Raw genomic sequence first — 288,358 nt, 5'->3', positions numbered from 1 at the left:
TGGGAAAGGATGACCTGGCCTGTGTCTTTGCAGAACTCATCTCTTCTCTCCCCCCACCCGCCACTCCCTTGTGGCTGGAAGCAGCTTGTCCCTTCCTGCCCTCACAGTGTCAAAAGGCAGCTAACACCTCCAGGCTGCTGCTGGCCACCGACATAACCCAGCCATCTCCTGTCCCTCAGCTACAGCACAGGCAGGGAGTTTTTAAGCCCTAAGGATTCTCTGTGTACCAGGACCCAGGGAACCTGACTGCAGGGGCTTCAGTGACTTGGCCAGAGAGGTGACTCAGCAGGGGAGGGTGTCTAGGGGACGGAGCAGCCCCACGTTCCCTGGGGCAGGATCCGGGGGGAGGGGTGAAAAGGGTGCTTAGTCCTTTCCTGGGGGGCTTCCTTGAAACCTGCAGGGTCTGGGTGCGAACAGGCTAGAAATCACTCCCCCCCCAACAACCTCCAGAGCGTAGCTGAGGGGTGGAGAGGCTTTCCCATGCCAGCACTGTGTAGGGCTTTGGCACAAGCAGGGCTTGTCTCTTCCTGGCTAGCGACCCAGGCCAGAGGGTTGTGGGTTTTCCCGGGGCGCCAGCCCAGTCAAAGGCAGAGGGGGAAAGAAGGAGCCTGCTGGCCAGGCTGTTGGTGAGCTGAGCGTGCCAACCAGGTGCTTGTTCTTTGCACAGCTCTGGGAGCAGGACACACTCCGCCGGGGGGGATATGGAGGAGCAGCAGGGATGGGCGGGTGAAGGGGCAAGCAGGGAGAGGACAGCGAGAGGGAACGCAAGTAAAAGCCCGATCGGTGGGCAGCAGAGGCGACACGTAACAAGCCACTACTTGGTGCCTGCTGCACTCACCAGCCACCGCAGGTCACAGTGCATAGCCAGTGCCGGCCGGAAACGGGATGGGGATGGGGGCCCTGATGGCCGAGAGCCAGCGTGCAGCGGGGGCTGTGCTGACGGACCAGCAGGGGGAGCGGCCAGTCCTATGCACTGTAGCTTTGCCCCGCCACCAGCCTTGCACACCCACCCCCATCACTGGCCACTGGACCCCCACACTCACTGCTGGTGGGCAGGCAACTGGTGAGCAGGGATCCGGCCAGCAATAAGACTACCAGTACCGATGGGGGGAGACAGAAAATATGGGACAATTTGCCAGTTTTTAAGAAAACGTCGGGACTCCTGCAGGAGAGATTAAATATGGGACCATCCCTTTGAAAATGGGACGTTTGGTCACCCTATTCCTATGAGCAAAAGGCCAAACCTACTATTAGCAGCTAGACTACTTCGATAACTAATAGGTTTTGCCTGCACTCACACCTACAGTAGACTGTGATCTCAAGGCTAATCACTCTTATACCATGTCTGTTCTTGGATTGGAGATCTCCAAAGAAAACCTAAAAAGAAAAGGAGTACTTGTGGCACCTTAGAGACTAACCAATTTATTTGAGCATGAGCTTTCGTGAGCTACAGCTCACTTCATCAGATGCATACCGTGGAAACTGCAGCAGACTTTATATATACACAGAGAATATGAAACAATACCTCCTCCCACCCCACTGTCCTGCTGGTAATAGCTTATCTAAAAGCCATTTCCAGCACAAATCCAGGTTTTCTCACCCTCCACCCCCCCACACAAATTCACTCTCCTGCTGGTGATAGCCCATCCAAAGTGACAACTCTTTACACAATGTGCATGATAATGAAGTTAGGCCATTTCCTGCACAAATCCAGGTTCTCTCACTCCCTCACCCCTCTCCAAAAACCCACCCCCATACACACACAAACTCACTCTCCTGCTGGTAATAGCTCATCCAAACTGACCACTCTCCAAGTTTAAATCCAAGTTAAACCAGAACATCGGGGGGGGGGGGGGGTAGGAAAAAACAAGAGGAAATAGGCTACCTTGCATAATGACTTAGCCACTCCCAGTCTCTATTTAAGCCTAAATTAATAGTATCCAATTTGCAAATGAATTCCAATTCAGCAGTTTCTCGCTGGAGTCTGGATTTGAAGTTTTTTTGTTTTAAGATAGCGACCTTCATGTAACCTACTGACCGCTATTCCTACCTGCATGCCTCCAGCTTTCACCCTGACCACACCACACGATCCATCGTCTACAGCCAAGCTCTGCGATACAACCGCATTTGCTCCAACCCCTCAGACAGAGACAAACAGCTACAAGATCTCTGTCAAGCTTTCTTACAACTACAATACCCACCTGCGGAAGTAAAGAAACAGATTGATAGAGCCAGAAGAGTTCCCAGAAGTTACCTACTACAGGACAGGCCTAACAAAGAAAATAACAGAACGCCACTAGCCGTCACCTTCAGCCCCCAACTAAAACCCCTCCAACGCATTATTAAGGATCTACAACCTATCCTAAAGGATGACCCAACACTCTCACAAATCTTGGGAGACAGGCCAGTCCTTGCCTACAGACAGCCCCGCAACCTGAAGCAAATACTCACCAACAACCACATACCACACAACAGAACCACTAACCCAGGAACTTATCCTTGCAACAAAGCCTGTTGCCAATTGTGCCCACATATCTATTCAGGGGACACCATCACAGGGCCTAATAACATCAGCCACACTATCAGAGGCTCGTTCACCTGCACATCCACCAATGTGATTTATGCCATCATGTGCCAGCAATGCCCCTCTGCCATGTACATTGGTCAAACTGGACAGTCTCTACGTAAAAGAATAAATGGACACAAATCAGATGTCAAGAATTATAACATTCATAAACCAGTCGGAGAACACTTCAATCTCTCTGGTCACGCAATCACAGACATGAAGGTCGCTATCTTAAAACAAAAAAACTTCAAATCCAGACTCCAGCGAGAAACTGCTGAATTGGAATTCATTTGCAAATTGGATACTATTAATTTAGGCTTAAATAGAGACTGGGAGTGGCTAAGTCATTATGCAAGGTAGCCTATTTCCTCTTGTTTTTTCCTACCCCCCCCCCCCGATGTTCTGGTTTAACTTGGATTTAAACTTGGAGAGTGGTCAGTTTGGATGAGCTATTACCAGCAGGAGAGTGAGTTTGTGTGTGTATGGGGGTGGGTTTTTGGAGGGGGGTGAGGGAGTGAGAGAACCTGGATTTGTGCAGGAAATGGCCTAACTTCATTATCATGCACATTGTGTAAAGAGTTGTCACTTTGGATGGGCTATCACCAGCAGGAGAGTGAATTTGTGTGGGGGGGTGGAGGGTGAGAAAACCTGGATTTGTGCTGGAAATGGCTTTTAGATAAGCTATTACCAGCAGGACAGTGGGGTGGGAGGAGGTATTGTTTCATATTCTCTGTGTATATATAAAGTCTGCTGCAGTTTCCACGGTATGCATCTGATGAAGTGAGCTGTAGCTCACGAAAGCTCATGCTCAAATAAATTGGTTAGTCTCTAAGGTGCCACAAGTACTCCTTTTCTTTTTGCGAATACAGACTAACACGGCTGTTACTCTGAAAAGAAAACCTAAGGACTTCTTATGGGAAGAGGCCTTAAAATGATCTCCACTGAATACTGCATCTGCCACTTCTGATTCTCCATTATTACTGGTGACTGAGTCTACTCCCTCTGAGTTCTTTGTTTTAGTGCTGGTTGAGTCTGCAGTCCTCATTGGCCTGTGGACAGTGGGGTTAGTCACAAAGCACCTGTCACTCTCTCCCAGGTCAGTACTGAACAGGTGCCTCAGAAAGATGTTAACCTTGGATGCCTGATGGTGTCTTTTGGTTAAGACAAAATCAAAGTCCTGACTGCCTGAGGACACTTTGGTGCCATTTGAAAGGGTCGAGTGTAAGCCCTGTTGACCTGGAAATATTCCCACTCATACAACAATCTAGAAATCTTATTTGCCCCAGTAGTTTCAACTGGATAGTATACATGCTTCACTTTTTTGTCTAAAATGTCATGTAATATGTCTGATACAATTGAAGTCATTGCATTTCCATGATGACAAGTGTTTCATGTAGCAGCTCAAGCACCCAGTAGGGGTAGCCATAGGAATACATTAAAAAGTACCCCAGAGATCATTTTGGGTGTTAAAAGTGTGACATTCCCCCAGGTACAACCTGGACTGTTGAACTGCTGTGTCCCCTATCTCTCTAGCTTGGGGTGCCTTTTACACTGCTTTACTGTCAGAACAGCCACTCCTGGCCTGCTCCTGCACTGCCACTAGCATGTAAAATCACTCCCAGATGTTTATATGAATCCTCTCCCAACCATTCATGATAGCAGGTGACACCCACATATCCCCCAGTCCCAGCCTTGTACCCCAGAAATGTGCATCTTGTACTGTTCAGTAGCTCACAAGCTCAGAAATTAGTGTGTCTTTCCAACAAAGGATAATCCATATGCACCAGCCCCACTGACCTAAGTAGAGATTTCCCAAACACTTCAAACAAACACAGTGGTTTAGATAAAACAATAAACAAGTTTATTGAGAAAGATAGATTTTAAATGATACAAGTGATAAAGCGTAAAAGTAAGAATTGGTTACAAAGGAAATAAAAAGATAAAACCAATCTAATTCCTAAACTTTACCAAGGCTAATCGTTCTAAAAGCAAAATAGGTTGTCTCACCCTTAGCTACAATACATTTCACAGGCTACTTCTTTTTCCAGCCTGGGACCACTCCTCTTAACTCTGTGTTCTTTAAGTATTTGTTGATGTCATGGGAGAGGAGAGGAGATGGTAGAGGTGGCCAGAGGCCTTTTCCCCCCCTTCTTATATTCTGACCCCTTGTACTGGAAAAGTCTTTGCTGGGTCCTGGGGTCAGCAGTTCCACTGTGTACGTGCTCTGCAAGCTGTCCATCAGGTGAATTGTAAATACTTTGTTTATAACTCCCCTGGTGGTGAATCTCCGATTAAGCAGGTAATGGCCTTTTAGCGCCCAGCTAGTGTGCCAGTATGCTTTTGTCATTGAGAAAATGGTCTTAGGGCATTACCCAGAACTACAGCATATTTCAGTAACAATCATATAGCAGGAGCTTACAATTTTACATGCAGTGATATTAAACACACATTTCAGCAGGATAATAATATTCAGCAGTTTGTGAGTTTTCAAATGATACCTCACCAGCCATACTTTGTACATAATATATCATAACCATATTACATGCAAGAACATGGGATAAGGGTATCACATGGGGTACAGTGTGTCACAATGGGTTTCTATTGTTGAGGCCAAAGGGTAAAGAGATTAGAGAGGAAGGGGCCTAGTGGTTACAAAAGGAGACTGCGTGTCTGGGATCCTGGATTCTGATCTCAGCTCTGGCCCTACCTCACTGTAAGATCTTTCCCAAGTCTCTTAACCTTACAGTTTCTCAGTTTCCCCATCTATAAAATAGGGATAATGCTGTGAAAGTTAATACTGCTAAAGCATGTTCAGATCATGAGCTGAAAGGCATTACGCAAGTGAACAGTATTGTGTTAAACTGCCTCTCTTTCAGTATTCATAATTTTGGTCATACAAATAATAAGCAACATTAAATTGTTCCTGCATCTGTTTCTGGGTGCAACTGAAGTTATGTGGACATCTAAGATCCGATGGTTCCCACAGATCAGTTACACATTTTAAATGAGAAATGAGGCCAAGTTTTCAAAAGTCCAACAGGTGCCAGCATCAGTACCATTAGGGTTTTGGAGCTCCCTTTTCCCCCATAAGATCAGTTGTACAGGGCTGGTCCCAAATACAAACCTTCTACTATCTACTGAGTCATTTATATAAATGAGCAGCTAAGTAGCTCCAACACAATGATGCATTTTAATTTTATTAATTTACTCTCAATATTTTCATTTTTCAACAAAATGAATGGAAATGAAACATTTAAATAATCTTGATTAGAAAGCTTTCAGATCATAGAATAGAATATCAGGGTTGGAAGGGACCTCAGGAGGTCATCTGCTCAAAGCAGGAACAATCCCCAATTTTTGCCCCAGATCCCTAAATGGCCCCCTCAAGTTTCATTTCAAATACAAAAATTCATTTTTTTTCAATTTGAATACAAAAATAATATTTTGGTTTTTCCCATTTCTTTCCCTTTCCCCACTGACTGTGGGTATGTCTAGGCTGCCATCGTAGCACAGGCTAGGCATACCCATACTAGCTAGCATAGGTAACTATTAGGGTTGCCAATTTTGGTTGGACATATTACTGGAGATTTAATCACGTGACGTAATCTTTAATTAAAGATTAGTCTTCAATTCCTGGAGACTCCAGGCCAATCCTGGAGGGTTGGCAACCGTAGTAACCATAGTAGTGTAGACAACAATTACACAGCAGCCTAGGTACAAGCCCACTGAGGACCCAGCGTATGCACTTGCATTGCTAGCCCATGCGGAAGTCCGGATGCCATACCCCGCTGGCACCCTCGCTAACTAGAGTCAAGCGATTGCGGCCTGGCCAAGAGCAGCCTTGTGGGTCGCCAGTAATGGTTGAAGCAGTGTGAGACAGGGGGGAGCGACTTTCCTCCTGGGCAGGCCCCCCCCCCCGTTGTGACCTCATCAGCAGCCCAGCCCCCCCTCTTTCCAGACACGATGGCCACGCCCCTCCGTCAGCCACACCCACTCTAGCCCACCCCCTCCGTCACCATTGGCAACTTTGGGGGGGTCAGAGGTCAAGCCGGAAGACGGGGGAAGGTAGAGTCGGAGGAGTCACGTGACGGAGCCAATATGGCGGCGCCGTGTCCCTGGCGCTCTTGCCGCTGCTGAGGGAATCGCGCCTCTTGCAGATCATGGGGCCCCAACGCGGCCGGAGCCTCTGAGCCCCGTTTTCCAACCCCCGCGGGGGCCTTCGGCCATGCAGCCCCCGGCCCGGGAACAGGACACCCGCACCAAGAGTATGTTCGTCTCCCGGGCCCTGGAGAAGATCCTAGCAGAGAAAGAGGCGAAGCGGACCCCGCACGGCCAGCTGCGGAGAGCCTGCCAGGTGGCGCTGGGTGAGTCCGCGCCTGGGCCCCGTTCCCTGGGAAGCCCCTTCCCCCGCGCCGCGGGGGTTAGCTGTGGGGAGCCTGATGGGTGGCGGAGGGTGAGTCCGGATCGCACCAGGTCCCCTGTGTTCCCTGGGGGGGGGGCCATTCTCCCTCCTCGGCAGCTGTGGGGACCCTGACAGGTGGCGGGGGGGTGAGTCTGGATGAGGATCACACTTCGCCTTCCTTTGGGGGATGGCCATCCCCTTTGCGTGCCCCCGCCCCGGCAGGGGAGAGCCAGCCAGGTGTGGCTGGGCGAGCCCTGCCGGGGCCGGGAGTTCCCCACTTCCCCCAGCTGCGTACAGCCAGCGTGCAGCCTGTCTCTGCCAATGGGCAGTGGCTTTGTCAGTGACTGCGACTGTCATTAGTTACCATTCTGCAGGTTAATCTGCCACGTTGGATACTCTTCGGTTTGTGAGCAAACAGCCTGACTCTGGATCTTCCTGACTCACAGCAACTCTGTTATTCTCTGGACAAATTTGCTTGGGGGAAGGGAAAAAAGAGGCCCTTTTTTTTAAACTCGGGAGAAAAGAACAAGGTCCAACTGATTTACTTCTGATGTTAATGTAAAATGTAAATGCTGTCTGTGGAGTCTTCTTAAACTAGTTCAGGGGCCATACAGCTGGAAACCAGGAGGGACTGTCAAAAAACTATCAACTTTAAGAACAGTTCTATCAATCAAGCTGATAATTCTTTGACATCTTTTTTTCTTTTTCAAATCATATGTTGGCTGAAAACTATTAACTTTTCAGGCATGTAGGTTGTGTCTGCAATATTTTATTGAATTCCAAAAGTTTTTGAATTGACAGTGTTAGTGCAGAAGTGTCTTGCAATTATAATTGATTCTTTTATATCTGCCAATTTAATGGATTTTGGAAAAGTTACAGTGTATAAAATAATGGAAATTAGGTTTTGGACAGGAGAGGGAATGGCATTAGGTTAACCAGTCCAGTTTTTATATTCAAAGTGACTTTTTTGTTTTGTGTTCTTTGAAGGGATAACATCAACTTTATTTTTTTTTAATCAGTTGATTTTCAGGTTCAGTGTTTACACTGGAGTACTTGTAAAGCCACAAAACTGTAAAACCAAGCGTTGCTATTTTTGTTTTAGTATAAGCTTTCGTCAGCTACAGCTCACTTCATCAGATGCATCCGATGAAGTGAGCTGTAGCTCACGAAAGCTTATGGTCAAATAAATTTGTTAGTCTCTAAGGTGCCACAAGTACTCCTTTTCTTTTTGCGAATACAGACTAACATGGCTGTTACTCTGAAACTGATTTTTGTTTTGTTTAAGTGTATTTCCTCTAGGGCTGTGTGAAATACATAATAAGTGGAAAGAATCATTGAGTATGCAGGGAAAACAATGAAACTGACTAGACATGAAGTGCTGCCAGGTGCACTCTGTAAATAACACTCCCCCCAAAAAAAACCAAAAACAAAACACACTCCACCTGAGCTCTGCCTTATAGAAATATTCTGGAGTTAATTGTAGTAACAGTAGATTGGGAGATGGGATCAGGAATCAGAAATAAGTGTGATTTGATTTTTTTTTAAGTTGGCTATTTCTGTTATGTGTTGGTAGTATTATACTTATTGCCTTAGCAATCCCAGACTCAGAAACCCCGATGAGGATTTGGGGCTCCATTGTGCTGGGTGCTATACAAATGCACATGAAAAAATAGTCTATGCTCCAAAGAGTTCACAATCTAAAACTCCAATTTCGGAATTGGATTTGTATATAGGTGCAGGAGTCTACACTGATCCAGCTGTAGGCCTGTTGTCTAAAGTAGTAAGATGCAACAGCTGTGATCAATAGCATGTTTCTAGTTCTTAAAAATGTGTTTAATAAACAAGAGATATTAATAATATGGGTAATACAATACTAGCTACCAGTAGATGTATTGATCTTGGTTTGACTATTTATGACACTTGAAGTAAAACAAAAAAACTGAAATCCTGTGATGCTAATTATGGGGGGGAACCCAATTTCATTGTACTTGTCTTGCATGGGATTATATCTACTAGTGAATAATTGATAAAATGATTGTCTAGTTTCCTTTTGTTAAACTGCAGAATATCAAAAAGCACTTAGAGGAGTGGTCAAAGACAATAAGGCTATTAATAAAATTCCCCGTGACTCAGGCTATGATAAGAGTGATATAAATGAATTTGGAACTAATTTCTTGTGTCATTGCACATAGACTGTCTTTGGGGGACACTGGTGCTGATGGTTGGCATGAAGCTGATTTTACACATTTTTGGATTTGTTTCCAAACCTGTGTCAGGGAGAAAGTTGGGCCTGGGCAGATGAGAATCTATTGCCCAACTATCTCTGCTCATTAGAGCCTTGATTGCTACATTGAAGGAATCTCTAAAAGTTCTGTTTGGTGAGTGTTGCCAAATAACTTTTTCAGCAGCAACATGATTACATTCTCTTCTATTTATGCATCCAGGTATTAATACTTCACTTACTAAATCTTACTTCATATCAGATGAACTCTTTTCTATTCTGAGTGAAGAAAAATAAGTTACATTGGAGTTCAGTGGTGTAATTCACAATTAATGAATCTTCAACTCTTTAAATAACAAAATTATCAAGTATGTGTAGTATGAAATACACTGGGGAGTCTGGAAGTAACGCAACCCTTTCAGTTTGGGGAATTGAGGGGAGACTGCCTAATCCAAGAGGACTACTATGGGAGAATAAGGCTGCAGAATTGTTAAGAGACTTCCGTTAATTAGACCTGTTTTCTCTTGCCACTCAATTCTTAAACGTTTGTATAATTGTGTTGCAGAACATCAAAGAAACAATCTAGCACTTTTTAAAAATTATTTGCCAGCAGAGCTACTCTAGTGAAAGAAGAGCACAGTGAAATAAGATGAATTTTGTTTTGTGTGTAACTAACATCATGCAGTTGTCAGCCGTCTCTTTTGAAATTTCTTATTTGAAATTCCTCTTGTTAAAATACTAATTTATTAACAGATCTTTATTGTTTAATAAGACTTGAATTAATAGCATGCCAGAGCATAAAATAGTGAGTGAGACTACAACACACACCTATATCAATGAACCACACTACCTGCACCAGTGGAGAACATGGTGCACTTATGATGGGTTCTCATTCTAAATAACTGGAGGGGGTGAGGTTGGCTGCTCCATTGTTCTAAATGATTATTTAGTTCTATTGATTACTAACTATCTTGATATTTAACACATCAATAAAACTTTCAATCTCGTATGTAATAAACTTGAACCTTATAGCACTAAATTTGGGAGCTTAATTTTTCTCTCTAACTTTAAAATCCCACTCCTATAACTCTTGTCTTATTTGAGGGGCACATCCAAATCTTTTAAATTGTACAGCTGTTCTTTAAATTTATATGTGGCATTTTGAGCCTTGACAAGATAATGCAAGTGTCTTTAAATTGATTTAGAAAATAAATTTGTTGATATTCTGCAGGTCCATTAAAAGCATTATCAGAATAATTCAATCTTCCCAAATTGAATATATACAGGTAACTGAGAAGTTCCACAGGTATACTATAAAAATATGAAAGGATCTGTGAAAAGCTGGACTTACTTCTATTAAGCTTGAGGACATCTTTTGACAGAGGGGAATAATGTTCATCTATGAAATTTGAAATCTACCAAATGTGTATGTAGCTTTAGTCAGTTGATGAGAAAATGTGCCTTGACATGTGAATTGCCCCTGAATGTTGTGGTATTTCTTGTCCAAAAGAGGTGGAGGTACTCTTGCTCTGTAATTGCAAGTCTTTGGTAACTGATGATTTTGTGGCAAGATTCCCACTCTCCCTGATTACAGATAGATCAGCAACCTGCAGTTTTCTCAGAACTTCTCAATATCTAGCATAAAGCTCATCATAGAAATGAGAAACATACAACTTAAATGTCTTCACAGTATGTTAAACAGGAGTCAAGACAGGAATGAAAGGAAAGGACTTCCAATCATTCTCCTAACTATGTCAGAATCATCTGTGCGGTGAGAACTGTCCTGCTGGTTATCTGTAGCAACTTGTTCCTGTAGACTTTTCTTAGTTGAGTTGTATGGTATTGGGTGTAGAATAAATGGAGTCTGAATGATTCCGTCATTCGGAGTCTTGCTTCACCAGTGCATGTAATAGTAGCTTGTACCCTTAATGCTTGTAAACCCAGAAGAAATTGAATGGGAGAAATGGAGTCTTTAAACAGAGGTTCTGTTCTCTGGAGGATAGTGAACTCAAGAAAATTGGTGAAAAATAGACAAGTATACAGAATCTCTGGATAAATAGCTGAATAATAAGCATTTATAGAGTACTATAGGCATATGTAAAAAGAAAAGGAGTACTTGTGGCACCTTAGAGACTAACAAATTTATTTGAGCATAAGCTTTCGTGAGCTAGAGCTCACTTCATCGGATGCATTCAGTGGAAAATACAGTGGGGAGATTTATATACATAGAGAACATGAAACAATGGGTGTTACCATACACACTGTAATGAGAGTGATCACTTAAGATGAGCTGTTACTAGTAGGAGAGCGGGGGCGGGGTGCGGGAGAAACCTTTTGTAGTGATAATCAAGGTGGGCCATTTCCAGAAGTTGACAAGAACATCTGAGGAACAGTGGGGGGGGAAATAAACATGGGGAAATAGTTTTACTTTGTGTAATGACCCATCCATTCCCAATCTCTATTCAAGCCTAAGTTAATTGTATCCAGTTTGCAAATTAATTCCAATTCAGCAGTCTCTCGTTGGAGTCTGTTTTTGAAGGTTTTTTTTGTTGAAGGATTGCAACTTTTAGGTCTGTAATCGAGTGACCAAAGAGATTGAAGTGTTCTCCGACTGGTTTTTGAATGTTATAATTCTTGATGTCTGATTTGTGTCCATTTATTCTTTTACGTAGAGACTGTTCAGTTTGACCAATGCACATGGCAGAGGGGCATTACTGGCACATGATGGCATATATCACATTGGTAGATGTGCAGGTGAACGAGCCTCTGATAGTGTGGCTGATGTGATTAGGCCCTACGATGGTGTCCCCTGAATAGATATGTGGACACAGTTGGCAACGGGCTTTGTTGCAAGGATAGGTTCTTGGGTTAGTGGTTTTGTTGTGTGGTTGCTGGTGAGTATTTGCTTCAGGTTGGGGGACTGTCTGTAAGCAAGGACTGGCCTGTGTCCCAAGATTTGTGAGAGTATTGGGTCGTCCTTCAGGATAGGTTGTAGATCCCTGATGACGCGTTGGAGAGGTTTTAGTTGGGGGCTGAAGGTCATGGCTAGTGGCGTTCTGTTATTTTCTTTGTTGGGCCTGTCCTGTAGTAGGTGACTTCTGGGTACTCTTCTGGCTCTGTCAATCTGTTTCTTCACTTCAGCAGATGGGTGTTGTAGTTGTAAGAATGCTTGATAGAGATCTTGTAGGTGTTTGTCTCTGTCTGAGGGGTTGGAGCAAATGCAGTTGTATCGTAGAGCTTGGCTGTAGACAATGGATCGTTTGGTGTGGTCTGGATGAAAGCTGGAGGCATGTAGGTAGGCATAGCAGTCAGTAGGTTTCCGGTATAGGGTGATGTTTATGTGACCATTGCTTATTAGCACAATAGTGTCCAGGAAGAGGATCTCTTATGTGGACTGGTCCAGGCTGAGGTTGATGGTGGGATGGAAATCGTTGAAATCATGGTGGAATTCCTCACTTTACAAATGTATTAGAAAACAGTCCCCGCTTAGAAGAGCTTACAATGGGATATAGACAAGCTGAAACATAGGACAGTAATTAAAAGAAAGGCACAAAACTAGCCATGCATATGGTTGCATTAAAGTGACATGTGACAATATTTTTAAATGACAGAATATGCAGCCAGCCTCGTAGCGGGTGAATGCATAGGAAATCTCACATGTATCTACGCTTCCTTTTTAGTTGTGTGTGAACACGTTAACTAAATTGACTCTAAAATCAAAGTTAGATAGGGCATGCACATTTGTTGCTTGTCCTGTTTAACCTTAAGCTGCAGTGGCCTTGAACAAACATCTCTGTGGTGTATGATAGTAAATTCTATATGGCTAGTTAACGTAATAATTAATGTGGTAAAACAAAACCCCTCAGTTTTACACTGTCTTCACTAGACTTCCCATATGGATGGATGGATGGGTGTGTGTGTGTGTATAACAGCTGTTATTAACCCCAACATAGTCAATATGGGTCAATTAAAAACCAAAAAACAAGACTTTCCTCCCATCTCACCCTTTTTCTAGTTAAGACAAATTCTGAGTCTTCTTCACCAGTACCAGCTGAGAACAGACAAATTCTAAGTCGTCTTCACCAGTACCAGCTGAGAACAGACAGGGTGTGCCTCCAAGCGGAGGGTCTTGCATCACCACCAGCAACTTTGTCTAGAAAGGCTGTGGAAAACATTTCCAATAACTAACATATTCCAATAACTATTAAACATAGTTTTGAATTTCATTGCCACAGAACTATCCAAGACACAATCTTAATTACATGTTAGCAACATTCTCTGTATTTAGATTAATAAAACAAAAATCATCAGGCAGGGGTCAGATTTAGCCGGCATATGGCATCAGTATCTCTCTAGTACGGCTTGATTAAACTATGCAGAATTGAAGCTTTAATAGTTTTGAAATAAAGTTTGTAGTCCTAATAGTTGCGAAGGAAATCCCTTGAGGCAGTCTGCCTGAGTCTGCAAATAAAAACAGCTCAGAGAAATGTGAAAATACACTATTCATTTAAAATGGAGTAAACTCTGAAGCCTAACATAACTGAAATGTTGTCTTTAAGTGTCACTGCTGATTACATCATAGAAAGATTCAGTTGTTTTGGGATTGTGGGCAGAGCTTAAATTCCACATTCCCTGCCTAGTCTGACTTTTGGACCTCAGTGTTTTTGAACAATCAAATATGTCTAGCAAAATGCCAATATGTTAAGCAAATTATTCCCATCCTCAAAGTGCGGTGTATGTGAGCAACATTCCACTGTAGTGGTATAGGTTCAGTCCACCATGCAGAAAGGGCAAACAGATGGTTTATAAACATGTTAGCTGTATTAACTATGCAGTAACAACTCTATTAAAAAATATTTCCCATTTATTTCAGCTTCCAGCACAACTTGTAGAGTCCTCTTAAGGTAGCTTTGCCTTTTTAGTCACTATACTCAGCATTCCCATCGTTGTGGCATCTAGACAGCAAAAGCAACAATCTTGTCTTTTATGGATAAATTTGACTACTGCCTGTTGCTTCTTGAGTTAGCCTTTGTTACTTGACATTATTTGCCAAAATACAAAGGAAGCCACCTGGTTCAGCTTTTCTCTTCTGAATTTTAATGCATGAAGGTGGATTACAGATAATTTTTTTCTGACATTTCAAGATTTTTAAAGCATGGGGATGGGATTTTGTTAAAAAATAGCTGCCTCTTCAATGGATTTGCACCCTCTATGTGTTTGGATTCATATAGTCTTGCTTTTGTGACCAAAAATAATTTTATTTCTGTTAACAGTGCAGAATCAGCAGAGCTTAGGGAGAGTGGGGAGGATTCTATTTTAGCTTGTTTGTCTGTAGCAGAAATTCTGGACTTAAAATTTAGCTAATTGCTAGTGATAACACATATCCCATAAAGCAAACAGTTTGGGTCTTGCGTTCCAGCCTGAATTTGCAGGGCTAGTAGTTAAAAATCCGTTTTCTTTGTAAACTGCTCAGTTATGTCAAAAGAGCTGCTCCCTGCATTCTTTTATCCCTGATTAAGTAATTCTCAGGAAGTTTGGTTGTAATCTTACTGTTTCAACTGATTTAAAGGGCTGAAATAATAGAAGCATTCTGGACTGCCTCTCTTCTGCTCCACTCCCCCAAGAGTATACTGTGGCATAGTGCATCTTTTGAGAGAAGTAGGTTTGTCTTGGGCTGTTGCCAGTAGCACCTTGTGAGTTTGCCAGCAAAAGAAATTAATGCTATACACTGTGTTCTCACCTTGACATTAGGCAAATTTCCTGATGTGCAGCGTGTCCCAGAATGGTTTTTAAACTCATAAGCTTGTCTTACAAATCTACTATAGCCTGTATTCCATGGAATTCTACAGAAGGGGATGCTGTCATGCCACAGAGGGTCCAACATTTAACTCTTCTTGCCCAACAGTGCTTTACAGATAACTAATGAAGCCACCCGGCATGCTTGTGGTGTGCCAGTCCTATCACTATTTTACAGATGGTGTACTGTGGTAGAGCTATTAAATGTATGGCCCAAGTTTCCACAGTGAGTCAGTCTCGGAGCCGGAACTGGCATATAGCTAATCTTTCTCTTGATCTTAGAATGTCTCTGGATACTTCCTGAATGGGTCCTGCCATGCTTTAAATCTTCAGCTGCGTAATATTGTAGACCATCTCTTCAACTCAGTTTACTTTCTTGTGTTTAAAGCTTTTGCTTACTCTGCTGCATTATCCTTGAAACAGAATGCCTTATGCAATGACTGGTGATAATCTCAAATCATCAGCTCAGAAGTTCTGGAAAAATATATAGACTTGTATATTCAGTTAGTATTGGTGTACAGGATTTTAATACAAAACTATGTGGATATTAACCTTTCATCAGAATTGTGATGGGGAAACAGGCTAGTGTATATTCATAACAAGGAGTGTATTTTGAGCCTTGAAGACTGAGAAGCACGGTAGCTTCCCTTGCTATCTGATGAAATACAGGAAGTAGCTAAGGCCAGTACTATTCAGTTGGAAACATAATTTTTCATCGGTCTGCAAACTTCAGTGTGGTATCTGCCTTAGCATTAGAAGGGAAAACGGACAGCTCTGATCTATTTAAACAAAATTGATTACATGCAAGATAAACCAGTTTAGTGGGGGACTGAAACTCAGAAACAAATCATTTGTTTCTATGTGGGAGACTGAGGGCTTATTTACATGGGGAAGTTATTTCCAGAATAAGGTAGGGTGTGATTTTAAACTACTATAGCTAAGGCTATGTTTTAGTCATGGGTATTTTAAGTAAGTCATGGACAGGTCACAGGTAGTAAACAAAAATTCATGGGCCGTTAATTTATCCATGACTTTTATTATATACCCCTAACTAAAACTTGGGCTGGAGGTGCTTGGGACACTGCAGGTACTGCAGGGGGTGGCCCAGGACCCCCGCCGGTGCTGGGGTGGGGCTCTGCCTAGGAGCTGCAGGGTGGGGCTCTGCCTAGGAGCCTCTCCCCTCCCAGGTAAGCGTCCCGCTGCTCTCAACCCCGTGCCCCAGCCCTGAGCCCCCTCCCATATCCAAGGTGCTGCTGCTGAAGAAGTCACAGAAAGTCACGGAATCAGTGACCTCCGTGACAGACACGCAGCCTTAACTATAATTATTGTAAAGTAACTCCCCATTCCTCACTTATTTCACAATAAGAATGCCTTTGTAGATTTACACTAAACTGGAAAGAGGAAGTCTTCTTCCGGGAATAAGAGTTACATGGGGAATTACTCTGGAATGGCTGTGCTGGCTAAATTCCCCGCATATCCAAGGCCTTGCATTACCTGCTGTTTGAGCCAAGAAATGGCTAGCCTAAGCGGTAGGAGATAAGCCTCGTTGTGTAACAGTGATAGTGAGCAGTTTACATACAACCATGACTGTTTCAGAGAATGATTAACTCTGTGTAATTCTAACAAAATAAAAAAATTAGTTTTTAAACAACTGAAAGGAAGACTTAGGTACAGAGTTCTTTTATGACAAAATGGGCTTTAATAACCTCTACCAAACTCACTAACCACATAGATCTCTCTCTCTCCCTGCCCCACCACTTTGGGCCACTGCCATAGTTCCATCTGGAGGACTATATAATCCAGCCCAATCTCGATCCCATCTCTCTCATACATGCTTAATTTTACTAATGTGAGTGATCTTGTTGAAGCCAATAGGACTATTCATGTGAGTAAAGTTAGTTTAATCAACACAGAGTATTGTTTAAATTTATCTAGCTTTTGATAGCACTATAAGGAGAAGCTACCACCTGTTTATAAACCATTTGTTTTTCTTTCTGAAATTTAAGATCTGATCAGCAAGCAATCATTTCTTATAGTTGAAAACTTTGCAAAAATACTGCTTACAACTATGCCAGGTCTACACTGAAATCTGTCTGACAGAACCACTCAGCAGTCATCTCATAATAAAACTCTGAATTTCTATAGTTCCTGCCATTCAGGGAGCTCAACGTATTTTATACATTAAGCTACACTGCCCACCTCTATCTCCACAAACCACATGGAAACTGGATAGTTAACCATGACGTGCTATGGGTCTCATTATATGCTTTTCAAGATCTTGAACTTCATTAACTCAAAGGATGTTACTCAAGCTTGCTGCTACCTCTGATGGTATTCCGTGCAGAATAGGTAGGATACTGTCCAAAGAGTTCAGTCTGTTCTTGTGCCATTGCTCATTGCCGGAGTCTGTTTTCCCTTCTTTTAACCACTGAACACATTGACCTGTGGTAGTGTGATATGGAAGGATAAGTGTGGTATTAGGAGTCGAGGGTCCCAAGTTTCAGTCCTGGCTCTGTCACTAACTGATCTTATGCAGGTCACTTCCTATCTCTTCCATCTCCCCATGTGTAAAATGGGGATAATAGCACTAACTCACCTACTTTACAGGCACACTGTGAGGATTCATTCTTGTAACGTCCTGTGTATAAATGCTAAATATATGTGAGGGATATATAGTTGTCTGAAACACTGAAAGATACTGTACCAGTCAAAAGCATCTCTTGTTTAGCTGTGGCGTGTTTTACAATGAGCTTCTGCAGCAAGTTCCCCATCTTGGTCTAGTACAAATGTTAGCAAAAACCAGGTAGAAGCTTCTTCCTACCCACCCACCCTGGTCTCAGTGACTGCTTTTTGTTTACCCGAGCACTTCTGGGAAGTGTGAGAAATGTCTAAAGTTTCGGTGGACAAGGCCCAGTTGTGGGTCAAATACTAGGGAGGCTAAGGAAGCATGAGGGGTTGATTTGAAGGGAGTTGGAATGAGAAGAAGCTGTTGAATATGTAATATTGTTCAGTACTGAGACACAGACACAAGCTACAGAAACACAGTGGGAGGAGGAAAGATCCAAGATTTTGAAAATGTCAATGTCTTTTTCTATAAAATGTGTCTAATACCACCTGGAGAGTTGGGAGGCCTAACTAGGTTGTTAAAGCATTTTGAGATCTTTGGATGGAGAGCACTGTAGAAGTTCAAAATGTACTTCTGGAATAGTAATGATGTATCAATTGTAACCCACCATTGGTGCCACAGTGTCACCAATACACGGTGATATGGTAACAAGTCTTCATAAGTACACGGATCCATGGAAATATGTATTCTGGGCTACTTGACAAAGGTTGGGGCGATAACACCCAAGGTTCATAATATTAACATGACACTGGAGGGATTCTGTTGGAGAAATATATCTGACACCACAGAGGTGTATCCGTATTTAAGCATGGTGTTTTACAGACAACTACAGGCTCCAAGTGGAGGAGGTATGACCTAGCGTTTGAGTCCTGGAATGCTCATAGGAGCTCTTTGCTTTCCTCCATTCACTTACCATTTCTTGCATAATAGCACTCCTAAGAATGAGAAAAGTTATTAGGCTACTCAGGTGACACCAAAGTCATCTGAATTTATGCACATCTAGTCCAAGGCTAATGACACTCCTCCAAAGGTGGTTTTGAAGAGCAAGTACAGAGTGAATTGCCCATTGTCCAGGATTATCCCTTGAAGCAAGTTTAGATACCGACAGTATCCTGTCTGGGAGTTATAGGAGTATAAGGCTGCCATCCACAGCTAGTGAAAATTAGGTTTCAGAGTAACAGCAGTGTTAGTCTGTATTCGCAAAAAGAAAAGGAGTACTTGTGGCACCTTAGAGACTAACCAATTTATTTGGGCATAAGCTTTCGTGAGCTACAGTTGCATCCGATGAAGTGAGCTGTAGCTCACGAAAGCTTATGCTCAAATAAATTGGTTAGTCTCTAAGGTGCCACAAGTACTCCTTTTCTTTTAGTGAAAATTAGGTCACTGTTAAAGTACTGGGATCTTAGATTATTAGGTGCTCTGATTTCACTGCGAGTGTGGCATAAACGCTAAGGTAACATTTGCAACATGTACTTCTGATTGGCGATGAGGCTTGCTGTATTGACACTCCTGAAAATTTACTGTATTTAGAAAGTTCTGCTGTTAATGTACACCCAAGCAGATTTATTTATGTTTGGAAGCTTTGTTTAATGTACAGCAGAAAGAATAGCAGACACTAATGGTGTATAACTTCTAGTTTGAGACTAGTTTACTTCATGACAATTGCATGTAAATTCAGAGGTGTCATTTCTGTTGAGTGTTGTGGTATCTTCATTGTTCTGCCTTTTCTTTTTTTCCTAGATGAAATAAAAACAGATCTAGAAAAGCAAAGGTAAGTTCTTAATACAATTAATAGCAACCTCTCTTGCTGCTATTTGTCAAAGATTGCACAGTAGTGAGTGTGCAAGTATCTGAGCAGCAATTTTTGCAAAGTACAAACAAGCTAGCTTATTGGAGAGAGTTTGAATAGCTTTGGTACTGTCTGTGTAAGGAAACGTGTTTGTGGAGAGTACTAATTATGTAATGCATGTGGTTGTGGGTAATCAAGCCGTAACTGCCAGCACATTTCATTACAAATAATTGCCACATTTCTGAAGGATGCCAATTTTTCACTTCCTTTCGTTAACTAGGTTTGTCTCTTAATAGTCATGACTTAACCATATTTGTTAATAGAAAATCCTAGTCTCTTCTTTTTATGGTTCTTTTGTGTTCAATAATTCATGGTTTTTAGTTGTTTTGATCACAAATGCTGGTCTGCGATAACATTTAATTAGCTACAGGTCAGCCAAGTCACTGGATTTCTTTCCGACATTAGCAACTCTGTGAATCAGTGTTATTACATCACCCCTCTCTCTCTCTCTCTCACACTCACACACACATATACATATATGGTATAGCCAGATTAATAGTATCTTAATGGGAAAATCTTTACATTCTATGCATCCCCCAGTATGCTAGGATGGTGTTTTGGAGTTGGATGGGGATAAGCTGACAAATGGTGATGTTCTAAAACTTGATAAAGCGGAATCTAATAAAATATTTCACCAATACCTAAATTGATAGTAAAAGCTAGAGATGGCTTTCGTGGAAGAAAGTGTGTGTGTGTGTGTGTGTGTGTGCGCACACGCGCTTAAGATCTAAGTGCAAAATTAAAAGTACTTCTCAAAAGAGTCTTACATTTCTTGGGGTATAGGGAGGGGGAATTCAGGATCAACAGAAGATGTTTGAGTCTCTGAGACTGATCTTTCCCTAGTCGTATCACATTTAATTGTATTTCCTTTAGAAATGAAGTTTCAGTATGAACATCAAAATATAATCTGAGGGCTGTAATTTTTCTCTTTGAATTAAGAGCAGATTTATGGCCATATAAAGCTTCAGTAGTCATTTGAATCTGAGACTCACAAACTAAGTGGAAAATTGGAGAGATTAATTGTCAAGGCCTATTTACCTGTTAATGCTAAGAGAAGTACACTTAATGAAACACTCTGACAGGAGTAAAGAGCAAGATGAAAAGCACTACTAATTCCTAAATGGATAAATGGCAGTTAAAATTTATTTTCGCATTTGAGTCCTAGTCTCCAGCTAGTATATGTCATAGTTTCACAGATTTACATCCTTGGTGTCTGTAAATCAGTTTCCAAAATCGTCACTGGCTTCTCCTCTCGCTCTGCTACCTACCAAGAATAAAAATGTCCATCTCAATCTCAATATTTGTTTTCAGATTGCAAATTTGGAAATACAAGGAATTCATAAAGGTCTCTTAAAAAAAAAAAAAGTTTGCAAACACGTGGCCTCCTGGCCAGGGACTGAACACTTCTCCATTTATTAGCGTTTTCACTTCTCATAATGTTGCTTGTTACTTAAAATATTTTAAGTAAAGTCACCACTTCCCCAGAAATCTTCACATGGTCTCTGTAGAACTTTCTCCATTATCACCAAGATTGTAGAATCATATGACTGGAAGGGACCTCGAAAGGTCTTCTAGTCCAGTCCCCTGCACTCAAGGCAGGACTAAGTATTATCTCTAGACCATCCCTGACAGGTGTTTGTCTAACCTGCTCTTAAAAATCTCCGATGATGGACATTCTACAACTCCCCAGGCAATTTATTCCAGTGCTTAATCACCCTGATAGTTAGGAAGTTTTTCCTAATATCCAAAATAAACTGCCATTGTTGCAATTTAAATCCATTGCTTCTTGTCCTATCCTCAGAGGTTAAGGAGAACAATTTCTCTCCCTCCTCCTTGTAATAACCTTTTATGTACTTGAAAACTGTCAAGTTCCCCTTCTCTCCCCCCTCCCCCCAACCCGGTCTTCTCTTCTCCACACTAAACAAACCCAATTATTTCACTCTTCCCTCATAAGTCACATTTACTAGACCTTTAGTCATTTTTGTTGCTCTTCTCTGGACTTTCTCCAATTTGTCCACATCTTTCCTGAAATGTGGTGCCCAGAACTGGACGCAATACTCCAGCTGAGGCCTAATCAACGTGGAGTAGAGCGGAAGAATTACTTCTTATGTCTTGCTTACAACATTCCTGCTAATAGAGGCCAGAATGATGTTTGGTTTTTTTGCAATATGGTTACACTGTTGACTCATATGTAGCTTGTGCTCCACTATGACCCCCAGATCCCTTTCCACAGTACTCTTCCCTAGGCAGTCATTTCCCATTTTGTATGTGTGCAACTGATTTGTTCCTAAGTGCATTAGTCCTTGTTGAAGTTCATCCTATTTTCTTCAGACCATTTCTCCAATTTGTCCAGATAACTTTGAATTTTATTCCTATCCTCCGAAGCACTTGCAACCCCCACCCAGGTATTGGTATTGTCCGCAAACTTTATAAATATACTCTCTCGATGCCATTATCTAAATAATTGATGAAGATATTGAATAGAATCGGACCCAGGAGTGATTCCTGCAGCACCCCACTCAATATGCCCTTCCGGCTTGACACTGAACCACTGAAAGCTACTCTCTGGGAACGGTTTTGGAACCAGTTGTGCACCCACCTTATATAGTAACGCCTTGCTTAACATTGTAGTTATGTTCCTGAAAAATGCTACTTTAAGCAAAACTATGTTAACCAAATCCAATTTCCTCATAAGAATTAATGTAAATTGGGGGGCTTAGGTTCCAGGGAAATTTTTGCTCCAAACAAAAGACTCTGTGTGTGTGTGTGTGTGTGTGTGTGTGTGTGTGTGATATATACGTGCGCACACATACAGTATAAGTTTTAAATAATTAATTTAATACTGTACACAGCAATGATGATTGTGAAGCTTGGTTGACGTGGTGGAGGAAGAGGGTGGGATATTCCCCAGGGAATGCCTTACTGCTAAATGTTGAACTAGCACTTGGCTGAGTCCTCAAGTGTTAACACGTTGTTAATGTAGCCTCACACTCTACAAGGCAGCACAAATGGAGGGACAGAGACACACAGTGTGTGTGTGTGTGTTTGAGAGAGAGAGAGACGAGCATTGCCCCTTTAAGTATGCTGATCCCACTCTAAGTACACTGCCTTTTTAAGTAAACCAGCAAGTTGAGACAGCAGCTGCTGCCAGCAAGCTCCCTCCGTCCTGAGCCCTGTCCTGTCCCACACTGCTCTGTGGAGATGGGCGTCAGGACCGGGGCAAGGGGAACACCCTGACATCAGCACCCCTCTTCTCTTTCCTTCCCTTCTCTCCCCCCCCCGCCCTGCCCCGCACAGCAAGCAGGAGGCTCTGTGGAGCAGTTCCAAGGCAGAGGGCAAGAGCAGCATATGGCAGTTGGGGGAGAGACAACTGAACTGCCTGGCAGTTGATAGCCTGCTGGGCGGCGGCCACACAGGGAACTTAGGGGAGCTGATGGGGGGGGTCTGCCGGTCCACCCTGGTTCCAAGCCCCCACCAGGACGCTCCAACGGGCTGCTCTTTCTGCAAGCAGTGGACAAAACAGGCAGCTGCCAAACAACTTTATAAGGGAGCACTGCACAACTTTAAATGAGCATGTTCCCTGATTGATCTGCAATGTGACAACATTAAGTGAGGAGTTACTGTAGTAGCTCCATCTAGGTCAGGGGTCTCAAACTCAAATGACCACTAGGGCCACATGAGGACTAGTATACTGGCCCGAGGGCTGCACCACTGACTTACCCCTGGCCCTGGCCATGGCCCCACTCCACCCCTTCTGTGAGATCCTGCCCCCAGGCAGTGCAGGAGGGGTGCAGGGTGCAGCAGGTGGCTCAGGGCAGGGGATTGGGGTGCAGGAGGGGTGTGGGGTGTGGCAGAGGGCTTAGGTCAGGGGGTCAGGGTGCAGCAGGGGGCTCAGGGCAGGGGGTTTGGCTGCAGGAGGGGTTTGGGGGGGCGGATCCGGCCCACCGGGGACAGGGCAGGCTCACTGCCCCGCCCCTCCTCTGCGCCGCTCCGGGAAATGGCCGGGCCTGTTGGGGCGGGGGGGGGGGCATAGGGGTCTGTGTGTTACCTTGGCCACTCCTCCAGGTACCGCCTCCGAAGCTCCCACTGGCCACGGTTCGGCTAGGATAACATACAGACCCCTGTGCCGCCCCTCCCCCAGGTTCCGGCCGCTTCCCGGAGTGGCTCTGGGGCAGGGCAGGCAGGGAGGGAGCTTGCCCTGCCCCCGGTGTGCGCTGGGCCGGAGCCGCTCTAGGTAAATGCTGGGGGGGGCCACGGGGAGCTGGCGGGCCACAGAAAATAACCCCGCGGGCCACATGCAGCCTGTGGGCCGTGTGTTTGAGACCCTGATCTAGGTTGTATTTCCCTAGTTTTGTTAATGAGAAGGTCATGTGAGAGAGGATCAGAAGCCTTACCAAAGTCAAGATATACCACATCTACTGCTTCTTCTCTCTCCCCTCCTTCACCCCCCCACCCCCGCCAGCTTGTTACTCTGTCAAAGAAGGCTATTAGGTTGGTTTGACATAATTTGTTCTTCGCAAATCCAAGCTGACGGTTACTTATCACCTTAATATCTTCTAGGTGTCTGCAAGTTGATTGCTTAATTATTTGCTCCACTATCTTTCTGGGTACTGAAGTTAAGCTGACTGGTCTGTAATTGTCCTTATTCCCCTCTTTATAGACTGGCACTATATTTGCCCTGTGGAATCTCACAGGTCTTCCATGACTTTTCACAGATAATTGCTAATGGCTCAGATAGCTCCTCAGTCAGCTCCTTTATTTTAGGATGTATTTTATCAGGCCCCGGTGATTTGAAAACAGTAATTTTTAACTTTCCTATTTTAGACTCTGAGCCTACCTCCTTTTCACTGGCATTCATTAAGTTAGATTTCCATTTGCTACAAAACTTTTTGGTGAAAACTGAAACTAAAAAGTCATTTAGACTTCTGCCGTTTCCACATTTTCTTTTATTGTTTTCCCCACTCAATGAGATCAATTGTTGAGTTACACCTCTACCCCGATATAACGCAGTCTCACCCATAATACAGTAAGATTTTTTTGGTTCCCGGGGACCGTGTTATATCGGGGTAGGGAGAGGAACTGTTCCCTGCCCCAGCTCGCCTCAGCCTCCTCCCCTGGCACTGGAAGCCTGGAAGGAAGTGTGGGGCGGGGGGGAGAAGCAGAGCAGCGGTGGTGTGCTCAGGGGAGGAGGCAGAGCGGAGGTGAGCTGGGGCCGGGAGCGGTTCCTCTGCGCCCCTGCCCGGCCCCAGCTCACCTCTGCTCCATCTCCTCCCACGAGCACGCCGCAGCTCCGCTTCTCCCCCCTCCCAGGCTTGCCAAGCCTGGGAGGGGGGAGAAGCGGAGCTGCGGCACGCTCATGGGAGGAGACGGAGCGGAAGTGAGCTGGGGTGGGGGGGGGCCCGCAGAAGTAAGTGGGGGGTGCCGAGGAACCGCTTGTGGAAACACGAATTCGGATATAACGAGGTAAAGCAGCCCCGCTCCCCAGAACACTGCTTTACCGCGTTCTATCCGAATTCGCGTTCTATCTGACCACGTTCTATGGGGGTAGAGGTGGAGTGGGCCTGGTTTTTCTCTTGTACTAGTGTAAATGGAGAGTAATTCAACTGAAACCACAATGGCTTTAAACAATATCAGTGAAAGGAGAATCTGACTGTATGCTATTTGTGAGGAGGGAAGTATCAAAATGAGTAGCTGTAATATAAGAAAATCTGAAGTTGGATTTTAAAGTAGATTGAGTCTTCAGGGTTTAAAAATGTATTCAGTTTTGTGGGGAGAAAATGGCATCCCTTTTACATGCTGCTGTGCGCCACTTATACTTGCTTTAATTTTGAAGCCGGTGAAAATGTAGTCGTAATTTTCAGAACACAAGCAATGCATTTTTTTCCTCTTAAACTAGGCAAGGCACTGTCTCTCCACCAAAAGCAAACTTCATCGAAGCCGATAAGTATTTCCTTCCATTTGAGCTGGCCTGCCAATCCAAGTCCCCACGCATCGTCAGTACCTCACTAGACTGCTTGCAGGTAAGTATCCTGTTTAAACTGGAATAGGCTGAGGTATTATGCGCAAGATTGCCGGTCTAAAATCTTGTCCTTTTATCAGTAATCGTGACAGTGAAGGAGTGAATTTAGCCAGAATACGTACAATTGCTCTGACCAAAACCATTCTGTATTTACTCCTACTGGAATTCTGTGCCTCTGGCGCAATGGAGCATTTTGTGCAGAATTGATGTTTCCCGCAAAATTTGGTTTCACCAGGCTCCCCCCTCACCCTCCGCTCCAGCACTCCCGCCAACTGTCCGCCCTGGGCAGCTAAGGTTCCAGGAGTGTGATTATATTGTGGTTTGTCAAAACAACACATCATTTTGCAGAATTTTAAAATACTGTGTGCAGAATTTTTAATGTTTTTGGCACAGAATTTCCCCAGGAGTAATTTACTTATGTAAATCACACAATAGGGCTTTACAAAACTTGGCTGAAAAATCTTGCTGTGATCTGAAAGCTTGTCCCCAGAAGATCCTTTTCAGCTGCCTTTCTTGAAGCAGTTTTTGAACTGAATAAGAATACATCAGCTTTAGCTTTTCAGGCACTTCAACATTTTGCATAACGTGGCAAAGCATTCTCTATACAGATTTGTAGGAGGAAACTAACATTCCTAATGGGGCCATTATAGTAAACCCTTAAACTGGCTTGTAGCACCAACCTGAAATCAGTCGGAGTTTTGGGTGCAGGATCACGGCCTCTGATTATTGTCCATTTTTTTTTTTTTAATCGGCTGTTTCTAATAATTTAAAATGGGCTTTTTCAGGAATTTCACTGTTTAAGCAGACTTGGTCTTTCTGGGGTGTTAAAAATACCTCCAAAAACCAAAACTTGTTTGTTATAGCAGAAAATTTTGCTAATGCACATTTGTATTCTATTGACTATAATATGGACTGGCATGGAGTCCTTTTATGATGGCATTTTGTATCTACCTGCTCATTGCTGGTATAAAGCTTGCAAAGGAGACATTAGGCTGTTTAACTTGGAAAAATGTTTGGTTTCTTTAAAGCTTTAGTTGTCTGACATATGGACAATCCAAGCATACATATGACTCAGTCTGGTCTGGCTCATTTTTGTACTGTCAGCAAAGGTGAGCACTGTCTTGTAGGAGGCTGTAATCAGTTAGGAGAACCGTATACAAAAATCTTTCCCTGCGCTGTATTGCCCGTGTCTTGTAACTGACAGTGTGTAACGCTCTAATCTCTATTCTCTCCACTTAGAAACTCATTGCATATGGACATATCACTGGCAACGCTCCGGATAGCGGAGCTCCTGGAAAGCGCCTGATTGACCGGATAGTTGAGACCGTTTGCAATTGCTTTCAGGGTCCTCAAACAGATGAGGGAGTGCAGTTACAAATAATTAAGGTATTTCAGTTCACTATTTTTTAAGGTTCATTTTAGGAATTTGTTTGCTTAATGGAAAACTTTTTCCATCTTGCATGTTGCACTGCAGCAGTAGAATTCCTAAATCTGAAAGCCAGGGCCAAATGCTTCACCTGCTTACACTTTATGCAGTCTCATTGATTTCAATGGGGTTTTCAAAGGGTGTAAACTGGTGAGGAATGGGGACTATAAATCTATTTCTTTTGATAAAAATGAAAACAAATTGATCAGCAATTGCTTGAAACTATAAAATTAGAGGCATATATCAGTGGCTCAGTAGATATTAGTCCACCATACACTGTGCTCAGAAGATCTGACATGCTATAGTAGCATCACTAGTCTGGTTTTGGTCCAGGAATATTAGGGTATTGCAGGTGAGAGCAGAAGTTTGGTTGGTGGAGATCTAATAATTTGATGCCCAACTTCAAAGCTTCCCTTGGTCAGAGAAAGGAACCGGTGACTGATTGTGAAGGTGGAGAGAGTCCTTACTTTCATCACAATAGGTCGTCTTCGAGGCAAACATTGATGTACTTTTAAAATAACTGCATGGAATAGATCGTTCGATATCTCCAATCTCTTTACAAATTTCAGCTATAAAATTATAGGGTTAGAAGAGACTGTAAGGGTCATCTAGTCTAACCCCCTGCCAAAATGCAGGATTTGTTGTGTAAACTTCCTCCAATCTAATTTTGATTTCAAAGAAATAGTCTTATAAAGGTAGGTTGGAGCAGACATGTGTATTCCATAACAAAGCCACAGCCTACTTATTTACCTGTGTAAATCTTCTAAAATATGGTTGTTCCTACTTATTTAGATTTCAATCTTCCTGTGTGTGTGTAATGTATATTTATATATATATATATTTTTTTTTAGGCTCTTCTTACTGCTGTGACATCTCCATATATAGAAATTCATGAAGGAACCATCCTTCAGACTGTTAGAACCTGTTACAACATCTATCTAGCCAGTAAAAATCTCATTAATCAGACTACTGCCAAGGCTACCCTCACTCAGATGCTGAATGTTATTTTCACCCGGATGGAGAATCAAGCTGTATGTCATTATTGCTTTTACCAATCTATCATCTTTAATATTTAGCCTTAAAAAATGAACTTACTACTCTACTTTTTTGTGTGCTGTTGTGATACAATATCTCTTGTTCTATAGTAAAGAAAATCAGGGACAAATTCTGATTTGAAATGTGTTACTGGTAAAAGAATTTGACCCTGTAACTTATGCTTAACAGAGCTGCGTAAAGAAATGGACACACAGTCTAGAATAAAGCTCCCTCCCCCTGACAACTACAAAAGGACTTTTTATTCTGGGTTTGCCCTTAGAGAAATTGTATGTTTTTAAATGTCAAGGAAACGCAGCTCTATTAATCTTTGCTAATCAAATACTGTACATGTAGGCATACTGTACAAATATTTGATTTGATCTTCAAAATAAAGCAATTCATTACACAAGCAAAGCATAGAAGAGACTGTAGACAAAGCAGATATAACTTTTATTAAACATGATTAGTGAATCAACTCAGTAACGTCAAGATTTGAAAGTAAGGGAAAAACAGGGCTCAAATTTGAAGGGGGGTTATGTTTATGCAAAGCTAATCTGTCAAGTGTAATAAAGCAACTTGAATAAAATTTAAGATGAAAAATCCACAAAGCTTGTACCTAGAGCAGAAAGATTGGTTTCTAATTAAATCTAATAGCCATTAAAGCAGCGGTAGTGAATAGGCAGACCGAGGGCCAAATACAGACCACCAGACGCTTTTGAACAGATCCTGAAATCTTTTAATTTTCTTACCATTATGGTGGGTTTTTTTATTATTTTTCTTCTCTGGAGTCTGTACCTTGACCAAGAAATTTGGACCTGGACAAAAAATAATTGACTACCTCTGCCTTAAAGTGTGAACTTGTATACATTCTTGGTGTATTTCACTGTCTGATGCTTAAGTTATGTGTTCAGCTTCTCTTTGCTTTATTATAGGGTGTTTTTGGAGAAATAGTGTTTATCTTGTTTTTTAGATACAAGAGGCCAGAGAATTAGAAAAACCAAATCAACAAAAACCCCAGTCTCCCATGATTCAAGATGTGGTAGGATCTCCAAAGATTAATCTACTGCGACACAGCTCACAGGAAGGGAAACCCTCAACCCCTGAAAAAACAGATTTAACAAATGGCGAGCCTGAGAGAACCGAAAATGCAGACCAGAAACCAGAAAGAGATCTGACTCCTTCAGTCTCCGGTAAATAAGATAGTGTTGCTTATGCTGACTTACAGTAAAATGAGTTGCCCACAGAGGTAATTCTGAGTATGTCCCTATACATTCTTTAAACACCCATCTTTTTTTAATGGCTCGTTAAATCATGAAAATAACACTGCCTTTCTTTTGGCAATCTGGTCTGCCTCCCCTCTCCTCCCTCCTATTCTCTACTTTGGAGCACAACCCAACATGGCTCTAATTTCTTGGGGTGAAAAAGCATGATCATGTTAGGGACGTTGTTGAAATGGGTGTGTAGTTCCCAAAAGTGCAAGTCTTACCTAGCTCTGTAACTGCCAAGACAAATATTCTAGGCATTTACAGCATTTGTCTTGCAAACCTGTCAGTGAAAGTGGATAGATATCCTTGGGACTCAAACATTTTCTTTACCAAAGTGTAACCACTTTAAAATGAGTGAAATGTTAGTCTTCGACTACTTGGTAATATAAAATCTGTGTGTGCTGGGTTTTGACCTTGTTGTTTTCAGTTGTGGGGCAAATGGGGTGGGGGGGAATGGAGAAGGTGGGGTAAGGTGTCTAGAAACAACAGAGCTGAAGCTAGTTGAAAGTCCTATGCGGGAACAAATAGTATGTGAACATCTACTTCAAAGATTTTCCTAATTCTACACACAATGGAGGTTGCAGAGGTAGCCTTAATTCTGGCATTTCTTAATCTTTCCTTGACTTTCATACTTAGTGTTCTTTACTGTAAGGTTTTTTGTTATATTTGGTAAAATAGTACTACTAACAAATTTTTGCTTAACTCAATAACATTTGACTGTAGAAAACAAAATGTAGTGTTACCTACATAGCGTGTGCGTTTGTGTGTATAAAATGCCTTTACAAGAAAACACTAAATTGCAGTATTCTTCTTACCTCCCCTGCAAAAAATCCTATTTCTTGGCATATTTAACCAGAGGAAACCACTGATGGAGGCAAGGAAATGGTTACAGGCATCCTGGAGGATGTGGTCATATCAGCTGTTAAAGGTAAAACTTCCATATGGGAAGAACCTTTCCCAAGTAAGTGTGTGTGTGTGTGTGTATGTATGTATGTATGTATGTATCTCCAACTTTTGCTTTGTGCTTTTAAAAGTATGGAATGCCTTTTTCCTTAAGAATTTATTTTGAGATCCACTGATGTTGTCAAGCACCTACTGAGGTCTGCAATAGGAACACTGTCAATATCCTCCCATGCATCACAGTAACCCTTCCTCTGGGTAAAGCTCCCTCTAGCCAATTAGTGCCGCTCTTGTCCATCAACCACAAGGGTGTCACCTGTGCACCCTAAGAATTTGTATAATGACATTGATATGTTAGTGAATTTATTATCGCAAGTATTTATTTGGACTTTTTTTTTTTAATTTAAGTGGCTGAAGAAAAGCATGTTTTAGCTGAAATAGCTAGGCCCGCATCTGAATTAGAAGCAGTGGATCTTGCCCCTGATGGTGGTATTAATGAAAATGTACAAACGAATGGAATTCCAGATGACAGACAGTCTATCTCCTCCACGGATAATCTGGTAAAAACAAAAACCCCAGACTCTTGAAGATTGCAAATGTCTTTTGGGGGAAAAGATAAATCAGAATGTGTGCAAAAGGACAGCATTTGGTATTTAAAATTAGGTGTGGAACAGTATGTTCTTAAGTTTTGCTTTGCTAACTGAAAGTTTGCATTATAAGAGCATGAAAATAAGATCAGGTTGCATTGTTTTTATATGAGTGCTGTGGTCTGAATAGTGATAAAATAGCCGCCTTCCTGAATGCCTGTAGATATTAGTGTATCTGCATAGTTAGTCTGTCTCAATACCTGGATCTAGTGGCTTTCAGTTTTTCATTTGAAAGTTTGGAATTACTTCTTTTTGATGGGTAACTTGGAAAAACAACCCTTTAAGATTTATGGTGAGTTAAAAGGGGCTGTAAAAATAAAAACTATTAAGTGCCCTAGTTATATTACTAGCATCTTAGGTTTGTCTAAATGAACACGTAGTTCGTGTCAGCCTGGGCTGTAAATATACCACTCACTAGTTTGCCATGCAGTGTCCATGTAGACCCTAGTGGCCCACACTAAAAGTTCCCTAGTGTGCTCTGATCTACTTAGGGAACATTCAGTGCGCAGCAGGAGAGTCCACACAGACACTTAGGCCTGGTCTACACTACGAGGTTAGATCAGTTTTAGCCGCATTAGGTTGATTTTTATAATGAATGTGTCTACACAACCAACCCCGTTCCACCAACCTGAAGGGCTCTTAAAAATGACTGCTGTACTCCTCCCCGACGAGGGGAGTAGCGCTAAAATCGACCTTCCTGGGTTGAATCTGGGGTACTGTAGACACAGCGCTGTGCAATTAGATGGTATTGGCCTCTGGGAGCTATCCCAGAGTGCTCCAATGTGGCCGCTCTGGACAGCACTTTCAATTCCGATGCACTAGCTAGGTACACAGGAAAAGCACCGGGAACTTCTGAATTTCATTTCCTGTTTGGTCAGTGTGGCGAGCTCAGCAGAACAGGTGACCATGCAGTCCCAGAATCATAAACGAGCTCCAGCATGGAGCGAATAGAAGACACTCAATCTGATTGCTCTATGGGGAGAAGAATCTGTCCAGGCAGGACTCCGTGCTATGGTGTCTGCACGGATAACGGCGTGAAATGATTGTTTGCCATTGCTTTCAAGGAGGGAGGGAGGGGAGACTGACGACATACCCAAAACCACCTGCGACAATTTTTTTGCCCCATTAGGCACTGGGAGCTTAACCCAGAATTCCAATGGGCAGTGGGGACTGTGGGATAGCTACTCACAGTTCACCACTCTGTGAGTCGATTATAGCCACGGTACTGAGGACGCGCTCTGCTGACCTGATGCACTTAGTGGGGACATGCGCGATTGACTGTATAAAATCGGTTACTAAAGATCGACTTCTATAAAAGCGACCTAATTTCATAGTGTAGACATGCCCTTAGTGCACAGCCAGCTAGTCAGAGTAGTTTTAGGCCCCAATTTGCCACAAACTAAGTATTTATATAGCCAAACCCTTAGATTATTGAAACAGAGTTGAAAAAAATCTAATTTACTCTGTTTGCGTGGTATTTTACATTTTTCACACTAGACAGTGTAAACAAATTAGTTTCACTTTTGGGTTTTCTTCCACCATGATGCTGCTTTGATTATGAACACTGCATACAGATGACTTTGTTCTTTAACCACAGATTCCACTAGAACTTAAAAATAAATCATTGCATTCCTGCTAGCTTGGGTAAAGATGACTTTTGCTGAACTTAAATTTGTGGCTAAACTTGGCTTTATGGTGACTCATTTTTTCGCCTTATCAGTTTTTGTAATGAAGATTTGATGTGGTGGTTCTTTGTTCATTAGGAAATGGATGTACCTGGATCCCAGTCAGCTGCCAAATTCTCCCATATCCTGCAGAAGGATGCTTTCCTTGTGTTCCGGTCACTGTGCAAGCTTTCAATGAAACCGCTTGGTGATGGACCACCAGATCCCAAGTAATGAGATTATATTTACTGAGTTGTATGCTCTCCAGATAGCTATTTTTAGGAACAAAGGGAAACAGATTGTCTAGGTACTTCATAGTACAGTCTTGGTCATCCAGATCTCCGAGTTACTCCCCTGTTTTGAATACGTTCAGAGATCTTTTTGCATTGAAAATTCCCTGTATGCATACCTTCTTACTTGGATAAACCAAATAGCAGAGGGATACAGTACTGCAGGAAACCATTAGGCTGTAGTTCATGTGGTCTCAACAAAAGTTGCCTTAGCTGTAATATCTCCGCAGTTCTGTAGAAAGAACATTTTACTCCTTCTGCAGTTTGAATCCTATGCTTTTATGCAACCAGTAGGACTATCTGACCCCATCCCATGGGTTGCAGGCATCTAATATTCTCTTGAAGGAGAAGAATCTCCAAGGTAAGAAGGTTGCTCTTCCCTAGCATTTTCGGCGGCGAAGTCAAGCAAGCTGTTACTCTGAAATCAATTGAGCTAGTGCTCATTTCGCTTGGCCTCAAGAGTCACTGTGACTTATGTGCACGCGCGCGTTTGTGTGTGTGTGTGTGAGATGGAAGTAACCTATTTTTTTAACGATAGTCTTCCGCTTTCTTCCCCAGATCCCATGAGTTGCGTTCTAAGATCGTGTCCCTCCAGCTGCTTCTCTCAGTATTGCAGAATGCTGGTGGAGTATTCAGGACACATGAAATGTTCATCAATGCAATCAAGCAATATCTCTGTGTAGCATTATCTAAAAACGGGGTCTCTTCTGTTCCTGATGTCTTTGAGCTGTCTCTTGCCATCTTTCTCACACTGCTTTCAAACTTTAAGACGCATCTAAAAATGCAGATTGAGGTAAGCATGCTTTATCTTCATTTTACATACAAAGTGTTCTGTTAACTCAGTACATTTTACTACTAATGCAAAGCAAAGCACAATACTTTAAAAATTACTGCTTCAAAATATTGCTTTTTTTTCACCTTGAAGTACTATCTCCTTTACAGATTGGACATGCATGAGATGAAGACTCTCTTCCAAGTGAAATTACTGCGTACAAATGAATATGCTCATTTCGCATGTTTTTTAAAATTCTTCTGTAGAAAACTACAGACATGTCTTTTGTCTCATTTGCTGTGCACAGGTGTTTTTCAAAGAGATCTTCCTGAATATTTTGGAGACCTCCTCAAGTTCTTTTGAGCACAAATGGATGGTGATTCAGACCTTGACTAGAATTTGTGCAGGTATTTAGTTATAAAAGTTACCTTTTCTTCACAATGTAGAAATAACTTTCCTTGTGGTTTGACAATGATCTGGAAATACTGAAGGCAGCTAATGTCAGAGTAGTGGTAGCTTTAAGTGTGTGTCCTTGGAGAAGTATCTGTCTTTTAATTCAAGATTTTTTTTTAATCAAGAAATGATGCATAAAATAACTGTGCTCTGATATCATGGTGATGAGCATGTTTTAAAAAACATACTTAGGTTCTTTCCAGCTATTTTTTTTATTTAAAAGTTCTAGATCTTTGAATTCTAATATTCTGATTTTTCTCATTTTTAAGATGCTCAGTGTGTGGTGGATATTTATGTTAACTACGACTGTGATTTAAACGCTGCTAATATTTTTGAGCGCCTTGTAAATGACTTGTCTAAAATCGCTCAGGGACGGAGTGGACATGAGTTGGGAATGACACCTCTGCAGGTAAGAGCAACAACATTGGAAATTACACTATAGGTCTGTTTTTCCCTTCAGTGCCGCCTCCTTTAAATAATGAGTACCACTTAGTTCAGGGGTGGGCAGAATACGGCCCACGGGCTGGATCTGGTCTGCCAACTGTTTTAATCTAGCCCTCGAGCTTCTGGTGGGGGGCGCTCCATGTGGCTCCCGGAAGCAGCAGCATGGCCCCTCTCCAGCTCCTGTGCATAGGGGCAACCAGGAGGCTCTGCTCTGCACTCTGCCCCCACCCCAAGCGCCCCCCTGTAGTTCCCATTGGCCAGGAGTCACACCCAATGGGAGCTGCGGAAGCGATGCCTGCAGACAGGGCAGCATGCAGAGCTGCCTGGCTGCGCCTCCACGTAGGAGCCAGTGGTGGGAAATGCCGCTGCTTCCGGGAGTTGCTTGAGGTAAGTGCCGCTTGGAGCCTGCACTTCTGATCCCCCTCCTGCCCTCCGAACCCCTCGATCCCAGCCCGGAGCACCCTCCTGCACCTCCAGCCGGAGGCAGCACCCGTTCTTGCACCCCAATCCCCTGCCCCAGCCCTGATTCCCCCTCCCGCCCTCCGAACCCTTTGGTTCCAGTCTGGAGCACCCTCCTACACCCCAAACTCCGCACCCTCAGCCGGAGCCCCCTCCTGCACCCTGAACTCCTCATTTCTGGCCCCACCCTGGAGCCCACATCCCCAGCCAGAGCTCTCACCCCCTCCCACACCCCATCCCCAATTTTGTGAGCATTCGTGGCCCTCTATACAACTTCTGTTCCCAGATGTGGCCCTTGGACCAAAAAGTTTGCCCACCCCGACTTAGTATACGCTTGTATAGCGTGCAACGCATCTACAGTTGGTTTTATTGAGAGTCACCGATGACTGTCACCTGGGAGGTAGTCCTATTGTTTCATCTCCTAGTGAATTTAGTTGGTTGAATGCCCAATGATAATACTATATTATACATGTTCAGGCCACTCTTTTTGTTGGGGGTGCTAAGGGAGAGTTAACGCTTCCATGATGTGAGGCTTCTCCCTGCTTCATCACTCATGTGATTTGAGTCATCTGATTTCCTTCTGCGGCTTACCCCGAGAGCAGTAACATTCTGCGTTACAGTACTTGCATGGTGTGGAGTCCATGGCTTTGACATCACCTCTTCATCACAAGCTGTGTTTTTTCCTCTCTTTAAAAGGGCACTCTCCCAGCCATAGATAATGATGGGGCATAACAATCATTCTTCAGCAAGTGCAAAACTATCCTTCCATTATTGACCCTGAGCTATGGTAACCTATTTCTTGCTAACAGTAGTGCTGAAAGCAAATTATAGGGACCGGTCATTGGCATTCTTCACCTTGGAGCTGAACACACCTCTCCCCCACAGTCACAGGTTCATTAACACTATCCCCCTGCAATCCCCTTGTTGGCCAGGGAATGAAACTGACTGAGGATTTATAGCTTGATTACCTGCCTGTCAAGGTAATGCAGTGCAGCTTACTGGGATGCACTTATTTGCTTTTATTTGGAGAAGGTCTGAATTGTAAATCCTTTCGCAGCTATTAGTAGAGGCGTTTAGAAAATATGAATGTTGTTTACAACAATATTTCTTGCAATTACAAGGATTAAAAATTGGTGATCCATGATCCAGGACTTACTATAAACAGACCTGGGCCAATATCAATAAAACATTGCTAGATCAAAGAACTGAAGTAACTCTGTATTCCTGCCCTAATGACATTCTTGCCTTAGGCCTGCTCTACATTACGGGGGGATCGATCTAAGTTACACAACTTCAACTGCATGAATAACGTAGCTGAAGTTGACGTACCTTAGATCTACTTACTGTGGTAAGTTGATGGCCGACGCTCTCCCGTCAGCTCTGCCTGTGCCTGTCACCCTAGTGGAGTACCGGAGTTGACAGGAGAACCCTCAGCGGTCAGTTTATCGTGTCTAGACTAGATGCGATAAATCGACCCCCCCCCCCCCCCCGATTGATTGCTGCCTGTTGATCCAGCGGGTAATGTAGACAAGCCCTGAGTCTCTTCTCCCATTCTTTGGAAGTCCTGGTAACAGCAGGTAAACTGTCCACTTTACCCCTAGAAACACTGCTTTATCAATAGTTGCATATAATATGGCTCTCCAACTGAAAATACTAAAACTGTTTCAAACTGGAAAAAAACCCCACAAGCTGTCATTACTGGTGTCTAAAGCCAACGGTAGTGCTGTACATCAGAACAGCTCTTCTCTACTATTAAGTCTCTCTGAGGTGAGTTGTTTCTTAAGATTTTACAGGTGTGATTTAACGAGAGAGAGAATTTGTTGGCTAGTTCTCTTCCTGCTTTAGATGTACTTTGTCTCAGCACAGGACTTCTAAATTTTAGTATCTAGGACTTGACCTGTCCAGTACAATGTGATTAATTTTTTTTTCCTTATTTCTTTTCTGCAGGAACTCAGCCTGCGGAAAAAAGGTCTTGAATGTTTGGTTTCTATTTTAAAGTGCATGGTCGAATGGAGCAAAGACCTGTATGTGAACCCTAACCATCAGGCCAGTCTTGGTGAGATTTCCCCTCCACCCCCCAACAGTAGAACAATGCATTAAAATGTGGATGTGTCTCCAGCAAATAAATATATCTAACTTTTTATGTACACCTTGTTGCTGCTGTTATAACACTAGCTAGTGTGTGTGTGGTTTTTTTCCCATGGGAAACAAATAGAGGTGCCTGCCCTGAAGAGCATACGATCTAGATAATGGACTGACAAAAGACTCTGAATGGGGAGGATGTGGAAACAGAGAGCATTGGTTACAGAAATAGGATTTTGTGGCTATTTGCTTAAGCATAAAGTTCTATTTCAGTAACCCATGTCCTCCTTCCTCTGCTTTCCATTCCTGGTGTGTGATCCTCACTTCTGTGGCAGATCCACTGACAGGGTTATAAGCTCCTTGAGACATAGGTGTGGTTTTAAAAAAAAAAAAGCTAGCGAAACTTGTGGAAGCTTTAAGATTAAAAATACAATGTACTTGGTAGACTGAGGAATATCAAAGCTTTATGAAAAATAAAGTGTCTTGTCTACAAACTGATAATTCACAGTGAACATGGGGAAAGATGCCTGTTTACAGATATTTCTTTTTCTGTTTAAAAGCTGAGGTTCTAGGAGTTGATCAGGAGACTGAACAGGATAATTCTTATGTGCACTAGTAGTGTGTGTAGGCCCCAGGAATTCAAATAGATTTTTTTTTTTTAAAACCACACACGAGGTGGGGCCCTCATATTGAATAGTGTGCTGGCCAGCTCTCCCCCGATCACTTAGGTGGTGAAACTGGTGCTATTCTAAGTAGCAATAGCTGTTCCGCACCCTGTACACCATTCTTCACTAGGTGGAGGAGCCGAGATCTTTCCTCCACTCTTCTCCCTCACTGCTTTGGGAAAGTAGCGTGAGGCATAAGATATCCCTAATGATTAAATGTTTGGTGGCTGTTTGCTGGAGAGAGCGGGGTCTGGCGAGGAGGAGGATTGGATGGCTTAAGAGGATTGTGGGTGAAGGGTGTGTGTGTGCATGCGTGTTCAAATGCTCCTTGGGGGCACGTTGGCTTTTCTCACTAATCCATTTTTATGCTTCTTGTACTCTTCACCTGCATACAGGTCCAGATAGGCCTTCAGATCAGGAAATGGGTGACGGTAAATGTTTGGAAACTGGAAGAAGACGGAGTAGTGTGAGTTCCTTGGATTCGACTGTGTCCTCAGGGATTGGAAGCATTGGCATCCAGACTGCTGTCCCTGATGATCCTGAGCAATTTGAGGTCATCAAGCAACAAAAAGAGATAATTGAACATGGCATAGAATTGTAAGTGGATTGGCAAGGAAATAAAGGCTAATTAGTGTGAATGTTGGCTGCATTTTCACTGTTTCTGATGTAGTCACTATGTATTCTAGGAACCGTGTTTGTTCAGTTTAAAGGGACAGTTGTCATATTAAAGTAGCACTCACAACTAAAAATTACACTTCCTTCTGAAAACCTTTGTTTACTCCTGACACAAGCTAACTCCTGAGGGTATGCCTGCGGCTGACCTGGGTCAACTGACTTAGCCTTCCAGGATAAAAATTGTGGTGTAGATGTTTTGGGCTCAGGCTGGAGCCCGAGCTTTGAGATCAACCCCCCTCACAGGTGTCAGAGCCAAAGCTCTAGCCTGAGCCCGAACGTCTACACTGCAGTTTTTAGCCTTGCAGCCTGAGCCCCGTGTGCCTGAGTCAATTGATCTGGGTTCTGAGACTTTGCACGAAGGGTTTTTTATTGCAGTCCCCGAAGTCTTCTGTAAATAAAAGGAATTGGGGGTGGGGGATGATCATGTTCACTCTGTGCTCTTGACACAACTTTGTGGTGGTCTCCTTTTAGACTGACTCAGCCACAAAGGAGGGGAGACCTTTTTTAAAGAAAATGTGATTGTAAATTACTAATTGGTTTGGAGCAGGTATAATATCAGACTGCTCTTTAATTCAAAAAATGGTTAGACTTCAAGTTGGCAATAACCCTTTCAAATTCCTATATTTAAAAATCCTTCTTGGTTGTATTACTAATAATAAATGAAAACTGAATTCTGCAAGTGCTTTTGCCTTTCGTGCGGGTCTGTCTTTTACTCACACTCACACTCACACACACACCTGGGAGAATAAAATGATTGGTCCAATTACATTTGTTTTCTAATCACTTAAAGTTAAATTATACTGGGTATTTGCTATGCTTCAAATGCTGTAGAAGAGTGTTCCTTTTAAAAACATCCAAACACGCACACAAACCTCCTTAGAACTGTTTTTATTTTATGAAAAAGCTTCTATTAATAGCATTTGGAAAAATCAGGTTTTTATTAAACCTAAATTATCTTGACATCCTTAATTCTAAAAGGGTGGTCTTTGAATATACCACATAATACACAGGATGGGATGTCTAGTGTTACCTAGCTAATGCATTAACTCCCTCCTCCCCCGCCCCCCCAAATTTCTGAATGTCTTTTCTTAACTATGCACCTTTAAGGTAGAAGTAACATGATTTTTAAATACCTTCCTTTTATAAGGGCTCTGCATATGCAAGTAAACTTTATGCACCATAGTGTATTGGGAAATGATATTCCAGGTGTAAGCTATAGCTTTTCTGCCTTTTTTTTTTTTAAATATTCTGTCTGTATGAATAGATTTAACAAAAAGTCAAAAAGAGGAATACAGTATCTTCAAGAACAGGGCATGCTTGGCACCACAACAGAAGACGTTGCACAGTTTCTGCACCAAGAAGAACGTCTGTGTTTTGTAAGACTGAATGCTACTTAAGCGATTAATTTGTATTACAAAGATATTCCTTCCCCAGCAATTCAGCTGTTGCTTCTTTCATATTCCATGCCACCTTACTTTAACTACCTTTTATGGTAGAGAATCTAATGAAGGTTCTCCACTCCCTCCCCCTAGGTTAATCTCAAACCACTACCACACAGTGGTGCTGGAACATTTTTAATAGTGGGGGCGCTGAAAGCCAGTCGTCCGTCCTCCCCGCCCCGCTGAGGCCGGGAGCAAAGCCCCGGGCGTCCATGCCTGTGCGCCACTACTCCCAATTTACATACTCCTTTTAGGCCCTTTGCAGAACCTTTCTTTTGGCAATGGAGGGGACTGGGTGGGATTCCCTTCATGCCTATTAATGCTGCTTTTTAGATTGACCAGAAGAGTGAGCTGGCCTCTTACTGGAGCCGGTTATTTGACAGCATTGACGTCCAAAGGTGGTGCTAATGACACTTAATGGAACGTTGGGACAGTTGAGCAGACTCCGCCTTCCATTTCCAGTAGTGGCTCTGCTTGTCATGAGCAGCATACCAGCCTTCTGAGGAAATTGACTGCAGTGCAACTGTTATACCGTAAATTCACTGAAATATAAAAGGGAGAAGATACAGTTAATTTGATACGTAATATTCATAACTGTCTCTCTTGTGTTTAGACCCAAGTTGGAGAATTTCTAGGGGAGAGCAGCAGGTTTAACAAGGAGGTGATGTATGCCTATGTAGACCAGCTTGATTTCTGTGGGAAAGACTTTGTCTCTGCTCTACGGATATTTCTGGAAGGCTTCCGGTTGCCAGGCGAAGCCCAGAAGATTGATAGATTAATGGAGAAGTTTGCCGCTAGATACATTGAATGCAACCAAGGGTAACTTGAAACATAATATTGGATAAACTGTCTTAGGAATGGTCACCTTGTTGGCAGCCTTAGGAAATAAAGTAAGGCTTGACTCACGTTTGCCCCACAACGGCAAAGCACTTTGCAGGGATGTGGGGGGGGCAGATTTTGTTGCTGCTGTCTATGCTATACCCTGTTCGGTAGCTAAATGGAAGACCCATGGGATGTTCCTGTAAGTAGCTGCTAAATCATCATGAAGTCTTGCAGGGTAGGTGTGGCGGTACTGGCTCTTCGGAGAGCACTTTCTGACAGGTGCACGGAATCTAATTGAGCAAGAATTGCTGAGTGCTTCAGATACTGCATATTCTGTTTATCCATGTTGTATGTAATCAGTTCAACAAAATCAAAGTTTTGTGAGCCTTAATTGTTTGTTAGTGGAAGCTTAAAAATCTGGTTTGGTTTGTGTCTCTGTGTAATGAGGCGTTTTCCCACTTGCCTTCAACCAGTCAGAAAATGTGCATGGATGGGCCAATTTGTGATGATACAGACCATTTTACTCTAAACCAAATTTGAAAATGCAATTCTTGCTTGAAAACTTTGACACTGTCTGGTTAAGAATCTATCCTTAATGAATTTCCACTCCCCAGATCAATCTCACATCACTGTTTTAATAAAAATGAGTATATTTAGAAAGGAAACCTTGATGTGAGTGAATGATACAGTAGTGGATAAATCTTATTCTAATTGCTTGTTGAAAACAGTGGAAGAACATGCAAGAATAGTAAGGAATAGCATTTTTTTTTAAATGTCTTTTTCTGTAATCTTGTAAATGTGTGGCTTCTTCACAAATTCTTCCCTTTCCCCTTCGTTGGCCTTGCTGTAGCTTTCAGTACATATTAAGCAGTAGCTGGGCTAATTTTAAACGTCTTTTATATAAAAGGCTAAAGTATGAGATTCCTTGTCAGGTTTTACTTTGTCAGGAGTGTGTAATGCTTCTGAACTGCACCTCTTCCCTGGATGTGCAGAGAGCTAATGGATTGAGGATCTAGACCTCTAAAATGTATTTCTCTGTTTCAGGCAAACCCTATTTGCTAGTGCTGACACTGCATATGTTTTAGCATACTCTATTATAATGCTGACTACAGACTTGCACAGTCCCCAGGTAGGAAAAAATCACTATAGAACTGTTACAAGTGCTCTTCTCTAGAACTTGTTCTCAAAATTTGACACCTGAGTTTTTATCCTTCTCACCTGTTTAAAGGTAAAGAATAAAATGACAAAAGAGCAATATATTAAAATGAATCGAGGTATCAATGACAGTAAAGACCTGCCGGAAGAGTATCTGTCCACTATCTATGAAGAAATAGAAGGGAAAAAAATTGCAATGAAAGAGACAAAAGAATATGCAATTACAACTAAATCTACTAAGCCAAGTAAGATTTAATTAGAAACTCAATATAATGTGCCGAGTTTTTTTTAATAGTATCTCGTATTCAAGGATTAACATTATAAAATGCTTTAATTCAGCTTTGTCAACACTTGTGTGAAGTACACAAAGGCTATCTGGGGCCCACTTCATCCACTGTTGAAACATGGCCTCTGGTATGTGGCCACTTCCATCTAAGAGCACGTGGCATGGCTAGACACAGTTAAGGAGGAGAAGTGAAAAATACTGTAGCTATTTGAAAAAGAAGAGGGACTTAAGGGGAGCAGAATGTAATAATCTTTGGCACTTGGAGAAAAGAGCTGACAGTCGTCCTCTTCAGAGTTTTATGCAACTATCTCATGTTGTGCCATGTTTAACAATGGTACCTCATAGTTCAGAGAGACTGATTGCTGTTCCTAAGGAGTTTGCAGTCTGAAGTGATAACACAGGGAGGGCTTAGCAGTTGGAAACATGAAGTTAGGTGACCTTTTCATACCTAGAATAGATGAGGACTTCAGTGGTATGTCACATCCAAAAGACAGCACCTCCAGCTGCACTGTACTCTTAATAGCATATTGGGGAATTAATGTAGTGCCAATTGAAGGAAGAGAACCAAGTACCAAATAATTGGCACTGCCTCCTTCAGTGCTTACATGCTCCTTCGAGATCTTGCATTCAGATATTGGCTCTCTTTATCTTGAGAGTTGGCTTGGTCACAGCCTGAGCAGTTATGGCTACAGGAATAAAGAAACAGCACTGATTATTTTAATAGGCTATGGCTATGTCTGCACGACACAGCTTTTAGCGACATGGCTGTGTCACTACAGGCATGCCGCTAAAAGTCGCCCAGTGTAGCCACTGCTTGTCGGCTCTGCTGCCGACAAAAAATGTCCACCCCCCAATGAACAGTGTTTGCATTGTTTACACTGGTGCTTGTCGCCTGCAAAACTTTTGTCTTTCAGGTTTTTTTAAATAAACACCTCCTGAAAGACACAAGTTTTGTCATTCAATTGCCACTGTAGACATAGCCTACACTACCGCCTGTGTTGCTCAGGGGAGTGAAAAAAACACCCCCCTGAGCAACATAAGTTACACCAACATAAGTACTGGTGTGGACAGCTTCTCCCACTGACGTAAATGCCGCTGCTCTTTGTGGGTGGATTAATTATGTTGACGGGAGAGCTCTCTCCCATCAGCATAGAGTGGCTACACTACAGATCTTACTGCATCACAGCTGCATCAATACAGTGGCGTTACTGTAAGCTTTCTAGTATAGACCTAGCCATAGAGTCTATTTTGCAAACTTGAGACTTTGAAGCATTCTTAAACAATTCACATGAACTAAATGACTTAATGAAATACGCCTCTGGATTTTAGTTTTTCTATGAAGCATGTCATAAAGTGTGTGAGACTGTTAAGGGAAGAGCTGTATAGCTGCGATAGTGTACCTTACGATCTATGTGGATTATTGTACTAGACATGGGTTTTTTTTCATCCCGAGGCTTACACCTTATATGAAAGGCAAAGTCCCATGACAGCATCTTGAGTAAATTTGAAAGCTTCTGAACAAGTCTCTAGATAAAAATTAAAAAATCTACCTTCAGCATCTGATACCCAGAACTAAGGAATGGAGCCTGATAGCAAAAATACATATAATGATGCAGGTTTTGTGGTGGTCTTCGTAGGTGTAGCCAATGAGAAGCAGCGGCGGTTATTGTACAACCTGGAGATGGAGCAAATGGCTAAAACAGCTAAAGCCCTCATGGAGGCAGTAAGCCATGCAAAGGCTCCCTTTACTAGTGCCACTCACCTGGATCACGTCAGACCCATGTTCAAAGTGAGTGTATGGATTTCTCCGTCACGTATGTTTGGGCAGTAATCCTCTTCAATTCATAACATGCCTCACTGAGAGCTGTGATAACTGAGCCATAGAGAGCAGCAGTGCATCTCTTTTATGAAGGTGTCGGTATTGTGATGGGGCTAGAAGTGTTGCATTCTTCCATGAGAGTTTCTGGCTCAGGAGTGTGAAGAGAAGAGCCGAGAGTATCGGAGGCAGGAAAAGGGCCTTATTTTTTTTATAGGGGATATTAATATACTCAATGCTACAGAAAGTCTGCAAATGACATTCTGGCACTTCATTATGTGAATGGGAGGATACAGTGTTGGCATGGGCAATGTTTGCCCTAGCCAGTGGATTAGGGAGAACCATGATTTGGTGGTAATGAAGCTAAACTTACAAAGATTTTCTTTTTGCTAGCTTGTATGGACTCCGTTATTGGCAGCTTACAGCGTTGGCCTTCAGAACTGCGATGACACTGATGTTGCATCTCTATGTTTGGAAGGAATTCGATGTGCAATCCGAATAGCCTGCATTTTTGGAATGCAGGTTTGTATATGTCAGACATGCTATGTCTAGGTCACTGGAGGCCATCATGGACTCTGACATGTGGAATAATATTTATAAAAATGTTAGCTTACACCAAAGTCAAAGTAGGGGCTGAAGTAACTGAGCTACCGGTCATCTCAAGCAAATAACTTGCTTTAAAATAACTTGCTCTGCTAATCAACATGTATAACGTTTTGTTTGCAGAACAGTTTTAGTTTTAAACTGTCCGGAGCTCTGGATCATAAATAAAGACAATGGAGTTTTATTCTTAATCCTCAAATGCCTCCCACTTCTGATGCTCCCATTAAGATAATTTTCTAGTATGTCTCCAGCTCTTCTGTACTATATTGACTGGGAAATACTTTGCCATAATTGCAATCACAGAGGCATACTTGGAAGAGAAGTTACTCAAAGCTGAGGAGGTTGTGTGCTTTTTCTTTAGTATTTGCAGACATCTCAATTTCTCTGGCTTATTTCTGTTCTCATATTTGTATCTGCATTCTAGCTTGAACGAGATGCCTATGTGCAGGCCCTTGCTCGCTTCTCACTGTTGACTGCCAGCTCTAGCATCACAGAAATGAAACAGAAAAACATAGACACCATTAAGACACTTATTACTGTGGCCCATACAGATGGCAACTATCTTGGGAATTCCTGGCATGAGGTAAAAACTTGAATAGTAAATGTGAGGCTTCAGTGTGCGCTCACAGCTTACCGAGCTATGCCTACCGTTTGCACAGCCCACAGGTTTTGAAACTCCATCACCAGAGAACTCTGCTGCGATGAAGGGATTTATTCCACAAACTGTGCACTGGTATCTCATTTTCAGTGTTTAATAAAATTCTTTCTATCCTTTGTAGTTGTGAAGGTACCTCAGACATGAACAGTGAAACCAGTACTGTGCTTTTTGTAGACAGCATGAAACACTGAAACCTAAGGACATTTCAAAAGTCAATATGTAAACTATTGTGCTCTTCAGAAAAATAGCAGAAAAATATATGGTTTAAATAAAAATATATATTTTTAGCAGAAAAATATATGGTTAGTCCATCCCTCAAACCTTTCCTCACAGAAATCTCTGCGGTGCAGTTATTGTCAGTGCATACACCTTTTGTACATTGAAAATGGAAAAACGGGAGAAGGGTAAAACTGAATCGAATCTGAAAACACATATAAAGACTACGGTGACTAAGAGAATATGAAAATAGTCAAAAATTGGGATTTATATTGTTTTGTTTACTGATCTGGAGATTTCTGCACAATCCAAAAGGACCTTGCTGCAGAATTTAGGTTCAGTTCATAATAAAGCACACAGGATCCTGACTAGTTGTACAATTACTCTGTCCAGAGTGCCTCTTCAGTTTTCCTTAAAGACTTGTCTAAAATTTATTTTTAAGCACCATAATGGATGCCAGAAACTGAAGGCAAGAGGTGTTTCCATTTCCTCATAGTCCAACTAATTTTTCTTCTTGTATTTCTCTCAACATTCTTTCAAAGGTATCCACTGAAAGCATAAAATTCACCTAATGTTGGTGTGTGTCTCGCCATTGTAATGAATTGGCATCCCCTCATACCCCACTGCCCACATGGATAGCCGTATCGTTAGGACAGCTTGCAGTAGAGAAAAAGCAGGAAGGAAGCAAACTTGTGTGAGTGGCAGTAAATGCTATCTGAGATAGACACTGTGTGAGAGATTCAGTTCTTCACAAACACCCCGCTTCTCCTGTAACCCACAATAAATGTAATCAAGCTGTCACCTACAATCTAGGAAGGAAAGAGTAATTTCTGTCTTTACATGGTTGGAAGGTATTTGGAAGCTACATCAATAGAGACCATATAAGTACCTAGGTAAATGGATGAGTGCAGCACTGTCCTCTAGTGGAAAGGATATCAGACTAGTTGAAGATATTAAAGTACTCTTTTATTGGCTGAGAAACTGCCCTGCTAGCTCTAGCTCCTCAGAATAAGGTCTGTCTTAGAGTAGAAGGCCATGAATTCTACCTTGATGGCATATGCGAGTATCTGGTATCTATGTCTATGTTGCCAGTGATCTTTACAACTGCTTCAACTTTGAGAAACAATTTTGCATTTAGATATTGAATCAAGTCTCTTTTTTGTGTTCATGAGATTAATCTAATAAATTTTTGTATTATCATGGAGAGAGTAGATAGGCTCCTTCGTGCATGGGTAGCTTTGAGAGACTGGGCTAGAATTGAAGTAGAAGACAAGACTTGTCAAACCAAATTGGAATCATGATCCTGTTGTAAACTTGTGGTTGTCTTCACTTGATGCATTGTGGGAATTTCATTGCAGCTGCCATTTGTAGTAATGGGAGCTCACTTATTTATCTGTGGGGGAAAGAGAAACTATTGGATAATAAGCTCCATAATGTATAAATTCTTAAACTACACCCTAAGGAGGAAACTTGGTCTAGTGACCAGAGAACTAAGAGTTGGACTTCTGGGTTCAGTGTTTCACAGCTGCTACTGACTCACTATGATCTTGGGCAAGTTGCTTAATTCCATTGTAAGTTAGCAGTTATATTTGCCTATATCACAGAAGTGTTGAGGTATAAAATGGTTTGTTTACCTGTGAAGTCTCATAAGGTAAAACGTGGTAGCGGTCACTTACATTATTGAAATGTGCCTTTGTTATTAGATCTTGAAATGCATCAGCCAGCTGGAACTAGCACAGCTTATAGGGACTGGGGTTAAAACTCGATACTTATCTGGCTCTGGGCGTGAAAGGGAAGGCAGCATTAAAAGCTATACATCTGGAGGAGAAGAATTCATGGGCCTGGGACTAGGTAAGATTAATAGCTCTGTCACTGAACAAGCCTGCATTTACAAGTTAATTAAACCTAAACATTTGTCACTATGAGAACGAATGATCAGTTCTTCACATGATGTTGGGTCGTATATTTACCTGCTTTCATTTTAACTGCGTAGAGACTAGTGTCACTACATAATTAATGAAGGTACCCATTACTTCAACTAGCTTGGTAATGATTAAACATCTGAACGCGTTCCAGTTTCTATAAATCAGCTATGAGAAATTACTTCATAGACTACCCAGATTAACTGCCTTGTAGGAACTTGAGTGTGGTCATAACTTTGTTACATCAGATCTAGTATGGCCATAGTCTTGTTACAGACATTAAAAGCTCTACTTTTTTCATTCCATTTTGAAATAAAAATGTTGAAATTACTGAAATCTGTCTGAATACCACTACATTTTGCTGATACTAACAATTTTCTGCCTTGAGATGTGGCGATAGATGGTTTTCAAGTTAAATATTTCACCCTAATGTATGTTGCGTAGTCTAAAATCTGGTTTGTAAGTGGGGATTAGGGGGACGATGGTAGTCTGCCTTTACCTGAGAAAAGAAATAAACTCTCTCCATGAAAAAACACATAATGTAGAACTACTCTAGAGTTCCACTGAGACAGTATCACATTCTGTATATGAATGTAATTAAACGTGTCCAGTACTAATTGCTCATACTCAGTAATAAATGTTTATGTAGTACCAGTGTTACACTGTAGGTTAATTACAAATATTACATTCAAATGTTTTTATTGTAGGCTTTAGGCATAATTGTCATGACAAAGATTATTTAACTACTAATGCATTTCTCAAATGTTAAAGATGATTTGCACCACTATTGTAATCTTGATGGCCTGCTTTCCTATAATGGATACTAGCCACCAAAATTAAGGATGCAAAACTGTATCCGTTAAAACATCTCTTCCCTCCCCCACAAAATCTTCACATGATCATAACTTTTGTTATGAACTTGTTGAAATAATGTTCAGGCAATTAATGTTTTTAAGAGGTACACTACTTTGAGACTGGACTTTCAAATGCAGAATAATCAGGTGCATCATTTCTGACCTATAGCACCTGTCCTGTATAAATTCTAAGCTGCTTGGGAGCAGGGACCCATCTGAATTCCTGTTTTGTATAAAATTGAGCATATTGTTGGTATTTAACTGTGAATATTTCATCAGATTAAACGTTTGGATCTGAATGTTTTATTACAGGTAACCTAGTTGGGGGTGGAGTTGATAAAAGGCATATGGCCAGCATTCAGGAGTCTGTGGGTGAGACCAGCTCGCAAAGTGTGGTGGTGGCAGTGGACAGGTATTGTAGTGCTTTCTGTCTGTAGTAACTTGCAAATCAAGAGTTACCCAAACTGTCCTGATTTCCCCCTGCAGAGCAACAGAGTGGTTGGCTGTCAAAGCCTAACTTAAAATCAGTTTAAGAACAGGTTGGCATTCACCTTGAATGATGCCAAATCTCCTGGACCTGACAATGGTAAAATATTCTGGTGGGTGGTTGTTGTTGTGGGTTTTTTTAAACTTCAGTCCTGCAACACTAAAGAGAGGGAAAGACTCTTCCAGTAAACTAGTCTGGTGTTACCATTGATAGCTGGATAATTGGAAAAAAGAACGTATGCACATTAATTTAAGTGGGCTTTGAGGGTGGGAAGTAGAGAGAGAGAGAGAGAGAGAACGTTTGTGTATTCTTAACTCTTTCCATTTGGAGAAATGGAGACCCAAATTCATTAAATTGGTGCCTTTGTACTGCACACTTGGTGATTTTTATAAAGGCTGTCTGCTACACTGGGTTTGTCCTTTTTATATTTGGCCATGAGCAGCTACTTTACAGTTAGACTTTTTGTCATTACTGGGTAATTAACCCAAGTCAAAGTGTCTGAAATGCATCAATGCCCTCAGTCTATTAGACCATGCTGCCTTCTGTATTTCAGCTTTCCTGTTTTACTTCCTCCCTGTACATAATTCACTCTTTCCACCCGTAAGTCACTGGTGGAAATCCAAAGCATTATCTTGCTAGTCTATTTTTCAGCATCAAGGTTTCTTTATAAACTTGAACCTTTTAACCTGGAAATACTTTAGTGTGTTATGTCCTTCTCCTATTTTTTAAATATAACTTACATTTTATCACATATCTTGATTTGTTCTACAGAATATTTACAGGATCAACACGGTTGGACGGAAATGCAATAGGTATGTATGCTGAACATATGAGGAAATTAACTGTGTTGCAGTAGAACACCCCAATCTCATGACTTGTATTATCTGTTTAATATTCAGTTGATTTTGTCCGATGGCTGTGTGCTGTTTCCATGGACGAGCTGGCTTCCCCCCACCATCCTCGCATGTTCAGCCTGCAGAAGATAGTAGAGATCTCGTATTACAATATGAATCGAATTAGACTGCAATGGTCAAGGATATGGCATGTGATAGGAGATCATTTCAATAAGGTACTTCAGAACTTAAAGGTTACGCAACATGCTTTTGTAGTACTATTTTTGAGTCTAGTTGGAATCGTGCTCATCAGCTTTCCCTTATTAAGATGCCTAAGAGAATGTCTTGGAGGGCTTTCCTGATTCAGAACATCATAGGTTTTGACCTGTATTGATCAATATGGATTTAGTTGAGGCTATGCCATTCTTTACATTTGAGTTGGAGAAGTCCTAAGTGTTCCCTATGCTATAATATTGGTATTATCTTAAGGAGGAGGGGAAAGATGTCTATCATCGTCCCCCCTGCCACTCCCAGTCTCTCCCCATGGCGCACCCGCTCCCCCTCCCCCCCCCCCCTTTTTTTTTTTTTTGGAAATCATATGACAGCTCTCTTCATCCTTTGTTTTCTCCCTTATTGAGAATGTCAGGACATGATTTCTGTTGTCCCCTTCTTTCTAAACTATGTGTAGGCAGTTTCCTTTTGGAATCAGTAATGCCTGGTTAGGTTTCATCTTATAAAATGTGTGTAGATTGAGGGACAGCAACCATGTGTGTTCCTTTTGACATGCTTGGATAATGAATTTATTTGTCTCTCCTGGTAGTCTCCACTGCTAATCCTTTTCCACACAATCAATCAAAGCAAACAAAATACCCATCTGATTCTCTTTTAAAAAAAAATCTGAATTCTCAATTTGTTTTACCAGCTCAGGAGTCTGTTTCTTTAGTTTGAACATGAGCAAAAGCACACATGTCAAGTTCAGAAAAACATGGTCTAACCACAACATCTAGCCTAGGAACATCGATGATGTGCAGCATAAATATCTGGATTGTTCTAAATGAATCTTTTAATTTAATATTTCCGCATTCACTTAATCCTTGCCAAAACATTCAGATGTAGGTGCCTAAAGTTAACTGTGATTTAGTTGCCTATCTGACTTCCTTCCACTCCTGACAAGATATACTGACCACCTGTAGCTCCTATTGAAGTCAGTGACTGAGCGGTCAGAATCTCCGAAAAAATCAGCTCATTATGATCTCTGTTCCTATCTTTAGGCATTTAAGCAAAATGCTCAAGCTTATGAGGTTTGTTCTTGCTATGAAATGTTATCTTACTGAAACTAGAAAAATAATGAGTATACAGGGAAACTGAGTATTTGCAAACTCAAATATGCGAACTCTCTAACATAAAATGATTCTACATGTCCTATCCTGATAGTTTGGTGGTGTACTCCTTCCCTCATGCCCCTTAGTAAACTAATCCCTGGGGTTCTTTAGACAGCCATTATACGTTTGTAAAAACCATTTAGGTATATAAAGGTTGGGTCATGGAAATGAAATGCCCATGGTGGCTTTGTGTAGTATAGTTCACACTAATTTTTAAATGTTCGTTAAGACACACACACGCCTTTTCCTTCTCTGTTACTAGGTTGGATGTAACCCTAATGAAGATGTGGCCATCTTTGCAGTTGATTCATTAAGGCAGCTATCAATGAAGTTTCTCGAGAAGGGCGAATTAGCCAACTTCCGTTTCCAGAAGGACTTTTTGAGGCCATTTGAGCACATAATGAAGAAAAACAGGTGTGCGTGCACTGAAACTTCTGTCTTGGCTTGGGGGGTTTTTAAGCAGCAACTTAAAATGTGACCAGGTTTCCTGTGGTAATGTGGGTGGGGTGCTCTCCAGTGTGTAGGCAATGGCAAATAACATGGTTAATTTGTCTTTAAGATCTCCTACCATACGTGACATGGTAATACGCTGTATTGCTCAGATGGTGAACTCACAGGCTGGTAACATTCGCTCAGGCTGGAAGAATATCTTTGCAGTATTTCACCAAGCTGCTTCAGACCATGATGGGAATATTGTAGAGTTGGCTTTCCAAACAACAGGACATATAGTTAGTAAGTAGTGGTTGGCAGATGGAACACCTTAACTAACATACTCTTGTGCTAAAAGGGCCTGTCTACACAATGAACTCTATTGTGGTAGAGGGGGTTGTGTTTTTAAATGTCCAAATTGCTTAAAGTATGTGGTTAAGTTTTGCCTGCTCCCCTGGCTCTAACAATTCTGTATCAAGGAAGACCAAACTGTATTGTACAATGCCTGATAGTTTATGGCATGATCTGTAAGTATCATTGAATATAATCTGAATCCAATTGGGTATATGAAATACTTTTAATAGTAATATGAAAGTGTTCTCTCAACCCTATATAATACATCTGGGCACCTAGATTAGCCTTCTAGATTTAGTTAAGTACTGTGTCTCTGATATATAGCCTCCAGCAAAGGCAGTGATGGGTGCCTTAGAAATGTCATGGATGGCTAGAGGAAAACTCTTCCCAGTCCAAGCATAATCTATTCACAGCCCTTTATCATAATTAACTGCGATTTAAGACACTCCACCCTCACACTTCTCCTTAGACAGGGAAAAAAAACTACAAATGACTTGATTTCAAGGCTGGATCAGATGTTGCAGTAGTACTTTCTCTCCCCCCACCCTCTTTGTCATGTCAGATTGTTAGTACAATGCAACCCACCCATACCCCCTCGAATACCCAGTGCTTTATCCACTCTGTCTTTTAAACAGTACATGCTGGAGCTTTAGCGCATCAGGCATGTAAATACCTTGCAGTGCCAGCTACAAAAGTGCTATGCAAAAAACTGTTTTCACTTTTGGGTGACATTGTAAACAAGAAGCAGGCAGCATTATCTCCCATTAATGTAAACAAACTTGATTGTCTTAGCAATTGGCTGAACAAGAAGTAGGACTGAGTGGACTTATAGACTCTAAAGTTTTACATTGTTTTGTTTTTGAGTGCAGTTATGCAACAACAACAAAATCTACATTTGTAAGTTGCACTTTCACAGTAAAAGAAATCACACTTCAGTACATGTATGAGGTGAATTGGAAAAAATACCACTTCTTTTGTTTACAAATACTTGCTCTGTAAAAATTATCAAAAATAATCTAAAGTGAGCACTGTACACTTCGTATTCTGTGCTGTAATTGAAATCAACATATTTGAAAATGTAGAAAAACATCCAAAAATATTTATAATAAATGTCAGTTGATATTCTATTGTTTAACAGTGCGATTAAAACTGCAATTAATCACAAATAATTTTTTTAATCGTGTGAATTAACTGCGATTACTCAACAGCCCTAGATATTTTACTTGCTGAGTTAGCCCTACAGAGCCATCTATTCTTCTATTAAAAAGATATTTGGGCAAATTGGTGCTCTAATTAAAAAGGAGGGACACTGTGTACTCAAAATTTTTGAAATGAAGTAATTCTAGTTTCTAATGGCATATTACTTGTAATATATGCCCTGAAACTTATTTTTAAACATTCTCAGTGTACTTTTGTAAAAGTTGTTGTTCTGCTCTGTTGCTGTTTAAGTGCTTTTTACAGCAAGGAAGAAATTGACTATACGAGTTAAAAAGTGAAACTAAGGGCATGTCTACACTACTGTCTTAAACCGACCTAGGTTAGGTCGACTTACAGCCACCACAATAATTTATTGTGGTGGCTGATGTCTACACTACCCTCCTTCTGTCAGTGGTGTGTGTCCTCACGAGGAGTGCTTCCACCGACTGAAGAGTGGCAGCGTAGGGGGGCTTAGAGCCAGGGCGCTCAGCTTTGTGAAGTTTCCCCTGCCAGGAGCCCAGCTGTCCCCAGGGGCTTCTCGCCTTCCTGCTCCCAGTAGGAAGCCGGGGGGGAAGCCACTCAGGTTTCTCGCCTCTGGTGAGAAGCAGGGAGCCTGCTGGGGGGCAGCCAGACTCCCAGCTGGGAGCCTCTGTGCTGCTGGGCTCCCAGTGGGAGTGGGGATCCGAAGCAGCACCACCAGGAGCCCAGGTGACAGCCTGGCCTGGAGCAGAGACCGGGCAGCATCCTCACTGGGGAGCTGGGCTTTTTTTATCAATTTCAGAGCTCCAGCAGAGCTGTGAAATTGACAAGACCGCCAGTAGCTGATGTAAGTTACACAGTGTCTACATTGACACTGCATGGCCCTAACTACACTGATATGAGCCCTACACCCCTCGTGGAGGTGGAGGAGTTATGTCAGTGTAGTAGGGCACTTACATCGGCGGGAGCAAGGCTGTAGTTTGTACGCTGATATAGTTAGATCTGCCTTATGTATAGAGTAGGGCCTAACTGCTCTTTGCATTTAATAGCATTATACTTATAAACTAACAGAATAACTTTTTTCTCTCCTCTTTCCTCTCTTCCATCTCCCCCCATGGATTTTTTTTATATTAATACTGTTTACATGTTGTATACACTAAGAAATTGTGCTGTGTTTCTGTAATACTGTTCAGTGTTTAATATTGATGCAATCAAATGGCTAGATCCTCAGCTGATACAAATCGGTATAGCTTCATTGACTTCAGTGAAAGTATGCCAGTTTACATCAGTGGAGGCTCTGGCTCAAAAAGTCTGATACAATATTAGTATATTTAAGACATTTCTCTTTCCTTTGTTTTCCCCAGCCAATATTTTTCAGCAGCATTTTCCAGCAGCAATAGATTCATTCCAGGATGCTGTAAAATGTTTATCTGAATTTGCCTGTAATGCAGCATTTCCGGACACCAGTATGGAAGCAATCCGACTTATCCGTTATTGTGCTAAATATGTTTCAGAAAGACCACAGGTATTTTCTGTTCTTGTAATAATTTTTAGTTTTAAACTGTGATTACTCCTATAGCTAAGACTCTCTGCTCTTAAACGTGGACTTTATGGTCTTAGTGAATATGTTTACCCCAAATTAGACACTTGTTTAGCACTAGCAGAACATACTTAACGCTAGTCAACCATCCTCCTTAGAAAATGGGGAATACCTTGTTTCAATCAGGTGTGGAAATAGCTGGATAAAATTGGCTGTTGCAGCTTTGTTAAACAAAAATTGTAAACTTTTAACTCTAAATTAGGACTCTCGCAATTTTACAGTCATATTGCATGTCACTTTCTATCCTGTTAGAGCTTAATGCCAAATCCCTATTGTATAAATATGTAATATTACAGTAATTCTGTTAAAAAGAATCTAGGCTGAAGTTACCTAATTAACATGGTTCATTAATCTTGCAAGATTTGCAGGTTCATCAGTTCTTGCATGCACAAGCACAGCATTGACTTCTGCAGAACTGCGCACGCACATCTGTTTGGATGAGCAATTGTGTGTAAATGTGGGTGCAGTTAAGAGGTTGATCTGAAATCTTGTCTCCAATGTACCAAAAGAGCCAAATATTTTTTTTTAAACCTAGAGTAGGAAAAGAACTAGATGAATATTTTTATTATTTAGAAGTGTTCATGGAGGTACTTGGAGAAACAAATTAGGAAAGGGTTAATCACATATCTGCTTTGACTTCTCACTACTTACTTAAATTTTGAATAGCCAAATTCTGTTTAGAAGATGCAATTTAGTTTAGTTTAAGTCTGAAGTCTTTTAGATATGACTTAATAGAAAGGTAATAATCTTTCTCTAAATGGCTTTCAGGTATTGCGAGAATATACAAGTGATGACATGAATGTTGCTACTGGAGACAGGGTCTGGGTCAGAGGATGGTTCCCTATTTTATTTGAACTTTCCTGCATCATTAATCGATGCAAATTAGATGTTCGGACAAGGTAAAGAGGATCTTTGCTTTTTAGCTGCATTCAGTTATTAAAACTCTGATCAGAGGCAACCATTTTAGCATCTTATTTTTGTATTCCTGTTTCCTTATTGTAGAGGCCTAACAGTGATGTTTGAAATAATGAAGAGCTATGGCCATACCTTTGAAAAACACTGGTGGCAAGATCTGTTTAGGATTGTGTTTCGGATATTTGACAATATGAAGCTTCCTGAACAACAAACTGAGGTAATGAAAGCCCTCTGAAGGATCTTGTTATGACAAAAGTAAGAGGTTCCATACAATTGTGAAATCAACCCCCTAAACTTCCACTTAGTGAAATCCTACTGTTCCTGGAAGGAGCCAGATTCTTAGGCCTGGTAGACTGACGTCTGGTACTTTTTAAAAAACAAAACTGGTTCAGCCTGGACAGTGGTATTATGTGTGTTCCTACACCCAAATGGTAACTAGTTTCTAATCACCCCTGACTCAAGGTACTTACAAGATGGTTCAATTTTATCCAAACTATATTCCTCTGTATGCAGAGAGACATGAATAGTAAAGCCAATCCTACGCCATGTACCACCATAATATGGGAACCCGTTCTTTCCATTCAGCATAACAAAAATTACCATAACAAAAATAAAGGCCTGTCGTTGTCTTGCAGAAATCTGAATGGATGACAACTACATGTAACCATGCACTTTATGCAATCTGTGATGTATTCACGCAGTTTTATGAAGCTTTAAATGAGATCCTTCTTCCTGACATATTTGCACAGTTACACTGGTGTGTAAAACAAGGTAGCTTATTTACATACATATACACATTGTTTTGCTTTAACTTTTCTTTTCTCGAGGTAATCAAAGCAAGGAAAATAAACCACTATATATATATTTAAAACTGTTGCAAGAATGTTTTTCATGCTGTTTAATCTATTAGTGACTTTTCTCTGTCTGTGCAATTTTTGCCAAATGTGTGTTGCAACTTAAGAAAGATCTTTAACTTCTTTTGCTTCAACATGAGTTATGTTTACACTTTTGCCATTATCCTTTCTTCTTTTGGCAAATTCAGCATTTTTTGTTTCCTGCATGAATAACATTTAATCTCGCATTACTTTCACGCTTTTGAAAATTGTCCCTCTATCTATATAGACGGCATTCTAAAAAGTTAGAATACTTACTTGAACAAGAGACATAAGGGGTCAGCTACCATAACCTTTTTATGCAGACAGCACAGAATATGTGGGGAAGACTGGGAAGGAAAGGGTGGCTTGTGAATTAAACTCAAACTGTCCTTAAATCCTCCATTGTGCCTAGTTTATTATTTCATGGGAAAATGACTTGGAGCCTCTCGGGCACTGGACTAGGAGTCAGGAGATCTAGTCTCTATTCCCAGCTCTGTCACTGGTCTGCTCTGTGACCTTGGCAAGACACTTTCTTTCTCTGCTTCTTTCCTCTCTCTCCATTTGTCTTGTCTGTTTAGCTTGCAGGTTCCTCACAGTAGGGATTCTTACTGTCTTTGTACACTAGGGTCCTGATCTTGGTGCTTACTGTCACACAAATAATGATAACACTCTAAGCTTTGAGCTATTAGAAATTTGGTACAAATACCAAATTGCATCATAATAACAAACATGCATAATGACTGGCAAGCACAGTAGATGTTTAATTCACATTGTTTGAATAGAAGAGCTGAGAGATTAATAAATAAGGATAATTTATTTTACAGATAATGAACAGCTGGCTCGATCAGGTACAAACTGTCTAGAAAACCTGGTGATACTAAATGGACAGAAATTCAGTCCTGAAGTCTGGGACCAAACATGCAATTGTATGCTAGAAATCTTCAAAACCACCATTCCTCATGTGTAAGTTAGTCCAACATAAATTTGTTTTGAGACCAGCTGTCATGCTAAGGTTATTTATGATTTCTTTTCTCTGTGAAGCTTGCTGACATGGAAGCCAGCAGGAATGGAGGATGATTCATCTGAAAAGCATTTGGTAAGACTTAAACTGTTCTGTTTGAAATACTTAATGTGGTAAATCTGTTTGTAAAGACACATACTGGAATTAAATACAGACTAATGCTCTATGCCAGGGCCAAAAGATCATAAAGTCAAATGCAAGACTATCTCAATACTTTGATAGTAGAAAACTTAAGCCACATTAGTTATGTCATGTGAAAACTGAGTTGTGACAGATTTTAAGTACATTGGATAAACAGAATTCTATCTTCAATTGTCACTTCTAGGATGTGGACCTGGATCGCCAGTCTCTAAGCAGTATTGATAAAAATGCTTCGGAAAGGGGACAGAGTCAGTTTTCAAATCCCACAGATGACAGCTGGAAAGGCGGTCCTTATGCAAGTAAGGATGTATTTCACTGTAAAGTTTTTTAGCTTCAACAAAACCTCTAGTCACTGACCCAAGTCATTTAATTAAAAACAAAAAAAATTGCTCTGCTAACTTTTTTTTTTAAAAAAAAAAACACCTAACTTTCTGAGGTTCCTAAATCGGTGCTTCATGTGCCCTAATGTTTTAATGAAAACTTACCAGCCAAAGCACATAATCTACTCTCCCATTTCTACCATGATTATAATTATAATGGAGAAAATATTTGACTATGCAATATGGTACTGTACTTCAAAGATAACACACAAAATAAGTGGGTATGGAGATGCTGGTGGAAATATGAGTTTTAGTCTTTTAGTTTAACACATACTTTATCATAAGTCACTTCTAAAACTAGACTGAAAACCAGAGTTCCTCTATTCTATTAGACCAGAAACTGTTTGCTGGCCTCCTTATTAAATGTGTGGTGCAGCTGGAATTGATACAGACCATTGACAACATAGTATTCTACCCAGCAACTAGCAAGAAGGAGGATGCTGAGCACATGGCTGCAGCCCAGGTAATTTATCTTAGATTCTGAACATAATAATCTTTTGCCTTTGCATCTTACTATCCTAGTAATAATTAGCACTTTTTGTAGTGCTTTACAGTTTGAGGAAGGCCTTCCAACCATTAAGACTATAAGCATAATAATTTTAAAATGGGTTCAATAGAGTGTAACTTCCTGTATGAACTTCCCATTTCTGAACAGACTTTCTACACCAGGGGTCCCCAATGCGGTGCCCATGGGTGCTGTGGTGCCTGAGGGCGCCATGGCGCCCGCCAGAGCATTTTTGTGCACCCGCAGGACACCCTGCCACCTAAAAGCCGCCTAGAAGCGTTGTCGTATTTTGGCGGTGACGCTTCTTGCTGCTGCTGCTTTCCAGCGGTGGAATTTTGACAGCGGGGTATCTAGCACCCGCCACAGTCTTCTGGGAATAGCAATATGCTATTCCCACAAGAAAGGTTGGGGACCACTGTTCTGCACTGTACTTTCTGAAAGGAGCATCTCTCTTAGAATGCACACTGTGTGTGGGGAGAAGTTATTCTTTGTTTAACAAGGCTTCACCTCTGAGGCTGATAGCAGGCTGCCTTCAGTGACAAATCCTTAACTCTGAAACTCCATGTTTCAGGTCCAAATACCCTGATCTTGAGAGCACTGTGCAAGGCCCACCTGCTTGTTCCAGTAGAGGGCTGGGTTAGGGGTTTGGATCGGGGTTTGTCTTAACCACCCTCACCAAACCTGTTAACTCCTATATTCTATTGCTTGGGAGTAGAGGTGAAGCTGATATTTTGGGATTGTCTGCTTCCTGACAGTTGGCAGGTCTGTTATTAATGGGTTATGTCAGAGGCTTGTGTAATGGGTGCATGTCTTACAAATATAGAGAATAAGATTCTATACGTGCAACTTCTAATTAAGGCAAAGAAGCTGAACTCTTACATTGTACAGCATCTGCTTAAGCATGTGGAACTATATATCTGACTAGTTAACTTGTCTGACAGTCTTCAGAGCTCTGCAGAGGCAGTGAATCAGCCCTTGTGGGCAGGCAAGTGCTTTGTATCACTCAGCAGGACCTCTCTGTGCCTTGAAATAGAGGTCTTCTTTTTTGATCTAATCTTATGCTAATTGCTAAAATAAATTATATCAAGTATTTTTGGAAATACACTAGTAGGAGGGAAAGCACTAAATCACAGCACAACACTGAAACACACAGCCCTAACATTCTCCAAACCCACTGGTCTCATAAAAACAGATGTGTAGTTATTGTGAGCAGAACTTTGCTCTGTAACTCTTGAGTAAATTTCATTTACATCTCTGACAATGGAATTATTCTGGATTTAGGTACTTCACTGTATAACACACAGTTCTTTTGGACCCCTTCTCCATTAATCACCACTAATAACTTGATTTTCTATGCAGAGGGACACACTGGATGCAGATATCCACATTGACACAGAAGAGCAAGGAATGTATAAGTACATAACTTCACAACATCTTTTTAAGTTATTGGATTGTTTGCAAGAATCTCATTCATTTTCAAAAGCCTTTAACTCAAATTATGAGCAGCGAACTGTCCTATGGAGAGCCGGTGAGCACATGTTACTTAGTAATGGTTTTGAGCTTTCTTGCTTGTGGGTTTATTAAATATTTACCCTAAGGTAGGAATATGTAGTATAGCAGTGTGACTTTTTCCAAATATAGTATATATTTAATGTTTTTAATCACATAGTGCTACTTAGCTGCTCTATATTAGACTTGTCACTTTTCTGATTACTTTAATTACAAAATTGAAATATTGATCAAAAGACCTACTTCATTTACAATGAAATAGAAACATGATGGGAAACATTGGATTTTATTTATGTAATTCAGTTTCATCAATATAACTTTGTCGGGGGGGTGTTATTGATGGTAGGGGAGTTGGCCCAGGGATCAGTGGAATCCAATCTTCTTGCATGGAAGTGCTCATCACCAGAGATGCCAGTTTTCCATGATTTAAAAAAAATAACAATAAAAATATTGTCTGATACAAAGGTATAAAAACCTATTTTTTTCCATGATTAAAATGAAACTCTGAACTTTAATTTCTCTAACCACAATACATATAGGTTCAGTGGAATCCCAGTTATCTGATCTAATTGGGACTGAGGTCAGATCGGATGATCAAATATTTGGATAATCCGTAGAGCTTCAGCCCTGGGTGGCGGCCAGGCTCGGGCTGTCCACTTCAGTTTGGTTAATATGGAGAGCCAGATAATGGAGGCTCAGATAAACGGGGTTCTACTGTATATATGTGTTTGTTTTTTCACGAAATGTAGAAACGGAAGATTATCTGTAAAAATGCAAATTCTACCTTTTTCCATGGCAAATGGATTTATAGGATCCCTGCTCATCACTAATCACTGGGCTACCTTGTGGCAGTATCTTTGACCAATACTGGTACTTGGTGGTAACTCTGTACCAACTTGGGGAGCTATTTAAAAAAAAAAAAAAAAAAAAGTTATATCAAGCAGTTTTGCAAGGCTCTTGCTTCTGACTTTGGGGGTGTGTATGTGTCTGGTCTGGTTTTTTGAATAAAACACCATATAAAATATGAAGGAGAGTTGTGTGTGCTGAGCTGAGTTTTGTGGGACCATATCTGGATCGAATAGTAAAATACACAGGTATTTTAGAGGCAAATCCAAACCTATGTAGTTTACAAATCTAAACCTCACAAGTGACTTGCATACCACCTAAGGCTCCATGACAAACCCTGACCATGCTCCCATCAGATGTCATGTCAACAGCCTGCAGGATTAGTTGTTTTAAACATTTCTGTGTAATTAAGTTATCCCTTAAAATGATTTAGGCAGCACTACAGTAAGTTGGTCTGCCTAGCTGGTATCTAGAAGTTTAATTATGCTTTTTACTGTTTCTAAACTATATCCAAAGATGTATGAATGTATCCAATTTTAATTCATTTCTAGGGTTCAAGGGTAAGTCAAAACCCAATCTTTTAAAACAAGAGACCAGCAGCTTGGCCTGTTGCTTGAGAATCCTCTTCCGAATGTACGTTGATGAAAGCCGCAGAGATTCTTGGGATGCTATACAACGACGACTCCTAAAGTAAGAATGGTATTTTACCTAATGAATCTTGGGCTTCAAGAAGTCTCTTTAGTGGGACTGTCTTTTACTGTTTTTCGAGCACCTACCACAGTGGGTCGCTGATCCTGATTGGGACTTTTGGGTGCCAGTGCAGTACTAATCATATTGCTATTCAAAGTAGCTGAGCAGATGGATCATAAATTGATTAGGGATAGAAAAGTGGGCACTCTAATAAAAGGGTTTTGGCAACCAGAAGTAAGTCGATTCAGAATGGATACTATGTGGCCTTTCTGCTTTGGGGGGTGGGTAGGGTGTGAGCACCAATCACCATATAGCCCAGTTCCTGGTGAACTTTTTCAGGTATCTGTTGCATCACAGTTTGGAACTTTGGGCAACAAGAGGTAATAAAGATATCTTCATCCTTACCCTAAAGATGATTTGCTGCTGACTGGAGGCTCAGAGGATTGATATTGAGTCTGTGTAGGGAGAACTTATAGGTTGTTAGTTTAAATCCAGCTGAGGCTGGCAGTAGTCTGGTTACCATTACCTATTGGCTTATAGTTGATTTCTTAAATCAGTGTGTGTAACAGGACACATCTATCCATTTCTAGTCACTATAGCAGAAATCACCACAATAAATGGCACTGATTGTGCCTCTTGTTGGCAGTCCTTTCCAGAGGGACCAAAAACCCCGCTTCTGTCCCTAAAAGGTCTCGACAGATCTTTGTTAAAGGAGTGCTGGTTTGGAGAGGGAATCTTGCACTGCTATACCTAGTCTGAGGATCAGGAAAGGATTTCTCTTCATTGGGCTATCAAACTGGTATCTCTTTAATGATTACTATAGTGATGTATTTAAAAATTTTCAGTATGGAGGGAGGGAGGTTGAGGAAAAAAATCTTTTCCCATTCTGCTAGTAGAGCACCATCAGGTTTTTAAAGCAAATCTCAATAACAAATTTGATTAAAAACGTAGATAGACAACTAGGGGAAAAAAAGGAGCTCAGTGCAGCTCGCATTTAAACACAAAATACTGTTGTTACAGATGGGGACATGTGTATAAACTTGATTTGTTTTGTTTGCTTGTACCCTTATCTGTGCTAATGTGTGTAATTTTTTCCCTAGTGTGTGCAGTGAAGCACTGGCCTATTTTATAACAGTAAATTCAGAAAGCCATAGAGAGGCCTGGACCAATCTCCTATTGTTGCTTTTAACAAAAACACTTAAAATCAGTGATGAAAAGGTAAGATAAAGCTAGAAATAATTTATACTTGCATCCAAATATACTTTAAATATTTAAATGTAAAATATTTTACTTAACTATGTATAGCTATCAAAATAGGAAATTCCCAGCACTGAACTACCGCACTGTCACATTGTCTGAAATATCATATTGCTGCTTTACAGAGTTAAGAAATTGGCTTTAGTGGTGGCCTGAGCATTTGATGACAGTTCCTTCTCTTCACTGGGAAAAACAATGCCAACTCCTGAGTTTTACTGTTGTAACATTCTAGGTAATGGGAGTAACTTTCTTTTTATTTTTGTCTTGCATTAAGTCATTTTATTCTTTTTCCACAAAAGTTTAAAGCACATGCTTCAACTTATTACCCGTACCTCTGTGAAATCATGCAGTTTGACCTGATTCCTGAGCTCCGAGCTGTGCTACGGAAGTTCTTCCTGCGTATAGGTGTAGTGTTCAAAATCTGGATACCACAGGAGCAGTTACGGACAACTGGGACCCATTCACCTTCATGGTAGCCCCAAGTAAGACTGGCCATTGCTGCTTATTCACAAAGCTTTAGTCATGCTACATTCAAGGAATGGATTCAAGAGGAGGAACAAAAGTCATTGATATCTGTCTCTAAGCCAAGAGAGCAGCAGATCATCTGGATCAAGATGCCATTTTTGGAAAAACAAATTTTTGTTCTGCCCACCCTACAAAAATAGAGCTATATCAGCAGTTCAGTGATTTTTATTTAAGTTGTTGCCTACAGAATTAACATAATAGATGTAAAGTCTGTTTCAGTGCTAGTCATTCTTATGATTAATTCTGTTTCTGCAAATCAGTTACTTCAGTTGTTTGGTCTGGTACCTTCTAGCTTATTCCCATAAATCTTCTGGAAATTATTCCTCAATGGAAATTATTCCTCTTGGAAATACTGAATGTGGTTGTATAGGCTTGTGATGTTAGCACATATGTTAATAATAAAATATACTGCAATGGCTAGTGGCCACCAAAAGATCATGCTGGATTTTTTTCTTTGTGTACACATGACTAGAACAGTTAGTGTGTTTTTTTAGTTTATTGTGGAGTGGCTGTAGATACACCAGTTGGGGGGAAAGGCTTTCCTCCTGCAGGTTATGTAGTGAGCCATTTTAAAACACTTCAGTAGCAGTGTTTAACCTTCCAAGGTCAGCTTTCATGAAAGGTTTAGATGTGTCAGGAGTACATACTCTCAAATGAACTCAGAAAAATCTCAAGTTATTAAGAGTTGGAAAGCTTTTTAAATTCTTCGTTGCCTTTTATATTTTGCCTGATTATCTAGATGAGATGGTAAAATTAAAGAATAGGGTTATTTATTTGATTTTTCTTTAACATGTGCACTGAAGAGATGAAGTAAAAATAACATTGGTTTGTCAACCTCTTTCCTTTTGAATATATATATTGTAGCAAAGATGTCTGTTTAGCCAGAAGTAATCTCTTTAATACATATCAGGACATGTGTTTTTACTGCCAATTTGACAGTGTTGGTTATTTTATTGCCTCAACTTTCAAGTTATGTCAGTACGGCGTGGGGAAATAAAGTCTAGTTCCCACCAGGACCGCTTTAGTTAATTTTTTTACTTAAGCACACACTATAACACACCTTCTAATACATTCCTATTTATTGGAGGCAACCAAGAAGCAAACTTGTGATTTAACATTGCAATTTTATTAGCCCTAGTGACTTCTTTTTTTTTTTTTTTTGGAAAGACCAGACTCTAGTGTTCTTGTTACAATGATTCCTCTGATGCACTTTCAGTTTTAACTGAAGTTCAACAGAATTGAACCTGGCCATAGGATTATCTGTATTTGCAAGTGACTTAAAACCATAGCTCTAAGGACAGTATAGGATCCACGTGGAGGGGTAGGAGGAAAGTCGCCACCTTCTTGAATGTATTAAGGATGGAAAAAGTGTTACCAAGCACCGTTTGTTCTACCCATATTTGCATACAAGAACTATATAAGTGTTAATTGAATGAAATAAAACATTTGTGGCTTTAGTACTTAGCTTTTTGCTTTGTAAATAGAGATTTTTTTTTTCCTGCTAATGCAATCAAAGTTGAATATAGCATTGGAAAATCCAAGCTTTGGATTTGATGGGGATTCATTTTTTGTGGGTTTCTTCAGAGTCAGAATGGTGCTCTTACTTTATATGAATGTAGTTTGTTTTGGCCAGTAGTGCTCTAAGGTTTTCACTTACCTTATTTTGTCTTTTTAATTTTAATACCAAAGAAAAGTAACTGGGATTTTACTTTTAAGTATAAATTAGAAATATATAAATTCTTTCAGTAGAAAAGAATATATGGCTATATTTTACCATGAATAAAAACTGAAAAATAAGTGCACATAACTAACTTGCTACATTTGATGTCAGTGTATGTCCTTTATGTGGCATTGTAAAGTGTAGCAGTCACTTATTCCCTTCTACTGTATTGTTTCATCAACTACAGTAAGAAAATAAATAGGACTATTTATTTAGATTTTTTTCTCATGTTTGAATGTCACTCTCACTGTTAATGTACAGTATATGATTTTAGTCCTGTCTCCTGTTAAAACATTACCTTTCAGATTGCATGCTTTCTATCCCTATTAGGCAGCATGAAAGCAATACAACTAATGTCTTAAAATCTGAGATGAGAATTGGGTTTTTTATTTTCTTCTCCAAATTCTTTCACAAAAATGGCATTATGGGTTTTCTTTCAACATAAAATAGTTTTGAAGTGGTTTTAATAAACATGTCTTTGTACATATATGGATACTCAAGATAATAAAATTAAGAGCCTTTATCAATGTTGGAGCGCCTTTAATACAGCCTTAGGATTGAGTGACTATTTCCTTAGATTGATTCCTTATGAAAGGATTTTATTGGTCTATATACCATTTATAAACTGCTAAAAATTGATATTTGATCATACATGACATCTGAAACATTCTAGCTTTACCATGTAGTGTATGCGGTGAGGAAAGACTATAACAGACTTATTCCTGTCTCAGAGGTTTCTAAAACCATTCTGATTGTATAGGGAATGGTGCATTAGTAAATGTAATGTCTGAAGCCCTTAATTTTACACCAGCTGTTTGCTTCTCTGTACCTTTTGGAAAGGCCATAACCCATGGACATCATAATAACAAAGCTAAGAGTGCTCAGTCAAAACTCCGAGTAATCACCTTCTGGCTCTGATCCTGAACCAGGGTCTGCTGGCACAAACTCCCACTGCCTGTGTGGAGTCCCACTGGCTCCAGTGGGACTATGCATGAGAACAGGGGTCCATGTTGGCATATTCTGATAAGGATCTAGGCCTCCGTGTGCAGTACACAGATACTGTATTTTAAATGTTATGCCCCAAATGACAGGTAGACTTATAATTTAATGGTATTAATGTGGAGTATCTGCATGTTTATGATTTTACTATATTTTTTACTGGAACCCTTTGAAGGTGGTGGACAGTGGGAGAGTTGTTTGCTGATTAGGATAAACCTTCAAATTACCCTCATCTTGGTGCTTCTATTGCTTGTTATGGTGCAAGTAAAATGTTATATTGAACCTTGTTTTTTTTTCTCCCTATGTGATTTCACTTATTTCTGTAGCTTCTAAAATGCAGACACAACAAGATTCTAGTACAACTCTTCTAGCTTAAAAAATCTAACATTGTAGTGATGTATTGATGAATGTTTTAAAAGAATATTCCATCCTTGGCCTGCAGTCAATTTACTAGCTTTCTAAGGTACAACTCACTTAAAATGTCTTTAAATTTTTTCAATCACTTCTGCCACTTCAAACAAAATGTACTTTCTGTGCACAATGTATGTTTTATGTATGTAAAATGCCTGTTAGTTACTAGTTACTTTTTCTTAAAGATTTCCATATTAAGTGCATTTAATAGCAGTAATTTAATGAAAAGCGTTCCTTGCCCAATGGATGTATACATTTTTGAGAGAATAGCAGAAATTATATAATAAAAACTATGTAAAGTTTTCTACATACAAATATTGTGTATAATACTATTATAATCCATGCTTTAATCAGGTGGTAAATCAATAAAGTTTTAAAAAGTGAAGTGGTTTTTAATGTAGTAATTAAATCTTATGTGAAACTATTTTGTGGTATATCCAGTTTGTGAGATGTAATCACTCATGTTTTCAGACGTCTGAACATCAAAGCTTTTGGTGTATGGTGAGTAACAAATAGAAATGGTGGTAATGTGCTTTTTTAAAACAAAACAAAACACTTGACAAATTTTCAAAGAAGGCAGATAGTCAAGATGTATCTGCATAAAGTTACCTATGCAATATTGTTAACCAAAGTGATTTGCTGAAACACTAATGTAATGGTATATGTAGGAAAAATTGTGCTAACTTTAAATTGGGGCAGTTCCTTATCAGTGGCAACTTACAAATACAGAATTGTCCACTATTCATATCTCGTTTTGTTAAGTGTGTGTGGTCACTGGCAAGAGAATTCCATTCTATTATTGTGAATTTCCTATAATTCTTCTATGAGCAATGAAGTATAAGTTCTTATGTATGTTTCCATGATTAGAGGAGTCTTTTTCCAGGTTACTATTCCATAGAGTACCTGTTAGTGTTTTTATTTCTTTTTGGTGGGAGGGGGAGAAGAGGAAGGGTTGAGAACAGGTGATTCAGGAATCAGAATATTACCACTTTGACTTCCACAACAATCATTTCTAACTGACACTACTACTCACCTGAATAGTCGCTTTTCAGAAGCTAGGAGGAGTGCCTGGGTAGGCAGAATAATATATTATGAAAGCTACTTCTAACTAGCAGGCTCCTGCCATGAGCACTGTATGCTCAGCTAAATTTAACTCAAATTGACTTAATCCTCATTGACACTCATCTGATGTTCATGGATTTAAAATATTTTTGGGCACAACTATAAAATAGAACAATCTCTTCTACTGTAGGAAGAGAAAATAGAAGGCATAGGTTATCTGATGATAGATGTGTGGGTTTTTTAATTAGGGTGCAGTACAGACCTTTCTGTGCTTTTTTAGTACCACTGCAATTATAGCAAAACCTCTACAATAGTCTTAAACTTTTCCTACTACATTGATTTGCAACATTTTCAGGCCATAACTTATCTGTCCAAATTGGACAAATGGTGCCTAGCTTGCACAATGTCAGCTGAGGTGGAACCCTGAGGCTTAGTTTGATGTCATTTGCCTAAGTGTGAATTTCTTTATTAGCTTTAGATTATGGCCAGTCTAGTTTTCTGTTGACTTCTTATTTTGCCACTAGCTGACAGATTTTTTTGTGTGCCACAATTGGAGAGTCAAGAAAAACACCTCTCTCAGGGAAAATGAGACCTAAAGGTGTAACAGCAACCACAGGGTGGTAATAATTATTGCATACAAATGGGAGTTGAGAAATAGAATATCCACAATGGGTGTAACACAAACTACCATGTTGCCATGGGTCTGCATCTCATCTTAAACATTTTGCCCGGGATCAGAGTTTTTAATGCAAGTGGGAGAACATTAATATGCACACTTAATCTGAGCACACAAAATATTACATTAACTTGTTTGGTCTAGTAGTCTGTGGAATCAGTAACATTACGTGGGAAGTGCATTAAATGACCATCTTACTTTGACATAATTCTCCAAAAATGTTATGGGTTGAGATAGTGCTTACTGTCCGCTATTAGTTTCCTCTAGCATTCCTTAATATTGCTGTAAAGTTACTAGAGTGGTCTATATACAAACCCTTTGTGTAGTCTGATTTCTATAGCATCCAGTTTTATGATTACGTTTAAAACTGATTCCATTTTAGCAAAGGTCCCCCATACTAGCCCTGCTTTTGCTAGGTTGTCCCAAGAGAGGGGTTGGGGCAGGGACAGGCAAGGGGATGAGGAAAGGTTGTCAGGAGTCTAAGCTCCCCCAGAGTGAGACTGAAGTATCCTCTGTGCTGCTTTGGATGCATGGGTACTTCCTCCAGTGCACTAAATGCCCTCATAGAAGCTATGTGTGAAACCAGACAATCACTACACTCTCAAACTCACACAGGAAAATAAGAAAAATATCACATCATCTGTGGGTGAACATATTTTACAGTGCAATTACTCCATCTGTCCTATCAGTTCTCTGTAAAGGAAACCTGCACACACCTTCAAAAGATGAGCATGAGAGCTAAAATTTCTAACTGTGCTAGACATTAAGAATCAGTGACTCAGTAGAGACATGGGCTATATGGTTTATTATAAAAATCTATAACCCACTTCTCCCCCCCCCCCCGCCTTTGAGTGGAGAGGTTTTAACAAGCCCCTTCACATTGAATGGTCCCTTGAAATGTATTAAGTAGTTTAAGCTAAATAATATGTTGTTGTTGTTTGTATTTAGGTGTGACACTGAGTAAGCTTCTTCCCCTCCCCTGATAAGAGCTCTGTGTGAACACAAAAGCTTGTCTCTGCCACCAACAGAAGTTGGTCCAATAAAGGATATTACCTCACCCACCATACTACTTACAGTGGCAGCTTGAACTAAATGGTCTTGTTGAGCACAAGTGGGAAGCTGATGCTGTCAGTTTCCTCTTTTTTTTAAAATTATTTACAGGTGCTTGTAAATTCCATGCAATTCTTAGTCATCTTTCCACACAAAAAACACGAGGCCATTCCAGCTATTCCTGAAGCATGATGGTAGAAATTAAGGGGGTGGATGAGCGCTGGCTGGCTGCTTAGCAGAGACGGGACAGGGGCAGGCCTTGATTCCTGAAGCTGGAGATTAAATGAGTTGCAGACGGGGACATTCCTGAGCGGCTCCCGAAGAGAAAGGTAAATTGCACGGGCTCGCCTGCCCGGCAAGGAGCAGTAGCATGGCACCAACTCAAGTGACGGCTTTGTACCGAGCCAGGCGAGAGCTGCTGCTTTTCTTAACGCTCTGGCGGGGTGTCACGGAACGAGGTGAGACTCTCTCAGGTTGCTGGGGGTGGGGGGTGTTTTTTTCATGTAAGTCTCCGGCCGTTGGGGGGGGGGGGGTCGGCGAGAAAAGCTGAAAAACGAGAACTGAAGAGAGCTCCACCGTCAAGGCCGCTAGAGCCGCTCTCGGGCTGCCCGTCTGGGGCTGTGGGGATGAGGGGCGGCGGCAGCCCAGCCAGGCCGGAGGGGGGCAGAGCTGACCCGGCCCCGCTGGATGGATTGTGGGAGGAGGCTGGCGATTGGCCGGCCAGCCTCAGGAGCGAAGATGTCGCCGATTGGCCCAAGCCCGAGGCGCTAAGTCTTTGCTGATTGGCTGAGCTCCGCACGCGTAGCGTGATGCGGTCAGTGCGTCCCCGCCGCCGCCGCCGCCGCGCCCTCTCACCGTGGTTTGAATGTGTAGCGGAGCCGGAGCTCTCAGAGCTGCCGCCGCTGGGGAGACCCTCCAGGTGAGGATCAGCCGCGCGCGCAGCGCGAGGGCCCCTGCGGGCGAGGCTCGGAGGGCGGCTCCCTTTCGCTGCTTTCACGGCGGTTCCGTGTTTATTCCGGACTGGGGATGGGCTCTGGGCCCGCGGCCCAGCGGGAGGCGCAGCTGAACATGCTGGGCCCACCGGGACCCGCCTTCTTCGCTTGCGCCCGCGAGCGTTGGTTCTTGGGCCGAAGGAGCAGGGAAAGGTCCTCCCTGATTGGTCTGCGCTGCTGTCAGTCTCTGGCGGGTAGCGAGTTAGTTGGAGGGAGGGTGCTGCTTCAGTCTCTCTTCCCCGAGGCCCCGAGCGCGCCCCCTTGGCGGGCGGGCCTGGGGTGCCAGCCTGCCCCGGCCCCCCGACTCCTCAGTAGCGACTGAGGGTGACGGTGTCGCCTCCTACCCCCTCTTCGGCACGCGCTCGGGGACAGGCTGGGTGCCGGGGGGCAGCCGCCGTCCTCCGATTGTTGCAGGGAGGGGATAAGGGGGCAGCCTCTGCCTTCCCTTACGGGCATCTCTCTCTCTCCTGTCCCTCGGGCACGTGGCCTGGCTTTACTGCAGTGTGATGGGTAGAGGAGCACAGGAGGGGATTTGCACAGCAGCGTTTCGGAGGTGGCTGGGTGAGAACTGGAGAAAGCCTCACCACATGGGTGGGATCTTTTCAGTCTTTGCTGCAGAAGTCTGTGGCACTGAGTTTCTCCCTCTCACTGTTGTGTTGCCTGCTTTTCCCCTCTCTCCCCCGCTTCTTTCTGCATACTAAACACTCGCTTGTTAGTACAACCAAAGGGAGGAAACTCAGGCACTCCTCTCTGGATGTAAGCTGGGTTCACTTCCTAGCACTGTAGGCGTGGGAAGGCACCAGCTTTTGCTGTAAAATACTTGTGTGCACTTAGTCCTTGTTCTAATTTAACTCTATGTCTGGTTACTGGCTGCAGTTGAAAGGAAAGAGAGGAGCTAGGATGCATTAAAAAAGAAGTGAAAATGAGCTAAGGTTTGAGGGGGAAGGAGGAGCAATCTTTAAATCTGTGTAATACTCCGGGCACTGTAATATAAGTGGGGATTTAGAAACCTGGAATGGATGATGGAGTAGTGGTGATTGGGAAAACATATTAGGCCTAATTACTCTAAAACATGCATGGACTTCTACTTGTTTAACAATTTTCTTTTCTCCATCTCTTTCTTGCTCACTACAACATAAAGTGGGTACAAGAGCTCTACTGCTTAAGTAAATGTGGTTACTTACAACCTTAAGAAAAGATGGGGTTAAGAGAATGTGAAATAGCTGCTGGGGAAGAGAAAAGTACCAGAACACGAGACAGCCATTACCTCAACGTGTATTGGCATCGTGCTCTTCTATGCATCTGAGGTCTGGGCTACACCTAAAATTTAGGTCAGCCTAGCTACTTTGCTCAGGAGTGTGAGAAATGTCATGCTCCCAAGGGACATAGTTAACCCAACTTAAACCCTGGTGTACATACAGCTAGGTTAATGGAAGAATTCTTCTGTCAACCTAGTTACCCCCTTTCAAGGGGGTGGATTTACTACATGGATAGAAAAACCCTTCCGTTTCCCTCACAGTGGGTTTTGTGGTATTTTGGTTTGCAGAGAAGATGGGTTTTTTGAACAGTAAATCATAGCACATGGCATTTCTTTCTACCTCTTGACTTTGCCCTCACTTTGTCTTGCTTCAGGTAAAATCCTAGCTAATACTTGTTTCCAAAGTATTGTGGCTTAGTCAATTGCTATTCCGTGTACTGTCTTTTCACTAAATTAAGGAAATAAGTATTCCTGGGGATGAAATTTATGCCTGATAAGTGATCTAACAATTTAGAGCAGAAATGCAGTATTCTCAAAAGTTCTTTATCAGAGGCGGGCAGACTACAGCTTGCGGGACTCTCCTGCCCAGCCCCTGAGCTCCTGGCCCGGGAGGCTAGCTCCCAGCCCCTCCCCCGCTGTTCCTCCTCCCCCGCAGCCTCAGCTCACTGCGCCATCAGTGCAAGGCTCTGGGTGACAAAGCTGCAAGCTCCTGTGGCAGTGCAGCTGCAGAGTCCAGTCTGACCGGCGCTCTGTGCTGCGCGGTGGCATGGCTGGCTCCAGTGGGCGCCACCAGTGTTCCAGGCAGCACGGTAAGGGGGCAGGAAGTGGGGGGGAAGGGTTGGGTAGAGGGCAGGGCAGTTTGGGGGGTGTGGTCAGGGGTCCAAGCAGTCAGAAGGTGGAGAATGGGGCATTGAATGGGGGCAGGGGTCCCGGGGGGGGCAGTCAGGAAGGAGGGGGGGTTGGATGGGGCGGCAGGGGGGCAGTCAGGGAGAAGGGGGGGTTGGATGGGGCAGTCAGGAAGGAGAGGGGGGTTGGATGGGGCAGTTGGGGGCAGGGGTTCCGGGGCAGTCAGGGAGAAGGGGTGGTTGGATGAGGCAGGGGTCCCGGGGGAGGGGGGCAGTCATGAATGAGAGGAGGGGTTGGATGGGGCGGCAGGGAGCACTCAGGGGTTGGGGGTTCCGGGGGTGATCAGGGGACAGGGAACAGGGGGGTGGGTGAGGCAGGGGGCCGGGCCACGCCTGGCTGTTTGGGGAGGCACAGCCTCCCCAACCGGCCCGCCATACAATTTCAGAAACCTGATGTGGCCCGCAGGCTAAAAAGTTTGCCTGCCCCTGTTCTTTGTAGTGTTCCATGAAAGTGGAGTGGGGAGAAATGTTTGGGTTTTTTTTCCTTTTTTCTGACACGGTAATCCTTGCCCTCAGTTAATTTGTTTCCCTCCTTAATATGTGAATTATTTTAGCATCTGTCAGCATAGACACTAGCCTGGGTCAAAACTCAAAATCATTTTTACTCTCTCTAGCTTAAGTTGTGGTCTGTAAAAGAAGATACGTTATTACGGCTTCCTGGTGTGTATTAATGTAAAGGGGAAAAAAGTTGCTGGCTATATAGCACCACAGCTACCAACTGAGCATCTGTTCACAATACTTATGTGAATGAGTTCATTGTCCTTCGGCTGGAGCAGATATTGGCCCATTAATTTCAGTGGGATTATTTATGTAAGGTGGTTGACACTATATTTGTCAGACGTATAGATGAACATAATTTGTTGAGGAAGAGTCAGCATGGTTTTAATACAGGGAAATCATGCCTCACCAATCAATTAGAATTCTTTGAGGGGCTCAACAAGCATGTGGACCAAGGGGATCCAGTGGAGATAGTGTACTTAGATTTTCAGAAAGCCTTTGACAAGGTCCCTCACCAAAGGCTCTTAGGCAAAGTAAGCTGCCACAGGATAAGAGTGAAGATTGGTAACTGGTTAAAAGATAGGAAACAAAGGGTAGGTATAAATGGTCATGGATTGGTAACTGGTTAAAAGATAGGAAACAAAGGGTAGGTATAAATGGTCAGTTTTCAGAATGGAGAGAGGTAAATAGTGATGTCCCCTGGGGGTATGTTCTGGGACCAGTCCTGTTCAACATATTCATAAATGATCTGGAAAAAGGGGTAAACAGTGAAGTAGCAAAATTTGCAGATGATACAAAATTACTAAAGATAGTTAAGACCAGGCAGACTGTGAAGAGCTACAAAAGGATCTCTCAAAACGGAGTGACTGGACAATAAAATGGCAGATGAAATTTCATGTTGATAAATGCAAAGTAATGCACATTGGAAAGCATAATCCCAATTATACATATAAAATGATGGGGCCTAAATTAGCTGTTACTACTCAAGAAAGAGATCTTGGAGTCATTGTTGATAGTTCTTTGAAAACATCCATTCAGTGTGCAGCGGCAGTCAAAAAAGCAAACAGAATGCTGGGAATAATTAAGAAAGGGATAGATAATAGAACAGAATATCATGTTGCCTCTATGTAAATCCATGGTACGCCCACATCTTGAATACTGTGTGCAGATGTGGTTGCCCCATCTCAAAAAAGATATATTGGAATTGGAAAAGGTTCAGAAAAGAGCAACAAAAATGATTAGGGGTATGGAACGGCTTCTGTATGAGGAGAGTTTAATAAGACTGGGACTTGTCAGCTTGGAAAAGAGACGGCTAAGGGGAGATAATGATTGAGGTCTATAAAATCATGACTGGTGTAGAGAAAGTAGATAAGGAAGTATTGTTTACTACTTCTCATAACACAAGGACTAGGGGTCACCAAATTAAATTACAAGGCAGCAGGTTTAAAACAAAGGAAGTATTTCTTCACACAGTCAACCTGTGGAACTCCTTGCCAGAGGATGTTGTGAAGGCCAAGACCATAACTGGGTTAAAAAAAGAACTAGATGAATTCATGGAGGATAGGTCCATCAATGGCTATTAGCCAGAATAGGCAAGAATGGTGTCCCTAGCCTCTGTTTGCCAGAAGCTGGGAATGAGTGACAGGGCATAGATCACTTGATGATTATCTGTTCTGTTCATTCCCTCCAGGGCACCTGACACTGGCCACTGTCGGAAGACAGGATACTGGGCTAGATGGACTTTTAGTCTGACCCCAGTATGGCCATTCCTGTGTTCTTATGTCTGAAATGGGACTGTGAAAACAGACTTCAATTTCTTTCTGTTTGAGGTTTTTCTGTTACTTTTATAGTAAGCTCTCCAGGGAGAAAAGCCCATTCTATCTTTGTGGAAATAAGAGAGACTGAGAGATGGGATTTCCTGTGGCCATACAGGACCAGGTACTGACTGACATGCCAGATGCAACTGAAAGGGCTTTGAAATTCTAAACTCCTGCTCTGAGCTCAGAGGAGGAAAGCATAGTCATCTGAGTTCAAAGTTGTTTCAACCTACAGTTTCCCAGAGAAGAAAATCTCTGATTAGAAAGCAAATAGGTTGAGAGTGAAGGGAATGGAATCTTAAGTCAGGATTTTTTTGGCTAAAGTGTCTTTTATTTCCTGATTGTAACAGAAAAAGGACAAAAGTAGTAGATGAGTAGTGGAGCGAGAAATAGAGGAAACAAGTTGTAAAGATGAAAAATCAGCAACAATTCTTGTAGTTACTATAAATTCCATCCGCCATGGGATTGTGGGAAAGGGGCTGTGTGTGTTTTATGGGTTCAGTTTTTACCACTGCAGCCATGTATTCAAGTCTATATAATTCATAAGTGACATGAGTTTAATTAGGGTGGAGTGTATCTACATATCTATATTATACAGCTGCTTGGCCAGGCTCTCCCTAGCTAGTATTTCCAGTCCATTTATTTCATGAGCACTGAACTTCATTCAGGCTTGGAAGATAAACTGAATGACTTATGTATTGGTTGATTCCCTGGCCTTGCAAAATTATACTTGCTGGAGTAAGTAATTTTTAATTATGGATGCATCAAATATTTGTTTTACCATGGTAATGGTGGATGAGGGCATTTTGTCATGGAGCTGGTAAAGTCTCATATTAAATATTACCTTTTAGTAGGATTTTTTTAGCTGATATGAGCTAGTGAATGTGATTATAGTCAGGTCAGCTGAAAACTGCAGGGAAAAGCGATGCCTCTGACCTTTCTGTTTTGGGACAGGATTCTATGCTTTTACAACATGCAGTGGTCACACTCATACTTGCCCACAGTAAGGTAAATGAAACTCCTGTGGCGTTACTGTCCCTTTAAAATGGCATATAAGTACATACTATACCATCAGGCAAAAATTAGCTCAACAAGATGGAGGCTGAATGCATTTGTAGATACGTTAGAAGTTGCTGTGGCTTGGTGATCAATACTAAAATGGGACACCAGGCTTTGGTTTGGATTGTAGTAGTATCTGCTGATACTCCAGTGGAAAAGTGCCTGTGTGTGTTCTCATAGCAGATTATACATTCTTCAGTTGGCAGCAACAATTAAAACCATCTCCTTTTTGAGAAGGAAGACGTCTAAGGATGGCTCACTGAAGTCCAATCTTATTTTTGCCTAAACAATAGGATAAGAAAGTGCTGCTTGGAACAGCAAAGAAAAATAGACCAATCTGGGAAAAGGAGAGGGAGAAAAAGAGCTTGAACAAAATTGAAATGTGTCTTGACTCTGGTTGAGTGATGATATTGTCACTTGTATGATCTCAACTAAGCTGTGAAGGTAACAGCTCACTGAGGTGAACCTGAAAATATGTGTAGGACAATGAGGGGAGAGGAAGAGTAACATAGGTTGGTTTCGGCTTGGAACAGCTTTCTGTTTAGAGGGTATTAATTTTATATTGAATGTTTTTTACCAGCATTTTCTTTTGTAATGTGCCTTTAAACAAGAGTCAACTCTCCAAAGAACTTAAAACTGTTCTGTTTTCAATTCTCTAGGTGCTCGGCTAACTAATAAAATAGTTGTTAGCAGTCGTACATAATTGAGAAAAATGTCATGCTTTCTGCTTTAGGGACATATTTAATTTCACATCAGCTTTGCTTGGATATAATACAGGTGATGAATGCACTTTCTGAAATTTCAAATGAAAATGTAAATCCTAAATAATTTTGTGCACAGCCTATTGGGCTGGTAAATAGATTGCATAGAAACCATTTTTTACTCAGAATTCTTAACCAAATATTTTGTGCATTTTAGGTTCTGCAGTTATGGAGCTCAGTGATGCCAATTTACAGACTTTAACAGAATATCTAAAGAAGACACTAGACCCAGATCCTTCTATACGGCGTCCAGGTAAAATAGTTAAAAATGCGTAGCACTTGGCTGAAAAGCATAGTTAAAGCAGGCTCTAGGTTTTTTTGCCGCCCCAAGCTCTGAGACCATAACTGGCCAAGCAAAAAAAAAAAAAGTGGCCGGAATTCCGCCCCTGGAATTGTGCTGCCCCAAGAACGTGCTTGCTTTGCTGGTGCCTAGAGCCAGTCCTATGCATAGTATCTGCTTAGCTCTTCTGTCTGCCTGAACTGCCACTGCAGTTTATTAGATGTGATCTTTTTCCTGCCTTAAACTGTTTTGGGTTAGTTTCTAAAGGAGTTGAGTCTTTTAAGGAACCTGTGACAAAGTGTGTAAATAAAAGCTATCCATAACTCTTCTCCCTGTTTTCCTTCTGTTCCATTTCCCTTCTTTTCCTAATTTCAAATTTATCTTATATATCTTCATATGGTTGTTAATGAAAAGAAGCAAATGCTATTTCCAAACATGGATAATGCTAATTAAAAATCTGGGATTTGCTGCTGGGAGTTCATGGCTTTTTAGAAATGGTGAGGATGCAATATTTCCACAGCTCGCTCTGCATTCAAAACTTTTGGGAAACGCTCTAGCACCACTATTACTTAATATTTGTCAATTTGTGTTGAAATAAAAATGCATTCTATTTACATACTTCTCTTCTTGAGAGTCACACTCATGAATTTAGTCTAATTACTAAATGGTGCTTTGTTTTCTATTTCAATGTTGAAGAATGATAGGGCTCTGTGTAAAAGCTAATGCATTTTTTGTTAAATTTAGCATATTATCTTACAGCGGAGAAGTTTCTCGAATCAGTTGAAGGAAACCAGAATTACCCATTGTTACTCTTAACGCTGCTGGAAAAGTCGCAAGATAATGTCATCAAAGTCTGTGCCTCTGTAACTTTCAAGAATTATATTAAAAGAAACTGGAGAATTGTAGGTATTTTGGTGAATAGTTGTGATAAAATGTAATATAAGGTTTTGCAGTAAACTATTCTTATGTGAACAGTAATCATGGAGAATGTTGCATACCCGTGCTTTGAGAGATAATAGATGGATCGTTCAGAAAACAAGTACAGATCTTGACTTATTGATAGGATAGGAATTGACAACATTTGGGTTCTTGAAGCTTGAGAGAAGACAGTAGGATTCTTGTTAATTTCACTCCCTTGCTGAATCATGAGAATAGAGCAGGATAATGAAATGGTGAAGGAAGAATATAGCATTTGACATTCACATTTCTGCAAAAAATACAGAAGACAGTAGTGCAAGCCTGGTCTAAACACAAAGTTGCTTCATTTCAACTAAAGGTTTGATTATTTTTTTTGTAAACCAATTGATATAAACCAAAAGAATTTTGTATGCAGACGCTCTTTAAATCAGTTTAGCTTAGGTCAGGTTGTAACTGACTTAAGCTAACCAGTTTAAAGAGTGTCCACACATGGGCATTATATCGTTTTAGTCTCTCACTTACAGAGATGTTGGAACTTAAAATTGTTCTTATTTTGGAGATCCTGGAGCGTTCTTTGTTCAAAATATTCAGCTGTAGTGAAATTTAATTTATGAATAAAACAACTACATTTGGGACCTATCAACCCTGACAATGTGGGGAGATTTTTGTAGGTATACCTGGCAGCTAAATGCTGAATTCCCACTGAAAGTTAATGGGAGTTAGATGCCTAACTGTCATTTGTGTGTCTGAAAATCTTCAAAGTATAAATTTTATAATGCTGGAAAAAATGCTTTAGGATTAACACAAACTAGCTGTTAAATCAGAATGTGAATTTTCCATTACAAATGGGATGACTATATTAGTGATGTAAAATTGAAGGCCTTTGGTGTCTGTCTTACAACAATTTAAATGGACGCTGTCATATCACACTTCTTTATATGAAACCTTGCATTTGTTGTTGTCATAATTAGTACCCAGCATACAGTTATACCAAAAGGTGCCAATGGTTTCCTAATTATTACAAGCACTCAGGATAAAGATGCCATGTAGTAGGTGCATCCAAAGAGTCATTAAGGATGCCATGTGGGTTCAAGTACTCCCTTTGTCTGGCAATTGAAATGCTGGGATTCACTTGTGTTGCAGATCAGCTGTACAGAGTATGTGCCCAGGTTCACCTTTCTAGGCCATGTGGTCTTAGTGAGCAGCCTTGGGCTAGGTATCTCTGAGGTATAAAGCTCAAGGGCTGGGGGAGGAAAAAGGGAGGAAAAAGAGTTTATCAAGCACATAGCTCACGTCTGCACTACAAACTTTTATTGACACAAGTTATGCTTGCATAAAGCTGCCACAGTTAGTCTATCACTTGTGCAAATGCACACTTGGCTCCTTATGTCAGCGCTTCACGTATGCGCCAGGAATGCTTGTTTCGATGAACGATGCGGTGCGCCATGGGTAGGTAACCCAGCGTGCAGCTCCCCATCGTTAAGTGCCCTATGTTTTGGAAAGTTTTGGCATTTCATGGTGGGGTATGAGTCACGCAGGGGTGACTGGGACTGTGGGGTTCAAGTTCTCATCATACGACTTTCTCTACCCCATAATGCCATCTCTATCCCATAATTTTCGTGCCTGTTTTGAAAATCCCATGACCCCACGTGGAGCTTGTTGCTGTCCACCATCTCTGACAGAAGCATGGAGCATGCACAGCTCTGAACTATTGTCGTGAGTATTGCAGGCATAGGACACATAATCCTCTGGTATTTGAAGAGCCGTGGAGAACTTGATGATTTTGTGAAGAGCAGATTGCTGTGGGACATAGTGAGAACTAGTTCAAGATTATTTTTGGTGTATGTGGAGCAGGTGCCAGTGGTGGAGCACTGCTTCTGGTCCTGGGAAACAAGTGCTGACTAATGGGATCGCATTGTAATGCAGGCTTGGGATGATGAGCACTGGCTGCAGAATGTTTGGATGTGCAAGGCCACATTCCTGGATCTGTGTGCTGAGCTTGCCCCAGCCCTCCAGAGCAGTGACACAAGAATGAGAGCTGCACTGACAGTAGAGAAGTGAGTGGTGATCAGACTGTGGAAACTTGCAATGCCAGATTGCTACTGTCATTGCAAAGTCATTTTGGAGTTGAAAAATCCACTTTGGGGATTGTTGTCATGCAAGTGTGTAGGGCCATTAATCATCTCCCACTACACAGGACTGTAACTCTCGGCAGCGTGCGGGACATAATGCGTGGATTTGCAGCTGGAGGTTTCCTGAACTGCAGTGGAGCAACAGACGGCATGCATGTGTCTATTTTGGCACCAGACCACTTTGCCACAGAGTACATCATGAGAAGGGGCTATTTTTCAATGGTTATGCAAGCGTTGGTGGATCACCAGGGACGCTTCACTGACATCAGTGTTGGCTGGTCAGGGACGGTGCATGACACTTGCATCTTTAACAGCACAGGACTGTTCAGAAAGCTACAAGCAGGGGCTCTTTCCTGATCGGCAGATTACCATTAGGGATGTTGAAATGCCAATACTGATCCTGAGGGACCCAGCCTATTCTTTACTCCACTGGTTCATGAAGCCATATATTTGCCATCTCAACAGCACCAAGAAAAGATTCAACTACTGGCTCAGCAGTTGGAGAATGACAGTTGAATGAATGTGCTTTTGGTAGACTGAAAGGGAACTGGTGTTGTTCACGAAAGTTAATCTTGGGAAGAAAAATATCCCAATGGTCATAGCTGCCTGTTGTGTCCTATATAATATCTGTGAAGCAAAGGGGGAATAGTAGTTGCTGGAGTAGAGGGCAGAGGTGCAGTAGCTGTCCTCTGAGTTTGAGCAGCCAGACGTAAGGGCTATCAGAAGACCTCAGCTTGGAGCTATATAGCTCAGGGAGGCTTTGAAAGAGCACATTAACAGCAAGCCACAGTAATGCTTTGTGGTGTACAGTGCTCTACCTGGCCCTATAGTTTGGGGGCTTGTAACAAATTGTGTCGTGCTTGGTACATGTCTGATGATTACACTTTGTTCACTGATCCTGTGAATTGTGTTACAATGTATAATAACAACTAAAGTGTGTGCTTTCAGTACAGTCAGGCATTCTGCAGCATATGTTGGAAACTAATAAAGATGAATTATTTTCCAAACAATACTGTTTTCTTGAGTAAATGAAAACACTTAAAAAAAAAAAAATTCTGTGCCAATTAAAACTAAATGCATTAAAACCTTAATAGACTTGTGGAACAGAGCTTAAAGAAGGGGAAGGAACATTCATGTCCATTTTAGCTTCACATACAGCAGTCGTGGCTCTTAACAGGTCAGTGTATGTGAAGTTGTGGTTGTCTTTAATGTCCCCCAGTGTGAAGCAGTAGGGGTAGGATTGTGGCCCCTGATGCCACGTGGAATGTGGGGTATACTGGAGTTCTCCATGGACTTCAGCGGGAGGTGAGCCTGGATTGTAGAACCATTAGGTCCAGAAGAGTCTGCAGCATCTGTGTTTGTTGCCAGAGAAGCCCCTTTATGACCTGGTGCATCTCCCTCACCAACTCCTGGGCCCTTCTCCTGTCTGATCTTTCCATCTCCCTACAGTTTTGCAATATTCATCCTCCAGGTCCTCAGTTCACAGTCTGATGCTTGCAAGATCTTGCTGAAAATGTTGTCCCAAGTCCTCCTCTTTCTCTTCCTTCTCTGGCTCAGACGCTCCCCTGGTGTGGAAGGGAAACCCCTGATTGCTGCAACTGCAGCAGCTACAGATAAAACACACAGAGGTACCTTTTTCAGTATAGTCACAATGGAAAACTAAAGTTAAGATTCAGAACTCCCTTTCCTTGCTCCCCTAAAATGTTAAACAAGAGGTTGACATTCCTGCTTCAGCGTGTTTGTGCGCAACGCCACTCACAGCTTCAGCTATGATATGCCCTGCCAGGGATGAGGGAAATGAAGGGGGGAATTGCTCGGTTGCATAAAATTATGAGTATAGGGCAATGGCACTGAATACTGGCACCATTTTTACGCAGGCATGGGCGTGTCTTTGCTCAATTGCCTGGACTGCAGTGAAGTCTCAATTAGGTCCTGGCTTGTGGCATAGCTGGACACACCCTCTCCCCGCCCCTCCAGTTGCATGTCCCCCGTCGTCATCCTCATCCTTGCTGTTCATATCAGGGGCCTGTGATTTGGGCTTCTCAGTGGTATCCATGGGGAAGTGTGGGATGGTGGTGGAGTATCCACCAAGTATGGCATGCAGCTCTTTATAAAAGTGGCAGGTCTTCAGCTTGGCACTGAATCGACTGTTGGCTTCCTTGGCCTTCTGGTATGTCTTCCGCCATTTCTTTGCTTTGAAACTGCTTCCTGTCATACCCTTTCTACCTCCCCTATGCAATCTGCTTATAGACATCCATGTTTCTATGGATGGTCTGAGCTGTGACTGCACATGTGCTCACAGGCCCAGGAAATCCAATCCTGTCTGCTCCTGGCTGGGGCATGTCTGGAGCATGTAGCTGATGTGGTGAGCTGGGCAGTTGTCCAGAACAATGGAAAACTGGTAGTTGTCCTCACCAAGATGGACAATCAGGAAAAGACATTTCAAAAATTTGAAGGGCTTTAACGGGGGGGGGGGCGTGCTTCCGGTCTCTCTGATGCCTGGGCAGGGGAATTCACAATTGTAACCGGAATGGTCAGTTTCAGGTATTATGAGACAGCTGCTGGAGGATTGTTAGGGTCAACATAGGTAATGCAGTGTCTGCGTTCACTCTGCGTCAACCTCAGTACGTTGACCATGGCTCAGTGCTGCTCAGGGAGGTGGTGTTACTATGTTGGCATAATAGAGAGTTTACGTCGGTGGGAGACAAAATTGGACACCTTCAACTAGGCTGATGCAAAATGACCATGGCTCAGTGCTGCTCAGGGAGGTGGTGTTACTATGTTGGCATAATGGAGAGTTTACGTCGGTGGGAGACAAAATTGGACACCTTCAACTAGGCTGATGCAAAATGGCTGATGATGACATAACTTTGTAGTGTAGACCAGGCTTTAGACTTGATAGGCCTTGGAGAAGAGAGTCAGAGGCACAAGATGCTTTTGGTGACAGGGCAGAGCTACCTTTCCCGAGGCTGCTGTAAGAGGGGGATGCCTATGTGCTGCTCATTATAAGTCCTGTTCAAGGAAACAGGATTTATGCGTCTTGTAAATAAACAAACTACATTAAGAGGTTCACTCTCACTTATTTCTGCTCCAAATAGGAAGCTGATCTTGCAAGGCCCTGAGTTCTGCTACTGCTCAGCAAGGGGTCAATAACTATAAGTCTCAGATCAGGAAAAAAAAAATCTTTCTCTAGTAGTTTTCAGTTTTATTTTGTGTATGTGGCAGTGCTTTGAAATTACTTATTCATTGTTTGAAGTTCACCGGATTCTAGGTTAACTTCACCCACCCAACAGAGAAATACCTTAATTTAATTCAAATTCACCTATAAGTGTCCATTTTGAGGTGGCTTGCCAGCCTCTTCAAACCAGTAATTCTGAAGGAGAAAGTGTAGTCCCTAATTTTATAGAAGCATTTAATTTTCTTGGTTTATCTGTGGAGATTGCTATTATAGTTCCATCACAGGCAGAGTTATATCATTAAAAATAAACATGTTGGCAGACACTCAGTTTTCTACACTGGATTTCCTTATTGTGGTGCAACATGCTCAATTTATGTAAAGAAAACTAAAAATATTTGGAGTATTTTTTCCTTTCATTGCACAGAGGAGTAATAGATGTCTCATAGTTAACTAATGTTTTACTTTTTAGATTGAAGATGAACCAAACAAAATATGTGAAACAGACAGGATAGCTATTAAAGGCAACATAGTACACTTGATGCTTAGCAGTCCAGAACAAATTCAAAAACAGGTAAGATTGCTTCACTGAGACCTTCGGGAGGATGTTGTGCCTAGAAGCCCTAATGGGAGATCAGTCGTGTTCTGGGGTCTCCCAAAGAGTTTACTGTGTGTGTATGTATAAAAAAAATAAATTCTGTGCACAGTATTTCAAAATTCTGCATATTTCATTTGTCAATAAGTAAATGTGGAGACTCCAGCAGTGTGGAGCATAGGCCACTGGCTGCATGGAGGTGGGAGATCACCCTGCAGCTGCCCTGCATCTCGGGACACGGACTCAGTGGTGAGGCTGCACCAGACCCTAACACAGTGCAAGGGCCGGACTTGCCCCAGAAACACCCCAGGGCCCTGCCCCTTCATGCCATATGTACCAAGATAGCAAGTGAGAGGGGGGCAGAGTCTTGCATGCCTAGCCCTGGCCCTCATCCAGGTGTGAGGCAAGCAGGTTTAGCCCAGTAGAATCCAAGTGTGGGGGAATCCAGGTGTGGGGTGAGAGGGTTCTGTGTGGGGCAATCTGGGTTTGGGAGGTTGGAGGGAGAGATACGGATGCAGAGGCTCTTTGGGGGTGTTCCTGGTGCTGGGAGAATGGGACTCTACAGGGGGATCCAGGTGAAGGTGGTTGGGGCTCAGCAGGTTGGTCTGGGTGCAGGGTGGGGGTCCAGATGCAGGGGGGAGGGGCTTGGCAGGGGTCCGGTTGCAGGGAAGGTGAGGATCACTGTGGTGGGGGTTCTGGTGCAGGAGACTGAGGCATTTCGGGGGGGAGTGGGGCGCTCTGGATATGGGGGGTCCGGATGCATGGGGGTTGAGCACCTATGACCCCTCCCACCATGGCTGAGGTGCGATGGGGGCAGGAAGCGCAGGGTGGAGTGCAGAGCTTCCTGCAGCGTGGGGAGGTTTCTGGGGGTGGGTCTGACCCAACCCTTGCTGCTCTCTGCAGGGGAAGAGGAAGTCCTATACTCCCCTACCCAGCTGGTGGTAGGAGCCACCAGCAGTGATGCAAAATTCCCCCAAGAGTAACTGTCGTATTTAAGTACTGATCACTACGTTATTCACAAATGGTATGATATAATGGTTATGTTTCTTTTCCAGTTAAGTGACGCCATTAGCATTATTGGCAGGGAAGACTTCCCTCAGAAATGGCCAGACCTGCTGACCGAAATGGTGAATCGTTTTCAGAGTGGAGATTTCCATGTCATTAATGGAGTCCTTCGCACTGCACACTCGTTATTTAAAAGGTATTAACGGATAAGTGTGTGGATTCCGGAATTTCTACTAAAATGCACGTACCTCTGCTTATTAAATTGAATTTTGTGGTTGTGTTAATCATTTGTGGCTTCTAATTGAAGTTACTGACTTTATAATGATTAGTAGCTTTATTTAAGTGGTTATTGAATTTCATACCTTACATGGACAGTTTTAACTGTAGCATTTAGTTCTTGTATTTGCTGACTTGACTTGTCTCAAGATTCAGAGTTCCTTATAAATAATTAGATGCAAGTTAAATTGGAATGAAGTGCTATTACCATTTTTTTCCCTGCCTCTCCCTTTGTTTGCCAGATACCGCCATGAGTTTAAATCAAATGAACTGTGGACAGAAATCAAACTTGTCCTTGATGCCTTTGCACAGCCCTTGACAAATCTCTTTAAGGTACAGCATTATTTCTGAGAGTTGTTTGATCTTCTTTTAGGGATGATTTAACACTTTAAATTGACTTACTTGTGAATTCTTATGGAATACAAGTTATTTAGAAATAGAAACATACTAAATTTTAAACTGAAACCAGGATGACAGAACTAAAATCATCAGTTCTCTGAATGTGCTGTCAATAAAATTGTAACATTACATGGCATTTGCAATACACCCAATACATTTCTGTTCATGTTTCCTATTAATCCTTTCTTCTTTTCTAGGCCACCATTGAACTTTGCAGCACCCATGCAAATGATGCCAGTGCTTTGAAGGTTCTCTTCTCTTCTCTAATTCAGATTGCAAAATTGTTCTACAGTTTAAATTTTCAGGTGAATCTTAATTTATTGTTCGTAATTATTGGGTCTGCTCTGAAAGAGCCAGAGTTGTTATGCTTTAAGCTGTTATGCTTTTTGCTGTACAATCAATTTAAGGTCCCCTCTGGCGCATGTTATCTGGTCAAGGTAAAAAGCAGTAACCTGTGCCTACGCTAGGGAATAGGCAGAGCTTGAGACTGACTAACATGTTTGCCAACCTATAGTTAATTTTAGTCTCTCTTCCTGATCTAGTAAACTCTAAGTAGCAGATCAGAGGGGCAAAAATACAAGGGTAGCTGGTTACAGGTGAATTGCAAAAGACTCTTAAAAACAAAACCCTGAATTTGTGGCCACTCTGCTTCTTCATGATGCATAAAGGAGCCTGAAAAGCTTTTGTTGCTTATTGTAAGGTGAACAATAATGAAAATGATCGAGAATGTCAATTTTGTCCTTTTCTGGTTTTGTAGGAGTCTTCAACCTTAATTATAAGAGTAGTGGTAAAGGTTCAGTGGACATTGTTTCCCAAGTGTCAAACTATTTTGCATGTATAATAAGGGTTGACAGAAAACAGTTATAAACAGTCTCAAGCAAATCAAATGAGAAGGGATTTTATTAACTTTCAGAGTAACAGCCGTGTTAGTCTGTATTCGCAAAAAGAAAAGGAGTACTTGTGGCACCTTAGAGACTAACCAGTTTATTTGAGCATAAGCTTTCGTGAGCTACAGCTCACGAAAGCTTATGCTCAAATAAACTGGTTTATGCTTATGCTCAAATAAACTGGCTGTGAGCTGTAGCTCATGAAAGCTTATGCTCAAATAAATTGGTTAGTGTCTAAGGTGCCACAAGTACTCCTTTTCTTTTTATTAACTTTAAGTTTGATAGCAGCATAATTTCACTATTTTTTTTATTGCCACAGAATCACTAAGATATAAAACAAGCATATCTGTGTTTAAAAACACGCTAAAAGCAAACTTTTAGACTCTCTATACTATGCAAAGCACCCATGTGAGTCCAGGCCCTTGAAATGTGATAAATGTACCCCTTAGACTGTTGGAGTCTACTCCTGTTTCCTTCGTTTGGACTGAAGAGTAGGATTGAGCAAAAGGGGTGGCCTGTGCTTTTGTGTTTTGAGGCTAAGGGGGCGAGGAGTGAGGGTGTCTTTAGTTAGGACAAAAAGGACCATGAATCGCCTCTCCCCCACCATCTTTCAGAGAGGAAAATCCCTCACGGCTCCCAACATCCCCTGAAGTGGATTCTGCAAACAAATAATAGAGATAGAAGCTATAGTGTGAAGTCTCTATGCCAGGGTCTTGCATTATTTCCTATGTCCTTGTCCATCTTCCTTTTTGATAAAATAAATTGTTAATGAACAGTGGACAGTAACTGTATAAAGCTACCAAACTAATATAACTAGGAATGAACTTAAAATGTGCATTTCTTTCATACTTTTTTCCCCTCACAGGATCTTCCTGAGTTTTTTGAAGATCACATGGAAACCTGGATGACAAATTTTCATAGTCTTTTAACTTTAGATAACAAACTTTTACAGACTGATGTAAGTATTCCTTAAAATTTGCCTCTGTTCAAATGTTTGCAGAGGGAAGGAGTGACTAAGGGCTTGTCTACACTGGCAATGTTAAAGCGCTGCTGCGGTTTAATGTGGCTTGTGTAGTTGCTGCACAGTGTTGGGAGAGAGCTATTGATAGACCTATCCTCTGTGAACTTACCTAATTCTTTTTTGAACTCTGTTATAGTTTTGGCCTTTGCAAGATCCCCTGGCAATAAGTTCCACAGGTTGACTGTGTGTTGTGTGAAGAAGTACTTCCTTTTTTGGTTTAAACCTGCTGCCTATCAATTTCATTGGGTGACCCCGTAGTTTGTGTTATGTGAAGGGAATAAATAACACTTCCGTGTTCACTTTCTCCACACCAGTCATGATTTTATAGACCTCGATCATATCCCCCTTTAGTCGCCTCTTTTTCCAAGCTAAACAGTCAGTCTTTTTAATCTCTCCTCAGATGGAAACTGCTCCATACCCCAATCATTTTTTGTTGCCCTTCTCTCTATTTTTTCCAATTCTAATATACCTTTTTTGAGATGGGGCAACCAGAACTGCACACAGTATTCAAGGTGTTGGGCCTATCATGGATTTATATAGTAACGTAATGCTTTTATGTCTGATCTATCTCTTTCCTAATGGTTCTTAACATTCTGTTAGCTTGTTTGTCTGCTGCTGCACATTGTTGATAGTTCTCTGAAAACATCTGCTCAATGACGCCAAGATCTTTCTTAAGTGGTAACAGCTAAATTAGACCCCATCATCTTGTCTGTATAATTGGGATTATATTTTCCAATATAAATTACTTCGCATTTTTCAGAACTGAATTTTTTCTGCCATTTCGTTGCCCAGTTTTCTGAAATTTCTCTAACTCTTCATAGACGGCTTTAGGCTTAACTATGTTGGGTAATTTTGTATTGTCTGCAGACTTTGCAACCTCACTGTTCACCCTCTTTTTCCAGATCATTTACGAATATGTTAAACAGCACTGGTCCCTGTCCAGATCCTTGAGGGACCTTGTTATTTACTTCTCTCTATTGTGAGAACTGACCATTTATTCCTATATTTCCTTATATTTAGAATTGTGAAACACCAGTACAACAGCATTATAAAATAATTCCCTCTTTTTTTTTTTTTTGTTTTGGAAGCTGACTGTTCACTAGTGTTGAAATTTGCGTGTTTGAGTTTTTAGTTATGTTTTATGAGGATGAAGAGGAAGCTGGATTATTGGAGCTACTGAAATCCCAAATTTGTGATAATGCTGCTTTGTATGCTCAAAAATATGATGAAGAATTCCAGCCTTACCTGCCTCGTTTTGTCACAGCGATCTGGAATTTGTTGGTCACAACAGGCCAGGAAGTTAAATATGACTTGGTAAGTTGTTATATATTTCCATCCAGTTTTAGAATAAACAGTTCAGTTGTGCTAAAAATGGGTCTGTTTTATCTTCTAGTTGGTAAGCAATGCAATCCAGTTTCTGGCCTCAGTTTGTGAGAGACCACATTATAAACATCTGTTTGAAGATCAGAATACCCTGACAAGCATCTGTGAAAAAGTTATTGTTCCCAACATGGAATTTAGAGGTAATTAATTTTTTTTTTTTTTTAAGGCATGTTAGTAGCGACTCTGACCAGTAAAGGATAACTTTGGGTATAGTGGTGGTTTTGTTAATAATGTAAAGGCTGCACGATTGGGCCCTATGCACCCTTGCACAAGAGTCAAACCAAGTCTCTCTAATAGTATGCTAATCTGTTGAGTTGCTGTGGAAATGATCAAGGAGGAAAATTCAATTTGGGAAGGAATGATGGCAGTTCTTTCTCTTGTAATTTCAAATTGAGCTATTACTTTGAATTTTTAAAGTTATTAGAGCGAACACCAGAATAATTCAGGCAGTGTAACGAGGTGGAGCATGGAGAATTTACCCCATCAAGCTTGAGTGGTCCATCTGTCTAGCTCATCTGAATCATTTTGATCCTGGTGCCAGCAAGACTTAACTTGTAACGAAAATTTATTGCAGCAATTGGAAGCTTCCTTTTTTTCTAGTGCATGAGTTTGAAAGCCTCTTGATTCAAATACACTTAAAATATATTGAATGTGCCCCATCTTTTCTACATCCAATGTACAACAGCTCATGAACGTGAAAGAAAAGGAGTTACATTTGTCAGTTAAAGCTCATTGTGTCACTTGTTAGGTATCAAGGCCAATATGCTGCGTAGTAGCTCACGAGATTTCTTAATCCCATTAATTTCACAAAACACTGTTAAACCATAGATGTTGACCCAAATTATCTCCATTCTTTGCCAAGAACCAAACAAACAAGTGAGTTCTCATTAGTGTATCTCATAAATGATCTATTTTCTCTGCAGCTGCTGATGAAGAAGCTTTTGAAGATAATTCTGAAGAATATATAAGAAGGGATTTAGAAGGATCTGGTAATGCACATGTATACTGGAAATAGTTTACATTTTTAAACATAATGCCAAAGAACTGAAGTAGTTTACTGAAGTTTATATATCTTTATTTTTACACTTGGAGAAGGTCCTTTCCAAAATCAATTCTAAAGAGTCTTTATCCAAATCTTGAGAAAGTTGACCATCATGCAAAATAACATTGATCAGTTTTTTTTAAACTAATAGGAAAGAGAGTGGTTAAAAATCTGTGTTGCAACTGAAAGACATAGTATTTAAACTCTGCTACCACTCTTATCTGGAATTAGCCACACTTCAGATGTACAACAATAATAATACCTAGTTCTTATGGAGTGCTTTTTCAGCCTTTGATCTCAAAATGCCTCACTTTACAGTTGGGGAACTGGCGTAGAGGTGAAGCGTCTTGCCCAAGGTCATCTTAAAGGTCTGTGGCAGAGCCAGACATAGAGCCCAGGTCTTCTGAGCTCTTATCTACTGGGCAACACTGCCTCCGCTATTGGCATTTATTCATGATGATCCTGAAGTTCAATGACATAATAGGCGGTGGTGGTGTAGCCGTGTTGGTCCCAGGACTGTAGAGAGACTTCTTATGACCTAGTATATCACTCTTATTGAATTTAAGCAATTGGTTACATTTTATATGAACTTTGAGGCTACTTGGGGTACTAGGAAGATAGCCTGTTGCATCTGAATCTGGTTCTGATTTCCCTTACCTTAGTTATATTATGTTGGAAATTAGTTGGGCAAAAAGACTGCAAACAGTTATGGAAAGTAGGGTGTTACTTGGTACTTGTGTTAGCCTGTTGGAAACCTTACATTTTTAATCTATTTTTTAAAAGGTCATTCCATATCTTGAGTTTTGTCTAGAATAAGCTCTAGTGCATACATTTTCTCTTTGGAAACAAAAAGAACATTTTACAAAATTGTTATGCAAATTTACTAGCCAAGGCACTTTATTGTAAGGGTAAAGAGAAAATTACGATAAAAAAGAAAACTCCTTGCATGCCTGTCAAAAAATTTTCATTAGGCAGTAAATCTGGAGTGCATGCTATCAGCAGTGTTACATATCTTTGCCTATATCCTAGAATATTGTTTAACACTGTTAATCTACTGCTTAAATTTTATGCATGAATTTAAACTTATCCATTCTATGTTCATAACAGTAAATAAAATATTTAACTTAATACTGTACATGGCAATAGTTGTTGGTAGTCCGTATAAACTATATTAGGTAGGAATGTGACCTAGATCCATTCATTCTTTCATATACAAATCTTTTTATTTATTTTTTTATACAGATATTGATACCAGACGCAGAGCAGCCTGTGATCTAGTACGAGGCTTATGCAAGTTTTTTGAAGGACCTGTAACAGGGATCTTCTCTGGCTATGTTAATTCCATGCTGCAAGAATATGCAAAGAATCCATCTGTCAACTGGAAGCATAAAGATGCAGCCATTTACCTTGTAACATCTTTGGCATCCAAAGCTCAGACACAGAAGGTACTTTTACATGCCTTTCGTTTTAAACCATAATGTATCTATACAGACATCAGAGTTTAAGACACTAGGGGACCACTGGATTATCTGACCCCCTACATATCACAGACTGCTACCGTCACCCAGCACTTGCACATTAAACTCAAGGACGAAAATGAGACCAAAGTATTACAGTCTGCAGGAGACTAAAATATTATGTACCAAAGGTTGATTGAGTTTGTTACATGGTATATACTGGCAATAAATTCATTGAAGGGATTGACATTACACCAGTTTAAAATTGGTGATCAGAATTTAGCCCACAGTATATGAATTAGAATGGCCTTAAGAGAGACTAATAAAATTGTCTGGAATCAAGCATAGTAAAAAATGTTATGCGAGCTTCCCTCTTGCTGTTCTGCCAGAGAACCCCAATTCTGCCCAAAACTCTCTTGCTTTCCAGTTGTGAGCATCTGAAGAGCAGTGCTCAGTTTTGATACATTAGGTGGTTGTGATATAGAGAAGTCTTACAAGGATTATGAAACTGCCGTGAAACACTTCTCCACTTGATTTCACGTCTATATTGGGGCAATTAAGACATTAATCTACAGTAGCATCCATTTTACCTCTCCTACCTCATTTAGTGGTTAACACTGTCATTTATGTTATTTGGCACACTCGGTTGGCAAACATTAACTAATCCACAAACCCCTTTTGTTCAGTAGATATAATTCCCTATTTACAGATTGAAAAGCTGACACAGTGAGCTTAATTGACTTGCCCAAACCTAGAGAAGGAGCCATTGTCAAAGCCAGACTTAGAAATCAGGAGTTCTTACCTCCATTTCTGTGCAACAGACCGCATCTCAATATTCAAATTAACAGTTTTCTAATATTTTATATTTAGTATTTTGACATAGGATTAGCAAGTGTAATAAGAACTTTCTCAATTCAGGGCCTATTTTATGTTGAGCTTTTAGCATTGCCGCTAGAAACTGGATGCTAAAACAAATGTGTGCAGAATAATTGGAGAGGATGTTCTGAATGAGAGTATCTGTGTAGCACCTAGACTGTGGTGATTTAGCACTTTATAAATAACTAGATAAATTTGGGTGCCTTCTGTAAAACCACTTGGAAATAAGTTTAAAAAAAAATAGATAAATGTTGATGTCTAAAAAGATTTTTCTGATTTTTCTTTTTTCTAGCATGGAATAACACAAGCCAATGAACTTGTAAATCTGACAGAATTCTTTGTGAATCATATTCAACCCGACTTAAAATCTGCTAATGGTAAGTTCAGGGTTACGTATGGCATAATGCTCCTTTTGTAGCATACCTAAAACCTCTTTGGTGGCCATTAACTTTTAGTGATGGTTTTTAAGAGTAACAATGCTGATGCTTTCCTGCAGTGTATACCCACCTATTTTTGAGTAAGGCAGCAAAGTCAAAAGTTTGGTTATAGGAGACTGAATGTTTTGTATTCTGCTCCAGCCGTTCATTCTGTGGAAGTATTTGGTGGGGATGAGGATGGGAGGTTTTTTATATTCCCTTGCCATTTGATCCATGATAGAATGCTGTCTTCATCCTAGAAATACAGTTAACTATTCACGTACCAACTACCTTAAATTTTTTTTGGAGGTACTTCTTTAAACTGTGTCACGAGGTTACCTTGATTAGTTCCATGGCCTACCATCAGTGTGGTGGCTACTGCCATGTCATGTTGTTGTAGGTCAGGATTATGAATAACTCGCCATACTAACTCAAAATCCAGAGTTTAACATATCTGATTGTAAAGTTATAAAAAGCAAAATTGAAGCTAATGTGGAGAGAGCCACTACATTCTTACAGCTGCTACATGCTGTGCAAGTTCTTCTGCAGCAATGTCCACGCTATACAATTTTGAAAATGTATTGTACAGATACGTGAAGAATTCTTTGAACTGCTGTCAGCTCTGTAGGTAATTTTATGTTAAATAATAAACTCCATATACAATAATGCCCAAAAGCTCACTAAACATCCTTTTCATTTGTAGTGAATGAATTTCCTGTGCTTAAAGCTGATGGCATCAAGTATATCATGATTTTCAGGAACCAAGTAAGTTGCTTTCTTAATCTTCCATTACTAATGTCGTTTAGCTTGCAGTCATTTTATACTTATCAAGCCTAATGAACTAATTTCTACACAACATATAATAAATTACTTCAACAGATATTCAATAACGACATGTTCCATGATAAATTAAATCTGAAGGTGGTATAAAAAGCTTGTTAATGTTCAGTTACTGATGGATTAGTGAACATTTAGGATTTCTATTCCACTCATAAGCTTCCATGGTGCACAGAGAAGTGAAGTGACTTTTAGCTGGGGCTTGCCCAGTGCCCTTTGTCATGACATCTGTTGTTACAGGAAGTACAATAATTCCCCCCCCCCCCCCTTTGACTTTTGAGATGTAGCAAGAGAAGACATTAGGTATTTCAGTTTTATACTCTATTTTTACTAAGCTTTTCAAATCACAGCTATGTATTATTTCAGAAGGCAAAAGGGCCTGATTCCACACCATTGGAATCAGTATGACTTTTTTTTTTAATTGACTGTAGTGGGAGCAGGATTGGGCCCCAAAATCAAATCAGAGGGCCTGATTCTGCTACCTTAATCATGTTGAGTAGTACCTTATTCCCCAAGCATTCCTGATCAAATTGATATCATAGGGGATATCAGAGCTATTTTTCACTCTAATAATGGGGGAGAAAAGTATTTTAGGTATATCAAATGCTGCTAGAGAATGATCATCATAAAGACAGTTAAGAGGAGAAAAAATAGAGATCTTAATTCAGAGATTCTTTGCATAATAGGTGAGAGGTTTATCGCAGGAGTGCGTGGGTGAGATTCTGTGGCCTGCATTGTGCAGGAGGTCAGACTAGATGATCCTAATGGTCCCTTCTGACCTTTAATATTTATGAATCATACTAAAACACAAAAGAAAGAGATTATTTTAAAAAATCATACTGATAGGGAGCAATACATAGGTGATGACAGAAACAAGGTGGTAGCCCTCTGGCTATCCGGTGGTCAGGGTGTGATGTTAGCTACTGGAGAAGCCTGCCTGAGATTCCTTCTGATTTCCTGCAGAACTTGCAATGTTCCAATGAAATAAATTCTAGGGTGAATGTTTTCTCAAAATACACGTATCTGATTCTAAAATGTCAATTTTAATATTATATAAATGTCACTATGTTTTTGTAGGTACCCAAAGAACAACTTTTGGTGTCTATCCCTCTCTTAATCAATCATCTTCAAGCAGAAAGTATTGTGGTTCATACTTATGCAGCCCATGCTCTTGAGAGATTGTTTACCATGAGGGGGACTAACAACGCTACACTGTAAGTTTTCAGTTAGAAGTAATTTTACTCTGGGTTTTTATCATTTATGGGGATTTTTTCTCTTCATATCAGAATATCCTAAGTTGTTCAGAAATTGTGTTTTGAATAAAACACTGAAGCGTTGCAAAACTATGTTTTCATCTACAGCATTACAGCTGCAGAAATGGTACCATTTGTAGAAGTGCTACTAACAAACCTTTTTAAAGCCCTGACATTTCCCGGCTCATCTGAAAATGAGTATATTATGAAAGGTAAGAAACTCCAGACTTTGCACTGAGAAACTGACTTAATTTGAGGTAAGAAGCTGCTGTAGCTATGGGCCTCAGAAAGCCTGATTTGACACGCCTGATTTATGCAGTTTTTTTAAAAAAGTGGATACACATACTAAATGCAGGTGCTTATTTGTCAGGTTAACATAGCTAATTTTGCCATGGCCCAAATGTGGAACCCCCCAAAATAGTATTTACAGCAGGCTTGTATGTGATAAAAATGTAGCAAGGCCTCAGATGAGGGATGTCCCTCATTCTGAAGGCTAGATGGAAAATATATTAACAGCAGACTTTAAATATACTACTGTCTTGTGGCTAATGCACTGGACTGGGACTCAGAAGATCTGGGTTTAATTCTTGTCTCTGCCACAGATTATGTGATTTGCCCAATATAAATCTCTGTACCCATCTGTAAAATGGGGATAATGATCATTTGCCCAAATCTTTGTCTTGACTATAGATTGTAAACTCTTCAAGACAAGGCCCCTCTCTCTCTCTCATCAACCGTAGCTGGGGCCTTTAGGCTCTACTATAATACAAATATAAGATCAAAGGATGTATACGTATAACTGGCAAGCTGGTGCATCTTCATGGATGTAAAATTCTTTCTCAATTTATTTACAGCTATCATGAGAAGTTTTTCTCTGCTACAGGAAGCTATAATCCCATATATCCCTTCTCTCATCGCTCAGCTTACACAGAAACTGCTGGCTGTCAGTAAGGTAAACAGAAAGCTATCTGAGCAGAACGTTCACTTCACTATTAGCTGCTTCTGCTACTTTTTAAGGCAGAAATCTGTTTTGTTTTTCTTAAAAATCATTGATTTTTGTTTTTGTTAAAATACTGGTTGTTGCACAATAAATTGCCAATTAAAGTAATAAAAGCAGCTTTTTTACATTTGATAGGAACTCATTCTTCATACCTAACAGTGAAATATCTCTCTTGTAGACACAGGTTCCTGCAAAGTTTCCCCTCTTTCATTTGAAATACAAGCTTCATAAATAAGCTTGTAAGTGTATTTATAATATAACAATTATTTTAGTACATGGTTTTGTTTATACACAAACAGCTAGCATATAAATCTAGATTTGTCATGGGTAGTCACATACATCTTAAAACTGTCTATTTTCCTTTATATTGGGGACTTCTCAGGCAGTTGTTTAAATCAATGAAATATGGAGGCTGTACATGTTATGCATAAAAGAAGAAATTAACTCTTGAAATGTTTAAATCTCTTGATCATTAACAGATTTTTTCAGTTCAAGTTGGACTGCTATACTTTATATAGACAATCATGTGAAGACTGCAGACTACCTTCAACGGCTAACCAAATAAACTTTTTTTAGCCTATATTTTGCTGTAGAGAATAAAGAGCATTCCATATAGATAAAGAACTGAATGAACACTGTTACATAACTGAAAAATATTTTATTTTTTTCAGTAGATATTTTCCCCATACTGTTTCTACTTTTAGATTTGTTTGGTTTGACTAGTTATGAAAACTGTATTTGTATATTTCCAAAACTGATAAAAACTTAGAAAATGAATATTAGTGCATCTTGCTGTTTTATCCCACAGCATCAATGGAATTACTGTTTGTCAGAAAAATATAGCATAATGCCCTTATTCTTTGACTAAAATTAGATTAATGCTGCTTTAGATTTCTATGTAAGTATAAGTTACATTATGTTAAATAAGTGACTTGGCTCAAAGTCTGAGTTGATTGTTTATTCATAACTTGTTTTTAGAACCCAAGCAAACCTCACTTTAACCATTACATGTTTGAATCAATATGCTTATCGATAAGGATAACTTGCAAAGCAAACCCTGCTGCTGTTGGAAGCTTCGAAGAGGCTTTGTTTATGGTGTTTACTGAGATATTACAGAATGACGTGCAAGGTAACTAAAAGCAATAAGTAGCTGTCTGTGTTCTCATCCTGTGTTGTAATATATAAGATTTACTGTGCAATGACTTACTATATATATTTGTTAATGCAGTAATTCTGAATTATGTATTATATCTACAGTCCCAAAACATTTTATTTATAAAATACAGTATCCCAACATCTCCTTGTTCATAAAGGACATGCCAACTGAAAATGTAACCCATTTTTAAAAAATCAATTAACTTACAACTAGGGCTGTGGATTAATTGCAGTTAACTCACGCGATTAACTAAAAAAAAAAAAAATCACAGTTTTAATCGTAGTGTTAAAAAAAAATTGAAATAAAATATTTTAGGTGTTTTTCTACATATTCATATATACTGTATTCTGTGTTGTAATTGAAATCAAAGGGTATATTTTTATTACAAATATTTGCACTGTAAAAATGATAGAAGAAATAGTATTTTTCAGTTCACCTCATACAAGTACTGTAGTGCAATCTCTTTGTCATGAAAGAGAAACTTACAAATGTAAATTTTTTTTGTAACATAACTGGACTCAAAAACAAAACAATGTAAAATTTCAGCACCTACAAGTCAACTCAGTCCTACTTCTTGTTCAGCCAATCGCTACAGGAGATAATGCTGTCCTCTTCTTATTTACAGTGTCACTAGAAAGTGAGAACCAAGCATTTGCATGGCACTTTTGTAGCTGGCAGTGCCAGATATGCTAAACATTCGTATGACCCTTCATGCTTCGGCCACCATTCCAGAGGACATGCTTCCATGCTGATGACGCTCATTAAAAAGAAATGTGTTAATTAAATTTGTGACCGATCTCCTTGGGGGAGAATTGTATGTCTCCTGCTCTGTTTTACTCTCATTCTGCCATCTATTTCATGTTATAGTAGTCTTGGATGATAACCCAGCACATGTTGTTTATTTTAAGAACACTTTCATTGCAGATTTGACAAAATGCAATGAAGGTACCAGTGTGAGATTTCTAAAGATAGCTACAGCACTCGACCCAAGGTTTAAGAACGTGAAGTACCTTCCAAAGTCTGAGAGTGACAAGGTGTGGAGCATGCTTTCAGAGGTCTTGAAAGAGCAACACTCTGATGCGGAAACTCCAGAACCCAAACCACCAAAAAAGAAAGTCAACCTTCTGCTGGTGGCGTCTGACTCAGATAATGAAAATGAACATGCGTTGGTCTGTACTGCTTTGGATCGTTACCAAGCAGAATGTGTCATCAGCATGGACGCATGTCGCTTGAAATGGTGGTTGAAGCATGAAAGGACATAGGAATTTTTAGTATATCTGGCGCATTAATATGTTGCGACACCGGCTACAACTGTGCTACAAGAATGCTTGTTCTCACTTTCAGGTGACATTGTAAACAAGAAGCAGGCAGCATTATCTCCTGCAAATGTAAACTAACTTGTTTGTCTGAGTGATTGGCTGAACAACAAGTAGGACTGAGTGGACTTGCAGGCTCTAAAATTTTACATTATTTTATTTTTGAATGCAGGTTTTTTGTACATAATTCTACATTTGAAAGTTCAACTTTAATGATAAAGAGATTGCACTACAGTACTTGTATTAGGTGAATTGAAAAATACTATTTAGTTTTTTTACAGTGCAAATACTTGTAATCAAAATAAAATATAAAGTGAGTACTGTACACTTGGTATTCTGTGTTGTAATTGAAATCAATATATTTGAAAATGTAGAAAACATTCAAAAATATTTAAATAAATGGTATTCTATTATTGTTTAAGAGTGCAATTAATTTTTTTAATTGCTTGATAGCCCTGTTTACTACCCTTACTCCCGAATTGTCCTGTCAGTTTTTCCAGCTTTCTAACATCTACATAGTGCTTGCAAATGTATACAGTAAGTAAATGTGGGGGCAGAGAAGCCTTTTTTCCTAGATTTCATTACAGGGATCTTAGGTGTTACTTGTAACAATAGTAGGTTTAAAAATAATTCAGAGAGAAATGTTTGTGTGAATTTATAGTGACCCTTTTAACTGTGTGTAAATGTCATTTTCTACTCCCTCATAACAGAGTTTATTCCATACGTGTTTCAAGTGATGTCTCTACTATTGGAAATGCATAAAAATGACATCCCGTCATCCTACATGGCATTGTTTCCTCATCTCCTCCAGCCAGTACTGTGGGAAAGGACAGGAAACATTCCTCCTTTGGTTAGACTCCTCCAGGCCTACTTAGAGAAGGGTGCCAATACAATAGCAAATGCTGCAGCTGACAAAATTGTAAGTTGGGTTAATTTGACTGCAACATACCTATCTAAACTCACTGCATTTTTTAATTCAGACAAATGAGATACTAACGCACTTTCCAAAGCTTAACAAATTTAGTAGATACCAAGATTAATGCAGAGATTTTACTCCCTTTGTAAACTCAAACTTCTCATATAGTAAATTTAAGAATAATGTACACAACACAATGTACACTGCACATCCTCTTCATTCCGTTTTTCTTTATTGGTGGCAACCACTGCGTCACACAATAACCATTGTAGATGTAGAATTCTTGTGCCCAGTCCCTGCTGCTTTTGTCATGCAAATAGGTTTCCCCAGTTCTGCTAGTGAGATGGGAGAAGCTGGTGCCTCTCATTAGAGCTCTGGAACAGGAAAGGACAAAGATTTCTTCCAGAAAGAGCATTGGAATGGTGAGGAACAAATATGTCCTCCGTGCTTCTCCCTGCAACTTCCAGCAGCAGCAGCAGCGCTGTTCTGCATGTCCTGACCCTCCATCACCAACCAGCCTCACAGAGTCAGGCTTGAACAGATAATGCCATTGAACAGGCAGGCAGCCATGTTCTGAATTAGCTTTGGCTTTCAAATAGCTTTCAAAGTTAGCCCTAACTCTTGTACACTTGGTTCCATCAATGTCCTTTTACTAAATCTTTTTGTCCCTAACTGCAAAAATTAAATTGTCTGTTAGATTGATTTATTTGATTCTCCTCGATATACTTTTCAGGAAAACAGGTGCATGACTTTTGCTAGTTCTTCTTATCATATCTGCTAAGTCACACCAGAGAAAAATGCTCTTTTATTTGTTTCACTTACAGCCTGGATTATTAGGTGTGTTCCAGAAGCTCATTGCCTCTAAAGCTAATGACCATCAAGGATTCTATCTTCTCAACAGTATTATTGAGCATATGCCTCCGTGAGTACAACTGTATGAAACTAGGTTCAAGCCTAATTACTGAAGACCAGACATGTTTATGTACTTTGAAAGATACTAGTGCTGAATTCAATTTTAAATTAAACTCTTATATACACCTTCTATAAAACTACATTAGCAAGATACAGTTGTAACTTGAATAATTGTTTTAAATTTCTAGAGAATCAGTTGACCAGTACAGGAAGCAAATCTTCATTCTACTATTCCAAAGACTTCAAAATTCCAAAACAACAAAGTTTATCAAAAGTAAGTTCTGTGCCGTATATGAATTCTGATATACGGAAAGCCCTATAACTTGGAACACAAAAAGTGACTGGGTGAACTTACCATAGGGAAGAATCCTGCAGTGGCCAAGGGGGATGCCTACATGACCTAACAGGTCTTTTGCATCTTGAAATTCTGTGATTTATACCAATTTATTTCCATTAGCGAACAAAAGCTACATCTTGAGGCAATTGAGGTTGCAACAGGACACACTCCATTGATCCCAAACCTTAAAATAATGGAAATAAGAAGTTATGGGGAAGGACTTGTGTGTTCCTTTCCACCTTCATATTGCTGACACCACTATCAATAAAATACTTCATAAGACTCATTTTCATCTCAAATTGATACTCAGAAGCAACATCTATTCCACTTCATCAGTGACCTTAACAGTGACCTGATGTGCTTATATGTCAATTATATCAACAGATCAGCACATAGGACTCTCACATTTCATGTATTTGGAAAGTTATTCTGCTTTAACACAGCTGTGGTCATTGTTATGGTTTTGCATTACACAAGCAAAATGTGTGGCAAATAACCGAAATGTGAAATGTTTTGGTGATTTACACCATAATTTAGAGATTATCATAGTTACTCAGTATAAAATCTTGTCTTTCACTATGTAAATCATACAGTATGCCACAAAATCTTTAGTTTTGTAGTTAAATGTGTGTCTTTGGCAGGAATGAGAATGATATGATTGTTATTACAACCTACATGAAACTAAAATTAAGTGATTTTCCTAACAGCCGCATAGGAAAGAGGATTGACAATTGTAGGGTTCCAATTGCTATAATTCTTAATTTATCTAATTACGGCAGAAGCTTTAACACATTGCATGAGAAAATTAATCTTTGTTCATTTCTTTTTTGATATCTAAAATTGTACCCTGTACATAACTTTTTGAACAAATCTCAATAACTGGAATGAATCTAGTTCCTATAAGTAAAATTTTACATTCCTTGGATCACTATTTCTAATCCTTTAAAAAAATTCCACTTTTTGAAAACAGAAGTTTTATGTCAGGTTGAGTAGTAATGGTGCAATCTGTTGCTCATTCTAAAGCTAGTTCAGAGAAGTCTCTTGTTGTACATACTATTGTATAAATATTCTTTAGATAGTTTTTAACATGATCCTTTTCTTTCAATAGGTTTCTTAGTCTTCATTAATTTGTACTGTGTAAAATATGGGGCGTTAGCACTTCAAGAAATATTTGACAGCATACAGCCAAAGTTAGTATCATTCTTACTTAAGACTTCTGTATATTTATTACTTTTAAGTTGGAAATAGTTGGTCTGCTACCTAAAAATCAGAAAACAAGTACTTGTCCCTTCAACTAAATAGTAGTTTTATTCTCCCACTATCCTGGAGGAGAGGTTATCCTCTGAGATTTCTGTCACCAAATCAAAGGCTCCATGTAGCAGTAATAGTTTCTTCTGCTGAGACTGGCTGATTGTGGTTTTTCCCTGAATCATTCTGATTGTCTGAGTATCTGCCAAAGAGTATCTCCTGAAAGGGGCAAGAGGTATTCCCTGTTTCACTTCGATCCATGGGAAGAGTGTGCTGCCTACACAGAATTTGCAGCTTGGGCCCTCTGGGACTGCTCTGTCATGCTAGATTCCCCATTTTTGTATGGTTTTCTGATGCCCCTTGTTGCTGTATTTATTTGTTCTCTGAGGTTGGGTTGTTCTCGTATCCTCTAGTCTTTCTTTTCTTCCTAGCATATCAAACCTACTTTTCCATGTAATTTCTGTTGAATGAACTCATTAGATCACTTCACCGATGATCGTGGGGAACTGTGAAGTTTGATTCTGTTTCTGTTAGGAAATTAAACTTGACTTGGTTTGGATTCTTGAATGAACCCATTTCAGGTCACCTCTGTGATGGTATAGCATTGCTTTTCTTTAGATCACTCCCTGAAGATTACATACACAGTTTTAGTATATGTTTATTTTAAATGGTGGATTTTTTTCCCCCTTCACCATTTTTATTTATACTTATTTTTCTGTTTACAACATCACAATAGGATGTTTGGAATGGTTTTGGAGAAAATTATAATTCCTGAAATTCAGAAAGTATCTGGACAAGTAGAGAAGAAAATCTGTGCTGTTGGTATTACTAAAATACTAACGGAGTGCCCTCCCATGATGGATACAGAATACACAAAACTGTGGTAAGTGCAGAACAACTCCTGAAGGTTTGTTGGTGAAGATACTGATTGTTGCTAAAATTTTTTTTAAAAAATATGCTTTTGTGGTCCTTTCATATGCTTGCGGCAATATGGAGTGAGTGTTCAAGCCTCTTTGCTGTTACTAAGAGAAATAATACACTGCTCCTTCCAGAGCAGGTGTCAGTATTGTTTTGAAACCTATCTGACAGGAATGCAGCATTGGACAGGTCAGCTAGGACCCTGCTTGAGAAAATAGTACTTTCCTTTTACCTTTACATTACGTATGAAAAATCAAGCCAGGTTTTGACTCACTGGTCTTCAGAATGGCAATGTAATTGAGCCCATATTTAACTTTAGTTCTGACATTGCCATTGTTCCATGAATAAAATTCCTGTTTGCCATCAAGCCTCTTATAAATTCCATTGTCCAAATGGCAAGTAACATAAGTAATATTTAAAATGATTTGATCTTAGTGTTAGAATATTAGGAAAAAGAAAAGGAGTACTTGTGGCACCTTAGAGACTAACCAATTTATTTGAGCATGAGCTTTCGTGAGCTACAGCTGTAGCTACAGCTACAGAAACAATGGTCTCTGTGTGTATATAATGTCTTCTGCAGTTTCCACAGTATGCATCCGATGAAGTGAGCTGTAGCTCACGAAAGCTCATGCTCAAATAAACTGGGTAGTCTCTAAGGTGCCGCAAGTACTCCTTTTCTTTTTGCGAATACAGACTAACACGGCTGTTACTCTGAAACCTAATATTAGGAAAAAATGAAATAAACGCATGAATGGAATAGGCTAAAAGAGTTGCTTTCCTTAGACACTTTAAGAGAACTTGAGACAGTCCAAGATTAATACATTCTCCATCTTTTTAATAAGAGCACCCAAGTTGTGCCTGTAAATTTTTGTGTAAATCCATTGCACCTACAAAGCCCATATTTGCCCAAGTCAGGACACAATCTATGAACATCTGGCCCTTTGTTAGTACTCACTGAGGTTCAGATAAATTTGAGTTTTCAGTATTCTTTTAAAGTCTACCCATGCAGACATAATGTGTGTGTATTTTGGTTTTATCTTCCTTCCTCCTGTGGTAGGATTCCTTTACTGCAGGCTCTAATTGGTCTCTTTGAACTGCCTGAAGATGATACCATTCCTGATGAAGAACACTTCATTGATATAGAAGATACCCCCGGATACCAGACTGCATTCTCTCAGCTTGCCTTTGCTGGAAAAAAAGAACATGATCCTGTGGGTCAAATGGTGAACAATCCTAAAATCCACCTGGCACAGTCTCTTCACAAACTATCTACTGCGTGTCCAGGCAGGGTAGGTGATAGTTAATGTATGGCAGATTAATCTCCATTTCTACAGAGAAAAGATACCCTTTTGACAACCGATTTGTTTTGTGCAAGTTGTCTTGCTAGCCAGAAAAATTGAGTGGATGTTTCACTCATTTAGTTTGCAACTGAAGTATTTTTCTGTAAGGTATGCTTTGCTATGCTAATAAGGGCCCAGGTACTTCTGCTGGATTCTGAGAAGGGTTAAAAACGTTGCCACTTCTTAGGGTAAACTATCTCCTCTAGGGAAAAGGGTGAGTTGGAAAAAAACCCTCTTCTGAATAAGATTCTAATGCATTTATTGGTCTGCTGGAGAAGATGGTGCCTGGACCTGAAGCAGAATCCAGAGAAAACATCCAGTGCCACTAATGAGTTAAACAGAATGGTAAAGCTCCAAATCAGTATCTTCATCTATGTTGTTGGTGCATGGAAAACACCTTTACGGGATGAATAGTTATGTGCCTGCACATACTAGTAGGTTGCAGTTAAAAATACCTTAACTTAAAAATATTAATGTTTTTTCATAACTCTTAGAAGTCTTCAAGATTCTGAGGAGCGAAGAGATCAGAGTACAGCCTACTGTGTAAGGCACCTGAATTTTGTACTTGGTTTGTTTTCATTTTTCACATTCTACCCAAACTGGTAATATAGCAATATCAGTGAAGCTGCTCATGTTAATTTCAATTTCAAGGTGCAGTATTGAAAAATGCTGGAAATTAAGATCTTTGATACTAATCTCTGGTACTGGCAGGTCTGTTGCAGGAAGTGCTTTCACGTTGCAAAACCCCTTGTGTCAGGACTTCAGTTAGCTCCTTACCGTATTCCCTCAGACTGTCGCAATCCTGAAATACAGTGGTATTTGGTTAACGCATACACATATTAATGCCTCTGTCTTGTTTATGTTTAAGGTTCCATCAATGCTGAGTACTAGTCTGAACGCAGAAGCCCTGCAGTATCTCCAAGGATACCTCCAAGCCGCAAGTGTAACGCTGCTCTGAATTGCATGTTTGACAAGCAAGATTGAAAGCTGTTCATTTAAAAAGAAAATTGACACTGACTTTCTTTTAAGCAGAGCTCAGACAAAATGAAGTTGCTACTTCAAAATGTATCGCAGAACCCATCTTGTAAAAGATATTAAATGTTGCTTTAAGCAGAAATGGAAAATTAGGTGGTTCATATGATCATAAATAAAGAGGCAGCTAACTTCCATTTCCATTTTAATTTCAAAGAGAATAGTAACAGCAGTTTATCGTGTGGCATTGACTTGAGTTCTGCATCTGCAGTGTTTGGATAATATTTTGAAATGTAAGGAGAGCACTGGCTATAGAAACTCACTTTCTGTCACTAAAATTCCTTTTCATTTTGATGTTGTCATTTGTATTTCTTTTGTGTCTTTCTTTAAACTGTCTAAATTGTGAATAAATAAGAAACACTTGTTTAAAATGTCTAGAAATGTGCATTTACTGTTGTAAGGTAATCTAATCATCAGAAAATAACTCTAAAATTTAGTACGGATAACAGTGGGACGTCAAGGTTTTGTGGGTTTCTTGGGTTTTTTTTGGTGCTTCTAACTCTAAGCACCCTTCAAAACAAAACAAAAAATATATTGAGGAAAATTGAAATCAAAGTATTGTTCTTTTAGTAATAAAAATAGAAGTAGGAAGCAGTAATTGTGCTTATAAAGCACCCCTTCTTTTTGAGCAATGAATAGTAGCATAATGTAGTAGAAACATAACAAAAACCTCCCTCTTAAAATTTTACATAAAACTAGTAGATTCTTTTCTTTAAATGGGTTTTTACTGATGCATTGTACTAAAATTGCAATCATATAAAATAGTTCTTGTGCACTTGATTAAAGTGTTTTCCCCTTCAAATTTATATTGATGAAATTGAAATTTTTTTTTTTTATTTTAGGTGCATCTTGGTCTATGCCTAACTTTGACATGCACTTATGATCATGCAGGCGAATGTACAATTAAATGCTCTGCTCATTTGTATTCTTGAATGCCCAATTTGCACACCCATAACTTCTGAAAATCAGGCCCTTAGAGCACTAATACTGTAGTGAGACAAATAAAACTGGCTTTTTCCAGAGTAGCAGCCATGTTAGTCTGTATCCGCAAAAAGAAAATGAGTACTTGTGGCACCTTAGAGACTAACACATTTATTTGAGCATAAGATTTCGTGAAGTGAGCTGTAGCTCACGAAAGCTTATGCTCAAATACATGTGTTAGTCTCTAAGGTGCCACAAGTACTCCTTTCCTTAAAACTGGCTTTGAACTCCTGAGACTGGGATCAGGGAACTCTGCAAAAAGGAACCAGAGAGAACACCTCGGAGCTTTAACAATGTCTTGAGGAAGGGGATGGGAGGAAATGTTCTTTTAAGGAATAGAATAAAATAAAATCCAGGGGCCTTTATGCTTGGTGGCAAATTACTGGAAGCAAAATTTCTCCTGAATTAGCCACAGTGGCTAGGTAAATCACTAAAGGCACATGTAAATATTAGTTTTAGTTTTTTTAATATCTTCATGTTTTGGGGGCACAAGGCAACATCTGATATGGGGTTACTTCTCTTATGGACAGGAATAAACCTACCTACTTCATAGCTTGCTTCTACCTCTTGAATCAGCTGGTAGTGGGTATTGTCACAGATACAGTTCTATCCAAGTTCTTGTATTACATCCATCTAAGCCCTGGTCTACACTAGGACTTTAGGTCGAATTTAGCAGCGTTAAATCGATATAAACCTGCACCCGTCCACACGATGAAGCCCTTTTTTTCGACTTAAAGGGCTCTTAAAATCGATTTCTTTACTCCACCCCTGACAAGTGGATTAGCGCTTAAATCGGCCTTGCCGGGTCGAATTTGGGGTACCGTGGACACAATTCGACGGTATTGGCCTCCGGGAGCTATCCCAGAGTGCTCTATTGTGACCGCTCTGGACAGCACTCTCAACTCAGATGCACTGGCCAGGTAGACAGAAAAAGAACCACGAACTCTTGAATCTCATTTCCTGTTTGGCCAGCGTGGCAAGCTGTAGGTGACCATGCAGAGCTCATCAGCAGAGGTGACCATAATGGAGTCCCAGAATCGCAAAAGAGCTCCAGCATGGACGGAACGGGAGGTACGGGATCTGATCGCTGTATGGGGAGAGGAATCCGTGCTATCAGAACTCCGTTCCAGTTTTCAAAATGCCAAAACCTTTGTCAAAATCTCCCAGGGCATGAAGGACAGAGGCCAAAACAGGGACCCGAAGCAGTACCGCGTGAAACTTAAGGAGCTGATGCAAGCCTACCAGAAAACCAGAGAGGCGAACGGCCTCTCCGGGTCAGAGCCCCAAACATGCCACTTCTATGATGAGCTGCATGCCATTTTAGGTGTTCAGCCACCACTACCCCAGCCGTGTTGTTTGACTCCTTCAATGGAGATGGAGGCAACACGGAAGCAGGTTTTGGGGACGAAGAAGATGATGATGATGATGAGGTTGTAGATAGCTCACAGCAAGCAAGGGGAGAAACCGGTTTTCCCAACAGCCAGGAACTGTTTCTCACCCTGGACCTGGAGCCAGTACCCCCCGAACCCACCCAAGGCTGCCTCCTGGACCCAGCAGGCGGAGAAGGGACCTCCGGTGAGTGTACCTTTTTAAAATACTATACATGGTTTAAAAGCAAGCATGTGAAAGGATTAATTTGCCCTGGCATTCGCGGCTCTCCTGAATGTACTCCCAAAGCCTTTGCAAAAGGTTTCTGGGGAGGGCAGCCTTATTGCATCCTCCATGGTAGGACACTTTACCACTCCAGGCCAGTAAAACGTACTCGGGAATCATTGTACAACAAAGCATTGCAATGTATGTTTGCTGGCATTCAAACAACATCCGTTCTTTATCTCTCTGTGTTATCCTCAGGAGAGTGATATCATTCATGGTCACCTGGTTGAAATAGGGGGCTTTTCTTCAGGGACACTCAGAGGTGCCCGTTCCTGCTGGGCTGTTTGCCTGTGGCTGAACAGAAATGTTCCCCGCTGTTAGCCCTGGGGAGGGGGGGAGGGTTGAGGGGGTAGCCACACGGTGGGGGGAGGCAAAATGCGACCTTGTTAACGAAAGCACATGTGCTATGTATGTAATGTTAACAGCAAGGTTTACCCTGAAAGAGTGTAGCCACTGTTTTATAAAATGTCTTTTTAAATACCGCTGTCTCTCTTTTTTTTTTTTCTCCACCAGCTGCATGTGTTTCAATGATCACAGGATCTTCTCCTTCCCAGAGGCTAGTGAAGATTAGAAAGAAAAAAAAAACGCACTCGTGATGAAATGTTCTCCGAGCTCATGCTGTTCTCCCACACTGACAGAGCACAGACAAATGCGTGGAGGCAAATAATGTCAGAGTCAGGAAAGCACAAAATGACCGGGAGGAGAGGTGGCGGGCTGAAGATGGGGCTGAAGCTCAAATGTGGCGGCAGCGTGATGAGAGGAGGCAGGATTCAATGCTGGGGCTGCTGGAGGATCAAACCAGTATACTCCAGTGTATGGTTGAGCTGCAGCAAAGGCAGCTGGAGCGCAGACTGCCACTACAGCCCCTGTGTAACCAGCCGCCCTCCTCCCCAAGTTCCATAGCCTCCACACCCAGACGCCCAAGAACGCGGTGGGGGGGGCCTCCGACCAACCAGCCACTCCACCACAGAGGATTGCCCAAAAAACAGAAGGCTGGCATTCAATAAATTTTAAAGTTGTAAACTTTTAAAGTGCTGTGTGGCATTTTCCTTCCCTCTTCCACCACCCCTCCTGGGCTACCTTGGTAGTCATCCCCCTATTTGTGTGATGAATGAATAAAGAATGCATGAATGTGAAGCAACAATGACTTTATTGCCTCTGCAAGCGGTGATCGAAGGGAGGAGGGGAGGGTGGTTAGCTTACAGGGAAGTAGAGTGAACCAAGGGGCGGGGGGTTTCATCAAGGAGAAACAAACAGGACTTTCACACCGTAGCCTGGCCAGTCATGAAACTGGTTTTCAAAGCTTCTCTGATGCGTACCGCGCCCTCCTGTGCTCTTCTAACTGCCCTGGTGTCCGGCTGTGCATAACCAGCAGCCAGGCGATTTGCCTCAGCCTCCCATCCCGCCATAAACGTCTCCCCCTTACTCTCACAGATATTGTGGAGCACACAGCAAGCAGTAATAACAGTGGAAATATTGGTTTCGCGAGGTCTAACCGAGTCAGTAAACTGCGCCAGCGCGCCTTTAAACGTCCAAATGCACATTCTATCACCATTCTGCGCTTGCTCAGCCTGTAGTTGAACAGCTCCTGACTACTGTCCAGGCTGCCTGTGTACGGCTTCATGAGCCATGGCATTAGGGGGTAGGCTGGGTCCCCAAGGATACATATTGGCATTTCAACATCCCCAACAGTTATTTTCTGGTCTGGGAATAAAGTCCCTTCCTGCAGCTTTTGAAACAGACCAGAGTTTCTGAAGACGTGAGCGTCATGTACCTTTCCCGGCCATCCCACGTTGATGTTGGTGAAACGTCCCTTGTGATCCACCAGAGCTTGCAGCACTCTTGAAAAGTACCCCTTGCGGTTTATGTACTCGGTGGCTTGGTGCTCCGGTGCCAAGATAGGGATAGGGGTTCCGTCTATCGCCCCATCACAGTTAGGGAATCCCATTGCAGCAAAGCCATCCACTATGACCTGCACATTTCCCAGGGTCACTACCCTTGATATCAGCAGATCTTTGATTGTGTGGGCTACTTGCATCATAGCAGCCCCCACGGTAGATTTGCCCACTCCAAATTGATTCCCAACTGACTGGTAGCTGTCTGGCATTGCAAGCTTCCACAGGGCTATTGCCACTCACCTCTCAACTGTGAGGGCTGCTCTCATCTTGGTATTCATGCGCTTCAGGGCAGGGAAAAGCAAGTCACAACGTTCCATGAAATTGCCCTTACGCATGCGAAAGTTTTGCAGCCACTGGGAATCGTCCCAGACCTGCAACACTATGCGGTCCCACCAGTCTGTGCTTGTTTCCCGAGCCCAGAATCGGCGTTCCACAGCATGAACCTGCCCCATTAGCACCATGATGCATGCATTGGCAGGGCCCATGCTTTCAGAGAAATCTGTGTCCATGTCCTGATCACTCATGTGACCATGCTGATGTCGCCTACTCGCCCAGTTTTGCTTTGCCAGGTTCTAGTGCTGCATATACTGCTGGATAATGCGTGTGGTGTTTAATGTGCTCCTAATTGCCAAAGTGAGCTGAGCGGTCTCCATGCTTGCCTTGGTATGGCGTCGCACAGAAAAAAGGCGCGGAACGATTGTCTGCCGTTGCTCTGACGGAGGGAGGGGCGACTGACGACATGGCTTACAGGGTTGGCTTACAGGGAATTAAGGTCAACAAAGGGGGTGGCTTTACATCAATGAGTATTTCAGGCAGGACTTCATGGAGGGTTCCAATAAGAAACAGTGCACCTAAGTAATTGTTCTTATTGGAACAAGCAGGTTGGTCTGGCCTCTGATTGATACGTGGCTAGATTTACCTCGCTGCACCTTCTCTGTGAGTGACTGCAGTGTGACCTAGAGGAATGAGTCCCCTGGATGGGGGGAAGCAAATGAGTACAAAACAAATCTGGTCTATTTCTTGTTTTGATCCACTCCATCTATCTTTTACATCTTTGGCTGGCAGCAGACGGTGCAGAAGGACTGCAAGCCATCCACATCTCATGGCTGCTCGGCAGAAGATGGTGCAGTAGGACTGCTAGCCATCCTCATCTCTTGCCTGCCCGGCAGAAGATGGTACAATAGGACTGCTAGCAATCCGTATCGCCTGCCTGCTCACCATAAGACGGTTCAATAGGACTGACTGCAGGACTAAAGAGAATGACCTGGTCAAGTCACTTCTAATGTAGTCCCTGCACCCATGTCTGCCCGGGCACTCCTGGCCGACATGACCAGGAGCACCTCGGACATGACGATGATGGCTACCAGTCCTACTGCACCCTCTGCTGCCACAAGGCAAGGGGTTGCTGCTGCTGTGTAGCAATGCAGTACCACGTCTGCCAGCACCCAGGAGACATACGGTGATGGTTACCTGAGCGGGCTCCATGCTTGCCGTGGTATGGCATCTGCACAGGTAACTCAGGAAAAAAGGCATGAAACTATTGTCTGCTGCTGCTTTCACGGAGGAAGGGAGGGAACAGGGGCCTGACGATATGTACCCAGAACCACCCGCAACAATGTTTTAGCCCCATCAGGCATTGGGATCTCAACTCAGAATTCCAATGGGCAGCGGAAACTGCGGGAACTGTGGGATAGCTACCACAGTGCAACGCTCCGGAAGTCGACTCTAGCCTCGGTACTGTGGAAGCACTCCGCCGAGTTAATGCACTTAGAGCATTTTCTGTGGGGACACACACACTCGAATATATAAAAACGATTTCTAAAAAACCGACTTCTATAAATTCGACCTAATTTCGTAGTGTAGACACACCCTAAGTGCTAATGATGCATAAACAATGTGACTACCAGGTGTTATGTGAGCTGCCTCCATTCACCTTCCCAGAAGGAGTATTGCATGTGGGGATGGCTTTTTTTTTTAGGAGCTGTGTGCTTTAATTTTGAGAAGTCCAATTTGAAGAAGTGTGCACTTAGTAAAGAAAATGGTAAATATATTGGAATAGATGGAACACTGATTTGATCTGGTAATCCCTATGCTTCAACAAATCTGAGTTATGTCTACTTCTAGAAGTTTCTAGATTGTCTGGTTATTTGTTTTGTAACTTTTTTTTTTTTTTTTTGAGACCAAAGCCAAAAGGGCGGATGCAATCCTTAGAGGCATAAATGGGAATCACAAATTGGAGCAGAGATTATTTTACTTCTGTATTTGGCACTGGTGTGACCACTGCTGGAATACTGTGTCCAGTTCTGGTGTCAACAATTCAAGAAGGATGTTGATAGACTGGAGAGGGCTCAGAGAAGAGCCACGAGAATTATTACAGGATCGGAAAATGTGCTTTATAGTGATAGACTCAAGCAGCTCAATCTATTTATGTTAACAAAGAGGAATGTTTAAGGGGTGACAATTATAGTCTATAAATACCTACACTAGCAACAAATATTTAATAATGGACTCTTCAATCTAGCAGAGGAAGATATATGATCCAATGGCTGGAAGCTGAAGCTAGACAAATTCAGATGGGAAATAAGGTGTAAATTTTTAAACATGAGAGTAATTAACCAATGGAACAACTTACCAAGGATTGTGGTGGATTCTCCATCACTGACCGTTTTTAAATGTGGGATCTTTCAAGATGGGATATTTTTCTAAAATATATGCCTAAGGAATTATTTTGGGGAAGTTCCATGGCCTATTATGCAGAAGGTCAGACAAGATGGTAACAATGGTCCCTTCTGGCCTTGGAATCTATGAAAGTTATGTTGTATTAAAACCACAACGTGTTGCTGACACTTTGATTGTTTATGGTTTTAAATATTAATGCTTTTATTTCTGTAACACCTTTCATCCAAAAGGCTCAAATCACTTTACATAACTGATTCTCCATGGCCCTTTTTTTTCTCCTCCCTCTCCCCAAAGTTTCCTGCAGAAACTAAGGCACAAAGAGATTAAGTGACTTGCCCAAGACTAACAGAGAGTCTGTAACACAGCTGGGATTAGAACCCAGGTCTCTTCATTTCCCCTTCTGGGCTTTAATCACAACACTGTTTCCTTTTTATCACCTGGCAATTAAACAATAGCCTGACAAAAGTCAGGGACCATGCATCATGTTCACTTCCAAGCAGTCTATTTTGAAGAATAATCTTATATCAGAAATGGTGCTAGGCAGGCCTTTGATAGTGTAATCATATATATACACACACACACATATGCAACAGTGCTAATGTAAGGTGTGTGAAGCATAATTTGCAAGATTTTTGGAACTTGCCTGGCTTATCAAACTAACAGTGTACTTGAGAGGTTGTCATTCTTCGATTAAAAATTAAAACTTGTACAGAAATTGTTGTTCATTCTCCCCATGTCTGTCCAAAGCTGCATGGTTCAAGCTATCAGCCTACGCCATTGAAGTGGCCAGGAATAGTGATTTTTCAACCTTTTTTTAATTTGCAGACCCCTAAAAGGTTTAAAATGGAGGTGTGGAACCCTTTGCAAATCTTAGACACCCCAGGAGTCCGCAGCACACAGGTTGAAAACTGCTGCTCTATGGTAGTGACAACCATTTGTGGACTCCTTAAAAATAGTCTGTGGACCCCCAGGAGTCCACGGACCACAGGTGGAAAACCACTGTTATGAGAAAATAACCTTTAAAATAACTAACTTGTATGATGCTTTACAAAATAGCTAGACAGGTTCTTTGCTTGAAAGATTTTACTATCTCGGGTAAGAGGAGAACCTTATACGGCAAGATGATTTAAAGTAATAATTAAGTTAACTTTAATTATGCAGGAAGGATTATCTATATAAAAAAGCTTGACTTTCTCCCTCCAAACATTTGTTCTACTTGTTTTTACCTGCAAAATGGCAGGAATACAGGGTTTGTCTCCTCTGCTTTTGCTGCCACATTCATTGCACGAGGACAACCAGGAAACAGGTATATGTGCTTTCTCAGACCTCAGATGAAGGCATGCTGAATCTTTTGATTTTTTTTCTCTCGAGTATGTCAAAAATTAAATAGGTGTTAACAAAAACAAAACTGTTAGTCTGTCAACTGCTCAGATTTCCATCTTGCGATATAATCCTGCGAGTCCTCCCTCATAAAAGATGTCCCAGACCTAATATTTGTAATGGGGGGAGAGGGGAAATCTCTTTGAACAATTTCTTAGCCCAATTATGCAGCAAAAAAGGGAAAAATACCTGTTTTGTTTTCTTTTGGCGCTTACATTTAATTAAAATCCCTTATGATCAATAAGGTGAAGTCAGTATTACTGCTTACTATAATGCAGGGGAGAGTGGAGATGTTCCTGATGCATACTAGCTAAAATAGAAACTAAAATAGAAAGATTGTTCACATGTTTAACTGCCTGGTGAAAATTTTTATTATTCAAATACCGTAAAATGAATTGTGCAATCTGATTTTGTGATGTCATTATTTAGACTACTTTGAAGCAAGTATCTAAAGAAATGACTACATGATAAAATTACAACAATACTTTATATGGTAAATTCCAAATGATTGCTTCATGATCTGCCCGAAAATATTGTATTTACTAATGTGATTACAGTACTGTTTCCTCAGTACCTTCTTGCAAGGATATCAAAGTGCTTTATATAAGCAATTAACTACTACGGTGACCTGCAAATGAAAGAAATGGATCTGTGCCCTATTTTTGCTGCTTAATGATGCATAAAGAAGTTGTGATTGGTATCTTATAAATAACTTTTTCTGCTTGCTTTACCTTTCTAGGAATATACTCTCCTATTTACTTGAGGAGTTGGAGCTACTTTAGCCCTCTGTTGAAGAGTTGGGCTTGTTAGATATGACGCCCTCTCCCAACAGGTGCCTCAGACTTTCAGATTACACAGCTATTTGTTTAAAACTCGATTCAGTTTTTGTAATCAGCTTCCACATCCTTTCCCCCCTCAGTTTCCACATTTTTACTTCAGATGTCCATAGTCTTTTGGGAAAAACAATGTAGATGAGATCTGAATTTCTAATATAAAAATTTAATCAGAAAAAATTTACATCCCTCCTATATCATAAACCAGCCTCCTCTATCCCCCAAAAAGTGCACACAATTGCTTTTTCTTTTGTAGGTCACCTTTAAGTCTCACAATAACTAATAAGTAGGTAACTCTTATAATTTCACACATTGCTGAACTGCAACCATCTCTGGGATGGAATACCAAAGGTATCTTTACAGCACACAGCAATTACTATACAACAGATCAGGATAGGATAGGAACTGGTATTTAAGTACACCATGGGATGGATGTCTAATATTTTAATTTTGGCAAATGATCTTTTAAAGGCCATCTTGTCACTGTACTTGAAGCTGTACAATATATTTTCCTTATGGTTTATTTGAAAAGCATCCTCAGAATAATATAGAATTGGGTAATGTATGGAAAATGCCACATCTATTTGTTTTGATGAAGGGCTTGTAGCTGAATTATTTATTCCTATATGGAATCCTTTACACTTTATAACTAAGCTATTTACACACGGTTGAATGATGCAGACTGCCTGCAAGGGTTTTTTCAATTTACCAGCAAAATAGAGGCAAAAATAACTAATTTTAGTTTAGTGAATAAATAATACAGGGCCTTAAATGTTACATTGTAACTTTTGAATGCGGGTATTTTGTTATCTGATGTATTAAGAAAATAAATATTTCTGAATAGAAAATTCCTCCCAACACCTTTCTCTGGCAAAACAGATTAACCTGATCTAGCTGGCATTTTCCCTTCCAGAAAAAGACTATAAAGATTAGTTTTGGCATCAAACCATAATTTTGCAATCATGTTATGTTTGTTTTTATTATAAAAATCTGCAGTTGGCTGCTTCTTAACCACTCCCAAAAGACTTACAGATTGAGGAAAGCTTAGCCTCCTAGAGGTATTAGTGATTATGCATAACATTTGGTAGTGATGGTTAAATCTCATGCAGCATTCTGATTGTAAGTTTGATTTTACAGTGGCTTAAGAAAAAAAGCTTCCAGTACAACCTTGCACAACTGGTCCGCTGCGTAATGCTGCTGGTTTTTTGCCTTCCTTTTGGAACACCTGAAGGCTATTTTGGGAAGGATGACGTTGGATTTAATGGCTCAACGTATTATGGCAAATCTAAGGTTATGAAAGGTTGTAGACTCTTGCCATGTTTTACAGAAAAGTAAATTTTCAAATAGTGGTGTTCTGCTTGGAATCTGTAAAATCAAAAGACTCGTACCTTGTTTTTGTCTGCCAGAGTACCAGTATTTAAGAAGAACATTTACTCCAGGTGTTAATTTCAGAGTCAAGTGAGTACAATTTGTGTCACAAGTACGCAAAACAAAACTAAGTTTGTTAGTGATGGTTATAGGCAGATGGGATTTGGAGGTTGGGGGAGGGAAATGGGCTACTATTTGTGCAAAATGAAACCATATATGCAAATTAAACAAATAGGAAATAGCTGTCTAGGCCACAACCATGCTTCATAGTTTTGAATTCTTTCTATATGTGGTGTTTAGGTTCAAAGGGTATAGTATGCTTATCTCATTGCGCTCTTGGGCCATTAGTATCGCTTGTGCCATTAAGTGGCAGCAGCCCATCTGTTCCCCAAAAGCTGTCAGTAGCACTATGAGATTTGTGTCCACTGCACATACTATTCTGTTAATGACCCCCCACACACACACACCCTGAATTTCAGGTGCAGTACAGATACTTATTAGGTGCTGCACTTGGGTTGCTTCTAGACTCTCTTGACTTGCAAGTTGGAGCTCATTTAAACTTCATTTAGAAAAAAAATTTTGAGTTAGGGGTTCTAACCATTTTGACATGGCTTGGAGATTGGAGGCGGATACAGGCGTGGTGGTGGTGATAGTGCTTGGTCCCCCCGGTCTCTTACTCTGGTGGTTGCAGTTTGTTTCATGGCTGTGACAGGGTTTTTAAGTCCTGTCCTTTTAGAATTGTTCCAAATATTTCCGTCCCATACTTCATCAGGACCCCATGGTTTATCCCAGCTAGAGGTGCCATCTTGCGGGCTGTCACCCCATTTTCCTGCCGTTACTGCTGCTAGTTGGCGGGTTGCAAATTCCAATTTTTGCTTGAGGTGTTTAATGGGTTCAGAGCGATTATGATTGACAGAGGCTCTGCCTTGTTTTAAGGTTAATTTTGTAACCATTTCTTGTAATACTTAATTCTTTTTTTTTTCTTATTCTTTTTCCCGACCTGGTCTGCTAACTTTTCCCTTTGTTTCCCTTCTCTAAATGTGTCCCGATGGGAATCTGACTCTGTATTCCTGTTCATTTCTTGATCTTTTTTTCTGCTTGGGAAAACTTCTTCTACAGGGATGCATTCTCCTCTCAGCAAGCAGCCAGACAGAGATGTGACTCATTGCTTGCCTCCCATTATAGCCAAATTGCTGCCAAATCTCTCTTTGCTGGGGTCGAAGGTTTATATACCCGTATATATTTGGCAAATTTATCTTCTAGATCCGAAATAGTGTGGACATTTGCCAGTACCTGTTCGGTCCATGGCCTATGCCTGTATTTTTGCAAGATTTGTTTAAAAGGAGTAATCTCGTGAACAAAACACAGTGATCCCAGTCCTTCCTTGGAGGCATCATCTTTAGATTGTTTTCTTTTAAACATTTATATGAAGGTGCCAATTTACATGCTATGGCCTTGTGTACCACTATTTGCCCACGCTCCTATATTCTTCAGAGCTCGGTCTTACACAAGGAATGCAGGAAATACCGCCTGACGCTCCTATACCCTTCAGGGTTTACTCCAGTGCTTGGGTTAGAGCGAGAAACTTTAAATTCTTCTGAGCCTATTTACTCAGCTCGCTACGACTGAGGGTGTGCACACCAACTTCTACAATGATTGATGAATTTTATTTTACTGTCGGCAAAACTTTAAAACAAGCATGGTGTATCACCATGTTCCCCCTCCACTATTCTCCACCAAAAATCTTATGCTCATAAACACACAGAAATTTTTTAGGGGATAAGGCAATACGCCACATTTATTGAAAGTACAATTTAAACATTAAAATTAGCATACACACACACACACCAGCCAAATGTTCTGCAGCTGGATCTTATAGTTACAAGTTCTTAGCATTGCTTGGTCAATTCCAGTGGCCAGCTGAAACTACACACAAGGGAGAGGGCAGAGCCGGGTCTCTGTCTGACACGTCCGAAGCTCTGATGTCAATGCAGAACGAACCTAAAGTCCCATGGTAATCCACCCTTTTTTTTATAGTAATAAGTTGCCATGCAAGTTTGAGTCTTGCTGTGTTATGCTGAGGTTGTTAAAAGGCAACAGTTAAGGTTGCTTTCAATCAGCATTATTATGGGTCGTTACTGGGAGTTGCTGGGTTTTTTTATTCCTTTTTTTGGTTTTACTATTTATTTTTATTATTGGGAGCATATGCCTTTGCTTTAGGGTTGTTAATTTGCTGCTGCTTCAGCCATCAGAGCAATTCTGATAATTAGGTTGGCACCTTTTGGTTTCTTCACTTCCCTTTTGACCATTCGACCCATTTGGTACAGGCGTTTTTTATTTTTTATTTGTCAGTGTGCCATACATTCCTTACTTATACAGCAGAACAGTAAAATCGTTTTAAAGCAAGACTTCTTACAGAACAGCAGTCCACAATCTTAACCATGCTAAAAGCTAATGATGATGATGGCCCTCAACTTCAAATACTGAATAAGCAGAGAAAAAGAAGTCTCCATAAACTGATAGGCCTTATTTTTTAATATTCTACCCTTTGTGTGTGTGTGTGTGTGTGTGTGTGTATATAAGACTGTATGCTCTTTCAGGCAGAAGCTCTGTAGTCAGAGTGTATAACACACTGGCTGCTATTTCAAAGTCAATACTTAAAACTCTCCAATCCCTAAAACTCCTCAGCAGGGACCAGTTAAATTCTGTATTTTTCTTTATTGCAGTTTTTCATTCTCTTGAAGTATACAATAGCAGCTTTCTAAGTATGAACTGTTTTATTTGGGAAAAAAAAGGTATAAAGTTCAGCAGGACAGGAACTGGAACACAATGTTGGGTTGTTTGGCCTTAAACCTGTGCCCTAACACCCACGTAATTGCAATATTTCCTTCCATCTAAGGATGTTAAACAGTTTTAAACTAATTAATTATTTGTATTACAAATAGTATAAAGGGTTGCTACTGGTAGACCAGGATGCTGTTGTGGGCTATGTACAATAACAATTAAAACAAACCCAAAATGCTACTTCCTTCTGTGCAGAGTTTACAATCTCATCTCCCTTCTCAGGGCCCTTGTTGATGCTAAATGGTACAGTGAGTAATTCAAACTAAACAGATTAAAAATCACTCTGGAGTATGTGAAACTTGGTCTAGGACATAAACTCTCTTCCTAGCTATGGACTATGGCAGAGATTCCTAACCAAGGCTACATGTAGCCTTGAGGGTACATCAACTCATCCAGATACTTGCCTAGTTTAACAGGCTACAGAAAAAGCACTAGCAAAGTCCATACAAACTGAAATTTCATACAAAGACTTGTTTATACTTTTCTATACACAGAAATGTAACACAATATTTATATTCCAATTAATTTATTTTATAATTATATGGTAAAAATAAGAAATTTAAGTAATTTGTCAGTAATAGTGTACTCGCAAAAAGAAAAGGAGTACTTATGGCACCTTAGAGACTAACTAATTTATTTGAGCATGAGCTTTCGTGAGCTACAGCTCACAAGTACTCCTTTTCTTTTTGCGAATACAGACTAACACGGCTGTTACTCTGAAACCTAATAGTGTACTGTAACACTTCTGTATTTTTATGTCTGACTTTGTAAGCAAGTAGTTTTAAGTCAGGTAAAATTTTGGGGGTACATAAGACAAGTTAGACTCCTGAAAGAGGTATAGTAGTCTGGAAAGGTTGAGAGCCACTGGACTACAGCTGCCAAGTATCAAGGAGTAGCCATGTTAGTTTATATCCACAAAAACAAGGAGGCAGGTGCCACTTCAAAGATTAACAGATTTATTTGGGCATAAGCTTTCATGGGTAAAAACCCCACTTCTTCAGATGCATGGCGTGAAAATTACAGATGCAGCGTGTGTGTGTGTGTGTGTAATTTTCACACCATGTATCTGAAGAAGTGGGTTTTTTACCCACGAAAGCTTATGCCCAAATAAATGTTAGGTTGTAAGATGCCCCTGGACTCCTTGTTGTTTTTGTGGACTACAGCTCTACTCTGGGGAAAGTGAGCACCTACTATGTCTGGGAACTGGTAGGGGGCCTATACCTCACTTGGGTTAAATAGAGTAGCTGACACCCATGCTGCCTTTATAAGCTAGAGATTAGGGGTAGACTAACTACACCTCCTACTATGCAATGTTCCATTTAGATCAAAGAAAGAGACTACAGCTCCACTACACTGCCACCTTGGAACTACCGCTCCCTTATGCACTAGTCAACATTTGCTCCACTGCTGTAGTTGACAGGAGGCCTATGACCTCGTCTTCACATTCAACGTAGTTGTACCGTTCCTGGCCCAGGCAGGAATAGGCAGCAGGTTTTAAACAACCACAATGAAGTATTTTTTCTCACAATGCATAGTCAACCTGTGGAAATCCTTGCCTGAGGATGACGTGAAAGCCAAGACTATAAGAGGGTTCAAAAAAGAACTAGATAAATTCAGGGAGGATAGGTCCATCAGTAGCTGTTAGACAGCATGGGCAGCCATAGTATCCCTAGCTTCTGTTCGCCAGAGGCTAGGAATAGGCGACAGGGGATGGATCAGTTGATGATTGTCTGTTCTCTCTGGGTCACTGGACATTGGCCACTGTTGGAAGACAGGATACTGGGCTAGATGGACCTTCGGTCTGATGGAGTATGGCTGTTCTTGTGTTCTCAAACAAACAAAATACACCCTGGGAGCCCCCTCACACCCCTGCGATGCTTTGCCTCACCTAGCCAAGAGGGGCTGGCCCTCTGGTTTGCCCACAACTGGAACTCAATTGGCCCTGCTGTTGCTCCACACTACACACAAACCTCATCTTCTTGCCTTCTCACCTAGTGCCGGGGGGGGGGGCGGGGGGCGTTCCTCGCCACCTGAAAGAAGGGCCCAAATGTGGGGGAAGGGCCGGAACAACTCCACGCACACCACAAACATTGCAGCAGCGCCTCTTCTCCCCCCTCCTCCCCCATCATGGGCCAGTAGGATAAACCTCCCCCACCCCCAACAGCAACCAGGGGCTGTCTCAACCTAGAGCGAGGCTTCAGGCCCCGTATGCTGAATGGTCTCCGGCCTAAAGTCAGCCCAGGGCCCGTCTTGGGCTGGTTGCGTGGGAAAGTTTCACCAAGTTCAAGTCTCCCTCAACTGCGAGTGCCCAAGCGAAGCCAAGCATGCCGGGAGCTGTAGGCCCCTTGTCGATCCGGCGGTCGGGGTGAGCGATGCATGCCGGGAGCTGTAGTCCCTTGGAGGTGAGGCTGTCTCAGTGAGCAGTGCATGCCGGGAGCTGCGGTCCGGGATAAGGGCCGGGCTTCGAGCCGGTGCGCGGGCGGATTGGCTGCGAGTGCTACGATGGGCGGGTGCTATAAGGTGTTGTGGCCACTCCGATTGGCTTGCTCTCTCCTCAGGCGCGGTACCGTCACTTCCTCCCCGGCCGGACCTGCCCCCGGCGTTCATTCTCTTTAGTGTTTGCCCTGTGTCCGCCGCCTCCCTCCGCCACTGCGATTCGCCCCCCCTTCCCAGACCCCCTCCCCGCCTCGGGACCCGGCCAATGGACTGAGACGCCCGCCTGCCCGCCCGCCCGCAGTACCAGCCGGCCCGGGAGCCGCAGCCCAGGCAGCCAGGTGAGAGAGGGACGGCTCCGGGTTCCCCACGGGGGGGGGCGGCGGCGGGGCCTAGTGGGGCAGCGGCCGCTCTGCTGTCTCCATCTGTGGGGTGTGCGAGGCCGGCAGCGGGGGGCCCTGATTGGCGGGGATGGGAGTCGGTGCTCGGTAGGTCGTAGTGCCGCCAACTCGGGCAGGGGCCGGGTTCCTCTTCGCCTCCCGCTTCCTAAGGATGAATCGGTGCCCCGTCCTCACGGGCAGCGGCAGGCGGGCCCTGGGGGGAGTCGGCCCGGCCTGGTGTAGGGGAAGGTGGGGGACTGGCTCAGGTTACAGAGCGGGCTCTGGCTGAGGCTGCTGAGGGGGAGTAGGCCGCGCTGGCTGGGACTCGCCGCCCTGTCGGAGACACCGACCCCCAGGTGTATAGGCAGGTGGTAGCTGAAGCGCCAGGTTCCCTCCTTCCCACTCACCCCCCGTAGCACCAGGGCGGGTGACAGCTACAGCATCAGCCACCCCCATTTTCCCGTCGTGACATCTTTTGGCAATCTTTTGGTAGATGGAACAGCAACAGGTTCCTTTGCAAGATGTTTCCCCGCTGCCCGTTTTAGAGCCTGTGGGACAGGTGCATTTGGCTAGTTCACACCTGCTGCCCCATTGTGTTAGAGCCCCAATAGGCAATATCTTAACTTGATACATAGATGACAGTCTTATATTTGTTCTGGCCAGTTAAAGAGGAGGAAGAACGTGGTATATGTCAGTGAGTAGGTTAGGATCAGTGACGCACACAAATAAAAATGCCACACCAACAATATAATCCTTCATCCACTGCTTGGGTAATAAGTTTATAAAATAAATATACGAAGGTCTTCTGAGTTTTATTTAAAATTCTTATAATTCTTATTTTAACATGCAACTACAGTACCTTGTAGCAATGTTCATACTAAGGGGGGAAAGCTATATTTTTAACAGGTTAATGATGATGATAACATCATAGCATAGATTAGACAAGTTGTAGTTTTACCATGTGTTAGCTGGTCAAGGAATTGGCTAAGAAAAAACACAAGCATTTGGGAAGTGCTCAGACTAGCCTTTACAAAAGTGTTAACTATTTCAAGTTAATTGGCAATCCATTAACAAGGTTAAAAAACTTTAGTGTAGCCATATCCTGTATAGTTGATTTCTCCCACCCATTCTACATACATACTTTCACACTTTCCTGTCCAAAATCCATATTGGGTTGTAGAATTTCATTTTAACAAAATAAAACTCTGTACTGTGTATAAGTGTAAATAAATGAAATAAACCACACTAAAATAAATAGCAACAGCCAGACTTCTTGAAAGTCTTTCATATCTTTAAACATTTTGTTGTGTGGACATCTGTAAGTCAATCTGTGTAGAAGTTAGTCTGTCCATAGACTTACCTACATCTGTGCAATTGTGCTGATGTAATTACTGGATCAGAGGTAAATTGAAAAAATGGGCTGCCTATACCTTTGGTGTCACTGAATAATATAAATGCTACTCTGCAGGTGTCTGGGTTTTTAAAGCCCCATCTAATAATCTGTCTTGGTAAATCTAGATATCGTGAAAGTGGTTTGACTGTTTTTACACATTTATAATCCCAAAAAGGGGAGTTCATTTTGCCTGTTATAACAATACTTTCAACAGTTGCATTGACAACTTCTCTTAAACATGAAGATGTTGATATTTACACGGCATGTATGTGTCTTGGTTATTTTAGTGGACTGGACCAATAAAGAAGACCTGTGTGGTATTTTTGATAACTTTACAATTGGCCTTGAGTGTGTATTTTCTACAATCATTAGCCTTGAGTGTGTATTTTCAAACCATGTAATGTTTTCGAAAAATAAAGTTTCATTTAAAATATTTTTGTGATAGTGGAAACTGTTAGCATTTAAAGGCTTACATGTTATCTCAGTTCTTTGCCTTAATTACATCTTTTTCTGCTCTTGGTTTTTTGTTTTTAAACCACGGTGTTGCTCCTGCTTCTCCTTCAGATCACTGTTTAAAATCCCCCTCTTCAGGCTTTTCATCACGTGCTTCCTTTTTTTATCATTAATCCATATCCTCTCTCCTGGAGTGTCTTATCTGTATTTGTGAAGCACCATGTAAATTATCAGCCCTGTGAATTATTTTGCGCCTCATCTTATAGTGCCACAAATATTAGAGAGATTCCTTGGCTAATCAAGATCTTATAAGAGGAACATGTTTGTGGTTTATAGAAAGTTTGTCCAGGAACACGACCTGCCTCAGCTAGTGTGTTTTTGCATTCTGATAACTCATTTTTTCCTGTAATTGATAGAAAATAAGGGGCAAGTGCCTTTTTTGTGGCAGCTATTTAAACCTTTCAATAACAAATATTCGGCTATTCTATTTTAACACTAATTATAAAAGTTAAATAGTCAGCCACATCAGAGCTGCTTCATACTGTAGGTTATCAAGTCACTGTCACTGAGGCCTGGTTTACACCTAAAACTTGGGTCCATGTACCTACATTGCTCAGGGCTGTGAGAAAATTTGACCCAGTTAGGCCAACCCCCTCACTGTAGATGCAATTAGGCCAACAAAAGAATTCTTCCGTTGACTTAGCTACCCGCTCTACAGCGAGAGGAAAAAACCCTTTTGTTCCTGTAGTAAGTGTCTCTGCTACAGCAACATAGCTGCAGCTGTGCTACTTAAATGAAAACATACCTTGATATGGGTTATCATGGAGTATTTTGTAAAATGACCCAACTCTACAGAGCTATTATAGTTTGTGGAAATTTGGACTTGAAGTTCCAATAATGATGTGGTATAGGGGAAGACTGGAAAGGAGCAGAGGCAGCTAAGCCATCAGTTCCTGCACTATTTAACCTTCCATGTTTAAGAAAGTGTGTAGCTTTTATAGTAGTAAGGAAAATTCACACTTTGTAGTGTGGTTCTGTCTTCCTAGGTCTGCAGACAGAAGACTTAATTGGTTTCACTGTTGTCATGGGATTCTAACTAGTATTAGTGAAACTGACAATGATGATGTCTTTGCCTTCATCACTGCTACTTAAAAAAGTTATGAACAGGCAGGATGCTGGAACTATTCACAGAGAAGAAGAAAACAGAAGTGGAAGCTGAGTGAAGGATAGAATGACAATGCCCCTGGTCACTGCAGTACGGAGTCTGGAGGAGATCTCAAGTATGGATCCTTCCATACAGTCAGGAAACTTGAGATGATGGCGGGGAAGGGGTTTGATATGTATTACGCTTACTAGCCAGAGGCTGATATTGGAGACAATAATAGAATCTTTCTTGGTAGCCACCAGCCATCAAGTTAAAAATGGGCAATAACAACAAGTGGACGTTGAATAAATTCCCAAACATTCCACTTCTGCATCTTGAGCACGTCAAATATATTGTACAGGTCTCTGACAGACCCAAGAGTAGTTTCATACACATTGACAAAACTTTTGTAATTTTTCATGGCATTAAATATTCATTTAATAAGAGATGGAAGCTTTGAGCAGGGTTCAGGAACAGCACTTTGTATGAATTCCCACACCCTTCCTCTTCTCAGTGGTTTTGTGGGAGGTTGTTCTCACTGATTGGGGTAGGCTGGTAGATGTAGTATTGTAGTTATGTGGATGTCATGTAAATTTTTCAAGACCTGAGTTTTTGGGCTTCCGTTAATCACCACCACTATTTCTACTGAGGTTTCAGAGGTGTCTGATTGCAAGTTTCAGTTTTTTATATGGTGAGTGTAGAGTAATAATTCATAAAGAATGTGATATGAAAACCATTTCTTCAAAATTGCAGATGTTACCAAAACCCTGCTGCACTGCAGACTTTCTCTGAGACCTTGGGCAAGTCACTTAGCCACTCTGTTTCTCATCTATAAAATGAGATAATAGCACTCTGTATTTCACAGGGACATTGTGAAAGATTGAGGCAGGTAGGTACTGTTATAATGGGGGCCATGTAAGTGCCTAAGATATATATGAGATTTATTTAAACCTAAGTTCAATTTGTCTTTTGTATTAATGGGCAAAAACACCACTATTCCTGATCTTGAACTGAAGTTCTGCATATTTCATTTTATAAAAGCTTCCATCTTCCCTTTTATACCCCTGAACAGGAATATGTTGCTGATTAGAAGAAATTATTCTGTCTTCAGCATAACTCATATTTTTAGACTTTTCTTTAGTTTTAGCTGAGTACAGTAGCACATAACAGTCGCTTTGCTGTGCCTTATTAATCAGTTACTATTTTTACTCCCCCACTTAGTTTCTGAAAACCAATGCCATATTTAAAATTAGAAGAAAAGTAACTACCCCTTTCAAAGAAAGGACACACAGATTCAGAAATGGGTTTCTAGGAACATGCCAGTTTCAGCTAACTTATAGTAGATTTATGTTCTTTATAATTACAAGCTTTTGATTTACAATCTATTAGACAAGTATGATAATGGAGAGGATATTAAACACAAATTGGAGGACACTTAATAATATCAACATGATGCCATGTTGGTTTTGTGTTAGTCGTTTGAAATTAAGAACTAAAAAATAGACAAATACATTTCTACAACCTCTTATTTGTTTAAAAATCATTCTGAAAATACTTATCCATCAATTAGATGTTAAACTTCATAAACTTGCCCTAGTAATTATTCTACTACCTTGTGATAGGTCACTCTGAAGATTGTCACTGCACAGGTGGCAGATGTTAATAATATACTGGCTTTTGTTATATTTATGGTGATTGAAGAATTCCTTTAGTTTTTAAATATCTCTGGGGAATATGACTATAACAACTCAATTTAGTGTGATGGGGTCTGTAAGATATTGTATTATTTATCTAACATTTTTCTGATTAGTTTTTTACAAAATATCCAAAGTGTAGAATAAACTGGATTTGTTCATCTAAAAAAGGTGGCTAGAAATGTTAGTATGTTTTGTACAGTTTTCATTTGTGTAGATTGAGAATTCCTTGTCAGCTGCTATTTATTGCACAGCCCTTTTGTCATCTTTTCTTTTTTCAGTCTTCTATTGTATACTGCTTTGTGTCATAAGTACAGAAGAAATTGTCCCTGTCCCACTTTGTTTACAACTCGACACAGTACATTATACTAAAAACTACATATGATGTGTGGACTGAAGGTCAAACCTTCATGTGGTCAGTTACTTTTTAAATAAAATTTTAAATTTAATACTTGATGCGTGTCCTTGAACTGCTTCACACAGTATTCTGGGATGGTAGCATTTGGATTTTATGAGGAACATCATTTATAGAACAGTGAGAAGGGGATTAAAAGGACAACAAGTCCAAGCATTTAAGAAATATCCAGCTATTGAAAATGGTTACAATCATTTTGGAAAATACATTCTCGGAGGCTATACTGCTGCACAGAGGAGTACTTTTCTCTTTTTTTGTACTATTCAGGTGAAAATCCTATGGAGAGAGAGGAACTTAAACCTATCTTTAAAGTTTTGGCTCTAGCAAGATAGTTATAAGACTTTTATGCTAGGGACTGAAACGCTACTTTGGGACTTATTTTTTGACATAAGCCAAAACTAAAAATCATTGCAGTGCCGAGAGACCATCCACCTTCTCTGATAAAATAGTAGGAAATAACTGAGTAGGAAACAAATTTTCATTTTCAAGACCCCAGAGGTAAAACTGTGGGCATGCTGTGTAATGTCTGTCCAAAAAAAACCCCCATAAATGTGTTGAGTAGGATTAGTCTAAATGGGAGTTGCAAGTGACTGACTTGATCTTAGTACTGAAAGCATTTTTCTTTATTAAAAAAAAACAAACCTGGCATTTAACTGCATAATTTTTAATACATGAGATATGACCAAGTTTGAACATTGAAATTATTGCTTTAATGTTACATAAGTTTAAAACCTTTAACAAAATATGTAGGCATTATCTCTTTAGGGAACTTCTACTCATCAGTTTATCTATTATCTCTGCTTTCTACTTTTCCTATTTCTACTGTATAATATCAATATATAGCACAAGAAGTCAATCAGAAATATTAAGGGGCCTGACCTGGGCCCTGATAGTCAATAGACAGATAAAACTCACCTTGTAGTAAGTAAGGGCTGCAGAGTTTGATTCATAGTTGTTAAACTTTTTCTGCTGAACCAGACTTTATAAAAATTCTGCAACACAATGCTAGTGTCAGTGTGTTAACTGATAATACTATGTGCACAGCTGTTACTGTAACTTTTAAAGATGGTTGCAAAAATCAGTTTTTGAATTAGGCTGTCTGATATCTGTTTCTCTACTTAGTGCAATGCAATGCATTGTTTCTGTGGAGGAGACGTAAATTCTGTTCCCTTATCTGATCTTAGTCCTCCAGTGTTCAATCACATGGCAGTGAGATCAGGCCTCGCTGTGGAGCGGGTACATCATATTCTTAAGTAACCCTTATAGCAGTGGTCCCCAACCTTTCTGTGGGAATAGAATATTCCTGTTCCCAGAAGATTGTGGCGGGCGCCAGACACCCCGTCGCTGAAATGCCGCCGAGAAGCGGCAGTGGCAAGAAGCATCACCGCCGAGAAACGGCAACACTTCTCGGCGGCATTTCGGTGGGTGGTTCTTCAGCAGCGACGTTTTGGAGGTGCAGTGTCCTGCAAGCGCATACAACTGCCCTGGCGGGTGCCATTGCACCCACAAGCACCACATTGGGGACCCCTGCCTTACTGCCAGGCGAAGAGCAGGATTGATGGACTCCATGATTCCAGCCATTCCTCCAAGTGTAAGGCTTGGTCTACACTTAAAAGTAGTTTGACATAGCTATATCAGTCAGGGATGGGGAGGGAACACACCCCTGACCAATATAGGTATTCTGACCTAAACCCCATCTTAGACACAGATAAATTGATGAAATAATGCTTCCATCAGCGTAGCTGCTGTAGCTCATGGAGGTGGTGTTCCTCGAATACTGACGGAAAAACCTCTTCCATTAGTGTAGGCTGCATTTACACTACAGGGCTGTGCCAGTATACTATGACAATATAGTCTCTGTACAGTAGGCATCCCTAAGGGAGGTCACTTGGGATTAGGGAAGGGGAGCAGGAAGGGGAGGGTTGGCAAATAAAGCTGTAGTTCTGCATGGTAAAAAATGAAGCTCGTTTGCAAACAGTCTGTCAGTGAGAATATAATGTTTATGTATGTTCTTGTCTAAGGCTGAGATTTTCAATGGCCATGGGGAGTTAGGCACCCAACTCCCTTAGGCCCCTCTGAAATTCACAGCCTAAATACTTACAAGGCATATATTGAAGGCATCTTATAAAACAAGCCTCAGAAACTTAAAATATATGTGGAGTTAGCATTTTTCTGCAAACCAGTTCCTAAATTTCCAAGCAGTCTTCACTCTCAGCTACACTTTGGACAATTTTGCCCTCATATTCAGAAGTTTCTTCATTTCTCCTGATGATGATTTTTAGCAATGATCAGTTAATTATAGAATACCTTAAAATACTTCAGTAGCTTCACAAAGCAAATTACTAACACTGCATATTTTTTTCTTCCTAGGCTTTCTCCAACATAAATACCCTCCCTGGAACTAAAACCAAAACTTCACTGTCCCTGGATCACCTAAAGGTACAGGAAACATTAAACCTATGATTCAATAACTTTTATCACTTATAGTATCTACCTTTTTTTAACCTAATATTCAAGAAGGTTATTAACTGGCAATATTATGTTACACGGGGGAAAAGAGCTCTTTTTCCCCCTGCACACTTTAACTTATCTGAAACACCTCTAATAATTTTGGCATTAAAGAAATCCAGAAAGATCAGTTGCCTGAAAAAATTACTTTCTTGCATAACTTTTTCTTACAGAAATCTGTCAATTTTTGGTTGAGTGAAATGGGGCCGTAAACTCAACCTGATAGTATTTCTCTGGATGTAATATAACTTTAGACTACCATTCCTCACATTTCCAAAATTTTAGGGAATATTGTAGGCATCAATAGACAGAATCCTATTGATTTGGATAAAAATTGGAAAACCAGGAGGAGGAAAGTGTGTGTGTGTGTGAGGGGAGATACAGTCCCTGGCATCTGGTTAGCACACCCATCAACTTTAATGAGCTTTGTAACTATTTATAGAACAAAACTGGTTGATGGAAACTACCAACACCTTCCAGTATAACAACATTCCCCATCTAAACTCTGCCCATCATTCCAATAGTTTTAAATGTTCTTTTCTGCCTTATCTCCCAAGCAGAAAGAAGAAAATTAATTTAAACTACAATAACTTCTACAATAACTACTAATAAACTTCTTGGCTATTTACATATGTCCCTGAACTGGAGGGGAGGTGGGATGTAAGGGTGTCAAATTGGAACTGTGGGGATGGGGGAATGTAGGATACAAGAAGCCCCTGGTATGTGCAATGAGCTTGGCATACAGAAGCTACAAAGTATGAGACTCTGATCTAAAAGCGTCTTAATGAGAAAAGGACTGGGAGCAAAAGCACCTGTGTTCACTTCCATACTCTGCGTCTGTTCATTGTGACTTTAGGCTTCAGTTTTGCTACCTGTATCTGACAAGGGTCACCTAAAGTTTGTAAGGAATTTGCCATCAAACAGAAGGTCCTATAGGAGTTCAAAATGGTTTTTTTAAAATTCATTTTTGAATGCAGTTAGCAAGCAATTATCTATTTTTTTTTCCCACCTAATACATGAGTATTTTCTTAGTTTTCTACTTCACTTGTAAAATGTCAATCTCAACCTCCGTCTCAAGTTTTCTGTTGTATGTGGCAACCTAAAACATTCTAAATTTCTGTTACAGGATACTTGCTGCCTTAATTTGTAAAGGTTATTGCCTGTATTTTTATAGATGCTAAAACATGGCCTATAATTAAGCTTTTGCTTTGAGGGCAGTGTCAGGCGCAATAGCTTAATGAGTACCTTGTACAAATAGGTTACAATAGTTTGGCTACCTGAGTAGCTTAAATTTCAACAATAAAAGGACACCTTACTTTGTACTGTTATTTGGAGTTCTGTCAAAATATTTCTCAAATTTGATTTTACAAAGTATATATATTTTACATAGAAATCCTCTATGGGCCATTCCTATATTTCTTATTGTTTGCAGTACCAGAAATGAAATAAATGGAGACTTCTTAAAACCTATAGAATTAGTTAAATATCTGCTTCACAAGAAGGGCTAATACTTGAATACAAGATTCCTAGGCTTTCTCTGCTCTGAGAATAAGTGTTGATGCTGAAATATTTCCAGATTAGTAATGTCTGTGCATCTGGCAAGTTATCATGCAATTGGAGTATAAATATAAATGGGCTTTGCTTGAAGGAGCAAACTAGATAACAATGATTGCATCAAACAAGAAGTTATATCAATGTACACAATGCTTGTTTGTACATAGATATGAGACACAGATAAAAAGGATAGATTAATTAGAAAAATTGCACCTGCAACACGATTGTTTTCTCTTGTTTTTTTTAAAAAAAGTAGGAAATTCATCTTGAGGTATGGAAATAAACTGTGGGTTCGTGTATTCAAGCAGTTGGCTGGCATAGGGTAAATGTTAAGAGATGACTACTGCCACAAGCTGGCAATTATACTTCAAGTGAAGTTTTAAAAGCTCATTATGGATTTTTTTTCAAATCTCCAATTTGGGCAGACATTACTGCCACCTATAAACAGTGATGGGAGGGAGCACTCATGATTTTGTTTGGTGCATTTTTCTTGCCTGCTAAATTGCCAACATTGTGTGCTGGGGTCTCCATAATAACGTTCAATAACTACACAGCATTTTTCATCTGTAGATTGAAAGCACTTTTCAAAGGAAGGGTGGATAGATTGTCCACATTTTACAGGTGTGGAAATTGAGGCACAGAAAAATGCAGTGTGGTTCCATTTAATTTAAATGCTGTTACTTGGTTTCTTCTGAGGTTGGAAATGTCATCTCAAATTCCCAGGGGATAGACAAAGGCTGAGCTCTTTCAAGTTATTTGAAAGTTGGGGGAGTGGATGTTGGGGTGTATGGAGGGGAGGTAAACTGCATAAGATTGTCCCGAGCAAAGAGGTAAACTTTCAGCAGCTGTTTCCTAAACCCTGCCAGGCCTTTGTCTAAAACTTGAGTGGTTGATTTGTAGGCTGAAAAGAAGCAGCAGGTTATGACCCTATGAACATGTCTACAGTGATTTTGTTGTCTGGTTCTGGAATGTGAACAGATGAAATCTGTTCACATTTGGATTAGTTTCTAAAATCTTATTGCTTCAAGCCCTAGCTCATGTGCTGGAGTTTCCATAGAATTATAGAATAATGTCTGAATTGTCTGTCTTAAGCATTGTTCTATCTAGAGGTGTTTCAAGGGAAGCTTTTTCAGGCTTAATATTGTTTTCTGACTCTTGATGGAGACTGATCCACATAGAACTTAGTTTGAGCTATGATTGTATGTGAAACTCCATCCCTTTGTCCTCCACAGTAAATATAGAAAGTAACTAGTATCCTACTCAGAGACTTGCTTCCCTGCAAAAAATACTAGAGCAGTTTTGGAAGATCAAGGTAGTAAACACCTTGTGGATGAAAGGAGCAGAAGAAAACAGTAATAAATGTATGGAGACTTAGAACCGTAAACATTCTAAGCTAAACCACGAAACATGGAGAGAACTCAAACATAAGTCCATTGAAAACTTTGGCTAATCCTGTTAAGTACATGCTGACATATTTGAGGCAGCGGGGCCGCTAATGGATGTCCCTGACTATCAAAAGTGTATTGATTAGGGATGTACTGATCCCAATAGATAATGATGTGCACACGGAATTAAATTAGCATTCTGCTGTGTTTTTTAACTTGGTTGGACCCAGATGGATCAGCACTTTTAGCATGGCAGTGATTAACAATATTCTGAACTAAGCAGTATTTAGGAAGTAGCAGGCTTGTGTTGCTATTATCCCCAGAGGCTTATATCAAGTAACATATGAAATGGTTCAAGAATGACCACCTAGAAAAAGAAATCTGGGTGGTGTTGAATGGCTCTGTGAATGCATGGCAGGAAGTTGGTACAAATTTCAGCAGCTTCTGCCTAAACAGCTGCTATTTCTGAAAAAATTTAACTCTGAGGCATTGGGTTGCTTTGACAGTGAATGTGTGATCAATATACGTATTCACATGTGACTTAATTTCATTTTTTCTAGTCTTAAGTTTGTATAACTAAAAATAAAGTGTCACCAAATTTTAGATTTGGCATCCACAAACCTATAACAAGCCACATTTGTTACAGAGAGAAATGTGTTAGTGACCTATATTTTAACATTTGTGTTTTTTAAAAAAAAAAAAAAAAAGTCAAACTTTCTCTTTGCTAGAAGGACTGAGAGTGTGTCCAGAAAAGTTGCAATCAGTATTTTTGTGCTGGTATGTACATTCTTTAGGCTGAAAGATGCTGTCATTTCTATAAAATATTGTTTCATCATCTGCTTAAAAATTCCATTTTAGTAGCTGCTATAATCTTGGGGATACAGCATGTAGTGCATTCTTGCGGTAGTTAATCGTATGGTGTTTTTTAAACCAGCAATTTTGGAGACATAACATCTGAATAGGTTAGTTTTTATACTTGTGGAATTTAGCTAGCCAATCTCTTTGAAATCTTAATTATGCTCATTGGTGGACCTTAGCGCTGACTTGAAAACCTATGAAATATTTAATGAGCAGCGTGAAACGTTAGAAAGAGGTTTATAAAATCAAACTCTAGTCATCAGCCAGTAAGCAAAATAGACTAAATAGCAAGCAATGAGGGGAATTACGGAAGGCAGTCTGCCCTTGATAAAAGCACAGAGAGTGCTTTGGTAACTTCCTAGTTAGATTAAATTTGTACCTCATTAGTATTTATGTGCTAACAGTGTTTGTTACTGTGACAATGCAAGCTGAAAGGTCTTTGGAACACCAGCATTTCAGTTTGCTTTTTTGAGCATCTAGTGTATTTGCAATACAATAATGAAGCAGAAAAATCATTAAAGGGGGAAAAAAAATCAGAGCTTAGTTACATTTTAGATAGTGAAGTACCTGCTACAGGACTCTACTTTACCCTTGAAGACCTTTTTGGGAGCTGGAACTAGAGATGAATTTGGTGACTCACTTATGCTGTGTCTACACTAGCACTTTTGTTGGCATAACTTATGTCACTCATGGTAGTGAAAAAATGTCTCGAGTGTAGACATAGCCTTAGTTAGCAGTTTCCCACAGGAATTAATTTTTTTCTATTTTCTGCACTGCTGATAGCTTGATTCAAAGTACAATTTAATGTTTGTTTTGTAGCCTGAGATTCCCTCTTCCTATTTGGTACCACAGTAGTGGACTTCAGCTGAAAAATAGTGCACTGGTTTATACATATGGGAGCTGTGGGCAGAGTTTTCAGTGCACTTTAGAGCTTGGTTTCTACTTTAGGCTTTTCAGAAAAGCGGTGTAAATTATGTTGTTTTAAGAGGCATATTACTTCAGACAGACCAAAGGAAGAGAAGATTCAATAATTTCTTCTATTTGTAAGATGTTACTCTTCAGTTGAGTTGAGCATGGGACCTCATTTCACTTGGCCTATTTTTTTCATTTAAAGTCAAGACTTTTTCAGTGCTTTCAGACACACGCTTTGTGAGTAGATGTAAGGGTTATAATGCCATTACTGTGGAGCCACCTTCTGAATTTACTGCATCTTACCTTCTCTCAACTTCCAGGTCCTTCTTTATAAACATGGACAAGTTATTCACTACAATTATGGTGTATCAATTGTGAAAATTTTATAAGTTTGATAGGCAAATACAGAACTTGCTCTCATATTTAAGACCATTTGCTGCATTTATGAAAAACTAGTTTGTCTGAACTAATTTTCTCTCTTCTGTGAGCTAAAGCATTTAGAATGAATCACTCATGGCATTTTAGAGTTTATACTGGCAACTTTTAAAGTGAGGTTGAATTAGCAGGAAAATCTTTCTTTAAACCTCAGAACATAATGGGGGAGAAGTGCACTTCAGAGATTCAGAACTTAAACTGCTTTGAATATTTGTAAAGTGCCATAAGGTCCCTGTTGTGCTTGCTAGTATTTTTATCTTTAAAATAATGGAAATGGGAACCTTTTAATCCTTCACTATCTATATATCTGCAAATATTAAAAAAAAAGTAACTGTGTACTACTACAAAACAAGGTGAAAATATGCAAGCAAGTAATTTGTATCAGACACAAACAATCTTGTACAAAATCCTCAGACACACATGGAGTACATAAAACATAACAAGGAAAGATAATTATTAGTCCCAGAAAGAAACTCCACACAAGCTTTAAACAACAGTATGATAAAGTCTTCAAAGTTCCATTCTTGACAAATATGAAAAATATATTCACTCATTCAGGTGAGACTGAATGTTCCCACTTCAGTAAAAAATTAAGTGTGAAGAAACAAAAATCTTGATACTCATATCTGAAAAGAGGAAATTTCTTTCTTGCCAGAGTAACTTTTGCTAACATAAGGAAAGATGCTTACTTATATAAGATGTTACCCCTAGCTGTCTAAATCTAATTCATTCATAATCAATTGTAGATAAAGAAACAATGACTACCTTTGTTGAGGCATGGAATCAGAATCAAGAGTATTTAAAGGGGACTTAATAGAGATGAAACAAAAAAGTTTAGGAATATGAAGAGGAGCATCAAAATCAGTGAGTTTAGTAGACCAAAAACCTTTAGTTGAGATCCATTTATCAGAAATGCTACCAAATACAAATACTGAAACATTACATGACTTTCAGTCTACTGGATTCGCGATGAAAGTTTAAGTTTTCAAAATTATCACTTTGCCTTCTAGAAATTTCTTTCCTCAATCTTTTTTAAATCAAACAAATCAGTGTTTGTATATTCATGAATATAAGTTCTCACTACAGGCTTATTTTTTGTCAGTGTTATCTAAAAGGATCACTTTGGGTACATCTACACTGCACGCTTCTTATTGCAGCATGTAGAATACATACAGTGCAAGCCCCCTCTAGTATGGGTATACATAGCAATGTAGGCAAGCACAGATAGGCCTGAGCCCTGGGGATATGTACCCTACACCAGGGGTTCTCAACCCATGGGCTGGGACCCAAAACTGGGTTGGCAGAATGTTTCAAATGGTTGCCTGGCAGCTCCTGTGACTCCAGTCCCATGAGGCTGGCTGGGCTCGCCTCCCTGCTCTAGACACTGCCAACCTCTGGGACACACCCTCTGGGGTCCCAACGTTACTCAAGTTGAGCCCAGCTGTTATGATGAAGGGAGTCTGGGTAGGCCAAATTTGAGGGAGTAGCACTGCAATCCCGTGAGACAGATCACAACTCCGCTCTCACAAATTTGGTCCAGTCAGGGGGGCAGGACCAAACCAGAGCAGCGCTGCAACTCCAGAGGTTGCAATGCCGAGAGCGGAGAGCCAAGCCCAGCCAGCCCAACAGCACAGAAGCTACCACTGTGAAGTGAGTGCCATGTAGGACCCAACCCCTTTGGGGGGCAGGATCCGACAGAAACCACCCCAGGGCCTCCACCCACAGACTATTTACTGGGTCACAACTGCCGTAAACATTTACAAATGGGTTCTGAGCCCAAAAAGGTTGAAAACCACTGCCTTACACAGCTCTCTACATGCATGAGAAGCACCTAGGATTACCAGATAGCAAGTGTAAAAAATCAGGGTGGGGTAGGGTTGCCAGGTGTCTGGTTTTTGACCAGAACACCTGGTAGAAAAGAGACCCTGGCAGCTCCAGTCAGCACCGCTGAACAGGCTGTTAAAAGTCCGGTCGGCCGCGCAGCAGGGCTAAGGCATGCTCCCTGCCTGGGCTCCATGTGGCTCCCGGAAGCAGTGGCATGTCCTCCTTCTCGCTCCTACGTGTTGGGGCAGCCAGGGGGGCTCCACACACTGCCCCCACCCCAAGCGCTGGCTCTGAAGCGCCCATTGGCCGGGAACCATGGCAAATGGTAGGTGCTGGGGCAGTGCCTGCGGATGGTGTAGTGTGCAGAGCTGCCTGGCCGCTCCTCTGCATAGGAGCCAGAGGGAGGACATACTGCTGCTTCTGGGAGCTGCTTGAGATAAGCCTAGCCTGCACCCCGACCCACTCCCGCTTGGAGCCCTCACCCTCCCGCACCTGAACCCCCTGCCCCAGCCCTGATCCCTCACCCACCTTCTGAACCCCTCAGTCCCAGCCCAGAGCACCTGCCTGCACCCCAAGTGCCTCATCCCCAGCCCCGCCCCAGAGCCTGCACTCCCAGCCGGAGATCTCATGAACCCCAACCCCATGCCCTAGCCCAGAGCCTCCTCCTGCACTCCAAACACCTCAGCCCAGACCCCCATTCTGCACCCTGAATCCCTCATTCCTGGCCCCAGCCAGAGCCCTCATGCCTCCTATGGCCCTTCCCCAGCCCGGTGCTCCCTCCTGCACCATGAACCCCTCATTTCTGGCCTACCCCGGAACCTGTGCCCTCAGCCCAGAGTCTTCTCCCATACTCTGAATCCCTCAGCTCCACCTCCCAGCCTAGAACCCCCTCTTACACCCCAAATCCCTCATCCCTGGCCCCACTCCAGAGCCCACACCCCCAGCCAGAGCCCTCACCCACTCCTGCATCCCAACCCATTACCTCCGCCCGGAGCCCCCTCTCACACCCTGAACTCCTCATTTCTGGCCACACCCCATCTGGAGCCTTCACCTGCTCCTGCATCCCTGCCCCTGCCCAGTGAAAATGAGTGAGTGAGTAAGGGTGGGGTGAGCAAATGACAGAGGGAGAAGTGATGGGGTAAGTGGGACCTAGAAGAAGGGGCGGGGCTTCGGAGGAAGGCTGGAATGGGGGCAGGGCAAGGGTGTTCGGTTTTGTGTGAGTAGAAAGTTGGGGTGTAATAGGCACCTATATAAGACAAAGCCCTGAATATCAGGACATCTGGTCATTGTAGTAGCACCTCTCCTGTCTCCACTGCTTTTTTTAGCCATGTAGTGTCTGTCCCTCTTCCCCCTCCAATGCAGGGAAAGGCTCTGGCAACTCCCTGCTGCCAAAACCTTTCCCTGCTGCCTCCCCCCTACCAGAGTCTTTCTCTGACACGTTTAGCTACATGCATGCTGTGGCATGTAGCTTCTCAGACCCTACATGCCACCTCCAGTAAGTTGCAGTGTAGACATACCCTTTGAGTCATCCCCCTTTCTTTCCTACATTTGGAAGTCTCTTCACAGGCTCTGGATTTGAAGCCTGCAGAACATGTGGATAGTTATATTGCTAGTAATAGGACCTGGGTGGATTCTGGATGAGCAATTTCATTTGTATTCTTCATCTTAAAGTAATACAGGCATAAACCTTTGCCAGCTAGCTAGATTTTTATAGAAATCTGCAGCTGGGAAGTGTGTGTGTGTAAAATACATTAGTAGTAAACTTGGCAGTAGAAATTTACTTTGAAAAAGTAAATTGCTGGATGGCTGGTAAATGGATATTGGCAGCTGGCTCTGGCAGATATAATAATCTTCAAACTGGCAGTTTTAGTGTATATTTAAGCTGAACTGTTTGGGCATGAATGTAATGTTGCACCCATGTAAAGCAGAATGCTACTACTAGTTTAGTGGAGAAAAGTATATCATATATAGTACTTCACAATTACTCGTATAAGTTTGTCACTTGGCAGTTACTTCTAATGAAAATAGTCAGTTGCTTAAGAGCACTTCTGACATTTGGCTAGAGGGCCACAAAACTGTGAACAGTGCTGTCCTAATGTATGAACTGTGAATGAGGCACCTTCTAATTCAATTATATATGCATTTGGAATTTTATATCTGACATGTGTTAAACTCTCACCTTCTACTTTCCTGGTAAAGTTACTTAGATGATTTCTGTTAGCTACCATTCATTTTATGGTTCTTCCGTAAACATTTGTGCGTAATCTGTATTGCTTTTAGACATTTTTGCTTTTGGAGACAAACCAAATATACTCTGAAGAAGGCCTGTGGAGCAGGAGTTCTCAAACTTCACTGCACCACAACCCCCTTCTGACAGAAAAGTTACAACATAACCAGAGATGGAGAAGCGCAGCCCGAGCCCTGCCGCCCCAGGTGGGGCTTGGGCTTCAGCCCTGGGTCCCAGCAAGTCTAATGCTGGCCCTGGCGACCCCATTAAAATGGGGTCCCGACCCACAGTTTGAGAACCACTGCTGTAGAGTAATGGCATGTTAACACTGAATACTGTTTCCTACACAGAAAAGGTGAACAATACTGTGAAAGCCACAGTATATCTTCTGTCCAAATCAAATATATGGTTGTGATGGTATGTACTTGCTTTGAACAACTGCTCTTCTTAAAAGACCACATTATTGCTTATCTTTTAGAGCTATAGACTAATTCCAAAGCTGAAATGTAATATAATTTTGAAAGTTGTTCTGTTTTGTATACTAGTAACAACTCGGGTAACTGGATTTACTTTGAAAGTGGATTCAACAATGATGTAGAAAAGAGATGGGCAGTTAGGTAATATTAAATGAGTAAGAATAAATTAAACCTAGTGTACTTTTCTGTTTTGTAAATTGAACCAGTGTGAAGCTTATGCACTTTGAAATATTTTATTAAAATCGTTGGGATGCAGGAGAGGTTTTGTGCACAAAATGGAAACAATGGGGTGCTTGAAGAACATTTGGACTCTTTTTTAATAATAGAGAAATCTAATGCTTTCCAGTTACTGTTATACATACTGATGTTCCAATCATGTTTGTGAATTATTGGAACTTAAATATTTGGTATAATCTTTTTTTCTTCTTCCTTACAACTTTTAGGTAGACCATTAGGCTCCATCGCACTGAATTAACCTGCATTCAAAGCTGTCTACCTGCAGTAATTCGCTTTGGTTGCAAGTGAACATGTCTCAAGTTCAAATTCAGAATCCATCTGCTGCTCTCTCAGGGAGCCAAATCTTGAATAAGAACCAGTCTCTTTCTCAGCCTTTGAGTATTCCTTCTACCACTAGTTCTCTGCCCTCTGAAAATGCAGGTAGACCTCTTCAAAACTCTGCTTTACCTTCTGCATCTGTTACATCCACCAGTGCAGCTGCAGGTAAGCTATATGTTAATGAATGTCTATATTTTTCAGCCTTGTACTGTGGTCTGATACAGCAGGTTGCAGACATATAGGAACTGTTTTACAAGCGTTACTCTAAAAACTGTGTTCACCACCTGAGTTGGCTTCCATGTTTTATCCCTGTTTTAAGATCATAGTTTTAAGTGAAATTGTTTTAAACAGATCTAAAAATAGCTTTCAAAAGTTTTGAGAGAATGAATTAAAAATATCTATTTAAAATTATAACTGGATGATTTTGTTGAAGGAATTGACAGCAACATTTTAATCAGTGTTCTTTACAGTTTTTTTTAAATACAATATTTTAAACTGACTGCATGTCTTCCATTCACATATAACAGCAGGAGGATTGGTGTGTGAGCAAAGCCCTGGACCTTAGACCATCCCTGACAGGTGTTTGTTTAACCTGTTCTTAAAGACCTCCAGTAATGAGAATTCTGCATCTCCCCCTCACCCCCCCCGAAAGACTATTCCAGTGTTTAACTATCCTTATTTAGAAAGGTTCTCCCCCACCCCCATATCTAACTTAAATCTCCCTTGCTGCAGATTAAGCCCATTACTTCTTGTCTACTTTCAGTAGACATAGAAAACTATTGATGACCATCCTCTTTATACATGCCCTTAACATGTTTAAAGACTGTTCTCAGGTCCCCACCTTAGTCTTCCTTTCTCAAGACTAAGCATACCCAGTTTTTTAACCTTTCCTCATAGTTCGGGTTTTCTAAGCCTTTGTCCACATTCTTCCTAAAATGTGGCACCCAGAATTGGATACAAACTTCTGGCTGAGGCCCCACCAGTGCTGAGTAGAGTGGGACAATTACTTCCTGTGTCTTACAAACAACACTTCTGTTATTACACCCCAAAATATTTGCCTTTTTTGCGACTGCATTGTATTTTAAATCATTTAATTTGTGATCCCCTATAACTCCCTGATCCTTTTCAGCAGTGTTACTGCCTACCCAGTTATTCCCCATTTTGTAATTGTGCATTTGATTTTTTTTCCCTTCCTAAATGGAGTACTTTGCATTTGGATAATGAATAGCATAATCAAACTTTTTCAAAAAGGGGAGATACTTAACAAGGGTTTTCCTGGGAAAGTAGGAACAGACCTGAAGTGGAAAGGATGATATGGCTAGGAAACTAAATTAAATGCTAGAGAACTTGTCCTAATTTGGTTTAAATACATAGCATATGTAGGTTAAAATTAATGTAGAGTTTGCGTGGAGGAAAAATGAATGAATACAAACCAGAATAACACAGTAAAATAGATTCCCAAGGAAAGAAACCGAAAAGCCCAGAAATAAGAACTGACCCTTCTGGAATTGTCAAAACAAATGAACATTATAATGCACAGTTAGAGAACATCTAATGTATATTGCGTAGGTCAGACTTGAGGCCTCAGCCTCCTAAGCGTTAAACCAGATCAACATGTACCTGGATAGATGTCTGAAAGCAAATTGCCATTTGATCCTTCCTCTTAGTTTCTGTCACAATTATGGCATTTGCTCTTGAATCTTGAATTTAAATGCTTTCCATTCAACACACTATGGTTAGAGATCTCCACATCCACAGGTCCACTGGTTTGAGACATGGTTAGAGGTCTCTATCCCAGCAAATAACTCTCAAACAGTAAAGTAGCATGTTCCCCCTGAACCAGCATGGATTGCAAGCTTCTATCAGTACTTCCATAAAGATACAGAAAATTAATTGTTGAATCTTTTGTAACTTTTTAAATTCTGGACTTTCTGTAGTCTTAATTATGATCTAATAATTTGTGATTTTTGCCTTATCATTCAGCTCCTTCTAACATGGCAAACCCCAAAGAGAAAACCCCAATGTGTCTTGTGAATGAGTTAGCCCGTTTCAACAAGATTCAGCCTGAGTATAAGCTTTTGAGCGAGCAAGGTCCAGCTCACTCTAAGGTAAATATTGCTCATATCAGTTATGCATTTATATTGACAAGTAACTTTGTGAGTGGAAAGGCAAAATGTCTAGCTCTTGTGCAAAATAATCTACTGTAGTAGAGTAATGGGTGGTTAATGGAACACTGAAAACAATTTAAAGCCTTAAGTGGTTTCCAATTGCAGTCCAGCTTTTTTAGTACAGCCGCATTGGGTATGCTGAAGCATATTACGGTTGACCTGGGGATGTTATCCCATGGGTTAAAACTTCTCCTCCAATGCTCATTAATTGTTTTTAAAGCTGCTTATTGTAGTTGTTGCAGGAGATGTATAACATATTGTTTGAGACTTGCCCTTAACTGTACACTACTTACTTTTTTCCATTGTCTGCATTGTGGTCATGGCCTTAACATACAGTGTTCAATGGAGTATGTTTTAGCAATCAGTTTCTATTATAATAACCAACTTTGAATTGTTACAAATGTGTTCTATGCTGAAATTTCCCATGCTCTCCCTGCTTGACAGTGATTTTATTTTAAAGTTTGACCTAAATTCCATTCCCCAAAAAACTGTACCTTCAGATGCAGTAAAGATGGCTGAGATTTGTTGTGTCCTCCCCCCTTTCCCCTTAATGAGAACTCAAGCACATTTGTTTGTGGTATGGGAATAGTAAGTTAATAGAAAAATCATTTCTGGGAATACTCAGTTGGCTACTTAAAATTTAAGACGTAAAGACAGTCCCTTTCCCCTTGTACATAACTGCACATTTTCATTGACCAGATTGTGCTACTCCTGCTGGAACGGTTTCGTCTGGGAGAATCTTTTCAAAACTTCCCAGAAAATTAGAATTGGAGAGAATCATGGGGTCCCTAGAATTTTTGCTGCATTCTGCAAAGTGTCCATATTCATTTAAAGTAGTGCATTTCCAGTGCTTGCTTTCACAGATCACTTCACCTTTATCACAGGCAATGCAGTGCATTAGAAGTGCTGTAAGAGCTTTTAATAGTCTATTCTCAAGCATTAAACAGTCTGAAATAATGCCTAAAGCAGAGGTGGGCAAACTACGGCCCACGGGCCACATCCGGCCCATGGGACCGTCCTGCCCAGTCCCTGAGTTCCTGGCCCCGGAAGCTAGCCCCCGACCCCTTCCCCGCAGCCTTACCTTGCCGCACCACCGGCGCAATGCTCTGGGCGGCATGGCTGCAGAGCCCAGCCTGACCCAGTGGTCTGTGTGCGCTGCTGCCTGTCCTGGAGTCAGAGGGTGGAAGAGGGTGGGATATTTCCCAGGGAATGCCTGGCTGCTAAATGATGAACTAGCACTCGGCTGAACCCTCAAGGGTTAACACGTTGTTGTTAATGTATCCTCACACTCTACAAGGCAGCATGAATGGAGGGAGGGGAGACAGCATGGCAGAGAGAGACACCCTGTGTGTGAGAGATGTGCATTGCCCCTTTAAGTAGGATGACGCCACTCTTAAGTACACTGCCTTTTTAAGTAGATCAGCAAGTTGAGACAGCAGCTGCTGCCAGCAAGCTCCCTCCATCCTGATCCCTGTTGTGTCCCACACACACTTTGCTCTGTGGAGGTGGGGTACAGGAGCGGGGGGAAGGGGGACACCCTCACATTAGCACCCATCTTCTCTCCTCCTCCTCCCTTCCCACCCCCACCCCACACAGCAAGCAGGAGGCTCCTGGGAGCAACTCCAAAGCAGAGGGCAGGAGCAGCACATGGCAGTGGGGGGAGGGACAGCTGAACTGCTGGCAATTGATAGCCTGCTGGGTGGCTGCCACACAGTGAATTTAGGGGAGTGGGGAGCTGATGGGGGTGCTGCCGGTCCACCCAGGTTCCAAGCCCCCACCAGCTAGCTTCAATGGGCTGTTCTTTCTGCAAGCAGTGGACAAAGCAGGCAGCTGCCAAACAACATTTTAAGGTAGCATTGCAGAACTTTAAACTAGCGTGTTCTCTAATTGATCAGCAACGTTTTTAACTGGGAGGATGTTAAGAGAGGAATTACTGTACCCTGTTGTAGCTGACAGTGAAGTGCAATTTACTAGAATCCTGCTTTCTAGATAGTTGAGAGCAAGATTTTAGTAAATTTCACTTAACTGCAAACACACAATATAGTGGAATCTCATAGGGCATTAATCCACTTTGAAATAAATTACTTTAGTATTCTAGTCTTCAGTGCCGTATGGAATTAGTGGTGCTCATGGTTTAAAAATATTACATTGCATGGACCCATTTGTGTACTTTCTGTGCCATAATATTCCACTGAAATTTTGGCAGGTTGTAGTAAATACTTCGTTTCTTGAGTGTCTGCTGTTAGCATTCAAATGCCTACCTTAAAAGGCTGTAGCAAATATACAGGAGGCTTCTGATGATGAAAAAGGAGTGTAGGGAAAGGAGTTGGAATATTAAACTTTTTTCTTTAGTAAAGCTCTGCATTTTGTGGATCCTGAGGCTAAGACCTACAGGGAAAATCTGGTGAAATGTTTTTATCTGTTTAAGTTGCTTTAGGCAAGAGGTCTATGCTGTAGTAATAATTATGAATGTCCCATGCACACGAGAACAGTCGTTTTCAACTTGTGGTCCACAGACCCCTAGGTGGTCTGCAAACTGCCTTAAGATTTCCAAAGGGGTCTGCATCTCTATTTGAAATTTTTTAAGAATCTGCAAAAGAAAATAGGTTGGAAACCACTGCCCTAGGAGAATATGCTTAGGTGTGATTGTTTTTAAAACATATTAAATTGATTTTGCTCCAAGATCAACACAATTCCATTAATTTTTATCTAGTGTCTTAAGCCAAAGATTCCATGTGCAAAGCAGGAAAGGGTTACATTTTTAAAAAATAAGTATTTGGGAAGAATAATCAAGGCATATACTCATTTGCATTGTTACTCCGATCAAAATTAAACTTAACCTGCTTTGGATTTGATTCACTTGTGAAAATTAGGCTAATAGACCTGTCCTTACCCCACTTTACTTATAGTGATGTATTACAAAGTTTCTGTAGTTGTTACACTTGTGTAAAATAACTGTTTTATCACCATATGGGGCTGAAAAACTATGCATCTATGACAGTGATTCCCCAAACCTTTTCTGTTCCCTTTCCCTTCCCCCCACATTACCCATAATGGAACTTGTCCACCTGGGGCTGTAGCCGGGAGCTGAGGCTGGAGCTGGGACTGTGTGGTGCACTTCCCCCTTCCTCCTATGTGACACCCCCCAAACGTTCCTCCATGTCCCCCTTTGGGGGGCATGCCCCACACTTTGAGAACCACTGACCTATGACAACATAAGAACTGTTATTCCTTAGTGCCTTACATATCTTTGTTCTGACCTCTGAAAAATATAACCCAAATTGAAAGCCTAAAGTAACAAGTGAATGACTTATGTCAGAGGTTCCCAAATTTTTGTTACTGCATACCCCCTTCCAAATCCCCCAGCTGCCTGTGTACCCCTACCCATCTCATCACTGATACTTTGTTCTTCCTAACACTATCTGTCTTTAGCCATCTGTCCATATTTCAGTTATGTACAGATATAGTTAGTGTGACATATACAACTGAAAAAAAAACCAACCCTGACTAAGTTCAGAGCTCAGTTAGACTAGGCAGTTGCTGGGCAACTGAGCCCACACTGTACAGTGATTGGAGGTGAGGGTTCTGTATGTCAGCATCTCTGTGTTCTTATTGGTACATTTTGAAGTCAATTAACTACCATGTTTTATATAACAAATTCCCACACAGAGTTTTAAAGTTTCGTTTCAGTAGCCTATTATGAACATGCAATAAATAAAATCCACCATTACACAATTTTTCCTGCGTTCCCCCAGAGATGTCTCGTGTACCCCCAGGGTACAGGTAGCGCACTTTGGGAACCCCTGACTTATGCAATATAAAATGTAATTCTACATAAGCAGTCTGCATTTTGAGAAGATTTAGGAGAATCATATTGGCATTATAAACATTAAAATCATACAATAAATTTCTCACAGTAACAGCCCTTTGTGTAGCCATTACCTGTCTACCTACATCTGTGCACATCCTTCAATTCAGACTCCCCAAATGTCTTGCAGTGGGGAGCTGTGTGGTTAGTACTGTTATAACAGTTTTTGTTATTCAGTTTTTGCATTCAGTAGCCCAGGAAACCAAAAGTGTAACTTCAGCTACCGTGTTGAGAAGGCTTTATTTAAGTTGTACTTAGTAGTAAATAACCTTTCTGATTGTAGCAGAAGGCATATTAAACACATAAGAGGTCCTAACAAACAATGCGAAATGGTGGTGTCAGTTATAATAAAGAACTTGGACTTCTTGTTTGTAGGTGTTTACAGTGCAGCTGACTCTTGGGGACCAGCACTGGGAAGCTGAAGGAACTAGTATTAAAAAAGCTCAACATGCGGCAGCTGCCAAAGCTTTGGAAGGGACAAAATTTCCTAAACCTACAGCTCGCCCATCTCGTAGTGAAGGAAAGAATCCAGGTATTTTCCAGGACAGGCTCTTTAAAAATGTGTATAGGATACCCACATCTGAACTTGGTATGTATAAGTTGCTTAAGATTGTGCTTACTTGGTGATCTTGAAGTGACATTCTGTACAGTCAGTAGCAACTGTCAAAATACGTGAGATCTTCATCTTAATCTAAAGGTCACCTGTCTGCAATGTGGAATTGTTCAAATGCCTCTGACCACCAGAGAATATTTTGAAGTGTCATTTGTTCCCTACACCTAGATATGCATTGTAGTAAGTTTTTAAAGAAACTTCAGTTTCAATTTTACTGTTTGTATTTTGCCATCTAACACTCAGTTAGAGTATCCTTGTAAAGATTGACTTGCCCATGGATAGAATTTTTTTTTTACTGTAATTGAATTATGGTGAGGGTAGATAATAAGACTTTTTGCTTGGGCAATTCTGAAAACCTGATTTTGCAGCTTCAGAAAGTGTTTTACTTTGGTTTCTACTGACATTTTGTATTGGGTACATTTTGAAGGATTTTATGAGAACTTCCAAATATAATCAAAATACATGCATAAAATTTGTAGTACCGGATGTAAAATTATTGTAGTTGGCATTTCAGTTAAAAGGTTTCTAATTGCTAAGTCAACATTTAAGTGGGACCTGTGTGTTGGAAAATAAAAATGTTCTGATTTCACTCAGCTTCTGTAGTAAGAACTTTTTGTAATTGGTAAAGTGAAATCTGAATAATCTTATCTTTCTTTTACTGCATGCTCTTGACTTAGCTTTATTTTCTGTATATTTTGTATCCAAGACTTTCCAGTCAGAACATAGAATCATAGAATATCAGGGTTGGAAGGGACCTCAGAGGTCATTTAGTCCAACCCCCGGCTCAAAGCAGGACCAATCCCCAATTTTTGCCCCATCCCTAAATGGCCCCCTCAAGGATTGAACTCTCAACCCTGGGTTTAGCAGGCCAATGCTCAAACCACTGAGCTATCCCTCCCCCCACAGTACATTAGTATAACATCTTGGTAATTAACCAACAACATCAACAAAATTAGTACAGATTTTAAAACCACAATACGAAAGATAAAAAACATTCAACCCTTCTCCTAAATCACACTTTTAAGACACACTATAAAACAATTAGAGCCCTGCGTGGATACAAAATTTATATCTGTGGATATAAAGCAGATATCAGCGGAGCTGCAGTGCTGTATCAGGAACCGCAGCGGCAGCAGCATGTTGGACCGTCGCTCGCAGGAGCCAGCCCCCAGCCCGGGCAGCTCCTCTGGCATGGCTCTTCTGCCCCCAGCCCCGCCCACTGAGGCAGGCACCAGGCTCACCAGCAGCTGTCCCAGGTCATGCTGGAGACGCACACTGCTGCATGGAAGGGACTCCTGCCTGGGAGCATGCGAGGCACTTGCGCACACCAGAATGACCAGGGACAGTTGCCAATGAGCCTGCTGGCTGCCCCGGTGGGCGGGGCTTGAGGCGGTACAGCCATTCTGGACGAGCTGCCCAGGCGGGGTGCTGGCTCCTGCGAGTGATGGCCCAACATGCAGCTGTTGTTGCCGCTGCCATTCCTGGTACAGCACTGGAGCTCTGCAGATATCCACATCTGTGGATGTAAATTTTGTATCTGCGCAGGGCTCTACAAACTATAATGAAATGATAAAAAATCATGAATAAGTTGAGCCATTTAGCCCATAAAGAAGATGAATTTCACTCAGCTCTTTCCTTGTATTTGCCACTGCCTAAGCAAATAGGGCAACTGCTCATATAACCAACACATTATTGCTACATAATAAATATTCTTCTTAGAGTGTTTGTCCCTCTGTGTATTTCACTGTGGCTACACATGTGCCCGGGACCAGAGAATTTTGAAAACAATGTCAAGTAATCCACACGTGCTTCCTTGCCTATCCCATGCCTTTGACTGAAGAGATAAAGGGTGCAGTGGACTCTCTGCCTCTGCAGTTCCTTCTAACCTCGTATGGTCCAGGTCAGTGTCCAAAGCTTTGGTGTATCCTTAATCTGTGAATATGTATCTGTAAATCATTTAAAAAGTTTATAGAGTTTTATCTGATAATTTTAATGTTAGCCTCCCTGACATGGGGAGCCCTCCCATACCCTGTTTTGGGTACTGGACTATGTGCAGGACTCCAGCTTCAAAATTTATGCTTCCTGCCCACGCTGCTTCTTGGTCAGCGATGACCACCAACGCTGCTTGTATTGCCTTGTGGGAACCCTCATTGCAGCAAGGTGTAGTATCTGCCATTCATTTCCCAGTTGTATCCGGGAAGAGCGTCAATTTTGCCTTAAGAAGCACCTCATGGAGAGGGCCCAAAGACCGCAGTTGGACCCAGGCCAGCAAACCCACCAGACATATTCCTGATTGAGCAAAGAACGTGCCTCCTGCCACAAGGTCTAGCTCAGGAGTGAGGGAGTCTACCCCTACAGGTCCGTCATCAGGGTCTGATTGGGAGAGCAGGGAGAGTTCTCAAAAGCATGAAACCAAATCCTTCTGAGTGGATTTGGAGGCAAAGTAGGATTCTGCCTAAACCGAGAAAGTGTCTAAGATCAGCCCAAGAGAAGTTAGTACATCCTAAGTCTCAGGGGCAGTCCAAGGCTCCATTGGCGCCAGATTGCGGTTCGGCAGCAATGGTGCCTCCAGTATCGCCCAGCACAAACCTGGGGTCTGCTGGCACTGATGAAGAGCAATCACTGAGACCCTTGGCTAGCCGTGGTACTGAGTTTGTCTTCCATGGCCGTAGCACAAACTATCCCTTTTACAGCTCTGTTGGTTTGGGTGGACAGGACCCCTCACTCCACGAAAAGCCAAGTCCTGTGCTCCTCCTGAGGACTTTGCTCTCCCAGATCTGATGTCTCCTACTCTGTCAAGTTCCTCTTTCTCAAGAAAGATCCTAATTCCATTCAAGAGCCAATTTTTGGGAGGAGTCTGTCTCCCATTCCATCTTTGGGTTGTGACTTCCCTCCAGCAGCACTCTAGATACCGCCAGTGGATCTAGAATTGGCTTTCTCTTCTTCGGGAGATTCTGAACTGCATGATGAAGTGCTATTTCATCCTCCAAGGCTTCTTCCCAGACCCAAGGCCTAGACCAGCTTGGGATCAGCCTGCACCTCATCACCTGCCTTTGAGCCATTGTTAGTCTATGCCATGGGGACCTCCGCAACCCCCATTCAATCTACCTGTTGGCCGTAGTGGCGGGTTTGGACTTGTACCATCTGCAGAGTTGGTTCCTTCTGCTAAGGAGTGGTCTCATCCCTCCCCTCTGAGGGGGCAACTGGAGTTGCCTCCTGATCCAATTGAAGAGGAATAGTACATGCCTGATCCAGCAGTTCTGCCGGAATCAATAAGGTTGTATCTTTGTCCCCAGATGAGCCTGTGGCTCTGTCTCCATCCTGCTCTTCAATCAGTGATAGATGCAGTTGATAAATCTTCAAGGGCAATGGCTACTGCCATTGAAATGAACAAGGAATCATAGCTTCATGCGTCGGGGTTTCCCCAGGGAGGTTTAGAACACGGTTGAGGAACTGCCCTATGGTGAAACTCATGAACTTAACCAGAAGATGGATGAGAAGGATTCCAGGGCCACCCTCTGCTCCCTGGGAATATATACTCCTGTCCCAAAATGAAAATTTCATAGGCAGTTATACAAATCTAGACTGATGGCTCAACAGTTCTGCCACCAGTGACCTTATGAGCCATTCCATAAGAGGCAGTGGGTTCGAAAGCCCTACTTCCCCACGCCTTCCTCAGCAGGTTCTTCCTCCCAATTCTAGCCCTTTGAGTGTTTTTGATGGCCGCTCAAGAGCTGCAAACCATTAAATCCAACACCTGCTAATCTCCATGTACTCTTTGGGAGTTCTCTTTTTCCACACCTGGAGTGCAATAACAAACTGAGTGCTGAATGTCATCCATTCTGGCTGTATGATAGTTTGTGTCTACCTTGTGCACCCCATTTCCCTATCTCTTTTCAGAAGCCTTGTCATGAGAAGATTCTCAAACAAGCAGTAGAATCCATCTTAGAGTGAAGAGTGATAGAGCAAGTTCCTCTTCAGTACCACATTTTTACTGGATGTATTTCCTAGTACCCAAAAAGAAGAGTGATTGGAGACCCATTCTGTATCTTTGCCATCTCAACAGTTTTATTTGCAGATTCAAGAATCCATGGTCACGTTGTCATCTATAATCCCATCCCTGGAACAGAGAATATGGCTTTCAGCTCTTGATATGAAGGATGCCTACTTTCACATAGACATCTACCCTGCTCAAATGTTTTCTCAGATGTACGGTGGGCTTCGACCACTTTCATTATGAAGTACTCCCTTTTGGCATTGCTTCCGCCCCCAGGGCCTTCATCAGGGTATTCTCTGTAGTGGCAACCTATATAGAGACACAGCCTATATACCAAAAAGCCTGTGCATCGACTTTGGAAATGCTGCAACTCCTCTCCTCATTGGGGCTCAGTGTAAACTTTAGCCTTTATTGGTGCATCCTTAAATTGGATCATGGCAAGGACTTACCTGCAGATGGACAGGTTTCAGGCTTGGCTTCAAACAATGTACTCATCAAACCACCAATCTCAGTGCCATAGTGAGTGTTCCTACCAAAATAATATCATCCCTGCAATGGTGTCCAGGATGCACATCAAAGTTCTGGAATTGTGAGCAGTTTGAAAGACTTGTGAAGCCTTTCTCCCGTTCATTCAAGGTCACCATGTCCTCAGTGTAGGACAACATCATGACTGTCTTGCATCAACAAATGTGGGGAGCAAAATCTGTCCACCTGCATGCAGAACTGGTTAGTTTGTACAACTGGTGCATCAGCAGTCAGATCACCCTGTGGGCAGTCTACCCTGTGGGAAATCAGAACATGCTAGAGGATTCTTTCAGCAGACATTTTGCTGTTAGCTACAAGTTGGTGCTACACAACTGTGTGGTGAACCATATCTTTGCTCTCTACGGGACCCCCCACTAGGGACCTGTCTGCCTACCAAATGAACAGGAAGTACGAAATATACTGCTCCAGAAGCCTAGGTTGCCACTCACAGGGTGACACTCTACTTCTTCCATGGTCAGACCACCTGAACTATGCCTTCCCTCCACTACCACTTCTACTTCCAGTCTTACAGGAGATTTGGCAGGACAGGGCATGAGTCATCCTCATTGCCCACAACTGGCCGAGATGGTTTTGGTTTACGAACCTCTGTGCGTGTCATCTTGGGCACTGATCATTATTACGATATTTTCCAATCTCCTGACCAAGCATCCCAACCCCTGTCCACTTCACCTCAGGGTGTGGTTTTTGGATGGGCATCATCCATAGAATGATCATGTTCTGGAGAAGTACAGAGCTTCTTTTCTAATAGTAGAAAAGAGTTCACTAGAAAATGTCATCTAGCCAAGTGGAGGTGTTTTTCTGTCTTATGTGTACCCTCAGAAGCAGTGGCTGTTCCTCTTATCTTTGACTATATTCTTTCCTTAAAGACACCAGATTTGTCTATTAGCTCCTTCTGGGTCCAGTTGGCAGCAGTCAGTGCATACCATCCACCTTCACAGTGTTACTCGATCATCATGCATCCACTGACTAGCAAACTCTGGAAAGGCATAGTTAGAATTAGTCTGTCTGTGTCTTCCTGAGAACCCTTGTAACATTTTGTGAACAAGTTTGGGAACCACAGAGGTAGCAGATTTGAAGGCACGGGGGAGAGAGAGAGAGAGAGAGAGAAAATAGCTTGCTTAATCAGATTTAAATCTTGTTCTTTTGTTACTCAAACCATTAGTTTCTTGTTTCCATGTCTCTCCTATCCATGAAGGTTGCATTCCTGGTAGCCATCACTTCACCCAAGAGGGTTGGTGAATTTGGAGCCCTGATGGCGGAGCCCCTTATGCTATGTTTCATAGGGACAAGTTTCATTACCTTTGTGTCCTAAATTAATCCCCAGAGTAGCTTCAGAGTTTCCCCTGAGCCAGTCAATTCATTTACTTGTATTCTTTCCAAAACTTCACGCATCCTTAGAAGAAAGGAGGATCCATTCCCTTTGCATTTGGTGTGCCTTGGCCTGCAAAGGACAAAAACAATCAGTCTCCCAGACTATTTGTCACCATAGTGGAAAGAGTTCAGGGTCAGGCTAAAGCCTGTTAAAGAATCTCTCAATGGATCTTGGGTTGTATTTTGCTCTGTCAGCTATCCTAATTTCTTTCTCCCTCCCTCCATGTGGTAAGGGCTCATTGCACAAGAATGCAAGTGACATCTGTGGCATCACTTCAGGAAGTACCTCTGCTTGATACCTGCAAAGCATCTACATGGAGTTCTAGCCACACATTTGTGAGACTTTGTGCTTTGGTCCAGGACTCCTCTGATGCATCCTTCGGAATAGTACTCCTTTGTTTGGCTCTGCCATCTGCATCTTTAACAGTCTTCCTCTTGAGTACTGCATGTGAATCACCCACAGTGGAATACATGTAGGGACCAGCACTTGAAGAGAAAGTTACCTTGTAGTAATTGGAGGTGCTTTGATATGTGGTCCCTGTCTGTATTTTATTACCGTCCTCCCTCCTCTGCTTTGGATCATCTTTTCGTTCGCAATGGAGAGGGGATAACTGTCTTTACCTTTTATCTCCTTGGTTGGAGACATAAGGTGAACCAGGGCGCATGTGCGGATGAAGGGATTCTACTTTCAAAATTCTCTGGCTCCGGACGCATGGAGTGCACACTTTCACACAGTGAAATAGAGATAGAGACCACACATCTGGAAGAACATCCCGTTAGTATAAGGTAACTATCTTTGTCTTCTAGTTTTGGCCCAGATGCTTTGTTTCATTGGGTCCAAAATTAGAGAGCCATTAATTTCTTAAATGGCAATAAAATTACAAGCTAGTGTAACAAATCTTCAACCTGGCCAGACCCACCTGGAGGCAAACAGCTGTGCCTCTTAATGCCATTGTATGTCCCTTCCAAATAAACCAACTGCATTGTTTGGAAATGGAGAACTGTAAAGGCCCTCTTTAGCTTATTGTTCATAATTTCCGAATATTTCTTTCCAGTTAAATGCCAAAGGTAAAATTATACAGCTGTTTGTTAATATAAAAGAAGGTACCTCTTGGGAAAGAAACCTGCATTTTTGTGTGGTTTCCCATAACATTTGGTAGTATTGTATAAAGGAAGTATCCTAAAAATGTATCAGAACCTAGAAAGCTCAATTGATTGCAACAAGACTTGCCAGTCCAATAGCAGTACTAGATTGCTCTGGGATCCATTTTATGTATGTGGTAAACTTTTTGTACATACTTTCACTCATACTCATTCACAAATTCACTACAGATTATTGTGATGTGTGCACCAAGAATCTAGTCCCAATCTGTCCTGGTTTGAGATTTTTACCTGATTTTACTCTGCCTTGACACTTAGACAGCTATATTCTATATTTCTATTTATCTAGATAGTGTAACCCCCACAGTGGAGCTAAATGCTCTTTGCATGAAGCTGGGAAAGAAACCTATGTACAAACCTATTGACCCTTACACAGGGATGAGATCTACCTACAACTATAATATGAGAGGTGGTGCTTATCCTCCACGGTATGTACTACAGTTTTTCAGTTTTGTAATCAGTCCCGTACTCTTTGAGTTCCTTTCTTCAATATGCATGCATTGCTGCTGCTACTTTTAAAATGATCTCTAAAAATAAAACATGCCTTAAAGGGACACTCAACTTTAGCCAGTATATTCTTCAGGAACCACTCCTGCCCCAAGTGCCTCTGCAAGTTTGTTTTTTACAATCATATTTTCTTTAAATTTTTCTCTTTACTGTGTGGAAAAAATCCAAAGCAGGGAAAGGAGCTAAACAGTGAAATTGTGCAGTTCAGAACATATTCATTGTTGTTTCACTAAATAAACTGAAAAAAATTCCTCTAAGTTATAATCTTAGGTGTGAGGGAAAATAGGAAAAACATTTTTAGACATGTTTTATTCTGAAGTTGGCTGTATGCCTTTAAGTATTGACTTTGGTCTGAAATACTTGAGTATAAAAATCCATTGTTCCTTGCTTAGTCATTTGTCAAGTGTATAAAAACTTAATTACTATGCTATCATTCTCTGTGCTTCAAAAGTATTAAAAATGTGTTTAACTTAGTGTAGATATTGTAAGTATTTAAAAAGTCCTACATTAGTCATTCAAATTGGTCAATGTATTCAAATTGGCTCTCTACTATAGGAGTTTATTGTTGAGCTTCAGTTGCTGAGAGACTCATTAATAGATAATGTTTAACCCTAAATGTTGACTTTGTAGCTTACCAGCAATTTTCAATCAGGCAAACTTGCCTTTCTAATTTCAGGTACTTTTACCCATTTCCTGTTGGACCCTTACTTTATCAAGTTGAGCTCTCTATTGGAGGACAGCAGTTTCATGGGAAAGGAAGAACAAGACAGGCTGCTAAGCATGATGCAGCTGCTAAAGCACTGAAAATTCTGCAAAATGAGCCCCTGCCTGAGAAACCAGAGGTAGGAATTAACCTGAAAATGTCTGAAATGAATTGAGGTACCTTAAAAGTGGAAATGCAGTTTTAAATATTCTTTGCTCGTTTAAAAAGAAACTGCACTTCTTGGAAGACTTAATTTTAACAGCTTAACACTTGTAGTATCTAATGGAGCCACTTATAGGACAAATAGAACTACATCTACACAATCAGGGTTTCCCTGTGTGAGGTCATATTCATTGCTTTGTGCTATCATAATTCCTGTAGCATTGTCACCAGTAGACTGATCCCTGATGGGTGATAGGCAGCAGGAACAGATAAACTGTTAATATTTAACTTACAATGGTGTGGTTGGTGCTGTACAAACCTATGGCGAGAGATCTCTCACAAGCAACTTGCAGCTTAGTTCAGACACCTCTAGTACATAGTGTCAGTATGAGTTTGACATGATGTAGGAATTTTGCCAGGAGTGTGGATAAACACTGTAGAAGTTTGAAAAGGTTTAGAAGAATGAGAGGCTATTGGAAGATAAGGAATTGTATGGAAGATGCATGAAGAGGTGCGGGTGTGTTCCTGGGGGGGTGCATTTCTAGGTATGCCTTGGGGAAAATTTGTGTGTCTGTCTTAAATGTTTATGCTTAAACTTGTATATTAAGTACCCAGAGCAACAGTGCATGCTTAACATATATTGTAAAAAAGAACAGATATGTGCAGGGCTTCAAAGGTGAGGAAGAAATGCCTTAAGTCAATTTGGATGGTGGAGAATTCAGAGTGGTTTGAACTGAGTGACATGACTAGAGATAAGAGATTTTTAGCTGTTTTCTGTATGGACTGGAAGCAAGAAGCTTGGGGCCGGAATGAATTAGCTTGCAGTATGCAAGGCCAGAGATGACCACACATTGGTATTTCTCTAAGTCTAGTACTAAAAATCAAACCAATTTACCTGCAAATTTCTGCCTTAATAGATCGCAAATGCTAAGGTGGAACTGTTTCTGTACGTTTTTCATTAATTTTGTTTTTCACTATATTCATGAAGTGTCAACTGTTCTTTACATTCTTCATATGTATTTAATCATTTGAACACATCTAGACTACAAACTATAACATAGCTACTAATGAAATAAGTTATGGGGTATTTCTTGGATTGCCCTCCCTTGGCAGTTTAAAAAAGGAGAAAAGTTAGTCCAATAAAGAAAAATCTGGTCATCTTAACAAGGAAAAGTTTGTAAAGTTTCAAAATTATGAGCAGGGAATGCTTCAATGCATCTGGAACTAGAGGTTAAAACTATTATGCTAATTAATATTTTGAAACTAAAAGGGGAAGTCACTGAAATAGCATCAGTAGAGGTGGCACTGATGAACTAATTACATTTAGGGAGTTTGAAGTTGACCGCATTCACTATTGTAGGGGTATGGGTTAAGACCTGAAATGGTCATTCTATGTCCTTTCCTTTTGGCTCTGTCACACCATGGTAGACTCAAAATGAGTGAATCTGAAATCAGAAAAGTGTTAGAACTTGATGTAAAAACCTTTTGACTACTGCTTTTTGATCTGGAAGGCCAAATGTCTTAACTACATCTTCTCCTGGGGTGCACTCCAAGAGATGAACATTCTAGCACTAGCACTGATTCTGATACTGCCTGAACAGCTGTCATATGCTTCAGCATGTTCCTCAATTCTATACCAGTTGTGCTATTGTGTGGACCAGAGTTTGCGAACATAAAGAGTACATACCCACATGCCTGTATGTAGCTTGGACTTTGACGGCTGGAAGCAGGCAAGATGTACATAGTACTGAGAGAACTAGAAATATTGGATGTTTTTATTATGAGAAGCATGTTGAGATTTACTTACTCCCACACTAAGTATTAGTGAATGAGAGAGAAAGTAAAACTGTCTGAGAACAAGTGAAAATGGTAAGTATTTTGTTTACTCATATTTCACTTGGGTTGGGATGTAGGACCATAAATGGTGAGTAGTAAACTAGATTTCTAAATGCTTAATGTCTCAATCTAAGGGCATGGCTACACTGGAAACTTCAAAGCACTGTCACGGGAGCACTCCCGCAGCAGCGCTTTGAAGTGCGAGTGTGGTCGCGCACAAGCACTGGGAGAGAGGTCTCCCAGCGCTCCTGGTAATCCACCTCCACAAGGAGATTAGCTCCGAGCGCTCTGAGCCTGTTTACACTAGCGCTTCAAAGTGCTCTGACTTGCTGCGCTTGGGGGGGTGATTTTTCACACCCCTGAGCTAGCAAGTTAGAGAACTATAAAATGTAAGTGTAGCCAAGCCCTAAGATGGTAGTAACTCAAGGAAACTGTTTTTTAATTAGAGCTATTTTTAACCTGACAAGGCCTCTTCAGGGTATATTTATTTTCCAAGTTGAAAAAGCTAACCCATTTTCCATATGGTGTTATGGAGTGAAGTGATCAGTAAATTGACACTATTCCTCTCCACTGTGGTACCTTCCCCACCAGTGCCTGACAGCTCAAGTCCTAGAGTTCCTTAGTCATTGTTGTTCTGCCTATCAAATTCACCTTTGTACCTTGTGCGGAACATGAGTGCAGTAAGGCCATAACAAACTTATGAAACAGTAATTTGTGATGTGCTCAAGATAGCATTGCTCTGCTAGTGGAAGGTGCATGATCTTAGGCCTGGTCTACAGTATGCGGTTATTTCGGAATTAGCCGAGTTACCTTGAAATAAAACTGGTTCTGTCCACACGACCAAATCAGTTTTTTCGATTTTAAAGGGCTCTTTACTCTGATTTCTGTACTGCACCTCGGCAAGTAGAGTAGCGCTAAAATCGAGATCACAGTTCCGGGTTACAGGTACCGTGGACGCAATTCGACTATATTAGCCTTCGGGAGCTATCCCAGAATGCTCCCTTGTGATTGCTCTGGACAACACTCTGAACTCCGATGCACTAGCCAGGTAGGCAGTAAAAGCCCTGGGAACTTTTGAATTTCCTGTTTGGTCACCACCATCACAGGGGACCATGCAGTCCCGGATTCACAGACAAGCTCCAGCATGGTCCGAGTGGGAGGTACTGGATCTCATTGCATGTTGGGGAGACGAATCTTTTATGGCAGAACTACATTCCAAAAAAAGGAATGCAGATACGTATGCTAAAGTTTCCAGGGCCATGACGGAAAGAGGCTACTCCAGGAACACAGAACAGTGTCGTACAAAAATCAAGGCACTCAGGCAAGTGTACCAAAAATTCAGGGAGGTGAACAGGTGCTCTCGGTCACAGTCCCATACATGCCGCTTCTACCGTGAGCTGCATGCAGTTATGGGGGGTGATGACACCACTACCCCACCACTGTCCGTGGACACCTGCAAGGGGGGAGTAGCATGGAGCGAGGAGGATGAGTTTTTGGAGGACAAAGAGAAGGAGGAGGATAGTGCACAAGCGGCAAGTGGGAATCTGTTTTCCCCCCAGCCAGGAACAATTCTTAATGCTGGAGCCAATAGCCTCCCCCTACTCCCAAAGCATGCTCCTGGACCATGACTCTGGAGAAGGCACTTCTGGTGAGTGACAGCTTGATTGGAGCCACGCAGTAGGGGGTGGGGGGAAACCCAGCCGTGCTGGGCTGTTCGCGTTTAGTTTAAAGGGCTCATCCCTGCTCAGAGCTTCATCAGAGCCCTGCAGTGGGTGGGTGTGGGGGGCAGGAGGGAGGGTGTTGTGTGAGGCAATCATCCCAGAGAGCCCGCAGGCTGCCTGCAAGCTGAATTCTGTTGCCTGGCCACATGTGATGGCTTACTCACACCAAAGTGGCAGGCACTTCAGCATAAGAGGCAAAATGAGACCTTGTACAGAAAGAACATGTTCTGTGTACTATGAATTGCCTGTTTCACTGAGAAACAGTGTCACATTTTAGAGAACAAAGGGATCTTTTAAAACACTACCCTCCCTTTTTCTCCGCCTGCAGCAGGTGCAAATGTTTCAACGCGGCCCCTATCTACTCCGTCCCAGAAGCTGGTCCAGATTAGAAGGGGAAAAAATGAACTCGGGACGACATGTTTGCCGAGCTCATGCAGTCCTCCTGCACTGATTAGGGCTCAGTTGAATGTGTGGAGGCAAACAATTGCGGAGTCGTGTAAAGCGTTACATGAATATGAAGATAGGAGGGACGTGCGCAATGAGAGCAGGCAGGATGCGATGGTCAAGCTCATGGGAGAGCAAACGGACATGCTCCTCTGTATGGTGGATCTAATGCAGGAAAGGCAGTAAGACCACAAACTGCTGCTGCAGCCCCTGAATAACCACCCTCCCTCCTCCCCAAGTTCAATAGCCTCCTCACCCAGACACCCAAGAACATGGTGGGCGGGGAGGCTACGGGGACCCACACAGTCAACCCCAGAAGATTGCACAAGCAGCAGAAAGCTGGCATATCCTAAATTTTGATTTGGTTTCTGGACTTGTCCTTCCCTGCTCCTTCACCCCCCTAACCCAATACCTCCTCTCCCCCATCTAGCTTCTGATTTCTCTCAATGTTTTGTGCAACAAATAATAAAGAACGCTTTTTAAACAATTGTGACTTTATTTCCTTTCATTCATATAGATAGATCTCTCTATCTTTATAGGGATGAGGTAACTTTAAGAGGAACAAACACAACTCTTACACTGTACCCTGGCCAGTCATGAAACTGGCTTTCAAAGCTTCTCTGATGTGCAGCACGCCCTGCTGCGCTCTTCTAATTGCCCTGTTGTCTGGCTGTGCGAAACTGGCTGCCAGGCGAGTTGCCTCAGCCTCCCACCCCGCCATAAATGTCTCCCCCTTACTCTCTCAGATATTGTGGAGCACACAACAAGCAGCAATTACAATTGGAATATTGGTTGTGCTGAGATCTAACGGAGTCAGTAAACTGCGCCAGCGTGCTTTCAAACATCCAAATGCATGTTCTACCACCATTCTGCACTTGCTCAGCCTATAATTGAACTGCTCCTTATTACTGTCCAGGGTGCCTGTGTACGGCTTCATGAACCATGGCATTAAGGGGTAGGCTGGGTTCCCAAGGATAACTATAGGCGGTGCAACATCTCCAACAGTAATTTTCTGGTCTGGGAAGTAAGTTCCTTCCTGCAGCTGTTCAAACAGACCAGAGTTCCTGAAGATGCGAGCGTCATGCACCTTTCCCGGCCATCCCACGTTGATGTCGATGAAACATTCCTTGTGATCCACCAGAGCTTGCAGCACCATGGAAAAGTACCCCTTGCAGTTTATGTATTGGCTACCCCAGTGTTTCGAGGCCAAGATAGGAATATGAATTCCGTCTGTCCCCCTGCTGCAGTTAGGGAACCCCAGCGCATTAAAGCCATCCACAATGGTCTGCACATTTCCCAAAGTCACTACCCTTGATAGCAGCTGGTCAATGATTGCATTGGCTGCTTGCAGCACAGCAGCCCCCACAGTAGATTTCCCTACTCCAAACTGATTCCTGACTGATGGGTAGCTGTCAGGCGTTGCAAGCTTCCACAGGTCTAGGGCTACTTGCTTCTCAACTGTGAGGGCTGCTCTCATTTTGGTGTCTCTGCACTTCAGGGCAGGGGACAGCAAGTCACAAAGTTCCATGAAAGTGGCTCTACGCATATGAAAGTTTCTCAGCCACTGGGAATCATCCCATACCCACAACACTATGCGGTCCCACCAGTCTGTGCTCGTTTCCCGGGCCCAGAATCGCGTTCCACAGCATGAACCTGGCCCAACAGCACCATGATCTCCCAATCGCCACATACCGTGCTGTCTGTGTCCATGTCCTCATCAGTATAGTAATCGCGCTGTCGTTTCCTCGCCCGGTTTTGCAGGTACTGCACACGCTGCTGGATAATGCGCATCACAATGGTCAAAACTGCAGTGGAGCTCTGAGCGGGCTCCATGGCTATGGCGCCTGCAGGGGTAATCCTGGAAAAAGGGCATGAAACGTAGGAGAGCAAAGTGGCAGCAGAAACTGTGCTGTTTGGTTCACAGTAGCTGAACAAAGGCTGAAAATGGTTGTCTTCCGTGGCTTTCATGGAGGTGGGAGCCCAGGACAGACAACATGGAGAAGCTCGGAAGCGTGGCAATAGCGGGAGAGCAGAGTTGGCGGCGGAAGCTGTGCTGCTCGGTTCACAATAGCCAATCAGAGTTGGCAGCGGAAGCATTCGATGAGAAAGAGTAGATAGTAGAGATTACATAGGAAGATAAGAGGAAATGAAAGGTGGATTCATAGTAGCAGGAGAGCAGCGGTGCACCGTCTGCTGAAAGCAGTATGGTGTCTGCACACCAAAAAGTCGCGAAACAATTGTCTGCCGTAGCTTTCTGACAACACGCACCCAGAAACACCCACGAGAATGTTTGTTTTTGCCCCATCATGCACTGGAGCTTAACCCAGAATTCCAGTGGGTGGTGGGAACTGTGGGATAGCTACCCACAGTGCACCGCTCCGACATTCGATGCTAGCCTTGGTACTGTGAATGCAATCTGCCAAATTCGCGCGCTTTAGTGGGGACACAGAAGACTGAATGTATAAAATAGCTTCCGAAAATTCAAATAGAATAATTTCGAAATTTCGTACTGTAGAGGTACCCTTAGACTCAGTCATTTAATTTTTAGGCATTTTGTGAGTGATGCATTGTAATTGCTTATGTTTCTGCAGTTAGAAATATCTGCAGAGCAAATGATTAAACAGAAGCATGTGGAGAACACGTGACTATCCCAGAAACTAATTAACCATCACTCATGAGAGTCCCACACTTGGAATTCAAATTTCTCCTGCCTTTTTTTCATCTGATACAGTCTTACAAATGTTAAATCAGCTAATGACACTACAATGTTTCACAAGTGTACTTCAATTTGGAAACCGGTTAATTTAACACTTGAGTTTGTCTCAACACTTACAAAAATAGTTTTGAAGCTTATTGGCCTTTGTGGTGTATTTTTTTCCTTCCTTCAGTGGGCACTTGTGAATCTTATCAGGCTTTTACATAAAACCTGTTTTTCACTAAACAAGGTTCTTAAGCTTACGTGTCTATACTATGTCTGGTGTATTGCACGTTCTCATGAAAAGTGACAGTAAAGGTTAGACAACTTAAAGATTTATGGGTTCCATAAACTGGTTTGCTAACAAGTCAATTAGTGGGATCTTTATTTAAATAATTATGCTTCTTTTAGGTTAATGGAAAAGAACCAGATGATGAAAATCTCAATAAATCTGAAATAAGCCAAGTGTTTGAGATTGCACTTAAAAGGAACTTGCCTGTGAATTTTGAGGTATGTTTATTTTACAAGCTCTAGAGTTATTCTTTGTTAGAATATTAATTTAGTATACTAAGCTAAAATTACGTAAAGTGGCTCTGTTTTAGACAAATACAACAGACCTTTAAAGCTTTGTGTTAGTTCTGAATATGCTTTGATCTTAATGAGTTTCAAGCTGATCATTCCAGGTCTATATAATTTAAAAAACAAATTCTGCCACCCCAGAATTGGCACCCAATGCTAATTACTTCACATGTGAGTAGTTCTGTTGCGGGATAGGCCCTGTATGGTGCTTTCTGAAAATGAATCCTGAAAGGATCTTGCACGAAACTTTTTTTAATCACATCTATAGTTAGAACAATAAAAGCAGAGTTAAGAAGGGAAAGAGTTTAAAGTGTCCCTGTAAAGGCAAGTTACAGAAGCCTTTGCTTATTTGTGCACAGATGTGAGGGATAAACAAGGTGGGGAATCCCACAATCAGGTTCCCATTCCATATTACCCTAATCCTCAAGAATCATCATGGGGTTACTGTTACTTTAAAATTGCTCTCCTGGCTTCAAGAACTGCAGAATCTTTGGCCTCATATGCATAAATTGTCCTGCCACTTCTCACTCTTGGTTCCCTCCTTGTCCATCTCTCCTTCAACTATTTGTTGTTATATTAAATGAATACCTGCCAGAGGAACATCTTGTTGCACTAACATTTTAATTTATCGTATTGCTGTGATGTGCAGAAGACACAGTGTGTCTTCACACAAACACCTGAGTTCTTATGAGATAAAATACAATTGCATATCACTGAATTGCTTTTAATCTGTTTTGTGAAACACTAGATTAATGACAGATCTGTTACATTTTCAGTCCTCTGCTTGTCATACACTTGAGTATAAATTTTTATTTATATTTGAGCTCTTTACTGTCAATTAATATGGGCCTTTGGTGTCTTTAACGTGTGAGTAGAAATAGAGAATGTCTGTTCAAAGACCTAGTAAGTTGTAAGCAACAGTACCTCACATTTCTGCGATATGCTCTGTTTCTTTGAACTAAAATCACAGTAGACTCTAGACCTTAAATAATTACTCTTTACTGATCAAATTATTGTAATATGAACCATTTAAAGAGGAGATGTTAGTTGTGTGGAAATATACACCAAAAAAAGAGGAACACTTGTGTTTCCTGTTGAAAGGTAAAAACAGTAAATTAAATATGTGAATGATGTTTGTAGCATGTAAAGTCTACTTACAGCTTGCTGTACATAAACCTTTCCAGATATAAATATCTTAGCAAATTATGGATGGGTGGGTGATATATCCATTATACTTAGTGATGATGCATTTAAACAGCCACTAGCTGGATTGTTTCAGGAATGCTGTTCCATGTGAGTGTTCCGCATTTGACAGTTTTTGTGAGTGAAGTTTGTTATAACCAGTGTGCCCTACCATTTTTAATAAGTGTTTATCACGCTTTCACTCAGTTTTTCCCTCTGAAACAGGTGACAAAGGAAAGTGGTCCTCCGCATATGAAGAGCTTTGTAACCAAGGTGTTCGTTGGAGAATTTATGGGTGAAGGTGAAGGAAAGAGCAAGAAGATCTCAAAGAAAAATGCTGCAATAGCGGTCCTAGAGGAACTGAAAAAACTGCCACCCCTCCCTATGGTTGAGAAAATGAAGCCACGAATCAAAAAGAAAACAAAATCAATAGTGAAGGTAAAAAAATACTTTATGGTGGACTCAAATTTAACTGCTGTAAAATGTCATAGGGTGAGGGACATTCCAAGCTGATTATAAATCACCTTTTCAAATGCTGCACCTAAACCAGCAGTCCCAAGCAGCAACTGAGATGTTAGTTAACCTGCATCCACTGTTAATGGAGCTCTGGCCTCGGTGCACTAAAGAGGAATTATGTTAGCTTTGCGAACAATGAGAAAACACATAGAAGTTGCATCCGATGAAGTGAGCTGTAGCTCACGAAAGCTTATGCTCAAATAAATTTGTTAGTCTCTAAGGTGCTACAAGTACTCCTGTTCTTTTTGCGGATACAGACTAACATGGCTGCTACTCTGAAACCTGACATAGAAGAATGTTTACCCTATAAACTACTAGTTTTATCTTATTTTCAAGCTTCTAAGGGCATTGCAGTTTGTCGATTAGTTTTAGTGGTGCCACTTCCCTGAGAGACTGTACTTTCAGCACTAGTCTCCTAACATTCAAAATAAGCTGAACTTGTGACGCTTGCTGGTGGCAGGTTATCGAAGAACTAAGTTGGCTACTTCGTTTGGCTATTGGTATTGCTTTTTGTAGTGTTTCATAAAGCAGGTTTTGGTGTTTTTAGAGAATCTAAAGCCCAGAGTTGAATGAATGAATTGGCACACTACATTTAGGATTACTGTACTCAAATATTCACAAGTGTCAGCTTATTTCTTCAACGTTATTTCCACCTTAGCTGCAAACAAGCCCAGAATATGGCCAAGGAATGAATCCCATTAGCAGACTTGCTCAGATACAGCAGGCCAAAAAAGAGAAGGAGCCAGAGTACATGCTCATCACAGAACGTGGTCTTCCAAGGCGCAGGGAGTTTGTTATGCAGGTTTGTATATTGATTTCAGATCTCTGGTTGCCTGGCTTTGATTTTTTATTTTTATTTTTTAGCTTAGGGTTACCAGACTTTACAACAATGATAAATGTAGCTAGCAGGATTGCACCCTTCATTCCGCTGACCTCATTAGGAAATATTTTCTCTGACTCCATTGGAGCAGGATAAGGACTCAAGACATCTCTCCTATCTTGAGTCCTGTTAAAAAGCTGGATAGGTTGCTGGAACACTATCTCATACCTACATCATGCTCTAATTTTCTTTTTTTTTTAGCAAAAATAAAACTAACATGAATTGCAAAGTGCTGCCGAATATGATAGTAGGTGCTTCATACATCTAAAATGTGGGCTTCATTGAAATGTAGCTCTGAGAATCCCTTGGCTTTTTTCACTAGTTTCCTTCTCCCATTAAAAGTGCTGTGGTCCAGAATCTCACTCTGCATTGCAAATTCCAGTAATTTGGTAGCATTTGTGACCGTAGGTATTCTACTGATTTGTGGCTGATTAACTACCATCCCTCGGTAGTTAAAGTGCTTAAATGCTTTCCAGCCGTCTGTCTTTTATGCTGAGCAAGGCAGAAAACTATCACTATGTAAAAGGATGTGAATTCTTACTGCACTTCCATTGCACCAAGAAAGCTGCAGAATTCTGAGCCAATTACTTTAACTTGGTAACTTTTTGAATATAAATTTCTTGGCTTGACAGCATTTAAGCCAATGCCAAAGTGAGATCATGAAATACAGCTGATTATTGTACTTGTATGCGGCTTTGTGCTGGGGAGAAGGAGAATGATCAATTATATCAAAAGACAAACTTGGTTAGGCCAATAAATCAATTCAGCTGATTCTCTGATCACTCAGACCATATTTGAGACACATGGGCCACTAATGAGCATACACTGGTTTTACTTTTATAAGGATTTATTTGCTTTTTCTTTGTCCCTGTTTCTTCCAGGTGAAAGTTGGCATGCACACAGCTGAAGGAATGGGTACGAACAAGAAAGTGGCTAAACGCAATGCAGCTGAAAACATGCTGGAGCTTTTAGGTTTCAAAGTCCCCCAGCCTCAACCCCCAAAGCCAGCACTAAAGACAGAAGAGAAGGTAACACGTTTTTAAATTACTACCACTTGGCATTTCAGCAAATGTTGAGTGAAATGATGACTGGCCGAGGTGCAGGGGGCAAGAGTATATCAAGTTCATACTTCCCACCGCAGCACATTTGACAAGAGGCAGCAGTAATCCAGCTACAATGCATTGAGTGAAAGGGAGTGCCAGTTAGTACTACCTGTTGGTATCAAGGCCCCAGTGAGTTTCTGAACAAGAGTATAATCATGGCCCTGTGCACTAGCCACTGAGTGCGGAGTAGTGTTGGGGCACATATAATACAGATCCTCCTGGGTCTTGACAGTACTATATCTGCTCTTGACATAATGTTGCTGGAGGACCATCTCTTCACGGAATGGGTCAGAGCTTCAATCATAGAATATCAGGGTTGGAAGGGACCTCAGGAGGTCATCTAGTCCAACCCCCTGCTCAAAGCATGGCCAATCACCAACTAAATCATCCCAGCCAGGGCTTTGTCAAGCCTGACCTTAAAAACCTCTAAGGAAGGAGACTCCACCACCTCCCGAAGTAACCCATTCCAGTGCTTCACCACCCTCCTAGTGAAAAGGTTTTTATTTCCTAATATCCAACCTAAACCTCCCCCCCTGCAACTTGAGACCATTACTCCTTGTTCTGTCATGTGGTACCACTGAGAACAGTCTAGAACAGGGGTAGGCAAACTTGTTTTGGCCTGAGGGCCACATCAGGATGCAAAATTGTATGGAGGGCCAGGTAGGGAAGGCTGTGCCTCCCCAAACAGCTTGGCCCCTTCCCACTTCCCGCCCCCGACTGCCTCCCTCAGAACCTCCGACCCATCCAACCCCCCTTGCTCCTTGTCCCCTCACCGTCCTGGGACCCCACACCTCAAACCGCCCCCCACCCCCGGAACCCTACCCTCTATCCAACCCCCCTGTCCCCTGACTGCCCTAGCCACACCCGCGCCCCCTGACAGGTCACCTGGGACTCACATGGCTATCCAAATGCCCCCTGACCTCCACCCCATCCAACCAGCCCCCGGGACCTCCAGCCCCTTATCCAACTGCCACCTCCTTACTATGCAGCTCAGAGCAGCAGGAGCTCGCAGCCCAGCCGGAGCCAGCCATGCTGCCTGTGTGGCAGCTTGCCTGCAGGGGAGGGGGGACAGCATGGGAGGAGCCGGGGTCTAGCCTCCCCAGCCGGGAGCTCAAGGGATGGACAGGACAGTCCTGTGGGCTGGATGTGGCCCGTGGGCCATAGTGCAGAGGTGGGCAAACTAAGTCCTTTTCTGCAGAACTGCTGCCTAGCCACTTGGTCCCTAGTCTGTGGCAGTGCATGGGATTCTTCTGTCCTAAGTGCAAGACTCTGCACTTGTCCTTGTTGAACCTCATCAGATTCTTTTGGCCCAATCCTGTAATTTGTTTAGGTCCCTCTGTATCCGATCCCTACCCTCCAGCATATCTACCACTCCTCCCAGTTTAGTGTCATCAGCAAACTTGCTGAGGGTGCAATCCACGCCATCCTCCAGATCATTAATGAAGATATTGAACAAAACTGGCCCCAGGACCGACCTTTGGGGCACTCCACTTGATACCGGCTGCCAACTAGACATGGAGCCATTGATCACTACCCATTGAGCCCGACAATCTAGCCAGCTTTCTATCCACCTTATAGCTTGTGATATTTAAAATCCTTGGTCTGAGGACCTAAGCTTCAGCAGGCTTATATCAGACCTCATGATAACATTATTTTTATGTAGCTTAATATTGGATTCTGTTGGGTACTTAAAACAATCGAAAAGTTTTTCCCTTGGTTTATACATTTAGAAATTTGACTTCTACTGACTAATGATGCTTGAAATTAAGAAGATATTTTTCTCCCTTTGTACACCAATGTTATCTATGTCATTACTGCTCTAGGAATAGTGATAACTACAGCTAAGATTTTGTCACGGTTATTTTTAGTAAAAGTCACTGACAGGTCACAGGCAATAAACAAAAATTCACGGAAGCTGTGACCCGTCTGTGACTTTTGCTGCTGCGACTCCATGGTTTCCCCTGCTTCCATGGTGGCTGGGAGCTGCAGGGTTCTCCTCTTTCTCCCGTCCCCCGTCTCTCCTTCCCACCCCCACCCCCACCCAAGGCTGTCCCTGGTCACTGGAACCCCAAAGAGGGCACCCTGAGGAGGCTGTCGCCTGTTGCTGGAACCCTGCCAGGGCCCTGCTGGCTGCCAGTTCCAGTCCCACAACCCCAGGGGCTGAAGCAGAAAATGTCATGGAGGTCTCTGGAAGTCAAGATTTGTAGAATGGACAGGGTCAAAACTTGGCTTAATTTGAAACCATGAATTAATGGATAGTTTTTTAAATAAATCCTTTCAGTTTACATTTACGATACAGTACCATAATACTTCCTTTTGAGAAGGCATAGTAATCTCAGGCAACTCATATGGCTGTGCAGTCAGCTTTAAAGATTCAGACTAAGCTTTATTATCTTCAGCCTAGGTTCACTTTAGCCCACTCAGTTTAACAGTACCAACCAAGAGTATCCAGTTCTGAGCTACAATGCTTTTCAGTAGCACTTACTCATAGACTAAATGTAGTCTTGCCTACCTAGTGTGTGTATGATTCACTTAATTTGTTTTGTTCTTGCATGGCTATGTAAAGATTAAGTTCTGGGTATGCAACTGGAATCCTTTTCTAAAGTTTTGTGACAATTGAACCACTTAGATCGTGAAATCTTTAAGGAAAAGTTATTGGTTTATGGGTTTTTTTTAGACACCAGTAAAGAAACCAGGCGATGGAAGAAAAGTAACCTTCTTTGAACCAGGCACTGAAGAAACTTCAGCTAGTAAGTGAAATGACTGAAATTAATTTGGCCCTTTATTTTATTATGGGTGTATGTTCGCAAGATATGTTTCTTTCTTGACTTGATTGCTGCACTTAGCCTGCTGTGTATATGGAGTACCAGATGAGCTTTCTTTAAGGAGCTGCCTTATTGCAAATAGTTCTGGTTCTGCTCGTCAGGTCTCAGATGAATGAGCATGGATTTGTGTGAATTAGTCCTTAAAAGTTTATTAATAGAGGGGCTTGATTGTGCCCCAAGTTACACCCATCTTCTGGCTATGAAACTTATTTGCTTCCAAGATCATTTTCCTCGCTTATGCTCTGACTTCGTCATCCCTTCCCTCATCCATTTCTAGTGTTCATCCTGTAGTCATGCCCTACCTAATTTATCTAATCTACCATGATGCTGACCCCTGCCTTTGATCTGCCACTGTACCCACCCCTCAGATACACCACCTCATATTCTCCCATGGTACTCCGTATGAGCCTCTGTCAGGGGATAAAGGGACAGAACTTCTGCAAAAGGTCACTACCTTATCCTCTTTGAAATCTCTTCTTAAATCTAACTTCTGCCATGGTGCCTACAAATAACTATTGGTTGACAACAGTTAGGCAGGCGGTGAGCTGTGACTTCTGCTTATTGTATGACATGCTTGCTTACTAACCTCATGTTCCTCCTCATGTGTTCTCCTCAACCTGCTGTGTCTTGTCATAACCTAGATTGTAAGCTGTCTTGGTCCGGGATTCTTTTTACCACCTGTACAGTGCTTAGCACAGTGAAGTCTGGTCATTGTGTGATTCCCTATGCTACTACTGTGATTCAGATAACATAGTAAAATAATGACAGGTGCATCCGATGAAGTAAGCTGTAGCTCACGAAAGCTTATGCTCAAATAAATTGGTTAGTCTCTAAGGTGCCACAAGTCCTCCTTTTCTTTTTATAGTAAAATAAGAGACCCTGATGTCAAAGGCCACCTGGAGTGTAGCTGCAGCAACGCAAGATAGCTCCACTGGAGAGGCTGTAGTCAGGGCACTTGGGGATAAAGGGGCACCTTTGGCAGAAACAGCCGTTGCATTGAATAATTCATTCAACGCAGCATTGCAAATACTACCCAGGGTGCAGTTGCACCCTTCCGAAACAGTGGAGATGAATGAAGCCCCGTAAGTGTGACTACTTTTGAAACACAACAAAAACTTGTAGATGTTTAGAGATTTATAAATTCTTAGGTGTATGCTGATCAGGCTCCCTTTATAAATGGCTAGAATCTATTTAATGTGTACCTCTCTCTCTTCAGGTAATAAAGATGATGAGTTTAGGATGCCTTATCTCAGCCATCAGCAGCTTCCTGCTGGAATTCTTCCCATGGTCCCAGAGGTTGCACAAGCTGTAGGAGCCAATCAAGGACACCACACCAAAGAGTTCAACAGGGCAGCCCCTAATCCTGCCAAGGCTACAGTAACAGCCATGATTGCTAGAGAGCTGTTATATGGTGGTACATCTCCTACTGCTGAGACCATATTGAAGAATAACAACTCATCAGGCCACGTACCCCATGGACCACTCACTAGGCCCTCTGAACAGTTGGACTACCTTTCCGGTGTTCAGGGAATCCAGGTAAATGTTCAGTCTGAGGTATAGCTGGAAAAATATTATATAGGGTTTACCATACTAGATTAGATGGTTATTTAATAAAATTCTCTCTGCCAATTGCTTCTGATTCTGAGAGTACTTAAGTTGCCCTCGGCTTCCTATTAATATTTTTCTCCAGCTGGAAAACCTTTTGAATTTTAGAGTTTTAGTATTTGAAATATGCATTTCTTTGATTCATGTCCTACCTTAATTCAGTGCTATTTCAAAGTCTATTTTTAAGAAATGGAATTAAGTTCCATTTTGTAAAGTGTTTCCTTAACATGAGAATATATAGCCGACCAATATTGGCTGATCCAAATTTAAGTTTTTGAAAAATCCCTGGGTACTTTGACACTTGCTGTAGGCTACAAATTAGTCATCTTCCATATTTTCTTTAATCAGAATTTACATTTCAACTACTGCATTGCATTAATACAGAACAAGAATTTCATGGATAAATTATACTATGAAGAATTTAAAATGGCAAGTACCCATGGTCGGAATAATGACAGCAACAGTAACTTTTATACAGCACCTTTCATCTAGGAGCTCTTATATGTGTTCAAGAACTATTACAGGTTCAAAGTTAGGCTTCAGAATAAATGGTTTTACTAGTTTTTATAAGAATCATTGTTCAATTAGATTGAACATGGTTTTGTGGTGAGGGCAGATACTACATAGTGGCTGGAATACATTTACTCTTATCACAGTTCATTGAGAATAACTGAAGCATTTTTCTTTTTTTTTCCTCAGGTGGAATACAAAGACTTTCCAAAAAATAACAAGAACGAGTTTGTATCTCTTATAAACTGTTCCTCTCAGCCACCACTGATCAGCCATGGAATTGGAAAGGATGTAGAATCTTGCCATGATATGGTATGACGACTATCACTGATATACTATCTTCTTTGGTCTGCATTGAGCAAGGGGTGCAATTGATCATCCAAGATGTCATTTCACAGCCAAATATCTTTGCTGTGTAATTGGCTAATTTTTCTCCAACATGTTGCAAACCTCAGAAGCACTTAAATTGATTTACTCTATACTGATGTACTTCAGATGTAGAATTGATATTTAAAATGCTAAATACATGCTCACCATTTTGGCCTATAAAATGTACTTGCTTTCTTATCTTGCTGTGATTAGTTATCTTACATGATCATTTAGTAAAGAAAATGTATAAAGTGAACTTTCAGAACATAAATACCTATTGATATTTTCTCATTGGGAACTGAAATACGCTTTTATCTGATTCTATTATAATTCTTCAGGCTAGACTTCCTGCTAAAAGTAAACCAAGATGAAAACAATGTCATTCCCATTAGATAGTACAAGACACTCTCAGGTCTAGTAGGTTTTAAAAGGAGATTATCTCCTAGACTGTAAACTTTGAGGGAGAGACCTAGTTGTACCAGTCTGAAAGGTGCTTATATTGTTGGTAACATGCATCTAGTCTATTACAACTTTGAAAAAGTTTGTCATTCCTAGGCTGTTCAGTGGTGAATGGTGTTCTGACAGCCTCACATGGCAGCTTAACTCTTAAATATAATTTAAATCACACAAATATATTTTATCTTTATACTTGGATTATTTATAGGATATTTTATTATATTTTATAATCTTTTAAATTTTTCTAGAGATTTCTTTTTAACCTGACTTATGTCCTCACTTTGAAGTACTCATAGATATCTGCCCATCCTGTTCAAAGAATGTATATAAGATTAGGCATACAAACAGATGTAACAGGAAAAGCTGTAAATTTGGGGAAGAAACTTTAAGACCAGCCTTATGAAATAATTTTACTGTCTCTTGCACATGTTCATATATTTATCTTTAATTTATGCATATGACATAACTAACCTTTAAGGTTAATATTAAACCAAAAATAATTTTAAAAAAAAAGAGAGAGAGAATAGTCCAAAGCCTGATCCTAATCAAATTACTGAAAAATCTTTTTCAGTTCAGCCCAGAAGATGACCTGTTTGTCACATAGTGACAAAACACCTATAGCCTGTTAAAGAGTAATCACACTGTACCTATATTTTCATCCAAATGTAACTTAGTAGCTCACTTTTCCGGCAAAGCATTTTCTGATTCTGTTCATTTTAACCATCTGTGCCTGGTATCAATATGGTTAGAAATAAATAATTGGTAATGACCTCTTTAATGACACAAGTAGCAGGCCAGTGGTGGTGGTCATGTTTGGCACTGTTGGATCCATTGTCCCCTCCCCTAAGGACAAATGCAGTAGGAAATCCAAAGCCACAGTATTCTACTGCTGTCTAGTGCTACAAGATGCTCTTACATGTTGAAACCTTCATCCTTCCTCAATACTAACTACACAGGAGGAAAATTAGACTTGGCTTTACTTTGATGCCTGGTTTCAAGTTGGCCTTTAGTCCTGTTTTCCCCCAAATGAACTAAAAGAAATGACTCTTCTCTTTAGGCTGCACTGAACATTTTAAAGTTGCTGTCTGAGTTGGACCAACAAAGTACAGAGATGCCACGACAAGGAAATGGACCAATGTCTGTGTGAGTGAAAGAAATTAATTCTGGCCAATATTTTTCCCTTGCAGTAAAGTAAAAGTGGCTGTGACCTTTTAAGGACAGCCTTACCTCAGGCAAATAAAATGTTGTAAGGTTGGTTGGTTTGTTTGTCTTTGGCTTTTTTTGGCCAGGAGAGTTAAAATATCAAGCTATTATCTTGTTAAGGGTGAGAGAACAAGTTTTATGACTAAGCTTGGACATTTTTATGACAGGCCAAAGAAAAGTTATTGGGCTCAATATAGGGGTAATTGGGTGAAATGTAATGGCTCATGATATATACAGGTAGTCTAACTAGATCATCTGATTCTCTCTTCTGGTCTTATGCTCCATGAATCTATTACTCTTACCCACTTGCTTTAACAAATGATTAGTAGTTCCTTTTTTCAGAGAGTCTTCTGAATATGTAACCATAAACAGAATATCCAGGTTAGCCAGCTTACTGTTGTCTAAATTGCCAATGGAATTGTAAACAAATTCCTTTGCTGATCAAGAAGTTTGAGCTAATTAAATTATGGAACTGGCAGCACACTTTCTATCAACTCAGAAAAAACTTTATGGGAGCCTGTTGGTTCACGTGAACTCTTTTTTTCGTGGCAATATAAAATCCTCTGTGTCAAGACAGTTAGTGAAAATAGCGTTACAGGAGGATCCTCTGAGTAACGTGGTGTTTCTCATTTCTAGATGTGTGAAACAAGAAATGGAAAGTGACCCTCTCCTCAAACCGGCTAACTCAAACACTTTGGGACAAACACTGGACAGCACTGCCTGAAAAGGCTTTTGACTGGACCCAAACCTGAAAGCACCAGAGAAAATCAAATGCTTCCTATTAATGTAACCTAACCGTTTTAGAGTGCTACAGTCTTTCCAACCTACTGTAGTATCTAAATCATAACCGTTGCTTTTTCTTCAAAGTGATAAATTTTTAGTTTCATTATACTGTTTTGATTGAAATGACACTATAAATTTTTCCTTTAAAAGTTTCTTAATTGTATCTAGAACAATAGCACAGTTTAGAAACTTTGTCTTCGGAGACTGATGTTATCTGTGAACTAACTTGGGAAGATCATATCCATGTATGTGGTTATTTTGTTTTTACTGAAATAGCAAAGTTTCACTGGAAACAAATTGTGTGCCCTCCATTTAAAAAAAAAAAGTCAAGGACTTCGGCAAACTTAACTTAATTCTCCAACGGTTGTATGAATTAAACATTTTAGGAATTTTAAACTTTGTTTGATTTTTGGTTAATTTCTAGTTTTCTTGTGGGGGATGGGGGGACTTGAATGCAACAGGAGTTTAAATAATCTCTGATCTATGTTTTAAAGATTGTGTGTGTGTGTGTGTGTGTATATAGATATCTATGTATATCTATATATATATAGAGAGAGAGATATATAGTGGCACACAACTCACTACATTACAGGATATGATCTCAGTGTAGTGCATATAAAACTGCAAATTGATTTTCCTTGAGTGCTTTATACTGTTTAATTACATCTCCATGTAGGGCTGAAAAAAATTACCTATGTTTATATATAAACTGTGTTGCTTTTGATGTTGTGTTATTGCACACAATTCTGTGTGCAATAAGTTTTTTGCATATGGTCCAGGTAAAGCACGATAGCCTTGCAAGTTAAGTACTGCTTCAGTTCATTGTTTACGCTGGAATTTTTTCTCCCCATGGAATGTAAGTAAAACGTAGTGTTTGTCACCAATAAATGGTAATACTAAAAATTTTTTGGTTAATTTATTCTTGTATGCCATTACTGGGGCTCCTTTTTGATAGGATTTGTAATGCTTGTGATATAGTACGGGCTGTAATGTAAAACTATGAAGTAACTGTACAATGGTTAATCAATAACCTATAAATAACTACTTTTTAGTAATGTGGAGGTTGTGACAAACTGGCTAGGTCAAGGAAATTCAAAAGTAATATGGGTACGCTCTCTGTCTTTGGTGCCACAATGTCTAGCTTAAATACATTAATGGGAGCCTTACAAAATTATAACATGATTTTGAAAAGCAACATGGCACAGCAGGTTGAAATGATATCAATACTTAGATCTCTACTTTTAAGTTTTCTTGCTTGCTTGTAATTTGTGTCATAATCTTAGCTTTGCACAGAGTAATTTTTGGGGGGTACTACTTAAACACCCAAAACCTTCCCTCTAGCAGCAAGAATTGGCACCATAGACTGACACATAACAGTGTAACATTTGGATGTGAGCTACCTTAAATGTATATTTAACTGGTAACCTGTAGCAGCTCTTCCTAAATATCCACATGCAGTATGTGAAGTAAATGTTCTTCTGAAAAGCAGTTACTGCACATGCTGTTTATTCAAAGTTAAATGTCTCGGCCATATTAAACCTTATTTTGTTCACATTATTAAGCAATTGGGCCATATTAACTGCTTACCAAATTTTTATTAAATCAAAGTTGTTTTTGATCATTATAAGTGCAAAAAGCATTGTAAAGTTTTTTTACATTTGTAGAACTAAAATGCTGTAAATTTAAAAATTAAAAAAAAGACTTGCTAGGCTGAGACTCTGTATTGCAAATTCTTACAACTTAGAAATTCCCTGGAAAATCGTTTATAATGGAAAACCTGAACGATGGTGCAGGTGGTCACCATAAGTCTCTGTTCTGCAGTTGGGTAACTCTTCTCACTAAGCTGAACAGGCCAGCCTACAGTTCTGGCTGTCTTGGCTTGTGTAGCTGTTGAGGTATTACAGTGCTCCACGTGAACTTTTAACAAAAAATATCAAATGTGTCCACTATCAAATACCTAATGCATTCCTTGAGGCACTAGCACCATACGTGTATGTGGGACATTAGACACAGGATAAGGTCCCTGGCCCAAGTAGCCTGGAATCAAAGCCAGATAACAGGACATCAGATTATGGGGAGGTGGGTGGTAAGTGGGGCCAAGAATGTGCAAAAGGAAAGCATTTTTTTTTTTCACCTGGAGCTGTACTCGAGCTGCTTTGTTACATTATTGCTTGGGTTTTATGTTCTATTTAGTCCTTCTATTCTATTTAGTCTACTCTTAATGCAGAGTAGGATAGGACAAGTGTATAATAAATACCCAGCTCTTACAAAGCATTTTCCATTAGTGGATCTTGAAGTGCTTTACAAAGGAGGCCATATCATTCTCCCCGTTTTACAGATGGAGAAACTAAGGTTCTTGACGTTGAAGTGACTTGCCCAGCATCACCAGGCTAGTAGCAGGCTAGTAGCAGACCTGAAACTAGAACCCAAGTTTTCTGAATCCCTCTCCAGTATCCACGAGGCAATACTGCCTCTGACTTTTTCTATGCTAAACTCCTATTGCTTTGATCTTCTTAGATCCCTAAAAACGTGCATACACATGACTAAAATGTACAGTGTTCACCATTGGCCAAACTCCTCCCATTGAAGTCAAAATCCCACTGCAAGTCTATAATTCTGGTAAGTCTTGTTTTTGCTAATGAGCCTCATATAAGTAGACTGCAAGATTTATAGTTCTAAAAACATGCCTTTGCATCAGACTCTTGGTTTAATTGGTTTAAGTAATTTTTTCATGCAATGGGAGATTTTGACAGACAGTCGAACCAGTTCAGGAGCATTTTCTGCTCTCATTAATACAGTCTAGCAAATGGATAATCTTTCTGGGTTTATCTTTTTGTCTAAGTTTAGGGTTACTGACTATAACAATTTCAGCGTCCCAGAACCTAACGAACCTTCAGCAAGGGGAGAAGCTTTGCAGACCAAAAGGTAATGCAATTTAGTAATACAGTGGAACCTCAGAGTTACACACATCTCGGGAATGGAAGTTATTCATAACTCTGAAATGTGCGTAACTCTAAACTTATGGTGGTTCTTTCAAAAGTTTACAGCTGAACATTGACTTAATACAGCTTTGAAACTACGATGCAGAAGAAAAATGCTGCTTTATTTTTTTTTAGCAGTTTACATTTAACACAGCACTGTGCTGTATTTGCTTTTTTTCATCTCTGCTGCTGCTGCCTGATTGTGTACTTCTGGTTCCAAATGAGGTGTGTGCTGACAGGTCAGTTCTTAACTTTGGTGTTCATAACTGAGGTTCTGTTGTACTGGGTTTGCCTTTCAAATCGTGACTGAGTGTAAGGAAAATCTAACATTTAAAATATCTAGTCCTGTTCTATCTATCAGTCTCTTAACAATTACACTAACAGCAGTTGAGACTGTGATCTTTCTTTTCAGTCTTTGCTTTCTCTCACATGGTAGTAATAGCATTTATATAGCACTTTACGTGTTCTTAGCACTGTACAGACACTAATCCTCACAACATCCCTGTGAGGTAGGTGAGAAAGTTCAATTTACACCGACTTTCAGCATTGAAATCAAAACACACACTTAAGACAAGCTTCACTGTGCTTCACATTGAATCTTCTCATATTTATAAATGGCATCTGTGTTTCATGCTCATATCCACAGCAGTGGTTTACCTCCTGTGTAGTGGAACTGAGACGACCTATCTGCTCAGCCATGCCTCTTCCTCTTGTTACCAAGTGGTCTGCCTCAAGCTGAGGCAAGCGCTCCCTCTTCAGCCATTGCCTTTAGGCACAAATCCTACAAACTACTGGGATGGGAGCAGCTTTAGATTAGGGTGCCTTCCTCCAAACTTCAGAGCAGACCAGTGATTTCTGGAACCGTCAGCTCTCCCTGCCTCACAGCAGCAGGGTGTGGAGCATGTAAACAAATGTTCCATCTGTGAAGTGCCTGTCCAAGCAGCAACTAAAAGAGAATTGTCTAATCTGTTCCCAGCCCAAGAACCCTCGTCCTATCAGGGCAAGGGACTGTCTCAGAGATGGGAGGGTTTTCCCCTGGCACAGCATCTATCCACATCACAAAACAAGCATGTGCACAGCATGTATTTACCAGACACCTAGCTTTAACTAACAAGGACCCTGGGTATTCCTATAAAGTCCTAACATGGGCATTCAAGCAGCCATCCTGTAAGATTCTCCCAGCTTTCTAATGGAATATCCCCATAACCAAGTGGATACAGCTAATGAAAAACGAGGTGGGGGGAAATACATTTTTTTGAAATTTTCCTGTTTCTCATAACTTTTAAAATTCAAAAGAAGTCATCCAGATCTACGAGAGGATTCTTTCCCATACCCCTTACTCTTATCCCCAGCTGAGAACATACAGCATAAAACTTCCCATCCAAAAGCAGCTAAGGGAAGCATGTCTGAAAATACATGACCCCTCCCCTGCTTTATAGTGTGGTGGCCAAGAAGTCCAGAAAACAATTTAAAAAAAAAAAAATCCCGGAAAGACGTATTCTCCTCATCTCCTTGCCATCTCCTGGGACTTTAGGTCCAAATACTACTCCAGTTTGGAGCAAAGTCAAAGACCTGATCTCTCTCCCGGCTCTAATGCATAAAGACTAAAGGATGGGATGTTCAGAAGTGCCTACGCGCAGTGAAGGCACCAAGCATCAAGTGCTGATGCATGTATTTATACCATTCATCTAGCCCTCCCCCTTGTGTGTAGTAACTATTACATAAATGCTGGATGTCGCCAGAATTCTCCTGAAAGCCTGCAGACGTAGACCAAAAGAGCAAGTATGGATCAATATAAGATGCGACCTTTAAGTGTTTCTACACTGAAGTGATTTTATTCTCCAGGTTTTCCCAGCTGAGTTTAGATTAAGAAAGTGTTCCAGAAGCTGTTAAAAAAATCTGTGCAAGTACCAATCTTCATCTTCCTGTTGCTACGAGATGGCGTTTCGCTTCCCTTTGTCTAATGAATGGATGCATACACTTATCAATACCCAAAAACTTGTGAACAAGAACTTGAACATCCCATGGTAGGAGGCTGGAAATAAAATTTCAGTAATTAAGAAAAGATTTTAATTTTCTCAGATCATTATTCATTTAATTTTTTTAGGGCCTTGATTGAATTTGTGGACTAGATCTAAATAATGTATTGAAAGGTGAACAAAACTTACCCAAGAGGATATCTATGCTACCTTCTCCATCCAAAGAAAGAAAAGAATCTTGTATGTGACTAACACTATTCTAATACAGTAAAAATTTGTAAGATTAAAGGTGGAAAAGCTATAACATTATTAAATAATCCATCTTCTCCCTGTCAGATTTCAGGACGTATTCCCCAAACTGCTAATTGATAAACATTAAATGTAATGTAGTTGACAATCTGAAAAAGCCTTTGATAGAGTATCTTACATATCTCCTATTCTAAAACATCTTACCTCCATGGTTTTTGCTATTTCAAACATAAGATGTAGGTGTAGCATCTTGCATATTTAAAACAATCTTTTTTAGCAGAGGGGAGAATAGCGTTTCCTAAGTAGCAGGCCCAGAACCTTCTGATATGCTTTTCCATTAAATCTGAATGTTCTAGCCATTTTGAGACCATCAGATAACACTACAGCCAATTATTTCACTTTTAACTGCATCTTGAAACAGAGTACCATCAAAATGAATTAATGTGGCTGCAATTCCCCAAGTGGAAATACTTACTGTTTTGAAACTACTGCAAAGTACATCACTCTGGGGATACATATTATGGGCTGATTATTCAGTATTCCTTTCATTGCTGTCTTCACACAGTCATCTGGTTTTAATGGAGAGAGAAGACCATCCAGCTCTTGCCTAGAAAAACAATTGGTAAGTATTTCGTTAAGAAAGAAATCAGTAATTTGGGGGAAATTAGATTCTGTATAACCCTACTGAAACCACCACTGCATAAAGGAAAAAGTGTCAACCTTTCCTTTTAAACCATATTAGGTAGATCCAGGGGAGTTCATAAACCAAGGTGTCTAGCCTGTCAACCTGTTCTAATTACAGTAAACGCTGTGTTATCCTGTTATCCAGCGTTTTATCAACCGGAAAGCTCTATTAACCAGCATTTCTGATATCTCCCAATACAAGTCTTCAATTTAGTAACCAGGACTAGTATACTGCCCAGGAGGTTATGTAATTGCACATTCTGCACTGTTTTTATGCAAAAGAGGCAGAAGACACGTAAACAAGCTGATATCAGGGGTTTATTCAAAAAAGCCACTTCCAGGGTGTGTCAGAGTCATTACAGATTCAGCCCAATCTCCTACACCACCTACATCTACAACAGTGATTGATGATGATGATGATGACTGAGGCACTGCAAGATCCTGAAGTGTCTTCTGAATCACCAAGGATTAAATTATGTTCAGTATAGTTTAATGTTGTGTATTTTTAGTGATCTGGGTGTATGCCATGCACTGCCCATAGTGATATGTAGTGTCCTAAGATAACCTCCTGTATAGAAAACTTTACCTGTATACACTGCAGTGCAGTACGACTACTGGATTGGTGAGTAGCTGTAAACTATTTTATACTTGATTCATTTTATTGTATTCTAATTCTTTGAAAATTGCTTTCCGTTGGTAAGTACAACTCTTAGTTAACTATAATTTTTGACTAACTGGCACCCCCATTCCTCCAACATGCTGGATAACAAAGCTTTTACGTTATTAGCTCAGATATCACCTTTGTTGGTGTTGTACAACTTCAAGTGCTCCTGGCTTAAATGAATTTAAACAATTCCGGCTCCTGGTAAGGATTACTAGCAATAATTGCGGAGTTCTTTATATTATGCTAACGTCAAAGGTAACGGTCATTTTTAGTGAGCCTTTGAATTTGTGTAGTAATGATTGTTCCATTCAAAGTGTAGGGGCTGACTCTCAAATGGAACAGCGTCATGTGATATCTTTTTTAAAAAAACATCGTTTCTGCAGACCAAATCTGCAGTGTTTTGGGAGTCTGGCTTCATGCAGGCAAGGAAGAGAGTTGCCTGATCTACCTGAAATGATACACCTTGACAAACTGGGCCAAACGCAGAAGTTGGTTGCAACTCTCTCAATTGCCACGCCATTGATTTTTAGTGGAGTTGTGCTGCATGCTGAATCTGGTCCTTTTGTAAGCTGTTTATCAGTTTAGTTTTAATTTAATGACCAACATTAAGCACAGAGTACATTTGTGAGTAGTGCTCCACAGTCATGACTCTAGGTTTACTATCTGAGGCCTGGTCTACACCTGAAACTTAAATTGACCTATGTCATGCAGGGGGGTGAGAAATTCACACCCCTGAGATAGATTCAGAGACTTTAAGGTCAGAAGGGACCCTTGTGATCATCTAGTCTGACCTCCTGCACATGGCAGGCCACAGAACCTCACCACTCCTGAAACAGACCCCTAACTTCTGCCTGAGTTACTGAAGTTCTCAAATAGATTCATAGATACTAAGGTCAGAAGGGACCATTATGATCATCTAGTCTGATCTCCTGCACAACGCAGGCCACAGAATCTCACCCATCCACTCCTGCGAAAAACCTCTCACCTATGTCTGAGCTATTGAAGTCCTCAAATCGTGGTTTAAAGACTTCAAGGAGCAGAGAATCCTCCAGCAAGTGACCCGTGCCCCATGCTACAGAGGAAGGCGAAAAACCTCCAGGGCCTCTTCCAATCTGCCCTGGAGGAAAATTCCTTCCTGACCGCAAATATGGCGATCAGCTAAATCCTGAGCATATGGGCAAGATTCACCAGCCAGATACCCAGGAAAGACTTTTCTATAGTAACTCAGATCCCACCCCATCTAACATCCCATCACAGGCCATTGGGCCTATTTACCATGAATATTTAAAGATCAATTTAATTACCAAAATCATGTTATCCCATCATACCATCTCCTCCATAAACTTATTGAGTTTAATCTTAAAGCCAGATAGGTCTTTTGCCCCCACTGCTTTCCTTGGAAGGCTATTCCAAAAGTTCACTCCTCTGATGGTTAGAAACCATGGTTTAAAGACTTCAAGTTACAGAGAAGTCACCATTTCTGCGACTTTAAACCAGCAAGTGACCCATAAGATGTAGTTAAGCTGCCCTAAACCCTGGGATAGACACCACTTGTTCGACAGAAGAGTTCTTCCATCACCCTAGTTACTGTTTCTTGAGATAGTGGATTTATTACAGCAATGGAAAAACCCCTTCCATCATGGTAACAAGAGTCATACACAACTGTAGCTTAGCTGTACCTGTACCACTATAGCACTTGTAGTGCAGACAGGCCATACATGAGGGTCTCGTACCCAAGCTGTAGTTCTTTTTGAACACCTCCACATTAGTTGAGTTCTGGTCTACTGGGTGCTCATCCTCTTTGGACAGATGAACTGGGAGCTCAGCATTAAAATTCAGTTATACATGAGTGTGGCGGGAGAGGGGAGGCCTACCTCCAGCCCCTAACCCTGCAAAACACACTTAAAAGGTATGATGGCTTATGATATTACTCCTATGTGGTGGGGAGAAATACTATATACCCTGTCGTGTTTCATCACCTGGAATTTATTCTCATATCGTGGGATATTTATGCCCACTCCCCCTGGCCAGAGAATCATGCACTCTTTGCAAATTCTATACAGGCTACTTCATTAATAAAAATCTTTGCACAAAATTAGCACCTTGCATTCAGGGGCCTCCAGGTGTTTTGCAATTAACGCTCCTGTGATTGTGCAAATAGGTAAACTTGAAGCTGAGTGACTTGTCCAAGATCTCAAAGTGATAGTCAGGAATACAACAAGGGCATCCTTTCTCCTGGTCCTGTGCTGTAATGTGGATCTGGTCTTATAAATGGAGAAATCTATTTCAGTATAGGGTTCCTCCCTTTCTTACAGGAAGGTAATCTTTATTTTCATGTTAGTGTATCATTATCCAGAAGGTTCACTCTAGTTTGAAATGTTTTGTTCTTGAGGGAACATGTGAGTACTGACAGTTCCTGCAATTTGGAATTGCCAAAGTTTGCTACAATTTTCCCCTGGTTTCTTGGTCATGGCCAATCATTCTAGATGATCTATTTCTAGCCTGAGTCTTCTCACAGAAGCTTTCATTTGCATCCACCCCTCAGAGGAAGGATGGTTCATACTTTCATTTTTGTAGGTAAGGATTTTACAAGTTCTCTTTACTTTTATCAAGAGATGCCAGCTTTACATTCTGATTTTGCTGTCTGCCCTTTCTTAAAAACACATCAGTGTTCTACACTAGTGATCCAACCTGCTATAATTCAGTAATATTAAGGGACAAGTACGCTAGGCTAATTAAAGGAGAGTTTAATTGCTCCATTATCTGAGCACCTGAACCAGGGCAGAATTGCTGCAAGGCTAAATGTTGGGGATGTCTGCTGATTCTAGTTGTCTACAAAGTCAGCTGGAGTTGTTCTTTTAGGTTCCCTAACAACTGAGGAACTGACCCTGGTAGCAGCTGGACAGGTGTGATGTGTCTGCGAATGAGTCAAATGTAAATGGTTTTACCTGATTCTACATCCAGTGAACATGCCCGTGTCAACAAGACAGGGGCACACCAGAGTAGTCTTCACTCCATTGATTCGATTGGCTTTCAGCTGATGGCTAAGAGCTTCATGGAATCCAACTACTGCGAACTTGCTTGCACAGTAATCCTGCAGGAAATGAGAGGCTTTGGCTAGTGGTAGGTGGGGGAAGAGGCTTGTTCTTACTGGAAACACTCCTAGGTAGTAGATGGCAATTGCTAGCTTAGCTACGGGAGTGCAGCAGGCTGGCTTCTCTGCACAGAGCAGGTTTGCTCATTGAACCAAAGCATTCCCTTGAACATACACTGAAAATGGACACTCCTGTGACCTGCTTGGTTTTCCACATGCCACCTTTCAATATTGTTATGGGTTGGGTTAAAATCTCATTGAAACTGATGGGTGTGACGCACCCTTAATATAGCTGTACAAAACATCTAAGCGGCCGCACCTAAAACACGGCATAATGGAGTCTGCCCAGAAACTACCATCATGTAGGAAATCAGTGGGTGCTTAGCACCACCTGTAGCCAGCCCCCTCTGCCAATTTCCTCCCCCCATGCCTCCTGTCCACTGGTGGGCCTGCTGATCAACTGCTCCCCCTCCCTCCCTCCCTCCCTCTCAGCACCTCCCACACACTGCAATCAGCTCTCCTGCGGCATGCAGGAGGTGCTGGGGGGAGGGGGAGGAGCGGGGATACGGCATGCTCGGGGCGGGGGGTGGAACTGGGCAGCAAGAGGCAGGGCAGGAGCTTGGTGGAGTGGGGGTGGGATCTGGGGTGGGTAAGGATGGAGCACCCCCTGGGAAAGGAGGAAGCCAGTGCCTGTGGGTGGGGGGTTTTGACAGGGTACTGTTTAAACATGGGTGGGACAAACTGAAGTGCAGATAGAAACTGAGAGAATACACAGAGACTGAAGCACAGAAACTGAAGCAAGACATACTGGGAGAGAGCGAGAGCCTCGACAACACGGTGTATGACCCTGGAAGAAACTAGTGAAGGGACTTCTGGGTCTGGTGCTGGATAAAGAAGCTTGAGGCTGTAAACAAAGAAGCTATCCCGTTTTTCCGTTCCTCTTGTGTTAGGAGAAGCAGGACTTTATACACTCCTTGATTGATTGATTAAAAAACATCAAAGAAAACATCAGACTCCAACATCAATTTCTGCTCACAGCTGGAACATCCTCTGGGCCTGAGCTTTGACTAGTTACTCAAGTAAAAAAGAGGTAAATATTATGGGCCAAAGGATGGTCCCAAGTAAATGGGACACAAGGATGCTGTCGTATGTTTCAGTGAGTTGGCTGTACTCAAAATATTTTTCCTTTTTATCTCTGATTTAAACTCCTGTCTGTTCCACCATATTGTACTATAATCTCCTTCATCTCTTTGATCCAGGAGAATGTCTGTCTTTGCCCCTGAGAAATGCCTTTTACTAGCAATGCCTGCTGATAAACTGCAGGTGCCAATGAGCTAAGGATGTGATCTCAAACCCAATGGGAGTCTTTCCATTGGCTTGGATCTGACTCTGAGCCAGGTTTTTATAGCACTTAAATGTGCAGTGTGCACAATTGTGAGCCTCACTTCCCCGTACAAATCAGGTCAGTGCAGACCTGAGAAGTGAGGTGTATTTACACCATCATTCTAGCTTTTTAAAATCAAACCTCTGCATTAATATTGCTCCTGTAATACTTTGCAAATGCCTAATAAATATTGTCACTGCACTTTAAAGGGATGCATAAAAACCTTGTATTTATAATGAAGAAAAATCACCTGTCAGTTTTTCTTAATTTCAGGGACCTCATTTTCCATCCCTTACCAAATTTGGGCCATCAGATTGCTTCTGATGGCCTTTCCATTAGCATCTAATGTCCTATTTTTATTGTACATTCCAGGTAATTTGCACTCACTTAACTTGCCCCCCTCCTCAGAGCTTGAGAACATATTTAGAGGTTTTAGCACCAATAAGCTACTGTGACAAGCAGATCTCTCAATAAACACCCTACTTTTTTAATATGGATAATAGACTGAACTCCACAACACACATTTGAAATATGCTGGGAAAATAATCGGGGTGCTTGCCATAGCACTTTAAGACTTTCCAGGTGCCTGTGATGGAGGTAATGATTACTATTTGCCTTTTAGCTATAAGGAAACTGAGGCTGGAAAGGATTAAGTAGCTTGCCCAAGGCCCCCCAGAGCCAGTGTCAGAGGTGGTATTACAACTTCGGAGTATCCCAGCGCTGTGCTCGGGCCACTAACCTACAACCTCCCTAGTGATGCTTCCTGTTTTATCAACCAAATTTGGGGGGCCTAATCAACCCATGAAATTAATTCCAACTGAAAAGTAAGGCTACAATTTAATCATGGGTATTTTCAGTAAAAGTCATGGACAGGTCACAGGCAAGAAACAAAAAATCACAGTACATGACCTGTTCATGACTTATACCATAAATACCCCTGATTGAATCTTGGGGGGGTCTGTGGCACCAGCTGCTGGGGGAGCGGGGGGTGTGTGTGTGTGAAAGGAAAGCACACACTTTGGTGATCCATAGCTACTGACCGTCACACAAGCTGTTGCAAAGAGGCCCAAGGATCCTGCTATAGTCACAATGTGACCATGGTCCAGCTCCATCATTTTTGGGAGGAAAGCCTTGACAGTCTGTATGGACAGAAAGAAGAAAGCTTATTCATGTGCACCATTCGTCTATTACATTTGCACATCTAAGATAGTGGGTACAATGCTCCAAGGTCTGTTTTGCTGATGCTCTGCTAGGATACACATTTATTTCTATTCTTAGCTGCAGCTTAAAAGACTCATGGCTCAACTATTACTGCAGAGAAGCAGCTTCTTTTACTCTCCCTTATTCCATTATGTGGAGTAGATGATTTTTAGGCATTTGCAATTTCCTTATTCCGAATGATCAATGTTTCTGATTTGGCAGCTGCATGGAGATTTTCCCAACATGCAGTAAAGATGCTGACAGGTGTATTTTTATGAACATTCCACACAGCCCCTGAGCAGCGTTGCTGATTTCAGATGAGAGATTTTTTCATGGCTTTCAAGTCAACGATGCATGTGATTTAAAATGAGGCAGCTAGGAGAGATGAGCTTGAGCTGTAAAATTACAACCTGGATTGGAACTTGCCCAACGTTTGGGGGTGTTTGGCTCTGTGGTTTTGGTTTAGCTTCTTATTACATAGAGGCCAAAGCTGTTGTTTTGATTTCAACTCCATCCAAGTTTGGAATAGTTCAGATTCAGGGTTCTGGTTCAAGCCCATCTCTAGCAGTTGGCCATTTATATGCTAAACACTTAAGGATCTCGCAGAAACCAGTGTGGTCTGTTTTAGCAACTCAGACATTTTTCTTGTTTTATTAACTTTTATTTGGGCACTTGAGCAAAAGAATGACAGTCTGCCATACAGGGTGTTCACATTTAGAGGTTGTTGAAAACACATCCCTTTAATGTTCAGCTGCAAATGAAGGTTTTCCAGATTGTAGAGCAGTGGCTCTCAACCCTTCCAGACTACTGTACCCCTTTCAGGAGTCTGATTTGTCTTGCATACCCCCCAAATTTCATCTTACTTAAATGACTTGCTTTACAAAAACAGACATAAAAATACAAAAGTGTCACAGCACGCTATTACTGACAAATTGCTTACTTTCTCCTTGTTACCATATAATCATAAACTCAATTGGAATATAAATATTGTACTTACATTTCAGTGTTTAGTATATAGAGCAGTATAAATAAGTCATATGAAATTTTAGATTGTATTGACTTCGCTAGTGCTTTTTACGTAGCCTGTTGTAAAATGAGGGAAATATCTAGATGAGTTGATGCACCCCCCTGGAAGACCTCTTGCGTTGTAGAACCACTGTTGTAGAGCACTGAGAATATTAGCCTACTGTGGACAGCAACGAGAGCATCAGGGTAATTCAGGCCGCCAGCAGCCTTGTAACCATCCTGTTGGCTAGAGCTGCTCTGCGCAGGCTTAGACAATGGAGTGGTTCCAATGCCAGCAGCCACTCCTATCGTTGCTCCCACTGGTGGAGATGCACTGGCAGGAGAACAGCCACCTCTAATGTAGACAAAGCTAAAATGCAAAATGCAGACGCAGCCCAGAAGCATCTTTACCTTCCAGTGCTGTGCCAAAAGCATCCATGCCAAGAGAGTGAGCACTCTGACAACTGTGCGGCTGTCACGTGGGAGATGTGTTCTGTTGGGTAATGCACTGGTACATGGCTGGCATCCAGCAAAGCTTTCATAAGCTGGCTGGAAGCCAGTGAATCTCAGAGAGGAGCTCTGTCTGCATCCAAAAGTGAAAAACAATGGGAGCTGAGGTGGGTTCTGACCATTTATCATGCACTTACAAACTTTATTCTGCCTTCATAAGGGCCCTGCTACAATCAACCCAAAGTGAGTTAAGAAACCATATTTAAACACTGCTCCAGCCAAAGAGATTTCTATGAAAAAATCTGAATGTTACCCAGGGAGATCAAGTAAATCCAGCCACCATAGCTGTGTCTCAGCCATGTGTTTGATTATCCTAGCCCCTCCCACTTCCCCTATCCTGCCAATTTAGGAAACACTGATGCCCATTTAAAGTTAGTTTTCAGTTGCACATGTGAGATGGTTTTGCGGTGTAACAAGATTAGTTTTCGCTGCAATCCTCTTAAAATGTCCTTCCTCTGATTGTCTTTCAGTGCTGTGAAACTGGGATTAACGGGATCCAGACCTCATTTCCCCAAGTCCTGGTTGATAAGCTACTTTCCAGAATTAGCCACCTACAAACCTAAGTCATACTGAACAATAATTGTCACCAGAATTTAAATGGACAGTTTTATAATACAACATTTTGCATAATGCCTATATGCACTCAGCACTATATCTCCATATGATCCCCCTAAATAAGGAGATGGATGAAACCACATGGGTTAGGTTGTTTCTGAGAGAGTGAGCACAGAATACCTCACGTGGGTTTCTCCTCTGGCTAGCTCTGTAGAGAGAATTTGGTATATTTTCACAGTGTAGTACACACACATTTGCAGGATGTCTTCTTGCACTTTTGTCAGATTTTAAATAACATCCTTAAACCATCCTCTTCATCCACTAGGGTTTCAGGACATTAGTTTTCTTTGGCTTGGTTTTGGTTTGGCTGCTGTCACAAGAATCTCAATTATGAAACATAGGCTGGTTAGTTGGCTTAAAAACCAGTGTGGCAAGTCAAATAGTGCTAAAGCTTCCTGTAACTTGGTAGATCTGAGCAACCAAATAGTTGTATTTGGTTACTCAGCAGAACCAATGTGCATTTTACACAAAGAAACTGAGGCACAGAGCGGTTACATAGGTAGGAGCTATAGAGGGAGTCATCAGCATAGTGGGACGTGGAACCCAGGACTGCTCACTTCATAATCCTTTGTTGGTTCCAATTGATCACTCTGCTTCTCAAAGCTCATCGACGTGAAGCCAAGACATGAATGGGGAGGGTTCTTCAGCTTTCCCCCTTGCTATGCTGTGTTGCAGTACCTCTTCAACACCAACTCTTTCTTTTGTTGTTGATCTTAGCCTGGCCACCAGAGGAGGTTTCATTCACCAGGGAAATTCTGGGTGGCAGAATACCTTGGAAACCACCCTGGCATGTATATGTTATCACAGGGATTGGAACGCTCTGCTTGGCTGACTTTTCTAAACACACACAGCTGAGGTGGCACTGCCCAAGCAATGCAGATTGAGAAATACCTTCAGTGTGTTTTCACAGATGCTATGTGGCCCGCTCTGTCAAAGTATTTCTAAAACATATGGATGACCATTCAGTTCTCCTGACTAAGGTGAATCTATGGATATAAAATCACTGATGCAGCCATGTCTGAGTGTGCCATTTATGAGACAGATTGTTCTCATTCAAGATCAATGCCTTTCTCTTGGGAAGAGTCAAGTTACTTAGTGGAGAAATATTTAAAGGGATCTTATCAAGACGTCAAAGCCTGGAAAATTCAATCTGACTTAATTTTTGGCCATAAATTAACACTTTTATGTTGAGTAAAACCAATTCAAAATTTTGGTTTTATAGATTTGGAAAATCGGAAATTTTTTTTCCCCTGAACTCTGCTTAGGGTGAGTTTGAGAGTTTGTAATGAATGAATCAGGGACGGTATTTTTTTTATTCTGTTTGTCCAGCAGCTAAGGGGCTCCTGGTCCAAGACTGGGCTTCCTACATGTTACTATAATAAAAATAATAAATTATAACAATCCTTGGAGAGACCCCAAAATAGAACAATCAATTTACTCCTGAACTGTGTCCCATAGGACCCTGAGGTTCTGCATAGTCTAAACTGTAAAATATTTGATCATGAATGATCACAGGGTCTATTTTCACATGTAGGAAGGGTTATGATAATTTACTGCTTTTGGATTCAATGCTCTGATTTTCTAATGTTTTGGTTCAAAAAATATGAGCATGAGAACCTTGCTGCATTGTATTAGATCAGCAATCCATCTAATTTAGTATCTGATCTCTCTCAATAACAAGTGCAGGATGCTTCAGAGGAAGGTATAAACCCACCCCAGTGGGGGTTATCTCTGTTCTCTGTTGGTGACCTTATCAAGCCTTAGAGTACAATGACCGATTGCCATTACTTTTAATTTTAGCTAGGGGATAGCTGCTCCAAATGTAATTTTTATACTAAATTTCATCTTGGACTAATAAAATGACAAATAAATTGTATAACTACCTAGTCTAAAAATGAGACGGTAGTATACAGACCTGAAGGAAAACAGGTGCGAGTGTGATCTAGACTGGATCATGTACAGGACTAGAATACCTGGATTCTATTCCCAGTTTTTTCACTGCATTTGTATGCTGTTGGACAAGTCACTTAATGTTTCTGAACCTTACATTTTCCCTTCATCCAACTTTGCAAAGTGCTTTGAGATCTATTGATAACCCTGACTCAAATCTTTGGAATTTTTTGTACTACAAAATATTGAACTCTAGCAGTGAGTAGAGGGGTCTTCCCAATGAAAAGGGAATCTCAACCTGCCTCCAAAAAGGTTAAGAAGGAACTAATATTTCAAATGTTAAACTGTGATGCCAGGACCCATTTAGAAGGCAGAGATTGTAGTAAAAAATGGTCAGGGCTGGTCTTACCATGAGGCGAACTGAGGCAGCCGGTGCCAGACTGTGGGGGGGGGGGGCACCACTAGGCTCCAGAGTTTTAAAGTTTTGGCCCAAGTGAGGGAGAATGAGGGTGTCATTTGAGCTCCCCGCTTCAGGTGCCAAAATGTTGTGGGAAGTGAGCTGTAGCTCACGAAAGCTTATGCTCAAATAAATTGGTTAGTCTCTAAGGTGCCACAAGTCCTCCTTTTCTTTTTCCTAATCGCACTGTAAGGCTTGTAGCTTTCCTTTCTTCCAGCCTTCCGCTCCCCACGGTGGAGCTGAAGCAGCAGGTAGGAAGCGCGAGGGCAGACAGGCCTTGGGGTGCCTGCCACCGCTTCAGCCAGCTGGCCTCCCACACCTGCTGCCAAGGGGGCAAGAGCACGGGCTGGTAAAGAAAACAAACACGCCACGGGGCCGGGCGTCCAAAGCCCTTACCCTCGGCTGCGGCAGGCGAGGTGGCTACAGCCTGGGAGACCTTTGCAGAAGCAAGCGAGGACGAGGAGGCAAAAGCATGTGCTGGAGGTAGACCTAGACCTGCAGCCAGGCAACGTGGCAAGTGCAGGCAAAAGCTACTGCACCCAGTATTCCCAGGAGGTCTCCCATCCAAGTACTAACCAGGCCTGACCCTGCTTGGCTTCCAAGATCAGGCATGTTCAGGGTGGTATGGCCATAGATGCTGTTGATTACCACTTTGCCTTTAAGCAAGAACACAGACATGCCCTGCCTGCTCCATGCTGCCGATTCCCTCTCCCAACAACACGCTCACGCCCACACCACCAGCCTCACACCCCTCCCTTGCCACACCAACACTCCCACCCTGCACCACCATCCACAGCCCCCGACCCCTGGCCCACACACACCACGCCTAAGCCTCCTCCCCACCCCACACAAATACACCCCCCTGCGACCCCCTGTGACCCTCACCACATACTGTCTCCTGAGATGGGACCCTCACAAAGCTCCCCTGCCACACACACACCCCCCGCCACAAAACCCCGCGCACCACCCCCAGGCGCAACGCACCACCCAGGACGGGGCTGCCTCCTGCTCCCGTGCCTTACCTGCACGCACCCTACAGGGGCAGCTCCCACACAACCCGCTTTGCTCACAGCTCTCACGCCTCCCTAGGGATGCCCTCCTGCACTTGGCTTGCCTTTTGCTTGCTCTGGGAAACCCAGGATGTGCGCCCCGGAGGCCCCGCCCTGCCCCGTCTCCCACTTCGCAAGGCCCCGGGGGAGGCAGGATGAGCCACCACCTCCTTCTCAGGGAGACCAGCCCAGAGGCGACCAGCACCCACCTTCCCACTTACTGGCCCTGAGCCGAGGCAGCGACAGCTACAGGCCTGCAGCCAGCCTTCCCAGGCAAAAGGGCCACCTTCGGGCAGCAGCTGCCTCTCTCCCCTCACTTTTAAAGGGCCAGCTGCCAAGGAGGCATGCTGGCAAAGGACTTCCCTAAACAGCCACCCCAAAGGCCCAGGCTGCACCGCACGCAGGATTGGCCTTACCACCATGGGGCGAACTGAGGTAGCCGCCTCCGGTGCCAGACTGTAGGGGGCCACCACTAGGACCCAGAGTTTTAAAGTTTTGGCCCAAGTGAGGGGGCATGGGGGCATCATTTGAGCTCCCCGCCTCAGGTGCCAAAATGTTGTGGGACAGCCCTGGTAAATATCCTCCTTCTGATGCTTGTCTCAACCGGACGTGCTCACTTCAAGCTCTAGCTGGATGCTATGCATTATAGAGCCCTGCAAATCCATGGAGAGCCACGGACCATTTCTGCAGATAGTGGATTGGATGTGGATACAATCGTGCAGGGCTCTACTCACCAGCAGTGCCTGGCCTGTGGCATCTGGCTCGGGCAGCCTGGGGGTGCAGTGCACTCGGGACTGGTGGCCAGTGGCTGGGGGGTACCCACTTCCCCCGCCACTTCCTGTTCAGAAGCTCGGGTCCCTTGGACAGTGCCAGCATCCAAACTATGGCCCGGCCCCAGAGCAGTAGCCCGTGCTCCCAGTCTGCCAACGCCCCACCTCTCCGCCCCATTGTGATGCAATGCCCTTCTGCTGCCATCGCTCGAGAGCCCCTGGGAGGAGCACGCGATGCACTGCCCCTTTCCCTCAGCCCCCTGTCCTGCGCCACCCCTTCTCCTTGAGACACCTCAATGTCCAAAGTCAGACAGTGAATCAACAGCTCCCAAATACAGGGAACCCACCCTGTCCCAAATCCCTGAACAATTGGATGGGTTCTGCTGCAGCATGTCCTGAAGGCCAAGACTTTGGCCTTCAGGGATAAAGGGGTGGGTGAATTCCCAGGTAGAGGGGCCCTGCCACATCTCTCTCTGCGCTGGACTCTAATTCACTTCTGCCGTTGGTCTAAAATAGGCCACATCGGTTGCCTTCAGGATGTGCTGGAGAGTGAGTAGTCAGAGTCAGTCCCGGTCACAAAGAGCAGAACTGAAGAAGAGCTCTGTATAAGCTCAAAAGCTTACCTCTTTCCCTAACAGAAGAAGGTCCAATAAAAATCATTCTCATCCACCTCGTCTCTAATAAAGGGCATAAATAAGTGAAAGAGGCACACTGAGGTAAAGTGACTTCTCTAGGGTCAGACAGCAGAGTAAGGAACAGAAACCAGGGCTTGCTTCCAAGCCTGTGCCCAATGCACAAGAGCACCCTGCCTCTCAATCATTTTATACTTGGTTTTCTGCACTAAATGACACTTACCCAGAAATGTGCATAGCAGTTAGTCTTCATGGTCCTTTCCAGAAGTTCGTCTGAGCACTGCAAGATCGGTTTCCCTGCTACAACCCCAGCATTATTTATCAGGACGGTGACATCTCCCACCTCCCGTCGCACTCTCTCTGCAGTGTTATAGACGTCCTCTCGCTGGCTCACATCACAGGTGTAAGCATAAGCCTTGGCCCCTAGCTCCCTCACCTGCACTGCAGTCTTTTCATTACCATCTGTGTCTATATCCCACAGGACAAGCGTCGCACCTTTTTGGGCGAGTTCTAAAGCAAAACGCCGACCCAGTCCTTTTGAACTGGCCGTACCTGTTATTAAACATATTTCATTGGTGACTCTTTTCTCTGCGGGCCTCTTTATCCACCGCACAAGGGACTGGATTGTATAGCCCACAACTTTAGCTGTGAGTAGCAGAAAATCTATAAGCACACCCATTGTTTCTTTTAAAATAAGAGCAGCTTGTGGAACACCAATGTAGTGAAGGCCTCAGATAGCACAGTCCAGACAGGATATATAGGGAAATGCAGGATTAAGAGATTATACTGGCCTGCCACCATTAGCAATAAGTGGGAGGGATCTCTACTACAATGGAGGTATTAGGGGCCTAATCCTGCAAGGTGCTAAGTGCCATTGATTCTCATTGACTTCACCAGGAATTGAGAGCACTCAGCAGCTTGCAGCAGGATCAGCCCTTAGATTTGCAGCTCAGGGCTTTTCTGAACATGTAACAGTTGGGGAGGGTTTCTTGTATGAAACGTTGCACAAGCTCGACCTCTGACTGCCACAGTTGCTGCCCTGAAACCACTGACGTGCTAAATGTCAGAGTCCTGCTTGCTTTTGACGCGAAAACTGTGATTCGTGCACAGCAAAGCACTGGACTGGAATGAAACAGGCACGCTGCTTTCCAGGACATGTTACGCTTTCTCTTCGCTGTCTTTGTCCAGACTCCCGCCCAGTGGTCTCAGGCCCACCTGGGCACAGGACCTGCTTGATGGGGCTTTAGCAACCCAGACCCGCCCTGGCATGTGGCTGCCAGAGAGAAGGGACAAACCAGACCCTTGCACCCCAGGCCCATCTCCTGCTCCTACAATAGGGGGTTGCACAACCGCTGAGCCTTTCTGTGTCTATCTCCACACTAGCCAGCGGGGAGGGAGCCCGATTCGCGAGCGCCCAGAGCGGTGAGCCCTGGCGTGGTGGAACGAGCGTGGCCCGACACTGAGGGCGCCTCTGGGACTACGTTTCCCAGGTACGCTTGGGTGGAGCATGCGCAGTGAGGCACAGTGCGCTATATAAGGACGTGTTGCGGGCGTGCGCTCTCCTTTTCGTTCCCTTCGCTGAGGGCGGCGGTGAGTGGTCTGTGCGGGGCTGGGGGGTGGCATGCAATCCAATGCAATCCGCGGCCGTCCGCGCCGGTGCCTGGCCCCTGTCCAGCTCCAGCAGTGCCTCGTAGCCCCTGCTGCGGCACTCGGCCTGTATTGATGGGGCGTCCCCTCCGCAAGGGCCGCGGGGAGCCGGCTGCAGCTCGGCCGCGGCCCTTGAGCGGGAGCGCCCTGCTGCCTGGGGGAGTCCTTCGCTAGCGGCTGCCCCTGCCGCTCCAGCCTGCCCTCTCGCTGGCCGCCCCCCAGCAGCGTGTCGCTCCCCCGTAGGAGGGCCCGGGAGTGTGTAGCCGCTGACCGAGTTGGTCGCTCCCTGGTCCCGCCGCCGGGGCTTCCCCCGCAGCCCGGTGTACGTGATGACTAAAGCTTTTTTCCCCATCAGAGCGACAGTGTTGATTTCGCTGCGCTAAGCCAGATTGTGTCTGATGCACCAGCCCGGGGAGGCGGCCTTTGCTTTGCTCCCGCCGGCTGGCCAGCGGGGCTAAATCTCTTGTGCCTCTTCGGTCTTCCGCTTCTCAGGTCCAGCGAGCAGGAGCGAGCAACATGTGCTGGGGACCCGGCCTGGGAGAGGGAGGCCAGGCGCGGCTCCAGAGTAGAACCAGCAGGAAGCACCGGTGCTCTGGTTACGAACCCACTGTGTCCATTGCCCTTTCTGACCCTAGTGGAGGTGGCAGCCGTAAGTCCGTCTATGAATAAATATCTTTTGCTGCTGTTTTCCAAGTTTGTTTCTTGGTGCCTGCATGTAAATAATGTGAAACTTTGCTTAGGGCAGCCATATCACCATTTCCCCAGCCAACAGATGTAAGCTACTCTTATTTTGCATCCTTTTTGCCACTTTCTCTGTCCAGTATCCTAGTCTCTCTTTGCTATATTAAGCACCCATCTTTAGAAGTGTTGCTCTTTTGTGAACCCCTGTCTCTATCTGCCCTTATAACACTGTTTCTTCTATTCCACCTGTTTCTCAGCATGTGTTTTCCTTTCTCCACATGTGACCAAACAACTGGCTCCTCTATCTTAGGCTTCTATAGCACCTACCACTGTAACATCTAAAGTGCTGCAGTCTTCCATCTGAAACGTGTAACTGGTACTCTTATAGCTGATGTATTAAAAAAGTGAAGTGCATTTGTGCAGTTGTATGCCAGCCTAATGTGCAGATAACCAGTTAGCGACATACGTCCCATGTGTCTGCCTTGCTGAAACTGCATGCAAACTAGGATGTCATTCGCATGCTGCCCTGGCACTTCCCTCCTCCAGCTCACTCTGGTGCTGAGATCTCACTGGTGTACATGATGACTAAACTTTTTTCCCCATCAGAGCGACAGTGCTGATTTTTCACTGCTTTAGCCAGATTCAGTCTGATACACCAGTAGGGAAGGGCCCTTTCTCCTTCCTCTCTTCTCTCCCCCTCCCCCTCCACTGACTCATACTCAGTAGTTAATCCCACCCCATGGCTTTGTACTTTTTAGGTCCATGGCAGCAAGGGTGGAGCAACGTGAGCCTGGGAGACCTGGCTCACTGAGAGAAAGGTGACATGGTGACCTGAAGAGTCTTGGAAAGAGAGGACACTGCCCTGGTTAACAAGCCACTTGTGAGCCACTACTAGGAGAGAGTGGTAAGTTTCTGAATAAATATCTTTGTCAGTAGTCTCAAATAATTTCTCCCTTCGAGAGAGACTGGCTCTAAAGCAGTCATGACTCCCACTTATTTATTATTAATTATGATAGTGCATAAGGGCCAACTGGAAATGGGGCCCCATTACGCTAGACACTGTACAAACAATAGTAGACAGATGCTGCCCTGGAGAGTTTACGCTCTAATAGACAAGACAGACATTTAATTCCTTTACCTTCAGGCTAGAAGTTTGTTTAGTGCCTCCAAAGTAGGAGTGACTGCAGCCTTTTAAACATTGTTTAGGTATCATTTGAAAAAAACACCACCCCTTTCTCTTTGGATGCATCCTTTCTGCAGAAATATCTTGTCCCTCCACTGCCCCCAGATATGTTGCTGACCAAGTCTGCCAGCCTTAGACATCTGTGGCAAATACTGCATGTAAACAGCAGTGCATGTCCAGTGGTGAGGAACACAAAAAGCCAGGGCCCAGCCAGTCTACCATTGCGCAGGTTGCAGGATGGCAATGGGCACATAGTTGATTGGGGTCATTAAGCTTTGCAAATGGTTTGTGAATGAGGAAGAAGTCTGGGAGCATTGAGAAATGTCTTGCAAACTTCCCATGAAGTGCAGGCCAGTCAAGGGTGGAAGCAAAAAAGGGTTTGCTGGTGTGTTGCGTTTTGTGGAGACCTGAAGAGCTCTGTGAAGCTCTAAAGCTTGTCTGTCTCACCAACAGAAGTTGGTTCAATAAAAGATATTACCTCACCCACCTTATCTCTTTTGCATCCTGTTAGGCAGATCCCATTGTGGTAGCTTAATAGTTTGACCTGGAATGGAATGGGTAAATGATAGGATGAGCAGTGGACCAGAAGTATATTGTAGGAACAGCTGCATAGTATCAGAGGGGTAGCAGTGTTAATCTATATCCACAAAAACAACGAGGAGTCCGATGGCACCTTAAAGACTAACAGATTTATTTGGGCATAAGCTTTTGTGGGTAAAAAAAAACCCAGTTCTTCAGATCCATGCATCTCTTCTGTATTGCTGTTCAAATTGTTCCATAATTTGATACTTGTTCTTAGCAATTCAGTTAGATTATTAATGGCACTCAATGTGGAATATAAAATAAACCTTTTGTCATGCAAATGCACCCACTTGCTGCTCTGTAGATCATAGACTTTCTAAGATGCAGACTGAATATTTTAAATGCCAGCTGCCCTTGAAAGTCATTAATTCTCCTGTACAATATCTCTCCTGCAGGAACTATTACGTTGTCCATAAACATAGACTTGAGGATCTAAAGGTAAACTGTGGTTTTAATTTTTTTAAAAAAGTGTTTGACAACCTGAAAGGCATGTTCTGTGGAATGTGATGACTTCAGACTTTTTTCCCCATCAGATCGGCAGTGCTGACCAAAACTTGCATTTTAGCCAGGCTGTCTGATTCCACAGATGCAGAGATGCTTTCCCTGTTCATGTTGCTGTGTAAATACCAATTCATTACATATATAGAGCTCCATGCCCATGGCCTGTATGCCCAAAATGGTTGCACATAAATGCAGGCTACTCTGAAGGCAGACAGCAATTGAGGGTGCTCTTTGCACACATCTCAGTAACACTTGGGGACTATATATAAACTGTCTTCAACATGCATAACAAACATTAGCTGGTCAGTACTGAGCACAATCCATGTTTTCATGGGACCTGCAGATACTGCTGTACCAGTCTAGTAACGTCAATGACCTACATTTTGTTCTAGCTTCATTGGCATAGCTGACTGTAAAAATAGCTTGTGTGCTATTATTGCTCTGTTAAAGGTGACTGAGTTTATTTTTGGGGGGGAGAGGGGTATGGCTGGGGTTTCTGCTGTTTTCACTTGTTTATGATGTGTTTGTGGGTGGGTCGTCAGTAAACTTTTGTTAATACTTCAGGTCCCATCCTGGCTGAAAGACTGAATGTGGGCCAGGTTTTAAAAAAGTATTAGAGGCTTAAGATGCAGACAGGTGCCTAGTGGAATTTTCCAAAGTACCTACCACTTGATTCCCATTGAAATCAATGGGAATGATGCATCTTGGTGCTCTTGAAAATTACAACTTCTGCTTAGGTGCTTAAATATCCTTTAGTGACTAGTGTTCGTGTCACAGGACTTGTGGATAGAAAGCTCAGTTAAGAGGGGAAAAGAATATTATTTAGTCAAAATTACTTTGAAACTGGTCTTAACACCAAATTTAACTTCAATGAGTAAAAAGAGCTTTTGTTGAAGATTATTACTGAGTGCCTCAACTTTTCATTCAAGGTGTTTGCCTCCTTTATACGCTTCCCTTTGGGGACTGAAAAGTTCAATCTGTTGTGAAGAAGCAAATAGTCTTAATTTTTCCAAAATCCTCTGCAAATTTAAACATAAGTCTGCTTTTTTCAGTTCATTATGTGGGTGTCTTGCTCTACTAAGTTTGCATTTACTGCTGTAGCTGCATTGGCTCTTAAGATGCTCTAAGTGATATGGAGGGGGAGAAGTAGCTGTTCCTTATTTTAGCTTGTGGAAAACACAACACAAAAGGTTGAATCCTGGCTCAAACTCCCATGTGTCACTCTAGAAGTGCAAAGTGACAAGAGCTGCCTTAACTGTTTGTAAAATTGGCAGAGTTCATATGACTAAATGTTCACTTTCCCTTGACAGGTGAAGGAGTTGTCAATGTCAGCATGAAGCAGAAGTTCCCCTGTGAAGTAGCAGAAAGCTCCTGTTAATATTGCGAACGTTTGTCAGTGACAGCAAAATATCCTGAGTCTAGGCTGTTGTATCCACATTGCTCTGCTCTGACTTCATGGTCAAACTTCCCTCTTTCTGCGTGGAGTAAGAAATACTGCATGTCCTGCCTCCTTAAGACATGCCATGGAGCTTTAGTAATTTATTCTCTCAAAGCTCATGAGCCATTTCGGTGGAAGGGATTGACTATCTATGAATCTTGACCTCTTTTTATGCAGTAACATACTATGTCTAGTGTTCTTGTGTCCGTAATGGCTGTATTCACCCCATGCAAGCTGGGTTCAACCCATTGCTGTAATGTGGAAGGTTCTTTTGTACTAAAAATCATTAAAAGTACTGAGGTAACTTCTTAAATGGATTGAAGTGTGTGCTTCTGTGTGTATATGAATGGGAAGGTCGTGTGGTTAAGCAGAGCCTGGGCCTCTAGGCATCAGGTTGAAATCCGAGCTGTTTTAACCAGATTTCCTGTTGTACCTCAGCCAAGTCATTTGATCTGGCTTCAGCACCCCATGTGTAAAATGAGGATTATGCTTTCCTATGTTGTGAAGATAAATCCATTAGTGTTTTTGAGGGGCTGAAATACCACAGTAGTGGAGATAACAAAATACCTCGATAGCCTGTTCTAGACATGGCATGCAGGCCCTGGCATGAGGTGATGCCAATATCTTGGGAAGCTTTTAAATGGTTAAATTGAGGAAAATACCCAACTGTCAACTTGTTTTCAGACAGATAAAACTACCCCTCAATCATCCTCCTTGGAGACTCCTTTCTTAAAACCTACTTTGCATGAGATTCTGACATGGTGGCTGGGGGCTCTAAAAGCTGTCTAGGTTTTGTTGGGCTTTTTACTTTACGGAACTGGATGGTCATAATCAAATACATGCACCTGGGAAGGTGGGTGTTGCTTACTGGCAACTTAGGAGAGCCAGAGCCTCAGTTGCAGCAAGAAACTAAAGAGAACAAGGTTCTGGGGCCTAGTCGGTACATACGGTCTTAGAGCTGGTAATTCATCCTGCACCAGATGGTTTGCGTGCTTTGGGGCCGCTGTGATAGCCAGACTTGCACTGAAGCAGTGAGTTCTTAGTGTCTTGGCTCCCTCATCTCCCTGCTTCTGACACATGGTATTGGTAAAGGGTATATCTACACTACAGCAACAACGTTGGCATAATTATTCTGGCATAGCCCCATAGTGTAGGCAAAGCCTATGCTGGCAAAGGGTTTTTCTGTTGGTGTAGAAACACCTCCCTGAATGTGGGTAGCTATGTTGACAGCACTCTTGCATAGCTATAGCAACTCTGATGTAGTTTTTCACTCTCTTGACCAATGCAGTTATGCTGATACAATTTCCATGTAAAAAGAAAAGGACTTGTGGCACCTTAGACTAACAAATTTATTTGAGCATAAGCTTTTGTGAGCTACAGCTCACTTCGTTGGATGCATTCAGTAGAAAAATTCCATGTGTAGACCAAACCTCAGAACAGATAGCGCTTAGTAAGGGTGGGCAACTGCAGAGCATCTGTTGCCAGTTTTTCCTCTCCACACTTGTCTTTCTCCCCATTCAACTCCTGGAGTCTCACAGAAGTGAACAATGCCATTTCCATTAGCTGGATCTGTATCTACCCCTTGAGTTGGAGTGGAGAAGTTAGCCTAAAGGCATTCTCAGCAGTTGCTGCACTCTTCCCTCATTTCTTTCCTCATTGCACAGAAATAAAACTAGGCCCATCCAAGGCTAATAGTTGCTGCTATAAATTACAAAACAAAATTAATAAGCCTACACAACTCTATGCCTAAATATCATTTCCCCTCAAGAGCTCTGTTCTGTAGATGCAGCCAGGTGACTTCAGAACTTAGAGAAAAACTTGTTCTGCAATCTAAGGCCCTTCAGTGAGGTCTAGAGTTAGCCCCCTCAGAAATCAAGGGGAATCCAACTCAGTTGCCTCTGCTGATCCTGTCAGTGTGACAGGAGGAAGATGACATCTTTAGTGATTACATTTGCCAGTTCAGGCCTGTAGAACCATTTCTTTAATGAAATGGAGGTACTTAAATGCTGCAGCTTTCTACCCCCATCTTGCTGACATTTGTCTCAAACCCCCAGGCTACTGTTAATACAGATGCGTAAATGCATACTAACACACAGGAAATCACTAAAGCAGAAAAAAGCCAGTCTGAGTGGCATTACAAGTGCTTACACCTCATAGTAGACATCAGTTCTTCCTTCACACAGCCTGGAACTTCAGATTACTTTTTATCTTCAAAATGATTTGAGGCACTAAATCACAATACCCACGCAAGGTACATATGCAATGCCAGATATGTCTGTAAGAATTATCCTAATTTCAGATATGGATAACAATTCAAAATTGATTTTGCCCAAGTCAAAAATGTTATCACAATTAGAGATGAGGATTGCCTTAGTCTTTAAGGTTTAGACCACAGTTAGTCATGGGATGGCAGCTCTGTACACCTAATTTACATATTCTGATACCACTGATATTAAGCAGTAGTAAAAATCTGTTTTGTTCCCCTCTTAAGTGTTGTCAGCCTGTTCTAGTGTGTGCAGTGATTTACCACAAGATACAAACATCCTAATTACTTTGCCCTGTGTGATGAAGCAGAGTTTCAGGTGAGGCGGCAGCTGTTCCTTTGGCAAGGTGACAGCCATTCTCCATCTGGCCTGATTGCTATGTGGCACACAGTAATCCTGGCTGAGTGATGTTTAGCTGTGAGCTGGAAGCAACTGGGTCAGGGTATCTGGGGTCAGCCCTGGTAGATGTTTGGCATTGGTTGAACTGATGACTCCACCAGGGTCTGGCTATGTTTGGATAAACAAGCTGGTAGCACCTCTGCATTCCTGCTGCAATGCACATTCATGCTTCAGAGCTGATACTAAGAGCTGGAATGTGTTCGTTACCTAGCGGCGTCTAGAGTGGCAGGACTCCATTCAAACTCCAGGCTTAATGATGAAAATAGCTGTTACTGATGTGCTAAGGTAGGGGAGTAGTGCAGCAGGTATGTACATTCGAGGTGTGTTTCTAAAACCAATTCTCATGCCATATTCATTAGAACCTCAAGGAGCAGGTTTAGTTTTCCACAGCTGTAGTTTTCCATTGTGTCTGCAATGTCCTGGCTGTGCAAAGCTATAAAGTTAATAGTTCATACATGCTTAATACACTGAAGTGAGCTGTGTTTGCCTAGGGGCAAATAGTACACCTGGAGGAAGTATGTGCTAAAATGTTAAATTCTGTACACAATTTTAAAATTATGCAAATTGTAAGTCAAAATAACACTATATAATCACATCAGTTTCAATTATTTTGGTAATTTCAAAATACCTGTCAGCGAGTATGTCTGCAACAATACAGATACACAAAAAATCCCCCCAAAGTAGAGAGTTAAAGAAACCCCTACAGCAGACCAGTTCCTGTTTCTCTGTGTGCCCAGCCCAGCTAGGTGGTCAGACACTCTTCAGACCCCACCTCAGAGTTCAGCCATGGGGACCTCCCCGGCCCAGCCACTCTCACCCCCTGCCAGAGGTGAAACTAAGCAGGTCTGGTATGGCACAGTGGTAAGAAAGTGGTCACTGGTACCACCAGACCTGCTGATGGGGCAAAAGGGGAAGCTGCCCTGGGGCTGGGGCCTCCTGGCAGCAGCCAGAACCCCAGGTCCTTTAAATCGCTGCCGGAGCCCTGGGCAGCATAGGCTAAGCAGTGCTGAGGGAAGAGCTAGGGGAGTCTGGCCCCAGCCCTTCCCCTTCTGCCTGGGGCCCTGCCCCTTCTGGGGGGCCCAGAGCTACCCCCTCCACCTTGCCCAGGACCCCAGCTGTCCTGTGTACCGGAAAGTCCTTTAAATTACTTTCACCCCTACCCCAATTCTCCTAGAGCCCAGGGATCCAGGGGGAGAAACAGCCTGACACCGGGTTCTGGGCTTGCATAGAATTTCCTGTATGCCATCACCTCCTTCCTTCAGGGTGTGCTAGGAACTGCAGCTGCTGGGAACCCTCCAGTTCCCTCCTCCTGGCCTTGTTTTCTATTTGCAAGTTGGGCTCAGCTGGGTCCAGTGGCCACTAATGGCAGCCAACATCTCTGCAGCCCATTTCTGTGGTGGCGGGGGGAAGGAAATTCTGTGCACACAACGTTAATTTCTGCAAAATTCTGCATTGTGCAGTGGTGCAGAATTCACCCAGAAGTAAAGTAGTTGCAGCTCTTAATCACTGCTTCAAGCTAGTTAGTGGCAATTCCTTATGTTTCTTCAGCAAGTAGCAGTCAACTAGGCAGAGGAAATATTTAAGCAATAATTTCCTGCAGTGTTTAAAATATGGCTTTGTTAGTTCAATGCCCAATAGCAAGAGCCTAATTAATACTCTAACAGATTACCATAAATCATCCCCAGGTTGGGAGGGCATTGCATATTTGTAGGATATTACTGCTACTTAGAACCATAAATGACAGTTTTCATGGTGAAGGGAGGGGAAAGGGTGGCCGAGTGAACAGCTGCCTTTAGCGTGTGTAGCCACAAGACAGTGAGGGTGGAAAATTGACTCTCATAATTTAAAGCAGTTTTTCATTAATGTGAGTAGCAATTTTGCTCATTTAGCTACTCCAATCAGAATAATCTCTTGAACTAGAGCATACTGATGTGGGAGCTAAAACACTTCTAATACAGACAATGTTAATAATTTAACTATGTTTAGCAGACACATCCTTTATAATAGGGATTGAAGGCAGCTGAGCCCTGCTGGTTCCAAGGGAGTCCAATAGGAACCTGTTTAGCCAGTTTGAGAGGGACCAGCTGGGATGGAATTTTCTCTTTGCCTTTTTTCCCTCAATTTCTTTTCTCCAAGAATAATGGATCAGGATTTCTGCTCTGTCTCACAGGGTTACTCTGCATGCGTATGGGAATACAGCTTAAAATCTACCTCTGGCTACTGCTGATTTTCTCACTGTGGATTGGACATCCCTGTGAATGCCAACAATTCTGGATGTGAGTGTCTGCCGTGCAGGGGTAGAATAGATGTGGGTGGGGAAATCACATACAGATTGTTGAGAACTCAATCCAGATATTTGCAAGTAATTATGGATCTGCAGGGGGTGCTGTGTGCATACGTTTGCCAAGGTTTTGTATGGGTCAGATGGAATTCTCCATCAAATACTCCCATCTGTTTGAGTTGCAGAGGGTAGTTTTATCTGCCAAGTCATCAATTCTTTGTGTTCCTGTACTTTGGTGCTTTCTCCTTGTCACTAGATTAGTGTTGTAATAAATCAATCGCGAGCCTGTAGCTCAAAGAAGTCCTTGACATTTTTTTTCTTTTTTTTCTGCAACAGAGAAGTGAAAGAGATTTGACACACAGCCCTCTCAGAAACCGCTCCTAAGTAAATCTTGAACTTGTCAGGACCTCATGCTTGGAGAGATGGTTAGATGAGGTTTTTTTGTACTGTTGCTGAGAGGCACAAAGCCCAGACAGAATATAATTTTCCTTTGCTGTGGCAAAAGCCTGGTTTAGTAAGTGTACCGTACAAAGTTTTGTGTTAGCCAATTTTCCCGAGACTTGCTTCTGTTGGAGTTCCTGGCACTTATTCAAACACGCAGAAGCGTAAGGACAAGACTTGCAAAAAGAGGTGTTCAAAAATGGGGCTTCTAAGTAAATGGGAGCTGCTGAATTCTCAGCACTTGAAAAATCTGTCTACGAAAGCCTGGACAGCTAAAAGTATTTAGGTGTTGCTGTATTCAGCAATGTCAATGGAATTTAGACTACTAAGCACCTAAATCCCTTTAAAAATGAAGTAGAGGCTTCTAAATCAGTTAGGCATTGTGATGCTGAGCACAGCAATGCCTAAATACTTCTAAAAATCTGGGCCTAAATAACTATCTAAGGTACCTAGATGCCCCCCATCAGAGTTGTCTCTAAATACTTCACACTCTTTTAATGTATTTATTCTTACAACACCCCTATGAGGTGGGGAATTACACACTCATCCCTGTTTTACAGGTGGAGAACAGACATAGACAGTCTATGGCCCAGATCCTCAAAGGGCTTGAGGCCCCCAACTCCCATTGTGATCTCAGTGAGAGTTAGGCATCTAGATACCTCTTAGGACCTGGACCAAAGTGACCTGCCTGAGGTCACACACGGAATCTGGCAGAGCTGGGAGTTGAACACAAGTCCCAGGCTAGTGATTGAATCATTGGACCAGCTTTCCTCTCCAGGATAGGGAAGGATGTAAGAGCTCCCATATTTGAAAATCTTGGCCTTAACCTATTCCTTTAATAAATGGGGGAGGGGAATTACCTCATCTTTAACACTCAGCAAGTGAAATCTGAATTCTTTCTCTGGCCGGGTCTGAGTTGTGCTTCATGTTACCGAAACATCTGTCGGCTTCTAGCGGGGACCAGCCAATTCCCTGGTACAACCACAGGCGCTGACTCCATGGGTGCTCTGGGGCTGAGGAGTGGGGTGTGCTCAGGGAAGGGGGAGGAACTGGGTGGGAAGAGACGGGGCAAGGGTGGAGGTTTGGGGGAACGGGTGGGGAGGCGGAGTGGGGGTATGGAACACCCCCGGGGCCCAGAGGATGCCAGCACTTGTGATAACCACTGTGTGTTTTTGGAACACCAGCAGATGGCAGAAATAAAATTTTTGGAATGAGATTGACCAGGGGTTTATTCAAATTCTCTTTTTAAACTGAGAGCCCCAACTCAGAGCTAGTTTAAAGGAAGGTTCCAGTGGGTTAGCGCTGTATCCAGCCCTCTGGCCCTGTGGCTGTGTGAAGTAGCAGGAGAAGAGAATGAATGCTGGGAACTGAGTGGATTTTCTCTCTCCTTCGCCTTATCAGTTACCGCAGGAACAGACAATTCCATATATATTTACATAACTTTAAAAAAATCAATCTGGAGTCTCTCACTTGGTTCCTATTTTTAAACAAATGTTTACTTTTCTCAAACAGATCTGTTTCTTGGTGCCGTTAGGGGATAGGGTCTGGGGGGCCAGAAATAAGCACAGATTCTTTCTGTCTGATGTTGCTCTTAATAGATTTACTTTTTTTCCCCATACACCATGAGTGATTTAATACTTATTTTCCCAAAGACCCTATAATCTTTCTGGCCATATGCTGATTATAATATTATTTTTAGAGCCTATCCTAGCTTTGCTGTGCAGCAGCATTAGCTGATGGGTTAGCACAAACTATTTATTCATTGCAGCATTCTCTCCCGTCTCCCTCCCCTGCCAGCTCCATCTCTAATCTGAGAGTGATACATTGAATAGTTATCAGCTTCTGATACATCAGTTGTGTTGACAGGCCAGACTGTATTCTAGGCAATAATAGTTTGTGATTGCAGTAGGAGAGATCTAGGTCTGACTGTGGAGCACAGTGCAATCAACAAATGCTTTTGACTGTCATAACATCTTGTTGGTTTTCAGCTGATCAACTGATTAATTACCTGATGATGATGACTTGCCTCTTCCTTTCCTTGCTGCTCAGTTGATCCTTTTAAACTGAAAAATGGTTAGATGGCTGCTCTGGAGGCTGTGCATGGTAAGTTCATTTTCCCTTTGCCACGGCAAATGTGTTCTAATGTTGGTTTCATGACAACCATTTATCCATGCAATGAAGAACTGTAAATGCTTTCTTGTGGGTTACAGGAATCAGGATCCTTTTAAAATACATCTCTGGGGCTGAATTTTCTGATGTCTTTGCTTTTAAACACATCTTTAGGTGTATGTTTTTATTATGAGTTTGAATAGCACTTAAGGGCTCCCAAATAGGGACTGAGGCTCCATCGTGCAAGGCACTGTACAAACACTTGTGCCCCACGTTCACTTTCCATTTTTCCCCTCCTTCACACCAGCTGCCACCTACATGCATGCGATTTTACACCTGCAAACACTTCTGTGCATGACACCTGTATGGGCGCCCATGGCAGATTCAAACAGTGGCAAGTACATGTGATAGTGTTTCCCGTGCATCATCCCCACGTTGGGACAAAGGGGCCTCGCATGTGAAATCATCTGTGCGTGCAGGTGCTCGTGGCTCAGAGTGCAGGTGTGGAGGGAGCAAAGTTGAGGTGCCATTGTAAACTGGGGCCTTTGTTAGGTGTTTGTTTTAAAAGAAAAAGGCAGGGCCTGACAATGATGCCATCGTGCACATATGGATAAGCATATTCTAAAAAGCATGCCCTGTCTTTTGTCACCACTTGCCATGGGAAAAATTATGTCAGCTTCCCCTGCTATTTGCTGTGAATTCTCTTGATAGCTCTTGATGGCTGCTGCCCAGGTTTGCTTTATGCAGTGGAGTAGTCGCTGCTGACATCATCGCAGATGGATGGGTGGATGGGCTGGAGGGAAGGTAGAGGTGCCCAACGTATTTTGTAGCTTTCTGCTGGTGTTTACAACCCAGGCTGTACCACTGAGAGAAGACTCTCCCTTTTATCACAGGATGCACATCAAGGCCCAGTGCCAGTGTCTTTTAAAATACTAGGTTTCAGAGTAGCAGCCATGTTAGTCTGTATTCGCAAAAAGAAAAGGAGAACTTGTGGCACCTTAGATTCTAACAAATTTAGTTGAGCATAAGCTTTTGTGAGCTACAGCTCACTTCATCGGATGCATTCAGTGGAAAATACAGTGGGGAGATTTATATACATAGAGAACATGAAACAATGGGTGTTACCATACACACTGTAATGAGAGTGATCACTTAAGGTGTGATATTACCAGCAGGAGAGTGGGGGGGGGGAGGGGTACCTTTTGTAGTGATAATCAAGGTGGGCCATTTCCAGCTGTTGACAAGAACATAAATCAAATCAGACATCAAGAATTATAACATTCAAAAACCAGTTGGAGAACACTTCAATCTCTTTGGTCACTCGATTACAGACCTAAAAGTTGCAATTCTTCAACAAAAAAACTTCAAAAACAGACTCCAACGAGAGACTGCTGAATTGGAATTAATTTGCAAACTGGATACAATTAACTTAGGCTTGAATAGAGACTGGGAGTGGATGAGTCATTACACAAAGTAAAACTATTTCCCCATGTTTATTCCACCCCCCACCGTTCCTCAGACGTTCTTGTCAACTGCTGGAAATGGCCCACCTTGATTATCACTACAGAAGGTCCCCCCCTCCGCTTTCCTGCTGGTAATAGCTCACCTTAAGTGATCACTCTCGTTACAGTGTGTATGGTAAAACCCATTGTTTCATGTTCTCTATGTATATAAATCTCCCCACTGTATTTTCCACTGAATGCATCCGATGAAGTGAGCTGTAGCTCACGAAAGCCTATGCTCAAATAAATTTGTTAGTCTCTAAGGTGCCACAAGTCCTCCTTTTCTTTTTTTAAAATACTGTATAGGAAATGAAACAGTGGTGAGAAGTGTCAGCTAGATGGCCAGGAGACTGTTATGCTCACTTTATTCACAAAAAGAAAAGGAGGACTTGTGGCACCTTAGAGACTAACAAATTTATTTGAGCATAAGCTTTTGTGAGCTCACCGATGAAGTGAGCTGTAGCTCACGAAAGTTTATGCTCAAATAAATTGGTTAGTCTCTCAGGTGCCACAAGTCCTCCTGTTCTTTTTGCGAATACAGACTAACACGGCTGCTGCTATGAAACCTCACTTTATTCACAAAGCACAGGCAACAAAAATTAAAGCTTCTCTGCATCCACCTCTTTACTGAAGCGACCAACAAGGGCCAGTTAGGGCCTGATCCAACTCCCATTAGTCTTTCCATTGATTAGAGTGGGCCCTAATTGCATATTGTGATGTGGAGCCTGGGAACAGGGCTGAGCCCTCCACCCTAATGTCAGATGCCACAGAGCAGTGGCTCTCAACCTTTCCAGACTACTGTACCCCTTCAGGAGTCAGATTTGTCTTGCATAACCCCAAGTTTCACCTCACTTAAAAACTACTTGCTTACAAATATCAGACATAAAAATACAAAGGTATCACAGCACACTGTTACTGACAAATGGCTGGCTTTCTCATTTTTACCATATCATTATAAATCCATTGGAATATAAATATGATGTTTACATTTCAGTGTATGTATATAGAACTGTATAAACAAGTCTGTATGTATGAAATTTTAGTTTGTATTGACTTTGCTAGTACTTTTTATTTAGCCTGTTGTAAAACTAGGTAAATAGCTAGATGAGTTGATGTACCCCCTGGAAGACCTCTGCGTACCCCCAGGGGTAAGCATACCCCTGGTTGAAAACGACTGCCATAGACCGCCCCAGGGGCCCCCATGAAGCTGCATTTCTTAGACTTGAGCCCCAAGTGGTGGGGCTCAGAGCCCCGGGCTTCAGCCCCATGCAGTGTGGCTTTGGCTTTCTGCCCTAGGCCCCAGTGAATTTAACGCTGGCCCTGCTTGGTGGACCCCCTGAAACCTGCTTGCAGCCCCCAGGGGGCCCGAGACCTCTGGTTGAGAACCACTGTTCTAGACTGTCTCAGTGCTGCTGCCTTCGGCAGCAGGGTCACTTTTTTTACTGTGTAAGTCGGCACAATAATACTTAGCTGTAGTAAGGGGTAGAGGGCTTAATGAGCGTGAGAGATGGACTTTGAGATCCATGGATGAAGGGCAAGAGCCATTCTCATTGCACCCAGACAGGGTGGTGGTGGTGTACAATGCGTGAGTTTTGCATGGTGGTCCTGATTGACTGTATGGAGTTTTTTTGCAACTCATTTCCTGGTAGTTGCACATTGGTACCCACTAGTTAGCCTACAGCAGGTACAGTATATACATTTGGCTTGGCATATATGGTCATATTTCCCTGGTGTGGCTGGCCCCAACAATGTTAGCAGTCTGCTACATACGTACTGTTCAAAGTAACATCAAAGGTGATGGAAGCTTGTGCTTTTGGTCCTGGGCTCTCCCACTGATAAAGGAAGGCTTGCACTTAAAGAGGAGAGAGCATGACCCTTAGAAATAAGAAAACATTTTGTTAGCATCACTCCGTGAGAAAAACAATCCCAGGCACTTTCAGGGTCACCACTATCTCTGCCCTTTGTTTATTCGACCATGGGCACATGCAGTTGCCTGATTCACTCACACAATGGTGACAAATGCATAAACAGCTGCACATCTAAATGATAGAAAAACTTGGCTTTTGTGCTAGACTTAAGCGTCAATCCCCTGTTGATGTAAAAAGGCATAGCTGACATCTCTCTGACAGATGTTATTTCAGGCCATCTGTAATTGCAAGAAGGCAGCACTGCATTGGTTACACTTGATTTGCACACAGTTCACATTTCAAAGGTTTTCTGTTCACCCAGAAGAGAGAGAAACTTACTACAACTATTTTATTTTACTTTTTACAGGAAAGTTTGCCCTCTGTGAAATCTGCCTTTGGGCTGAGTAAATGCCTCAAGCGGGTGTGGCTTGGGCCTCTGGGCTGGGTACCTGACACCAGTGTTTGAAAGCAAACCTTTTCTGAGCATTGGTTGTGTGTTGACAGTTGCTTTTTACAGTCATTTATTTATAGCTCTGATTTTCCTGGAGATCTAGAGAGGAATCCATTTGAGCAGTTTCATTAGTCAGCAGTTTATGTTGCCATGGCAACGTTTTATGTTGCTGTAAGGACTAAGGGCAAACGCAAAGGGACAAAAGCTGTCAAGCAGACCAGGAGCAATTATTGCCTCTCATTGGTTTCGAACTCACTTGTTACACCATAGAAAGAGGCCTGTGGTACACAAGGGCTGCCGTTAGCTTGTTTAGTGACAATGAATTGAGACCTGTCTCTTCCTGCTGCTGGCTTTGACCGGGGCCTCTTTCTCTCTTCTCAGCTGTGTGAAGCAGATTCCCTGCCAGCCTTTCCACTGATCCGTTTACTCTGCTTGGGGCTGGAGTAGTTTTCATGCATAGCATGCAGTGCCCCCATGTGAGGTTACTGGCTTTAAGTCAAATGCACGTAGACGTTGGCATGGGGGGGTAGTTAGTGCTCGCTAATCAGAATGAGAAGTTATGTGCAGTCTGGGCTAAAGCCAAAGCAGCTAATGAACGTGTTTGCACTCAAACAGACCTGGGTTTTTGTCCAGCAGATCTCACTATGCATGCTCTGTTCTGCTTTGCACTCTCTGTAGAAGCTGGATGCCCACTGAGATAAGGGCAGTGCTGAGATCAGCCTGCATGTTTATGCAGCAAACACAAATAAATCCCCTTTCTGCTTTTTACCATAAAAGGACATCATGTGCTGACTTTCACTGAGGCTATCCCATGTCTCCTAATCCTGCCCAAAGTATGCAGAGTAACATGGCAGTGCGGAGAAGAGGAGGCAGGATATCAATTACTTAACATTTATGCTTCAAATTGGACAGCTTCTGGATGCTGCACAAATAGGATGTGCCAGGCACAAAGGATGGTGGGGGCTGTTTCCTGTGAGGCGCAATGCAGCCTTTTCTCCGCAAGTGGGCGTCTCTCTCTCTCCATGCATTGTGTGCAGGTGTGTGAAGTTACCAGCAAGTTTCTTGCAGTGTCTTTTCGAGATGTACTGTAACCCTCTCTGCAATAGGAGGAAGGTGGGGAGCGTCCAGGGAGCTGCATCCTGCTCTTCCATGTGGCTCATTTCTTACAGCAATGCTGAAAACACAGATTCCCCTCCAGGGAAGAGATTGTGCTCTTGAAGTGTCAGTTTCTGGTGTAATTGCGAGATGTGAGGGAAAGCTAGTTCTTTGCTGTAATAAAATAAAAATCGGTTCTGATTCAAGTGAAGCTCCTATTGGAGTCCTGGGAGTTTGCTGGACTGATGAAAAACTGAGTGTTTAAATCACACTCCCACCCCCATCCCCAAGATCCTTATTCTGAGGGGATCTCCCTCATTCCCTTCAGAATGGGGCTTGGCTGACTTCATTGCAATATTCTCCTCCCTCTTCTTCACACCTTGTTCCGTGGCTCCTGGGATCCGTGTGGAGGGCCACAGTGGTCTGGGAGAGGAGGGGGCAGGATGATAGAGGACAGATACAGATCATCTCCTCACCAGCCCTTTGGAACTTGCAACAGGAATCTGCCTTTTGGGGGTGTCCCTCAGGGAAGTGTCAGAGACAAGAGCCCCATTAGCACTGTTCCATTGGAGCTATGCTGCAGAGTCGGGCCACCAGAGACCCAGAACCAGGGTGGAGGCATGAGGCCTCCTCACAGAGAGTCATGGCCTCCTGCAGGTCCCCCTCTCCCTGGGGGATCTATGTGGATCTGGAGGGATTGTGGGGGCTGGCCTGTGGAGAGAACCCTCTGCCAGAAGGATTGATGAGCAGCTTCCATGAGGAGCAACTTGTGGCAGTTTCCTTGTCTTTAGCCCTCTCCCGCCAGCTGTTGGGACCTCAGGAGTTGGAGCAATGTGAATAATCGTGATGTTGTGTCAGATCTGTTTATGCCTGCTGTGCCTTGGTTCTCAGCCATGCTGATAGAGTTGTGACTCAGTTCAGGGCAGCCTTAGAGATGTGGTGTTACATGGCGCCCTTTGTCCATGAGACCTAAAGTAGGTAGAGGATGGTAAAACACCGTTTTGCGGTCTAGCTTTTTCTAACGTTAGTGCCTGCTGTAGAAACGGGGTGGCTCGGAAGATGTATGGCCAAAAAGCTATTCAGAAAAAGAACGTGCTTAACAGTGCAGTGAGGGAAATAAATGTCATCGGGCCAGTGCTTTTGTATACCGGTGTGAGACCAAGTTCATGCTGCTGTTACGGAGAGCAGAACCTGACCGGAAAATGTGTAAGCTGGATCAACAAGGAGCTCACTAGCTATGCAGAGAAAGTTCCAAATCAGAGGAGGAACTGAATAAAATGTTCCTTGGTGTAATAGCGGATCTGGCCTCTTAGCAGCAGCCTTGTAATCGTCATGTCATCTTGCTCAGAGCACTATTCTTAATAGAGCACTGAGCATCTGAAGGAGGAAAAACCCTAGGGGGCAAACTTTCTTGTTTTGTTTTTGTCTTGTTTCGTTAAATATAATAACCACCACCAACTCTGTGATTTCCCAGCATGTGGACTTTCTCAGGGAGTTCAGTTAAAATGGGTAAGTTGAGTTGGGAGTGGATGGTTACATGCTGAAGGCTGTGACCGACTGCATAGTGCTGTGCAAATGTAACCTGCTGGTCAGTGTGGGGTATGTGTTTGCCTCCCAAACCACAGATGATGTGAATCTGTTACAGCTCCCAGCTACAGTGCCTGGCTCTTTAGCTTCAGCTCGAGAGATCTCCAGTTCATTCTCTGGTGTCAGTCAAGATAGTGGCCATTTCACAAATATAACTAGAGGATGTAGTCCCTGCTCCAAGGAACTTACCATTGAAATTGGGTACAAACTATATCATTCAGATGCAACTAGACAAGCTGAAACACTAAACTAAGCAAGGCAGGTGTTTCTTTATTTAATAAATTGACCAGAATATTCAAAATTTTCCCCATGCAAAGATGTCTACCCAGTTCTGCACCTAATTTGCTTTGGAAATCATTTCCCTCATTGGACGGAAGACTGTTTATAATTCAGGGATCGGCAACCTTTGGCATGCGGCCCTCCAGGGAAAGCCACTGGCGGGTCAGGCCAGTTTGTTTACCTGCAGCGTCTGCAGGTTCGGCTGATCACAGCTTCTACTGGCTGCAGTTCGCCGTCCCAGGCCAATGGGGGCTGCGGGAAGTGGCGTGGGCCGAGGCCACATGCCAAAGGTTGCTGATCCCTATAATTGAACATGCAAGTGGCCAGTTATGGTAATTTACATGTACAATTGGCATGCAGATTAGGTGTGTGATTGTGCATGCATTTTTGCAAGAGGAATATTGATGCTATGGGTTGTGTTCTGTACTTGGCAGGTAAAACTGAGAGAGCTGGCAGGAGAAGTGCTTTGGAGGTGGAGAGGGAGGTGATTAGCTGCATATGGAGCAGAAATCAATCTTCAGTTCACCAAGTCTACCTGAGTGACTTGCCCACTAAAGCTGTTCCCTTTCCACTTCAGCAGAAAACAGAGGTCCAGAGAGAGGAGATGACCTACAGTCTCTTTTGTATCAAGTAATCTTCAAAGATGTGATCCAAATTAATTGCGCACATGTGTGTGTGGGTGGGGGGGAGGGAGGAGGTGTGTGGGGGGGTGTTAGTGAATCTTAGCGCTGGTAAAAGTGTACCTCAGCCTATCCTAGAGCGATTACTAGAGTCAGTTGCCGGCACCCAGTGCCGAGAGGCAAAACAACAGCAGGGGTTGGTTCGCGACCCGGTGTGCTTCACCCAATAATCACAACGGGGTGGAGAAGCAGAAAAGTTTATTTGAAGCTTCAAAAAGGTACAGGGAGAATAGAATCTCAAATCCTGCACACAAAGCAGGAAGTTACACAGGCTTTTATACATCCTTTCTTCAGCATACTTATCCAATAGCAAGCTTCCCTAAGTATCCATATAGCCAGCCAATCCAGTCACCAGCTAGTTCCCTTGTTTTTTGTATCATTTGTTAAACTATACATAAAGCTGCTTTATTCAGCATTTTTCTTCCATATCTGCCCTGTTTGGCCTTGTTTAGTTTCAGGCAGTCTGACTCTGCAACATATTGTTGCAGATCCTCAGCATAACTGCTGTGAGTGCCTCCAGGCGGGGGGGCCAAGCACACTTGGGCTTAGTGCGAGGGGGCTTCATCGACACTCATGGTCTTCCATCCCCTCGAGTTACCTAGTGGCCATGCCCCAGTGTCCCCAACAACTCCCTCCTTTGAGAACACTCAACAGCCTTGGCTCTGAGTTTTCTCACTTGAGCTACTTATTTCTTTACAATAGGACTTTGCATAAGCACTTTGTGATAGCCCTGAAGAGAATGACTTATTAACTTTTGCAAAAGGGCCCTGACACATGATACTGCACAGCATAATACCATTAATACAAGCAGTACAGGAAAGAGAAATGTCAATAACAGGCTAAATAAACCACCAAGCCAAGATGACAAACCCCAGCCTGAAAACAAGGTTTGCAACCAATCGCTCTCTGGGGCAGTATAGGCAACCTGTGCTCCAGCTCGGGCATGGGCCTCAGCCTGTACCACCTTTTCATAGATTTCATAACTGTTATCATTTACATATACACATCGGGGCCCGACAAGGGCACAAACCCCTCCTTGGGATGCCAAGAGATAGTCCAAAGCCAGCCTGTTTTGGAGGGAAAACATCCAGACCTACTGTACCTCTTTATTTAATGTTTTTACTGCTGACCCTAAATCACTAACCGAGTCCTCTAACTCTAAGGCAACTTTCTCAAGTACCATTTGCAGCCTTATAGTATAGTGGCCTATGCATGCCATGGCTGGCCTGGAAAACAGTGGCGCTATTCCCAGTACAGAGCACCTTACAAGCTTCTCGGTTGTGAGGGAATTCTTCATATTGCCCTCCAATCCCATAGTCAGTCGCCGCAGGGTCTTTTCTCATGACTCAACAGAGGTGTCTCGGGCATTTCTAATCTTTCCTTTGGGCTGTGTGGCAGTTATTGACAGATGAGGAACTCCATGAGCTATATAACAGCTACCTGTCCAGTTGGCTGGCAGCAACTTGTAAGCCTTTCGGCCACATATAAAATAGTGACCCTGTAGGGCCCAGTAAGGACTGTTTCTTAAGGGGATTCCTGGGATATTTAAGGCTGTTTTTCCAAACAGTTCATATGCCCCTAAGGGGCATCCCATCCTCCTAATTGGGTACAAGTGGGGGTGTTTCTAATTGTGCCGTTCAAATTACACTCGCCATAGGGACCACTACAAACCCACCATTGGCTTGCTACATTGGAGATCTTAACTGGATGGCAAGTTATATTTCCAAACCCTTTTTTTTGTGGTAAGATTATTTGTAAGTGTTTCCCTAAAAGGGGAGGAACCATTACACCCACACTGCTGTCCTCCCCTTTTGGTCTTCATTCAATACCCATCAGCCCACTGTGTAATAACACAGGAGCTTTTTCCCACAGGACGCCCATAGTGATCAGATTGGTTTCGGGTAAAACCTAATACTCCCTTAGTGAGTACTGCAACTGAATACTTCTGGTCCTGATAGGTGGCTTGCTGTAAAGAGGTCTTATTTCAGAACGGCAAGTCCGTTCTTTCCTGCTCTTTGGTGGTGGCTAATTCTGCTAGGGTCAAGGGCAGCATGTCAAGGGGCATTCCCGTTTTGGGGGACAGTGGAGTTGGAGCACATACCCAGCAATCAGTCTGATTTGTTAAAGTAGCAACATGGTGCGCAAGCGAAACAAAGGAGTTATGCTCCCGATATGCACAGTTTGGAAATACCAATACAGAGAATAACAATTTTACCCAATTAATTATCACCAGAGTCTTCCCAACCCAGGGTCTCCAGTACCTGGCTGGGCCCATTTTAGCGTTAAGGTGCCCACTATTTGTGTCTTTTAAACAGTAGCTTTAGCCCGAGATCGTCACTAGATGAGGAGTCAGCAGGTTGGACGGTCCACTGTTCTACTGACGAGGGGGCGGGTACTGCCTTCAGACGAGAGTGATGGATCCAGTTCTTGTGTCCCTCGATCTTTGCTGCTGTATGGGAGACTAGCAGGACGGTATAGGGTCCTTTCCACCTTTCCTGGAGAGGCTCATCTTTCCAGGTACGAACAAGCACAGAGTCACCGGGCTGTAAGGAGTGGACGGGAGTGTCCAAGTGGAGAGGCTGGGAATCCTTGGTATACCTGTGAAGAGACAAGAGAACAGCAGACAGGGAACACATATACTGTGACAAAAAACCATTACCCAGCTCCCATTCCCCTGACAGAACCGGGGTGCCATTCATAGGCTATGCCCTTCCAAACATAATTTTAAAGGGACTAAGCCCTAATCTACCCTTAGGGAGAACGCGGATACGAAGTAGGACGAGGGGCAAAGCATCAGGCCATCGCAGTGAGGCTTCTTGGCACACTTTTGAGAGATGCCGTTTAAGGGTCTGATTGGTACGCTCCACTACACCACTGGCTTGCGGTCTCCAGGGCATATGGAGTTTCCAGGGGATCTGTAAGGCACGTGAGATGCTTTGAATGATTTTTGACGTGAAGTGTGTCCCGTTGTCAGATTCCATCCACAGGGGGAGTCCAAAGCGAGGAATGATCTCCTTAACAAACTTGAGGGCCACTGTCTGGCAGTGCAATTACAGCATGGGAAGGCTTCTGGCCATCTGCTGAACCGATCCACTATAACAAGGAGATATTTGAACACTTGGGTCCGGAGAAACTCAGTAAAGTCTATTTGCCACACTTGTCCGGGGCCCAGAGTGGGTTCTAGGGCAGCTGGTGGCACAGGATGTCCCGGTCGGGGGTCATTCTTTTGGCAGACTCAGCAGTCCGCTTGTACCTGGGCAGCCAGGGGTCAGAGTCCGGAAGTGATAAAGTATTTTCCCATTAGCTGGATAAGTGCTTCCCTGCCAGCATGAGTGGTTTGATGTAGTTTCTGCAGCACTGGCCAGATCAGGCCCTTTGGTAAGAGGACCTTCCCTTCCGGGGAATGGAGCCATTCCTCCTTTTCCCGGAGACCGAGTTTGTCAGTTAGCTGTCTCTCCTCCTCAGAGTACTGAGGGGTTGGAAACTCCCCTACTGATGGGATAAGGGCATGCATATGGGCGTTCTCAGTCTGAGGGGATGGCAGGGTGGCAGCATGCTTAGCCTCTCTATCTGCCCTAGCATTACCTCTGGCCACATCTTGATCTTCCCTTTGATGGGCTTTACAGTGTACCACCGCCACTTCCGAGGGAAGTTGTACGGCTTCTAGGAGCCGGAGGATTTGGGGCCCGTACTTGACTGGGGAGCCTTGGGCTGCCAGCATTCGCATGTAGCACACCAAAAGCATACTTTGAATCAGTAAAAATGTTGACCCGCTTTCCTTTTGACCGTTCAAGTGCACGGGTCAGGGCTATTAGTTCGGCCAGCTGGGCAGAGGTCCCAGCAGGCAAACCTTCAGCTTCCACAGTGTCATGGAGGGTCACAACAGCATAACCCGCCCTCCTTTGCCCATCTATTACAGTACTGCTACCATCAGTGTACCACTCATAATCTGCATGTGGGAGGGGTACATCCTTTAAATCCGGACGGCTGGAGTACTGGGCATCTATGATCTCTAAACAGTCATGTTTCTGTTCCTCTGTTTCTGGCAAGAGGGTGGCTGGGTTAAGGGAGGGGCAAGGCTGTAAGGTGTCTTCAGAGTTCTCTAAGAGCTTAGCCTGATATCGAGCAATCCGAGCCTGGGTGAGCCAAAGCCCTCCCTTTGCATCCAATAAGGCTCGGACTATATGGAGAATATAGATTTGCATAACCCCTCCCAATGTTAGCTTCTCGGCTTCCTCAAGCAGTAGGGCAGTAGCTGCAACCGCCCGTAAACATGCCGGCCAACCCTTTGCAACCTGATCCAGTTGCTTAGAAAAATAAGCCAAGAGATGTCTCCATGCTCCTAACAGCTGTGTGAGCACTCCTAGGGCCACCCCCTTTCGTTCATGTACATACAACTGAAACGGCTTAGAGAGATCCGGCAGGCCCAGTGCCGGGGCTTCCATCAATTTTCTTTTCAGGATTTTAAATGCCCTGTCAGCCTCTGGGGTCCAATAGAAGGGGTCATGATCTGCTCCTTTTACACAGTTGTACAGGGGTTTAGCCCAGAGTCCAAACTCTGGGATCCATATCCTGCAAAAGCCTGCCATACCCAGAAATGCCCTGAGCTGCTTAGGATTACTTGGGGTAGGAACTTGACAGATAGCTTCCTTTCTTTTTTTTTTTTTTCGCTTGAAAGCTGACGCTCCCCTTGCCTTAGCTGTAACCTGATCCCTCTCCACCTCAGACAACAGGGTTCTCAGGAGGATATTACAGTAGTCTCAATCTGGCTTGTGACTAGTGAGGCACTCCTCAAAGACTGAAATAAACCAGCTTGGGTTCATGGAGAATTCCCCAGCCTTGTTTTAAAAGCTGCTAAGTTCATTGGATTGAATGGCACATGGGTGTAAACTTGCATAGTGGTAGCCTGACGTCCGTCTGCCCCTGGGCAAGCCACAACGGTCTCGGTAAGCAAAGGATAGAGTCCCACTGAGGGGGTGATCTCTGTAACCCGAGGCATCCTACCCTTATAAGGTGGGGGTGTGGGGGCTGAAGGGGACACTGGCTCTGCGATTACAGTGGGGGTGGGGGTCTGGGGACTAACATTAGCTACTAGCGAACCAGTCGGAGTCAAATTACAGCTCTGCAGAATTACAACTCTGTTCTATCTCTTAAAGCCATAAACGCTTGTGCATACAAATGTTTATTCCATTTACCCATTCACTGACAAAACAAAACTAATTGGAGGATCGCTTTGTAATTAATTGACCCTCCTGGTGGCCACCACTCCTGGTCCTCTAGTTGATATTGAGGCCAGTCAACTGTACAGAATCATTTTAATTGGCTCTTAGTCATCGGATCCGCACCAGATACCTTCCAGTTTGCTAGAATGCACTCTAGGGGCGTACACCGTGCCCTAACCCCCGAGCTTTGTCCCTGTCCCGTACCTACAGGGTAACTCTGGGCATCCCCAGGTTCCAACAGAGCATACAATCCAGATTTCAAAAGGTTCCTACCTTATCCAAGGGACCGGTTCCTCACTGTCGTCCGCAGCTGCTCCTCCCCTAAGTCCAAGGGACCGGTTCCTCACCGTCGTCCACAGCTGCTTCTCCACTATATGAGTGCGTTGCACCGTTGTGCCCTCCAGGGTCGATCAAATCGCATCTTCTCCGAGGCCCCTGATGAACTCACCGGTGCGCGCTGGGCGTCGGTTCTCGCTGCAATCCTCGACCTCCAGGAGGGGTCCGGGCAAGGCTACATAGCAGCCTCGTCGCCCACCCAGGGACGCCAAAAGCTGTTGCTGGCACCCAGTGCTGAGAGGCAAAACAACAGCAGGGGTTGGTTCGCTGCCTGGTGTGCTTCACCCAATAATCACAATGGGGTGGAGAAGCAGAAAAGTTTATTTGAAGCTTCAAAAAGGTACAGGGAGAATAGAATCTCAAATCCTGCACACAAAGCAGGAAGTTACACAGGCTTTTATACATCCTTTCTTCAGCATACTTATCTAATAGCAAGCTTCCCTAAGTATCCATATAGCCAGCCAATCCAGTTACCAGCTAGTTCCCTTGTTTTTTGTATCATTTGTTAAACTATACATAAAGCTGCTTTATTCAGCATTTTTCTTCCATATCTGCCCTGTTTGGCCTTGTTTAGTTTCAGGCAGTCTGACTCTGCAACATATTGTTGCAGATCCTCAGCATAACTGCTGTGAGTGCCTCCAGGCGGGGGGGCCAAGGACACTTGGGCCTAGTACGCAGAGCTGTTGCGAGTGCCTCCAGGTGGGTGGGGGGCAAGGACACTTGGGCCTAGTGCGAGGGGGCTTCATCGACACTCATGGTCTTCCATCCTCTCGAGTTACCTAGTGGCCATGCCCCAGTGTCCCCAACAAGTCCTTTGGTTTCCAGGTCTAGGCTGCTTACAACAAGGGGGAGAGTTAAGCCCAGATCCTCAACAGTATTTAGGGGCCTAACTCCTCTTGATATAAATTTCAAGGGGAGTTAGGCCCCTAAATACCATTATTTGGGCCTCAGTGCCTATTGTGGTGGTGATTCTTGTGACATGGACATATATCTGATATGAACTGGGCTGAAACCACTAATTCATTTCTGGCAAACAGCTGTCAGATTTTCAGTCATTATATGAATCCAAATTCTTGAGAGGGTCTTGGATACTCAGCCGTTGAAATCTGTGCAGTGGGTCTTAGCATTTCATCATCCCCATGCCCTCAGTCATAGGAAATGATGGCTGAATGATGTCAAATGGCTGCAAACATCAAGGTCTTTGTCTCATGGAAACAACAGTTGGGAAAGTCTTAAGTCACATCTCCTTTATCTAACTTCCAGCAAAGGTTTGTTCCTTACACTATATTCTGCAGAGCTTGTAGTATAGCATTTAAAGCAAAATTACAATATGATTTTTTAAAACTCTGCTTGGATTTCACAAATAGATTTCTCTTGTTTCTGCCACATGGTGCTAGTGAATTCCTCCTCTGGCTTTCCCCACCCCCCTTTCCCATTGACAATATGATATGCTATTCAGCAGTATTTCCCTTATCTGCAGAGATTAGAAGGGAGAGTTACAGCTAGTCAGTGATACTGTTAATGTGATTTTTGGGTTATAAGGCCTTTTTCTTGGGCTCATTTAGCATATTATTAAAAGTTCTTAGTTCTTTTAAAATGTAATTATTTAAAGTCTAGTGACCCCTTTTGTTATTCAAATCTGTCTTCTGGCTGTTTTCTTTAAGGCTCTCTGCTCCAGACAGTGTTAGGCTCATATTGTGCTAAAGTTAGCAATAGAAATGTACAGTATGTTTGCATTTAGAAAAGGATGAGGGAGGGATTGGGGAGGTTGCCTAGAAATCTAACTCTATGGAAAAAGAGAGACAATAAAAATGTATGTGAATTTTCTTTGACATGATGCTCTGGGATATAAAGCTACCTCAATTCACTGAGCAATTACTCGAAACTTAGTGCATGGCATTTACAACTGGATTCTCCCCTGGCAGGACGCCAGCTGATGAGCAACTTGTGGTAAATACAGTTATTTATTTGTACTGCAGTAGTGCCTAGGAGCCATGGACCAGGGCCCCATTGTGGTAGGTGCTTTACCAACACAGCACAAAAATATGGTCTCTGCCTCAAAGCGCTTACGATCAACTATAGGACAGGAGACAACAGACGGATACAGAGAGAGCATCATCCTTGAGTTCATTGCTGTAGAAAACACATAGGAAACTCGTGGTCCTTGTCCCAAGGATCTTAAAATCTAAGGGATGGATCCTGCAACTGGCTTTGTGTGGGTGGGCCTCTGCACCCCCACACATTGTTTTCGCTGGGGCTCGGTACTCTGCCTACGCAGAGCTAGTTACAAGATCAAGGGCCTAAAACGGCTGCCAAGAGCTGTTCAGCAGTATTGCTCTGGCTGATCAGCAGGAGAGATTGGCTCGGGGTCATGGCATTCTCCCCCCATCACCCAAATCCTAGAATCTTCCGTTTGTGAATTTTTAATCTCCACAGCAAGTAAGTGTCACCAACAGAAGGCTGCACCTTCAGTTATCCTTAATAACCACAAATAAAGGACTCCCCAGACCCCCACCCCATCCCTACGAATGCAAACCCCAGAAAATATCCATCTGCAGAATTCTTTATAGAGCTAAACTTTTCTCTTGTTACATCTTTCCATGAAGAGGTCTTTCATATGCTGCCTGCTATAACAACTGCAAGAAATAATAATTTTGAGAGTCCAAAAGGAGCCTGGGCTGTGAAATTAATATTGTTCTGTGGTGACGGAGGTTAAATAGATAAATAAAGCTTTGATTTGGAGCCCCATAATTTAAACCTGGAACCACCTGAACAGTGTTGAAGTGATAAAAGTTTAATATAATTTTGAAGGAGAGAGAGAAATTCAGGTTTTCCCCCCAGCATGAAAAACAACAACTAAAATAATTAAGCTATTTCTTTTGCCTAAACTGCAAAGTATAGAAAATTGCATATACTGATGGCATACATGGCAGCTTTGCTTATTCTAAGAAAATACAAAACTGCAAAATCTAAAAAAACACCTGACTGACTAACAATCTCTTGAGTCCATGGTTGCTTTTGCTTTCATTTTAGAAAATAAGCATGGCTATTTCTGCCACTGTGGTGAGTTGTATCAGCTGAGAAAAATATTATATAGTAGACTAGTTTGTACAGGTGGTTATTCATTCCTCCATCTGCATTATTATTACATATTATTTGTATTGCAATAGCACCTGAAGGCCCTGGTCAAGATGAGGGCCTCATGGGGAAGAAATATACCATCTCTTATTTCATTACAGTTCCTTAATGCAGTCATGGTTAGAGAAAACAGGGTCCTTTGCTGGCATATTCCCTAGATGAGGTCCTGTTAGTTGTTTCCCACCCTCCCCTCTTCCCACCACCACCACATATGGGCCTGCTCCAAAGCCCCATGGAGTCAATGAGAGTCTTTCTGTTGATTTCAGTGGGGTTTGGAGCAGGGCCTATTTTTTTTTTTTTTTAAACTCCACAATCTGGTGTAATTTTATGCTGCTACTCAAGGTTGTGCAGATTGCCTAGACTGCATCTGCGGATACTGAATGTACCATAAGCAGCTGCACTTGAACTTCTCTCAGCTACTAGGATTTGAAGACGGGGCGTTCTGTATGTAAGTGGAAAGGTAAATTTCACCTAGATGAGCTCACAGGTTTAATCAACTCTGTGTCACAGCCATCGTTGATCTTCATGCGGGCAGTGTCCTGGCTGACAAATAAGCATTCAGCTCTTGTGTAGCTCAGCTACGCTTTTATTGATTTACAAAGGTCTGTCGCAGTTCAGGGCAATTGCCTCTGCATTCCCTCTCTGTGGTCCACCCAAGAGCACCCATGTTAGGTTCCCAGCCTTCACCTCTCCTGGGTGAAGACCCATATCTCACACCCTCCTGACTGGGGGTTCCTAAAGGCTGCACAATCCCTGCCTACACTGTGATTTCCCCAGTAACCCAGACTGCCTAAAGGGTCAATGTCTGCCCTTTGCTTTCTCTCCAGAGACTATTTCCAGGGTATGGCCTGCAGTTATATGTTACCACACGGCTTTTTCTAAGCAAGCACACTTATTCCTCTGTATTACAGAGGAAACCCATAAAACCCCATCAAAGTTCCTATATGCACGCTAATAAGCTTACCAGAGTCACCCGACCGTCTTCTCTGGCCTTGATAGGTCAAGTCCTTCTAACTCTTCTGAAAGGATTAGGGACCCCTGTCTGGACAGAAGGTCCTGTGCATCTTCTGGATCACAAAGCAGCCCCTGAGTCAGTTTAACCTCAGGCCAATTATCCCAAAGTCTTTTTTTTTGTCTGTTGGTGTCTGGAGAATCCAGCTGGAACTAGTCTAGGCGAGACATGCCAGAATGTGGTGCCTCTCTGTGGGGGAGGCTGCGTCCTGGCTGATTTGCCATCACCACCACCACCATCACCACCACCACCAACCCCTATGGTTGTTAGTTCCTGGATTTGCTGTGGTAGCCCTTTCCCATGGAGTAGAACACAGTTCTACAGAAACCATTCATTTAAAAGAATGGATCCCAAAGATATTGTCACAGGATCAGCTCCACTAACCAAATGGCCAAAAGAGTCCATTTATAGGATCCAAAGGCTAAAACAAGGGAAGGGAAATGAGCTAGGCCCACCTCAGACGTTCACCGTGAAATTGAGAGTCTGTAACCAGTGTCTAGATATTGTCTTGCTGGTTGCATTACAAATACAGAGAGAGATTACATCAGGGCAGCAGCTGAGAAGTGCTGTCAGATGATGGGGGTGAGTCTACAGTCATTCTGGTGGCTACTGTTACAGTGTCCTCTTCAATGAGAGGGTAGCTACAGGAGGCAGAGTGGTTCAGAAGCTAGAGCATGGGCATGGGAATCAGGTTTAATTGACCAAGTTTAATCCTAACCCTGCTGTGACCATGGGAAGGTCACTTCTCTGCTTTGTGTCCAGACCTGCAAAGGCTTAGACAAGTAGAGACCCAGTAAAGTCCATGGAACTACATGTGTGAATAAGGGCTGCTAGCCAGGGCTGGCCTTACCATGAGGTGAACTAAGGCAGTTGCCTCAGGTGCCAGACTGTGGGGGGCGCCACTAGGACCCAGAGTGTAGAAAATTGTATCTGCTGCTGATGCATATGTATTCTCTCTACTCTAGATGCACAGAGATGGTGGAGTGCTGTGCTGGAGGAAGGAGGGCACAAGAGACCTTTCAAAGTTTTGGCCCAAGCGAGGGGGCATGGGGGCGTCATTTGAGCTCCCTGCCTCAGGTGCCAAAACGTTGTGGGCCGGCCCTGCTGCTAGCATAGTAAAGACTTTGCAGGATTAGGCCCTATTAACACTGTGATGAAACATTTGAAAATGGTAATTGACATTTAGGAAGCAGGTGTCACCAGAACTGTCTGACTCCTTGAAGCCATGTGCTGCTCCTTTGAGTTAGGTAAACAAACACAGGCAGAGCAAGCTCCTCCCCCTTTGTGGGCTCCACAGGAACTCTGCCTATTAAAGATTAAACCAGGTGCTCTCCTCTGACCTCCTAATTTTACCAACGAGTTGCACTCTCAGAAGGCCAAAGTAAATATGACTAGACAACCTGGGTGTAACAATAATCCAGCACCACTTGTGCAGCAGGGCCCCAAACAGCATCTAAATGGACCTGTCCAGGAGAATGAAATCTTTTTGCTACCTTTCCTATTCTATCTGTTTACAAGTTATAACTAAAACCATTGTCAGTTTTTTGGGAGTTCCAGATTTCTCATTCTGTACCTGATTATGAGCTGTTTCCTGAGGGTTTATCATTGCTGGACTGGTGCTTGCTAAGATTCTGTTACACTTCATTTTGCCATTTGACCTGGTTATGTCCTCTACAATTACTGTATTCTTGCTACCCTAGCAAAACTCTGCAGTGAGCACCATTGTGTGGGGCCGGGGCTGTGCAAACCACTCTCTAAGAATATGAAACCCTTGACATTGGAGGATTTCGCTTTTCATTTTGAATTGTCAAAAACTGCGAGAGTTCACTGAAAATCTGACTTCAGCTAGAGTTCTGCATGAATGGCAATTGAGGCCTGATTTAGGACTTAGCCCAGTAAGTGTTCTACAAAAGGTCGTGAATCTTATATACAGGCCTTGTATTAGAAAGAAGAAGATTGGCAAACCCAGAGGAGAGTGAGTCTGTGAAAATCAGGGCTTCTTGGGATTTATTGCAGAAAATTACTTATTTTTAATATATTTTGGGAGGTGAAGAGGAATTAACATTAGATCCATTATTATAATTAATTAATGTTAATGCAGATCCAACTCTCACTGAAGCCCACGTGAGACATCTCATGATGCTAAAAGACCTTTTATCTGATCCTAATTTTGCTATTTTATAAAGGGAAGCTTTTCAGTTCCTCAGATGCTAAGAAACTGACATTATTCATTCTGTTTTAAAGTGCGTATTCTACAGTTCGTTGTAATCTACATACATTTGACCAAGTATTTTCAAAACCTTGCCTGGATCAATCAGATATTAATGGCGTGTATCTTTAGTTACCGAATAGCTTTGTTTAAAACCAAGGTTTCTTGCTGGATGTAATTATTTCCCCTGGCAACTTAAAATCAAGGTTGTTTTATTTTAAATGTAATTGCTTTCCTCGGCAGCTTGCATGGCAACCTAATGAGGTTACGGATGATGGCCCTGATGTATCAAAGCATTTAAGCATGTTTTTAAAGTTAAATATGCAATTAAGTGCTATGCTGACCCAGGGCCTGTATGATGATAGGATTGCCTTTGTGTTGATTTTCTTTCCTTGATAATCCGGGGGTGAATATTTGATAAGTTTTATAACTGGGTGAACATAAGGGTTTGAATATATAATGATACCCTCAAATAGTTGTTTCCTGCACTCAGAAACTGGATAAGAAGCTCAGAAGTCTAGAGATCTGTCAAAGCCTGAAGTTGGCAGCTGGAATTTGTGTATGACAGTCCTTTGCACTTGCTACCTTCCGATAAGCCAATTCAGCTGGCCCTGAAAAATCAGTAAATAAACAAATAACTGAATGGCTTCATTAGTTTTGTCTGGACTAATTTATCCTGAAACACACACAGAGGTACAGCTCTAAATCCCAAATAAAGCCCATGCTTCATTCAAGAACCATTTTTCATTGTCTTTTCAGGATAATTCATTGTAAGAAAATCCTGAAGTTTTGCTTAGATTCATAAGTCGTCCTAAAGGAGGGAGATGTTGACTTTTGCATTTTAACCTTATGAATTGTCATATGTCAAAAACATAAAAGGGGCTTGGACATGAGCCAGTGCCAAATTGCAAATATTTCCTTAAAGAGGCCTAGGGTGGCAGATTTGGCTGAGCCATATCTCCTGTCCTAGGTAACTGCCTAGTTTGCCTAGAGCTAGAGTGGCTCCTGGCTGTATATGCACCATAAAAACTGGAATGAGGTGCTGCGGATTATGTGGATGTTAGAGAGGCAAAGCAGAGCAAGTCCATAGAGAGTTCTGAAAACCAGCAGAGTGTTTTTGAATTAGTCTGGGAGATGAATAGGGAGCCTGTAACAGTGACACAGGGGATACTGACTGATCTATTCCCTCTTCCCAAAGGAGTGTGACAGTCAGTGTTCTAGAAAAAAGAAAAGGAGTACTTGTGGCACCTTAGAGACTAACCAATTTATTTGAGCATAAGCTTTTGTGAGCTACAGCTCACTTCATCGGTTACTCTGAAAAGTGTTCTAGAGTTATTCTGGGCTCGGAAAAACTCCTTGCTAACGCCTCACAATGTTGGGTATGACCCAGGAACAGGTAGTGACCCAGTGCTATCTCAGTGTGAGTGTGCAGAAACTCCAGCTTTCACTGGAAAAGTGGCTCTGCTCTTGGCTTTTCCTCCAGTTAGGAGAAAGTACTTTCTGACCTGGAATGCTCATGGGGGCAGCACTTTTTAAAGGTAGTTTCCCAGGCTTTTTAATATACAGTAGAACCTCAGAGTTACGAACTGACCAGTCAACCACACACCTCATTTGGAACTGGAAGTACACAATCAGACAGCACAGATGGGAAAAAAAAGCAAATACAGCACACTGCTGTGTTAAATGTAAATGACTAAAAAAAATAAAGGGAAAGCAGCTTTTTTCTTCAGCATAGTACAGTTTCAAAGCTGTAGGAAGTCAATGTTCAGTTGTAAACTTTTGAAAGAACCACCATAAGGTTTTGTTCAGAGTTATGCACATTTCAGAGTTATGAACAACCTCCATTCCCGAGGTGTTTGGAACTCTGAGGTTCTACTGGATTCTTTAGGAGAAACAAAGCAGAAAGCAAAAGCTTTAGTCTGGGTGTGAAATGTGCCAGTTCCAAATAAACAGGTTGCTTCTGGTCTTGTTCTAGTGGGGAGCAAAAGGGGCATCAGAGAAACCACTAAAAGCTTTATAAATGTATTTTATTTACTTAAAAATAAACAGTCTGACCACTTTGGACCTGCTCCTGCTTTCATTATAGACCATGGGAGTTTGGCCACTGATTCCGATGGCAGCAGGTTTGACTCTTTTATGTCCAGTGTCACCGATGAATTCCCCCTTCTCTTCCAATTCAGGAACAGAAGACAGAGGAAACTGAACTGAATCAGTTATTTGCTATACAGAGTCCTGCTTCACCAAGCTCTAGCCCTCACCTGTACCATCACTAGTCTAGTGGAGTGTTGTAATTAAGAGAAGAAGAGGCAGAGAGACTGGATAAAACTTGGTAAGCTATGGGTGTTCAAGTCTTCATTGCTGGAGTCCAGGGAGAGACAGTCGCTCTGGATTAATGAGCTGGCCATGTGCTTCTCTGGCCAACGTTGATGTTCTCACAGCTGAGAGCAGAGCTGAAATCACTGAGGGCTGTTTGCTTTCCCTATAAAATTACTTGTGTAACTTGCCTCCACCTGGATGAAGATTCTCTTTGCGGCACCTTGCAGCTCTAAATCCTGAGGATAAAACTGTTGACATGCATCCAACTGAACAAATGCACAGATATCGGACCTACCTGATCTTAAAATAGGGCTGCAGAGGTGGCAGCAGGAGTCAGCTGTTCTCTTCTCATGACTTGCCCATACCCAGCTGTCTTGCAAGCTGATGTGATCTCCTCTCCCTGTTTGCAATAAGGCAGGGGCCACATTCTACAGACATGGTAACGGCACTGGTTCTTCCTTGTCAATACATAGCAGGGCCTGGAGTTCTGTACTGGAGCACAATGCAGCAGGGCCAACAAAAAAATATTTGTTTCCGGGTGAGAGGCTCTTAGGCCAATGGGGCAATACCCTGCTTAGATATGCTAACCAGATTCCCCTTTAGTGTGAAAAGAGCCACGTTTATTTTTGTTAATTTATACAATTATTTGTGAAGGGTGTTTGTTGCTGATGGTGTTTAGGATTAGATTGTTCAATGATCTTAGCTGGTATAGCAGGAGACAGAGTACCAGAGCTTATGGAACAATAATAAATATGGCAAATCTTATGTGAAACATCTCTGACTTTTGCTCAGTATCAAACCTGACCTGCTTGGTGAAAGCTTTTGCTCCATCTCTTCTCAGAATAAAGGCTCACAGGCAGGTACAGAAAAGTAAATATAATAATTCCATCCAGAGATCCCTTCCATTCCTAGATCTCAACATTACTTAGCAAGGAGTAATGAATCAAGGTTCAGAGTTAGACTCCCCTTTAAGTCAGGCAGAGTTAAACACCCTTAGAGCTTAGAATCCTCTCACATACATTCTGGGTGAACCAGACTGAATAAAATAAGAACTCTCTTGAGCCTTGCCCAAATCACAAGCCTCTTCTGAGACTCAAAAATGTTTTTTCCTCCCTCTCCCTCTCCCACCCCTCCCATCATCACTTTTTTTAATTATGACTTTCCACGCAGGGTGCCTGGGCTAAGAAGGTAGATGGGGATTTTGAGAGAGCAGGAGCAGGTGTGAAAGGAAATTGGCCAACCTCCACTAGTTTTAGGAGAATTATTTTCAGTTTGTCAAAAGAAAAAATAATCTCTTAATTCCTGCTCTTGGATATTTTCTCACACTACATCCTTTTTCTTCTTGGCACTAAGACCTTGTTATCGGCTTGTTCTGAATTTGTTTTCGGCTTGGCCTTGAGGGCATGCATTCATATTGCGAGTGGGTTGCCTGGGAAAGCAAATCCATCTATTTCTATTGCAGTCAAGGCCAGCAGACAATCTATGGAATGGCTTGAGAGAGAGAGGACAGGGAGAGTTTTAACATGAATATGGTAATTCTATAAAGCTCTTAATAATAGGTCTCTTTGGAATAAAACCTAGGAGCCTTGATACTTAGCCCCAGCTCATACCACAGGACCAAACTGTCTCCTAGGCTCTAGCTCAGGATTAATCAACAGCTCACTTTGGTCAAATCAGTATTGTAACAGCAGTGCAACGTGCAGTGTGCTCTCTCCTTTGTTCTGGGAATGTTAGAGCAGCCCCTGGAAGGGAGGGGAGGGAGAACCCTGTGTGTATCTGGCTCATGCAAGGAATGGCATTGCGCACAGCTCCTTCCAGCAGCTGCCAGAGGGAGGGTTATCACAATGCTGGGTGGCGGAGGGACTGTAAGGAGTATAGGATGCTGAGGGTGGGGTGCGGGCTGGGATTGGGACCCTTCAAAGATTTCCGGCCACTGACCAAAAAAAGCCGTGATCTGCTTTACTCTTTAAACCCAGAACAGATGAGCAGAGTAACCCTTCTGAAAATGATCAAAAGCTCTTAGATTCATGGGTCTAAAGGAGCCCAGCCCTGACATATGGAGTAGAGCTAACAGAGCATGATCACAGTGCTTGCTTTCTCATTTCCCCGGAGCTGGATGCTTTTCCCCATCTGACTAGCAGAGGAAAGGAGCTGGGAGGAGAAACCATTCAGTAAATTACAGAGATGGACAAGTGCCACATACACAAAGACCCAGCGCTCCCTTTGGCCTTGGCAAGGAGCCAGCTCTTCCCTATTCTGCCAGGTCAGTGAAGCACACACAGAATTGACTGTGTGAAAGGGAATGTTAGCGAAGTATGGTGTGGAGCTATGTAGTCTCTCTTTTGATTGCTGTTATCCTCCCACCCCCGCTGCACTTTCCCTTTGGCTAGGGCAGACAGGGAGCAGGAGCAAACATCATTACATAGCCACAGTCTTACATTGGTGCCCATGAGCTAAGCAGCAGCACAATCCAAGCCTTGCGTCTGAAAAATTAATCAAGCATTATTTCCAGCATCACAGGAGACCACTGGAGCCTCACTTAGTGCCAGGGGACATCAGCACATGTGGCATCAGCAGAAACAGAGGAATGTGTCTCCATGGACAATGAGATGAAAAGGAAAGAGTTCAAAGATCTTTACTAAGCTCAAACTCAGGAACCAAACTTTGGGGGGTTCAGAATCTATAACAGAATGTTGCAAAGCCCCCCATGTTTATAACAGGCAGAACCAAAGCCCCAGACTCCTCCTTCTTCACCTCTTCTGCCCCAAGAGTCTTCAAAATCCTCACCTGGATCCAAATGTGAATTGAGCTTTACTGCTCTTGTTTGCATTTTCTGATAGACATTTTTAAAGGCACACTGTGAACTTGAATATTTCTAGCACAGCACCCTTTAATAGTAACCCCCTCCCTCGCAAAGTTTGCTCTCCTAGGCTCTTAGTTACAAATGAAATCAGAAATGGTGAAATATTACTAGACCTCTTTGGCATCATGATTATTATTATTTGTAATGCAGTAGCTCCTACAAGCTCCAGTCATGGTCCAGGATTCCATTGTGCTAGGTGCTGTACAAATGTAGAACAAAAAGATGGTCCCTGCCCTAAAGATCTCATGATCTAAATGTAAGACAGAAGAAAGAGATGGGTACAGGCAGAACAGATTGGGGGAACCAAGGAAACAATATTGACCAGCATCATGGGCAGCACTCTCTGCACACCAGTTGCCTAACCATTGTCAAGTTTTTTTGTAGGCATCGTTGCAAAGGAGAGTTTTACGAAGGGATTTGATGACCCTCCTTGCTTGTAGCACAGTGGCTCCAGTTCCACAAGCGGATGCATCCACCTGTAAAGCCACTGATGCTGGGCCAGGGAGAGCAATTAACAGTCCCAAGCGCTATCCAGAAGTGAAAGTGAGAAGAAGGGTTCCTTTGTGTCCACCACTTCTAAGGAATGTTTCGTCTGCCAGCATCCTTCTGCCCACGAGTTTAACAAAGGCGGACTGAGAGTGAAAGCATCTGGGAACTGGGTCACTGGCAGCTCCACTGCAGTGCAGCTTGCTTAATTAAGGCAGAAAAAATGAACCAGAGGGGAAGGAAATCCCAAGAGGCTGGCAGGAAAGGCAGATGTGTGCTGAAGGAGCAGATAAAGCCGTTTGCTTGGTCCCAGCGAACAGCCCATTGGTGTTCCCCTTAGCTTGGCAAGCACAGCAGCCAGAGCCAAGAACACCCCGTAGACTATTCCTGCCTCTGAACTGCTCCCACTTGGCAAAGTGAGCTAGTCATGCTGCCTTGTGATAAAGTGGAAAGGGCAGAGAGCTGGCATGTTCTTGGAATGGGCCTGCTAGGCTTTGCCATGAAATAAAGTGAAGCATTAGGGACAGCTGACTCCAAATAGAGGAATTGTTTCTTTTATGGAGGGAGAATGGATCACATCAACTTCCACATGCCCCTGTCTCTGACCCCCTTCTGCCTCTCACACACCCTCGTTCCCCCCCCCCCAACCCTCACACACACATTCTCTCTCATTTTCTGTTCTCTGCTGTTGTCTATTGGCTCCAGCCCTTTCAGAGTGCAATCAACACTAAAACCAACTGGACTCTCTCCATGGACCAAAAGGGACTTGGATCAGGCCTTCTATTCCATTTTCCTGCAGAAAAACATCTGTAACTTTATCTTGTTGGCATCAGAGGAGAAGACAAGCGAAAGGGAGAAGCCAAGCTGTGGGTCAAGTTCTCAGTGTCACAGGTGGTAGGAGCTAGCTCTAGAGGTCACACTGTTTGACTTGCCCCTCAGCCACACTCAAGATCAGCTTTGGGTCCCATCTCATGGCCCTGCAGTGAGCTGTGTACATTTTGCCCAAGTTGGACAAGGAGCTTTTCCACTCGGGAGACCCAGGCGCGCTGAGGTGCTGCACACCTATGCATTCTGCTGTACAATAAGTTTGCCTGGGCTAAGTCACATGATGTTCTCAAATATGGCCAGTAGGCCCACTTCTAGTGCCTGCAAATTAGGGAGCCTGTTGCCTTGCTGATGGGGTTTCAGCAAGGTTTAGCCAAGGGAAAACACGGCCTGTCTCAATGTGGCCCTTTTCCAATTTCAGAGCAAAACTATTTCAAATGAGAGGTTCACACAAGGCTACTCTCCACCTCGTTCAGAATAAGGGAGAATTAACTCTCGTCCTTTAAAGCTAGTGCTGGGCCCAATCAGCAAAGTTCAGTTTGGGAGCTGGAGGTTAACTATCCCAAAGTTTTTGGAGGGGCTGTATTGGGCGAGAAGTCTACCACAAAGTCTGGATCCTGATCTGAATTTCCTCAAAGTCTGAGGTTTTGGTTTGGGTCCCATAGCTGTATAAAACTAAATTTTTGCTCTGTTGTCTGTGGAACAAGCTTCTGCTAATCCAGCGGGCTGAGCTTTGCTTTTGGTGCTGCTTGTCGAAACAGTCAGTGGAGCCTGTCTTACTTATGGCTTTTGTTAGCTGAACAATGACAATGCCAGGACAGAGTGTTCTTGAGACCGATGGTTGAACAGGAGGAGAGCTTTAGAAGCAGTGCAATGTGAATGTATCCCCTGTGCCCCAGTGTGATGGGGACTAGGAGCACTGAAGAGATAGCAGCATTAGTGCCTGAGACAGAGGAAATCCCTTAGAATTATTCTCCATTGATGCCACTCTGCATAATATGCACAAGACCACTGAGGACCTCTGGCTTTATGTTGATTGATTAGGTAAGGCTTACAGATGAGTAAATGGAGGTATGGAGTGATTAAATGACTTACCCATGGTCACATAGTGAGTCAGTGACAAAGGGAGGAATTAGAGCTTGAGTCCTAAATTCCTGGTCTCTTTCTGTGAGCATTAGACCACGCTGCCTCTTATTTTCCCAGCTCCTTGGCTTCCCTGCATTCCTTTGTCACAGCCACACATGGTCATACATGGAAGATAGTGTTTCTTTTATTTTTTATTCTTTCAGAAGGCCTGCTCCTGGGAGGGGCTAGGCCCCCTGAACTGCCAAGCACTCAGAACCTCACAGTCTGCTCTGTAATAATATTTTCCATGTCTCCAGTGCAGCCTCTCTTAAGTAGCAACTTTATTCCTCTGACCATCATTAGAACTCTAGTCTAATCCCTTGTAACTAGTCAGTGGGTGGGTTTTGCAAACCCCTGCTCAGCACACAGCAAGTAATAACATCTGTTGTGATCAATATTTAAAGCCAGTTCCTTTGCTAAAAAGCTACAGTAAAACCACCTGATCCCCAGTGAATAGTGCACAGGGATTGCTCTAATGTCTTTAAGCCTCCAGCACTTGAAAGCTAGCAAAACATTCATAGTAAAGTTGTTGCAGTGAGGCAGGGTAGACAGCTGGGTCATGTTTATTACAGGCTGCTGTAGTGAGAATGGTGCAGCCTCAGGTTATAGTGGCATCCTGGATTTGCTGGAGTTATATCTGAAAAAATTAGTGTCTTCTAAATGTTTTTTTGGTAGTATTCTTTGTGTCCCTTTTTTGGGGCTTGAGCTGACTAACAGCTGGCAGCCAATGTATACATGTCATACCCTTTAAGTTTCAAAAAGCCACTGTGAGGTTAAAGTCAATACAAAGTGTATTAACATCAAGGACAAATATAAGTATGTTATAGCAAAGAATTAGCCTAATAAAAATACTGTTGTGGTCTATAGCAATGGACTGTGGCAGGGACTGTCTTTTGGTTCTGTGTTTGGCCAGCTCCCTGGTCCATGACTAGGGCTCCCAGGTGCTATGCCATACAGATAACAAATAATAATATGATGTAACGTCACCATTGCTAGCTGAAGATCTCTGGAGTGTAACAACAGATTAGAATACTGGCAGGGTTTATTATCTGGCTGTATCGCCATAGCGTGTAGAGTCCCCCCCAACCAAAACCTGGGCCTCACTGCACTAGACATTGCCCACACAAAGGCAGTCTCTGTCCTAGTGCAGTGACTCCCATTGGCCTAAGGCAGGGATCGGCAAACTACGGCCCCGGGAACATCCAGTCCTCCAGACATTTTAATCTAGCCCTTGAGCTCCCGCCAGGGAGCAGAGTCTGGGGCTTGCCCTGCACTGGTGCTCCAGCCAGGGAGTGGTATTGGAACTGCGGCCAATGGGAACTTCAGGGGCAGCACCTGCGGACAGGCCAACGTACAGACACGCCTGTCTGTGCCTCTGTGTAGGAGCTGGAGGAGGGACATGCCGCTGCTTCTGGGAGCTGCTTGAGGTAAGCACTTCCCAGAGTCTGCACCTGACACCCTCCCATGCCCCAACCCCCTGCCCCAGCCTGATCCCCTCCCACCCTCGGTCCCAGCCCAGAGCAACCTCCTGCACCCCAACCCCTCATCCCCAGCCCCAGCCCTGAGCCCACACCCTCAACCAGAGCCCTCACGCTAGCCCCCAATTTTGTGAACATTCATGTTCCACCATACAATTTCCATATCTAGATGTGGATCTCTGGCCAAAAAGTTTGCCCACCCCTGGCCAAAGGAAACCCGGTGCTACCTGACCCTCATTAGGGGTGTGGGGCTCTTCAGAGGCGGTTTCAGCGCTACTCTTTGGTGTCAAGGGCTGAGGAGAGCAGGACAGCCGGGACCGGGGGAGGGAAGGTGAATGAAATGAGCCCCACGGCCCCGCCCTGCCGAGCGTTGAGGGGGACTCTGTGGATGAAACTCAGCCACAAGTGTGAGCCGGAGCCTGGGCACGTGTGTCCAAGGGGCGCCAGCGCCGAGCACCGCGGGCTCGCTGGGGGCGGAGCAGGAGGGTCCCGGCCGGTGTGTCAGAACTACCGGCAGCAGGGCAGGCGCCTTGTTCCTTTACATCGCGGGAGCTGGGCTGGGGGTAAGGGAGCCCCGGGATTCGCCCCCTCCCTAAAGCGCAGCCCGTTGCGGGGACGAAGCGTTGAGCAGCCGCTGGCACCACCGGCTCCGCAGCACCTGGGCACCGCGCCCCTGCGGCGGCGGCTGCCGGGCTCCCCAGGCGGTGCCTGCCCGGCCCGGCCCGGCCCGGCCCTCCCCGCCTGGGGCTGGGCGCGGCTGCGGCCGGCTTTGCCTTTGCTGCCCTCGCCCCGAGCCGGGCGTGGCGATGGCTCGGGGGCCCGGCTGGCTGGCGGCGGCGGCCGCGCTGCTGTGGCTCCTTCTGGCGCCCAGCTCGGAGGCCGGCTGCGCCGAGCTGGGGCGCTGCTGCCGGGGCAGGGACCTGGCTTGTGTCAGCAGCGGCTGGAGACCGGACCGATCCCACGGCGCCTGCTACTGCGACCAGGCGTGTCCCCGCACCATGGACTGCTGCCACGACTACCCGCAGGCCTGCCCAGGTGGGTGAGCGCCCGCTGCGGCGTGCGGCCAGAGGGGCTGGCCCGGGAAGGAGCCGAGCACCCCCAGGTGCCGCGGGGAGGGGCTGAGCACTCAGCACCCATAAGTCACTTTGAAGGTGCCGCCCTGGCACCCATAGGTGCCACCTGCTCGTCGGTCCCAAGGTGAGGCAGTGAGCACGCACGTGTCTCCTGGAAGCCTCCCCCCAGTGCCTGCGGGGGGCCAGGAAGAGGTGCCACGCCGCCTCAGGCTCAATATCAGGGTTTGGCTCAATATTTGTTGTTTTGCCCTAGGTTTTACTGACTAGGGTTTGTGCTGCTGGGCAGCTCCTGGTCTGATCTGAGAAATCAGTAACAGCCTGGGCAATGCCTCTTCTGGGATAAACTCCTTGTCGTCTCCCTTAGCACCTCCCACCCCCTTTTCTGGTGTTTAGAAATAACCAAGGGAGTTTAAGGGGCACCATCAACTGGAAAGAAATCTAGTCCATTTTAAAAAAAATGGCCCAAGAGCAGTTTCAGATCCCACACCTGCCCCGACTTCCCTTTCCATTTCAGTATCGTGTGTGACCCTAATGTGCGTCTGTTTTCAAAAGCACCCCCCTCCCCCGTTACTGTGTGTAACCTCCCACCCCAACAACAGAGGGAACTGGCTGTGCAGGAGAAACCCGGAAACAGGCCATCACAAATGCACACCGTACACAGACTGGTTTTCTTGTCATCTCCAGTTATAGGAACCCAGGGCATTACTTGTAACGAGTAGGTAAACCGTTTTGAGGCAGCAGTTTGATGAGAAGTTTATGGTTTGCATGTAAGATTAGGGTTTACTAACCTTCAGGATGTCATGGGGCTACTTAGGCGAGGTTTATTATTTTAATGATGGGTGTATCACCATAGTATTTGAGCACCTCTACAAGTATTAATTACGCTTCAGAAACCTCTGTGGAATAAGGAAGTAACAGCTCCATTTTGCAGAGAGGGAAACTGAGGCCCAAGCTTAAATGACTTGCCCAAGGTCACATAGGAAGTCTGTAACAGAAATGGGGAAAGAACCCAGATCTCTCGAGTCCCAGTCCTGTGCTTAAATCACAAGACCAGTTTTCCTCTCATTAATGAATTGCTAACTCTAGGACAAGAGCCTCTGCTGTTGTCAATCGCTACAGCTCCCCAGAAGTCAGAATGCTCTCAAACTCTGTAAGTGTCTGGTCTGGGTTCGGGCTGGGATTTGAGCTGGCTGGACTCTGAGCCCCAGTCCATGAGCAGCTGTGTTTACATATTGATGTGCAGTTCAGAACAGCAGGGGGGTGGAACAAGCAGTAAAATGCTTTAGAGCAAAGTGCAAATCTTTAATCAGGGAGGTAACTTTTTCCAGAGACGGGTGTAATCACCTGCCTGTTTCCCACAAGCATTTTCCTCAGAGTCAGATGCACACACAGATGGTATTCTGAAGAGGCCTAGTCATGAGCTCCATATTCTTCCTCCATTTGGCTCTGCCCTAACAAAGTTTTTGCCTCATGCAAACATTTCCGTGATCTTTTGGGAGCACTACTTTATGAGGGAAAGTTCCCTGTGGGAAATGACTTCATTTAATCGCTTTAAATTGAATTTAGTGTTGGTGAAAGGGGCTGGGTTGGCAGTTCTGGAGACTGAAAACTCCTATATACCCAACATGCACAGCATAGATTACAGCAGTGCAAACGACACCTTCATTGTCTCAGCCCTGACCTGGAGTGGTTAACTCCAGGGATGAGAGAAGAGCTCAGTCACTTTTCCGACTTGGTTCCTCTGGGCTGAGGCTGCCAATGAGGGGGTCCGTCCTGTTGGTGCTAGACATCAGGGTGGCTTTTAGTGATGTGGACACTGGCCCACTGGAATCGAACTGTTTCACATGTGGGGAGTGTTTGAAGTACAGACACATCATGGTTCCCAGTGACCATGCCCCAGAGCAGGGGTTCTCACAATTTCTCACAAAGTTCTCACCAACTCTTGCTGGTGGCCGCACTGACACTTCTCCCTAAAATTATTTATTTTTCCTAAAGTGAATAAAGTAAGATGCACATATATACATCCAAATCATTGTAATTTATTTATGTAAGATTTTTTTTTGCAGACTCAATAATAAAAATAATGCACAGTTATCTCTATTCTTTACTGGACCTAACAGAATAGAAATACAAATAAGGTGCCTTGCACGTTCTTGTCCTTTTTATTATTGTTTCTTTTGCTTTTTTTGGTAAAAGTGATTGAACAACAATTATGAAGTAAATTTAAAAATGCTTTGACATAATAGAAGTCCAAATAATAATGAAAAAACATATCTGCAAATAGGTCAAAATTTTTTATTTCAGAAAGACAAACATATCAATCCAATCTAGTAATACTGATAATAATAACAACAAACATAATACTATTATATTGTGTGTGACAGTAATAGTTCTGGGTTTTACCACATCATTGTGTGGATCAAATTACTTTCAAAAACGCAGAAGCTCTTTGAGAGGAAAGTCTGCAGGATGTTGGGTCTCCTGTGAAATTAGAAGAGGAGCTTCGAGGTTAGCATCAGTGAGGCAGTTTTGGTACTTGTTTTTCAGGAAATGAAGTGCACGGAATACCCTTTCACACAACACAGTAGTAGAAAACAGGGACAAGCAAAGCAACTTTAGCTAGGGGCTTGTAGGTGTCCTACAAAATACACCTTATTCCAGAACTCCTGTATTGTAACACCAGGCTTACTGAAGTATATTTTCATTCTTGAATCATTGCACATTTTCAGCATGAGGAACTTGAGATTCCTTAAATCCAAAGAGTCAAAGGAAGCTAATCTGTCTTGAAAGGCAGTTTGTTTGTAGCCTAAAAAGATGAACCAGAGTTGTTAAATGGGTCAGTCACAAAGGTGTACTGATGGAAAAAGTTTCCCTCCCTGAAATGATTTTCAAGATCCTCTGAGAGGATACTCAGGTATTCGGTTACAGCTAAGCCGACTTTTTGCACCACATTCTCATCCTGACAGCTGAGAAATTGACTAAGCTTGTTTTTTAAAAAACAAACAAAACCCCTGAAAAGTCCCATTCCTCTTGTAGGTGCTGGACGATGTCAATGATTGTCATTCTAAATGTATTAATTACCTCAGTGCTATCAAATATTGTTAGCTGAGGTTTCCGAGGCTCCCGGTTCAAGGAAGCAAGCTTTGGTAAAAACTCTTTCAAAAAGAGCAGGCAACCATGTTGTTGTTTTCTGGGACAGTTCTGGTAAAACTTTATTCAAAACCTCAACGAGCTCTTCCCAGAGCTCAAACAGCCTCTGTACATGGTCATTAAAACTAAGCCAGTGAACTGGGTTGTAATTCAGCAGCACCTGTAGGGTCTCTCAGCCCATTTCACACAGAGTTGTGAATCTCCCTTTATTGACGCTGCTGGTGTTGACAGCATTGATACGTTTTTTTCACTATGGATTCAACCTCCTCCATACTTTTCCTTGAAGCCTTGTGGGCAAGTACTACTTGATGGGCAAAATGGTGAACCAAAAAAGTTGGAGTGCACCTTTCTTGGAAGCCGTTCAGTACCCCTACTCGTGCACTTTGCATAGCTGCTGCCCCATCAGCTGTCAAATCGCAGAGATTGTCAAAGCTAACATGGCACTCCTGCATTCTCGCCTGAACACATTTAAAAATGTGTTTGCCAGTAGGCCTATCTCTGAGGCTCACCTGAGCTAAAACACCTTCAGAAAGACCATGGCGATCACAGTCCAGATAGCAAATGCATACGATTACCTTGGGATTCCTCATGACATCAGGGCTCTCATCCAAGCACAGACTGTAGAAAGGGCTTGCTGCGACTTTTCCAGCTATTTCTTTTTGTAGAAAATTCGTCAGATCTCTTGTGCTGCTCTGTAACGTGGCATTGCTCAGTCAGTGGTATCTCTCTGAAAAGCTTATTTTCTGGTTCTACGACCGGAACAATTTTCTTCAGGAGTTCTCCATCGCTGAATGGTTTCCTTGCTTTCCCCCAAAGTAGTACAACTTTAAAAGTAGCTTTATTCAAAAAATCTTTGAGCCGCCACTGTTGTCTTTTGAACTCTGTTTTTGCATCATGTAACAGCTTGCGCCTCTGAAACTCGTTGTGGTAATTCTGTTCAAGTACTCCTGCATGAGTGGTATAGTGATGTTGCAGCGCATACATTTTTACTTGATGAATCTCTCTTACAAACGTGCTTGGAAATGTGTTTCTGAAGCAATCTGATTCCAAGAAACTGCGATTTCCCGCTGGTCTTGAAATGTTTGTTTTTCTTCCTTCCATGTTCTGCTTTTCTTAGCAGGAGGTGACTGCTGTGGGACCATCTCTGTATCGCATTCAGGGGCACTATCTGGCACTGATTTCTTTTTTGAAAAACTTTCTGATATCCATTTGTTGTCTCTAACTGTTTTGCCTTCTGCCACAAACAAATTTCAGCCTACTCAACACCACACCTTGATCTTGTCCATGATGAGTTGAATAATGGCTGCTTATGGTGCTACAGTAGTGGGAGTTGTAAACACCGTGTGAATATGTTTTCTGTGATTTGAAAGGAAACCTAGTCTATGTAATACAACTCTGCCTGCACTGTAGTAATATTTAGAAGGGAATGAGTCTGCATTATGATTTATGGCATTTACAAGGCAACTTTAAAACTGTACATCTCAGTGATTGTTTGGGTGCTCTGGTGCATAGGAATATTTTGACTTCTGTATTTGGGGGAGCAGGGCGGTGTGGATTTAACCAGGACCAAACAGGGCCTTGTGGGTGGGCAATGTGGACAACTGCCGATGGTCCTGCTGTGGTGCGGGGAACACCATGGACAAGAGGCAAGGAATGGGGCAGGTCTGGGGTGTGAGGCTGCAGAAGGGAGCTTGGGACAATGTGGGGGGAGGCAGTAGGGCCCATAGGTGATGGGGTGGTGGGTGGGGAGCCCGGGAGGCAGTGGGAAATAGTAGTAATCGGGGGCAGTCCTTAATTTGTAATGAAAGGTGTTGGGGTCAAGCTGGGTGGCTGCTGGCGGGTGCCCAGCTCTGAAGGCAGGTGGCATTGGGCTGCTAACTGAGCTGTGAAAAGTGATATTTGTATCTTTTTTTTTTTTTTTTTTTTTTTTTAAGATCTCACTTCAGAGCAAGTCCTGGCAAATTGAAACCTGGATGGAGGGGTGGGGCATGAGGCTCTAGATGAGGGGTGCCACCACCACGTGGTCAGGACTGATGGTGCCCTGGGCCACCTGCAGCATTCCAGCACCTGCAGCAGGTGCAGACCCCAACCGTGCCCGCTGCCGCATGACTGGGGCCAGAGGTTGGTGTCTGGGGCTGGCACCTACCGGAGCCTGCTGCCCTGCAACTGGGGCCAAGGGTTGGTTTCCAGGGCCAGCACCCTCTGGAGTTCACAGCCGGCACCGGAGATCTGCACCTGGAGCTGGCATCCAGGATCGGCGTCCATGGCCAGCAGCCAGGGTGGGCGGTCAGAGCACACAACCCAGGGTCGGCAGCTACTGCTGGGGTGGGGATTTGCGCTTGGGGTCGGCACCTGCTGCCGCTCGGCTGGGGGCAGGGGTCAGCATTGGTGCCCAGGGCCGGCACTCACCAGAGTTCAGGGTGGGCATTCAGGCAGTGGGGAGCTGGAGCCGGTTCGCTAGAACTGGTTGTTAAATTTAGAAGCCCTTTTAGAACCGGTTGTTCTGCGAGGGACAACCAGTTCTAAAAGGGCTTCTAAATTTAACTGGCCAAAAGTGGCACCTTAGGCGCCGACTCCACGGGTGCTCCAGCCCTGGAGCACCCAAGGGAAAAATTTGGTGGGTGCAGAGCACCCACCGGCAGCTCCCCACCCCCGGCCCCAGCTCACCTCTGCCTCTGCCTCTGCCTCCGTCTCCTCCGCTGAACGCTCCACCCCGCTCTGCTTCTCCGCTCCCACTCCGCCCGGCTTCCCGCGAATCAGCTGTTTGCGCGGGAAGCTGGGGCGGGCTCAGAAGCAGGCGGCGGCTTCCCACTCAGGCCCAGGGAGGCGGAGGTGAGCTGGGGCGGGGGGGCGCGAGGAGGGCCGCCCACAGCAGGGGGGGTGCGCAGGGGAACTTCTCCCCGCCCCAGCTCACCTCCGCCATCCTCGGCCTGAGCAGGAAGCCGAGGCCTGCTTCTCAGCCCTCCCCGGCTTCCTGCCGAACAGCTGATTTACGGGAAGCTGAGGTGGGGGGCAGGGGCGCGGAGGAGAAGAGCGGGGCGGTGCGTTCAGGGGAGGAGGTGGAGGCGGAGTGGAGGTGAGCTGGGGCTGGGCGCGGGAGCTGCCGGTGGGTGCTCCAGCCCCGGAGCACCCAGAGAGTCGGCACCTAAGGCGCCACTTTTGATGTGATCAGTGAGGGGAGTGGCTGCTCCCCCCCAGCTATGCTCCCCCGCCCCTAGGAGCCAGATGGACCTGCCGGATGCTCCCTGGGAGCTGCCCCAGGTAAGCACCACCGGGACTCCCCACCTCGCCCCCCGGCAGGTACCTCTGGCTCTTAAGGGTGGGGTGGGCACCCACTACGGTGGCCCACGAGACCCTCCTGCCCGGTTCTGGGGGCAGTCAGGGGACAGGGGAGGGGGATGGGTGGGGCAAGGGCCCGGGGGGGTGTCAAGGAACACGGGGGGGTTGGATGGGGCAGGAGTCCCAGGGGGCGGGGGTGGGCAACGACCCCCTCGTGGGGTGAGGAGGGAAGCTGTTGTTAAGATTTTGGCAGCTTATCACTGCATCCAGGGCCAGCGCCCTGGGTCAGCTGCCAGGGTTACTGGGTCAGAGCGTGTGGCCAGGGGTTGGTGCGCTGTGTGGTCAGAGCTAGGGATTGGAGCCTGCCACCACGCAGCCAGGGGTTGGAGCCTGAAGCCCCATGGCCGAAGGCTGGGGCCGCATGGCCAGAGTTGGGGGTCAGCACTGGAAATCCCTTGGCCTGAACCCTGTGTTGGCACCTAAAGCTCCAGGGCTGGAGCCCTGGTCCGCAGCCAAGCTCTCGAAGTCCCTGCTGCCCAACGACCGCAGGGCTGAACCCCAACCCCCCCCGTTAGAGAGCGCCCCTTGCTCCTTCAGCGTTGTGTCTCCAGAGAGGCGGTGCAGGGCAGCGCATCCAGGAGCAACAAGGAGGAAGGCGAGGGACTGATGCTTCCCCCCCCCTCGCTGCCCAGGAGGGTGCCACGGCCACAGGGAAACCTCCTGGTGGCTGCATTTGAGAAACGGTGCCCTAGGGTATCACTGGCACTGTTAACTGCTGTAGTTGTGTCATGGACATGCAGGGTCGGAAGGGACCTCAGGTGGTCATCTAGTCCAACCCCCTGCTCAAAGCAGGACCAGTTCCCAATTTTTGCCCCAGATCCCTACATGGCCCCCTCAAGGATTGAACTCTCAACTCTTGGTTTAGCAGGCCAATGCTCAAACCACTGAGCTATCCCTCCCCCGGGTCTTGGAAAAGTTCTGCTATCACTTACCCGGCAAATGCAGACGGGGTGGGTATTTTTCTTTTCTTGCCTGCTAGAAGAAGCTGCTCTAGTCTAGAGAGTCACGAAGTGTGCTTGGAAGATCACCTCTTCTGTACCATTCGATGTGTGAGGGGAGAGGAGAGGAGGCTCCACCACCCACATGAGCAATGTTGGTTTGGACTCAACACAGGGCTGCTAGGTTTTAGGAACTGCCCCTCAGAGGTATCTTTCTCCAGCACCTGCGCTGACCACAGCAGTCAAATATTATTTTTGAGTAGTGCTGAGAGGCCCCAGTGCCATTGTACTAGCCATTTCAGACATGTAACACAGTGCCAGTCCCTGTCCTTAGGAGCTTGCACTCTAGGTAAAGGAGCAATTTCTGAGAGTGAGGGGAAGACCACAAAATATACAGCTCATCTGTCAGTGCTGCTGCAGGATGGAAATCATCTGACAAGCTGGCTGGCTGGAACAGTGAATAAACCTCTAAGAACACATCTAGAGATAACCGCCTAAAGGGATCAAGCTCTTGTTCACTGCTATACTGCTATAGGTGTGCATGGCAAATAAGGCTATCCATGTCCGACAGTTTATGTTGTAGATTAAATCAAAAACACAATAAATACAATGGGGGTGGGATGCTGTTCAAAGAGACCATTGGTTTTTTTGTGTGTGTGTGTGTTAGCATAGGTTTTCTGAGCCTGGGTCTACACTACAGAATTACTTTGGTAGAACTATGTCACTCAGGCTGTGGATAATCCACCCTCCTAAGCAACGTAGTTATACCGACCTAAGCACTGGTGTAGACAGCACTGTGTCAGCAGGAGAGCTGCTTCCACCAGCATAGCGACCGCCTCTCGTGGAGGTAGATTAACTAAGCTGATGGGAGAAGCTCTCTCCATGGGTTTAGAGCATCTTCATTAAAGTGCCATAGCAGTGCAGCTGCACCATTGCAGGATTTTAAGGGTAGACCTGCTGCTGATTTCCTTGGTTAAAGGGACTGCGGGGGGGGGGGGAGAAAAACAAAACAAAAAAACCCCTCACTCCCCCTCCCTTTTAAGAAAAAAAAATAACTCTTGCTTTTCTTAGCTTAGATATATCAAGTCATGTCTTCCCTGAAGGCCTCCTTGGAAGACTAGTAACTGAAGTGGAAGATTTTTCAGCCCTCAGTTGAAGAGGCTGGGGGTAGAATTATTAACCAGGAGAACTTTCTTCCCAATTGTATGCCAGGTATTGGAGTTACCAAAAACATAATTAGAGAAGGTGGATGACTTATTGTTATTTTTTTTAATTGGACCTATTTCTGTTGGTGAAAGAGGCCAGCTTTCAAGCTGCTCAGAGCTCTTCTTCAGGTCTGGGAAAGTTGACACGTTGAGTCACCCTAAATGGAAGGTGGAATGGCTTGTTTAGCATAAGAAGTTAGCATGTAAGAGACCATTCAAACTGAAGTGGGCAGTTAACACCTCTGCAGTCATAGGATAACACAGAGGGTTAGTGGGTTAGAGATTGCTATAATGAGTCATAAATCTGACTGCTGAGCTTGAATTAATGTACAAACTAGATACCATTAACTTGGGTTTGAATAGAGACTGTGCGGATTTGTTCTTGTGCTTTTTCAGGGAGTTTCTTGAGCAAATACTGTATTTATTTTGCAAAAAGAAAAGGAGTACTTGTGGCACCTTAGAGACTAACCAATTTATTTGAGCTACAGCTCACGAAAGCTCATGCTCAAATAAATTGGTTAGTCTCTAAGGTGCCACAAGTACTCCTTTTCTTTTTGCGAATACAGACTAACACGGCTGTTACTCTGAAACCTGTATTTATTTTGGTAACCCTCAGTGGGATCAGAGGGGTAATGGCTTGTAGAAAGTGGTGTCCTCATACCTTCTTGTCAACTGTTTAAATGGGCCATCTTGATTATCACTACAAAAGTTTTTTTTTCTCCTGCTGATAATAGCTCATCTTATTTAATTAGCCTCTTACTCCACCTTTTCATGTTCTCTCTCTCTCTCTGTGTGTGTGGGTGAGTTGGTGTGTATATATATGTGTATATAAAATCTTCTTACTATATGTTCCATTCTATGCATCCGATGAAGTGAGCTGTAGCTCATGAAAGCTTATGCTCAGATAAATTTGTTAGTCTCTAAGGTGCCACAAGTCGTCCTGTTCTTTTTGCGGATACAGACTAACACGGCTGCTACTCTGAAACCTGTCATAAATCCAGTGTCTTTATTAAGACCATGATTTTTAGTGTCTAACAAAGTCATGAATTTATGCTCCCAGGCTTGTCTTTTGAAGGTGCTGCACAGATTTCCTTTGAGGACAAGGACTGAGAGGTCACATATGGAGTGATCATTTTGTGAAAAGTGCTCACCAACAGATGTCATGGTATTTCTGTGTCTCATCATTTTTCTCTGTGAGTTCATTTGAGAGCGTAGTGATTCTGACTTCGCCCACACAGGTGGTGTTAGGGCATTTAGTGTACTGGGTAAGGTGTTGTGACAGGCATGTGTAGGACTGACGGATCTTGAAAGGCATGTTGTGGGTGGTGTTGATCATCGTCTCAGTGGAGATATGACTGTAGGTTGTGCATCTGTTGTTCTGGCAAGGGCTGGTGAACTTTGAGAAGCTTGCTTATGATGATCTTGCAAGGTTGGGGGGTTGTTTGAAGGTCACAAGAAGGAGTTTGGGAAGGATTTCTTTCAGGATGTGGTTCCCATCCAAAAAACCCATAATTGACTGTCAATCCTGTTTCTTCTCAGTAAGGTTTCACTCCCAGTGATGGTTAGATTGAGCAGCAATCAGGAATAGCTGATTTTATGTATTTATGAAAAAAAAATCCTGATAATTTGTCTGTGCAATACTTGATGTATGTAACCATGTGATTGCTTTACTATTACCCCTGTACAACCTTCCTCCTTGTCTCCTACTGTTTGTCAAAGTCACTGTTGTGTCTTGTTTTGGATTAGGTTGTGAACTCTTTTTGGGGTTGGGGCACTGTGCTTTCTGAAGTGATTATATAGCACCTAACATAATGAGCCCTTGAACATGATTGGAACCTTCAGATATTACTGAAATCCAAATAATAACAACACTATACTTGTTATATAATGCTTCTTCTAGTTTCCCAGTTGTCTGTGGAGTCTTCCAAGAAAACAAGGAATGATAACGGCCAAATTTCTCGTGTATAAAACTAGCAGGAAAAAAAAATCTTTTCATGCATTGTAAATAAACCAAAAAGGCAAGTACAATTTTCCCCCTTTGTAGGTCACTTTTGCAAAAGCTGCCAAAATTTTCAGCAAACCATCTGTTATGGATACTGCCTATTGTTTATTTATACATCACAATAGTATTTTGAAACAGTACCATCTAGTGGCATATTGTAGATATAACCATGTACTAGCCACTGAATTATGTCAAAAAATACATGGTCACTTTCTGTATACTAATATCTTCTTTGCTCAAAGTTATTTCTTATGGTTCATTTTTACTGGATGCAAGGAACTCAAATATATTTGATATTGAATCATATCTGTAGACTGTTTCTAATAGATTATTTTTCATCACTACAGATTTACTTTATCCAAGTAATATTAAAATGAAATATTTCAAGTGTGGTACTAATATCTGAAGCCAAACTTGGCTGAAAGAACAGGTGATTTCAAAGAGGATTCATTAGAGGATTAATGTTGGCCATTGTATAAGCCAATAAACATTTAGGGTTTATTGCTGCATCTTCGGAACAGCGTCTCATTTATTTAGCTCATTAATGCTAATTACTGATATTGACGTATGGTTACAAAAATGAAAGGTTCAGATTTGTTTATATTATGGATGGTGCCACAGTGGTGTGTGTGTGTGTGTGGTGTTTTTTTAAATACTGAAGACAATACTAGCCGCAGTTTGAAACAAAGTTAATTCAGTAACTAGAGATTATCTGTGTTTTACTGGAGAAGAAGCGGAGGCATTGTGACTAGTTTGCGGCTATCTGGCAAATGCCCAGTGTTGCAAGGTGTTGAACACCCTGAACTCTTCATTGATTTGAATAGGAGATGAGATAGTTGGCACCTCTCAAGATTGGGCTCCAACGTCAAGGCGGAGCTGGGATTAGAACTCAGGAGTTCTTCACATTTGAGCCTAGCGTGAAGGGTCTGAGTCTGCCATCCTTATTCATTTGAAGTCGTACTTTATGCCCCAAGTGGTCATGGTGATTTCAGTGGGGGCTACTCCTGGACTGGTGAGCATGCATGCTACAGACTCTGGCCCTAAACTAGTAGACTGCATAGATGCACAGTGAGTGGGACCAAAGCTGAATGGGAACATCGGGACACAGGAATGATTATCACCAGCAGAGAGAAGCAAGTGGTCTGAGGAGTCCAGTGGAAAGCCGGGATCTGTCAATAGAACACATGCTGTTGTAGCATGCTATGGCTTTCTATGCAGTTTCTATATAGATGTTTGTAGAAAGCTGTCTTGGAACCTGAGGAAGGTGGATGGAGAGTGAAGAGGTTGATTTTAGGATTATAACGTATGAACCTGAACTTTCTAAAATAGGAAAACAAGATGAAACTGAAATAGAGCAAACTCTCAGATAATATGCGCAATGAATGTCCCAGTTACTATTCTCAGTCCAGCAAGGAAGACTTGAAGTTGGAGGGAGTGTTAATTATAGACAGGATGTGAGGTAGCATGCCTGCACATCCCAGACAGAGAGGAATTACTGCACAGAAGGGCTGGCAACAGAAAGCTGCTAGGGAAGCCGTCCAGAGGCCTGCCTGGAGAAGCAGAGATGCCGGAATGACCAAGGCTGAAATACTGGATTCCTTTCCTGCTGATTCAGCTGCAGAATAGTCTGGTGTCTGTCAGTCAAATACACTGGGATGAAATAGGAGGACTGCAAGGATATTTTGGGGGGCTGTTCATGAAACATTGTATAATACACTGATTTGCGACTGCAGGGTCTGAGTTTACATCAGGATCATCTTGGAGGGTATTAGTGCAACAAACCGATGCTCAATCTAGCACTGATGTTGCTACTTTCCTATGTAATGGCTCAGTCCTGCAAGATGCGGCATGCCCATTGTCTTCAATGGGACATGAAGGCTCTTAGTCCCTTGCAGAACCTCCAGAAGCAGATACTGATCATGTCTCTTTGAGATTGGGAGTTTAAACCTCGAAACATAATTTTGACAGGTTAGAGTCCTGTCCAGGAAGATGGGGGCCAGGGTGGAGCTGATGAGGGATTCCTGTAATGATGTTCTGTCTGCTCTGGTCTAATGATCTACAGTGGTTCCTTCTGTGAGGAAAAAAATCATCATAACCCATTGCAAAGGAGCCCCAAGAACAAGTGGCACTAAGTTGCAACCTCAGCAAAGAGGTCAAGCTTGAAAGGGAAGTGGTGACTGAAAATGGGGTGGGGATGAGGAATCTGTTGATTTCAAACTACGGAGGTGCTGAAAAAATTAGCATCAGGCAAGCAAAAAAAAAAGGTGTGGGGGAGTGGTCTAGTGAGCAAAGCAGGGGAACTGGACTTGAGACGTATTCTTGACTCATGAACTTGGCGGGGTGGGAAGAGGCAGAGGGGGTGGGGCATTGGGAGAAGGGGTGGAGTGGGACAGGGCCTGGGGCAGAGCGGGGGTCGAGCACCGGGAAAATGAGAAATTCAGTTCCTGTGGTCAGTGTCATTAGCCCCATTTTTACAGATGGGGAAACTGAGGCACAGACCAGGGAGATGGCTCAGGGTCACACGACTGGCTCGGGGCAGAGCCGGGAATAGAACTCTGGACTCCTGAGTCCCAATACAGAGCTGTGTCCCATAGTGTCCTGCCTCTGAGGATCTCAAATTACTCTACAAATGTCGATGAATTTTCACCTCCCAGGAGCTCTTACCTTGTACTCCCTCATGTGTCTGACTGTATCCGCCTGTTGTCTCTTATCTTAGATGGTAAGCTCTTTGGGACAGGCACCATCTTTCTACAGCAAGCTCTCATCCCTGATTGGGGTCTGTAGGTGCTATTACAGTACAAGTAAATTATTAGGATAATACTTATTATCCTATCTCAGTGAGGAAACTGAAGCACAGATATATGCAATGACTTGCCCAAGGTCACATGGGAAACTTGTGGCAGAGCCAGCCAGGGATAGGAAACCAGTTCTCCCAAACCTGATCCTATGCTCTAATCACGCAACAAAATAATCTCTGATACACTGATGGACCTTTTTTTTTTCTTTTTTTTTTTTTAAATGTTCCCTCTGCTGCTTAGTCCTGTAACTATTTCAGCTTGTGGTTCCCAGGTAGCCTATGGCAGTGGTTCTCAACCAGGAGTCCGGGGCCCCCTGGGGGGCTGCAGGCATGTTTCAGGGGGTCCGTCAAGCAGGGCCAGCATTAGACTCGCTGCAGCCCAGGACAGAAAGTCGAAGCCCCACTGCATGGAGCTGAAGGCCGGGGCCCTGAGCCCTGCCACCCAGGGTGGAAGCCAAAGCCTGAGCAAAGTAGCTTTGTGCGGGCCCCTGTGGCATGGGGCCACAGGCAGTTGCCCTGCTTCGTTCCCCCTAATGCCAGCCCTGGCTTTTATATGCAGAAAAAAATGGTTTTCTGTGGCACAGGTGGGCCATGAACTTCTTATAGCATCTTCAGGGGGGCCTCGGAAAGAAAAAGGTTGAGACCCCCTGGCTTATGGGCCAGTTTAAGAACCACGCACTTTCAGTCCTGATGGGACCAATGCCCCAGGGTTCTGTTCCAGTCCAAAGGTTGCTTGGTTCCTGAATGAAACTGGATGAGAGGCCCTAGGGAAGATGGAAGCCTTGGTGGTTCTGCCTCAATATTTCCCAAATTAGCAGTAACAGAGGCGGCGAAAGCGTAAACATGCACTGAATAAACCCAGAAATGTTGCTATTTCTAAATATTATTATAATGGTTGTGTTACTAGAACAAGGCCCAATGACCCCATTCCAGGGACAGACTTCACAGCCTTCTCTACCATGTTTGCTTTGGTGACTGAAAAGGGTAAGGAGGGGTCCTTACCCAGAATAGTATTTTAGATTTCAAATAAATTTAGCTTGTGTGTTGTGTGTGTGGTCTTTTGTTTTGTGTGTGTGTGTGTGCGCGCACGCAGGCCCCCGGCCATAAAAAAATAGACCTAACCAAAAACACATCTCTGGGGAGAAGTGAGTGGATAATTCTGCTGGTGACGTATTTTTAAGCAGGGTGTGATTTACTCAAATTTAACTAATCATTGAATCAAAAGGATTTGGCACATTTTTTCTGCATGCTTTTGGACTCTGGACTGATTGCAAATAGTTTTCTGTGGATGTTTTATACTTACTATTTGAGCCATGTGGGTTAATTGTCACTGGCTAGGTAAGTCATGTGGTATTGTTCCACACTCCTTGTTGATCCTGCAAGTGAATATTCTTGTGTGCTGCTTTTAAGTTCATTTCCTGTGATGCAGTGAAATCTGCTCTTTGCTAAAATTCATGCCAGTGAGACTCGACTCCAGGAATTTTCATGGGAAGAGAACATGAAAAGGGGCCTGAGCTTTGCATAAGTGGTGGTACGGATGTAGTTCAAATGTGGATTCAGTGTGTTGCGAACCTATTGAACCAAGGTGGCAAAGAATGTGAAGAGAAGAAACGTTTCAATGGCACCTTGTACCAATGCTAGGTGTCTGGGTAACAAGCAAGCAAAACTGGTAATTCTCATTGATGGGACAAATGTGAGCAGCTGGCTTTACTGAAACCTGATTGGATAGTTCACCTGATTGGAATGTTAAAATTGTTGGTTATAATCTGTTCAGGAAGGATGGAGTGGGTAAAAAAAGGGTGTGTGGGTGTGATGGCACACTATATTAAAGACACCGTTGCCTGTTTTAGAGTTATTGATGACTCAGAAATGCAGGATCTTGAATCCATATAGATCGAAGTGCTAATTCATAAAGCCCAGGATGGGGTTTGAGGGTGGGGAGGAGGAAATCTGTTACAGACCATTGAATCAAACCAGAGAACAGGGTAAGTTACTGCTTAAATCCCGTGTGTAATGTATTGAAAGAACTGTGTTGTAATGGGGGCCTTCAGGACATGTCTTGCAAACTGGAGGTCTCATGCAGCCAGTAGTAAAACATCATTAGAGTTTCCAAAAATTATAGATGATGATTTTCTAACACAAAAGATATTGCAGTCAACATGTGGTAACTGCATTTTGGACCTCATTGTGATGGATAAAGATGAATTAATCACTGGACTGTAAGTTGGTGGTTGCCTCGGGATCATGTGACTTGATGACATTAAAAATGGGTAGAGGAAAGTCCCAACCAGTAATATATAAACTTGATGCTTCTCAAAAAGGCTAATTTTCCAAAGCCAAGAAACATTGAGTGAAATTGATTGGGAGGAAGAATGTAGACGGTAAAATATGAATGAAAATTGGAGTTATTTAAAAAGTTTACTAGACGGTCAAAGCTGCCGTTTCACAATCAGTTGGGTGGGGGGAAGAAATATATAGCATATGGGGGGAAAAGGAAGAAATAAATAGCAATCAATAAAAGAAGTTATGAAGTGCAGAAAATTGATAAGGGAAGCTAAATACATCAGGGAAAACTCCATGGCTGACAGGCCTAAAGACAAGAAGGAATTTTTATAGTATATGGGAACAAAAGAAATCCTAGCAATGGTATATAGGCTCATTATTAGATGGAGATGGTCAAATTGTTAATAATGATGCAGAAAAGGCAGGTATTTGGAAAGAAGCAGGTTCTTATATCCTATGACAATGATGAAGTAGTTTCTGGTGCATTAGTAACTGGGGATGATGTTAGACAACATCTACTTGGGATAAACACTTAAAATCAGCAGGCCCAGATAAATTGTACCCAATAGTTCTAAAACAAAGGAGTTGGCTGAGGAGATCTCTGGCCCATTGGAGTTAATTTTTAATAAATCTTGCACTACTGGGGAAATTCCAGGAGACTAGAAGAGCGCTAATTTTGTGCCAATATTTAAAAAAGGCAAGTGAGTAACTACAGGCTGGTTAGCCTGACGTCAGTCCTGGGCAAAACAATGAAAAAGCAGATGTGGGCTTCACTGGATAAAGAATTAAAGGTTAGGGATATAATTAATGCCAGTCAATATGGTATTATGGAAAATAGATCTTGTCAAACAAATCTGATTTCATTTGTTGATGAAATTACAAGTTTGGCTGATAAAGGTAACCATGTAGATGTAATATAGTTGGACTTATGTCAGGGATTTGACTTAGAGCTGGTCTAGGTGGAGAGCAATGCACATTTATGGTGGCATGATTTCTATGTTCTACAAGGACCAATTAATGTGCAATATGTTGGAGCACTTAAGAAATTTAAAAAAAGAAAAGGAGGACTTGCGGCACCTTAGAGACTGACACATTTATTTGAGCATTAGTCTCTAAGGTGCCACAAGTCCTCCTTTTCTTTTTGTGGATACAGACTAATACGGCTGCTACTCTGAAACCTTTAGAAATTTAGTGTACGTTGCTGTGCTGCGTGGACCAGCCCTTAATATTAAGTGACATTCTGATTTAAAACTAGAATATCAATAAAGCACCTGTTAAATGGATTAAGTGGTTGCTAACTGACATCTCAAAAAGTTATTGCCAGCGAGGAATCATCATCTAATGGGGAGTGTTTCTAGTGCGTTCTGCAGGGATCTGTACTAGGCTTGGCACCATGCAACATTTTCATCAATCATCTGGAATGAAATATAAAATCACTGCTGCTAAAATTTGTGGATGACCGATTGTTGGAGTGGTCAATAATGAGGAAGACAGGGCGGCCATTCAGACAGAATACCATTTAGTACCGCCAAATGCAAAGTTAAGGAGTACTTGTGGCACCTTAGAGACTAACCAATTTATTTGAGGATAAGCTTTCGTGATGAAAGTGAGCTGTAGCTCATGAAAGCTTATGCTCAAATAAATTGGTTAGTCTCTAAGGTGCCACAAGTACTCCTTTTCTTTTTGTGAATACAGACGAATACGGCTGTTACTCTGAAATGCAAAGTTGTATATCTAGGAACAAAGATTGTAGGTCATACCTACAGAATGGGGATTGGATGTGGGAAAGCAGAGACTCTGAAAAGGATTTAGAGGTCGTAGTGGAAAAGCAACTTAACATGAGCTTCCAGTCTGATGCTGTGGCAAAAAGCACCAATGCGATCCTTGTATGTATAACATGGAGAGTAGTGAGTGGCGGTACAGAGGTGATTTTACCTCTGTATATGGTCTTGGTCAGACTGGTGCTGGAATACAGCATGCAGTTCTGGTGTCCACATTTTAAAAAGGTTGTTGAAAAATTTGGAGTGGGCACAGAGAAGAGCCACAAGAATTATTCAGGGACTGGAGGAAAATACCTTGTGGCGAGAGTCCCGGAGATCAATCTGTTTTAGATCACCAGAAAGAAGATTGAGAGGTGACTTGATTACAAAGTACCTTCCTGGGGAGAAAATACCAGATACTGAAGGGCTCTTTAATCTAGCAGAGAAAGGCATAACAGGAACCAATGGCTGGAAGTCGAAGCCAGATAAAGCCAAATTAGATGTTAGGCACAATTTTTTTTAACAATGAGGGTGGTTAACAATTGGAACGAATTACCCAGGGATGTGTTGGATTCTTATCTCTTGATGTTTTCAAATGAAGCCTGGATGACTTTTCTAGAGGAGATGCTTTATTCAAACACAAATAAGTGGGCTCAGTGCAAGGGCTAATGGATTACATTTAATGGTCTGTTTTCAGAGTAGCAGCCGTGTTAGTCTGTATTCGCAAAAAGAAAAGGAGTACTTGTGCCACCTTAGAGACTAACAAATTTATTTGAGCATAAGCTTTCATGATCTACAGCTCACTTCATCGGATGCATTCAGTCTTTAATGGTCTGTGATCCAGAGAAGGTTGGACTAGCTATCTAGTGGTCCCTTCTGGCTTTAAACTCTCAAAATCTATTTAGAAAATCAAAAATTAGTGGAAAATGTATTTGTGCTATTTACCCCATGATACTCCACATCGCAAATACACATGGTTCATGCCTTCACACATCCAGAGAGAGTGTATCTTGGGGTTGAGCACACACCCTGCGGGCATGGTATTTGGATAAGAAAGTGGTTTGTTGGTGGGAGAAGGGAAATAAGCCGTTTAAAACATTGCTACATAGTGGGAGAGATTCTCCTGCTGTTTATGGAGAGACCTATGATGTCTGAATAAAGGATCTGTGGGCTTGTCTACATTAGGGATGTTTGCATGGCTGTAGTTACACCATTGCAACTCTCTCCTCCCACCCTCCCCAGCCAGCGTAGATGTGCTGCAGAGTATAAAAAGGGTCTTACACTGGTGTGACTTACTCTGGTTTCAAACTGGACTAAGTGCAGGCACTGTTTTACAGCAGTGCTTCTTTGCTGCAGTGTGGCCACATGGGTGCAAAACCCCCAACACAGATCAGCCTGAGTTTGTTGAAACTTCCTCCAGGGTCAAGCTATGAGTGTATGGGGCCTTCCACTGAAACCATTGGGAAGTGCTCTGTGTGACCAAATACGGCAGGCAGTCTGGGTTGGCTGCAAACTCCGCATCCCGCAGCTTTAGTCGGGGGAAGGTTGCTTTACTGAGCTGAGCCAGAGATCCCAATCCATCTCTGAAGGTGTCATGCACACGATTTCTGCAGCCTACATTGTTGTTTCTCACCCTACTCCCAGAGGTCTCCTGTGCTGTATCTGAGTGGAGCGACTGGAGTGGCTGTGCAGAGCCTTGCCAAGCAACATACCGAGTTCGGAGGAGACACGTCGTGCAGGAGCCTAGAAATGGAGGTGAGGCGTGTCCTCCTCTGGAGGAGAAGGCTGGCTGTGTGGAGTACTGGAACCAGGAAGGAGCTGAGTGCAAACAGTCCCTTAGTAAGTACATTGAAAACGCAACCTCTTGGGAACATGGCTGAGTCCTGGGCTGAAGAGAGCTTGGTTGAATCCAGGGGCCTGGCCACTAAACCTTCTTTACAGGGTTTGTTGGGCTGGAATTATTTGCAGATAAAGCCTTTGGGCCCAATTCTGCTCTGTTACACCAATGTAAATTTGGAGTTGCCCCAGTGAAGTCAGCGGAGTTACGCTGGATTTACACCAGCGTTACTGAGAACCGAATTTAACCTTTTATATGGGGTTCATGGGCATCCTTTCTGGGAAACTTATTTTAAATAGTACATGCTGTTTAGTGGAATCTGGTATGTTTCAAAAGTAACACACCAGGGGTCTGGTTCTGAGCTCATGTAGGATTGTAAAACTGGAGTAATTCCTGTGAAGTTGATGAGGAAAATTCTTGTAAGTAGGAGGGAAAATTTGGCCTTAGGAGGTGCTGAGCAGTATTTTTATAAATCAGCTGCAACAGTCATGAAGGAATGGCACCCAGTAGAGACAAGGTATCACCTTTCCCCATCCAGTTTCTCTTGCGTGCCAGTTTCTGATGTAAATCTGGAGTAAAGGCTGATTTGATCTCGAATACATTGACTTTCCACAGGTGTAATTCCACTGACTACTTCTGTTTTTTTTTTTTTTTTTTTTTTTGCTGATGTCTCTGGGACCGGAATCTGGCTTTGACTTCTTTACTAGTGTGGATTTAAGAGTTCAGGTTTATTTTAAATCGGCTTTCTCAAACATGCCGAGAGTTGGTATTAAATGAACTGTGATTTTGTTCTCCGTTGGTTGGCACGGCTCTGATAAGCAGCCTCCATCTCAGGCAGTAAAAGGGGATGAATATAAATGTATCTCCAATCAAATGCTGGATATTCACTGATAATATGGAATTGTCTTCAATTTCCTGCCAGAGTAAAAAATATGTGCCGTTAAAGACCATCAAAGCCCCAATTTTTATTGTTTGACAGGCACAAGTGGCCTTGGTGCAGTAGCGTCACTTACCATGTGTGCAATTTCTCTTTGTGCTCAGTTCCAGCATTAATAACCACAGGAGGTTATGGGAAAGCAAGGAAAAAGAGAGCTGCGTCCAGCGAAAATGAAGGAGCAGGGTAAGTCGGGGGCTGAGTGCTGCAGTGTAATCACACTTCACGCACCTTTTCTTATTGGCTTCAGTGTGTGCAGGATTGCACCCAGGGTCTGCTCTTATCAGAGCAGATGTTCAACAGGATGGAGACTTCTAGACGATGTCTACATGGCATGCTAAGCCTGGGCTCTGACTCAGATTTGAGCCCAAACCTCCCTTCTGTCCACATATAAATGAGGACCCAGGTCCTATGACCTGGCTGGGGGGGGGTGGGTCTAAACCTGAGTTCCTCCGTGAAATTTTGCAGCGTGGTCACAGATCAAACCGAAGACCCAAGTCAGAAGGTCTGCGTAGTTCAGTATGGATGCATTAGCACGGTTGTGAGACCCAGGTTCAGTAAGTGTGAACCCAGGTTTACAATTTAGTGTGGATGCTAAAGTGCAGCTTGGAAACACTGAATCTACAAGTCCAGGTCCCACAAACCCTTAAAGCCTGATTCCAGTGCAGCACCAACTTCACAAAATAGAGGGCTTGACTCTGCTTGATGGGGAGAATTGAGTTGTAGCTGTTTAATAATGTTGCAATTTAGAATCCCGTAAGCAAAGAGCGGTCATTTCATCCGGTTCCCTTGACCTACTTCTCTCTGGGACCAGTGCCCTTTTCTCCCATCATCATGTGATGGGCTTGCTGGCAGGGTAGCTTTCAGTCTCGCTGTGCTCTTTGCTGTTTATATTGCACCATGAATAGATTTCCAGCATAGACCGTGGCCTAAATAGTCAGAAGAATGTGCGTGTATGCAGTGTTACTGTCATGGTACTTAGAATAAATCAATCACTGATGTTGGAACTTCTTATCTCAACTGTATAGGCCCTTGATGCCTATTAATTGCTGTCAAAAAGGAGTGCATTTGTGGACCCCTTGTTTTTTTTCCTGTGTGTGTGTTATGTTTTTGTTACTTGTTTGCAGTTTAGCATTGATCTTCAGCTTTATAATAGGGGTAGCCATTTACACTCCCCTCTTGGGTTACAGTGTGAACCATAGTTATCCTCTACATTAAAGGGAAAGCATGGACTATGGAGACTCCAGCTCCAGCATGCTGGAAGCTGTAGTCTCTGTGGGCAGCACCTCTGTATTAAAGGTGAAGCCAGGTGCAGCTGGTTCTGTTTTATGCAAATTAGCTTTGCCCTTTGGGATCCTGGTAAATTGCCCTATTGGGTACCAGCAGAGCAGAGTTTGGGCATCCTTGCTGTGTAGGAGGCAGGTTATTGTACTGGTTGGCTTGATTGCATCAAGAGCTGGAGGGGGTACCTGATATGCTTGGCTCCCTTAAGCTGCTGCTGCGCATTTTCCTCCCAATGTCACTATTAGACGGTGCAGGTACTGGCAGACGTCCAGGTTCTGCATATGGCTTTCATGTGCACTTTAAATCCTGCGAGAGACAGATGTGCAAGTGCTGATCAGTTGCCAGGGTGGGGTTCTTGGCAAACGTTCCTCCTTTATGCTCCGCTTAAAGAACTAAGGTCTGTGAGGGTGCTGACTTTGGCCTTGCCTCCTGCTTCTCGTTCTGGTAGGGGCTGCCGTTGCTGATGCAGGCCCATGTAGCAAATCGCTAAGGGGGATTCCTGTGTGTTTTTCTGTCTCCTGCCTTACTCCGTTTTGCAGGCTGGTGATTCTCTGTGGCATCTTATTTCAAGCTCCTGTGGAGGGGTTTTCTTTGTTGTCACCTGCCATTCTGTAAGTGTCACAGGGAGGATATTGGTGCCTCTCTGGCACCATATGGCAGTTGTGTACTTGCTGGTTCCGCACCCTTGCGCGCACACACGTTTCCGTAATGTACATGCATCCTTCACCCTCATTTAAGCTTCTGCAGGGAAAGAGCTTCTGCTTGTGCAAAACCCCGTTCTGTGATATGTTTGCAGGCAGTTACTACCACCTCAAACTTCCATTCTCCTCCCTGAACAAGGCCAGTTCTTAGCCTTTCCTCTAAGGTTTGGTTAAAAACACCCGTACAGCATGATCTGAGCATGGCACAAATAGAGGGCGAAGTCTCACTGCTAGCCTGATAATCCTGATCAGAAAGCTGGCAGCTTCACCCCACTTCCAAGCAAGTACACTGCCATAGAAAGACCTCCAATTACTTGAGACTTGGGTGCTGTTATGAATTATTCTATCAGACAGGTCTTAGTCTCCTATGAAGAATTACCATAAATAATCAAAACTAAGCACTGGGGGCAGCACGGTCCAGTGAACTGGGGAACCAGACTAGGAGTCAGCAGACCTGGGCTTTATTCCTGGAGCTATCATTTACTTGCTGTGTGTGCTTCGGTTTCCCTATTTGTAAAAGGGGCATCAGTGATATCTTCCTTTGAGAAGCACTTTGGTATCTGTAGGTTGAAAGCACCTATGTTTTATTGAATAGCAACACTCAGCTCTAACTCATCAGAATAAATGTGCACGGTGTATTTTGTGATGCACTTTCCCTTTTCTTAAAATGATCTTTGTTCACCCAGTCTGCTCTGGGTTGCTCGGTCACTAGTAGGTCTGTAATGCTGCTGTTAAGTTAGCTGAGACTGTCATTTCTGCTGCAGATATTGTGTCGAATTCCAGATCACTGCCATCATGGAAGGCTGTTTGCAGGGGAACAGTTCCTATACTCAGTGGATGCGATATCTCAGCGAGGGGCACACAGTCTGCGTGGAGTGCCAGCACCCGGCCCTGGATTCCAGGAGTCTGCATTGCTACGGGGATGGCAGTGGAAGCAAAAAGTAAGAGCCCTGAATGCTGCTTTGTTAGTGTCTTTTCATATTGGATTTTTCTATTCCTCCCCCTTGAGCTGCTTGGAGAGATTTGTCCCTGTGCTCACCTCTCACTTTATATCTTCAGAGCCCTGTACGTATATTAAGTAATCCTCAGTGCACACTAGGAGTTAGGTAGGCGATATTATAATTGTTTGACAGAGAGAGGGAGACTGAGATGAAAGGTCTTGGCCAAGGTTGCATGGTAAGCCAGTGGCGCAGCCAGAATGGGAACTTGGGACCTCCTGTGCTTAGTCCGTTAAATCTCATTGCCTCCTAATTTAAGTAGCACAGTCATGATTTTTTTTTTAAAGGCTCCCCTGTTGTCTGACCATCCTCCCACCAGCAGGAAAATAAAACCAAATTTGTTCTGCAGGCTGTCACTGGTTGTAAGAACCATTTACTTCACTTGAGTGGACCTATGGCTCATCTAGATCGGTACTGTGTTTCCAAAAGTGAGCTTAACTGTTTGGTTCAGAATAGTGTGTTTCTCCCTGACCCCAGGCACTGTAAGCTCTGGTGCTGAAGACTGGTAGCCAGTGTAACTGGAGATCAAAACAAATCTTTGCATTATAGCATCTTTCCCCCAGGAATCTCAGATTGCTTCTGCAAGCATTAATCACACTACAGATGGGCCAAAGGAGAGGAGGAAGGACTTGCCCATGGCCACACAGCAAGTTAGTGGAGGAATAGAGTCCTGATTCTCCAGTGCCCTGCTGTAGCTGCTACATAACACTGCCCCTCCACTTTTTTATCACACAGTTCCCTTCCTAGTTACGTCTGTGTAACAGGTGAAATGTAGTTTTGTTTTTAACATTTAAGAACCCACTGTGGAACTGCAGGGCAATCCAGCACTGGAAATGACTGCGTGGCAGGGCTGTGGGTGTTTTGCTTGTAGCTCACTTTAATATTGAAATGAATAGCTCTGTTTTTAGATACTAACCATAAACAAGGATTATAAAACATGTTATATATTACATACCGACTACCGCACCAGTAATAGCCTTTTTAGGTAGAGGCTGCCCATGGCTTTTAATGAGAACAAGTCAGGTTAGATTCTCTTTCCTCCCCCTCGTCCCCCTGCTTGTTAAGTATGAAGGTTGCAAAGATCTTTAGATAAAGAGCAGTGAACCCAACTGATGCGGTCAGCGGAGGCTAAAAAGTGTAATAAAAATGTAAAAGCTTGAAATAACGTTATTTTGTTGGAAATCCTGGAGCCAGAGAAGAGCATCGCACTAAGTGAAATGAAAAATATCTGCAGCCCAGTTTCCTTCCCAGGGATGTGGAAAGAGACCCTCCCTCATTTACCAGGCTGTCTGGTGAATAACATCATCTACATTCATAGCTTTATAGAACTGAGTGAAATTTTTTGAACAGTTTAATCATGGAAAAATTCATGGGTTGACTGGAACTATTTGCACATTCAGGGCAAACTCAGTGAATAGTTTTGCCGGGGGGGGAGGATGCCAAAAAGCTAAAATGTTTCATTTCAGTACTTTTGAAATGACACATTTTGCCTTTTTTTTTCTTTTCAAACTATGTTTTGCTTAGAAACTTAGCTCGTGGTTTTTTGTTTTTTATTTTTTTTTAAATAAAAAGCCACCTGAAAACAAAAGAAGCAAAACAAAAAACCGCAAAAGTCATTTTGGGTTGAACTAAATGTTTTGTGAATATGGAGTGAAATTCTGGCCCCATTGAAGCCAGTGGGAGTGTGGCTGTTGACTTGAATGGAGTCAAGATTTCACCCATGGTACCTTTCATCTCTAAGGAGCTGGTCTGAATCCTTTCTACTTCAGCAGAGATGGAAGTTGTTCCCATCTATTTGCTGTATAGTGGTGTATGTGAGATGAGTTGCTGAGTTAATCCATTTCCAGGTGCATGAGAAACTGGGAAGTGAAACAGATTATAAAACATAGTGAACTTGACCAGTCTAGCTACCAAGCTGAGTCAAATAAGTCTCATGGGAATTGGCACCAGTTGGCTGCCTTGTCAGGGAGACCAAGGGTTGAATGGGGTACAGACAGTGAATGCCCCTTGCAGCACCAGAGATGGTCCTTCCAGATAGGTATGGGGCCAGGTGGGGGAAGCTTACACTGCTACTGCCTATGTGACATCTGTTTTGGGGATAGCCTTCAGGGCTGTCAATCCAGCACCTTCCACCAGCCCTAACATCATTAGGTTATGTCTTCACTGCAGAGGGATCCCAGAGCTCTCACTTATCACAGCGGTAAGGGACCCCGGAGCCCCAGCAGCAGTGGGTGCCAAGCCCACCTTCCCGTTTTGTCAGGGATATTTTTAGTGAATGTCTGGGACAGGTCACAGGCTTCTGTGAATTTTTGTTTATTGCCCATGACCTGATCTCTGACTTTTACTAAAAATATCTGTGACAAAATATTAGCCTTTATCATGGGCTTTGAGCAAATGGGCTTTCTGAGGTGTGCTGGGGTCACTGATGGCACACATGCCCATTGTCTGCCTCCATGCAGTGCACATGAATATGTAAATCAGAAAGGACACTACTCAATCATTTTGCAGGCTTTGGTTGACCATGGATAGAGGATCATGGTCACCAACGTGGGACATGCCAGTAGGGTGAATGATGCCGGGTTATTCCGGCGATCTGTCATTTTCAAATTTGGACAAGCTGGGACTTTATTCTGACCCAATATAGCTCTTGGTGAGGTGTCTGTGCCTAATTTTATCTTGGGAGCCTATCTTCTATTGCCTTGGCTCATGAAGCCCTACTCTGATGTGCGAGCACCTGGCAGAAGAAGGCTTAATTACACCCTGATCAGTTTCAGGCTGGTGGTGGAATGTGCAGTTGGCCAACTGAAGGCAAGATGGTGCAGCCTAAAAATCCATTTGGATGCCAGTGTGTATAATGCCATTCCTGTTATGGGGAGTGCAGAGGCTGTGCACTGCAGAGTTGTGATGAAGAGACTAGTGAATAGGAAGCCCTGTAGAGATAGAAAATTTTAAAATTAATTCACCTTTAATCATCTAAAGGGCAAGGCACCACTCTAGCCCTTAATATGGCAAACCATCTGTGATGAAATCCTTAATGGGGGGGAATCTTAATGGGTTGATTACACCAATAAATTTAAAATCCCTGAATGGTTAGAATAATCCTAGCCTTGACAGTCATCTTGTTTCCATTCATTTCGTTCCTCTGCTCCCCACCACCTCAATCCTTACATCTCCCACCACAAGTCCCCCTGCTGTTTGAAAGCAAAGAGAATTCCCATCAAGTTTCTGAGCCATTTTAGCTTTTACTTCAGGGTAAGAGATTTTGTTGGTTCTTTTGTTCCTTTCAACTGGATCTGTGGCCTTACATTCTTGAGGGAGTAATGGGAGTTGGATCTCCTTTGGAGTGGTGGGAAGTATTTTTATGATTCACACATTAGATAACAACTCTCCCTAAAGCTACCACGAAATGTTGTGCAAGTTATGGAGGCCGGTTTTATGATTTCTCTAATTGCTGTCTTGTGTGCAGTTCAAAGTATTTGTAGATGGACCTGAACCATGTTTGGAATGTCGTATATGGGCATGTTTTATGTACTGCGCTGGTGCATGATAGTCCCTTTTCACTTCCTTCCAGAAATAGGCTTTAAGGACTGGCCAAGTAGGATGGAGGCAGGGATAGCATGTGAGGGGGCATATGGAGCTGGTTGGCCATGATCTCTGAGAAGGAAGGGGAGCAGGTGGGATGGGAGAAACACATGTGTTGGAGAGCATTGCCTCTCCAGTAGAGTAGAGTAGACCTATCAGAGTATTGACTGAGTTTTGAAACATTTTAGGGGAGCTCTTGTCCTGCTAAACTCCTCAGGCCAGAATCTGTAAGCCCTGGTGAAGAGGATGAAGCAGGCAGCGGCAGCTGGCAGGGGGTGGGATACAGCTTTGCAGTATTAGTGAGCACTTGGTCAGATTTACGTAGGCCTCTCCTGCTATACATCCAACCCCCCTTCCCCACAAAGTACACTGGTTTCAAGCTGTAGCCTGTTCCACTTATGCTAATAGGATAAATATGATCAATTTGCCGGTGATCATACAGGCTGAACTATCTGCCACTCCTAGAGGGGGTCACTGCAGCTCCTGGCTGAGGCACATTGCTTGGGCACTGCGAGGGAAACGTGCATAGCTAGTACTGGGTCACACCCATTCCATTTTGACACTTCAGTCCTCTCATGCTGTTGGTTTGGCAGCTGGCACCAGCATTTAATTCACTTATTGTTCCCAGAATGATTGTCGGGCAGTGAAACATTGGGGAGAGTTTAAAATAAACTCAGCAGCAGTGTTGTACTTTTGAATATTTCCTGCTTGTCTGTCTGTCTCTCTCTCAGCCTAGTCTGGTGCAATTCAAGCATTTGAATAGCCAGTGCAGACTAACGGGAGATTCTGAAGGCTGCCTATGTAACCTGTTAGCGAGTGGTTCCTTCTCCTTGCCTGACCTGCAGAGAATGTGAATCTGTCATAGTCGCAGCTAGGGAGCCTTGGGTCTTTGACCCAAGATGTAGCATCTCCTGCTTGTAGCTCTGGAGGTCCCCAGTGTGATGGCCAAGTAGCAGCCATCACATAAGTGGGGACACCTGGGATGCTCCAAGGAGTTTGATTGGCCTCCTTGTTCCTGGAAGGGTAAGTGGTAAGAAGCGCAACGTGACAGGGCCGCAAAGTTATCCAGCGATCTTAGGACAGGTGGTGGTGGGTATTTTTGAAATGGTACCAGACCTCGGAACACTGAGTAACAAGCACTGATGTCTGTGATGAGCATGCTCTACAAACTGCTCTGGGGGCCGGTGCCTGGGAGGATTAGCTGTTCTTGATAGTCTTAAGCAAGATGTGGTGATTGCAGCTCACAAACAGCTTCACTCGGGACATCCAGATAGGGAAGTCGGGGAACGTTCCTCTAAACATAACACAGGCTGCATTTCCTATCGGCAGGGCCAAAGCTGGCAAGTGTGCTTTATGTTGAAAGAATCAAGCCTTTTAAAGATAAAGCTGTGGCCCGGGGAGGAGGAGAACCATACAACATGTGGGACCTGTCTATCTATGTAGCCTGCTCTGTAAGATCTAGGATCTTGATTCTTCCTGTGCAAACCCTGGTGCGTTGAAATGACCCAAAGCTAGAAGAGAGAACATTTCGTTTCCCCCCAACCACGTGTGATGTATAAAACTGCACCCTGGAGCATGGCACCTCATTAAACCAGCAGCACTGCTGTCTCTGTACAATTGGCAGTGATAATTCAGGCTTCTAGAGAATTATGAAGTTAACAGGAGCAACAGATCATTCTGGCTACTTTGCTGACAGCTCTTGGCGCCGGAGCAAGGACTGAACGAGCCATTGTGCTTCTCTGAAAGGGCAGGGCTCAGCCCCGTTGGCACGAGGTCATGAATGTGTAATGGGAGAAGAAGTTTGCAATGCTGCTGCCCATGCCGTACCTTTTTCTATGGCTAAATTTCAAGCTCCCTGCCTGTCTGGCCAGCACCTTTTGTGTAGGCGTTAAGGGTACGCCTACACAAGAGCTAGGGCGTAATTCCCAGCTCATGTTAGACATACTCTTGCTAGCTCTCTTCAAGCTAGCATGCTAAAAATAGCAGCATAGCTTGGGCAGCAGCAAGTGTTGGCACAGGGTAGCTGTGCGGCATACAAGTCTGCCTGAACCCTGTGGGTATGTGCTTGACCTGGCTAGCTTGTGCCGCTGCTTGCCGCTGCCTTGGCTTCAGCGCTATTTTTAGCAAGCTAGTGTGAGTATGTCTAATGTGAGCGGGGACTCACAAAGTCTACATCTACACATCGGGGCAAGTGCTTAAAAGCATTTGTTTAAAATGGAACATTTCTCTAGTCCGTTCAGGATAAACACATTCAGTAACTTGCTGGGAACATTCAGAACCTGGCAGAAAATAGTTTAGAAGGTGACGGTGATGTTTCTGCTCTTTTCCTGCCTTACAAATAGAGCTGTACTCCATGACTCAGTGTTGTGTAACACGTACTCGTTCAGTGTCTGCAGCGTTCATGGACGACAGTGGGAGCTCTGCCCAAGGAAAGAGGGCAGGATACAGAAGAGACTAGAGCTGGGTGAATTTTTTTTTTTTTTTTTGCACAAAACTTTTTTTGATGACACCAAAATATTTCGTGAATTCCTGTAGATTTCACCAAATTGTTTTGATTTGGAAAAAAACTTAAACAAAAAAAATCAAAACATTTCATGTTGACGTTTTTGAAACAAAAATATTTTGTTTTTTTTGTTTGAAACAACATTTTGTTTCAGAATTTCCTTCAATTTATTTTAAAAAAAATCAAAAACATTAAAAAAATGCTAAAAATTGAAACAAAACTTTTTGGTTTGAGGTGTCACAATTATTTTATTCCCTCGGCCGCTCAATTACCAGTGAACCAAAAAATCCCTTATTCGCCCTCTAGTAGAGACTGGTGATGTGCATTGAAGAGGTGAATTTTGCCTGTGGTTTGCAACTATCAATTGCTTCAGTACAAGAGGACTGATTGTGAGCTCACTTTACACTACTTTTGCACTGATGTAACCCCATTGGTATCAATAGAGTTGATACTGATTCTCACCAGTGTTTCATCAGAATCAGGCCCGGTGGATGCAGACTATGTCAAAGACAGAAGCTTCAGGATTTATTGGCTGATCTCAAACCGTGGCTGTGTGACTGGCTGCTTCTAGAAAGCAGCCAGCTTCCTGCTTAGCAGCCTTGCTGGAGTCCCCATTAGTGATGGTGCATTATGCACTCAGGTACTGTCCTTGAAGGAGTTAATACGCTAATCCCTTCCCCCCACTTTTGCTTTGTTCCTTCCAGGAATCAGCTGCTGCACTGGCAGGCCATGGGGAATCCCCAGTGCAGAGGAACCTGGAGGAGAGTTCGCCAGCTGGACACTTGCTCCTGTCCTTCCGTTCACAGCTTCTTGTTCATCTAACCCTTCTGAACTGGCCCAGCGCCTCCAAGCCTGAGCCACATGATCGTGGCTTTGGCACAAAGATTGAAGTAACAACCCCACCCCACCCCACCCCACCCCACCTGCTGATCAGTCAGTAAGCCCCTCTTGGACTGCTTAAAGGAGGTTGCCACCTGCCAAGGCTGCGGCTGAAAACCCCTTCATATCCACCCATGCTCCTGGCTGTCTGAAGAAGACAAGCTGACAAAGCAACTTCAGTCTTTTTCCCCACACTTCCTTCCATGAATGTCCCCTGTGCCTGAGAGCAGCCACCCTGACTTGGGCCATCAGTCAGTCCCCTTCTCTACTTCCAAGTTCCTCCTTCCCTGAGACTTGCCAGCGAGAAGCCACCAAATAAGAGAATTCAAAAAAGAATTACAATACATGTGTTGTTTAAAAACCTAGCTAAGTAGCCAACAAGAGACATGCAAAATGAGTCCACGCAAACTGCCTCCTCTCTGTACAGATAACCCCCCTGCCTGGAGGGCAGTCCATCGCCACCCCCCCCCCATGCTTTTGCTATTTTATGTTGGGTTCCTGGTAGGTACAGCACTGGCCCCTATTGAAATTTGGGGCAAAGCTCTCATTTACTTCAATGAGAGGCGTTTTGAGCCCTTAGGAACTGATCCTGAAGGGTGCTGAGTGCCTCCTGGGTGTTTCTGGGCACCCTCGGCTCCCATTGGGCTGGATCCTGCTTCCATTGAGGTATATATTTATGAGAGGGTTGCTTGCGATAGCAGGGGACTGGACTCGATGACTCAGGCCATCCCTTCCAGTTCTGTTCATTTGTGCAAAATTTCCATTTCAGGATCAGGCCTGTTGAACCCAATGGGAGTTGAGGGTGCCATGGAGGATGGAGTCCTTTGATTTCAGGCTTCAAGGATCATGGACCATGTTATCTCCACTATCTGTGAAGTCCCTAGAACACCTTTGGGGTGTATAGAAAACGTAGACATTTCGTGTGCAGCTGGGAGATAACTGTTCCTTTTTGTTTGCACATGGAACTGTTTGAAGTATTTTCTTTATAATGGTTGGGTTTTGTTGTAGCACTTTCTTGTAGTAAATAAAGAGATGCTGGAGACATTCTAATGGTGTTTGTTGATCTGTTTCTATAGAGCCATCATTGAGCAGTTGGCCATTGAGAGCTCAGTCCAGCTAATCTTACTGTCCACTTCTCTACCACAGGATATAGGACAAGGATGGATCTCTCAGATATCCAATCCCTAGTCCATTTAGAACTTCCAAAAAATCCCAAGCACCTTGCATGAATGGCCCCGAGAAGCGGACATGACATTTTTACATACAGTTTGTTTTTAAATTTAATTAATCAAAAAACTAAATATAATAAAATAAAAAGCCCATCTTTCTAGCTTTGCCTTGATAGGATCCCTCATTTGGACAGTCAGAGTGGCACTTACATGCGCTAATGTTCATTTGATGGACCTAAATAACACAGTATACAGTAGAGTTGTATAGGATAAAGGGAAATTCTGTATTTTGCCTGCAGATGGAATGCTCTAGTCTAGTGCAGTGGCTCTCAACCTTTCCAGACTACTGTACCCCTTTCAGGAGTCTGATTTGTCCTGCGTACCCCAAGTTTTACCTCGCTTAAAAACGACTTCTTACAAAATCAGACAAAAATACAAGTGTCACAGCACACTGTTACTGACAAATTGCTGACTTTCTCCTTTTTTACCAGATAATTATAAAATAAATCAATTGGAATATAAATATTATATTTATATTTCAGTTGATAGTATGTAAACAAGCCATTGTCTGTATGAAATTTTAGTTTGTATTGACTTTGCTAGTGCTTTTTATGTAGCCTGTTGTAAAAGTAAGCAAATATCTAGATGAGTTGATGTACCCCATGGAAGACCTCTGTGTACTTCCAGGGGTACATGTATCACTGCGCTAGTGGTCTACTTCCAGTCTCACAGTAAATGATAATCGAGAAAACTATCCACTGCTTTGGGGCTGTTGAGTTCAGGGGTAGTTATACTCAGTCCTGTGATCTCTGTGGCTATGTCTTCGCTGCTAAAAGAGGTATGTATTTACATCAAGAGAGCTGACTCCAGTTAGCTATATCACTATAAAATCCTAGTGGAGACAAGGCACAGGTACGTCTTTCCTCAGTCGAGCTAGTTGAGGCCAACCCTAAACCTCCTTCCCATCGAGGTAAAAACCACAGTGCCTTTTCTCCACTAGGGTTTCATCGTGAAAGCTATCTCCATGAAAATACACACCTATTTCTTGCAGTGAAAACAGGATCTTTACCTTTGGGTCTATTTGAAGCCTCTAGCAGCCCTTCTCTTCCTCTTTTGTTTATGATCTGCCTCCCAAGTCCTGTTTAGAGTCACTCAAACTGGCATGAGGTATTGTTCGGACTTCCCCGCAGTAGTGGGTTTCCCCTTGCCTGCCTTAGGAATTTGCTCTGTTTAACTTCTTTGTGCAGCTGGTGACACAGGAAACTCAGACAGTACAGCAGGCCTCTGCTTTTTAATTGTACATTACAGACTCTCTTAGTGGACTAACGACTCTCAGTGAAATGACCTCATCTCAGTGTAGCAAGGTGGAAAAAAAAATGGCTTATGCGTTGCTGTCTCTGACATCATCCGTGAGTAACTGGTCTTTATGGCCTCCTCAAAGATCCTTTCTGTTTTGTGGACAAAGACGTACTCCTTTTGAGGAATGGCGTATGAATAAATAACCAGAGTGCAGCATTTGTGCTTTTGCAGCGAGGAATTTCTCTGGATATAGAAGTATGTCTCTCTCTTTGGAGATATGTGATAATAGTAACTCTAATTGGAAGGTTTTAAAGAGGCCTAATTCTGCACCATATGGATCCAAAGGGAGTTTTGCTATTAGCTTCAGTGGCAGCAGGCTCAAGTGCATGTCAGAAGCATTTTTCACTTGCAAATTAGTGTGTCCAGTCCTTTGAGAGACTAAACCTCCACCTCTGCCGGCTGCTGGGAGCCCTCAACTCGCATTGGCTTCAGTGGGTGCAGTAGTGGACTCAGCATTCATTCAATATAAAACTTGTGGCCTAATTAACTTTCTCTACAAAAATTCTATTCAGTCCGAACTTCTAATCTTCCAAAGCACCCCTCCCCTACAAATTCACCCCCCAGCCAACCAAGTGTAAGTAGTCTGTTGCACACAGTTTAGATTATGGTTAGAAAAACGTTAATGAAATGATGTCACTCTATAGTGGCTCCATTTACCAAATGCCCATACGTTAACTGTACTATGTCTGTGTATTAGAATACACATTAAAGAGGTTGTTATAAAACACTCTGTTAAGCATTTATTACTAGAAATCTCGTGTGGGCCAGTGGGCTTTGTTGTGAGACTTTTTCAGGATCTGGTGGTTGCCACATGCCACAGTGACAAGTGACAAGCAAACCTTGATGGACAGAGGCATATAATACCTCCTTGTGTCAGCTATGTGAGAGTAACCATGAGCACAGCTGTCTTGTGGTACCGTGTATTCTGGCAGAGGTGAGGTTGCAAAGAGGTGCTGAGAAATTAAGAACCTGATCCTGCAAGTCCTTCCTCTACGGGACTCCCCCTGGCCTCAATGTGATTCCCTGCATGGAGGGAGGGTTTGCAGGATCAGCCAGTTAAGCAAGTGGGAGGAGCGTGGTGATGGGCTATGGGCCCTTTCAGTTCTATGTTGCTGGTTCAAGTGAAACTCTGGAAGTTGTCACCAGCTGAAAGCCGTTCAGTGGCCTATGTGAAATGAAGTGGGTAGGTGAAGTGTTAGGTGTCTACAGTATGAAACACTACCTGAATGGGCCCAAAGGGGCAGCTTTCTAGGCAGTCCGTGAAGACAGCAATGACTCACGATCCATTGAAGTCTGAATAAATCCTTACCTTCGAGATGGTACCTTCAGCTCATGACTGAGGCACTTTGGTGAGATGATGACTTCAGATCTACAGGGCTGTCAATCTAGCACCACAACACTAACACACACACACAAGGGTTAACCAAGAAGGGACTGTTTCCCATCCTCTGCCCCTGGCTTTCCTCCGTTTTTGAATCTCAAGCAAAGCTACATCGAGGCTATATTCCATAGTGATGGTACCACCGCAAATGCATCAACATGTCCCAGAAGAGGGCAGCACCAGGCACTAGTTTAAATGCTGCCCCTGAGACACTCACTCAAATAAACCCATCGGTGGGGGGAAAGCACAAATATTGAGAGCGAGAGAGAGAGAGAGACAGACATCCCATTAGCAAGAGAGGTTAATGGAGGTGATGGGCCAATTTCCCCAGCAATGACAAATGAATCCCTGGTCCTGCCTGCTGTCCCTGGGGTCTTTATCACCATCCATCATCATAATTTCTGTAACATCTTAGAGCCTGGATCTAAGGGAAGACAAAGCTACTGGAAAGCCCAGGCTAAATATTGCTGAAAAATGGCTTCAGATGGTAAAAACAGACAGACAGCTTCGTATTGAGCAAAAGGCTGTTTACTAGAGATGACAGTTGTTCCCCTGACAACACTGTGAGCCTTTCACCATTGGGTATCAACAGGAAAACAGCTCCTGCAGTGAATGGATGAAACCAAGAACCTTAGCCCAATAGCTCAAATTGTTCTTGAGCAACAAGACAATCAGGAACTGTTTCTTGTGTACGTGTGCAGGGTTCGTGTTGGAGCATTGTTGGAGCAACGAATGAAGGGAAAAACCACAAGAATTCAGATAATTTATCAAAGTTAAAAATAAAAGCCTCAGTGACACCTTAAGATGTTTGATTAAAAACCACGTTCTTTTGCCTGTTCCCCAGCTTTTTCCCCTCTGAATTTTCTATGTGCTTGGGCTGAGGGGAATGGGTAGGGGGACATCCTCAGTGGAAGGCTGAGGATGCTTTTCCTAATTGAAAATTTCAGCTTTTCATCAAAAACTTTCCAGCTTTTGGCAACTGGAAACCAAAAATTTAAGGCCAAAAACTGAAAGCTTGTGGCTAAACTGATTTCCCTTCCCTCCGCGCCCCCCTGTCCTTTTGGCCAGAAAAGATTAGCTTTAGTGAAAAGCTAAAAATGTATAAGGGAAGCAGACACTTTGCATGAATACTTTCATGTAATTGAAACTCCCTCACAGTGACAAGCCAGGCAAAACCACAGGCCATTTACCAGAGTGGCGTAGAGGCCAGCAGGTTATTTCTATGACAGGGGGGTCTGCAGATAGCAGGTGAGAAAGAGAGGCCCTGGGAATTTGTCATGTGCATTGTGTTCTGTTCTTGTAGCATAGTCTGTGATTTAGCCAGTCTTCTCCAGTATTGAAACACAAAGCAGAGCAGGATCACACCTTACCATGGGGCCTTCATCAGTGTTGCCAACTCTTGTGTGAGTCTCACAATACTTTGTTTTTCTTAATGCCCCAGTGTCTGGATTCATGTGAATGTGAGAAGACCAGCTTTCTTTTTAAGGAAAAAGGTAGGCTTCTAGCCCTGATGGTTGTGGAGAAAAGTTTGAAAATGTGACCCAACTGCAGGCGAAAGGCTCAGAAGCTGGAAGGTAAATAAAAAGAACTCCAAATGTATTTTTTTAAAGTAATTCAAGATTTTTTTTTTTTGAGGGGTGGGACAGACGGTTGGTAAAGGATAATACTGCTTCATGTGTGGAAAGGTTTCATAATCACTCTGCTAATGCTAGCTTTGAGAATTTGACCCTTTTTTTGTCCTTTAAAACTTTTTGGAAACTTTGTTTTGGATTAAATTTTCCCTCCTAGATTGGGCTTTGTGTTTTGGTAATGAGCCTTGTGGCAGCTGCTCAGGCGATTAATCTCCTGGGTTACTGAAACCTTTAGTTAATGTTATAAAGCACTTTCAAAATGTTAAGCATTACACAAAGTTCTAACTGTTACTGTTAAGGCCTTAGACTCACGTTGTACAATTAGTTGCTGTGGAGATGACTGTCATGTTGCAAACAGAGGATTATAATTTATGAGGATAAGTGTCGGGAGTAGAGGAGATTCCTAACCAACAAAGATTATTTTGTTCTGTAAATATACATCTCTTACAATTAACAACCTCCACCCCCCACCCCCACAAAAAAAACCTGACAAAGGAGAAACTAACTCTTTCACTCCCCATTTCCAGACTGAGAGAAATAGACTGATTTCTAAACTGAGTTCAGTGTTTTCTATTAGTCACTGGCTTTTTAAATCTAGGGGAGACCAGGATATTCAGGGATTCGAAGTAGTTAGTCTATGCTGTCAAGGATAACTTTTGTCCTGTGACATAACCACACAACTCTCAGTGGGACCAGCACGTGCATACCAAGGGCAGGATTTGCTTAGCTGCTTGTTAAAAGTGTTCTCCATGCTATAAGAATAGAGGGAAGGCAGGAAGTTGAAAATGTGGTACCATCAATCCACATGCATGTAGTGAATGATCATAACATTATCCAGTTTTTTTTCTTAAATCTAGCCGTGGTATTTGATCTGATGACTTCATGCAGCAGTGAGTTCCAGAGGTCACTCATGCATTGGATAAAGAAGTATGGTGTTTTCCATTACAGGTTGTAAATTTACCACCTCTTTAATTCCACTAAGTGCCCACTTCTGAGTCATCAGGGTAGAAAGTGTTTCCACAATGAGGTCTTGCCTCTCAGGTCAGTGATACTATCTTTCAGTGAATTTGATTTTGCTGTTACTTTCTATGCTTCGTGCGTGTTTACTTGAGTTTTTTTGTGTCTTTTCATACCAATGACTATGTGTGATTGAATTAGGGTGTGGGAGAATGTCTGCGCTAATGGGCTCTAGCTTTCTCTGCTTTTAAACAAATCCTCAGCCCATTTTTCATTTATTCCTTGACTCTGCACTTTAGACCCTGACCCCTGAGGTGGAGCTAATGCTGTCTGCAAAATGCAGGAACAGTACATGGTGCCAAGTGCTCGGCACAGTTGTATTCCCCATAAGTGCTGTTGTTCTGCCACACTGTTTTCTTGTGAAAATCTGTTGAGGGAACTAGACCTACTTTACTGGCACCTCTATGATCTGGACAGAATTTATTGTGTCTTACTAGAGCTGCAAACTCAATCATATGAGGAACCAGAGCTCATGTTTCAGAACATAAGACTCAGTAGGGCTCTTATTTTTCCTCCCTGGAAGTACAGTGTTGAACAACTAGCCATGCACATTCTGGATTTTTTTTTTTAAACCTTTCTCTGAAGCACAATCTATTATCCACTTCTGAGGGCAGGATATTGGACTGGAGGGTCTGATCTGGTTGGACAATTCCCATGCTTCTGTAAATAATCTGCCATTCCACTAGAACAAAGCTAGTTCCAAGAGTTCAGTGTATTTTGGATTTTCAAGGATGCTCCTATTTTTCATGTTTGTTTCAACTCAAATCCAATGTGAATCCACCAGGCTTGTACAATACAGAAAGGAACCTGGGTGAAATGCACTAACTGGAATAAGAACAGGAATACTTGTGGCACCTTAGAGACTAACCAATTTATTTGAGCATAAGAAAGCTTATGCTCAAATAAATTGGTTAGTCTCTAATGTGCCACAAGTACTCCTGTTCTTTTTGCGAATACAGACTAACATGGCTGCTACTCTGAAACTAATTGGAATGTGATTTGAGGTAGGAATTTAATGCAGAGAGGACAGGTAAATGTGTCGTTTCACCGATGACACTAAAGGCACAGTTGACAACAATAAAATACCTAACCCCTACTCAGCTGCCTAAGTGAGTACAGAAGACTATGTCCATGAGAGAAGAGCTATGATACCCCATCGAAACGTAACGCCGGGAGCACTAAAGGGAAATAACTCCTTGCAATGTGCTTGCTACCTCTGGCAGCACTAGAGTTGCATTCTGCTGAGTTTCTTTGCCACATGTATCCGGCTAAGGATGGGTTCCAAATTGTGAAAGTGCATGGCTTTTGTGTGCTAAACTCCTGAGCACTCTGTGTACTAATCTCATCTCCCAATTCTAGGAACAAAGTCAAAAGCTGTTCATTTTCCTAAGGCAGAAGAGCTGAAATATTTCCAAGAAAAGTGCCACCATTTATCACACTGGGCAAACTGGAAAGTCCCAACTGTACAGCGTGCTGCAGGTCTGACAGTGAACCAGACAAAGTGCGTGCATGTGCACAGACACATGTGGAGACGCACACAGTGAATGAAGAGGAGGGTGAAAATGGTGCTAATCTTTTTTCTGCCTTTAATTGTTAAATCAAATGTCAGGGAGCTGTACTGGAAACTATTCACAAAGGGAACTGGGGGGTGGGGGGAGCATCAGGACTTTAGTCAGACAGGGAGGGTACCCCTAGGAATTAAGTTGTCACCAAGTTGCAGTCTTTGCACTTGGCTCCCTTCAGGATGCTGGTGTCAGGAATGTCCTTGCACAACAAGGGGCCGTCAGCAAAGGGCTCTGAAATGCACGTTAAAACACAAACGTTTCAGGTACATGACATAGTTTATTCCTGGTGGGCTATGATTCTTTCCTTCAGAAACTTCTGACTGCTGGGAAAAATGGACAAAATGAGCCTTTCTGGACTAAAAGGGGCAGTGACTGGCAGGTAACAGAGGAATCCGAAGGAAAGGCTTCCTGGTGTTACACCATTCTTTGAGACAGAAAATGAGCATGCAGAAAAACCAAACCTAATGGAAGAAAATTCACAAAACTTTAATGTTTTCTAACTTTTTGTTGTTGGTGGTGCTAGCGTAGATCTGTTTGGTAAATCCCATAATGAACTGCAGATTCTTTTGTGGTAGCAGATTAAAGTTGCACAATTCCACTCCTAGAGGTCAGGAAGAGACACACCTATGGTCACAACGCCTACCAGCAGAGCTGGAGGATACCCTTCTCCTGAGACCTGGGCAGGAGGTGTGGGGAGGTGCTAGCTAGGGACTGTGGGTGGGGAGTTGCAGGGTAGGGGCTCTCCTGAGCTGCTGAGGTCCAGAGACTGTGAAAGGGGAGGGGGGACTGGGGAAGCAGGGTTAAGCCCCTTCTCTCCCCTAGCCACAGAGGACAGGAGAGGGATAGCCCAGCCAGCTAAACTGGCCATGCTGGGGAGAATGAGGCAAGGGCCTGTCTGGGAGGATGCCTGTGGTTTGGGGGTGGTGGGTGCCTGCGGGAGGTGGACAGGCGGGAACATCCCAGTTCATTCTCACCCTCCTCCCCCATGCACACATCTGTCAGGAGTGGGTACCAAGTGCCCACTCCCTGTTACCTGCCAAACCCAGTGAGATGGGAGGCGCCGCCTCTTCCATCAAATCTGGTTCTCCTGCAGTGCATGTGCGCAGGGACCACTCCAAGCCAGGCAGCCATGCAGTTTGCCTGATCCGAACAGACTACACCAAAGTGGTTCACACCAGGGTCTACATGGGCAGGTAGAGAATTACACATTAGAGTGCTCTCCCCTTCATGTACCTGTAGACCGCTCTGCAGTGCCACCCAGACAGCTGGCTAGTTTGCCTATAACTAGAGTGGCCTCTGCTTATGGTAGCATGCCCAGCCTTCGCTCTGCCCCTTTGTGTACACATCGTTGCACTTTTCATTACACTATCCCATTATTCATTGCATAATTATTTCTTGAAAGACGGTATCATAGCAGACAATTAGATAGCACTATGTAGCATTCACTAAAACCTATTTATTCTTGTATTCTCCGTCTATATTCATTCTCATAACAGCTCAATAGATCTTTAGTGGCTTAGACATTTTATATGCACTCTTCTCTTTCTAAGGGATGTATTTCAATAATTAAGGCCCCTTATCCTACAGACACTTGTACACATGCTAACTTTACTCATACAAGTAATCCTGTTGGCATCAATGGAACAACTCTCATTAGTAAAGATATTTGTAGTGTTGTAGCTGTGTTGGTCCCAGAATATTAGAGAGATAAGGTGGGTGAAGTAATTTATTTTACTGGACCAATTTCTATGGGTGAAAAAGGAGCTTTTGAGCTACACAAATTCAGACTACTGCTCAGCACTGGTGCTGAAGTTAAGCATGTATGTCAGTGTTTGCAGGATAGGGGTTTTACTCAGCAACCATGTGCAATTTATTTTATTTTCCAGTCAGCAGCGTAACGTTTTTTAGATGCAGTTCAGGGAATGAGGCAGGTAACCACCAAGTTCATTAGTCTCTACACACATGCACAGCATGGCTCCCTCAGATGCAGCAGTTAACTACCTAAGAATGGTTAGGGGTGATGAGGCAAATTCACTCATGTTGTAACACCTCTCTGTAACACCAGAGAGGTACCACAAGCTGGAGAGGCTTGCATGTCCTGCTTCACACTGGATTCTCTAGAGACCAGCAGACAAAGAAAGGACTTTTGGATAAATAGCCTGAGTTTAAACTGACTCAGGGCCTGCTTTCTTTCTAGCAAATGGACAGGACCTTCTGTCAGAGGGAGGCCTCATTCCTTCCTGGGAAGGGTTGGAAGGACTTGACCTAATCATGGAGGGTTCTTGTTCTGAACAAAGGGTATTCTGAACTTGTAGCCACAGAAAAACCCCTGTTCAGGTTTCAAAGACTGACTCCTACCAGATCCCCTGCTGTAACTAGGTGGGGTTGGGTGAAGGAAAAGTCTCTGGTAAGATTCTCAGCATGTGTGTAGGTTCTTCTATTATTTTAATGTTTTTTCTGTAATGCTTTCACTTTAAGAATAAATGTGCTTGCTTGAAAAGGGCTGTGTGATAACTTAACTGTGGACAATTACAGCTGTTCATAGCCTCTGAGGAGAAGGCAAAGCAGGCCTGCTTAGGCCATCTGGCTTGTTGGAGATATACCAGTATAGACAGGGAACTGTGCAGCCTGGAAAAAAACCTGGTCAGGAGGGAGAGAGAGGTGACTCTCTATCCAAGAGACGTGACAGCTGAGGAGACTGAAGCCAAGAATGGGTGCCCTCAAGGGATCACGATGGGGAAATCCAGGTGCAGTTGTCCTAAACAAACTGTGACGGTCTGTATATGCCAGTAATTTTTCATTATTTATATTACACTTAATCTGTAGTGTGCTGTGCATAGTTTACTGTGTATTTTTCATACTTACTGTTTTAAATATGCCTACACGAGAGTATTAGATGATTCTACAGTTAAAAACAAAACGTCTTTCTGTACTATTTGAGAAATAGTGTGAGGTCATCTAATTAAAAATTGTCTGGTAGAGCTGGTTGCAAATTTTTGATAAAAATCAGAAAATAAAATTAATTTCCATCCCCCACCTGCTCTATCTCACATGCAGACAGTGGCAGGGCTAAGACGTGTATGAGCTTAACTAGGTCATTTTCTGAATTTTAAATGTGTATTGATGACACCATACCATTCTTTTAACTTCATTTTTTAAACAAATTAAATTTCCGTGTTTGTTTTTAATAAAGACAAAAGATATAAAAAGAAATTCAATAATCTGGAAATACTGAGCTAGACACTCCCACGCTGCCATGTCCCATGCACTCTGTGTCTGACATACATCTCTTGTGCTCTGAAGGAGCTATGCAGCTTTTTATCTGACAAGATGCTAAATGACCAATTTGCTGCTGCTTCCACTTCGATTATCCAGGGCTTTTTCCATTTATCATAGGCTCTAGAGAGGGAAAAGACCTATTAGATCATCCTGCCCAATGAAGCCGTGTTTGCCGAAGCTCATTTTATTGTGCTTTGTCCAGTTTGGTATTAAATGTTTCAAGTGAGAGGGCTTCCTGGGAAGTCTCTTCCGCTGCCTGCTGTATTTCATTGTCAGGAAATTTCTCCTGTAATTCAGCCTATATTTTCCCCGTCTGAATGTCTTCCTTGTCCTCCTAGTTTATAGCCTCCTCTACCACATGAAATTATTCCTCTCTAACACTGGTGTTTGCAAACTCCAGCCCTTAATCAAACCATACATGATTCTCTCCTTTAATCTCTCCTCACAAAGCAATCCTCCAGTGGCCTGGCTCTTCTCTGAACTCCCTCCAGCTTGTTCAGATCTTTGCAGGCACTTATCCAGGTGTGGTCACCCCAGAGCCATGTAGAGAGGAACTGTTACCTGTCTTTCTAAATGACATGCTCTAATTCCTGGGTTATCAAATTGGTGTGGGACCACCCACCCTTTTCTTATGGCTAGTTGGGATGGTGGGGGAGCAGGGAGGATCCTAAAACTTCTTTATTGTAACATGGGATCACTGTAGAAAAGATTGAGAGCCATCATGCTAGTTCAATCCCGTTATTCGATGGGATGTGGTAATCGCTGGGTTAAGTTTTATGGCCTGCGTTGTGCAGGAGATCAGACTAGACGTTCACACTGGCATTTCCTGGCCTTAAAATATACTGGTGAAAAACTCGCAGCCTCTGTGAAGGGAAGGCAAAAGTACCAGCTTTGTACCCTCCTGATTCTGGGCTGCTCTAAAGCCTGAAATGGCCCAGCAGCCCGTCCCCTCCTGCTCATGGATGGCAGCTCATCCAGAATTTCCATATCACAAGAAGTTCATCCCTTTCTACTTCCCACATGCTCGCTCTTGCCTACGGCACACCCCCATGCTGAGGCTTGTGAGGCGGATGTGTAGGACAGCTGTGGCTAACAGGAATTCTCCACTGTTACAGGGTGGGAGTCTCCTTCTAGTACAGTCAAAGGCCAGACAAACACAAACAATGCTCTAGGCTGAAACTGTTTTATTATGTGGATTATAGTTCTACTGGCATAATGTGTCACAGAAAACTATACCTCAAACCTTGGAAGTAGGGAAGTTCCTCTGATCACAGGGCAAGTGTAAATATTCCCTTAGCACACCAGCTGCGTGGCTTGGTTTTGTGTCATACAACAAACAGACGGATGGCAGATGGGAGCTTTGGGTTTGAGAATTCATTCAGTTCCATTAGGCTGCTTTTCGACACTCGGAATTGCAATATTAATGGTGGTTAATACAGGTTTCCTGGAAACAAAGATGACAACTTGAAAACAAATACGTGACCTAAATGGATATGTTGGTGGGTGTGAAGAATAATGGAATGAGGACAATAATTGCGAGGAGGATGGAGACAAATATTACTACAAGTATAAAGACAACCGCGCACCCTATGTGTCTTAGGTGGAATCGCAGCCTCGTCCAGTGCCGTCTTTTGGGAGAGAAGGCTAGGATGGGATTTGAAGCAAGTGATTTGATCAAATATTAAATGTTGGGTTAGGACAGCAAAGACCTAGATGTGGCACTTGCTTAGTGTAGGGGAAGGGGCTGATGGTAGGAACAGTAAGATTATTGATAAGAACTGGTGAGAGGCAGAAGCTGGTGAGCAAGCCCTCTTTAAACACAAAACACTTCCATGCCGATGGCCCTTAGGGAAACTTTCTCTGCAGCGAATGCAGAAATAACACAGCTCTCTCCTGGTCTCCCCTTCCCCCCACTCAGAAACTGTCCTTCCATTCACTGAATTCAGTGGGATGGTAAATTGAAATAGGAATATTCAGCAGCACAAGCAGGTAATCACAGCCTGGAAAGCATGCTCTACCTGGACATGGGAAGAATCAGGGACGAGCTGTTACAACGAGGGAGCAGGAATGGTGGACATACACTGAATAGCCAGCCAGATGATCTTAAACACCTAGCTAGTGATGGGTCTGCTAGGAGGCTCCATCCCTGTGGGACTGATCTTGTTGATGAGGAGGAATAGAGGAAGGAAACTGATGACACATTTGTTTATCGACATAACTGTGTTTTAAATCAATAAGTCCAAATGCACTTACATTCAAGATTGCACGTCTCCCCCTAAATGCCTTACTACATAGGGATGTAACAGTTGTACCTACATTTATTTTATTAGGAATGGTTCTTAAACAGTTATCATTCAGCACCCAGCACTACACAGCCATTTGCTTTATATTAATGGTTGCCCATTTAATTGCAAATGGCGTAATGAATGTATTCAAGTCATTTATTGTGAAATGCGGAAGCCCTAGAATTAAGTAAATGCATTTTCCAGAGTTATGATTGTACTGTGCTCTGTACACTCTGTAGACTATTTGTGAGCTATGTATTCAAACCTGTACTCTATTGATAAGAAGCATATTGGTAGAGTATAAATATGGAGCACCCCGATAGATCATGAATATGAAAAATAAAGTTCCTGATAGTTTTCTTCAATCTGGAAAGTAATCTCAGTACACACAAGAAAAATGGCAGATTTGGGCCCTAGAGTTGTAGATAATTAGGTTACACTTTAACACACATGCATACCTTTCAGTTAAAGAAAAAAACCCACCTCACACAAACCTAACAACTTCAGCAGCTCTGGAGGGCAAAACAAGGTTAGGGTTCACATGAAAGATCTGGATATTGTTCAGCAGCAAGTCTGACTTCTGTTTACTTGTCTATCTACTCAGTTAATCTATTCAACATTTTATAGCAGGCCCATGACTGTAGTGTCTTGCAGGTTCCCAGGGTGAGCTTGTGGTGGAGGCAGTGATAAACTGGAAGAGTCTCAGCTGGAGTAGTTGAGACACTTCTTACAGAAGTACCTTTCACAGCAGAACTGTGCTTTAAAGTAATTTTCCATTTTCTGCCAGAAGAGTCCACTGTAGATTCATTTAAAAAGCACTTAAATGAGTTAGGCGCTTAAGTCCAATTTTTGAAAGTGACTCAGACTGGTATTTTCAAAGATGCTAAAGGAATTAGGTGCCAATTCTCATTGGAATTCAATCAAAGCTGAGCATCTAACTTCCTTGGGTGCCTTTGAAAATCCCAGCTTTGGGATTTAGGAGCCTTAGGATATGTCTACACTGCAATAATACCCGTGGCTAACCCATGTCACCTGACTTGGGTTCATGGGGCTCAGGCTTCAGGGCTATAAAATTGCAGCATAGATGCCCAGGCTTGGACTGAAGCCCAAGCTCTGGGACCCTGTGACTGTGACAGCCTGAGCCCAAACATCTAGTCTGCAATTTTATAGCCCTACAGCCCGAGCCCTGCAAGCCTGAGTCAGTTGACATGTTACTGCAGTGTAGACTTACCCTCAGTCACACAGATATTTTTTTCAATGAGACTTAGGTACCAAAGGGCCAGATTTTTAGAGGTATTTAGGAGCCTAAAGGTACCTAGTGGAATTTTCAAAAACACCTAGGCTCATAACTTCATTGATTTCAGTGGACGCCTAGGCACTTTCAAAAATCCAACTAGAGACCTATTTGCATATTTATGTGCCTAAATACCTTTAAATATCGGGCCCTAAGTGCTGAAGTCACTGTTGAAAATGAGATTGACACCTAAATCACTTGGGCACACTTTAAAATCTTATCCCAAATATCTATTAAGAATATAAGAAGACAAGAACGGCCGTAATGGGTCAGAACAAAGATCCATCTAGCCCAGTATCCTGTTTTCCAACAGTGGCCAATGCCAGGTGCCCCAGAGGGGATGAACAGAACAGGTAATCATCAAGTGATCCATCCAGTGGTGAGCTGGAGCTGGTTCGCACCAGTTCACTAGAACCGGTTGTTAAATTTAGAAGCCCTTTTAGAACCGGTTGTTCCGCGAGGGACAACCGGTTCTAAAAGGGCTTCTAAATTTAACCGGCCCAAAGTGGTGCCTTAGGTGCCGACTCCATGGGTGCTCCAGCCGTGGAGCACCCAAGGGGAAAATTTGGTGGGTGCAGAGCACCCACTGGCAGCTCCCTGCCCCACCCCCAGCCCCAGCTCACCTCTGCTCCGCCTCCTCCCCTGAACGCGCCGCCCCGCTCTGCTTCTCTGCCCCCCACAGGCTTCCCGCGAATCAGCTGGGGCAGGCTGAGAAGCAGGTGGCGGCTTCGCACTCAGGCCCAGGGAAGCAGAGGTGAGCTGGGGGGGGGGGGGCCACAAGAAGGGCCACCTGCGCCGCAGCAGGTAACCTGGGAAGGGGGCATGCAGGGGAACCGCTCCCCGCCCCAGCTCACCTCCGCCACCCTCGGCCTGAGTGGGAAGCCACCGCCTGCTTCTCAGCCCTCCCAGGCTTCCCGCCGAACAGCTGATTCATGGGAAGCAGGGGGGTGGGGTGCATTCAGGAGCGGAAGCAGAGTGGAGGTGAGCTGGGTCCGGGCGTGGGGCTGGGAGCTGCCAGTGGGTGCTCTGCACCCACCAAATTTTCCCTGTGGGTGCTCCAGACCCAGAGCACCCATGGAGTCGGTGCCTACGGTGCCACTTTTGATGTGATCAGTGGGGGAAGCGGCCGCTCCCCCTCAGCTACGCTTTCCAACCCCTAGGATCCAGAGGGACCTGCTGGATGCTTCCTGCGAGCTGCCCCAGGTAAGCACCGCAGGGACTCCCCACCTCGCCCCCCAGCAGGTCCCTTTGGCTCTTAGGGGTGGGGTGGGCACCCACTACGGTGGCCCACGAGACCCTCCTGCCCGGTTCTAGGGGCAGTCAGGGGACAGGAGAGGGAGGTGGATGGGGCAGAGGTCTGGGGGCGGGATCAAGGAACGTGGGGGGTTGGATGGGGCAGGAGTCCCAGAGGATGGAGGTGGGCAACGACCACCTCGTGGGGTGAGGAGGGAACCAGTTGTTAAGATTTTGGCAGTGCATCACTGGATCCATCCCCTGTTGCTCATTCCCACTAACGACTAGGATTTTTTTCCCCTGATAAATGATGAGTCAGCAACAATAGACCTGATGACCCTTGGATGGGGCAGTAACAAACTTGGTAAGGGATTACTAGGGGAGGAGAAAATGGTCTATGAAAATTTGTCTGACTCGTATCTTTTCTAATCGCTGTGGGGCTTTCTGATCTACTCTGTGGGGACCTAGTCACCTAAATAAAGTTAGCGTATAAGCGTTTGCAGGTCTAGGCCCTGATTTAGAACAGTGTTTCTCCATACTAAAGTACTATGATTTATTGCACTGTGTAAGTGCACACAGCACTTCACAAAACGTCCCTACCCCAAAAAACTAACAATGTAACTTGAGGAAATAACAATATACGGACAACTGTTCCAGCACCAGTCAGTGGGGAGACTTTGGTGATGAAGTGAATTAAAATTATTAATATTTTATTTATATTGGGATAGAGCCTACAGGCCTCCGACAGAAGAATTTATGGGAGAAGTTTATTTTGAGGAGGGATTTGGAGGAGAGGATAAGTGCACTGGATCTGATTCACTGAAGCAATGGAGAGACCCTGACGCTGGACTTTCAATGGAGATTAAAGGAATTAAGTGCTCAAATCCCATTGAAATTCAATGGGGGTTGGGTACCTAACTCCCTTAGGCTCCTTTAAAAATCCCAGACCCTCTTGACTAGAATTGTTTTAGGATTTGACTCAGTGCATGGGAAGTGTGAAGCTGATCGGTGCATAGTGGACGCTGTCAAAGAAAAGGTGGAGTCAAGAGTGAGAGAGAAGCACCAACACACACAGTCAATATCACATAGTCAAATATTTGTTAAAGGTGAGGTAGAAGGCTTTCCAAAATCTAATATGTTTAATATCCCGAACTACTATCCAGCATGTCATCTTTCAAGTCACAGATAAATTCATTTAAAAACAAATAGTTGGAGATTTGGAGATCAGGACTAGTCCTCTATTCACTTGGCCTTTACATCCATTCTTCTGCATGACCTTTGTAATAGAACCAGGTTGAGATGGTCAAGGTTAATATGAGAATTAATTTTAGACAAGATCCCAGGCATGTAGATAGCCATTTACAAGGAAACTATGGTAATAAAGACTCGTCTGATATGCTCCTTGCCTTGATCTTCACATCTATTAATTATTCTGGAACAGTTCTAACTGATAACTCATTGGCAGTTTCTGCTGCTGTTCTGAAATGATAGAATGAGACGGTTGGCAGGATGGGCCCAGACATGCACAGTTAATTGGGTTTTCTCAGAAGGAAATTACACAGTATAATAATGTGCCCAGGGTACCATAGGAAGTGTAATTTCTCATTGCCTTGGTAAATAGGGTTGGGAGGATACCAGTTTAGGATTGCAAATTGCCTTGGAATTTATTCCAAAATTGCAGATGTTTTTTTAAAAAAATAACCCCACAGAGGCTGATTCACACCCTCCTCCTTGCACCCCCTCCCAGCCAAAACCATTGTTTTCTCCCTGGCTTTGATGGAATCACAGTTTGTTTTTTCTAATTAACTCAACTGCTTTATCTGTCTGGTCATGCACTTAGAATGTAGCCTTCTTGCTGGGTGGTTCTTCATAGGTTTGACAGAGTTGGATCAGTGGATCATGTTGACTATCTTCATCCTTCCCTCTTTCCATGTGCATGCACTGGGACTAATCCATTGCTCTTATAACTCAATTGAAATCAGTGAATTACAACAGGGATAATGTTTTGTCTCACTCTTGTTTCCAGCAGAGCTGCTCAAAATTTTATAAATTTAAATTTTTGATGAAAAAATGTCATAGATATTTTAAATAAGAAAAAAGGAATTTTTTTCCACAATTTCCTGCCCTGTTTATTGACCAGCTCCAATGGGATAGTCATTATGATAGCCTGTAAGTGCTACCACAATAATACTAATACTGCCTGTCTGTCTGTCTGCCATCTCTCTTGCTTACATCTTGGACAACCATAACGTCAAAGAAGAGTTGGATTCCCATGTGGTGCATTTTGGTTCTTATAGTGATAAATCAACTTATCCTGCTTGCCCTTTCCTCAGAAGTGATATACTCTTCCTCTCTTCACTCAGCATCCTTTGCCAGGCTTTCCCACTATCTACAACTCCAGTCTTCTTCACTAAAATCTCCAGGTGGCAACCACTGTGACAGTTCTTGGGGTACCCAGGATACTAAATCAGCCCCCTGCCTCCAGGTGTTAAGGAGCTACCACCATCAGCCTGTTAGCTACTCAAGCACTCTCCTATGGGTGATGCCAGCCCTGACTTAGCCTTGCAGGTTAACAGTAGGTGCACCCCAGTCCCTGAGTCCCAAGGAAATGTTCCTCTGTCATATCCAGCCCCTGACACTAGCTACCCACAGAAATCCAGCTCCTCTGCCCCAAAAAGGAACAGGGTACTCCAATTTAACCTTAAATCACCACTCTGTATAATGCACAGCACTTATAATAAAACAAAAAAGGTTTGTTTAAGAAAGAATAGAGATTCCATTAGAAACAAGACAGACTGATGGATACAATACAAAATCCTAAAATGCAAACTAGTGCTTATGCTTATTAATAGTTACCTTTCCTATCTAATAAAGTACACCACTCCTGCCCCCCTTCAGTCTTTTGCAGAGCTAGCTGGTTGGCTTCACTGGAGCCAGTCTTTCATAAAACACTCTGCTCAACAAGATATATCCTCGGTGAATGGATACAGAGTGCCTCTCCCCACTCTGGGTTATAATAAAACAGTATGTTCATAGACAGGAACTTCCCACTGTCTGTTATAATGTTCCTTTTTAACCCTCCAAGTGGTTTCAATCATTTGCAGTTGTCTCTGATGGTTTTCTATGACTGCTCTGTGATGGGGCAATGGTAGTCAATAGAACCTGGCATTACGTCACCAGCTGAGCAGGGAGGGATGTCAACTCCTGCATGAATAGGCCATCACTGAGTAGTTTACTCCCAACTTTACTGCCATGAAGGCATAAGCTTCAATATAGTTACTTTATGTCTTAAATATTATTCATACACACATCATGCCATGATTATGAACATCGATAAGTTGCAAGCTTTCAGTAAGTTTTATTACTGAATTATAGTAATGTTAAGAAAGTGCCTTTGTAACTGATCCCACTTGGGTCCTCAGAAGGGTTTGAACCTGGGACTAGAACAGGTCAAAAAATGCTGGGCGAGCAGCCGCAGCTTTAAGTGGCCATTTGTCAACTGGTAGCTGCTGTCTGCAGCCCTCTCTCTCTCTCTTCCAGCTAGAGAGTGTCTGTTATGTTAATTCTTTGTTATAGCTGAGGAGGTGGCATGTGCTCACAGGCAGCCTGCCCCACGAATGCCCTGTGACCCCTTCATGCAAGCATCTGCATGCCCTCCCTTGGGCAATACCCTCAGGCAGGAGGCCTCCTACCAGACACACAGACAGCTCTTGGTATCCTCCACCAGAGCCCCTGACATGGGGCATTCTCAGGCATAATGGGAGTGGGCAGGGATCTTTCTGGGAGCGAGAAGAGGTGTGACTGTGACAGGTGTCGGTCGGTCCTCCGAGCCCCTAGGGGCGATGGAGAGCTGTGGTCTCCGTGGCAGGCCTCAGCCACACCTTCCGGGCGTTGAGGAATTAGCGGGGAAGGTGTGCCGGCACGAGTCAGTAGCGCGCCCCTCAGGCAGGGGAGCACCGGGGTAGGGGAACGCAGGCCCACCCAACTCCACTGCGTTCCAGCCCAGGGCCCTGACAGTGGCGGGAGGCGAAAGTCCCGCCGCTGGGTCAGCGGGGCCGTCCGTGCGCACTGACCAAACACACCCACCCCACGGTGTAGTTCGGCCCCTGGGCTACTTCCTATCCGGTATCTCAGGCGGGTCGCTCCGGTCCCTCCATCTCCTCTGGGTATTCCGCTGCGGGCAGCTCCGGTCCCTCCATCTCCTCCGGGTATTCCGCTGCGGGCAGCTCTGGTCCCTCCATCTCCTCCGGGTATTCCGCTGCGGGCAGCTCCGGTCCCTCCATCTCCTCCGGGTATTCCGCTGCGGGCAGCTCCGGTCCCTCCATCTCCTCCGGGTATTCCGCTGCGGGCAGCTCCGGTCCCTCCATCTCCTCCGGGTATTCCGCTGCGGGCCACTCCCGCTCCCCCTCGGTATCAGACTCATGCTGGCCCAGGCTGCAGTCAGGCCCCTCCAGGTCCTCTGGGTATTCAGTGGCTGGCAGCCCTGGTTGCCACAGGCTTTCCTCCCAGTCAGGCTCCTCCTTGCCCAGGGCTTCGCCTGGGTCAGCAGCAGGATCGCAAGGGAGCAGTCAGCCACCTGTATCTGTCTCCCTCCCTGGTGCTCTCCTCACTGGGCAGAGGACCCTGCCCTTTGTACTTCCTGTCCCACCCTTCCCCTTCCGGGGATTGGCGGAAGCTTTGCCGGGCCCCGCCCAATCAGGCTGAAAGGGTGGCTCTTTACCCTCTGGTTCGGAGGGGAGCCACCCTGGCTCCCTACGCTATGGCAGTCTGGCCCCCAGCTATTCCATGACTGTTGCAAGGTCCACAGGGGCCTTGTAGTGCAAGACAAAGATTGCCCAACAAAGACCAGGGGCTGGTTTGGCCCTTGGCAGGACTGTGCTGAGGGAACCCCAGTTGTCTCAGCATCAGCCTCTGCCAGCACAGAGATGAACTCAGCACAGAGATCTAACCCTCCAGCCATCTTGGATTATCCAGTATCTTGGATCTTCCAGTAGCTCTCCAGCTTAGCAGCTCTCCACTCCATTACACATCAGACCTGAAACCCTTTTGAATGTCTTCCCCTTTCAGTTTCTGTATCTCTTTGTAACTGTGCTGTGCCTTTTAACTCTGTAAGGGCTTTGTCTACATGTTGCACAAACACCTCCGTACAAACCAAATCTATTTTATATTGTGTTGTATATTCTACCTGAGATCATTCTGTAAACCTGTTGTTGTCAATGGCTGTTCTGCACAAAGACTGTGCACAGAATTACCATGTGTGCCTAGTTCTGGCATAGAAAATGGCTTCATTTTATTCATATTGACTGGCTGACACATTAGAGCTTAAATACATTAAAAAAAAAAAACTTGGCTCAGAGCAGCACTGGCCTGAGCAAACTTGACTTCAGAGCAACTCCTACTGCTTTTTGGTTGTGTTTCAGTACATAAATTTATTTGCTGCTGCGGTTTTGCTGGAGGCTTATCAGAACAAAGATTGCGTATTGCGCTGTCAGGTGGTGCTGACCATTTGTTCCAAGTGCTTTCTGCAATGGATATTTTATTTAGAAGATCTATGGCTCTGTGGAAGGAATTAGGAATAGGTTAGAGGAACTCCATTACTTTTTTTATTATTTAAGTTAACTGAGATGGCTGATTCTTCCCAAGCAGACGTTGTCTTCATGCCTTCCAGAGCTATGAACCATACAGCCCACACTTGCTTGTGCTCTGAGAGGTCAACTGAGCCACTTGAGAATATCCTACAGGGAACAATTCTGCATGGAATGAGGAGATAGACTAAATGACCTAATAGATCTTTGCTATTTCTCTATGTTTAATTGAATCAGGGTTGGGGAAAGTTACTGTATTGACAGCCCTAAACCTCAGTCGTCTATTTATCCAGATAATAGGAACAGCATTTACTTCTATTTATGCAGACAATAGCTCCTCTCCTGCTGAAATATCCCAAGCATGACCTGCAGGGTGACAGGAGAATTCAGCTTCCACTGACCATTCAATCATTGGATTCTTTTCTGAGGCTGCAATTGAGGGTGCCAGATAGTACCAGGTTTTGTGATATGCACATCTAAGCAGTCTGCCCTCTTAGTATGTCCCTGTTCATTGGGCACTAGAGCGATCCCACCAAACTCATGTCATTTAACCTCCTGAACTCTTAGATGTTAACAGTTTTAATCACCCCCGATCTGGGATGGCGCTGAGCTGTCGTCTCAGCGCTGGAAGGATGTTTGTCCCTAATCTCCATAATACACACACTTCGTTGTTGTGGCAAAGAGGGATCCGATGAAGTGGGTATTCACCCACAAAAGCTTATGCTCCAATCCGTCTGTTAGTCTATAAGGTGCCACCGGACTCTTTGCCGTTTTTACAGATCCAGACTAGCACGGCGACCCCTCTGATACTTGACACTTTGTTGTTTTGTGAAGCAGTTAGGGCTGCTACACACACAACATACCTGACACCAACAGTGAAGCAAGGAAAGGTACTGTTAAGCCACATAACAGTGCATACCTTCTACTTGCCTTACTGATACCACAGCCCGCACCCTTAATGGGGCCAGTCTTCAACTGCCTCTGAACCAAACTGTCCCTTCCAAACACATGGCACTGCCCTTCACTGTGCTGTGTCCTCCCTGTTGATGTGAGTTATATGTTGCTGGATGGAGGGGCATGCGACACCCACATCCCTGTGCACCGGTGGGAGGGAAGAAGTACCATTATCCCCATTTACCAGGCAGGTTCATGAGGCACAGGCGGATTAAGGGATGTGCTCAAGATCACACAGGAAGCGAACAGCTTGGCCAGCAATTGAACCCAGCTCTCCTGAGTCCCAGGCTGGTGCCTCATCCACAAGGCCATCCTTCTAATCCAGTCGGGGATAGCTGCAATGCAATGAAACAAAGCTTTAGATAGGAGCTAATATTGATTGAAATAATAAAGCAAACACAGGACGCTATTACAACGCCATTTGCCATTTAGTGGAACATCTTGTTAACCCCCTGACCTCACGCGGATTGTAAATTGCCAACACTTAGATATGCTGAGAGGCATTTCTCCACTGCCCTCCGTGCTGCAAGCTGACGCTGTCTTGTTGGCAGCCAGAGAGGAGTGTGAATGCCAGGTCTTCCTCCCATCTGCTAGTCACACACTTGAGCTGGCAAGCAAGTGTCCGCGGCTGTGATCAGGTGTGAGGCTGCCGTGAAAACTAAGGAGATGAAAACAGGGTTCTGGTCAAATAAGAACGAGGCTGAATCTTAATCTTTGCTTTGAAGCAACCTACACTGGCACAAGCAGACACCTCCCTGCCTTCTCCATG

General features: G+C 42.9%; 5 protein-coding genes, 2 long non-coding RNA genes and 3 other non-coding genes across 16 annotated transcripts; 9 read left to right on the top strand and 1 right to left on the bottom strand.

Moving 5' to 3' along the window:
• Window positions 1-6,658: 6,658 nt before the first annotated feature.
• Window positions 6,659-66,467, top strand: ARFGEF2 (ARF guanine nucleotide exchange factor 2). Its single transcript, XM_077831605.1, has 39 exons — window positions 6,659-6,930; window positions 19,352-19,382; window positions 25,357-25,480; window positions 26,719-26,865; window positions 27,757-27,936; window positions 28,911-29,130; window positions 30,062-30,133; window positions 30,514-30,665; window positions 32,516-32,646; window positions 33,265-33,499; window positions 33,786-33,885; window positions 34,201-34,340; window positions 36,782-36,890; window positions 37,977-38,178; window positions 39,521-39,632; window positions 40,309-40,514; window positions 41,562-41,646; window positions 41,746-41,917; window positions 43,596-43,747; window positions 44,168-44,296; window positions 44,802-44,960; window positions 46,955-47,102; window positions 48,340-48,439; window positions 49,286-49,326; window positions 49,414-49,583; window positions 50,992-51,143; window positions 51,289-51,461; window positions 54,053-54,213; window positions 55,057-55,187; window positions 55,291-55,420; window positions 55,839-55,974; window positions 56,903-57,041; window positions 57,120-57,174; window positions 57,425-57,539; window positions 57,953-58,083; window positions 59,485-59,653; window positions 61,032-61,170; window positions 62,271-62,388; window positions 62,727-66,467. The coding sequence occupies exons 1-39, from the start codon at window positions 6,792-6,794 to the stop codon at window positions 62,901-62,903; spliced, it is 5,382 nt and encodes a 1,793-aa protein (XP_077687731.1). The 5' UTR covers window positions 6,659-6,791; the 3' UTR covers window positions 62,904-66,467.
• A 3,191-nt stretch (window positions 66,468-69,658) lies between these two features.
• CSE1L (chromosome segregation 1 like) lies at window positions 69,659-104,658 on the top strand. 3 transcript variants are annotated; one of them, XM_077831824.1, is made up of 25 exons: window positions 69,659-69,789; window positions 76,318-76,413; window positions 77,200-77,342; window positions 83,138-83,239; window positions 84,316-84,461; window positions 84,784-84,874; window positions 85,138-85,245; window positions 86,693-86,785; window positions 87,995-88,162; window positions 88,242-88,371; window positions 89,155-89,220; window positions 90,516-90,718; window positions 91,899-91,983; window positions 92,726-92,787; window positions 93,937-94,073; window positions 94,221-94,324; window positions 94,967-95,064; window positions 96,091-96,241; window positions 98,295-98,503; window positions 99,325-99,422; window positions 99,601-99,686; window positions 100,858-100,939; window positions 101,734-101,880; window positions 102,973-103,204; window positions 104,124-104,658. In XM_077831824.1, the coding sequence occupies exons 2-25, from the start codon at window positions 76,329-76,331 to the stop codon at window positions 104,211-104,213; spliced, it is 2,916 nt and encodes a 971-aa protein (XP_077687950.1). In that variant the 5' UTR covers window positions 69,659-69,789; window positions 76,318-76,328; the 3' UTR covers window positions 104,214-104,658. The 3 variants fall into 3 exon arrangements, with proteins under 3 accessions (XP_077687950.1, XP_077687949.1, XP_077687952.1); XM_077831823.1 differs by lacking the exon at window positions 69,659-69,789 and adding an exon at window positions 71,910-71,929; XM_077831826.1 differs by lacking the exon at window positions 69,659-69,789 and adding an exon at window positions 74,398-74,461.
• Window positions 104,659-120,546: 15,888 nt separating this feature from the next.
• STAU1 (staufen double-stranded RNA binding protein 1) lies at window positions 120,547-173,275 on the top strand. 5 transcript variants are annotated; one of them, XM_077831888.1, is made up of 16 exons: window positions 120,547-120,697; window positions 128,206-128,274; window positions 138,458-138,734; window positions 140,553-140,677; window positions 144,981-145,137; window positions 152,583-152,721; window positions 153,477-153,642; window positions 160,773-160,871; window positions 162,348-162,560; window positions 163,297-163,440; window positions 164,400-164,546; window positions 167,299-167,371; window positions 168,663-168,982; window positions 169,751-169,873; window positions 171,444-171,529; window positions 172,226-173,275. In XM_077831888.1, the coding sequence occupies exons 3-16, from the start codon at window positions 138,542-138,544 to the stop codon at window positions 172,311-172,313; spliced, it is 2,073 nt and encodes a 690-aa protein (XP_077688014.1). In that variant the 5' UTR covers window positions 120,547-120,697; window positions 128,206-128,274; window positions 138,458-138,541; the 3' UTR covers window positions 172,314-173,275. The 5 variants fall into 5 exon arrangements, with proteins under 5 accessions (XP_077688014.1, XP_077688013.1, XP_077688012.1 ...); XM_077831887.1 differs by having other exon boundaries at window positions 162,330-162,560; XM_077831886.1 differs by having other exon boundaries at window positions 144,981-145,194.
• Window positions 173,276-177,270: 3,995 nt separating this feature from the next.
• LOC144273798 (retinol dehydrogenase 10-like) lies at window positions 177,271-192,214 on the bottom strand. Its single transcript, XM_077832502.1, has 5 exons — window positions 191,759-192,214; window positions 184,448-184,546; window positions 181,878-182,023; window positions 178,057-178,188; window positions 177,271-177,388 (listed from the first exon to the last, which is right to left on the bottom strand). Exons 1-5 carry the CDS (start codon window positions 192,212-192,214, stop codon window positions 177,271-177,273), a joined length of 951 nt encoding a protein of 316 aa, XP_077688628.1.
• An 851-nt stretch (window positions 192,215-193,065) lies between these two features.
• On the top strand, window positions 193,066-197,884 carry LOC144273703 (uncharacterized). Its single transcript, XR_013347782.1, has 5 exons — window positions 193,066-193,125; window positions 193,675-193,831; window positions 194,622-194,767; window positions 196,024-196,066; window positions 197,440-197,884. It is a non-coding gene; the product is annotated as an uncharacterized LOC144273703 (long non-coding RNA).
• LOC144273932 (small nucleolar SNORD12/SNORD106) lies at window positions 193,499-193,590 on the top strand. Its single transcript, XR_013347820.1, has one exon. It is a non-coding gene; the product is annotated as a small nucleolar SNORD12/SNORD106 (small nucleolar RNA).
• LOC144273931 (small nucleolar SNORD12/SNORD106) lies at window positions 194,432-194,523 on the top strand. Its single transcript, XR_013347819.1, has one exon. It is a non-coding gene; the product is annotated as a small nucleolar SNORD12/SNORD106 (small nucleolar RNA).
• Window positions 196,122-196,215, top strand: LOC144273933 (small nucleolar SNORD12/SNORD106). The gene has a single exon (XR_013347821.1). It is a non-coding gene; the product is annotated as a small nucleolar SNORD12/SNORD106 (small nucleolar RNA).
• A 4,262-nt stretch (window positions 197,885-202,146) lies between the features above and the next one.
• On the top strand, window positions 202,147-226,807 carry LOC144273410 (uncharacterized). The gene is made up of 3 exons (XR_013347752.1): window positions 202,147-202,506; window positions 204,941-205,055; window positions 226,660-226,807. It is a non-coding gene; the product is annotated as an uncharacterized LOC144273410 (long non-coding RNA).
• Window positions 226,808-234,304: 7,497 nt separating this feature from the next.
• Window positions 234,305-265,872, top strand: LOC144273409 (somatomedin-B and thrombospondin type-1 domain-containing protein-like). The gene is made up of 5 exons (XM_077831979.1): window positions 234,305-234,607; window positions 253,764-253,958; window positions 254,998-255,076; window positions 257,640-257,816; window positions 264,663-265,872. Exons 1-5 carry the CDS (start codon window positions 234,379-234,381, stop codon window positions 264,778-264,780), a joined length of 798 nt encoding a protein of 265 aa, XP_077688105.1. The 5' UTR covers window positions 234,305-234,378; the 3' UTR covers window positions 264,781-265,872.
• The last annotated feature ends 22,486 nt before the right edge of the window (window positions 265,873-288,358 follow it).

Source organism: Eretmochelys imbricata, chromosome 13 (assembly GCF_965152235.1).
Source record: "Eretmochelys imbricata isolate rEreImb1 chromosome 13, rEreImb1.hap1, whole genome shotgun sequence".
Classification (NCBI taxonomy): Eukaryota; Metazoa; Chordata; order Testudines; family Cheloniidae; genus Eretmochelys; species Eretmochelys imbricata.
The sequence above is the reverse complement of the archived record's forward strand: the minus strand, read 5'-3'. Positions and strand labels throughout refer to the sequence as shown.

What these genes read in the sequence shown, in the direction of transcription:
- LOC144273409 (XM_077831979.1), top strand. Translation starts at nt 234,379, where the DNA reads ATGGCTCGGGGGCCCGGCTGGCTGGCGGCGGCGGCCGCGCTGCTGTGG. An exon ending in CTACCCGCAGGCCTGCCCAG is followed by an intron (nt 234,608 to 253,763) that starts GTGGGTGAGCGC and finishes CCCTACTCCCAG; the next exon opens with AGGTCTCCTGTGCTGTATCT. An exon ending in TGAGTGCAAACAGTCCCTTA is followed by an intron (nt 253,959 to 254,997) that starts GTAAGTACATTG and finishes CTTTGTGCTCAG; the next exon opens with TTCCAGCATTAATAACCACA.
- LOC144273798 (XM_077832502.1), bottom strand. Translation starts at nt 192,214, where the DNA reads ATGGGTGTGCTTATAGATTTTCTGCTACTCACAGCTAAAGTTGTGGGC. An exon ending in TTCACTGGATGTAGAATCAG is followed by an intron (nt 178,189 to 181,877) that starts GTAAAACCATTT and finishes TTGTTTTTCTAG; the next exon opens with GCAAGAGCTGGATGGTCTTC. An exon ending in TTTGCAGTAGTTTCAAAACA is followed by an intron (nt 177,389 to 178,056) that starts GTAAGTATTTCC and finishes TTTTATTTCCAG; the next exon opens with CCTCCTACCATGGGATGTTC.
- CSE1L (XM_077831824.1), top strand. Translation starts at nt 76,329, where the DNA reads ATGGAGCTCAGTGATGCCAATTTACAGACTTTAACAGAATATCTAAAG. An exon ending in CCTTGACAAATCTCTTTAAG is followed by an intron (nt 84,875 to 85,137) that starts GTACAGCATTAT and finishes CTTCTTTTCTAG; the next exon opens with GCCACCATTGAACTTTGCAG. An exon ending in GGGACTAACAACGCTACACT is followed by an intron (nt 94,074 to 94,220) that starts GTAAGTTTTCAG and finishes TTTCATCTACAG; the next exon opens with CATTACAGCTGCAGAAATGG.
- ARFGEF2 (XM_077831605.1), top strand. Translation starts at nt 6,792, where the DNA reads ATGCAGCCCCCGGCCCGGGAACAGGACACCCGCACCAAGAGTATGTTC. An exon ending in AAGAAGAACGTCTGTGTTTT is followed by an intron (nt 39,633 to 40,308) that starts GTAAGACTGAAT and finishes TCTTGTGTTTAG; the next exon opens with ACCCAAGTTGGAGAATTTCT. An exon ending in ACACTGGTGTGTAAAACAAG is followed by an intron (nt 55,975 to 56,902) that starts GTAGCTTATTTA and finishes TTTATTTTACAG; the next exon opens with ATAATGAACAGCTGGCTCGA.
- STAU1 (XM_077831885.1), top strand. Translation starts at nt 138,542, where the DNA reads ATGTCTCAAGTTCAAATTCAGAATCCATCTGCTGCTCTCTCAGGGAGC. An exon ending in ATCCACCAGTGCAGCTGCAG is followed by an intron (nt 138,735 to 140,552) that starts GTAAGCTATATG and finishes CTTATCATTCAG; the next exon opens with CTCCTTCTAACATGGCAAAC. An exon ending in GGAAATGGACCAATGTCTGT is followed by an intron (nt 171,530 to 172,225) that starts GTGAGTGAAAGA and finishes TCTCATTTCTAG; the next exon opens with ATGTGTGAAACAAGAAATGG.